Genomic DNA, 283955 nt, shown 5'->3' with positions numbered 1-283955 from the left:
ATCGCCATTGATGTTGCTTCTGTATTAGATTATCTCCACCACCATTGTGAAACGACCATTGTTCATTATGATCTAAAGCCAAGCAACATACTACTTGATGAAGATATGGTAGCCCATGTTGGGGATTTTGGTTTGGCAAGGTTTCTCTTCGAAACATCAAATGATCCCTCCTTTAGTCAAACAATGTCATCTCAGCTAAAGGGTTCTATAGGCTACATTCCTCCAGGTATGAGTTTCTGTCATTCTAACTTTATGTTCTTAGTAAATTATTACAAAAAAAAAACAACTAATTAATCTCTATTTATGAAAAATACGTTACTGCCTCTTTTTTTCTTGGAAAATAAGTAACATATAATCTAAAGAATATATTGTTCTAATAGTCAATTGCATACGACATATTGTATGTCTGTCTTGGCAGAGTACGGCACAAGAGGCCAAGTTTCCATACTTGGAGATGTTTACAGCTATGGGATACTATTGCTGGAAATGTTCACAGGAAAAAGACCTACCGATGACATGTTTAAAGGCGGTCTAAGCATTTACCAATTTGTAGCCATGGCTTTGCCTGACCATGTCATGGACATTGTTTACCATTCAATTATCCTCGACCTCGAAACAGATGGTGATGTCAACAATGACATAGTGCGAGAACGAACTCCATCCAGATGTAACAATGGTGGCTCGGTGAAAGCAAAGAAATTAAAGGAATGCTTGGTTTCAGTGATGCAGATAGGACTCTTTTGTTGTGCAACGTCACCAAGGGAGTGGATGCTGATAGACGCGGTTGTCAGAAAAATGAGCACAATCAGAGACACGTACCTCAAAGTTTAAGAAGACTTGACAAGGACAAAGCATGCTGCCCAAAGGAGAAAGGACATGATCACTCATCAATAATATTTTCCACTATCTACTCACCAAAATTTTCTTTCTATTTTTGCTTTCTTTCTCTTGCTATCGCTTTGAATTTTTTCTCGTTGATGTTTGTGGTGTGTTTTACTTATATGACTTGAAGCTTTTGAATTTTAATTTGTGTGGTGTTTTTAGAATTTTAATGATTAGTGGTTTTTGTTGGATAAATATTTTTTATGTTCTTTGTTGAATGGCTAACTCTGCAAAAAGTAGTTACAAACTGCTATCAGCTTTGATAGAATTTGCAAATGGTGTTTGGAGTGTGAGAGAGAAGGTGGATAATGTTGAAATGTCTCACATCGATCGTATCAATGAGAAACTAAGAGTTTAAATATCATAACCTTACTCCAACTAATACCGAGGCCTTTTGTAATAAAACCATACACTTGATGGATTGTGCAGGTGTTAATTACCAAGTTAGGGATAATATCGGTGTTGTTGGAAGTGAACCCTTGGCCCGTCTCTCTGATAATTCTACAGATACTAAGAAGCAGAAAGTTACGTGATGGTGAGAGCAAAAGGTTTGCAGTGAAGGGGATGCTCATGTTAGGAGCATTTTTTTCGTTGTAGTTGAAGTTCTAGAATCGATTTTCCACTCCATAAAATCGTTTTTGAATAAAACAAAATAATAAATTTAATATGAAAATTGCTAATATTTCTTGCCATATGTTTTATTAGAAAAGAATGTAATGATTTTTTCTGAAGTATCAATAACAATTCTCAAAATATTTAGCATTGTCATAGTAAATTTGCATATAATATCCTTATTATATGTACATACATATTTTAACAAGTTTTGTTTTCTATACACGTATTAATGATTCGTTAAATTGTATGTTTTTTAACGGGGGGTGTATTCAATTAGGATTTTGAGGGATTTTAATTCTTTTAATGAATCTAGGGGTATTCAATTAGGATTTTAGATGATTCTTTGGAATTCAAGGTGTATTCAATTAGAATTTTAAGATAGTTTATTAAAATCCTTAGAAATCCGGGTGTATTCAATTATGATTTTAAAGAAGTTTATAACATTACATGTGTATTCAATTAGAAATTGATTTTAAAGAATTTGAGAAAGTTGAGGAATTTAAGAGAATTTGAGAGATTTCATAGTGTATTTTAAGCATCCACAAATTTCATCTCTCCCCATGTGATTTCGAGGGAATTAAATCAAAATTTCATATGGAATCTCTACAAATCAATTAAACTCCATAAAAATTCATGGATTTATGGGGGGTGTATTCAATTGAGAATTTGAGAGACTTTAATGGATTTATAAATCCATGAATTTTTATAGAGTTTAATTAATTTGTAGAGATTCCTTATAAAATTTTTGATTCAATTCCTTCGAAATCACATGGGGAGAGATGAGATTTGTGGATGCTTAAAATACACTACGAAATCTCTCAAATTCCCTCTAATTCCTCAACTTTTTCAAATTCTATAAAATCAATTTCTAATTGAATACACATGTAATGTTATAAACTTCTTTCAAATCCTAATTGAATACACCCAGATTTCTAAGGATTTTAATAAACTATCTTAAAATTCTAGTTGAATACACCTTCAATTTCAAAGAATCACTTAAAATCCTGATTGAATACCACTAGATTCATTAAAAGAATTAAAATCCCTCAAAATCCGAATTGAATACACCTCCCTATAAATCCATTAAAGTCTCTCAAATTCTCAATTGAATACACCCCCTAAAACTCCAATGCACAATACATATTTTTTTTTTCACGTTTAAAACACGATATTTTCACATCTCTTTCAACAATACATATAAAATTCATGCATTTTACTCATATTTTTAACAAATTATCGATTAAATAAATATTAAAATTTAAAAAATGCCTAAATTTTCTAAGTATTATTTTAGTAAAGTTATACACGTGCTTCACTTACTATACCTTTTACTAATTATGCTTAACTTTTGACCTTTTTATTTTTACCACTTTTGTTATATCCCAATCCGGGCTTCACCATATCTCGGGCTCGACTCCGCTATAGCACGATATTATCCACTTTGGGTCCTGACATGGACGGAGGGAGGTAAGGCCTAGTGGGGGCACATGCCCCCTCTCATCCCCTTTGTTTCATTACAAATTAATCATGCTTTGCAGATTATTCAATTAATCATATTAAAATAGTGAAAATCTTCTTTTAGTTTTTAAATGCCCATCCGTCTTGTATATTTTTCTCACGCACTAATGTCTAAACCTTGTTGAGTTGCTTGTACTTGGTTAATTAGTACAAATGAGCATTAGATTGTCAACAATTAAAAACAAAATTAGACAATAGAGTAATAAAATTAGGCATTTTGTAAGTAATTTTTTCAGCATTTGTAAAAGAACTAGCTTTATTTGTCCAAAAAAGGAGCTCAATTTTTTTAAGATGCCCCCTCTTAGTTAAATTTCTGGCTTCGTCCCTGGGTCCGGACCACGCCCTCACGGTTTTATTTCTAGGAATTCACACAAGAACTTCTCAATGGGTCACCCATCCTGGGAGAACTCGCTTAACTTTAGAGTTCCTACGGAACCCAAAGCTAGTGAGCTTCCAAAAAGCCTCGTGCTAAGGAGGTGGGCATGTACATATAATGTATAAAGGATTCACTCATCTGGACAATGTGGGATTTAACAACTTTCATTTTAGTTTTGAGTCCTAATTAAACGTGCCAATTTACCTCCCATCACAAAAATAAAAAATTATAAGACTAATGAAAAATGCCTCACCAACTTATTTTTATCCAAAAATATCTAATGAACCTTTTTTTATTCGTAAGGACAATTACAAATTTTCTGAAGAAATAGCTTTAACTTATTTACTATATAGTTACCGCAGCCAAACTAAATTCATTTACGATACTATCACCACCGCTATCTTGTTTTTGTTATTATTATTTATAGTAATTCATTAAGCATTTTTTATTAAATTATATAAAGCCATTTTGATAAAAGTGAAGTTATAAATATAAACACTTTTTAATTTTTACACTACTTGTTAAATTTTGTTTGTTCTTGTTTGCGTTATTAATCTGATTATTAAAATTAAAAAGAGTGAGAAGTCAGGGTAGGTGAAAATCATCTACCCAATAATAAATAAGAAAAAATAAATAAAAAAAATGAAATTGTTGTATGAATTTTTAATTGAAACTTAAAAGAAAACAAAACATTAGCCCTATTCGATTTTTTGTGTCATTTGTGCTCTCCTCTCTCATACAGTAGCAGCACTTCATCCGAGTCCTCTCCAGCTATATTCGGTAAGCATTGGTCCTTTATGCTGCGTTTGGTACGCAGACGGAACGGAACGGGACGGGACGGGACGGAACAGATGTTCTATATTATGTTTGGTACGTGCAGGACGGAATAGGATAGTTGTTCCGTCCTGCGTTTGGTACCGCATGGACGGAACAATACCAAAAGATTAAAATGACTAAAATACCTAAAACCCTTCTTACAACAACACAGAACATCGCCACTGCTGCTTCTTCTTCTTTATCTTCCACTCTCTTCTCTCACCCTCCAAACCCAACATTCATCGCCACCCCTTCTCCCACGAGAGCCTCGTTGAAACCGTTTTCCTTCTCCCAGGTGCCGAGGTGGATGCAGGGAACTCTTCGATGCCCTTCTTCATGCCAACGTCGTAGATTCGGATCTTGGGGTCGGGCACACCGCGACTGAAGCGGGATTTCGGGTAAGGTTTGTTCTTGATATTTGCTATTCTGATGTTACGGCAGAGCAAGGGCAAGGGTATCAACAGTTTCAATTTGATGTTCTGAGTCTTGTTGGAAATCAACCTTGGGTTCCCCATGCAATCCAGATGTTTGATGGAATGCCAAAAAGAAGAATTAAGGACCCAATGCCTAATTTTCTCACCTTGGATGGAACAATTTAAGTCTGGTTTGGCTCTTAATGAGTATACAAACTGTGCTTTGAGAGCTTTAAGGGCAATTCGAATGTTGAGATTTCTATTGGATGAGGGAGGGGATCTACGAGAACTACAAATTGTCGAGGCTGTGTTTAGGCAACTGTGTCAGTTGACAGAAACAAGTATTAAAATTGTTTCGGATCAATTGAGCATTGTGGACATTACACTTTTGTATCCTGTAAGTCTAGAGCTCACTCTCTTGGCTTTAGATTGGAGCAAGTTACATATTACAAGACCATTAATCTTGATCCTTACAGCAGTGTTTCTGCCCTTTGAAGATTTTTCTATTATTTGTAGACATTTCCAAACAGTCTCGAGCAAGGAAAATATGGTGTACCACTTCAAGGTTAGTTATATTGTCGACGTAAGGTTGATGCCTCTTATGACTCACACTCATTTCCTTCCATATGAGGATATTATTCTTGCCTTGACATCTGCATATTGGAGTTCAGAAGCTATGCACTTACGTAAGTTCATTGCTACATCTTTTCATAAGAGTGGGTTACTAAATAATGATTTTGCATTGATTGTCTTGCACCTGCACCTTAAGCCGGTTGAGAAATTCATGGAAATATTTGAGAACGTGTGGATAAGCTGGATGACACTACTTATTAGTATGAATCACAAAGGGGCGCTGAACATGGAATCTTTCATTAAGTTACAGAGACTTTTACCATTAACAGGAGTTATGTTTAAGTACAACAATCCAGTGGCAGCCACCTACTTTAGTTCTGAAAATCAAAGACATGTTTGTCTTATCTTTGGTATTGATTCCATTGCTTTGAGAACTGCTTTTGAAAAGTATTGGGATAGTGAGGACTATGTAACATGGTGCCACTTCAATGTCACATGTAACGTTGATCTTATGGCAGCTATGTTTGTGACTCATACGACTCATGTTTTTTTAATGGAGATGTATTTTTCTGGTCCTACTACTTCTATGTCTCCTACTCATGTTCAGCCTCCAGTGACCACTTTTGTTCATGGTTTGCTTTTTCACCTTCATAAGCATGAATTAGATAATGTCTCAGTGGGGATGATAACTCAAGTTGCTGCCACCCTTAGTTATTGATTGAATGTTAATGTTTTGTTTATTGCCGAATGGGTTGAGAAACATATAGTTTTTGTGTCATTGTTCACATGGAGTGAAGTGTTGAGCAGAACTTTTGTTGTTGCTGATCTTTTTTGTCATCATGCCAAAGTGCAAGTTCCCTTGGCAAATATGAGAGCCATACTAGAATTTGGAAGATGGTTTTCTGGGGTGTACATGGAAATTATTACTAATGGCTGGAAATTGTATTATGTTCGACGTGAATGTAACTATAACACTCTTTGATTACTCTAGCTTTGGTGAACATGATCAATATTCTTTATGGGAAAGGAATACAACCATTACTTTCACGAGGTTGACAGGGGTCAAACAACACAGAGTGGAAGAGAAATGTTTATCTGATTCACTTATTCACCTATGCAGTCCAGAGTAATGAACCTGCTGTCATGTGGTTCCTCACGAGTGATGGAGCATCCGCAGCTTGGATCAGACCTGTTTGCTTGGTCGTAGACCAGAGGGCAATTATAGGATGCTCAATCTGGAAGTTTTTGCTATTTGCAGTTATGAATCTTTCTGATTTCTGATAGCACGGATGATGTTAAACAAACATGATCTCCAAATTTCTCACCAAAAGGAGCAGAAGATAACAAGAATCCTCTGAAGCCAACCAAGAAGACAAAGTTGTCATGTCCGGTTGAAAGCTTACCTTGATAAACAAGCGTTATTCGGTCTAGAGAAGGCGGCATGAGAGCTTACCTTGGTAAACAAGCATTATTTGTGCCAAGAATAGTCTTTTCGTTTTCTATTCTCTTGATGATTCTTTACTTTCTAGCGATAGATAGGACAGCTTGAATCAATGAAATTAATTTACCTAGTTGTTCTTCAGAAGAACTTCTTCTCCGGTTATTTTTAAGGTCGGGTATTTGATAAATTGAATTGAGCATCGGTCGTTGCTTCCTTCAGTTTTGTATTCATATATATTATCTTGGAACCAATGAAGCCGGCAACCCTCAACGAGTTTTTTCTTTTACGTGAGAGAAATGCTAAGGGGTGTCTATGGAGAACACGAATTCCCTCCGGATCCATTACGTGGAGGTCCAGAAGAATCAACGTTTCTCATTATCTTAAACACAATATCAGCTGCAAGTATTAATGACAAACCTTTGAGCTAAAGTTCTGTCTCAGTAACTCTCTCTCTCTCTATATATATATAAATTTTATCCTTGTAGATCACTATCTACTGCTTAATAACAGTTACTGTAAATGAAAAGGCTGTTTTTCACTACAAATTTACAGTCCAAAAATTGCATATTAGCGAGGCATCTCACCTCCGGAATCTAGCACAGAATCACCTGCCCTGAATCACCCTGTAATTGAGAACCAAGTCCTCAGATTTCTTCTATATATAAGCCCGCACCATGGCTAAGTTTAATGATATTATCTTATTCATGAGAACCATGTAATGGTTGTCATGCAAGGGTGAAAAATATATAAGCTTAATCATATTATCTTGCTAAAGCAATAAACATGAAATATCCAGAACTTAAACATGAAATCCCAAATTAAACATTCGTCCTGACTTAAGAAAAAAAAAAAGATAAGGTCTTACTAAGCCCTAGAAGTTGATATAGTTCATATCATACTAAACCCCCTAATGCTCAGATGCCATCCATAAACATTTTAATGAAATCTGGCTTGTTAGAGTCATCCAGGGTACACCAAAAACTAAACATATCAGTATCTTTCACTAACTTCATTGAAATTTTCAGCACCTGATCGTATGGGATACCCATGGCCTTAAGCTGAGAATGTAACTTGGCTTTAGCTTCTCTTAAAGTAAAACTTTCCCCTAAATTCTTCATTTCAGTAACTGCTTTATCCCAACCTTCACGAATAACAGCTACAATATTTGCATTAGCATCATTCTTATTCCTCTTCCTCTTCCTAATAGGTTGAGATGCACTGGATGTACCAACAGAATGAGATGGGGTAGGTGAAGTTGGAGGCATCTCGAAGGTCTCATCGCAATCCTCATTTTCCATTCCCATGTTTTCCATTGCATCTGCTGTTGATTCAGCCATACTACCCATGGCTCCGTCTCTCCCAAACACCGTACACAAGCGTGGATACAATGGAAATGGCTTATTTGGTTTGTAATATGCATTAGAATGTTTCTACAATAAGAACCCAAAGAAATCAAAGTTATGACTTCAAAGAAATCAAATATTGAAATTGAATATTTTAAAATAAAATTGAACTTAGTAGAACCTGTGCAAGATTGTGCACATGCAACTGTGAAAGATTGTGTTTTTGAGACAACTATATATATTGGGAAGGGGCTTATGAGTTAATAATAATTTGGTATTTAACTACAAATGAAGAAAAATCTTATTAAAGCAACTAATTGAAAAAGAATAAGAAACAAAATATACCTTCACCCACAGCTGTAGTACATCGTCACTATCCACAACAACACATTTTTTTTCGTCATTCCAACCAAATCTAGACGTATTCATCATGTCATATGCAGAGGAATACTTTTCTTTCAAACGCTTCAGCTTGTTTTGTATATGCTTTGGCTCTATATTAATGCCCGGAATCATCTCCCTGATCTTGGTGGCAACCATTACAAATGTACCAGCCTTAAAACTGCCGGTCTCACACCTAACACCTTCAACTACCATCTCCTCGAGGATGGTAAGCAGCACATCCTCCTCATTATCATTCCAATTACGTGAGGTGGCCATATAATCTATCAAAGAAGCCATAATATTACATATGAAAAACAAAGAAACATATTGTTAGTGGAGCAAACATGATGCAATTACGTTAATATCTACCTACAACTTTTTACAAAGCTAAATTACTTCAAATATTAAAAGGTAATCAATTATCAATTTATTATCCATGTACTCAAGGCTACATGGCAACACCAAGGGATAGCACTTACAAACAAAAATTTTAAGGATCATAGAAAATGCACATTAAACAGTAAACTGGTGATAAACACATATCATGAGGACTGAAATAAAACAATGTTATCCAAGTGAGGTTTTTGGTTAGCAACAATATATTTAGTAAGCAGAAGTATATTCTAAATTATCCATTCTTGTGGTTTGTTTCCAGCCTGGCCGTAGAAAGATAAGGTACTAGGGTCAGATTAACTTTTAAGCAGTTAAGCAAATTTAAAATTTTAAACAGTGTTTCTAATTCCTACCATATAACAACACCGGGCTTTATCAGCCATAACATCCAAATAACTCTCAATTACCACGTTACAAATCCACTTAATAAACATCTCAATAGTCTTCAAACAATGAAAAACAATTACAGCAATCATCTCAGTAAAATGTCATCAAACAATAAAAGACAATTACAACAACTACTATGTCAACCCATTTTCAAGCCCTCCTTCCTCTCCACTCATCGTATATTTCTCTTGCAAGATCATCCCTCCATTGAGTCCATGTTTGGCTTGACTCAACGGTTTCAATGTAGGCTAATACTTCTGGTAAATCTTCCCTTATAGGCAATTCATCAAATGCAAGCCTTGCATTTTCCTCAGGATCAACCGCCATGTACATTCTGATAAAATTATGAAGTAAACTACATGCAGTGATCATTCGTCCTTGAATCTTAATTGGATAGTAGGAAGGACTTCGCAAGATAGCCCAACGTCTTTTGAGGAGGCCAAAACATCTCTCAATGACATTCCTAGCACGTGAGTGTTTCATATTAAAATATTCTTCATGATTCGTAGGTGCACGTGAATTGCCTTCCCACTCTTGCAAATGGTATCTCGTGCCTCTATACGGTGTCAGAAAACCCTCACCATTCGTATATCCGGAATCAACCAAATAGTATGTACCTACATTAGTTGATAATAAATTTTAGTTGTTGGCCAACAAAGGTAAGGAAGAATACTATATCTTGGTCTATTGACATTAGGCACAGTGACCCCTATGTATGTTCCATCTAGCGCTCCTAAGCAACCCTAGACAAAAGAAAAACTTATATTAATTAGCAACTACAAATAATTATGTTATTAATGATTTTACTATGATGATTACCTTAAAGCATTTCCATCTCGATTCCGTGCAATCCTCTGGTATAGGGGTTGGTTTTGCAAACAACACATCTTGCAAACTGAGCAACGCACGCAATACTCTGCGAACATACCGACTAATAGTTTCACCAGACCTAATGAATCTAACTTGCATTGACCTATTTTTATTGTGGTGGGCTAATATGTTGACAAAAGTAGCTACTTGCTCCTCTATTGTAACATGACCATCATCTACCAATCCAGCACGACTTTGTAGTAAATCACATAAAACTGCAAATGCATTCCTATCCATTCGCAGCTCCCACAAACAGTGAGTATCACTCAATCGTGTGATACGATTTATTTCCTCTCTCCTAACATGAAGTCTAACAAATGTCATCTGCTCTAAACTAGCTATTTCCCGTTGTCTCCTTTGTTGTTGTCTATACCTCAACAATTGTGCATTCATAGTAAAGACTTGTGCCATTATAATCCAAACGTTCAAAAGAACAAAGAATTGAGTCTCATATTCATCCATACCTTCACATGAAAAAAAAACATATGCAGGATTCAATTATTGAATGAATCAAAATATGATACTATATTTTCATAAACATCAAAAGAACCCTAATAGGAATTGATAATGATAAAAGTGTCCAAACTAAAACTTGGGATGACATATTGTGAACCACAAAGAGTAAATTGCAAATAAAAAACAAAGTCAACATAGGGTCAGTGGATACTATACCTTAAAAAAATATGTTCAAGAGTGATCTGTACTACACCAGTTACTACAATGGTCCTCATTAGTTAGTACATAGTGAAAACTTATAAGCCCTTAATCCCAACCTAACCACAGATTGAACTAAAAATGGAAATCTCATCACTACCTTCTGATTCACCTAGTAATCCCCTCTTCTGTAACAGTAACAAAAAAAACCTAATAACTTGTGGTAAAGGATATTGACCAACTTGCACATGGAGATATCAAGGAATTACGGTAGGGGAAAATCCATTTACTGCAAACTTGCAGCAACTATAATTACCAACATTGTCTCAGCGACAACTAAAGTTTAAATTCCCATGTAAGTAAAGAGGAAAAACAAAACTAATCAACACCAATTTTGTAAAGCCCACAGGGAATTCGAAATTTCATCGACTTTGCCAGCTGGGCCACATAATGAGAGAAGATTATCAAAGTAGAACTAATGCATAAAATGCTTTTGGGAAGAAATTGAAGGGGGGAGTCGTTGACATCGAATCCAATGTCCCCATCAAGCCAAAATGGAATAGGGTGTGCATCAATATACTTGAATTACAAACAGCAAAAAGGGTTAACTTATGTTTGCAATTTCTTTCTAAAATTTTGAAAACTTAATTGTAGTTAAAATTAAACTTAATTATAAGTGATGTGTCGTGCGCTAAATCGTTAAATTATTATAATAGTGTAAATTTAACAAAATGCTAGTAACTACATAAAGTCTAAATGTAGAGATTGATATCTTATATTTTTCTAGCTGGATATATGCGTTTGGCAACATTCGTTTGCTTAAAATTATGCAGAACAGTTTTCCAAAGTAGGTAGCTGATTGCCACCCAACAAAATCTACAACAACCAACCCCAACTTAACAATTTCACAAACCTAAAGTTTTATTTTTCCTTCTATTTCCTCCTTAAGCATTTATATCTATACACACTTATTCAGCTACTCATGATCGATCCAACAGAATCCAATCCAACAGAACCCAAAGACATTAGATTTGTAGATTTCAGCACATAAAAATCGAAACTTAAACACTGAAAAAAATCCAACAGAACCCAATCCAACAGAGGAAAATCCAAAACATAATCCAATCCAACAGAATCCAAAGACATCAGATTTGTAGATTTCAGCACATAAAAATCGAAACTTGAACACTGAAAAAAAAAATCCAGATAGAGAGATACCTTTGAATGCAGTATTGCTCAATAGGGGGAGTGGAAGCAGATAAACAGAGGCGGATCTTTGGTTGCAGATGCAGTATTGGGCAGATCAAGGCACTACAACATACAAAGAAATCAAAACAAGCAAATCAGAAAAGAATACAAAGAAATCGAAGCACTACAAAATACAAAGAAATTCAGCAGAATTAGGAATTTGGTGTTAATAAAATCGAAACAAGCAAATCAGAAAAAGAATAAAAATACCACTTCAAATTTACATCAAAATTAATTAAAGATATGAAAAGAGGGTCAGCGGTGAGAGCCCTGGCCAACCAACAATGCATGATGGTTGGGTTGATTAGCACTGCATCAATGTTGAAAAAAAAAATAGAAAACAGACAGCTCATGCACCATCTCAATCGATCGAGATTTCAGAACATGCAATGACTTGATGGCAACCCTAATTTTGGTTTTGCATAGCTAACCCTAGACAAGTGGTAAATCAAGGACTATAGGGGTTTAGGATTTGCATCAAGTCAATATCCTTTAACTTTGCCGCCACTTGGGGTCAGGTTTGTAAGAAAATGGGGTTTTAGTTTCAACAATTGCGGCATGGAAGGTGGACGAGTCAGTCCATCCAAATGGGTTGGGTTTCCGATTGCGAGCCTCCAAAATGTGGTATAAGGACTGAGAAATGAACATGTTTTTTAATTTTTTGATTTTATTGCTGCAGCAAACTAAATAGAAGGGAAACCCCAAAATCAAGTCTTACATTTTGGAGGCGTGTTTTCACCAAATCAGCACAATACAAAGAAAGAGAGACCGAGAGGCAAATCGTACCTGGACTGGAGATGCAGAGCTGAAGTTCACAGAGAAGGTTGCAAAGGGGAGATGCAGAGGATGAGGAGGAAGGTTGCGAAGGAGGGGAGATGCAGAGGAGAGGAATGAGGAAGACAACGGCAGGCAGAGAGAAGATATTGTTTTAGGGTTTGTAATGATTTAGATGGTGTAATTTTTGAAAAAGATATGGGGTACATTTGTCTTAAAATGGTAAAATATTGTGTTCCACAGGCGTGGAACAACCCGTTCCAGGGGGTAGACGCGAGACACAAAAACACCCAAATTCTGTCCCGTGGAACAGCGCGTTCCACCCTTTTTTGGTGTACCAAACGCAAGACCGAACGCTTCGTCCCGTTCCGTCCCGTCCCGTCCCGTGTACCAAACGCACCCTTAACTACTCGTTCTTCCTCTCTAGCTTTCGCGTATGTAGAAACTGCTGCTTAATTTTGAATTTTTTTCCGTCTGAAACTTAAATTTCTAGCCGAATGCGCATTCGATTAGCCGTTTTAGGGGTTCCTTTTCTGTTCAATTCATGAATTGTTTCATCTATTTACACAGCCTTTTTAAATACCACAATTTGTTTTCTGTGATGGGAATTGGGCTAAATCGCAAGCGCCCAGAAGCTGAAAGAGTAATTAGAAATTAAAAAAGGAAAAAAATATGGATTTTTGTGGGTTTTTCTGTTTTTGTACTTATGGGGCAATGAAGTGCTTTTCATTGATGATGAACTTGCACATTTTCTTGAAATTACATTCTTTGTTAGTTCGTAATCTGATGAATTGTTTACAAAAGTAAACCACTTTTATTATTTGGCGTAAGTTTCATGATTTGTGAATATAAACACCCTGCAATTTGATGAAATTGTTGAAATTATGCAGATTTGCATATTGGGTTGGTCTTGAAATTTTTGAATTTGTAGTAGCGTTATCAGTTGGTGCAGGAGCATCAAAGGGGTTCTCGAAGCTAAGTGAGTCCGCTAGCCAGATAGTTGGCTAGGGTTCTAGTTAATTTGGGATATTAGAGCCCGTTTGGTACTTTATTTGAATTCAAGGTTTTAAACTCAAAACTGTTTATCAAATTTCAACTCAAAAACTTGTTTGGTAAGCCTGTTTTGCGAAGCTTGAATAAAAAATTAACTCAAAAACTAGCCTAAAATCTAAGAACAACAAATTTATGTTACCTTGGCGTCCAGACCAACAACACCAAACTTCGACTGTGAGTAACCGCCGGTGATGTTGCCGAGATTTGTTAATACTTAACTTTTTAGTTACAATCTTACGAGAAGAATACCTTACTAAGCTTTCATATCTTTGAATTTCTTTGGACATTGCCGACAATTATTTGACTGGTTCACTGCCAAGTGAAGTAGGTGATTTTGTACATCTCGCAATGCTAGATATATCAAACAATAAGTTATCAGTGAAATCTCCAGCAGCCTCGGCAGATGTGATAGTTTGGAGCGCCTGTACTTGGAACACAATAAATTAAATTCCCCACATATATTTCTTTACATCAGTTTTGAGTGCCTAACTGGATTTGGAAGAAGAGACAGAGTGGGTGGCGCTGTGGTGGATTGGTGGGAGTTGAAAAGAGGGGGAAGAGGCAAGGGAGAAGAGAGGAGGCAATTTAGAAATTTTACATGGATTTATGGTTAAATTTGTAAGAATTGTAAAAGGTCTGTTGGCTATTCTACATCGGTGGGGAAGGAAAAAAGAATGAGTTTAAATATGATTACCTCACTCTAACTAATACTGAAGTCTTTTGTGATAAAACCCCACACATAGTGGATTGGGCAGATGATAATTATCAAGTCGGGGACAATGCCAATGTTATTGAAGTGGGGCCCTAAGCCTGTCGACTTGTTCCAAAAAGGTAGGCTAAAATTTCCCTTTTCTGAACAGGTAATTTTCTCTTCCAACTAAATTAAGATTCTACTCCTCTCTATCAGAATTTAGATGTGTAGGTTCCCGATGCTGGAGTGGAAGACGATGCAGCATCTCGATTCACAACATGTTGGCTGCAGCACAAATCTGTTGCAGCCTCACGTTGCCCTGTTTTGTCGATTTGGCCCTCATTGTAGATTTGCGCTTTCTTAATCTGTTGCTCAATTTTTGTTTTTAATTAATCTTGTTTAGGGATTAAGCTGACATTCAATAATTCAAGCTCTCTTGATTTTCATTAGATTAAATTACGGGTTTAATTCGTATTTTCTTAATTTGTTCATATGGGTTTGCACTTGCAGTTTTAATCACGAGGCTCTTCGGGAGAGCAAGAGAGAAATGGTTAATGCTACCAGAGGGTTAAGTTGTATGTTGAAGCTGGATGTCTCAACACTGACGACGGCATGCAAAATAATATAACCAAGTGTGAGTGCAATTTTATATGTTTTCTTGTGCTTTCTTTCAATTGTTGGTTAGATAATCGAGTGTTGAGACCCTCCTAAGCTCTAACAATTATGCTCAATTATTTGTTTAAACTGTTATCTTTGACAATCTACTAGAAATAATTGGAATGAGTTGATAACTTGATAGTCTTTTCTTTCTCTTCATTTGAATTCAGTTCTCCGTAAATAAAAAATGTGGACATCTGTTAAAGGACACTGCTCTTACTTGCGCTCCTTTATACCACAGCAGTGTGATTATAATATGAGTTTTTGTTTTACAGTTTGTCTACAATTGGCTAATAATTTGTAGCGTTGATTTTACTGGGTATAACTAATGAGCATGTTTTTCTATCCTTTCTTTTGGTATGATGATGTTCCCTTACGTTGAGCTTTCCCCATTTCTCATATGTAATTGGTCTGGACTCCGAACTTGATGGTGAAAGCAAAGAAATTAAAGGAATGCTTGGTTTCAGTGATGTAGATTGGACTCTCCTGCTGTGCAATATCACCAAGGGAGCGGAAGCTTATGAATGTGGTTGTCGAAAACGAGTGCAATTAGAGACTCGTACCTCAAGGTTTTAGAGGACTAAAGAAGGATAAAGATATGCTGCTTGTGGTTTTTCTTTTCTTGTTTCTTTGCCTCTCTCTCTGTCTTCGCTTTGAACTTTGCCTCGTTTATATTAGTACATGACTTATAGCTTTCAAATTATTGTTTGTGTAGTGTGGAGCTATTTGTAAAAATCTTGCCAGAAATTTCAACATGGTCGAAGGAAAAGAGTGTTCCAAACCATTTACAAATGAACTCTATCCACGATGAACAAGTCAACGATTATATCCAAAGGTTCCTAGAACCAAATCAAATCTTGCTCCACTAAAAGACCATACCTTGCCAGTCTATGTGCAATGATAACACATTTGAAATATAAACGGATTAAAAATTACACATTATGAAATCAGTTACAACAAAAGAGGAAGGCTCGGGTCAAACAGCATCATCTCTAACAATAGGCTATATCAATTATAGATTAATCCCCCTCTATAAGGATAATACTTGCACTCTCCTATGGGGATGAGCTTATTTTTCCAATTGTAAATAACGCAAGGTAGTAATTTCATAATCGAAATCGTTCAATTTCTTAATCTTCATTTGAAGATCATCCATACAAAAAATTATTTGAATCGGTGGTCGCTTAGTCAACCAAATGTATCACTGATTTGTTTGATTTTTAATTAGGATGATCTTTAAAAGAAGATAAAAAGATTAAACAGTTTCAATTATGAAACCTTTTTTGGTAAAGATACATTATCTGGAAGTGGGAGAATGAGTTCATTCCTCGGGAGAAATGCAAGCATTAAACTAGACGTATTATGCATATGGAAATGGTGGAGATATTGAAGGTTTCAGGTCCTCATTACTGTAGGTAATTCCCATATATAAGTTCCGAAAATAACTTTGTGCGTTCGCTTACCGTTTGGTACGCAGACGGGACGAAACGGGACGAAACAGATGATGTAAATATTGAAAAAGATAAGGAGAAATTTTGTCATAAAATGTTATAAATTTGTGTTCCACGGATGTGGAACGGGTCATTCCAGGGGAAAGAGGTGGAACGAAAAATCAGCCAAATTTCATCCCCTAGGACAACCCGTTCCACAGTTTTTAGGCGCACCAAACGTGGGACAGAACGGCTCGTCCCGTCCCATCCCACGTATCAAACGGTATATCTTATATCTTGGACTTGGAGTCATTATACGCGTGATCAACAAAGTCTCTAAACTTTTGAGAAATGACTCGGGATTAAACTTTTCAATTTTTGAGAAACGACAATTTCTCAATAAGTAGGGAAAAGACTTCAAAGTCAACGCGTCAATCAGTTCAGCCAATATGAATCTCAAAATTTCAATTTCCACAATGTGACTTAAGTAAGGTTTTAATCATCAGTTTTTACATATATTTTCTCAAGTTTTAGGGCCTCAGGATGCCATCGACTATTTCTTTTGTTTAGTATTTACCAATTCAATGGTGTCTAACCACTTAGTATTACGGTTTAGTGGTATTCCTCTTCATTTATAAGTGTAAGATCTTATGTTCGATTCTAACCAAAAGCGAATTTGAACCATTTTATTGCTAGCTCATTGTGAGGCTTAGCCCACTTAATTTCTCTTAGGGTACATAATATCATGTTTTAAAAAAAAAAATCAACAGTATCCTTTACACGATTCCCATTTTCTAAACAACGAATGACAAGAATTTAATCTTTTGCATATATTTTAATTTGAGCAAAAAACTTGCATGACGGAGCATTATTAATTTGAAATACTGCACACAATACCGTCCCAAATCAAGTAATATATCTCATAGGTATTAGGATGGGAAAGGCAAGAGCACTAAGGTAGTGGCCTAGTGGGGTGTAAGTGAAGGGACCCATTGTCTCCGCATTCTTCCACTTCGCTATGTTTTTCCACTTGCCCCTGCCGCAAGTGCTGCATACCAAACCACACTTTACCGAGAAAAACATGAACATTAATTCATAATTAATGGAGAATAAGTGACTAATTTTATTATGCATCCACTTCCACTACTTCTCATGAAAATTTCCGAGTTGATGATTGCTTTATTCCAAGTCCTCGGCCACCCCTTTTTGAATATGGCTCGCTTAGTGCTAGACTTAGATTGGGTTGGTTAACTCATAAAACTCAAGGTAAATTAAAGGAAAAGGCTTTTCTCTTATAAGAGGTCTTTGGTTCGAATCTCAGAAGTGACTTAACTAGTAAAAAAAATATGCCATGCTCGTTTGAAAAACTTACGGTGAACTACTAAAAAGTTACTTTAGGAACATGACTTAGTTTGAAGGGAATCGAGTGAGAAGTTGAACGACTAAAAAGGTACATTAGGCACGAGTAAAAAAAGGGTTGAAATGTCTTAAACAACCTTAAAATGTCCAAAATAATCCTGAACGGATCGAGTGGGAAGCTGAAATATCCGAAATATCCTTGAAAACAAGTCATGTGCAAGACACGACTTGTTTTGGATGGAAAGTTTAACGGAATTAGGGTGATATGACAACTTAATGATTTTCAAAACTTAATAGAGTAATGTTACACTTACCACATTTTGCATACCACATTTGTACCATCTATCCAATATGGTAGGACCCACCAATCATGTGTTAGGATTTTGGCTCGTCAAAGTTAATGTCCTATTTTATTTAGGATTGTATTAGGGAAATTAATAGTGCACCGATTCTTCTCCTAAAAGGACTAGGGAATAACCAAAGTTTCCTTGTACAATTAGATTGGGAATCCCGGAAGATATCTTGGAAAAGGAAAGAAAGTGTCCTTTCGTATTCCATATAGAACAGGAAACGTAATAAAAAAGAAAAAAAAAAAAGGCATGCAAACCACACCGTATATTTATAAACAGGGTGCGGCAGCCACTGAAAAGCCAAAAACAGTCGATGGCAGAGGAGAGAAAAGCTAGAAATAGCCGTTGGTAAGGGAGAGAAAAGCTAGAAAAAGAGAAAAAAGAGACTGGAAAGAGAGGGATTAGTTCAGGGTTTGCAAAAGCACAATATACTCTATTATTAATCAAAAGAAGCTGTGATTTCTACCCAGGATTAGTTTAGTGTATTGCCGGATGCATGAAAGAGCAAGATCTAGAGGGAGTCAAAATTTTAACATTATGTGGATCTCATCTCTATCAAAGATGTGGTACAAACATGATATGATAAAAATAGTATTTTTAAACTTAATACAACAAATTGCATAAAATTTTAGTTCATATAACAAATTAAAAAAAACATATAAGTTTTTATCACATTTCAAAAAAGTTCTTATTTATTTGAGATACTATACATAGTTATATTTCAGATACCGCCAAGTGCTTCTCTTTGGCAGGCAACAATCTTATCCTATTTCTTATTTTCAATTCAAAATTTTAGTAGGCAGCGAATGTGACCCGTCGTCATCTGCTTTCTTCTACAATGTGCAGGGGAGACTTCCAATCTCATAATTCCAAAGTGTTAACTTATCTCAAATGCCACGAGTTTAATGGATAGTTACTGGGTTTTAACTCTGCCATTTTTTTACATATTACATATATATATTACTGGTTTGGTGTCTAGAATTTATTGAATTATATACTTATTACAAAATTTAAAGTACATTGAAAAGAATTGTATTTGAAAGGACAAAAAGCAGTACCGGAGACAAAGTGGGTGCAACTGGTTTATTAGTACCAAACAATGTCATTTTTATCTCCATTAATTATCACTCTAGACCTAATAAGTTGTGGATTATGTTGGTCTGACTCTTCCATTTTTTTTTTCTTAAATATAAGACAGGAGGCAAAGGAAAAAAGATGTTTGCCACTTAGTAATATTGTTTAATGATATTTCTTTTATAAGGTCTTAAATTCAAATCTCACGAGTAACAAGTTCGCAACCAATTATTCTCCCCTTCTTAGTGTGTAGATATATTGTTGTATATTAAAAAAATTGAGAGAAACGATAGCTTTAGTGAATTAAATTGTTCAATATTAGAGGGAGAGGAAGATCAAACCCGCATTAGGGTGTATAAGTATTATTACTATCTGCCAGTGGATTTAAGAGAAAATATGAGTGCATTTGACCCCAGCAATGACATTTTTCTCTCCACTAATTACCATTGATTACCGCTCTTGCTTTTTCTTCCTCTCCTTACTCTGCCTTAATATATATATATATATATATATATATCTCTGTTAAAAGGACTAGAAACAGTAGCGGTGAAAAAGAGAGAGCATTTGGTATTTTAGTACCAAACAATGTCACTTTCGTCTCCACTAATTATCACTCTAGATCCCATGTATTGTGGACATAGGTTGGTTCTAACTCTTCCATTATTCCGTATGCATAAGACACGGCGGTAAAGGAAAAGATGTTTGTCACTTACTAATACTGTTCAGTAATATTTTTCTTACAAGAGGTCTTAGATTCGAATTTTAAGAATGCTAAGTTCGCGACGAATTTATTCGCTCCCCTTTAGTGTGTAAATATATTGTTGTATAATTCTTTTTTTTTTAGACAAACGATAACGTTAATAGGTTAAATTGTTAAATATTAGAGGAAGAAGGGAATCAGTGGAGATCGAACCAGTACAATGATGCATAGACATTATTATTTTGTGGCACTGAAATTAAAAGAAAATGTGAGTGCATTTGACCGCACCAATGACATTTTTCACTACACTAATGATTGATTACCACTCTTGCTTTTTCTTCCTCTCCTTACTCTGCCCTCATATTTAAACCCCTTCTCACTCTGTCTCTACGTATTCTTTTGCTTTCCCTCTCCAGTTGATAGTTCACAAAACCACACACACCTCCATTTCTAGCCTTTGCCTTCAAAGCCTTTTATTCTCCTTCAAAATTTATCAATCTTTTTTTTTATTTTTTTTCTGTAGAACTGCAAATAATCGTGACAAAGAGACAACAGTTATGTCACCATCCCCTTATTCGTAACTGCACGGTGAGTAAAGCGATTAGTGACGGAGTAGGCACCCAGAAACGTTACAGTAGCGGCCAAGGGTTACAAAAACAAAAAGGTGACTACTGCTTGTTTTGTTTTTGTTTTGTTTGTTTGATATTTTTGTTTTGTATGTATGATTTGGAAGTACTTCGGAAGACATGTTGAGTGCTCTTTTAGCAACCCAACAACAAATAAAGAATCATTGTGAAACACAAAATATCCAGAGCCAAAATGTCCAGCGTTCTCATTTGCCTTGAAGTACCACCTTAGACACACATCCAAACCAGACACAACGGCTCGTATGCACTGACTTATTAAACACAAAACACACAGCCCTAAGATCCTGTATTACAATTTGGATTTTTCTTACGCTTGCAAAGGGGAAATTAAAAAATCATATTGAAAACCCCTACCGAAGCACATTAATAATATTGCTAATGAATGTGGTTCGAGAAACAAACCTTGTTCGAGTGTGACCGATTGGTTACAACACATCACTCTGTACACAAGATCGCCCCCAAAAAATTTGACAAGTTACCTACTTAATAGATTAATGTAGACAAATGTGAATTTGGTTAGTAATTAGTAATCTTTGTTTAACCGGTATTTTTATTCCTACTTAACAAACCAATTTGAATGGCTTAAAACTAAAAAAATGTGAAATTTAATAGAAAAGTTTCAGTTAGACCTTATTTCAAACACATGCTCTGTTCTCCTTGAGGCTGCGGAACAACACATCCACCAACATTGATTTACAGAATCTGTTTCAATCACTTTCTCATCAACCCAATAGAGCACAGTGTTCAAAAGTTACTATTTACAAAATCTATCAATTACTTATATACATTGTATTATTTATATATTTGTTTGGGCCCAAAATAATAGTTTGGGCCGAAGGTAGGATCATCCTCGGCCCGGGAGGCCGTGCGGCGAGAGGGCCATGGATCGTTCAACCCGTGGGCTTCCAAGCCTAGGTCGGATAGATCATAACGCAAGTCGAGTCCTAGTACAATGAGGAGTCTCGGCGGGATCAGTAACCCAGAAAGCGAATCCGGCTCAGTTAAGGACTAGGTTCACAATCCTAGTGAAGATAGGACTGGTCGAGGTGGTGTTGATCCGGAAAGGAAGACCTAGTCCGAGTAGGATTTTAACTTGGATTCAAGATACAGCGCTATAAATAGGGGAAGCTGTGCGTCAGAGAGAGCCCCCTGCAAATCAATACAAAATTGCCCTGCGCAAACTCTCAACAACTTGAGATCTTTTTCCTTTTTCTTTTTCGCTGACACATCTTCCGTTGGCATCAACAGCACTGTGGAAGCAACCGGTGATACCTTAAGTCGGCATAGATAACTCTGTCACCGTAGAATTAGTCGTTCTCGCAGTATCTTCCGTTGGCATCAACAGCACTGCGGCGAGAGCGGTTGATTACCTATCCAAGTCTCGGTCGAGAAGGGTTTCTAAATCTTTATTGGTCGAGGTCATCTCATTAGCCTTCTTGGCGAAGTGAGGTGTTACAGTTATTACATTCGGCACATTGAAAGCCGAATTTGATATTGAACTTCGTAAGAATAATAACCTTGTCTTCAGGTTCGAGAGCCCAAGAGGCCGAGACGTGTTCCTTTCTCGGCCGCAATCGCAAGACGCAGAAGTCAGCCGCGCACCCAACGCAACATCAACAAAATTTACTCCTCGGCCGAGCTCGGCCGACGAGTTGGCACGCCCCGCAATCACCGAATGACGTAGTTAGCCTTTAGATTACTCGGCTTGCGCGCCACGTAGGCTTTGTAGTTTCTAGGGTCAACATTTTGGCACGCCCAGTGGGACCCAGTGCTAGACTACGAAGTTCATGCCAATTGAAACACGATCGGTAAAAAAGAAAACAGCTATGGGAAAGTCGACAGCCGATTTGCCGAATCAGAGCATAGGACAAAGTGTGCCACAGGCGCAGAATCCCCTTAGCGCTGTGACACCTGAGTCCACGAGCGCGACTCGCCGAGAGAGAGAAGTTAATCTCGGCGGTCAACTACGCGGTCTAGAAATCCCTAACAGAAACACCTGCGTTCTTAATGAAGGGATAGTAGAAGAGTGCGATAAGGATGGTGGTGAAGGATCTGATCCGCCAACAAGGTCGTTTCTTCGAAAGCGACTAGACGAGCAGTCTCGGTCAGTCGAGCAGACGTTTAGTCGAGGCATTGACAAGCTGCATGACGTGATACTCAGTTCCAATGAGCGACAAACCAGATTGCTCGAAATGCTGGTTAGTAAAGTCAGTGACAGCAGGCCTTTCGATCTTCTACAGCACTTACCACCAGGAAACAATCCGTTACCAATTGTACCGGCCGAGCCTATTCCTGCTCGGCTCAAACAAGTTGACTTGGAAAAAGGAGGAGGGTCGAACAGCAAGTCAGACGGAACCGACCAGAGGGTCGAAGCAACACCTGTTGACATGACCGAAGTTCAGCGGATGATCGACTCGGCCATGAAGAAAGGGCCGAAGTTTCCTAAGTTTATCCATCCGTACCCGGCCTACGTGGAAACGTTCGGATACCCGAAGGGTTTCAAAATCCCAGATTTTAGCCTTTTTGGCGGTGAATCGTCTCTGTCTTCGTTGGAGCACGTGGCTCGTTTCACCGCGCAATGCGGGGATGTTAATAGTGATTTCCATAAGTTACGGTTGTTCAACTTCTCATTGACCGGTTCAGCATTCGCCTGGTATATCAATCTCCCTCCTAATTCCGTCCAAAACTGGGAGGGGTTGGTCGAGAAATTCCACGAGCAGTTTTATCGGCCAGGGATGGAGATGTCAGTTTCCTCATTAGCAAGGATGGCTCAAGCATCTGATGAGTCACCAATGGATTATCTTACCAGGTTCAAATCAGCCAGGAATTGGTGCCGAGTGCCTTTACCCGAAGTCGAATTTGTCAGGCTTGCTTTGAACGGCCTCGACGTCGAATACAAAAAGAAATTCTTGGGGGCAAACTTTCGGGATATGTACGAATTAGCCCAGCATGTCGAGCAGTATGATTACTTGCTCCGCGAGGAAAAGATTTCGAAGGTTCCAACTCGGGGGACGATTTACAAGAATCCTACTGTCAATTATGCATCAACTGAGGATGAATGCGTTAGTGTGGATGCAGCTGAGATAGTGATAGATAAGCCATACGTCTGCAAGGCATTGACTCAAGTTGACTCTAGGGAAGTCAAAAGTCGTTCGGCCACTGAGGGAACGTTGAAACCGTCAAAAGTTTATACTTTTGATATTACAAAGGCTGACGCAATTTTTGACCAACTGTTATCAGCAAGAATCATCAAGCTTCGGCCTGGTCACAACATCCCCAAGGCCGAAGAGCTTAAAGGAAAGGTATATTGTAAATATCACAATTCAAGCAAACATACGACAAACAATTGTGTCGTGTTTCGAGACAACGTCCAAAGCTGGATTGATAATGGCAAACTGAAATTTCCAGAGAAGAAGATGAGTGTTGATACCGACCCGTTCCCCACGGCAACATTAAATATGGTTGATGCATGCCTCCCTAAAGACAAAGGGAAAGGGAAGGTCGAAGATGTTGCGACGCAATGCTTTCGGAATCAGAATTCTCGGCCACGTTTCATAGCCGATTTTCGTTCAAACAAACCACCTACAGCTTTAACGGGACCCGCTATTGTCAAACCTATAGTAGATTATACCACCGATGAAGACAGTGGGACAGCGGTTTTGTGCAGCAAATGCAGAGCCAAGGTCGGTAGTGAGCCAGAAGAGAAGCCCTCTTCGCTTATAACGGAACGACCTACGGCTGCAACCCAGCAGAAGGTTGCCGAAGTAGGCCAACATCAAGGGGTTTTTTATAGGCTCGGTCCTAAAGTACGGATGGAAGAGACACCCCCGGTCAGGCGGTGCCTCGATTTTGTTGCTTCATTCTATGACGATGATTACTATAAACGTAATTCTAGCAGTTCAGAATCATCGCGGAGCCAAAAAACCTTCAAACCTCCCGAGCTTAGAGATCAACGTTGGTATACATATCATTCTTCGAAAGGCGTCTACACCGCGTTGTCCAAATCCCAGAAATGCCGGCATCAAAGGATAGATTGCATGGCCCGCCGACGGGCAGCCCAAGAAACTTCGGTCCCTAAATGGCGGCCGAAGGACACCATTGCTACTGATGGTGAACGACCACCTCCAGCCATTATGACAGAGTTGGCTCAAGGGAGACGACTGGTCGACCAAGATGTCGAAACCACGTTTGAAGAGGCCGATAAACGGATCAAACTTCTTCTTCGACCAGGGGAGATGAAGGCGCGCCTTGAACATTTCAGGCAAGAGGCCGAAAGCAAATTAGCCCCGCCGGCTGTACAAGGACCTTTGATCAAGATCCGACGGAATTTGCACCCCCCGTTCCTTGGGGAGGCTTTGGAGTACATGCGAGAATTTCATAAGAAACATTCGGCCAATGATCTGTATGGCTTGCCAAAGACATGCCAGGACACCATTGATCTAGTCCTGACTTGTCCTGATGTCGAGCGAATCATCCAGAAAACCTCAGACCCAGGATTGAAAGCAAGGTTCCAGCACATACGAGAAGCTCGTGTCCTTGGATTTGAAGTCGACCCATACACTGATATTGATGCAGCCGACCTTCATTTCTCAATGGAGGACCTTCAGTATTTACGATATCACTTCGAAGTATTCTCGGCTGTTTCGCTCTTCGGCCTTACGACCGATAAAATAGCACGTGTTGCACGTCTAGATGCTTATCTTGACACTAGGGATGCCCGGCTACACTACCAGGAGCAGGTCCTGACCCCGAGCACACTGTCGATCTCAACCTCACATGAGGTAGGTACGCAGAACCAACAAGTTGCTGAAGCAGCACCACAGGATCAAACCATCGAAGAAGGAACAGAAGAGGCTCGTTGTCCAACCTTGACAGCAGAGTCCGCGGTTGCCGACCAGACAAGAGATGAAGCTAGTGAGGAGGGTCCTAACCCGATGGGCCCGTCAGTCATGGATAACATGGAAATCAGTATGGTCCATGTGTTACCCGCTGATTTTCAATCAAACACGACCCAACCGAACTTCCTCGATGGTGACGTAGTCGTCGAATAAGCCGGCCATGTTGATTTTGTATCTGTTGCTGAAGTTGAGTCAACGACAAAAGATGACAGTCTAAAGGCGGCTTTGGCCGAATTGTTTCCTCGTTCATCATCGGCCAAACTTCGCCATTTAAAGCCTTTGTATGTGACGGCCCATATCGAGGGGTATCCAGTTTCTAAAGTTTTCGTCGACTGTGGAGCTACCGTCAATATCATGCCTCTAAACACCATGAAGGCCTTACGTCGCTCGAATGACGAACTTATTCCGTCAGGGATCACAATGAGTAGTTTCGTCGGCGATAAATCCCAAACCAAAGGTGTACTTCCGTTAACTGTACACATTGCTGGTCGCACTCACATGACCGCATTTTTCGTGGTTGATTCCAAAACCGAGTATAATGCACTGCTCGGTCGGGACTGGATTCATCAGACCAGCTGTATTCCTTCATCATTGTATCAAGTGCTTGTATTTTGGGACGGCAACTTGGTCACTGTTCACCTGGCCGATAGTCAGCCCTTCGAAGCTAACATGATCCAAGCACGGTATTATGATGACCACGTCGGCTACATTACATTGCAAGGCTTCAATGAAGAAGGACGGCCGACTCGGATTTCGATTCAGAAAGCTATCGAGGTTGGCGCCGAGACTGTCCAGCAGGATTCGGCGAGACTCGGATTAGCCAATTTCCTCCCCGAAGCTGATGTTTGACACCGATCAGGAAACACGTAGGGCCGCGGTTTCATCTACTATGGAACGACTGCTGGCCCATTGGTATACTATATCTAAACAACCAAATTCGGGCGTTAACCTCGTCGAGTTCCTTGCCGAAGGAGATAATGGTCCTGTCTTGTCTCTTGATAAAATTCAAGCCGCCCCGGCCGAACTCGAAGATCATCGGCCCCAAGTTAAGAACCCCTTGGAAAAGATTAATGTTGGGACGGCCGATGACCCACGGCCTTTGTTTGTTAGTGCGTTACTTCCCCAACAAATGAAGGACGAGTTTCGTGCCTTGCTTACGGAGTTCAAAGATTGCTTTGCTTGGAGCTATCATGAAATGCCCGGCTTAGAGCGTACTCTGGTCGAGCATGAATTACGTATTAAGCCCAGATGCAAACCTTTCCGTCAGCCACCTCGTCGATTCTCGACCGAAGTGCAACTCGGCATCAAGGACGAATTGGTTCGGCTTTTGAAAGCCGGGTTCATTCGGACAGCTCGATATGTTGAATGGTTGGCAAATATCGTGCCTGTTTTAAAGAAAAATGGTGCACTACGCATCTGTATCGATTTCAGAAATCTGAATTTGGCAACTCCCAAAGATGAGTATTCAATGCCGATCTCAGACCTGTTAATCGATGCTGCGGCAAATCATGCAATCTTATCTTTTATGGATGGACACGCCAGGTACAACCAAATATTCATTGCCAAAGCCGATGTGCACAAAACTGCTTTCCGTTGCCCGGGGGCACTCGGTACTTACGAATGGGTTGTTATGCCATTCGGCCTCAAGAATGCCGGCGCCACATACCAGCGGGCGATGAATACCATCTTCCATGATTTAATTGGAACCATCGTCGAAGTTTACATCGACGAAGTTGTCATCAAATCTAAACGTCGACAGACACATCTGGACGATCTCCGACAGGCTTTCCTCCGCATGCGTCGGCACAACCTCAAGATGAATCCTGCCAAGTGTGCCTTCGGCGTATCGGCCGGGAATTTTCTTGGCTTCCTCATGCATCACCGTGGGATTGAAGTCGATGAGAATATGGCCCGCGCAATTATCAATGCCCCACCCCCAACGACGAAGAAACAACTCCAGTCCTTACTCGGACATATCAATTTCCTCCGCCGATTTATTGCCAACTCAGCAGGTAAAATGAAAGCGTTCTCCACGCTTTTGAAACTCAAGGACTCAGATAAATTTGTGTGGGACGACGAGCATCAGGCGGTGTTTACGAAAATCAAAGTCTCTCTCACGAACCCACCTGTCCTGGTTCCTCCTCAGCGCGGTAAGCCTCTTAAGCTCTATATCTCGGCGGCCGAAGAGTCCATCGGGTGCCTCCTTGCGCAAGATAACGACGCCGGACGAGAGCAGGCTATTTTTTATCTCAGCCGCAATCTCAGTCAACCGGAGATCAATTATCCAGCCGTCGAGAAGCTATGCCTGGCCGTGTTTTTCACCGCTTCCAAGCTTCGGCATTATATGCTCCCATCAGTTACCCAAGTCATTGCTCAGACCGACGTCATCCGCTATATGCTCACCCGACCAATCGTAAAGGGCCGCATTGGGAAATGGACCATGGCACTGTCCGAATTTAGCTTGCAGTACATAGCCCAGAAAGCTATCAAGGGCCAGGCACTGGCTGATTTCCTTGCTCAACATCCCTCCCCATATGGTTTTGGGGGCAACGATGTTGAAATCGGCATGGTTCAAACGCGCGACAACCACTGGACGATGTACTTTGACGGCTCCAGTACGTCATCTTCGGTGGGCGTGGGAATTGTCATTCAATCCCCGAACCACGATCGCTGGTTATTTTCGCTTAAGTTGGATTTCGAATGCACCAACAAGCAGGCCGAATACGAAGCCCTAATCGTCGACCTTGGAATTCTTCATGACCTGCGGGCAACCCGCGCCCTCGTCCTCGGCGACTCCGAACTTGTGATTAACCAACTCAATGGTTCCTTTCGTTGCATGAGTTGTACCCTGGCGCCTTACCACATGATCGCCAGCTATTTGGCCGAGTCCTTCGACGGTATTACATTTAAACATATTTCCCGGAGTCATAATACCGACACAGACGAATTGGCTCAAATTGCCTCCAGCGTACAACTCTTGGGGGGTAAGCTAGGCCGAGAAATACCCGTGTTGCGACAGCTATACCCGGCCTTGGTTAACCAACAAGTCCTCCAGCGCGACAACGTGATACGTACAAGAGTCATGTCCTTACCTTCGTTGTTAGATCGAGACGACCCTGTGGACGTTTGTGCCGTCGAGGCAGTACCAGATGATTGGAGAAAGCCCATTATGCAGTACCTCGATAATCCCAATGGTAAACACGATCGCAAGACAAGAGTTCACGCCACGAACTATGTCATGTATCAGAATGAGTTATACCGAAAAGGCGAAGATGGTTTGTTATTACTATGCCTCGGCCCCCAAGAGAGTGCTCGGGCGATTACAGAAGTCCATGAAGGGGTATGCGGAGCTCATCAATCCGGACGGAAAATGCGATGGCTACTTCGACGGCACGGCTATTTTTGGCCAAGGATACTAAAGGATTGTATCGAGTTTGCACGAGGATGCGTACAGTGCCAAATCCACGGGCCTATACAAAGGGTCCCGGCCGAATCATTGCATTCGGTCATAAAGCCATGGCCGTTTAGAGGATGGGCCATGGACGTCATCGGTAAAATCACGCCATCTTCAGGAGCTGCTAAGCACGCATGGATAATAGTCGCAACCGATTACTTTACTAAGTGGGTCGAAGCGAAATCATATGCCGAACTAACATCTAAAGAAGTTTGCGACTTCGTGGAGGAACACATCGTGACCAGATTTGGCGTACCAGAAACGATCATAACTGACAATGGAACAATCTTCACAGCCGAGAGGTTTAAAGAGTATACGGCAAATTTGAAAATTCGGCTCGAACAGTCTACACCGTATTATCCACAGGCGAATGGGCAGGCCGAGGCAAGTGATAAAGTGTTGATCGGCATCCTCGAAAAAATGATAAAAGGAAGGCCTGGCATGTGGCATTTGAAGTTGAACGAGGCATTATGGGCATATCGAACATCGCCCCGATCGGCGATTGCGACAACCCCGTACGCATTAACCTACGGACACGATGCAATGTTTCCAGTCGAGTTAAGCATAAATTCGTTGCGATTAATCGAACAAAGTAGTTTGTTTAGCGCCGAATATAATCAGTCCATGAGACAGGAACTCGAAGATTTGGAAGAATCACGACTTGACGCTTATAACTTACTGGTGGCACAAAAACGGATTGCCGAGCAAGCCTATAATCAAAAGGTACGACAGAAAACATTCAGCGAGGGTGAATTAGTGTGGCAAACGGTGTTACCCGTAGGACTAAAAGACCCTAGATTCGGCAAGTGGTCGCCAAATTGGGAAGGACCGTTCGTTGTGCATAAAGTATACGGAAAAGGGGCGTATCATCTTAAAGACCAGATCGGTTTGGTTCACAGATTGCCGATCAACGGGAAGTTTTTAAAAAAATACTACCCGGTCACATGGGAAATGCGGGAATAGAAAATCAATTCATTAATATTGGTAAGCATGTACAAGACGACTGAATTGATCGTTTTTACATCCAAGTGCCTTTAAGGCGAAGAGGGTAGGAGGGTGCCGAGCAGGGCCTTCAACTCCAACCACCGCACCTCGGCCATGATAACTTCAGCTTACCGATTCCTCTTGTCCAGTTTCAACCGCTCGACCCGTTTTGTGGTCGCCACGTACTCAGTTAGGCAATCCTTTCCGCCTGATTCGAAGTCTTTAGCAAGCTCGGAAGCAATGGCCGACCGACGTTTTGCTAGTTCGGCCATCTGACGGTCGAGCTCGGCTAAGGCGTTTCCTTTTACCCTTAGATCGTCGATTTTCGGACGGAGAGTGTCTTGAACGGCCGTGGCAGCTTGCAGGTCGTGTTCAGCCTTTAGAGCGGTCTGGAAGACACTAAATGTCTCCCGAACCCGCTCCAAGGCAGACGACGCCCGAACGATGGCATCTCCGCTCAGGCGACCGTCGGCTCCAAGGTCGTTCAGACATACGCCAAGCAGATCAAGACCGTTGCGCTCGAGTACTTGCGACGTTGAAAGCGACATGACTTCTCGCAACTGAGTCAGAGCGCTTGGATCGGCAGCTTCAGTAGTAGCGGCCGAAGGACCGGACTCTGCAGTTGTGCTGGAGATGAGGGCTTTTAATTCGACCTCCCACGAAGCCTGCACATACAAATCAGGTTAAGCTTAAAAGAAGTCATGACAAGAATAGCAAGAAGGTTTCGTTTTTTAACCTGCCGAGAGGAGACCTCGGCCATATCTCCAGGATCGTTGCTCGAACCTAAAAAACTCAATGGCCGAGCCCAGTGTCTCAGGGTGCTTCTCAGTTCACGCGGCCGATGGAGGTTATCTACGTTTGATGGCCACTGAGGCGGCCAAGAAATATAGATAATGCCCTTCGGCGCGTAGAATTTTCGGTGAAAAGAGTGTACAGGCACCTGACATTTAGTATTTTCTTCGTTTAGAATTCTAAAGTAGAAAAGCAATCAAGGAAAGACGGTAGAAGGTACTTACGAAGGCCGAAGTAACCTCATGCGGAGGAATGTAGAAGCCCTGGTCTTGAGGATGAACGGGCGACTCCGTCGTTACTTCGGGTTCCTCGGCCGGTCGTTTGCCACGGTCGGCTATGGAGGGGCCGATCGGGACAGCCGCTCCGGATGAGGGAAGGACATCCTGGTCCTGAGAAGGAGCGAGGGGTTCGGCCGCCGCTGTTGGTTCCTCAACCGGACGCTTACCACGATCAGCCGTGGAGGAGCCGGCTTGAACCGCCATCTCGGACACTGGAGGAGGTTGTCAGCGAGTATGAGGACGATTTGCCAGCGGGACCTCGTCGCTCCCCTCACCCTCTTCCAGAATGAAGACCGGGGGCTTTGGATTTTTAGGGGAAGTTCCCTCGGTCGCAGGAACCGCCCTTTTTGGAACAGGTGCCTCCTCGATAGAAGGAGGCACAACTGGTGTACCGGCCCCAGAAACAGGCCGCGTTTGAACTGTCCCTGCGGCCGGAGCTAGCTGTTTCTCGACCAAGGGTTGGCCGACGGCAGGAGAAGGGGAAACCCTGGGAGTCGTCGCCCCTGAAGTTTGACTGGAGATGACGTGGATCTCCCGTGCGCCCTTCTTTGCCAGCTTTTTTACCCGCTTGGCAGGCGGTGGAGGTTCGACACCCGGCTCGGCCTCTTGGCGAGGCCGTTTGGTCAGCACGGCCCGACCAGCAGTTTTATCCTTCTCAGCCACGACCGATTTTTTCTTGGTCGTAGCCGCGGCAACTGCCTCCACTTTTCTCAGTGGCTGACTACCTGAGAAGAAAAAAACAAATCAGTAAGGCAAATCAATATGCAAAGTTGAAGAAAAAGAAGGGAAATGAACAGTTACCTTGAGTTTGGGGGGCCGAGGCCTTCTTAGGTCGGTCACCGAAGAGTTTGTTCAGCACATCTTCGACCGGAGCACCAAAGAACTCCTAGGTGTAATCTTCCCACCAATCACCGAATGTGTCAGTGCAAAGGGTTTCTAGGGTGGCCGGTCGAATGCGGAATTTCTGGCAATGCTCTTGGAACTCCCTCGCGGCGGTTTTGCACTCATTTTCCGAGGAATGGGGTTCACGTCCACGGCTTAGGACTGTCCGGGAGGAGAGAAGGGGGACCGGGCAGCCTTGGAGATAGCCGAGCTGTCGAGCAAGGAAGTTAGGATGGTACACTTCCCAACCCGCTCGTTTCCCATCGCAGCCGAAAGGAAGGTCGCGAGTGAGCACAAACGACCCCCAGGACTGACGAAGGTCAGCATCTTCCCCCGCGCCCCACATGGATGTGGGTAGTCTGATGGAGGAGGGATAGTCTCGACGACGACATATCAGGAATTCGTCGTTGGAGAGGTCATCAAGAGCGAAGAGGTACCTAAATACCTCTTCGGCTTGGTGAGGAGGTGTCGGTCGGGAGGCTAGCTGAGGTCCAAGCGCCCCCGTTGGCGAGAAGTCGGCTATGGCCGGCCGAAGGGAGGCGAAGTAAACTTGTACCTAGAGTTAGAAGACCCAGAGGGGACCATTCTGGTGTGGGTCGATCTTGTGAAGGGTTGCCTCGGCCAAGCAGCGGAAGAGATAGGCGAGAATGTTGGAGCTCAGTGACAGGACGTGACCACTAGCCAGGGCCTCGGCTACCGGCATGTTCTCGACCAAGCATTTGTTCGACTTGGTACAATAAATGTACTTGTTGTACCAATAGAAGAGGAAAGTTTCATGTTCTCCTTCTAGCAGGTCCTCCTCTCCTTGGCCGGCGAAATGGAGATAGAGGGTGTTATAATTGAAGAAGTTCTTGTGGAACTTCTGAATGTCTTCCTTCGACGGGATTTGACCTTCACGGTTCAACGTCTCGAAAGCCCGTCGGTCAAAAAGCATCTTCAGGTCAATATTCGACGGGTACCCAGAGAAGGCCGCGTCGATAGGGATCCCGGTTGCTGAAGTGCCCAAAATGGCGGTGACATCAAGAATGGTGGGGCCGATGGGACCAAGAGGAAGAACCATGGTGTTGGTGGCTGAGCACCAGAAGCACAAGGCGGCTAGGAGAAGCTCCTTGTCGGGAACGACATCCATTGACGAGAGGAGGATGGCGTGGTAGAGGCCGAGGGCCTTCCATTGCTCGCCGAAGAGCCTTTCCATTCGAACAACCCAGGCTGCCCAGGTTGTGGTCGTCGAGGGCCAGGAACCTTGAGGTTTCGCCGCATCCCATCTCGACCATTCGAACCCTTGGAGCAAGGGTGTTAGGCAGTGCTCCTGGAGGAGGCCAGTAATGGTTGACGGAACTGCCGCCTTGAAAAGAGGGCCCAAGATTTGGTGGGGAGTGCTCATGTCACTTTCAAACCGTATGGTTTTGATCGAGCTCTGATCAAGAATTTTCTGATGCTGTTCACATTCCCTGGAAAGTTTAGAGATGAAGGACGCCATTATAGGAAGGAAGCACGGCGTAAGAAGTTTTCTGGGTTGGGGGATTTGAAGACGAAGACCTGGGAAAGAGAAATGTGCTGAAGAATAAGGGCGAGAAATTTCGGAGTGATTTTGGAAGCGTAAAGTATGAATGAGGGATTTCCGTATTTATAGGATTTTGGCAGGAAGAGCAATCGTTTGAAATTCAAAACAAAGGGCAAAATCGACCGAATGAATTGCTGATCATGATAAATGTTCAGGAAATGCGGTTGAGAAGACCGAAGGTCTCAGGTTTTGGGGGCGCACGATTGCGTGTGACGGCGAAATTAATGGCGGAAGACGTTTCGACGCCTGCACGATGACAAGTGACTCACGGATTGAGGTAGTGGCTCGCGGATTGAGGTAGTGGTTAAGTTCAGCCATAAGATCATGATGGCAGGACGGTTCAGGCAGCCGCACGCCTTAGACGTCATTATTGGGGTTTTGCCGTGTTGGAGGACGCCACGTGGCGAGTTTGGTTAGCAGGATCAAGATCGTGCAATCATGTTCAATAAACGCGCCTTGGAACTCGGGCACTAGGGTTCTGAGTGGTAGATTCGCTTCTTCAAGGCCGAAACTCGGCCGAAGAATTCAGGCCGAGGACCTCAGAAGCGAGGGGGCAATGTTTGGGCCCAAAATAATAGTTTGGGCCAAAGGTAGGATCATCCTCGGCCCGGGAGGCCGTGCGGCGAGAGGGCCATGGATCGTTCAACCCGTGGGCTTCCAAGCCTAGGTCGGATAGATCATAACGCAAGTCGAGTCCTAGTACAATGAGGAGTCTCGGCGGGATCAGTAACCCAGAAAGCGAATCCGGCTCAGTTAAGGACTAGGTTCACAATCCTAGTGAAGATAGGACTGGTCGAGGTGGTGTTGATCCGGAAAGGAAGACCTAGTCCGAGTAGGATTTTAACTCGGATTCAAGATACAGCGCTATAAATAGGGGAAGCTGTGCGTCAGAGAGAGCCCCCTGCAAATCAATACAAAATTGCCCTGCGCAAACTCTCAACAACTTGAGATCTTTTTCCTTTTTCTTTTTCGCTGACACATCTTCCGTTGGCATCAACAGCACTGTGGAAGCAACCGGTGATACCTTAAGTCGGCATAGATAGCTCTGTCACCGTAGAATTAGTCGTTCTCGCAGTATCTTTCGTTGGCATCAACAGCACTGCGGCGAGAGCGGTTGATTACCTATCCAAGTCTCGGTCGAGAAGGGTTTCTAAATCCTTATTGGTCGAGGTCATCTTATTAGCCTTCTCGGCGAAGTGAGGTGTTACAGTTATTACATTCGGCACATTGAAAGCCGAATTTGATATTGACCTTCGTAAGAATAGTAACCTTGTCTTCAGGTTCGAGAGCCTAAAAGGCCGAGACGTGTTCCTTTCTCGGCTGCAATCGCAAGACGCAGAAGTCAGCCGCGCACCCAACGCAACATCAACAAAATTTACTCCTCGGCCGACGAGTTGGCACGCCCCGCAATCACCGAAGGACGTAGTTAGCCTTTAGATTACTCGGCCTATGCGCCACGTAGGCTTTGTAGTTTCTAGGGTCAACAATATTATAATACAGTATGAGCACCAGCCTGTAAGAAACCATAGTCAGAAAATTAACCAACATAAACATGCATTCCAACATACTTATATACATCTTTGTAAGAACCCCAGAGACAAAATCAGCAAAACAGAAGAAAAAATGACTTACACTTTTAAGGCCTACTGCAAGTCTGGGACTTCCCCTTTGTTTATCCTCATTTTCTCATCCAAAACCAAATTTTAGAAAACAAACAGTCTGTAAAATTCAAATTCAAACTCAGCACAAACAGTCTGTAAACACCCTCAATCCCCTAAAATCCCACCATATTTTCAGGTCGACTCTACAAATTCAAAAACCCTCCACATGCAATCCCTAAAACAGATTAAATTGGTTCAAAAGAACCGGTTCTCACAACCACTTCCAAAATCAGCAAAAACAAAATCCAGAAATTGAGAGTTGTTCATCAAAACATTAACTCCCAAAATTTCAAATTATTCTGAGCCGACAAACTTTCCAGAACACTAAGAATCACAGATCGGAGGTACTTACGCGTCATAGGATTTAAGCAAACCCGAATTGAACCATCAAGGAGAGAGCAGCGGAGAGGAATTTTCGAGAGAGAGAGGGGGGGCTTTTAGAGAGGAACCGAAAACACCAATCGAGGGCTTTTTTTTGGTCGGTTGGTCGTCGTCGCCAGCTGAGTCGAGGAGAAGAGTGAGAAGGGAGAACGAAGAAACAGAAAATATAAAATAAATACAGTACATATATGATGGGTATATCAGGACATAATAGGAATTAGAGCAAAACTGGGAGGGTAATATCCGTAGAAAACTGGGAGAAAATTTCTCTTTCAAGATTCTCTTTTTTTTTTTTTTTTACCGAGCACTACAAATTAAGCAGCAGTTCATGCCTTGGCAAAAGTAGAAACCAATGGAAGTGAGACTTTGTCAAAACTCTCTGGTTAATAATCAAAATATCCTTTAAACTTTTCTTTCTAAATATTACTCGTAAGCGATCGCATCGATCAGACCCTTGTGTGGTCAAAAGATTAATTAAGAATTGACAAGGTTCTCCTCCCATTTGAAAAATCTCCTCCATTCCTTGTAAGATGTGCGGCATGACGGAGCTCTATTATTTTTTGTCGTTACAGTTGCCATCTCATTTTTGGTAAAAATATTGAATAAAGTTTTTCTTCTATGTGGTCGCATTTCTTCTCTTTTATGCATTTGTGCAAATTCAATTTCGTTAATTAACCTGTTTTGCTCTCTGTCTTAGAACAATGATGGAGCATTCACGTACCAACCGTAAGCTGGTTTTGTTCAAATTCCTGCATGGGTTCATTCTTTTATGCATGAGCACATGCCTCGAATCTACAACACTTCGCAGCCTTACTCTCCTTGGAAATGAATCTGATCGCTTGGCACTGCTAGACTTCAAGAAAAGAATAACAGTTGATCCTTTCAATGTCATGAGCTCGTGGAATCATTCCATCCATTTCTGCAATTGGGTTGGAGTTTCATGCCACCATTCCACCAAAAGAGTCTTGATGTTGAACCTGAAATCAAAAAAGTTGGTAGGCTCCATTTCACCTTCAGTTGGAAATCTTACTTATCTTACTGGAATCAATTTGAGAGACAACAACTTTCATGGGGAAATTCCTCCAGAAATGGGTCGTCTACAAAGCCTACAATATCTCAACCTCTCTCATAATTCCTTTGGTGGGAAAATTCCAACTAATTTGTCGCAATGCATACAACTAAAATTGCTTAATCTGCAAGCCAATCGGATGATGGAGTCCATTCCAAACCAACTCAGTTCATTGTTGAATTTAAAATATCTACGGCTTGATGGTAACAATCTCACTGGAACTATCCCACCTTGGATAGGAAACTTTTCCTTGTTGAGTAGTCTAATACTTGGCAAGAACAATTTTCAAGGAAGCATACCCAATGAGCTTGGGCATATAGCAGGCTTGGAGGTGTTCGTAGTTGAGAAGAATGATCTATCTGGTATGATCCCATCCCCAATCTATAATATTTCTTCCATATCCACTTTTAGTGTTGCTGTCAACCAGTTGAATGGAGAGCTACCAACAAATCTCGGCACTATGCTTCCTAATCTCGTAGACCTTTACTGCGATGTGAACAAATTCACAGGAAATATTCCCATATCATTGTCAAATGCTTCAAGACTTCAGATGCTTGAACTTTCTCAAAATGGTTTCTCTGGGACAGTCCCTGGTGAGAGTCTAGGAAACTTGCATAGCTTAGTTTGGCTAAACTTTTATGGCAATCAGTTAGGAAATAGAAAAGTTGGTGACCTGAATTTTCTTAGTTTCTTGGCTAACTGCACTAGTTTGGAGCATTTGAGTCTTTTCGATAATAATTTTGGAGGAGAAATTCCGGGATCCATAGCCAACCTTTCGACCCAACTTAATGTTCTTAGTCTGGGGGAAAATTTTATACATGGAAACCTTCCTAAGGGAACTGGAAACCTTATAAACTTGACCGCTTTAGTATTAGAATATAACCAGTTGAGTGGCAGTGTCCCGCATGAAATTGGGAAGCTAGATAAGTTAGTGGAACTGTATTTGGATTTTAACCAATTTTCTGGTTCAATCCCGTCATCCTTTGGTAATATGACTTCATTGTTATACTTGTACATGGACTCAAACAGGTTTGAGGGCAGTATACTTCCAAGTCTTGGAAACTGCCAATACCTATTAGATCTTAACCTTTCCAGTAACAACCTTACGGGCACCATACCTAAAATGCTTATGGAGCTTTCAACCCTTTCAAGTTCTCTAGACCTGTCTGACAATTATTTGACTGGTCCGATGCCCCTTGAGGTGGGTGATTTAGTGCATCTCACGGAGCTAAATGTATTAAGAAACCATTTATTAGGTGAAATCCCGAGCACCCTCGGCAGTTGTACTAGTTTGCAGCGCTTGTGTTTGCAAGGTAATAAGTTTGAAGGAACAATTCCTCAATCTCTTCAGAATTTGAAAGGCTTGGAAAAACTTGATATTTCAAGCAACAACTTGTCTGGGCCGATTCCTGAATTCATAGGCAAGCTTGGTGCTCTCAAGTATCTCAATCTTTCGTATAATGATTTTGAGGGCGAGCTGCCAAAAGATGGTATTTTTGCAAATGCTAGTGGTGTTTTTGTTCTTGGAAATCATAGGCTCTGTGGTGGCATCCCACAATTACATCTACCTTCATGCCCCCCAAAAAAACACCATTCATCTCGCGGACTACATTCCCCAAAAGTAGTCATCCCTATAACCTGTGTATTTGGAATCATAATTGCTCTATCATGCTTCTGTGGTGCTTATTCAATGCTGAAAAAGTCAAGAGATAGACGTGCAACTTCACGTTCTTATAAGGATTGGAAATCAGGTGTCTCGTACTCACAACTAGTTCAATCAACTAACGGGTTCTCTGCGGATAATCTTATTGGTTCAGGAAGTTTTGGTTCTGTTTATAAAGGGGTAATTCCTAGTGATGGAACAATAGTTGCTATTAAGGTATTAAACCTTCAACAACAAGGAGCTTCCAAGAGTTTCATAGATGAATGCAAAGCTTTAAGGAGTATAAGGCATCGTAATCTTCTCAAGATCATAACTGCATGCTCAAGCTTTGATAATCAGGGCAAGGACTTCAAAAGTCTAGTTTTCGAGTTCATGGCAAATGGAAGTCTAGACTCAATGTTGTATCCAAGATGTGAGGAGGAATCTCCAAGCAAAAGAATGAGTTTTATGCAAAGATTGAACATCGCCATTGATGTTGCTTCTGCGTTAGATTATCTCCACCACCATTGTGAAACGGCCATTGTTCATTGTGATCTAAAGCCGAGCAACGTACTTCTTGATGAAGATATGGTAGCCCATGTTGGGGATTTTGGTTTAGCAAGGTTCCTCTTTGAAAAATCAAATGATCCCACCTTCAGTCAAACAATGTCATCTCAGCTAAAGGGTTCTATAGGCTACATTCCTCCAGGTATGAGTTTCTGTCATTCTAACTTCCTTTTTATGTTCTTAGTAAATTATTACAAAAACCAACTGATTAATCTCTATTTATGAAAAATACATTACTGCCTCTTTTTTTCTTGAAAATAAGTAACATATAAATCTAAAGAAGATATTGTTCTAATAGTCAATTGCATACAACATATTGTATGTATGTCTTGGCAGAATATGGCACAGGAGGCCAAGTTTCCATACTTGGAGATGTTTACAGCTATGGGATACTATTGTTGGAAATGTTCATAGGAAAAAGACCTACCGATGACATGTTCAAAGACGGTCTAAGCATTTACCAATTCGTAGCCATGTCTTTGCCTGACCATGTTATGGACGTCGTTGACCATTCAATTATCCTCGACCTCGAAGCAGATGGTAATGTCAACAATGACATAGTGCGAGAACGAACTCCATCCAGACGTAACGATCGTGGCCCAGTGAAAGAAAAAAAATTAAAGGAATGTTTGGTTTTAGTAATGCAGATAGGACTCTCTTGCTGTGCAATGTCACCAAAGGAGCGGATGCTAATGGACTCGGTTGTTAGAAAAATGAGCACAATCAAAGACTCGTACCTCAAAGTTTAAGAAGACTTGAGAAGGACAAAGCATGTTGCTCAAAGGAGAAAGGACATGATCATCCATCAATAATATTTTCCACTCTCTACTCACCAAAATTTTCTTTCTGTTTTTGTTTTCTTTCTCTTGCTATCGCGTTTAATTTTGTCTTGTTGATGTTTGCGGTGTATTTTACTTATATGACTTAGAGCTTTCGAATTTTTATTTGTATGGTACTTTTTAGAATTTTATTGATTAGTGGTTTTTGTTGGATAAATTTTTTTTCTTATGTTCTTTGTTGATCAATGGCTAACACTGCAAAAAGTAGTCACAAACTGCTATCAGGTTTGATAGAATTTGCAAACGGTGCAAGGAGTGTGAGAGAGAATGTGGATAGTAAGAACATTGCTAGTTACATTTTTCTTCTTTAATCTCGGTATTTATTGTTATCGTTGCTCTAAAAGTGTTATTTTGCCAAATTCATAAGTAAAAACATAAAATAGATTTTCACTTGTAAAGGAGAGAAGCAGAAAGTTGCATGATGGTGAGAGCTTAACATTAAGGTTTAGTGCAAAAGGTCTGGAACGAAAGAGACTCTCCAGTTAGGAGCATTTTTTTGTTGTAGTTGAAGTTCTAGGTTCAATTTCCAACTCCATAAAATCGCTTGTATAAAACAAAACATTAAATTTAATATGAAAATTGCTAACATTTCATACAATATGTTTTATTAGAAAAGAATATAATGATTATTTCTGAAGTGTCAATAACAATTCTCAAAATATGTAGTATTGTCACTTAACTTCATAGTTAATAAATTTGCGTATAATATCCTTATTATATATGTATGTACATATTTTAACAAGTTTTATTTTCCGTACACGTATCAATGATTCGTTAAATTGTACGCTTTTTAAAGCTCCAACATACGATACCTATTTTTCACGTTTAAAACACGTTATTTTTACACTTTTTTCAATAATACATATAAAATTCACGCATTTTACCTATATTTTTAGCATATTATTGATTAAATAAATATTAAAAATTTTAAAAAAATAGCCCAAATTTGCGAAGTATTATTTTAATAAAGTTATACACTTCCGTATTTTTCACATGAGAACTGTTAAACCCACCCCGTTGTCTTATTTCACCACCCACGTTATATTTACACCCACTATAAAAAGTTAAAAAATTAAAATGTTATTTTCCCACCCACTATTATTCCTAAAATAGCCCTATATATAATTAGAGATAAATTTCTTTAAAAAAAAAGAAAATAAACAAACCTTCTAAAAATAGGAAAAAAAAAAGAAAAAAAACCATGTTTCCTTTCCAAATTCCAATTTGAGTGTCCTTTTCGAGATGCATACCAATTTGAGTGTCCTTTCCAAATTTTCCCTAACCTAATTAAAACAATTCCAACGAATTCTAGGAATTCTCATAGGAAAACATGAAACAAATTGTACCCTAACCTAATGCAAATTCAAATAAAAAGTCACAAAGCTATGCTTCAATTATTCATGTTGACAAATCAAGATGGTCCACATAAAATTATCTTTTACATGTTTGACGGAAACATAGTCATCTACTTGTTCCATAGAAATGTCATCTTCTAAATTCATTCTTTTTGCTTTCTCTGAATGATTTTGCTTTCTCTGAATGAAAGGGGATGAAAATGATGAGTTAGGGTTTATGAGAGACAAATTTTCTAAACTTTTCTTTTCTTTTCTTTTTTTATAAAAAAAAAATTAATGCAAAAAGGAGTAAATAAGGTCCCTATTAGTCATTTTACAAATGGATAAATTTGTAATTAAAAAATTCATAAAAAGGTGGGTGGGGAAATAAGACACCGGGGTGGGAATATCACCACTCTTTTCACATACTACGCATTTTACTAACTATGCTTAGCTTTTGATCTTCTTTCTATTTTTACCACTTTCATTGTAGTTTTTGAGTCCTATAAAAACGTGGCAATTTATCCTCCCACCATAAAAATAAAAAATTATAAGATTAATGAAAAATGCCTCACGAACTTATTTTTATCCAAAAATATCTAATGAACTTTTTCTAATCATAAAGACAATTAAAAATTGTATGAAGAAATAGTTGTTGATGACCCTAAACTATAACTTATTTACAATAAGGCTACCGCACCCAAACTAAACTAATTGATGATACTATCATCACGCTCTCTTATTTTTGTCATTATCACTTATTGTAAATTATATAAAGCCACTTTCATAAAAGTGAAGTTATAAAAATAAACACTTTTTAATTTTCACACGAGTGTTAGTTGTTTTCGTTTGATTTATTAATCTGAGTATCAAAATTAAAAAGAGTGAGAAGTCAGGTGAAAATCATCTACCCAATAATAAATAAGAAAAAAAATTGAAATTGTTGTGAATTTTTAATTGAAACTTATAAGAAAACAAAACATTAACCATATCCGATTCTCTCTGTCAGCCAATCCCCCATTGCGCCAATCCCCCATTTGTGCTCTCATCTCTCATACAGTTGCAGCCCTTCATCCGAGTCCTCTCCAGCTATATTCGGTAAGCATTGGTCCTTTAGCTACTCGTTCTTCCTCTCTAGCTTTCGCGTATGTAGAAACTGCTGCTTAATTTTGAATTTTTTTTCCATCTGAAATTCCTTTAAATTTCTAGCCGAATGCGCATTCAATTACCAGTTTTAGGGTTCTTTTTCTGTTCAATTCATGAATCGTTTCATCTATTTACACAGCCTTTTTAAATCCCGCAATTTGTTTTCTGTGATGGGAATTAGGCAATATCGCAAGCGCCCAGAAGTTGAAAGAGTAACTAGAAATGAAAATTGGAAAATTTTGGATTTTTGTGGGTTTTTTGTGTTTTTGTACTTATGGGTCAATGAACTGCTTTTCATTAATGAACTGCTTTTCATTGATGATGAAGTTGCACATTTTCTTGAATTTACATTCTTTGTTAGTCCTTACTCTCATGAATTGGTGTTAAAAGAGTTTGCAAATATTCGTAGCTGATTGATTTGGCGTCAGTTTCGTGATTTGTGAATATAAGCACCTTGCAAGTTGGCAAGAAATTGTTGAACTTATGCAGATTTGCAAATTGGATTAGTCTTGAAATTTTGAATTGTAGAAGATGCAGAGCATATTCTGAGGGGCTTAATTTGGTAGTTTTTCATGTTTTCCTTTATGTTTTGTGTAGTCTTTATTTATAGGATTAGGATGTATTTAGTAGGAATAGGATTAAATTTTAATTTGGTAGTTCCTAGTAGGATAAGGATTTCTTAGAAAAAAAAAGGATTGGGAATTCTAGGCTGCTGTCCTCTAGTATAAATAGGCTATGAATGTATTCAGATTTTATCAATATATTCTCAGAATCTGAGTTTTAGCTTTGAAGAAGATGAAGCATAGAAAAGCAGTAGGCCCAGACGATATACCAATTGAAGTGTGGAAAGTTTTGGGAGAGACAGGTATAACATGGCTCACTGACCTTTTCAATAGGATTTTGAAAACGAAGAAGATGCCAAAGGAGTGGCGAACGAGCACTTTGGTGCCTATCTACAAGAATAAGGGCGACGTACAAAATTGCATGAACTATAGGGGTATTAAGCTAATGAGTCATACAATGAAGCTCTGGGAGAGAGTCATTGAGCATAGATTGAGGCAAGAGACACAGGTTTCGGACAACCAATTCGGGTTCATGCCAGGGCGCTCAACCATGGAGGCAATCTATCTCTTACGAAGATTGATGGAAAGATATAGAGATGGGAAAAAGGATTTACACATGGTCTTTATAGATTTGGAAAAAGCGTATGATAGGGTCCCAAGAGACATTCTTTGGAGGATTTTAGAGAAGAAAGGAGTACGAGTAGCATATATCCAAGCTATAAAGGATATGTATGAAGGAGCAAAGACTGCCGTAAGAACTCATGAAGGACAAACCGAAAGCTTTCCCATAACTGTAGGATTACATCAAGGCTCATCCTTAAGTCCTTACCTTTTTGTGTTGGTAATGGATGAGTTAACAGGACATATTCAAGATGATATTCCTTGGTGTATGCTTTTCGCAGACGATATAGTGTTGATAGATGAAACTCAGGAAGGGGTAAATGCAAAGCTTAACCTTTGGAAAGAAGTGTTGGAATCTAAAGGTCTTCGCCTAAGCCGATCAAAGACAGAATATATGGAGTGCAAGTTCAGTGCAAATGAAGGCCAAAACGAGTTAGGGGTGAGGATCGGAGATCAATAAATACCAAAGAGCGACCGTTTTCGTTACCTAGGATCTATCTTGCAAAAGAACGGAGAATTAGATGGAGATCTCAATCATAGAATACAAGCTGGATGGATGAAGTGGAAGAGTGCATCCGGCGTGTTGTGTGACCGTCGTATGCCATTAAAGCTCAAGGGAAAATTTTATAGGACGGCAATAAGGTCGGCGATGCTGTATGGCACAGAATGTTGGGCGGTGAAGCATCAACACGTACACAAAATGGGTGTAGCGGAGATGAGGATGCTTCGTTGGATTTGTGGGCACACGAGAAAGGATAAGATTAGGAATGAGGATATCCGGGGTAAAGTAGGAGTATCCGAAATTGAAGGAAAGATGAGAGAAAATCGGTTACGGTGGTTTGGACATATGCAAAGAAGGCCTACTGACGCTCCGATTAGAAGATGCGACTATGGGACAGAGGTTCAGGGCCGAAGAGGTAGAGGAAGACCTAGGAAAACTTTGGAAGAGACTCTAACAAAAGACTTAGAGTACTTGGATCTAACGAAGGACATGACACAGGACCGAGCACAATGGCGTTCTAAGATTCATATAGCCGATCCCACTCAGTGACTTGGATTTTTCAAGTCTCCAACCGAGAAGTTTTCCTCACTCGAGAAATTAAGGGAACACTACCTCAACCTCATACTCCACTCACAAAGCTTCAACATACAAGCTTCAACAAAAGAAAATTCAAAGAACTTACCGAAGAAGGCTTTGGTGTATTTAACACAATACGTTGAAATGAAGGAAAGCTTATTTATTGATATCCCCGATAAGCTACAAATATGTACATATACATGAGTCAAAATAAACAAACAAGAGGGAGCCTTCACAAAGGTTGCTTAGGAGAAGTCTCAGCAGTCGGTAGAGCCCCAGAAAGAGAAGGCACCGGAGGGGGATCATTCGGAGCCTCAGTACTGGACAGAACCCTAGAAGGAGGAGGCATCAGAGGTTGATCATTTGGAGCTTCATTACGCGGTACAGCCCCAGAAGACGAAGGCAATAAATGCCTTTGGAACAAACCCACAAATCTCTGATGATCAAGTAAAACCTGACCATCAGATTCCTTCATCCGGTCAAGCTTCCTCTTCATGTTTGTAGCATAGTCATGTGCGAGCCGGTGCAACTGTTTATTCTCATGCTTGAGCCCTCTAATCTCCTGTTTGAGACTCATCACTTCAGCCGCCAATGATTCAACTTGGCGGGTTCGAGCAAATAGGCGTTGGGCCATATTAGACACAGAACCTGCACACTGAACACTGAGAGCCAGAGAATCCTTAACAGCTAACTCATCAGACCGTTTGGAAAATAGTCTGTTATCTTTGGGAGTGAGAAGGTTCCTGGCCACCACCGCAACGGTCATATCATTCTTCATCACGGAATCCCCAACGGTAAGAGGACCAGTAGGGGAGACGAAGGATGGGCGCCATATGTTATCTGGAGAAGGCGGGGTTGCCTCTTCAACAAGGTTCAAGTCAAAACGACGGTCGGAGGGGCCAGACATTTTCAAAGGTGTTGAAGAGAGAAGAGGTCGGACAAATCAAGATCTTAGAAGTGCAAGAATAGAGCTTCTACTGGTGGAGATTCAAGTGTGCTTTGGAACTTAATGCCAGCCCTTATAAAAATTTGCACTCGACGGAGCTTCAGAAATCGAAGAAGCGCCTGCTCAGAAATCGAAGAGGCGTTTGCTTTCTCAAAAGCTGGGCTGCTCAGAGACCACGAGGGTCGATCTCAGAAATCGAAGAGGCGTTTGCTTTCTCCAAAGCTGGGCTGCTTAAAGACCACGAAGGCCGATCTCAGAAATCGAAAAGGCACTTGCTTTCTCAAAAGCTGGGCTGCTCAGAGACCACGAGGGCCGATCTCAGAAATCGAAGAGGCACCTACTTTTCCAGCCTTTTCAGCACCTGTCACACGCACACTCAGCTTTGCGGAAATTATGGGCATTCTGTCGAAGACTTCTGGTGAAGTAGAAAGCACATGAATCTTATTGTTCAATCACCCACTTCCCACACGCAACAGTAGCTCATGGGTACCACAGATAACTTTGCCAAAGTTCTCTGCCAAAGTTGAGCACGTGAAGCTTGCAGCTCCCACTACATCGCTCTGACCAAGAAGGGTAAAAGAATAGCAAAGAAACAGCACTAACAAAGTTTAGACACATAAATTTTGAAGGTCTAGCTACCATATTATTACCCACAAAGGTAAAGGAACAGTACCACTGCTGGATAATTGGAAAGTCCCTGTGTGTCAACCTCTGTGCTTCGTGGCAAGGTAGACTAGCAAACATGCCCAACCTTTACTTACATTCGAGAAAACACTCCCAACAAGATTGCTTGCTCCAAAATCGAAGAGGCACCGTCCTCCGAATCTCCAGAGCCAGACTCCTAACATGACTACTTTCTCAAAAATCGAAGAGAGGGTAAATGAACAGTACCATTGCAGGATAATTGGAAAGTCCCTGTGTGTCAACCTCTGTGCTTCGTGGCAAGGTAGACTAGCAAACATGCCCAACCTTTACTCACATTCGAGAAAACACTCCCAACAATATTGCTTGCTCCAAAATCGAAGAGGCACCGCCCTCCGAATCGCGAGAGCCAGACTCCCAACAGGATAACTTTCTCAAAAATCGAAGAGATACCGCTCTCCGAATCTCGAGAGCCAGACCCCCAGCATGATTGCTTTCTCAAAAATCGAAGAGGGATCGTTCTCCGAATCTCGAGAGCCAGATCCCCGATAGGATTGCTTGTTCGAAAACCAATGAGGCACCACTTTCCCAACTTCAAGAGCCGGATCTCCTTGGATAAAGCTTGTATGTAATCTTCACACGCAACATCAGCTTTTCAGATACCACAGACCACTTTTTCAAAGTGCTTTGACAGAGTTAAAACATGTGAAGCTGGCAGCTCCCACTACCGTGCTATGACCAAGCAGGGTAAAGGAATAACATTACTACTTGTTGTTAGGGAGACTCCTATATATGTCGACCTCCATCCCCAACGGACAGGCAGACCTGCAAAAATGCTCAACCCTTCCTCATATCTGAGAGGGCACTCCCAACGAAGCCTTTTGAAATATTCAGCTTTCTTTCCCCCCGATAATACCTCTGCAAACAAGCTATACTAGAGCAAGAATATCTCATATCATCAGGGTTAAAAGCAAGAGTATCTCATATCATGCTTTTTCCCTGTCTTTTCCTTTGGCCTTGTTCTTACCTGCAAGACAAGGAGAAAGAGAGCAATCAGTCAACACTTGGAATCAAGCTTCCAGCCAGGAACTGACTGCCTAGAACCCCTTACTTGATTACTTACCTGGCATTGCTCTCGAGTACTCATCTTCAACATCTTATGCTTCCAGGGAAGATACCGCATCTGCCTGAGGAACATATAGGGCAAGTGAGAAGGATACAAGGAAGCATGTGGAGACAAGCGTAACAGCACACGTGCCGATACATCCATTACTCTGTCAAAAGAAAAAGTATCCCATATCAGCAGGGTCGAACGTACTCTAGATTTGATGGACTTGTTTTGACCTTCAAATTCTTCAGTCGGCCTTATACTCTGGAGGAAACCAGAAAACCCTCCAGCTCAGTTCAAGAATAAGCCTATGGAAAGTTACTTCTTCAAAAGCAAAAGTATCTCATATCATCTCTTCTCATTTTTCTTCTCTTTATCCTTCATGCTGCCTGCAAGATAGGAAGAATGTGAACAATCAGCCGGAGCTCTGATTGCTTACCTTGTCTGTCACCTCTTTCAGCAGATCCCCTAGCTCGGCGACTTGGGGGACTCCTACTACATGGTTTGTATCGCGCTTGACCAAGCCTGAAACTACAAGTAAGCTTCAAGTGAAATTGATACATTACCTTGTGCATCTCCACCAGTTAAAGATACCACCCCTGGATGGAGGAAGAGTACTTCCAGAGAAGATGCCACATCTACCTATGAGACAGATAAGGCAAGTCAAGACGATACCACACTCCAATACTTAGAAGTTTCGTGATTACGAGATCATTCTCCCACAATATTTCCTAATGTCATTTGTACTAAATCATTCACTTGTACTCACTAAATAAGAGCTTGAACCTATGTACTTGTGTAAACCCTTCACAATTAATGAGAACTTCTCTATTCCGTGGACGTAGCCAATCTGGGTGAACCACGTACATCTTGTGTTTGCTTTCCTATCTCTATCCATTTATATACTTATCCACACTAATGACCATAGCAATCTAGCGAAGATCACAAAAAGCGACCGTTTTCGCTACCTAGGATCTATCTTGCAAGAGAACGAAGAATTAGATGGAGATCTCAACCATAGAATACAAGCTGGATGGATGAAGTGTAAGAGTGCATCCGGCGTGTTGTGTGACCGTCGTAGGCCACTGAAGCTCAAGGAAAAATTTTATAGGACGGCAATAAGGTCAGCGATGTTGTATGACACAGAACGTTGGGCGGTGAAGCATCAACACGTACACAAAATGGGTGTAGCGGAGATGAGGATGCTTCGTGGGATGTGTGGGCACACGAGAAAGGATAAGATTGGGAATGAGGATATCCGAGGTAAAGTAGGAGTAGCCGAAATTGAAGGAAAGATGAGAGAAAATCGGTTCCGGTGATTTGGACATGTGCAAAGAATGCCTACTGACGCTCCGGTTCGAAGATGTGACTACGGGACAGAGGTTCAGGGCCGAAGGGGTAGAGGAAAACCTAGGAAAACTTTGGAAGAGACTCTAAGAAAAGACTTAGAGTACTTGGATCTAACGGAGGACATGACACAATACCGAGTGCAATGGCGTTCTAGGATTCATATAGCCGACCCCACTTAGTGGGAAAAGGCTTTGTTGTTGTTGTTGTTGTTGTTATTCTCAGAATCTGAGTTTCCTCTTGGGTTTCTTGCCATAGGACTCAATTATCTTGGTTCCAACTTCGATTATATTGCTCTTTTATCTCTTTTATCTGTTTTTTATTGTTTGTATTCTGTTTCTACTGCGATTTGGCTCTATTCTATCTGTTGGACAGCATCTTACTTTACCCTGTTGTTGTAGGAACATGGCGAAGCATCATCCTGACCTGATTATGTGCCGGAAGCAACCTGGAATAGCTATTGGAAGGTTGTGTGAGAAGTGACGGTAAGTGTGTAATTTGTGACTCTTATGTGCGTCCTTGCCCGCTTGTTCGGGTTTGCGATGAGTGCAATTATGGATCTTTCCAGGGAAGGTGTGCTATCTGTGGAGGGGTTGGAATTTCTGATGCTTATTACTGCAAAAAGAGTGTACTCAGCAGGAGAAAGATAGAGATGGCTGTCCGAAAATTGCAAATCTGGGAAGTGCCAAAACAGATCTGTTCTATGAACGGAAAAAAGTATGGTTTCAAGAAAAGATGATCTTTAGCAGGTCAAGTTTCGTTTAGCTTCCGGAAATTATTTTGTTGTGTTCATCATTGAGGCTTAGGCTATTTTACAATCAGGTATTTTTCTTAGGAAGCTTGCTTATTACTGCTTATATTTTCTCATTCGATATATTTCCAACCTACTCTCATTCTGTGTGGCTAGTCTAGTGAAGTAATTTATGACTTGAGTAAATCTCCGTCGTAATCTTTGTAGTTAATCTGTGGCATCCATCTATGGATGTTTGAACTCCTCAGTGTACTTGGAGCTTTGTTAATCCAATTTTAAATATGCGATTTTATGTTAATTATCTCAACTTGGCATTTCCTTTTATCTTCTACTGAAGTTGCGAAGGGATTCTGCTAAAGATTGCTTGTTGGTTAATGGTTCAGTATGTCAATGCCATACTCTTTCAAAATCCTTCAAAATCTCAATTGAATTCATCCCGCTTAGTGATTTTGGCCAGATAGTGTGTCTTGTCCAACCTTTTGCTCCAGAATTCGATCCCCTTCCTGTACATTATGGTAGTAAACAGAAAAAACCCCGGTATACAATGCGATCCGAAACTTCTGCTCTGCAGATGAACACCTTTGGTAGATGATCCAACCATACAGATTTCGATACCAACCATTCAGATTTCGATCAAGCTCTATACGGTTATTGAAAAACCGTATATTTCAATATGTACATATATGTATATTATGTTTATGGTAAAATACAAATCATTCTGACGTATACAGCAAACTGAAGCACTCGTAAATTTACGAATGAGGATAAATAATTAAGAAATAGTTATATTGTTAATCGTGACATCAAACCTCATTGGATTTCCCGCTTTATGTAAAAAAAAAAAGTTAGAGACTTGTTGAGGTGATAAGGACAACCAAATTTTATGTCCCATGACACGTAGCAGTCCCCTTTTCAATCATTGGTGGGTCAAATTGCCAATTGGCAACACCAGCATCCCATCACTTCCAGCAACTGGAACACGTCATGAACCAATTTTAACAAAAATGTCAATTCAGCAGCAGCTTGTTGCTGAATATATCTCATGGCAGCCAAATTCTGTCATCAGTAAAAGCCGAGGAAATTTTGTCACCTTCCCTTCAACTTCATTGCAATTCGCAATCACTTGGAACTGTGGTTTAGGTGATACCTAGTAAGTGAGTGATCTATTAAATGACCTAACTCAGCCTTTTCTCTTAGAATAGATTATCCTCTCTGCTTAGACGTAAAGTTATTAACTACATTGTAAAGATGAAGAAATGGTACAGTGGAAGAGAAAGATGATAGAGAGAAAACCAGAAAGATTGTATCGATTAAATGGAGAAAATGTATACAAAAGAACTTAAAGAAATGATAGCTATACAATCCCTTATATAGCCATATAACCTAATTACAATAATACCCTTCTAACTATACTAACCAATCTTATCCTTATGACAACCTACCAACACATTTCAACTAACTATATTCTTCATTACTAAGTAACCATGTCATCACTAATGACTATGGTTAATACTCCCCCCTCAAACTGAACTTGGTGTAGCCAAGTGAAGGTTGAACGATCTAGAACGCTAAAACTGATCTGGAACTGCAAGACCAAGATGTATGCAGGGGCTGTTGTCGTTCATCAATTCTGCCATGTTGGCTATTTCTCATTTATTGGTGGTGGTTCTGTGATGGCACAGGATGTTCCAAAATACATGATGGTGGCAGGAGAAAGAGTTGTGCTTCGTGGTCTTGGTCTGAACATACCCAACAAATGTTCGACAGTGAACTGAGAAGCCATAGTTGACACTGCCAAGAAACGAAATCTACCAAGGAGAATGACACTCCCAAGAAACTAAACTACCATGGAGAATGACACTCCAAGAAACTAAATCTACCAAGGAGAATGACACTCCAAGAAACCAAATCAGCCAAGGAGAATGACACTCCAAAGCACAACACAAATCTCACACTTCTACTAAAAATACCAAATAAGGAGACTGACACTCCATGAACACAAATCATACAGCAACTTAGGAGAATGAAACTCCAAATCATACTGCAACTTAGGAGAATGAAACTCCAAGATTCATAGAAAGAATGACACTTTCTTCTTTAAATTGACAAGAAAACTAATACTTGCAGAGATCAACACATCAAGACCACAGCTTCACTTCAATTAAACCTCGAAAGTACATCAAATACCACAGCTTCAACAAACACCCAATGTCTTCACCAGATCAACAGAATTGCAGAAACTCCCACACATTGTTGATGCAGAAAGAATAACACGGTCTTGAAAGATTGACATTTTCTTGACTACAAAACTTCGTATTTCTACACATCAACATATCCAATACAATATATGCAGATGAACACAAACACCCAAATCAACATATGTATCCCAGATCAATCAGAAATATCCCACTTCAACAACTTGAGAATTTAGCGACCCAGAAATCAAAAATTGACTATAATCTTCGAATTAAAGGAATAACAACACCTGAAACAATCACGAAGACACTGAGCAACCCAGAAGAATCCAACACTCTGATTTCGGAGACATCCAACAGCAATTCACGAAGACTGCCACTCCATCGTTCCAACTTCGCACCTCTGCGACAACCCTCGGAGGCGATAACAGCGGAAGAATCAGGATCGGACAACACCAGAAGAAAGAAATCACGCAATAAAGAAATCGAGGCGGTGACGCAATGCGTTTTGGTGACAAGGTACGAACTGTAAGACGGATTAATCAAATCAAGACTCTTCTACTGTGCTGAGATCCAAAGGGTGCTCTGTCATGGCGTCGTTTCTTGAACTGCAATTTCATGGTTCTTTCTTCAAGTTCTAGACGATACTAACTGCGTTTGCTCCGTTTGACCAAGTTCTGATGAACCGGGTATGCAGCCTTCATAGTAACTTTTGAACTGGGAATTTCGTCAAACACCTGGAGTGCATAAGTGACATATATTTCATTGGTGGTGGTCTGCAAACACCCAAAAGCCAAAAGATTGAACTTGGAATTCCTGCGAGTCAGCAACAACTTCACAAAAAAAATCAACCCATAAATCCGAGTCGTTCGAGGGAGGATCTGAGAACCCAATCAAATGACATCGCAGGAGCAGGGAGTGATGGACACTGCCAGGCTCGACGACATAATCAGGCGGCTCACGGAGGTCCGATTGGCCAAGCCAGGGAAATCTTTCTTCAGCAGCCCAATTTGTCCAAACTCGAAGCCCCAATCAAAATTTGCGGTGAAACCCAGATGAAAAATTGAGGTTCTTGATTCCTGTTCTCCATGGAAATGCTTGGATCTTTTCACAACAGATTCAAGAAAACCCAGAAGAAAAGGACCATCGAGCAGCCAGAGAAGGTAATAAAGAAAAAAAAATCCAGAGACCAAACAAAAAAAATAAGAACTATGAATACGCGGAAATGAAAGAAAGCAACGAAGAAAGATAGAAGAGAAATCAACCACCAAGATCCATGGCGTGAGCCTTGGTGGCACTGATACCATATTAACTACATTGTAAAGATGAAGAAATGGTACAGTGGAAGAGAAAGATGATAGAGAGAAAACCAGAAAGATTGTATCGATTAAATGGAGAAAATGTATACAAAAGAACTTAAAGAAATGATAGCTATACAATCCCTTATATAGCCATATAACCTAATTACAATAATACCCTTCTAACTATACTAACCAATCTTATCCTTATGACAACCTACCAACACATTTCAACTAACTATATTCTTCATTACTAAGTAACCATGTCATCACTAATGACTATGGTTAATAAAAGTATCGTGGTCTCAAAAAAGATTTTTCATGCAACATAAATGCTACCTCAAATTCATATACTGTCATGTGGAAGAGATAAGACACATAAAAATGTGTGATTGTTTCATCATAGCGTCACATGTACATCTCGCTGTGGATAAGTTTACCTCCTCCATACAAGACTTGAAGACATAATATGGAACACCAAAAGTTCCTGTCCCTCTATACATGCTCTAAATTACAACAACCAGAACACTAGTTCCCTTTTTAGTCGAAATAGTCATGTATAAGCCGAGCTACCAAACCGACCTTCACTCATTTTTGTACTTAAGCCATTTCTACAACTTGCATGAGTCCCCCCACCCCCACCTGCCACCAGTCGCCACCAACCTCCTATGCATCATGAGTTTAAAACTCCATCTACTCATTATTGTAATAGTTTTGAACTTTCTCGCCCTCTTTAATCATTTAAATAAAAAACTGCACCGTTTAATCAATGCAAAACATTGCCTTTTAAGAAAGACACTCTCCCCCGAGGGTTTAACCCTACCCACTCCTCAAACCCAAAACGATGACTTGGCTTCACACAATCCCTCCACTTTGCCGCCTTGAGACGTGTTGCCCCGTCATAAAGATGTTCTGTTCTCTGGATGTCTGATATCAGTTTTTGATCTCCTCACAGAGTCATTTGATTTACATCTTTTGCTAGGGTGATAATGTGCCTCCACCATTCACTTCATTTGAATCTATTAGCTTCCCATCTGAGATTCAGAATTATTGAATTATTCTTCTGTGTTTGTCTCTTTTTGTGTAATACTAGCAACCATTAGTGTAAGTTACTCGAGTGTTTTGTGCAAAGTTATGTGATTGCCAGAGGTCAATAACACTTCCTAATTAAGTATTATATATCTCATAGGTAATAGGATGGGAAAGGCACCCAAGAGCACTAAGATAGTGGCCTAGTAGGGTGCGAGTGAATGCGACCCATCGTCTCTGCTTTCTTCCACTTAACCGAGAAAAACATGAACATGAATTCATAATTAAAGAAGAATAAGTGACTAATTTTATTATGCATCCACTTCCACTACTTCTCATGAAAATTTCCGAGTTGATGATTGCTTTATTCCAAGTCCTCGGCCACCCCTCTTTGAAAATGGCTCGTTTAGTGCCTAGACTTAGATTGGGTTGGTTAGCTCGTAAAACTAAAGGTATACTAAAGGAAAAGTCTTTTGTTAGTTAGTAATATCGTTTAGAGATATTTCTCTTACAAGAGGTCTTACGTTCGAATTTTAAGGGTGAATTAGCTAGTAAAAAAATATGTCATGCTCGTTTGAAAAACTTATGGTGAACTACTAAAAAGGTACATTAACATAGAGTTTAACTAATTACAAGCTTTGAAAATTCAATGTGGTCAATCATATCCATTAAAAAAAAGGGTTGAAATGTCTAGAAATAACCTTAAAATGTCCAAAATAATCTTGAAGGGGATCGAGTGGGAAGTTGAAATATCCAAAATAAACTTGAAACTAAGTCATGTGCAAGGCACATGACTTATTTTGGATGGAAAACTTTAACGGAGTTAGGATGAGATGACAAATTCATGATTTTCTAAACTTAATAGAGAAATGCTACACTTACCACATTTGTATCATCTTTGTAATATAGGTAGGGCTGACCAATCATGTGTTAGGATTTTGGCTGGTCATAGTTAATGTCGTATTTTGTTTAGGATTGTATTAGGGAAATTAAAGGAGCACCGATTCTTCTCCTAAAAGGACTAGGAAAGAATCAAAGTTTCCTTGTACAATTAGATTGGGAATCCTCGAACATACATTGGAAAAGGAATGAAAGTGTACTTTCCTATTCCATAAGAACATGAAACTTAATAATAAAATAGGCATGCAAACCACGCCCTATATTTATAAATAGGGTGCGGCAAGGCTAGGTAAAGCCACTGGAAAGCCAAAAACAGCCACTGGCCAGGGAGAGAAAAGCTAGAAACAGCCGCTGGCAAGTGAGAAAAGCTAGAAACAGCCGATGAACACACTTGTATAAATATAGGCCTTAATATTGATCTCAACAAAACCACCTTTAATTTCCTTGGCAACGTACTTTGCGTTTCAATTGCCTCCGTGCGTTTGTTTGTCGTGCAGTAGTGTACATTTTAGCTGATTTTAGTCATCAAGATGGATTTAACCTCAGTGAAGCTGATCAAAACCAAAAGCAAAGAAAAATCGGAAGAAGCAACTTCAACAACACCCACAGATAAAGAGGCTAGATTAATGCGACCAGAGAATGTTCAATGCCCACCAGCCCCAGAAAAGTCCCGACCAGAGAATGTTTTGACTATGGTTTCTTCCACTTCGCTATGTTTTTCCACTTACCACTGCCGCAAGTGTTGCATACCAAACCACACTTAACCGAGAAAAACAAGAACATGAATTCATAATTAAGAATAAGTGACTAATTTTAGGCTAGTAAAAAAAATATGCGACTTGTAGACTACTAAAAAGGTATATTAGGCTCGCTAATGTAGAGTTTAACTAATTACAAGCTTTGAGAATTAATTCAATGTGGTCAATCATATCCATTAAAAAAAAGAGTTGAAATGTCCGAAATAACCTTAAAATGTTCAAAATAATCTTGAAAGGGATCGAGTGGGAAGTTAAAATATCCGAAATAATCTAATATCCAAAATAATCTTGAAGGGGATCTAGTGAGAACGTAATACAACAAATTACTTAAAATTTTAGATCATATAACAAAGTAAAAAAGACGTATAAGTTTTTATCACATTAAAAAAAAAAAGGCCTTATTTATTTGAGATACTTTACATAGTTACGTTTCAGATATCGCCAAGTGCTTCTCTTTGGCAGCAACAACCTTATCCTTTTTCTTATTTTCAAATTCAACAATTTAGTGGGCTGCGAATGTGACCCGTCGTCATGCTTTCTTCTACGGTGTAGTGGGAAGACTTTCAGTTAACAAGTCAATTCATAAACCAATCTCATAATTCCAGGGTTAACTTATCTCAAATGCCACAAGTTTAATGGACAGTTAACTCTCTACCATTCTTCTACATACTACATACATATTGGAACGAGGATTCTCTTCAGATCCTCTTTGTGAGGATTCTTGGGATTCTTAAATCATGTATGTTCATCGTATATCATGCGACTAGTTTTTATCAGTTACTGTTCATATTTAATTTAAAATAAACATATTTAAAATGATTTCTGGCTGCATATTGTACAACGAACGCACATGATTTGAGGATCTCCAAAATCCTCACAAAGAGGATCCGAAGAGGATACTTATTCTACATATTGCTAGTTTGGTGTCTAGAATTTATTGAATTATATACTTATTATAAAACTTAAGGTACATTGAAAAGAAAAGTTTTGTATTTTAAAAGGAAAACTAACAAAAAGTCCTTAAAAACTTTAATTTTAATGAAAATGAGAAAATAAAGGTGTAAGTGAATAGTACTAGAAGTGACTTTTCAAGGTAAAAATATTTTTTATGTTAAAAGTAAACAGTACCAAAAGTGATTCATTAAAGTTTCCTATTTTAAAAGGACAAGAAGCACTGAAGCAGTATTGGAGAAAAAGTGGGTGCAGGTGGTGTATTAGTACCAAACAAGGTCATTTTTGTCTCCATAAATTATCACTCTAGACCAAGGTATAAAATATTGATGATATCGGAAATATCGGTAGTCCAAAAACATGGAAATTTCGATGGAAATATCGGGATATTATCGATATCGATAAAAATTGAATAAAAACCACTGAAATTGTAAGAAAAACTTGGAAATTTTTATTGAAACTTTGCAGGATGTTTATTTAGTCAATTATCTATTAGTTTATTACAAAAAATTGGAATGAAATAGATATAACTGATTTAAGTTGATTATATAGCGAACTGGCAAACATTGTGAGTATAGAAAATATGTAGTAATTAATGAAAGAAGTTTAAACACACTATAATCATTTATATATAATGAATTAGTACAATATTTTACACTTTATACATTGCATGGTAAGATACATGAATGACTTAGCAAGGTCTAAAATATCGATGATATCAGAAATATCGGTAATCCAAAAAAATATCGGTAGTCTAAAAACACGGAAATTTCGATGGAAATATCGGGATATTATGGATATTTTAGACCATGCTCTAGACCCATTAAGTTGTGGATGATGTTGGTCTGACTGTTCCATTTTTTTTCTTAAATATAAGACAGGCGATAAAGGAAAAGATGTTTGCCATTTAGTAATACTGTTTAGTTATATTTCTCTTACGAGAAGTCTTAAGTTCGAATCTCAAGGATGACAAGTTTACAACAAATTATTCTCCCCTCCTAGTGTGTTAATATATTGTTGTATAATTTTTTTTTGTTTTTAGAGAAACGATAGTTTTAGTGGGTTAAATTGTTCGATATTAGAGGGAGGGGAGATCAAATCCACATCATGGTGTATAAGTATTATTACTTTCCGCCAATGAAATTAAGAGAAAATGTGAGTGCATTTGACCCCAACAATGACATTTTTCTCTCCACTAATTACCATTGATTACCACATCTCTCTCTCTCTCTCTCTTTCTGCATATTCTCTTTCCACTTGCCCCTCCCTCAAGAACTCCATAGTGTTAAAAGGGCTACAAACAATAGCGAAGAAAAAGTGAGTGCATTTGGTGTATTATTACCAAACAATGTCATTTTCGTCTCCACCTATTATCACTCTAGACCCCATATATTGTGCACATATGTTGGTCTAACTCTTCCATTTTTCCTTAAGTATAAGACACGGCGGTAAAGGAAAAGATGTTTGTCACATAGCAACACTGTTCATTGATATTTTTCTTACAAGAGGACTTAGGTTCGAATTTTAGGAATGACGAATTCGCAATCAATTTATTCGCTCCCCTTTAGTGTGTGTATATATATTGTTGTATAAGACAAACGATAGTGTTAGTGGGTTAAATTGTTAAATATTAGACGGAGAAGGAGGTCGGTGGGGATTGAATCTATACCATGATGCATACACATTATTGTTTTCCGCCAACAAAGATTAAGAGAAAATGTGAGTGGGTTTGCCTCCAACAATGACATTTTCTCTCCACTAATTACCATCGATTACAACTCTTGCTTTTGCTTCCTCTCCTTACTCTGCCCTCATATTTAAATCCCATCTCTCTTTCTCTGTTTCAGCATATTCTTTTGCTTTCCCATTCTAGTTGATAGTTCACAGTCCACACTCCATTTCTAGCTTTTGCCTTCAAAGCCTTTTCTTCTCCTTCAAAATTTCTCAATCTTTTTTTCTGTATGTAACGAACTGCAATTAATCGAGACAAGGAGTCAACAGTTATGTCAGCATCCCTTTATTCGTAACTGCACGGTGAGTAAAGCGATTAGTGACGGATAGGCACCCACAAACGTTACTGTAGCGGCCAAAGGTTACAAAAACAAAAAGGTGATTAGTGCTTGTTTTGTTTTTGTTTTGTTTGATATTTTTGTTTAGTATGTATGATTTGGAAGAACCTCTGAACATAGGTTGAGTGCTCTTTCACGATATTGTTTGAACGATTTTCATGATGCCATTCAGCACGTAATCTGCCTCTCTCCTTCTCATACATTAAGCTTCAACTTTATATGATCCTTATGAATCTATTTTGTAAGTAAATAAACAAAATATGATTCTTTCTGAGAAAATGAAGTCCAAAAATCAAATAGATATTATTAAATATAAGTTTAAGATAAAAGGTATTCATTGAGGGATAGGGATCCTCTCGGATCCCTTCCATCAATTCCACCAAGTTTGAGAATCCGGATCGTGGAAATTTGATCCAACGACTATAAATAGTGATCTCCTTTAAAAGGTATAATAACTATAACCGTTTGATCAAATTTCAACGGCTTGGATCCCCGGACTTGGTGGATTTGGTCGAAGGGATCCGGCTCTTTCCTTCATTGAGTTCTACAAATATAATTAATGAGTAAATTGTAGCAATGGTCCCTCAACTTTAATCAAATTGGAGCAATGGTCCATCAACTAAAAATCTATTACCATTAGTCCCTCAACTCATCAAAATGTATAGTTATGGTCTTTTTTTTCAACTTTGTTAGAATTTTGTCAAAATAAGTTATGTTTGAAGGACCATTGTTACAATTGGGGTCCATCAACTCATCAAAATGTGTAGTTATAGTCATTTTCTCCAACTTTGTTAGAATTTTTTCAAAATGAGTTATGTTCGAAAGACCATTGTTACAATTGGGTTAAAGTTAAGAGATCATTACTCCAATTGCGTTGAAATGTGATTTGATTTGGTTGGGATTTAAGGTTTTGAAGGAGCTCTGGATGTGCAGGTTGTGCTCGATTTCGTTGACGTTGAGCACGACTTGATCTTGGCGGCTGATGCCTCTGCATCTGATTTGATTCGGAGTATTGCCAAGCAATACGGGGTCAATTTTGATGAGTTTTGTGTAAATTTTGGAAAATTGGTTCGTTTAGGTAAATTGGAAAACAAAATCATTGATGAATTGATTTTAATTTTTTTTTTTTATGTTCTTAATATTTACTTGGGCCCATATTGACACATGGCGTCTAGTCATTATCCATATTGACGGCACGTCATCAATTAACGGCTGACTTAATAACCAACTTAATAGAGGTACGAAACTGTCCCAAAATTAAGACTTATGATTTTGAGATGAAAAAAACTTTATGTACCAAATATTGAAAATCATGAAATTTCATGATAGTAAATTGAGATTAACCTAATAAAAAAATAAGAGTTCTTTTATAATTAAAATAAGGATAACAAAACGTACCAAAAACTTGGTACGTACCAAATAAGGATAACACAAAGTACTAATAACTTGGTGCGTACTAAATAAATAATTGCATAATGTATCAAAAGTAATATTTTATAACTTACCAAAATACTAATACGCACCCGAATGAAATTTATATAACGTACCAATAATGTACTAAATGATTGGTACGTTATATTTAATATATGTGCATGCTATATCTCATAAATGTATGTTAATAGGATATTTGATGTATTTTGAGAATTAAAAACAAAACAAAAAAGAAAAGTTTAGTTGAGCTAAAAAAAATTCTTTTCAAACGAATTATAATAAGATAACATAGGATATTTGTTGTGGTTTTAGGAGATTTGTGATATTAATTTGTGAACTAATTGGTAAATTAAATCTCATAAAAATCATAATTTTTAATTAAAAATTAGTAGAAAAATGTTTGATCAAAATTTTAAAAGGTATACATGTTTGATTCAAAATATTTAAAATTGAAGCACTTACATCAAAACGTCTTTTTATAAAACTCAAAGTATGTTATGGGGAATAACTTTTCATTTTGAAGAGACTATATAAACAGTTGTGGAGAAAAAGTGGGTGCATTAGTACCAAACAGTCTTTTTTTTTTTCTCGTGTTTCGAAAAAAAAAAACAATGTCTTTTTTCTCTCAAATGATTATCTTTTGTGAACTATGTAGATCTGACTCTTATGTTATTCCTTAGTTATAAGACACGGCGTGAGCTTTATTATTTGGTCGACACAGCTGCTATCTCAATTAAAAAAAGGGTTCTGATTAATTTTCTCTGTGCAATTTAGAGCAAACATGGAGCATTCACGTACCAATGGAAAGCTTGTTTTATTGAAATTCCTGCATGGTTTCATTCTTTTATGGATGATCACATGTCCGGAATCTGCAGCACTTCACAGCCCTACTCTGCTTGGAAACGAATCTGACCGCTTGGCTTTGCTTGATTTCAAGAAAAGAATAACTGGAGATCCTCTCAATGTCATGAGCTCATGGAATCATTCCACCGATATCTGCAGTTGGTTTGGGGTTTCTTGTCACCGTTCCACCAAAAGAGTCTTGACGTTGAACCTAGAAGCTCAAAAATTGGTAGGCTCCCTACCACCTTCCATTGGAAATCTTACTTACATCACTAGACTCAACCTGGGAAAAAACATGTTTCATGGTGAAATTCCTCAAGAAATAGGTCGTCTAAGAAGCTTGCAATACCTCAACCTGTCTAGCAATTCTTTCAGCGGGAAAATTCCAACTAATATATCGCACTGCGCACAACTAAGAATGCTTAATCTTGAAGTCAATGGGATTACTGGGTCAATTCCAATCCAACTCATTTCATTGTTGCGTTTAACTCATCTGAGGCTTTCAAGTAACAATCTCAGTGGAACCATCCCAGGTTGGATAGGAAACTTTTCTTCTTTGACTAGACTTCATCTTGGCGACAATAATTTGCAAGGAAGCATACCCACTGAGCTTGCGCATATAACAGGCTTGGATAGCCTCATAGTTTCAGAGAATAATCTGTCTGGTATGGTTCCATCTAGAATCTATAATATTTCTTCCATACGTTATATCAGTGTTTCTGTCAACCAGTTGCATGGAGAGCTACCACCAAATCTCGGCACTATGCTTCCTAATCTCGTAGGATTTTACTGCTTTATGAACAAATTCAGAGGAAATATTCCTGCATCATTTTCCAATGCTTCTAGATTTCAATTGCTTGATCTTGGTATGAATTGGCTTACTGGGACACTCCCTGGTGAAAGTCTAGGAAGCTTGCGAAGCTTAGTTAAGTTAAGCGTTGAAGGCAATCAACTAGGAAAAAGGAAGGTTGGTGACTTGAATTTTCTCAGTTTCTTGGCTAATTGCACTAGTTTGGAGCATTTGGGTCTTGGCTTTAATAATTTTGGTGGAGGAATTCCGGGATCCATAGCCAACCTTTCGACCCAACTTCATTATCTTAGTCTGGGGGGAAATGTTATACATGGAAGCCTCCCTAACGGCATTGGAAATCTTATAAACTTGACCTTTCTAGCATTAGAACATAACCATTTGGGCGGTATTGTCCCTGATGAAATTGGGAAGCTAAAGAAGTTAGAGCAACTGTATTTGGATGTTAACCAATTTTCTGGGTCAATCCCATCTTCCCTTGGTAACATGACTTCATTGTTAAACCTCTACATGGAGTCTAACGGGTTTGAGGGAAGTATACCTCCAAGTCTTGGAAACTGCCAAAACCTATTGGATCTTGACCTTTCAAATAACAACCTTACGGGCACCATACCTAAAATGCTTATGAAGCTTTCAACCCTTTCAATTTCTTTAGACCTGTCTGACAATTATTTGACTGGTCCACTGCCCTTTGAAGTGGGTGATTTAGTGCATCTCATGGAGCTAAATGTATTAAGAAACAATTTATCTGGTGAAATCCCGAGCAGCCTCGGCAGTTGTGCTAGTTTGGAGCACTTGTATTTGCAAGGTAATAAGTTTCAAGGAACAATTCCTCAATCTCTTAAAGATTTAAAAGCCTTGGAAAAACTTGATCTTTCAAGCAACAACTTGTCTGGTCAAATTCCTGAATTCATAGGCAAGCTTGGTGCTCTCAAGTATCTCAATCTTTCATATAATGATTTTGAGGGCGAGTTGCCTAAAGAAGGTATTTTTGCAAATGTAAGTGGTGTCTCTGTTCTTGGGAATCATAGGCTTTGTGATGGCATCCCACAATTACATCTACCTCCATGCCCCCCAAAAAAACACCACTCATCTCGAGGATTACATTCCCCAAAAGTAGTCATCCCCATAGCCTGTGTACTTGGAATCATAATTGCTTTATCTTGCTTCTTTGGTGCTTGTTCAAAGCTAAAAAGGTCAAGAGATAGACTTGCAACTTCACGTTCTTATAAGGATTGGAAATTAGGTGTCTATTACTCACAACTTGTTGAATCAACTAACGGGTTCTCTCTGGATAATCTTATTGGTTTGGGAAGTTTTGGTTCTGTTTATAAAGGGGTAATTCCTAGTGATGGAACAGTAGTTGCTGTTAAGGTATTAAACCTTCAACAACAAGGAGCTTCCAAGAGTTTCATGGATGAATGCAAAGTTTAAGGAGTATAAGGCACCGTAATCTTCTCAAGATCATGACTGCATGCTCAAGCATTGATAACCTGGGCAAGGACTTCAAAAGTCTAGTTTTCGAGTTCATGACAAATAGAAGTCTAGACTCAATGTTGTATCCAAGATATGAGAAGGAATCTCCAAGTAAAAGAATGAGTTTTATGCAAAGATTGAACATTGCCATTGATGTTGCTTCTGGTTAGATTATCTCCACCACCATTGTGAAACAACCATTATTCATTGTGATTTAAAGCCAAGCAACGTACTTCTTGATGAAGATATGGTAGCTCATGTTGGGGATTTTGGTTTAGCAAGGTTCCTCTTTGAAACATCAGATGACCCCTCATTCAGTCAAACAATGTCATCTCAGCTCAAGGGTTCTATAGGCTACATTCCTCCAGGTATGAGTTTCTATTATTCTAACTTCCTTTTTATGTTCTTAGTAAATTATCACTAAAGATCAACTAATTAATCTCTATTGATGAAAAATACATTACTGCCCTTTTTTTTCTTGGAAAATAAGTAGCATATAAATATAAAGAAGATATTGTTCTAATAGTCAATTGCATACGACATATTGTATGTCCTAGCAGAGTACGGCACAGGAGGCCAAGTTTCCATACTTGGAGATGTTTACAGCTATGGGATACTATTGCTGGAAATGTTCACAAGAAAAAGACCTACCAATGACATGTTTAAAGGTGGTCTAAGCATTTACCAATTTGTACCCATGGCTTTGCCTGACCATGTCATGGACGTTGTTGACCATTCAATTATCCTCGACCTCGAAACAGATGGTGATGTCAACAATGACATAGTGCGAGAACAAACTCCATCCAGACGTAACAATGGTGGCTCGGTGAAAGCAATGAAATTAAAGGAATGCTTGGTTTCAGTGATGCAGATAGGACTCTCTTGTTGTGCAATGTCACCAAGGGAGCGGATGCTGATGGACGTGGTTGTCAGAAAAATGAGCGCAATCAGAGACTCGTACCTTAAAGTTTAAGAAGACTTGAAAAGGACAAAGCATGCTGCCCAAAGGAGAAAGGACATGATCACTCATCAATAATATTTTCCACTCTCTACTCACCAAAATTTTCTTTCTATTTTTGCTTTCTTTCTCTTGCTATCGCTTTGAATTTTGTCTCGTTGATGTTTGTGGTGTGTTTTACTTATATGACTTGAAGCTTTCGAATTTTAATGTGTGGTGCTTTTTAGAATTTTAATCATTAGTGGTTTTTGTTGGATAATTTTTTTTATGCTCTTTGTTGAATGGCTAACTCTGCAAAAAGTAGTCACAAACTGCTACAGCTTTGATAGAATTTGCAAATGGTGTTAGGAGTGCGAGAGAGGTGAATAGTAAGAGCCGAAAGTTACGTGATGGTGAGAGCTTAACATTAAGGTTTAGTACAAAGGGTTTGGAGTGAAGGGGACGCTCAAGTTAGAGCATTTTTTTCGTTGTAGTTGAAGTTCTAGGATCGATTTTCCACTCCATAAAATCGTTTTTGTATAAAACAAAACAATAAATTAAAAATGAAAATTGCTAACATTTCTTACCATATGTTTTATTAGAAAAGAACGTGAGTATCAATAACAATTCTCAAAATAGTTAGCATTGTCACAGTAAATTTACATATAATATCCTTAATATAATGCACATACGTATTTTAGCAAGTTTTGTTTTCTATACACGTATTAATGATTCGTTAAATTGTATGTTTTTTAAAACTCCAAGTACAATACATATTTTTTTCACGATTAAAATATATTATTTTCACATGTCTTTCAATAATACATATAAAATACACAAATTTTTACCCATATTTTTAACATATTATCGATTAAATAAATATTAAAATAAAAAAAATGCTCAAATTTTCAAATTATTATGTTAGTAAAATTATACATGTGCTTCACATACTATACCTTTTACTAATTATGCTTAACTTTTGACCTTCTTTTTATTTTTACCACTTTCGCTTTAGTTTTGAGTCCTATTTAATCGTGTCAATTTACCCTCCCACCACAAAAATAAAAAAGGGAACTTTAACGAAAAGCTCCCGGTACTGTTCACTTTAATGAAAAACCACATTTTTACATTAAAAAGTCAATCCTAATACTGTTCACTTTACCCTTTATTTTGTCTTTATCGTTAAAACTCAAAGTTTTCAAACCCTTTTCATTAGTTTTCCTAAATAAAAAATTATAAGACTAATGAAAAATCCCTCACCAACTTATTTTTACCCAAAAATATCTAATGAACGTTTTTTAATCATAAGGACAATTACAAATTTTATGAAGAAATAGCTTTAACTTATTTACGATATAGTTACCGCGCTCAAACTAAACTCATATACAATACTATCACCACCGCTCTCTTGTTTTTGTCATCTCTACTAATTAAGAAAATACTCATTGTCATCTTTACTAATTAATAAAACACTCACTATCAATCAAAACCGTATGAAATTACCAGTTTAACTCTCTAATTAAAACAGAACATGAATAAGAAATATGGGGCAGAAATGTAATTTCACACAACCAAATTTTGTTTTTTTTTCCTTTTCAAAACCTCACATATATGTAATCCTAACATGTCTCTAATTAAAAAAAATTAAAAAAAATTAAAACTTTCTACTCCCACATTCTCTATCACTATCTTCCTCTCTCCTTCTATTTCAAAAACAAAAATAAAATAAAAAATTCTCTCACACTTTGTGTGTGCCCATATGCTGGTTATTATTTATAGTAATTCATTAAGCGTTTTTTTTTATTAAATTATATAAAGCCATTTTGATAAAAGTGAAGTTATATACATAAACACTTTTTAATTTTCACACAACTTGATAAATCTTGTCAGTTATTTTCGTTTGATTCATTAATCTGACTATCAAAATTAAAACGAGTGTGAGAGTCATGATAGGTGAAATTCATCTACCCAATAATAAATAAGAAAAAGAGGAAATTGTACAAATGGTCCCTCAACTTTAATCAAATTGGAGCAATGGTCCATCAACTAAAAATCCATTACCTTTGGTCCCTCAACTTATCAAAACGTGCAGCTATGGTCCCTCAACTAAAAATTCATTACCATTGATCCCTGAACTTTAATTCAAGTGGAGAAATGGTCCTTTAACTTTAACTCAATTGTAGCAATGGTCCTTCCAATATAACTCGTTTTGACAAATTTTTTGACATAGTTGACGAAAAGAACCATAATTATACACTTTGATGAGTTAAGGGACCCTAATTATATAAATGGTCATTCCAACATAGCTTATTTTGACAAAATTTTGACAAAATTGATGAAAATGACTATAGCTACACATTTTGATAAGTTGAGGGACCAATGGTAATGGATTTTTAGTTGAGGGACCATTGCTCCAATTTGATTAAAGTTGAGGGACCATTTGTACAATTTACTCTAAGAAAAAAAAACTGAAATTGTTGTATGAATTTTTAATTGAAACTTAAAAGAAAACAAAACATTAGCCCTATTCGATTCTCTGTGTCATTTGTGCTCTCATCTCTCATACAGTAGCAGCCCTTCGTCCGAGTCCTCCCCAGCTATCTTCGGTAAGCATCGGTCCTTTAGCTACTCGTTCTTCCTCTCTAGCTTTCGCGTATGTAGAAACTGCTGCTTAATTTTGAATTTTTTCCATCTGAAATTTAAATTTCTAGCCGAATGCGCATTCGATTAGCCGTTTTAGGGTTCCTTTTCTGTTCAATTCATGAATCGTTTCATCTATTTACACAGCCTTTTTAAATCCCACAACTAGTTTTCTGTGATGGGAATTAGGCAATATCGCAAGCGCTCAGAAGTTGAACGAGTAATTAGAAATTAAAAAAAAATTGGATTTTTGTGGGTGTTTTCTGTTTTTGTACTTATGGGCCAATGAACTGCTTTTCATTGATGATGAAATTGCACATTTTCTTGAATTTACATTCTTTGTTAGTCCTTACCCCTCATGAATTGGTGTTACAAAAGTAAACCGCTTTTATTATTTTTGTGTATAGTTGTAAAAGAGTTTGCAAATATTCATAGCTGATCGATTTGGCGTCAGTTTCGTGATTTGTGAATATAAGCACCTTGCAATTTGGCATGAAATTGTTTAAATTATGCAGATTTGCAAATTGGGTTAGTCTTGAAATTTTGAATTTGTAGAAGATGCAAGAGCATATTCTGAGGGGCTCCCGAAAGCTAAGTGAGTCCGCTATCTACGTAGCTGGCTAGGGTTCTAGTTAATTTGGGAGTTTTTCATGTTTTCCTTTATGTTCTGTGGAGTCTTTATTTATAGGATTATGATTTATTTAGTAGGAATAGGATTAAATTTTAATTTCGTAGTTCCTAGTAGAATAAGGATTTCTTAGGAAAAAAAGGATTGGGAATTCTAGGCTGCTGTCCTCTAGTATCAATAGGCTATGAATGTATTCAGATTTTATCAATATATTCTCAGAGTCAGAGTTTCCTTTTGGGTTTCTTTCCAAAGGACTCAATTATCTTCGTTCCAACTTCGATTATATTTGCTCTTTTATCTCTTTTATCTGTTTTTTATTGTTTGGATTCTGTTTCTACTGCGATTTGGCTCTATTCTCTCTGTTGGACAGTATCTTACTTTACCCTGTTGTTGCAGGAACATGGCGAAGCATCATCCTGACCTGATTATGTGCCGGAAGCAACCTGGAATAGCTATTGGAAGGTTGTGTGAGAAGTGCGACGGTAAGTGTGTAATTTGTGACTCTTATGTGCGTCCTTGCACGCTTGTTCGGGTTTGCGATGAGTGCAACTATGGATCTTTCCAGGGAAGGTGTGTTATCTGTGGAGGGGTTGGAATTTCTGATGCTTATTACTGCAAAGAGTGTACTCAGCAGGAGAAAGATAGAGATGGCTGTCCGAAAATTGTGAATCTGGGAAGTGCCAAAACAGATCTGTTCTACGAACGGAAAAAGTATGGTTTCAAGAAAAGATGATCTTTAGCAGGTCAAGTTTCGTTTAGCTTCCGGAAATCATTTTGTTGTGTTCATCATTGAGGCTTAGGCTATATTACAATCAGGTATTTTTCTTAGGAAGCTTGCTTATTCCTGCTCGTATGCTTGACTCTTCTATTTTGTCGTTCGATATGTTTCCAACCTACTCTCATTTGGTAATTCTCCCTCGTAATCTTTGTAGTTAGTCTGTGGCATCCATCTATGGATGTTTGAACTCCTCATTATACTTGGAGCTTTGTTAATCCAATTTTAAATATGCGATTTTATGTTCATTATCTCAACTTGTCATTTCCTTTTTATCTTCTACTGAAGTTGCGAAGGGATTCTGCTAAAGATTGCTTGTTGGTTAATGGTCTTTCAAAATCTCAATTTAATTCATTCCGCTTAGTGATTTTGGCCAGATAGCGTGTCTTTTCCGACCTTTTGCTCCAGAATTCGATCCCTTTCCTGTAGATTAGGGTAGTCAAAAGAAAAAACACCTGTATACAATGCGATTAGAAACTTATGCTCTACAGATGTGCACCTTTGGTAGATGATCCAACCATACAGATTGGATACCAACCATTCAGATTTTGATCAAGCTCCATAAGGTTATTGAAAAACCATATATTTCAGTATGTACGTATACATATATTACGTCTATGGTAAAATAAAAATCATTATGGCGTGTACGACAAATTGAAGCACCCATAAATTTACGAACGGAGGATAAATAATTAAGAAATAGTTATATTGTTGGTTGTGACATCAAACCTCATTGGCTTTCCCGCTTCATGTACAAAAAAAAAAAGGAGAGAGACCTGTTGAGGTGATATGAACAGAAAGGGATCCGGTTGAAATTTGATCCAACGGTTATATTTATTATCATTTTTAAAGGGGTTCTTGTTTGTAGTGGTTGAATCAAATTTCAACGGTCCAGATTTCAAACTAGGTGAATTAGGTGAAAAGGGATCCGTCCGATAAGAGCAACCAAATTTTATGTCCCATGCCACGTAGCAGTCCCCAGTACAATCATTGGCTGGTCAAAACTGCCAACTGGCAACACCAGCATCTCTTAAAGGATCATCACTTCCAGCAACTGGAACACGTCATGAACCAATTTTAACAAAAATATCTATTCAGCAGCAGCTTGTTGCTGAATATATCTCATGGCAACCAATTTCTGTCATCAGTAAAAGTCAATGAAAATTTGTCACCTACCCTTCAACTTCACTATAATCAGCAATCACTTAGAAGTTTAGAACTACGATTTAGTAGTATTACTCTTAATGTGTAAGTGAGATCTTTTTAGTTTGACTCACATGAATGACGATAATGTATTAAATTTGTGTTGAGTTTAATACCTAGTTGGTGACTAACACATTGTATCGCCTAACTCAGCCTCCCTCCCTTAGACCATCTCCAATGGTGATTTATAACCTAAAATTTCCCCTTTCCCCCCCCCCCTCCCCCTCCCCAAAAAATCCACTCCAACCCATGACCCAAAATTAACCTAAAACCTAAAACTCATTTGAGGGTCAAATACCAGCCCAGTTTTAGGCCACAAAGCAATGCAATAAGTAGCCCAACGGCTACTTTTTGTAATCTAACGGCTACGTTTAAATGGGCCGTTGGTTAATCCAACGATCCAGGTTCAAATATTTTTTTTTAGTTTTATATTTATGTATTTATTAAATCCAACGGCTTAGATTGAATATAATCAAATCTAACTGTAAAAAAAAAAAGATCTAACGGTCAAAATTTAAATCCAACAGCTAGAATAATTTTAAAAAATTATTTAACTTAAAATTCAACCAAAAACTCTATAAATACCTATGTATTTGTTCAAACATCCACACAAAACTTACTTTTCTCCTACAATTCTTCCAATTTTTCTTTATACCATTTCTTCTCATTTCCAAAATTTTCAAGATGGCAAAAGAGCATGTTAGAGGTCGTAATTGGACCTTTGACGAAGATATTGCTTTATGTTTGGCATGGATTTCTGTTAACAAAGATGGTGCCGTCGGCACCAATCAAAATAGAAATGTTTTGTGGGGTAAAATCGTTGATAAGTTCCATGAAAATTCCAACGCCGATCGAAGGGAAGTTGGTGGTGTTTATGATCGGTGGAAGATTATCAACAAAGCGTGCACTTTGTGGAAGGGAAGTTTGGAAAGAGTCATGGTTGACGTGCCTAGTGGAAGGAGCGCCTCAGAAATTGTGATTTTCTTTGTTGATATTTTAGTTGTCATGTACATAATAGTATTTTGCAACTAATTGTTTTTATGTATTTGTTGCATAGGGTGACAAAGTAATGACAATTTACAAGACAAGAACTACACCAAAAAATCAAGCTTTTAAGTTGCATCATGCTTGGAACTTCCTCAAGGATTGTCCGAGGTGGGGAACCGATGCGAATCAACAATGTGGAAGATTATTTCATAATGAAGCCCCACCCCCAAATGATGTCAATAAAGGTGTGAATTTTGCCGACAATGAAGGTGTCGACCAAATGAGCCCAACTTCTTCTTTTCCAAGGCCCCCGGGTAGAGATAAGCAAAAGGAAGCAAAGAGAAAAGGGAAGTCTCAAGATCCGATACGTGCACAATTTGCTAGCGAAATGGCAAGAATGAACGACAACCAGTGCCGTCGGCAAAAAGAATCGGCCTAAATGTTTTTGGCCATGAAGGAACAAGGGGATAGGGAGCAAGAAAGGTACGAAACTAATTTGATAATGGAGGACCTCGACAAATACACTTCAGAAATGAAGAAATACTTACGTGGTAAGCAAAAGGAAATTTTACGAAGGAATGCCACAAGGAGTATATTTCAAGATGATGATTCATCTCAAGACTATCACCCAAGTCCATCACCAAGTCAAGATGGTGGATATCATTATTAAGTTTATGTAGTCTATGAGTTTTCGATTGTATTAAGTTTATGTGGTTTATTAATTGTCTTTTTTTTTTTTAAGTTTATGTGGTTTATTAAATGTCGTTGGTATTAAGTTTATGTGGTTTATCATGATTTTCATGTATTGATTTAGTGATTTTTCAAAATTTATCGGAATTTAAATATTTTTAGGTTAAAATATTCATAAAATTAATTTAGGATAGTCTACATAATTTTTTTTTTTTAAAAAATAGCCTTAATTCATTCTTTGATAATCTGGGGCTAAAATTTTAGGCCAGAAGGGTTGGAGTAGAAAAGCTGTTTCTGGGCTAAAACCTAAATTTTTTGGGCTAAATATTTTTAAGTTTTAGGTCACCATTGGAGATGGTCTTAGAGTATATCATCTTTCCCGCTTAAATGTAGAACATTGTTGTATCAAAAAAGGCTTTCATGCAACGGAAATGCTACCTCAAATTAATTATGTACCACCACTAAAAGAGATAAGACACATAACAATGTGTAATTATTTCACAATAACATCACCTGTGCATTCCGTTGTGGATAAATTTTTCTCCTCTATACAGGACTTGAAGACACAATATAGTACACCAATAAGTTCCTCTACTCTATACATGCCGCAAATTACAACGACCAGAACACTAGTTCCCTTTTCAATCGAAATAGTTATGTACAAGTCGAGCTACCAAACCAACCTTCACTCTTTTTTGTACATCACCATTTCTCCAACCTGCATGAGTCCCCCCACCCCCACCTGCCACCAACAACCTCCAATGCGTCATGAGCTTAAAATCCTATCTACTCATTATTGTAATAATTTCGGACTTTCTCATCCCTTTAATCATTTAAATAAAAAAACTCACCCCTTTAATCAATGCAAGACATTGCCTGTTGAGAAAGACACCCTCCCCCGAGGGTTTAACCCTCCCCACTCCCCAACAAACCCAAAACGATGACTTGGCTTCACACAATTCCTCCACTTCGCCGCCTTGAGACGTGTTGCCCAGTCATCCGGGCAGGCCCAAAATCCCCCATTAAGCTAACACAAAACCCCCTTCCTTTCCTTGTCAAATCGAAATCACCTTCTGACAAAAACAAATGTGAAAAAAATACACACCCCCAAAAGAATCACAAATTAAAAAACCCTTCTTGTTAGTGAAACTTTCCCCTTTCTTCCTTCCACTCCCACCACTTTGAATTGAACACCTTCATACTCCTCTGGCTTTCACTACACGACGGAACCCACCGAGACCTTTCAGTTATTTATCATCCCCTCCCCTCTCTCTCTCTCTCTCTCTCTCTCTCTCTCTCTCTCTCATCAGTCGGTGTCTTTTAATGACAGCAGTTGGAGCCACCGTTTAACTATTATCTCTCTCTCTCTCTCTCTCTCTCTCTCTCTCTCTCGCTATATATATATATAATATATATATACATATATATAATGGCATCCACCTGCACACGCGTCTCCGCCTGACCATCACCTCCTCTGTTTTCTCCTCTCCTCTTTCTCTCCCTAAAGAAACAAAATGCATGAACCTTGCTCTCGAAGTATCCCCATCCATTAGCATTACTTGCCCACAAAGCGAAATCAAAAACCAAAAGAACCCACCTTTCAAATCCAATCTCCTATTTAATCACGCCCATCTCTCTGTATTTCGTCCCCATTGAAATCCCAGAAATCTTCCCTGTTTTTGTTTTGGTTATGTCAACCGGCTCTCACAGCGGCAATACATCGAACACATTCGTGGCATTCTTCGAGGGCTGGCTGGTCCGGCAAGAACACTTCCTCGACGAGCTCCTATCGGCCCAGCGGACGGTCGACGAGGCCCGAGATGAAGACCTCCAAGATTTGATATCTCGGGTTCTCCTCCATTACCAGCAGTACTACGACGAGAAATCGCGACTTGCCCAGCGGGATGTTTTCCTGGTTTTCTCCCCGACGTGGTTTAGTTCCTACGAAAGGACCCTCCTTTGGATCGCCGGGTACAAACCGGGTCTTGTATTCCGGATAGTGACGGAGTCGGTGCCCGATTTCAGCGACCGGCAGCGGATCAATATAGCCCGGCTGAGGGTGGAGACCCGGATCGAGGAGCGCGCGCTCAACGACAAGCTTGCCAATATTCACGAGAGCGTCGCGGCGCCGCCGTTCGTGGACGTGCTGCGGCGGTACGGGAGGGCCAGGGACGGGGAGATCGTGGAGGACATCGCGGTGATCGAGTCGCTAAAGCCGGCATTGGAGTCCGTGCTGGTGAATGCCAACTTGCTGAGGACGACGATGGTGACGAAGCTGGTGGAGATACTGAGCTCGAGGCAGGCGGTGAGGTTTTTGACGGCGGTGGCGCAGTTTCAGCTGAAGATTAGGAGTTTGGGGTTGGAGAGGGACGCCGAGAAGCGGAGGGAATTGAGCGGAAGGAGCGGCGGCGGTGGGAGTCCAATTGGTAGTACTAGTAGGTGGTAGAATTTTCTAGAATTTTGTGGCTTATTGTTAATTTTGAGGTTTTATTTCGGAGGAAAATGTATGGTGGGTTAGGCTAATAATTTAGATTATGGTATGCTAATTTTGGGATGTATACTATATTATATTTAATATGATTGTATTTAGCAATGGAGCTTGGATGATGTATATTTTTTTTAATACAAGTGATATTTTTATTTTAATTTATTATAAGGTTCAGGGACGGTTTAAATTCGAAACACAATGAGTTTTAATTTGAAAGGCAATGAGTTTTAATGCAGAGCTACGTAGCTGGGGAGGGGTGATGCAATTTGTGTTTTAACAAAGTTCAAACAAATTGTAACTTGAATAGAATTATGATGTAATTGTCCAAGTATTTGTGAATATTGGTAAGTTGTTAAATGAATATTGGAATGGAGGGAATGAATCACATATATTACTGAGAATTTTATGGTTTTTGGAATGTGGTCAAGAGAACAAGACTTGATCAGACTTCTACTCAAATTTTCTCCTACTTGGGGCCAATTAGACCAAATTTCAAGCGCTTAAGAAATGTAATCCTTAAGATGTATAAGTGTCAAGTGATCAAGAAAACAAGACTAAATCAGATTGTAAGTTAGCTTTTCTCCCACTTGGAGGCCAATTAGACCAGATTCCAAGCGTTCAGTAGCAGCTTTTTATCTCATGGACGATAGCTGTTAATCAAAAATATGTTTTCAAAAATTATAGATATATATCAGCTCACTTGGCCTTGATGGGGGAGAAGACGACATTTTGGAAGGTTACAAGCCTACAAGTTACAATCAAAGATGTAACTGCTTATGACGTTTAGCTACCCGTTACTTAAAATCTCATCTTCCTGAACCCAACATATTTTGGCAAGTCGTCATTTACCATAATGATGAAAAAGTGTAAAACCCTTGCATTAATCTAACAAAAATCTATCGTCTGACACAACAGCTTGTGATGGGAATTTTGCTTCTGTTGTGTAAGATAACGTGGTCAATACAGACGCCTTGGCAGCTTTCTGTTGACCCAACCACCAAGTTTAGCAGTCTCTGGTCGTAAGTTTCAAAAGGTTCATTTCTTTTCGTCACTCCAGTTATGCCGCCGGCGCCTCCCCAGGTATGGCGCTTTTTTGGCGAATAACTCAGTTTACCACTTACTGAAAAGTGAGATGGTTTATTTGGGTCTTTCAGAACTATGAAAAGTCGAATGCGGCGATCTGCTGAGATCGTTTATTTGTCTTTCAGAACTATGACGATACAATGTTCAAAAACCAGAATTTATAAGGCGTCCTTAATTTTGGTTGTCAATGGATAAGTTTACTTCATCCCATTTGACATCAGACAACCTTGTTAATGAAACAAACTTGCGGAGGGAGCTGAGATTCGGAGAAGTTACACTGCTACAGGCGGCTCCGTTGGCTTGACGCAGGTGGCTTGAAGCTGGCAATGCCAGTGACTTCCCTGCCGGTGACCAAGGAGTTGATGTCATACGTGCCTTCGAATGTGTAGATGGGTTCCAGATCACCGAAAGCCTGCAAGGTGACCCCAAAATGAAAAGGGCTCAAAAGGTGAAACTAAAAGGTGGACATATATAACAAACGCCCGTGTCAAAAGAAACAGCCTCGCAATTGCACGTTTACAAATCAATGCAATCGGATTCCTAATTAAAGATGTACATAGCGAACGTTGCAAATTCTTTTACTGCAGACAAAGGTAGGACAAAGGAATGGGTATGCAAGTCAATCAAACAGAGCGAAAGTTCAAACTCAATCCTATCATTGCTTTCGAGTCCTAGCTTGAAAATTCATCTAATAAAAAACGTTCCAATCCTTCTATAGATTCTAAAACGTAAAATTTTAAATCCACAAATAAGCAAATTACCTTTGCAACAAGAAAATCAGATAAGATTCCGTTGCCACCTAGCAATTCCCTCCCCAGAGCAACTGTTTCCCTTGCTCTCAGAGTGATCCATGCCTGAAAATTGCACACATTTATTATTCTGAATATTTTGAATGGATAAGCAATAGGATAACCAAATGCATCAGGACGTCATTTTTTCTTACCTTCCCCATGCTAGCATGACCTGGAGTCATTTTACCTGCCTCATACAGCTTGCAGAGGCGCCAGCCTATAAGAACCATAGCTTGAACATTACCAAGCATACGAACAAGTTTCTCTTGGTTGATTTGGAAAGCTGCAAGGGGGGCTCCAAATTGTTTCCTCTCCTTCAGATACCTTCCAATTCCTTATAATTCAGACTCGGTACCAAGGAAACTTGAAAATACACTGAATTGAAGATGTGAGAGAGAGAGAGAGAGAGAGAGAGAGAGAGAGGCTTAGGCACTTTTTAATACCTGTGACACATATCATAGACTCCCATAGATAAACCAATAGGTTGCCAGGCAACCATGACACGCGAAACAGCAAGAACCTGTTTTCAGCAGTTTAAATCAACATCAAATCAATAAATACTCATGAAGACAGCATTATATGTGTCATTCTAACGTGTGAGAAATGAGAGACCATAACAATGTAAACTACTTGAAGATTCCTTAACAAATGAATCAATTGATTCACATCTGCTTTATGTTAGGGCAACAGAATGAAAAATTTTGCTCTATGCTACGTAGAAAGAAGATTCAGAGTTATAACTTTGGGATAATGTCAACGCAGTATCAAGCCTTATCTCTCAAAAGGTGAAGAAAGAGCTAAACAAGAACAAAGATGAATCTCTAGTCAAGCTTCAACATGATCTCCAAATCACAGTACAGAAAGTAATACCTCTCATGTCTTGTTTATTAAACATATGGTCGAATAAGAAGTAGAATTTATGCCTAAATTACTCTAAAGGGAGAAGATTAAACAAATTCCACCAACACGGCTTTGCAGCTTACCTTGCTAGTATCCTGAAAAGAATTAACACCAGGCAGCCTTTCCTCATCAGGAACAAATACTTTATTTAAGAGAATATCTCCATTTTGAACAATGCGCAGACCAATTTTATTTTCTATTTTTGTAGCTGCCAGTCCAGGGGCATTCTTCTTTATTATAAATCTGAAATAGAAGGAGAAAAAAGGCTTTCAACATGAGAGTGCTGCTACAGAAAACCATCATGCTGACTTTTGGATTAATCTAGAGCATCTAAATACCAACACGATGTGGATGTAAGGGGAAACATAATCAGAAAGAAATATTCATAGAATTTGCATAACTTTGAAGCTAAAGAAATATTCATAAAATTTTGCATGAGTTTGAAGCTTAACTAACAAGTTCCGAACACATACTAAGAGGTTGATCGCATGTTTCTGTTTTACATACCCATTAATCTGATTTGTTGTTGTATTCCTAGCAAAAATAACCAAGACATCAGCAAATGTACTGTTTCCTATCCATCGCTTTTGGCCCTCAAGTATCCAACCTCCTTCCACCTGATGATCCCAACAACACAAAGAATACGTGATATAGCATGAGATCAGAGCCATGACAAATACCATTTAACAACAGAAATAAAGAAGCAAATGGGAATGTTGAAATCCTTGACCTTTGTTGCTGTCGTTCTCAAGGCACTCGCATCACTTCCGTAGTCAGGCTCAGTCAAACCCTTTAACATGCAGATGAACAGATTTCAGTATCTTGACATTAGCATAAAAATATATCAGACACATATCATAAAAAAGCAGCTTACCCAGCAGGCTACAGTTTTAAATTCAGCCAATGAAGGTAGATATTTCTGCTTTTGAGCTTCTGAACCACATAATGCTGTTCTTGACAGTCCAGAAAAGTTACACTAGTTGTGAGTCTTGACTTGTCAACAGCATCATTTTTCAGTGAAGGTTTGGTTATTTAAAATCAAAATGTCAAAAGTAAAATTATCCAAATCTAACCAATAGTAAGCATTGCTAGTGAGGAATGAACCAAGACGAAAGTAGAACAGCTTGCATCAACTCTAGCAAGTTCAGCTGTAGCAAAAGCACTTGCCGTAATAGAAAGACCAGGACACCCATAACCCTGATAGCAAGAAGGCCAAAAGCGAGTTTAGCAACCCATCCACCAAATTTTTGAACGCAAGATTTAAAAGTAACATATTAAGATATGTATTAAGCACCTTGATTGTGCCACCAGCAATGCGCAATGCACCAAGCTTTGGAATAATTTGAAATGGAAACTCTGCCTTCTCCCAGTACTGAAAAAACGAATTCGCATATCAATCGAATTGTTTATAGTTAGATCATTACATACTTACTGTTTTAGCATTAATATGAAATGCACAAATGGATAGAGCAAGAGGGACACCTCTGCCATAATTGGAGCGACGTCTTTCTCCATACACTTTCTTACTCTCAATCTCATAGCCTGCTCCTCAGGAGTCAATAGATCATCAAACTGGTAATAATCCGAGGCTGTGAATTTTTAAGGCCAAGAGATAAGAAAATGGAAGTTAATAACTAAAGCTGCCTAGTTCACTTCAAATTACAAATCTAACTCACAATCAACTAAAGCGGTGCACGAGAAATGTACAAAATATTCACAAATAAACAAACTAAAAACAAACTAAAATGCAAAAAATAGACATGATGAATACGCAAATCCGAACGATTCCATCAAATCAATAGTCTGGATTCACATAACACGCGGAAATCCTAAACTGTTCTACAAAAGAGAACTTCTCCATACACACATATACGAGTTTATGTATACCATATGTATATATAATGATGGTTAATGTTCTTACCGCAGGGAGGAAAGGTGGATGCCGGCGTTGCTTGTGGAAAAGCAAGTGAGACATCCAATGCAGGGGAATTGAAATAATTCGTCCTTTCATTCTTCTTAACATCATCTGCAGAAATCAGCAAAGTAATAGCTACGGTCAAACCGAATCGAAAATTCGAAATCACAGCCACATGGTCAGCTTATAACAATTGCAGAATAAACCAAATCAACACCAGAAGCTTCAAGTTCAATCCAATAACTTCACTTAATGCTTAACTCAAAAATTAACCCACAAAATAAAAAATCGGAATTTCAGTATAATTTCCATCAAAGTTGTGATCTTTAACACTTCTAGGAGACCCCATATGATTGCAATTTGTAAATATAGAATTGTTTAATCCATCATTTCTGATCGTTAAAAATCCATAAAAATAAAAATAAAAAATAAATCTAATTAAAAGCCAACAAAAATTAATCAAATAGCTGGAAATACGATTGAGCTGAATATTTCACCTTGATTCGGAGGAACTGTCATGGCGACAAGGAGGAAAATTGGGAGCTCGGAGCTCGAACTGTTGGCGTTCGGGGGAATTTTCTTTTCCTTTTTCCGTTGGGAGAGGAGGGAAATATTTAGGACGGTGATGAATTTGGAGAGACAATACGTAAGGATATTTGCGGATCAGCGATGAGGGAGACGAGTTGGCACGCAACTCCAGGCAATGATTTTTTTTATATTTATACTATAAGTGGACAAAATAACCCATTGTTTAGATTTTTTTTTATATTTTATACTATAAGTGGATAAAATAACCCATCAGCTTTTAACTGTCTTTTTTTTTCAAATCATATCGGGACTTTAGCTTTGCAGTGTATTTTGACATATAACCTTGTTTCATGTTGACAACAAGCGAGGCTAGTACAACTTTTGTGATTTGCTATGACATGTCAAAAGATCCATGTGAGTTTGCTATGACATGTCAAAAGGTGCTCAAGCCTCGCTTTATACTAACAATAAGCGAGGATATGGCTACCTATGCACATTGCCAATGGAATGTAGCAGTGCGTTCAATGTCAACATTTTCCTTGCACAATATAATGCTTCCCATTGTTATAATTCGTGAGTTGTTAGAATGGCAAATTTTTTTTAGAAAAAGTATGACACCCAAATAAAACAACTAGCGTTATGACCTTATACTTGAATAGTCTTCCTGTTGGGACCAAATCAAGTGATTGATTTGGTTCAGTTTTACTTATAAATTTTGCTCTGATGAAATACATGACGAGTTATGTTTTGTAGATACGGGCATAACCACTTTGGATTGGTAGATGTGCTCCTTATATGCAATTGAGTTTTGTAAACATGGTCATAGCCACTTCAAATCCGATAGATTTGCTCTTCATGTGCAATCGAGTGCTTCCTTGCAAATCAAATTAATTTTGTTGATGCACAAAATCATTGAGGACTTTGGTACAACAGAAAGTGTTAAGTTTGTGACCTTCGCTAGATTGTTCTGGTCACTAGTGTGGATAAGTATGTAAATGGATAGGGACAGGGAAGCAAACACAAGATGTACGTGGTTCACCCAGATTGGCTACGTCCACGGAGTAGAGGAGTGCTTATTAATTGTGAAGGGTTTACACAAGTACATAGGTTCAAGCTCTCATTTAGTGAGTACTAATGAATGATTTAGTACAAATGACATTGGGAAATATTGTGAGAGAATGATCTCTATTTATAGAAGAGAGTTTCTAGTTTCATTCTGACATTGACACGTGTCGTGTTGTGATTGGCTTCTGATGTTGACATGTGTCGCGCTATGATTGGCTTCTGATGTCCACACGTATCATGCTGTAATTGGCCTCCTGGTTGTAGGGAAACTCTTCTGGGTCCTTGACGGTATAACGTTGACCGGTGCTCACTAGTTTCGGGATTGGTCAAGTATGGTACAAACAGTGCTCTCCTAAGTTCCCGAGTGAGGGAAGCTCCTCAGTTAGGGACTTGCAAGATCCAAGCCATTGAGTAATCACGAAACTTCTAAGTACTGAAGTGTGGTATCATTTTCACTTGTCTTATCTGTCTCATACGTAGATGTGGCATCTTCTCTGGATGTACTTTTCTTTCATCCAAGGGTGGTATCTTTAACCGATGAAGATGCACAAGGTAATGTATCAATTTCACTTAAAGCTTACTTGTAGTTTCGGGCTTGGTCAAGTACGATACAAAACCCTATAGTAGGAGTCCCCCAAGTCGCCGAGCTAGAAGATTTGCTGAAAGAGGTAACATACAAGGTAAGCAATCAGACTTCCAAGCAAACAACCTGGATCGGAGGTTCGACTTCGGCTTCCAGTTGATTGTTCTTCTTCTCCTTGTGTCGTAAACAGCAACAAGGATAAGGAGAAGGAAATTGAGAAGAGATGATATGAGATACTTTTGCTTTTGAAGAAGTAACTTTCCACAGGCTTATTCTTAAACTAGGCTGGAGGGTTTTCTGGTTTCCTCCAGAGTATAAGGCCAACTCAAGAATTTGAGGGTCAAAACAAGTCCATCAAATCAAAAGTGCGTTCGACCTTGATGATATGGGATACTTTTGCAGTTGACAAAGTAATAGATGAATCGGCATGTGTTCTGTTGTGCTTGTCTCCACATATTTCCTTGTATCCTTCTCACTTGCCCTATCTGTTCCTCAGGCAGATGTGGTATCTTTTTTGGAAGCATAAGATGTTAAAGATGAGTACTCGAGAGCAATGCTAGGTAAGTAATCAGGCAAGGGGTTCTAGGCAGTCAGTTCCTGACTGGAAACTTGATTCCAAGTGCTGACTGATTGCTCTCTTTCTCTTTGTCTTACAGGTAAGAACAAAGGCAAATGAAAAGACAGGGAAAAAGCATGATATGGGATACTCTTGCTTTTGACCCTGATGATATGAGATACTCTTATTCTGGTGTGGCTAGTTTGCATAGGTATTATTGGGGGGGAAGAAAACTGAGTATTTCGAGAGGTTTCGTTGGGAGTGCCCTCTCAGATATGAGGAAGGGTTGAGCATTTTTACAGGTCTGCCTATCTGTGGAGGATGAAGGTTGACATATATAGGAGTCTCCCTAACAACCAGTAGTAATGTTATTCATTTACCCTTCTTGGTCGTAGCAATGTAGTGGGAGCTGCAAGCTTCATGTGTTTTAACTTTGTCAGAGCACTTTGAAAAAGTGGTATGTGGTATCTGGAAAGCTGATGTTGCGTGTGAAGATTGCAGACAAGCTTTATCCAAGGAAATCTGGCTCTCAAAGTTCGGAGAGCGATGCCTCTTCGGTTTTCGAACAAGCAATCCTGTCGGGGATCTGGTTCTCGAGATTCGGAGAGCGGTGCCTTTTCGATTTTTGATAAAGCAATCTTGTTGGGAGTCTAGCTCTTGAGATTCGGAGAGTGGTGCCTCTTCGATTTTTGAGAAAGTAATCTTATTGGAAGTCTGGCTCTCAAGATTCGGAGGGTGGTGCCTCTTCGGTTTTTGAGCAAGTAATAATGCTATTCCTTTACCCTTCTTAGTCATAGCAATGTAGTGGGAGCTGCAAGCTTCACATGTTTTAACTTTGTCAGAGCGCTTTGAAAAAGTGGTCTGTGGTATCTGGAAATCTACTGTTGCGTGTGAAGATTGCAGACAAGCTTTATCCAAGGAAATCTGGCTTTCGAAGTTCGGAAAGCGGTGCCTCTTCGATTTTCGAACAAGCAATCCTGTCGGGGATCTAGCTCTCGAGATTCAGAGAACGGTGCCTCTTCGTTTTTTGAGAAAGCAATCATGTTGGAAGTCTGACTCTTGAGATTCGGATAGCAGTGTCTCTTCGATTTTTGAGAAAGTAATCCTGTTGGGAGTCTGACTCTAGAGATTCAGAGAGTGGTTCCTCTTCGATTTTTAAGCAAGCAATCTTGTTGAGAGTGTTTTCTCGAATATGAGTAAATGTTAGGCATTTTTGCTAGTCTGCCTTGCCACGAAGCACGGAGGTTGACACACATTAGGACTTTCTAGTTATCAAGCAGTGGTGTTGTTCCTTTACCCTTGTGGGTAATAGTAGAGTAGCTAGACCTTCAAAATTTATGTGTCTAAATTTTGTCAGAGATCTTTGGCAAAGTTATCTGTGGTACCCGATGAGTTGATGTTGCGTGTGGAAAGTGGTGCCTCTTTAAAATCCGGAGAGTGGTGCCTCTTTGATTTTTGAACCAACGGCCCTGTTGCCTTTTCTTTTATAAGGGCACCAATTGTGTGCAATGAGTACATTCAGAGAGTTATTGCTTGTAGGAATTTTCCCTTACTTCAGAGATTTATTGCACCTCATTTCTCCTTCATCATTTCTGAGAATGTCTGGCCCATCCGACTGTCATTTTGACTTGAACTTTGGTGAAGAGGCAGCCATACCTTCTCAAGACAACATATGGCGCTCATCATTCTTATCCCATACTGGTCCTCTTACCGTTGTGGACTCTGTGATGATAATGATATGACCGCTGCGGTGGTGACCAGAAACCTTCTCACTCCCAAAGATAACAGACTACTTTCCAAACGGTATGATGAGTTGGCTGTTAAGGATTGTTTGGCTCTCAGTGTTCAGTGTGCAGGTTCTGTGTCTAATATGGCCCAGCGCCTATTTGCTCAAACCCGCCAAGTTGAATCATTAGCGGCTGAAGTGATAAGTCTTAAACAGGAGATCAGAGGACTTAAGCATGAGAATAAACAGTTGCACAGGCTCGCTCATGACTATGCTACAAACATGAAGAGGAAGCTCAACCAGCTGCAGGAATCTGATGGTCAGATTTTACTTGATCATCAGAGGTTTGTGGGTTTGTTCCAAAGGCATTTATTGCCTTCGTTTTCTGGGGTTGTACCGCGTAATGAAGCTTCAAATGATCAACCTTCGGTGCCTCCTCCTTCTGGGGTTCTGCCTAATACTGAGGCTCCGAATAATCACCCTCTAATGCCTCCATTTTCTAGGGCTCTGCCGATTGTTGAAACTTCTCCTGAGCAACCTTTGTGAAGGCTCCCTCTTGTTTGTTTATTTTGATTCATGTATATGTACATATTTGTAACTTATCGAAGATATCAATAAACAAGTTTTGCTTCATTTCAACGTATTGTGTTAAATACACCAAGGCCTTCTTCACTAAGTTCTTTGAATTTTTCCTTTTGTTGAAGCTTGTATGTTGAAGCTTTGTGAGTGAAGCATGTAGGTTGAGGTAGTGCTCCCTTAATTTCCTGAGTGAAGAAAACTTCTCGTTTGGAGACTTGAAAAATCCAAGTCACTGAGTGATCGTGAGACTTCCGAGTATCAAGGTGCAGTAGCATATGGTAAGATCCTCCTTGTTATTTTGAATGGTTTCATTATTCAAAGATATACGAAGATACGTATTATTTAAATAATATCTTATTATTTTATTTGTGTCATGATAACTAATAATAAAATAATAATTTTATTATTTTTATGTCATTGTGACTTATGATTAAATAATATAATTATTATTTCTGATATCACATGATTACTACCACGTTATTGATTTATGCAACATGTCATTTATCACATGACAAATTAAATCATTTATTCACAAAAGGCACATAATACAATATTTTGCCTTGACAAATTTTGTCAATTTGATTTATTCATTATACGGTCGTACTTATACTGTCATTTATTGTTAGGAATTATTGAGCAACTAGGTCCACTGATCAACATTGTTGCCAATTAACGAAGTCTACCAACTTATAGACTGATGAGCCACGTGCTCATGGTGATCTCTTGTTTGACCAGACACCTATTTGCTCGGACATTCGCTTATTGGGACACCTATGTGCTCGGACCCAACTCGATGACCCTACAGATAGTCCCAACTCGATGACTCTACGTATGGCCTCAACTCAAAGACCCGACTTGCGGACCCGATCTGCGAATTCGACATATAGACCCACTATGCGAACCCGACAAGCGGACCCGAGTCATGTCGAGAATCAACTCATACTGAGTGTATGTCGACATAAAGTAGATACTTGCAATGAGGAATACCACGAGCCGAGCAGCCTCGCAACGAGCATTGCCTCTAGCCGAGCCGCCTCGCAACGAGCATCGCCTCTAGCTTAGCAAACGTCTCGCTGCGAGCATAGCCTTTAGTCGAGCAGCCTCGCAACGAGCATCGCCTCCAGCCGAGCAGTCTCGTAACGTGTGATACATCTAGCTGATTATTGCTTTATGTTGAGCATTGCCTTGGGTTGAGTACTGGTTGAAGACATCTAGCCACTTCGGCTCACACATGGATTGGATTTGAAGTCTCCAGCCAAAAGACTCTCTTGACTGAAGATTTGGGGGACTACTGTTAGTACCACACATAATGGGCCTCAGACTTTTATACATTGTGCCTCATTACCAAGCCCATATGATTATGTAAAAGAAGGAGCCCCGTATTCTATAAAAGGGGACTCCGCCCCCTCACAAAGGGAACAGAGAAAACCGAACAGAGGGCAATACCCTCACAAACACAACAACACTCTCTTTCTTTGGGGGACTCCCTCTCACCCTTGTAATTCATACATACAGTCAGAGAAATACAATTAGTGTAGACATAGCCCAAACATTAGGGTGAACCACGATAAATCTTGTGTTATTTACATTTCATGCAAATTCACGGTCGGATTTACGTTGTTCCAAGACCTCCGGTTTTGTGCATCAACAAATTTAAAATTCAACATAAAAAAAATTGGTTGTATGAAAAGAAGAAAAAAAATACCTTTTTTTATTATTTTATAATAGGGTATTGTTATCATGTGTAAAATGAATTGAAGAAGATTAATGACAAAAAGTTAACAATGATGTGTATGAAGTAAAAATATGTGTATAAATAGAACTTTTCTTATAACATTGATAACGTTTTCTTTTGCTTTCCTTCACGTGATGTCTACTTCATTTACTCCATTGGCAAATGGCATTGTGTCAACCAAATGATGCAAAAAGAAGTCAGCTAAGGTCATCTCCAACCGAAGGTTGGTCAGAAAGCTTGTTTTAGCCTTCTGACCCTTCAAGAAATTAATATTTTAATGAACAGGGTAGGGTCATATTTCTTACCATCTCCAACCGAGGGTCAAATGGCCATATGACTCATTTTAGCTCTGTCACAAACCGTCTTCAACCGAGGGTCAAATGATCATAGGGCCAAACATAATTTATTATTTAAATATAAAAACTACAACAACTTAAATTTAAAAACTACAACTACAACAAATTAAATGTAATATAATTAAATATTTAAAATAAATTATGAAAGAAATATGCTTATGAAAGGAACTACAACTATAACTACACCCATTATAATTGTCCCACACGACCGTGGAAGATGAACGAGCAAGGAAATACGCTTAAAAAAATGAACATCCAAACTTTGACCAAATCACCTTTCTCGGCCCGAAAAAACTAAACAACAACAACAAAGCCTTTTCCCACTAAGTGGGGTCGGCTATATGAATCCTAGAACGCCATTGCGCTCGGTTTTGTGTCATGTCCTCCGTTAGATCCAAGTACTCTAAATCTTTTCTTAGAGTCTCTTCCAAAGTTTTCCTAGGTCTTCCTCTACCCCTTTGGCCCTGAACCTCTGTCCCGTAGTCACATCTTCGAACCGGAGCGTCAGTCGGCCTTCTTTGCACATGTCCAAATCATCGGAGCCGATTTTCTCTCATCTTTCCTACAATTTCGGCTACTCCTACTTTACCTCGGATATCCTCATTCCCAATCTTATCCTTTCTCGTGTGCCCACACATCCCACGAAGCATCCTCATCTCCGCTACACCTATTTTGTGTACGTGTTGATGCTTCACCGCCCAACATTTTGTGCCATACAACATCGCTGGCCTTATTGCCGTCCTATAAAATTTTCCCTTGAGCTTCAGTGGCCTACGACGGTCACACAACACGCCGGATGCACTCTTACACTTCATCCATCCAGCTCGTATTCTATGGTTGAGATCTCCATCTAATTCTCCGTTCTCTTGCAAGATAGATCCTAGGTAGCGAAAACGGTCGCTTTTTGTGATCTTCGCTAGATTGCTCCGGTCATTAGTGTGGATAAGTATATAAATGGATAGAGATAGGAAAGCAAACACAAGATGTACGTGGTTCACCCAGATTGGCTACGTCCACGGAATAGAAGAGTTCTCATTAATTGTGAAGGGTTTACACAAGTACATAGGTTCAAGCTCTCCTTTAGTGAGTACAAGTGAATGATTTAGTACAAATGACATTAGGAAATATTGTGGGAGAATGATCTCGTAATCACGAAACTTCTAAGTATCGGAGTGTGGTGTCGTCTTGACTTGCCTTATCTGTCTCATAGGTAGATGTGGCATCTTCTCTGTAAGTACTCTTCCTCCATCCAGGGGTGGTATCTTTAACTGGTGGAGATGCACAAGGTAATGTATCAATTTCACTTGAAGCTTACTTGTAGTCTCAGGCTTGGTCAAGCGCGATACAAACCATGTAGTAGGAGTCCCCCAAGTCGCCGAGCTAGGGGGTCTGCTGAAAGAGGTGACAGACAAGGTAAGCAATCAGAGCTCCGACTGATTGTTCACCTTCTCCCCATCTTGCAGCAGCATGAAGGATAAAGAGAAGAAAAATGAGAAGAGATGATATGAGATACTTTTGCTTTTGAAGAAGTAACTTTCCACAGGCTTATTCTTGAACTGAGCTGGAGGGTTTTCTGGTTTCCTCCAGAGTATAAGGCCGACTGAAGAATTTGAGGGTCAAAACAAGTCCATCAAATCTAGAGTACGTTCCACCCTGCTGATATGGGATACTTTTGCTTTTGACAGAGTAATGGATGTATCGGCACGTGTACGTTCCACCCTATCTGTTCCTCAAGCAGATGCGGAATCTTCCCTGGAAACATAAGATGTTGAAGATGAGTACTCGAGAGCAATGCCAGGTAAGTAATCAGGTAAGGGGTTCCAGGCAGTCAGTTCCTGGCTGGAAGCTTGATTCCAAGTGCTGACTGATTGCTCTCTTTCTCCTTGTCTTGCAGGTAAAAACAAGGCCAAAGGAAAAGGCAGGGAAAAAGCATGATATGGGATACTCTTGCTTTTAACCCTGATGATATGAGATATTCTTGCTCTAGTATAGCTTGTTTGCAGAGGTATTATCGGGGGGAAAGAAAGCTGAATATTTCGAAAGGCTTCGTTGGGAGTGCCCTCTCAGATATGATGAAGGGTTGAGCATTTTTGCAGGTCTGCCTGTCCGTTGGGGATGGAGGTCGACATATATAGGAGTCTCCCTAACAACAAGTAGTAATGCTATTCCTTTACCCTGCTTGGTCATAGCACGGTAGTGGGAGCTGCCAGTTTCACATGTTTTAACTCTGTCAGAGCACTTTGAAAAAGTGGTCTGTGGTATCTGGCTCTCGAGATTCGGAGAACGATGCCTCTTCGATTTTTGAGAAAGCAATCATGCTGGGGGTCTGGCTCTCGAGATTCGTAGAGCAGTGTCTCTTCGATTTTTTAGGAAGTAATCATGTTGGGAGTCTGGCTCTCGAGATTCGGAGGGCGGTGCCTCTTCGATTTTGGAGCAAGCAATCCTGTTGGGAGTGTTGTCTCGAATGTGAGTAAAGGTTGGGCATGTTTGCTAGTCTACCTTGCCACGAAGCACAAAGGTTGACACACAGGGACTTTCCAATTATCCAGCAATGGTACTGTTCCTTTACCCTCTCTTCGCTTTTGAGAAAGTAGTCATGTTGGGAGTCTGGCTCTCGAGATTCGGAGGACGGTGCCTCTTCGATTTTGGAGCAAGCAATCTTGTTGGGAGTGTTTTCTCGAAAGTGAGTAAAGGTTGGGCATGTTTGCTAGTCTACCTTGCCACGAAGCACAGAGGTTGACACACAGGGACTTTCCAATTATCCAGCAGTGGTACTGTTCCTTTACCCTTGTGGGTAATAATATGGTAGCTAGACCTTCAAAATTTATGTGTCTAAACTTTGTTAGTGCTGTTTCTTTGCTATTCTTTTACCTTTCTTGGTCAGAGCGATGTAGTGGGAGCTGCAAGCTTCACGTGCTCAACTTTGGCAGAGAACTTTGGCAAAGTTATCTGTGGTACCCATGAGCTATTGTTGCGTGTGGGAAGTGGGTGATTGAACAGTAAGATTCATGTGCTTTCTACTTCACCAGAAGTCTTCGACAGAATGCCAATAATTTCTGCAAAGCTGAGTGTGCGTGTGACAGGTGCTGACAAGGCTAGAAAAGTAGGTGCCTCTTCGATTTCTGAGATCGGCCCTCGTGGTCTCTGAGCAGCCCAGCTTTTGAGAAAGCGAGCGCCTCTTCGATTGATTCGGAGAACGATGCCTCATCGATTTTTGATAAAGCAATCATGCTGGGGGTCTGGCTCTCGAAGATTCGGGGAGCAGTGTCTCTTCGATTTTTGAGAAAGTAATCACGTTGGGAGTCTGGCTCTCGAGATTCGGAGGGCGGTGCCTCTTCGATTTTGGAGCAAGCAATCTTGTTGGGAATGTTTTCTCGAATGTGAGTAAAGGTTGGGCATGTTTGCTAGTCTACCTTGCCACGAAGCACAGAGGTTGACACACAGGGACTTTCCAATTATCCAGCAATGGTACTGTTCCTTTACCCTCTCTTCGATTTTTAGGAAAGTAGTCATGTTGGGAGTCTGGCTCTCGAGATTCGGAGGACGGTGCCTCTTCGATTTTGGAGCAAGCAATCTTATTGGGAGTGTTTTCTCGAATGTGAGTAAAGGTTGGGCATGTTTGCTAGTCTACCTTGCCACGAAGCACAGAGGTTGACACACAGGGACTTTCCAATTATCCAGCAGTGGTACTGTTCCTTTACCCTTGTGGGTAATAATATGGTAGCTAGACCTTCAAAATTTATGGGTCTAAACTTTGTTAGTGTTGTTTCTTTGCTATTCTTTTACCCTTCTTGGTCAGAGCGATGTAGTGGGAGCTGCAAGCTTCACGTGCTCAACTTTGGCAGAGAACTTTGGCAAAGTTATCTGTGGTACCCATGAGCTATTGTTGCGTGTGGGAAGTGAGTGATTGAACAGTAAGATTCATGTGTTTTCTACTTCCCCAGAAGTCTTCGACAGAATGCCCATAATTTCTGCACAGCTGAGTGTGCGTGTGACGGGTGCTGACAAGGCTGGAAAAGTAGGTGCCTCTTCGATTTCTGAGATCGGCCCTCGTGGTCTCTGGGGAGCCCAGCTTTTGAGAAAGCGAGCGCCTCTTCGATTTCTGAGATCGGCCTTCGTGGTCTTTGAGCAGCCCAACTTTTGAGAAAGCAAACGCCTCTTCGATTTCTGAGATCAACCCTCGTGATCTCTAAGCAGCCTAGCTTTTGAGAAAGCAAACGCCTCTTCGATTTCTGAGCAGGCGCCTCTTCGATTTCTGAAGCTCCGTCGAGTGCAGATTTTTATAGAGGCTGACATTAAGTTCCAAAGCACACTTGAATCTCCACCAGTAGAAGCTTCATTCTTGCACTTCTAAGATCTTGATTTGTCCGACCTCTTCTCTCTTCAACACCTTTGAAAATGTCTGGCCCCTCCGACCGTCGTTTTGACTTGAACCTTGTTGAAGAGGCAGCCCCGCCTTCTCCAGACAACATATGGCGCCCATCCTTCGTCTCCCCAACTGGTCCTCTTACCGTTGGGGATTCCGTGATGAAGAATGATATGACCGCTGCGGTGGTGGCCAGGAACCTTCTCACTCCCAAAGATAACAGACTACTTTCCAAACGGTCTGATGAGTTAGCTGTTAAGGATTCGCTGGCTCTCAGTGTTCAGTGTGCAGGTTCTGTGTCTAATATGGCCCAACGCCTATTTGCTCGAACCCGCCAAGTTGAATCCTTGGCGGCTGAAGTGATGAGTCTCAAACAGGAGATTAGAGGGCTCAAGCATGAGAATAAACAGTTGCACCGGCTCGCACATGACTATGCTACAAACATGAAGAGGAAGCTTGACCAGATGAAGGAAACTGATGGTCAGGTTTTACTTGATCATCAGAGATTTGTGGGTTTGTTCCAAAGGCATTTATTGCCTTCGTCTTCTGGGGCTGTACCGCGTAATGAAGCTCCGAATGATCAACCTCTGATGCCTCCTCCTTCTAGGGTTCTGTCCAGTACTGAGGCTCCAAATGATCCCCCTCCGGTGCCTTCTCTTTCTGGGGCTCTACCGACTGCTGAGACTTCTCCTAAGCAACCTTTGTGAAGGCTCCGTCTTGTGTGTTTATTTTGACTCATGTATATGTACATATTTGTAGCTGATCGGGGATATCAATAAATAAGCTTTCCTTCATTTCAACGTATTGTGTTAAATACACCAAAGCCTTCTTCGCTAAGTTCTTTGAATTTTCTTTTGTTGAAGCTTGTATGTTGAAGCTTTCTGAGTGGAGCATGTAGGTTGGGGTAGTGTTCCCTTAATTTCCCGAGTGAGGAAAACTTCTCGGTTGGAGACTTGGAAAATCCAAGTCACTGAGTGGGATCAGCTATATGAATCTTAGAACGCCATTGTGCTCGATCCTGTGTCATGTCCTTCATTAGATCCAAGTACTCTAAGTCTTTTCTTAGAGTCTCTTCCAAAGTTTTCCTAGGTCTTCCTCTACCCCTTCGGCCCTGAACCTCTGTCCCATAGTCGCATCTTCTAATCGGAGCGTCAGTAGGCCTTCTTTGCACATGTCCAAACCACCGTAACCGATTTTCTCTCATCTTTCCTTCAATTTCGGCTACTCCTACTTTACCCCGGATATCCTCATTCCTAATCTTATCCTTTCTCGTGTGCCCACACATCCAACGAAGCATCCTCATCTCCGCTACACCCATTTTGTGTACGTGTTGATGTTTCACCGCCCAACATTCTGTGCCATACAGCATCGCCGGCCTTATTGCCGTCCTATAAAATTTTCCCTTGAGCTTCAATGGCATACGGCGGTCACACAACACGCCGGATGCACTCTTCCACTTCATCCATCCAGCTTGTATTCTATGGTTGAGATCTCCATCTAATTCTCCGTTCTTTTGCAAGATAGATCCTAGGTAACGAAAACGGTCGCTTTTTGGTATTTCTTGATCTCCGATCCTCACCCCTAACTCGTTTTGGCCTCCATTTGCACTGAACTTGCACTCCATATATTCTGTCTTTGATCGGCTTAGGCGAAGACCTTTAGATTCCAACACTTCTCTCCAAAGGTTAAGCTTTGCATTTACCCCTTCCTGAGTTTCATCTATCAACACTATATCGTCTGCGAAAAGCATACACCAAGGAATATCATCTTGAATATGTCCTGTTAACTCATCCATTACCAACGCAAAAAGGTAAGGACTTAAGGATGAGCCTTGATGTAATCCTACAGTTATGGGAAAGCTTTCGGTTTGTCCTTCATGAGTTCTTACGGCAGTCTTTGCTCCTTCATACATATCCTTTATAGCTTGGATATATGCTACTCGTACTCCTTTCTTCTCTAAAATCCTCCAAAGAATGTCTCTTGGGACCCTATCATAAGCTTTTTCCAAATCTATAAAGACCATGTGTAAATCCTTTTTCCCATCTCTATATCTTTCCATCAATCTTCGTAAGAGATAGATTGCCTCCATGGTTGAGCACCCTGGCATGAACCCGAATTGGTTGTCCGAAACCCGTGTCTCTTGCCTCAATCTATGCTCAATGACTCTCTCCCAGAGCTTCATTGTATGACTCATTAGCTTAATACCCCTATAGTTCATGCAATTTTGTACGTCGCCCTTATTCTTGTAGATAGGCGCCAAAGTGCTCGTTCGCCACTCATTTGGCATCTTCTTCGTTTTCAAAATCCTATTGAAAAGGTCAGTGAGCCATGTTATACCTGTCTCTCCCAAAAGTTTCCACACTTCGATTGGTATATTGTCTGGGCCTATTGCTTTTTTATGCTTCATCTTCTTCAAAGCTACAACCACTTCTTCCTTCCGGATTCGACGATAAAAAGAGTAGTTTCGACACTCTTCTGAGTTACTTAACTCCCCTAAAGAATCACTCATTTCATGTCCTTCATTGAAAAGATTATGAAAATAACCTCTCCATCTGTCTTTAACCGCGTTCTCTGTAGCAAGAACCTTTCCATCCTCATCCTTGATGCACCTCACTTGGTTTAGGTCTCTTGTCTTCTTTTCCCTTGCTCTAGATAGTTTATAGATATCCAACTCTCCTTCTTTGGTATCTAGTCGTTTATACATATCGTCGTAAGCCGCTAACTTAGCTTCTCTGACAGCTTTTTTCGCCTCTTGCTTCGCTTTTCTATACCTTTCACCATTTTCATCGGTCCTCTCCTTGTATAAGGCTTTACAACATTCCTTCTTAGCCTTCACCTTTGTTTGTACCTCCTCATTCCACCACCAAGATTCCTTTTGGTGTGGGGCAAAGCCCTTGGACTCTCCTAATACCTCTTTTGCTACTTTTCGGATACAACTAGCCATGGAATCCCACATTTGGCTAGCTTCCCCCTCTCTATCCCACACACATTGGGTGATTACCTTCTCTTTGAAAATGACTTGTTTTTCTTCTTTTAGATTCCACCATCTAGTCCTTGGGCACTTCCAAGTCTTGTTCTTTTGTCTTACTCTTTTGATATGTACATCCATCACCAACAAGCGATGTTGATTAGCCACGCTCTCTCCTGGTATAACTTTGCAATCCTTACAAGTTATACGATCCCCTTTCCTCATTAGAAGAAAATCTATTTGTGTTTTTGACGACCCACTCTTGTAGGTGATCACATGTTCTTCTCTCTTCTTAAAGAAGGTGTTGGCTAAGAAAAGATCATATGCCATTGCAAAATCCAAGATAGCTTCCCCATCCTCGTTTCTCTCCCCAAAACCATGGCCACCATGAAAACCTCCATAGTTGCCTGTCTCCCTGCCCACGTGTCCATTTAAATCTCCTCCTATAAATAACTTCTCCGTCTGAGCAATTCCTTGCACCAAGTCTCCAAGATCTTCCCAAAATTTCTCCTTCGAACTCGTATCCAACCCTACTTGAGGTGCGTACGCACTAATCACATTGATAAGTTCTTGTCCTATTACAATCTTGATTGCCATGATTCTATCTCCTACCCTCTTGACATCTACAACATCTTGTACCAAGGTCTTGTCCACGATGATGCCAACACCGTTTCTCGTTCTATTTGTGCCCGAATACCAAAGTTTAAACCCTGAGTTTTCTAGATCCTTTGCCTTACTACCAACCCACTTAGTTTCTTGTAGGCACATAATATTTATCCTTCTCCTCACCATAACTTCCACTACTTCCATAGATTTTCCCGTTAAGGTTCTTATATTCCACGTTCCTAAACGCATTTTGCTCTCTTGAACTCTACCCTTCTGTCCTAGCTTCTTCACCCTCCCCCGTCTAATAGGATCAAAGTACTTCTTTTGTGTGTCCCGGGTAAAGTTGATAGGAGCATATGCTCCCAAACAACTTTGAGTGGAGTCGTTCGAAAAGAAGTTTCTATGGCCCCCTTGCTCATTTAACACTGCATCCGGGTGCTGATGGAGATACAGCGACCCTTGCTCACTTATCACTGTGCTCAGGCCACACAGCGCGCCACTTACGGGTGACGCCCTAGCTTTAGCGCGATTTTGTTCTGGATTCATTTTCATAAGGATTCGACGTGATCATGGAGTGCCGGCTGTCGACTACCTGACGCCCTCCCCCTCCTCCTTTATCCGGGCTTGGGACCGGCCATGTAAGACATAGGCGGAGTTCCGAAAAAACTAAACCCATAATTAAATATTTTTTAGAAAATTTTGGCCCCCAAAAAAGGAAAAATGTAATAAAATAATAAATACGTTAGCATGTGGCTCGACCAGTGGCAGATCCACAGTGGGGTCGTCGGGGTCGCACGACCCCTTGGAAACCATGGAAACAACCTTGAAGCTCCCATATGCGACCTCTTGGAGCTGGGGTAGTCGGGGTCGGACTCGCACGCCAACTGTTCGACAAAAATCCTGAACCAAGACTCGGCAGGAAGAGGAAGAAGAAGCAGCGCTCGCGCGCGCTTCTTTTTTTTCAAAACAGACAGGCAAAACGGCGTCGTTTTGGCCCAGGAAATTTTTTTAAATGACCTGGCCAAAACGGCGTCGTTTTGGGCCAGGCCGAACAAAAAAAAAAAAAAATTTCCCACCGTGTCCCCCCCCCCAATCCCAGCTTTCCTACCCGACTTCTATACAATCAAAAGCCCCAATTTCTTTTCCTCCAACCCTAACTCAATCCCCCCAAACCCTCAACTCCTCTCATCCCTTGCTGCTACTGCCCCCAAACCCTCAGCTCCATCTCCTCCCTTGCTGCTCCCCTGCTGGCGGCTCCAACTCCATCTCCTCCCTTTGTTTATATTGTGAGTATTTATTTTGAATATTTTGTATATGTAGAATATATTTAATTAATTGAAATTCAATTCATATTTATTTTGTGAGTTTTTATTGATGGTTTGTTTATATTGATGGTTTGTTTATATTGTGATTTTTTATTTTCATTATTTTGTATATGTAGAATGCAAGATGAGATATTTAATTTAATTGAAATCCAATTCATATTTATTTTGATTATGTTTATGGTTTGTTTATATTGTGAGTATTTATTTTGAATATTTTGTATATGTAGAATATATTTAATTTAATTGAAATTCAATTCATATTTATTTTGATTATATTGATGGTTTGTTTATATTGTGAGTTTTTATTTTCATTATTTGGTATATGTAGAATGCAAGATGAGATATTTAATTTAATTGAAATCCAATTCATATTTATTTTGATTATGTTTATGGTTTGTTTATATTGTGAGTATTTATTTTGAATATTTTGTATATGTAGAATATATTTAATTTAATTGAAATTCAATTCATATTTATTTTGATTATATTGATGGTTTGTTTATATTGTGAGTTTTTATTTTCATTATTTTGTATATGTAGAATGCAAGATGAGATATTTAATTTAATTGAAATCCAATTCATATTTATTTTGATTATGTTTATGGTTTGTTTATATTGTGAGTATTTATTTTGAATATTTTGTATATGTAGCATTATTATGGAACGGTTTTTTAAGAGAAAGTCATCATCGGGTTCGGGTAGTTCGAATAATGTTGATAGTTCAAATACTGTCGGTAGTTCAAGAACTCCAAGTTCAAGACAAAGTCAGTTAGATGATGTTTTGGGTAATCTTCAAGCGGATCCTGGATTAAGAACTCGAATAATAGATTATGACGCTAATATGAGAGATGAGGTCCGAAGATTATATCTACAAAAAGGACCTTGTCAACCTAGAGGTCATAATTTCCCAATAACTAATATGTCGGGAATTAATCGACGCTTCATTCCCCAATGGTTTGATGACTTTGATTGGTTGGAGTATAGTGTATCTAAAGATGCGGCATTTTGTCTCTATTGCTATCTCTTTAAAACCAAATTTGAACAAGTGGGTAGTGAAGCTTTCACTGGAGATGGATTTAAGAATTGGAAGAAAGGGAGAGAAAGATTTAAGATGCATGTTGGACCGGTTGGGAGTGTTCATAATAAGGCTAGAGAAGCTGCTACAAATTTGATGAATCAAGCTACACATATTGAAACGGCAGTGAGCAAACACTCTGACCAAGCTCGTAAGACTTATCGCACATGCTTGATTGCTTCAATCAAGTGCACTAAGTTTTTATTGTGACAAGGTCTTCCTTTTCGTGGCCATGATGAAAGTGCCACTTCAAGCAATAAGGGAAATTACTTGGAGTTATTGCAATTCCTTGCAGATAATAATGATAAAGTTAGAGAAGTTGTGATGGAAAATGCTCCGGGAAATCTCAAATTACTAGCTCCTTCCATTAAAAAAGAAATTGTGAATTCATGTGCCCTTGAAACACTTGATGCTATCATGGATGGTCTAAAAGATAGATTCTTTTCAATATTGGTGGATGAAGCACGTGATGTGTCTGTGAAAGAGCAAATGGCTATGGTGTTGCGTTATGTGGATGACAACGGGCATGTAATTGAAAGATTTGTGGGTATCCAACATGTTACCGACACTACTTCAAGTTCACTAAAGGATGCTATTGACACATTGTTTTCTCGTTACGGTTTGAGCATTTCCAAGCTACGAGGACAAGGTTATGATGGTGCTAGCAATATGAGAGGTGCGTTGAATGGCCTTAAAACAAAGATATTGAGAGAACAACCTTGTGCATATTATGTTCATTGCTTTGCTCATCAACTTCAACTAGCTCTTGTTGCCGTAGCAAAGAAGAATATAGACATTGCCTATTTTTTTGCAACGGCTAATAATGTGGTTAATCATGTTGGAGCATCTTGTAAGCGGCGTGATTCACTTAGAGGGCAACTTCAAGAAGAGCTTGTGATAGCTTTTGAAAATGATTGTCTTATAACGGGGCGAGGCTTAAATCAAGAAACAAGTCTCAAACGTGCCGGTGACACACGATGGAACTCACACTATGGTACCTTGATTAGCATCATTTCTATGTTTTCATCCGTGGTTCATATGCTTTAAATGGTTATTGATGATAATCCCAATGAAAGTGCGGGTGAAGCAAATACGTTAATGAGAGTGATACTTACTTTTGAGTTTGTGTTTCACATTTTCTTGATGAAAGTCATATTGGGACTCACAAATGATTTGTCACAAGCATTGCAAAGGAAAGATCAAGAAATTGTGAATGCAATGACTTTAGTGAAATCATGCAAGGAAAAGCTATATTGGATGAGGAATAATGGGTTCGATGCATTGGTTGATGAAGTATCTTCTTTTTGTGAAAAACATCATATTGATGTTCCTAACATGGAAGAGGCATTTATACTTCCAGGGAGGTCAAGGCGTTATGCTCCAATAAAGACAAATCGTCATCATTATCGTGTGGAGCTCTTTATTTATGTCATTGATGAGCAAATTACGGAGTTAGATGATCGCTTTAATGAGGTAAATACCGAGTTGCTTATTTGTATGGCATGTTTGAGTCCGAAAGATTCATTTGTAGCTTTTGATAAACCAAAGTTACTTCGTCTTGCTCAATTTTATCCTCAAGACTTTTTGGATGAAGATCGTTTGGCACTTGAAGATCAACTTGAGATTTATATTCATTATATGTGTTCCAGTAGTGATTTCTCTCAATTGGAAGGGATTGGTGATCTTGCAAAAAAAATGGTGGAGACAAGGATGCATCAAGTATTCAATTATGTATATTTGCTCATTACATTGTCTTTAGTTTTACCAGTTGCAACTGCTTCAGTGGAGAGAGCATTTTCTGTCATGAATATTGTTAAGGGTCCACTTAGGAACAAAATGGGAGATCAATGGTTGAGTGATAGCTTGCTTGTTTATATTGAGAGAGATATTTTTGCTTGTATTGAAAATGAAGCTATAATGCTTCGTTTTCAAAATATGAAACCTCGTCGTGGACAATTATAGTTTGTAATATTGTTTCCATTATGAATTATGAATGAAAGTACTATGATTTCATTTTCAATATGTTTTTCCATCCTAAATTTTTATTTGAACTTTTACACTGCGACCCCTTGGGGTAAGATTCCTGGATCCGCCACTGGGCTCGGCTGGTTGGTTTGGGCCAATTGGTTGGTCATTTTTTATCCAATGAAACTCACGAGCCATTTGGCCTGACCCTTGGTTTCAAGTTAGTTTCGAACCTCTGACCTTTTAGGTCACCCTTCGGTTAGAAATAATCTAACTATTTTCGATCCTCTAACCCTCTAAACCATCTTCCATTGAAGATGGCCTAATATGCCGAAACGACCGTATACAATTCTAGCCCGTTAAAAGCGGCTAAGCGCCTTTTTTTTTTTTTTTTTTTTTTTAATCTTTTAATGTTTAATTTCTGTCATTGACTGATTCGGAAAACTTACGGCTCATAAGACTAGGAACGCCATTGGTAGGATCACTGAAACAAATCCAGAAAGTCTCCTCCGATAGTCAGTCGAATCGAGCAGCCGACGAAAACTTCCAACTCTCTAACTTCAAAAATTCTCAGAAGCTCAAATCTTTCAGCTGCAAATTCGAATTCGCGATGCTCGCCAAGCGGCTTTTGCAGAAATCCATAAACGATTCTCAGGTAATCGTATTCCCAAGCAATCGATCGCCGCCACTGTTTGCTTGTAATTTTCGTTTTTACTTACAAAATTACTTCCCTTTTTGTTGGGTTGGATTAAATTTCGACGCTTTAGCTTGTTCGTATCCTGGGAAATTGGAAAGTTGCATTAATTTTTCATAATTTTTTTATTCATTTCTGTGTATTTTTTTGCTGAAATACCTGGATTAATTTAATTTGAGATACCATTTAGTATCGGCGTTTGGATTGATACTTGCCGTTTTTAAATTTGGATTTTGTGTTGTGGAAATTGTTGGTTTCAGCATAATTTGCCACACGGGGGTTTGACGGCTGAAGACTTGGACCTGCGAGTTGCAGTTCACTATGGCATCCCATCCACGGCGTCCATTCTTGCTTTCGACCCGATTCAGCGCCTTTTGGCCATTGGAACACTGTGAGTTAAAATGCACCTACTTTCTTATTTAGTGTCTGCTGTTTTCTGTGTGGGAATTGATAGAATGACAGCCAATCTACCTAGCATGGTGCTCGGTCATGTGGTTAGTAAGATAGATTGATACTAAGCATTGATGTTCCACATTAATCGGAATCGCTATTCATTTCTATGAGACAGTGATACCAAACTTTTTGAAAGAATATTGGCACTACTGCCAGACATCTATCATGGCGTATGAGATTCCCGCTTCACACAAGTTATACTACAATTTCACTTTGTTGTTTTGTTTTTTGGGCAGGGATGGGAGGATTAAAGTAATCGGTGATGATGGTATTGAAGGACTTTTTATATCCCCGAAGCAATTGCCTTACAAATACATTGAGGTATCTATGTGCACCACTGATTCTTAAGTTTCCCAGTGAATTATTTTTTACTCCTCTTGTTTAGTTAAAAGAATAAAATATGAAACGCATCTTGTTTTTTCATGCAACAACTTATTAAAACAAAAGTAACATAGGTTTGAATGTTATATTTATAAAACTTTTGCGGTAAAACACTCCAAAACGTCCTTGAATACTGTTCTCCTGTCTTTTCTATCGTTAAGCGAGTTAGCAACTAATCTTCTTACTGTATCTGGCAGTTTCTACAAAACCAGGGTTATTTGGTGAGCATCTTAAATGATAATGATATTCAGGTATTGATTCTTTAACCACTTTGCAGTTTTTGTTTCTCGTGTAAAACTCAACTCTGTCCTTGCGAAACATGAGAACTCCATATAACTTCTGCATCGTATGCATCTTCATTAAGTTATAGGCGATTACAAACATCAGTGTCTTTGTCATTTTAAATATTCATGATATGCATTAGTGGTCCTTTTGGATTCAATAAGTTTACCAACAACAACAACAACAACAAAGCCTTTTCCCACTAAGTGGGGTCGGCTATATGAATCCTAGAACGCCATTGCGCTCGGTTTTGTGTCATGCCCTCCGTTAGATCCAAGTACTCTAAGTCTTTTCTTAGAGTCTCTTCCAAAGTTTTCCTAGGTCTTCCTCTACCCCTTCGGCCCTGAACCTCTGTCCCGTAGTCACATCTTCGAACCGGAGCGTCAGTCGGCCTTCTTTGCACATGTCCAAATCACCAGAGCCGATTTTCTCTCATCTTTCCTACAATTTCGGCTACTCCTACTTTACCTCGGATATCCTCATTCCCAATCTTATCCTTTCTCGTGTGCCCACACATCCCACGAAGCATCCTCATCTCCGCTACACCCATTTTGTGTACGTGTTGATGCTTCACCACCCAACATTCTCTGCCATACAACATCGCTGGCCTTATTGCCGTCCTATAAAATTTTCCCTTGAGCTTCAGTGGCCTACGACGGTCACACAACACGCCGGATGCACTCTTTCCATCCAGCTCGTATTCTATGGTTGAGATCTCCATCTAATTCTCCGTTCTCTTGCAAGATAGATCCTAGGTAACGAAAACGGTCGCTTTTTGTGATCTTCGCTAGATTGCTCCGGTCATTAGTGTGGATAAGTATATAAATGGATAGAGATAGGAAAGCAAACACAAGATGTACGTGGTTCACCCAGATTGGCTACGCTCACGGAATAGAAGAGTTCTCATTAATTGTGAAGGGTTTACACAAGTACATAGGTTCAAGCTCTCCTTTAGTGAGTACGAGTGAATGATTTAGTACAAATGACATTAGGAAATATTGTGGGATAATGATCTCGTAATCACGAAACTTCTAAGTATCGGAGTGTGGTGTCGTCTTGACTTGCCTTATCTGTCTCATAGGTAGATGTGGCATCTTCTCTGGAAGTACTCTTCCTCCATCCAGGGGTGGTATCTTTAACTGGTGGAGATGCACAAGGTAATGTATCAATTTCACTTGAAGCTTACTTGTAGTTTCAGGCTTGGTCAAGCGCGATACAAACCATGTAGTAGGAGTCCCCCAAGTCGCCGAGCTAGGGGGTCTGCTGAAAGAGGTGACAGACAAGGTAAGCAATCAGAGCTCCGACTGATTGTTCACCTTCTCCCCATCTTGCAGCAGCATGAAGGATAAAGAGAAGAAAAATGAGAAGAGATGATATGAGATACTTTTGCTTTTGAAGAAGTAACTTTCCACAGGCTTATTCTTGAACTGAGCTGGAGGGTTTTCTGGTTTCCTCCAGAGTATAAGGCCGACTGAAGAATTTGAGGGTCAAAACAAGTCCATCAAATCTAGAGTACGTTCCACCCTGCTGATATGGGATACTTTTGCTTTTGACAGAGTAATGGATGTATCGGCACGTGTGCTGTTACGCTTGTCTCCACATGCTTCCTTGTATCCTTCGCACTTGCCCTATCTGTTCCTCAAGCAGATGCGGAATCTTCCCTGGAAACATAAGATGATGAAGATGAGTACTCGAGAGCAATGCCAGGTAAGTAATCAGGTAAGGGGTTCCAGGCAGTCAGTTCCTGGCTGGAAGCTTGATTCCAAGTACTGACTGATTGCTCTCTTTCTCCTTGTCTTGCAGGTAAAAACAAGGCCAAAAGAAAAAACAGGGAAAAAGCATGATATGGGATACTCTTGCTTTTAACCCTGATGATATGAGATATTCTTGCTCTAGTATAGCTTGTTTGCAGAGGTATTATCGGGGGGAAAGAAAGCTGAATATTTCGAAAGGCTTTGTTGGGAGTGCCCTCTCAGATATGATGAAGGGTTGAGCATTTTTGCAGGTCTGCCTGTCCGTTGGGGATGGAGGTCGACATATATAGGAGTCTCCCTAACAACAAGTAGTAATGCTATTCCTTTACCCTGCTTGGTCATTGCACGGTAGTGGGAGCTGCCAGTTTCACATGTTTTAACTCTGTCAGAGCACTTTGAAAAAGTGGTCTGTGGTATCTGGCTCTCGAGATTCGGAGAACGATGCCTCTTCGATTTTTGAGAAAGCAATCATGCTGGGGGTCTGACTCTCGAGATTCGGAGAGCAGTGTCTCTTCGATTTTTGAGGAAGTAATCATGTTGGGAGTCTGGCTCTCGAGATTCGGAAGGCGGTGCCTCTTCGATTTTGGAGCAAGCAATCTTGTTGGGAGTGTTGTCTCGAATGTGAGTAAAGGTTGGACATGTTTGCTAGTCTACCTTGCCACGAAGCACAAAGGTTGACACACAGGGACTTTCCAATTATCCAGCAATGGTACTGTTCCTTTACCCTCTCTTCGATTTTGAGAAAGTAGTCATGTTGGGAGTCTGGCTCTCGAGATTCGGAGGACGGTGCCTCTTCGATTTTGGAGCAAGCAATCTTGTTGGGACTGTTTTCTCGAATGTGAGTAAAGGTTGGGCATGTTTGCTAGTCTACCTTGCCACGAAGCACAGAGGTTGACACACAGGGACTTTCCAATTATCCAGCAGTGGTACTGTTCCCTTACCCTTGTGGGTAATAATATGGTAGCTAGACCTTCAAAATTTATGTGTCTAAACTTTGTTAGTGCTGTTTCTTTGCTATTCTTTTACCTTTCTTGGTCAGAGCGATGTAGTGGGAGCTGCAAGCTTCACGTGCTCAACTTTGGCAGAGAACTTTGGCAAAGTGATCTGTGGTACCCATGAGTTATTGTTGCGTGTGGGAAGTGGGTGATTGAACAGTAAGATTCATGTGCTTTCTACTTCACCAGAAGTCTTCGACAAAATGCCCATAATTTCTGCAAAGCTGAGTGTGCGTGTGACAGGTGCTGACAAGGCTAGAAAAGTAGGTGCCTCTTCGATTTCTGAGATCGGCCCTCGTGGTCTCTGAGCAGCCCAGCTTTTGAGAAAGCGAGCGCCTCTTCGATTGATTCGGAGAACGGTGCCTCACCGATTTTTGAGAAAGCAATCATGCTGGGGGTCTGGCTCTCGAGATTCGGGGAGCAGTGTCTCTTCGATTTTTGAGAAAGTAATCATGTTGGGAGAGTGGCTCTCGAGATTCGGAGGGTGGTGCCTCTTCGATTTTGGAGCAAGCAATCTTGTTGGGAGTGTTTTCTCGAATGTGAGTAAAGGTTGGGCATGTTTGCTAGTCTACCTTGCCACGAAGCACAGAGGTTGACACACAGGGACTTTCCAATTATCCAGCAATGGTACTGTTCCTTTACCATCTCTTCGATTTTTAAGAAAGTAGTCATGTTGGGAGTCTGGCTCTTTAGATTCGGAGGACGGTGCCTCTTCGATTTTGGAGCAAGCAATCTTATTGGGAGTGTTTTCTCGAATGTGAGTAAAGGTTGGGCATGTTTGCTAGTCTACCTTGCCACGAAGCACAGAGGTTGACATACATGGACTTTCCAATTATCCAGCAGTGGTACTGTTCCTTTACCCTTGTGGGTAATAATATGGTAGCTAGACCTTCAAAATTTATAGGTCTAAACTTTGTTAGTGCTGTTTCTTTGCTATTCTTTTACCCTTCTTGGTCAGAGCGATGTAGTGGGAGCTGCAAGCTTCACGTGCTCAACTTTGGCAGAGAACTTTGGCAAAGTTATCTGTGGTACCCATGAGCTATTGTTGCGTGTGGGAAGTGGGTGATTGAACAGTAAGATTCATGTGTTTTCTACTTCCCCAGAAGTCTTTGACAGAATGCCCATAATTTCCGCAAAGCTGAGTGTGCGTGTGACAGGTGCTGACAAGGCTGGAAAAGTAGGTGCCTCTTCGATTTCTGAGATCGGCCCTCGTGGTCTCTAGGGAGCCCAGCTTTTGAGAAAGCGAGCGCCTCTTCGATTTCTGAGATCGGCCTTCGTGGTCTTTGAGCAGCCCAATTTTTGAGAAAGCAAACGGCTCTTCGATTTCTGAGATCAACCCTCGTGATCTCTAAGCAGCCCAACTTTTGAGAAAGCAAACGCCTCTTCGATTTCTGAGCAGGCGCCTCTTTGATTTCTGAAGCTCCGTCGAGTGCAGATTTTTATAGAGGCTGGCATTAAGTTCCAAAGCACACTTGAATCTCCACCAGTAGAAGCTTCATTCTTGCACTTCTAATATCTTGATTTGTCCGACCTCTTCTCTCTTCAACACCTTTGAAAATGTCTGGCCCCTCCGACCGTCGTTTTGACTTGAACCTTGTTGAAGAGGCAGCCCCGCCTTCTCCAGACAACATATGGCGCCCATCCTTCGTCTCCCCAACTGGTCCTCTTACCGTTGGGGATTCCGTGATGAAGAATGATATGACCGCTGCGGTGGTGGCCAGGAACCTTCTCACTCCCAAAGATAACAGACTACTTTCCAAACGGTCTGATGAGTTAGCTGTTAAGGATTCGCTGGCTCTCAGTGTTCAGTGTGCAGGTTCTGTGTCTAATATGGCCCAACGCCTATTTGCTCGAACCCGCCAAGTTGAATCATTGGCGGCTGAAGTGATGAGTCTCAAACAGGAGATTAGAGGGCTCAAGCATGAGAATAAACAGTTGCACCGGCTCGCACATGACTATGCTACAAACATGAAGAGGAAGCTTGACCAGATGAAGGAAACTGATGGTCAGGTTTTACTTGATCATCAGAGATTTGTGGGTTTGTTCCAAAGGCATTTATTGCCTTCGTCTTCTGGGGCTGTACCGCGTAATGAAGCTCCAAATGATCAACCTCTGATGCCTCCTCCTCCTAGGGTTCTGTCCAGTACTGAGGCTCCAAATGATCCCCCTCCGGTGCCTTCTCTTTCTGGGGCTCTACCGACTGCTGAGACTTCTCCTAAGCAACCTTTGTGAAGGCTCCCTCTTGTGTGTTTATTTTGACTCATGTATATGTACATATTTGTAGCTTATCGGGGATATCAATAAATAAGCTTTCCTTCATTTCAACGTATTGTGTTAAATACACCAAAGCCTTCTTCGCTAAGTTCTTTGAATTTTCTTTTGTTGAAGCTTGTATGTTGAAGCTTTCTGAGTGGAGCATGTAGGTTGGGGTAGTGTTCCCTTAATTTCCCGAGTGAGGAAAACTTCTTGGTTGGAGACTTGGAAAATCCAAGTCACTGAGTGGGATCGGCTATATGAATCTTAGAACGCCATTGTGCTCGATCCTGTGTCATGTCCTTCGTTAGATCCAAGTACTCTAAGTCTTTTCTTAGAGTCTCTTCCAAAGTTTTCCTAGGTCTTCCTCTACCCCTTCGGCCCTGAACCTCTGTCCCATAGTCGCATCTTCTAATCGGAGCGTCAGTAGGCCTTCTTTGCACATGTCCAAACCACCGTAACCGATTTTCTCTCATCTTTCCTTCAATTTCGGCTACTCCTACTTTACCCCGGATATCCTCATTCCTAATCTTATCCTTTCTCGTGTGCCCACACATCCAACGAAGCATCCTCATCTCCGCTACACCCATTTTGTGTACGTGTTGATGTTTCACCGCCCAACATTCTGTGCCATACAGCATCGCCGGCCTTATTGCCGTCCTATAAAATTTTCCCTTGAGCTTCAGTGGCATACGGCGGTCACACAACACGCCGGATGCACTCTTCCACTTCATCCATCCAGCTTGTATTCTATGGTTGAGATCTCCATCTAATTCTCCGTTCTTTTGCAAGATAGATCCTAGGTAACGAAAACGGTCGCTCTTTGGTATTTCTTGATCTCCGATCCTCACCCCTAACTCGTTTTGGCCTCCATTTGCACTGAACTTGCACTCCATATATTCTGTCTTTGATCGGCTTAGGCGAAGACCTTTAGATTCCAACACTTCTCTCCAAAGGTTAAGCTTTGCATTTACCCCTTCCTGAGTTTCATCTATCAACACTATATCGTCTGCGAAAAGCATACACCAAGGAATATCATCTTGAATATGTCCTGTTAACTCATCCATTACCAACGCAAAAAGGTAAGGACTTAAGGATGAGCCTTGATGTAATCCTACAGTTATGGGAAAGCTTTCGGTTTGTCCTTCATGAGTTCTTACGGCAGTCTTTGCTCCTTCATACATATCCTTTATAGCTTGGATATATGCTACTCGTACTCCTTTCTTCTCTAAAATCCTCCAAAGAATGTCTCTTGGGACCCTATCATACGCTTTTTCCAAATCTATAAAGACCATGTGTAAATCCTTTTTCCCATCTCTATATCTTTCCATCAATCTTCGTAAGAGATAGATTGCCTCCATGGTTGAGCGCCCTGGCATGAACCCGAATTGGTTGTCCGAAACCCGTGTCTCTTGCCTCAATCTATGCTCAATGACTCTCTCCCAGAGCTTCATTCTGTTGATTTGGAAATTGCAGTGGATAATCGAGTGCCAGAATTTAAATTCGTTGAAGTGATTAAGCATGAAACTATCTTTTGTTTAAACACGTGATCAATAACTTCTCAATTTTGGCAGGTTTGGAATCTCGAGAGCAGGTCCCTAGTTTATTGTCTAGAGTGGGAAACAAATATAACCGCATTTTCTGTAATCCATGGCTCCAATTTAATGTACACTACTGATCGAAAAAATTGTTACAACTATTTTGAGTCAGCTACTAATTGGCCGGAGTGGCTTAGTTCATAACTTGCTTGCTGTATTAAAACTTGCAGGTATGTTGGTGATGAGTATGCCCTAGTGGCTGTGGTGAAGTATGATGCAGAGGAGGGAAAACTTTTGCGATTGCCATATCATATTTCTGCAAATTCTTTATATGGTAATATATGAAGAATGGTTTTTTCAGTTTGGTGGTTAATAACTGTAGCTTGCAATTTTATCATTTCTTTGCTCCTGTAGTTTATGATTTTTCTAGTTAATGTTGCAATTCTTGTCACAGAAGAAGCTAAATATAAAGTTGCAAGGGCTTCATCCAAAGAGGAGGGTTTTTTTTTAAAACCCAAAATTTATTTGATCAGAAATATGTTTCATGTGAACCTCATTTTACTGAAGGATCCTAAATATTGTTCATGATGATGCTATTTCTGTCTATGGATTTGTGCCACAAAATTGTTTCTCTCCCTTTTCTGTTAAATCTGTTCTGAGAAGACTTGGACTTTGGTTTTAGAAGTTGTAGGGTACAATTTGAAAGATATTTGTGATATTTATATCCTCCATGAAGAATTGTATGATTAAATGTCTTCTTTTCACGGTGAAGTCAACATCAATAAAATTTAATTATGGAATGTGTGAATTTTATTTGCTTTTGTAGTAATGTAATGCAATCGTTCTTTTTCTATATTCTGCAGAAGCTGCTGCGTTTCCATTTCCAATTGACCAACCTATAGTTGGAATTCTTCCCCAACTCTGTTCATCTGGAAATAGGCGAGTTATAAACTTGAAGTTTCTCACTTTCCATATCTGCTTTTAGTGTGGAACAAGAATGGGCCTAATTTATAATTGTTTTCTTGTCTCCTTCGTGTGTTTATAACTTTGCAGGTATTTCTTGTTAAATTAAGGTAGTATATCAGTTAAAAGTTATTAAGTAGTCGTGCTTAGTCATGGCTAAACCTTGGTTACTTTTGTTTTGATATTCTTTCGTTTCTTTTTCTCTTAGAGTGGCTTAACAATGAAGTAATAAAGTTATTTCATACCCACAACTACTCATACCAATAAAGACTAGAATGCTATATTTTTACCATAAGGAGAACACAAATCTAACTTGTCCTATAGTCATGAAGGATGTCAAAAAACATGGACATGGTGGAAGATTAGATGAGACAGTTACAGTTAGGAACTTGGACTGATGGCACTATATATGAGGGGTATATCACTTTAGCTCCCTGCCATTCTTGAGTCTCTAAATAAAGTTCATTGCTATCCCGTTAACGAATCCAATTTCAATTCAGTTTGTTCTATTTATGATTTCCTGATAGCATGTGACTTTTTATTGAGGTTACATTGTCTTATTCAAGACTAAGTATTATTGATTAGGAACGTATGGTTTATATGTTCACTTCACTGAATGATGAGGTTTTTCTATTGGCAGAGTATTGATTGCATATCAAAATGGGTTGGTTATTCTTTGGGATGTATCTGAAGCTAAAATAGTTTTTATTGGAGGTGGTAAGGATCTCCAGCTAAAGGATGGAGTTGTTAAATCTACAAATGAAGTCAATGTTGATTCTCCAGAAGATACATTGGAACATCAATTGGGAGACAAAGAGATAAGTGCTCTTTGTTGGGCATCTTCGAATGGCTCCATTCTGGCTGTGGGATACATAGATGGAGACATTTTATTCTGGAACATGTCATCTCCTGCTTCCGTCAAGGGTCAAAAATCTTTATCGCCATCTAATAATGTTGTGAAGTTACAATTATCATCTGCTGAAAGGAGACTTCCTGTCATAGTTTTACAGTGGTCCACAGATTATAAATCCCATAATGGTTGTGATGGCCAACTATTTATCTATGGTGGCGATGAAATTGGATCAGAAGAAGTTTTGACGGTGTGTTGTCCATTTGTAGTTGTTTGACATTTCATTTATACTTTTAGTTGGATAGCTGTAGTTACTGAAAAGTTACACAGCTGTTTCGGAAAAATGGTTAATATTATACCAAAACAGTGCATTTTTTTTAAAACAGTATAACATGCCTATAAATAGTAAAGACTTCAGTTTAAAGAGATAAAGGCTTTACTTTTCGAAAACAGTATAACATTGCTAGAAACAAAGCAATTTCTGTACAACAATTGAATTGGTGCTTTTCTTGTTTATTTACTGCCACAAAAGATAGGAGCTGACAAGGTTCTCCATGTTTCAGGTTCTAACTCTTGAATGGTCACCTGGAATGGGGAATTTAAGATGTGTTGGTCGTACGGACCTCACCCTTACTGGCTCTTTTGCAGACATGATTTTGTTACCAAGTTCTGGGACAACTGGGGATAATCATAAAGCTGATGTTTTTGTTTTAACCAACCCTGGGCAATTGCATCTTTATGATGATGCTTGCCTCTCTGCCTTAATGTCCCAGAAAGAAAGGAGTCCATCTGTCTCTGCTTTGGAGTTTCCGGTGGTGATACCTACAACTGATCCAACCATGACTGTTGCCAAACTTAATAGGGTACCCACTGGGGAGAACTTATTAAAAGCTCTATCAGAGGTATTGTACTTCATCCATGTATGAGTGCATATATCTTTTATATTTTTCCCGTTTCTATATTGCATTAAGGTTCTATAGGAGTATTGGATATTTCTTTTATAGATGAGTGGCTCATACATTTTGGTTTTAATGCTTCTACATCACATAATTATTTACTTTTTGTATATCTTAGATATCCTCAGTTGTGAACCTTGGCTCAGCACAAACCCCATCAGCTGGTACAAAATGGCCCTTGACCGGGGGTGTTCCCAGTCAACTGTCTATTTCTGAGAATAATGGTATTGAGAGACTGTACCTAACAGGATATTCAGATGGATCTGTTCGGATATGGAATGCAACATATCCACTCTTCTCTTTTATCTGCCTTGTAGAAAGCGAGGTTAGAGTACATCACTTAAATCTTATAAACTTTGTCCTTATAAATAAGATATGTGCATGGTGTGATACCTTATAACTGGCAGGTGCAAGGTATAAAAGTTGCTGGTTCAAGTGCTCCCGTATCACAAATGGATTTCTGCGCCTTCACTTTAAATCTGGCTGTTGGCAGTGAATGTGGTCTGGTCAGATATCTATCTCTATCGATACCATTTTTTACTTTAACTTTTACTGTGCTGATTGTCTTTCTACTAGCGTGTATAGGTTCGAATTTATAATCTGAAAGGCTGTTCGGATGGGGTAAAATTCATATATGTCACAGAAACCAAATGTGAAGGTAGGTTTTAAGTGTCAATTTCTTTGACTTCATAAAAATGTTGCTTTCATTTTTCTGTACACAGTCCATCAGATGCAAGCTCATCAGATCATACTGTTAAACTTATCTTGAAGTAGTTTTTATGGAACATTTGTTTATGAAGCTAACAATTTTATCACTCTGTTTAATAGTTCACGATTCGCCTCAAGCAAAAGGATTGCAATGCAGAGCTGTATTTAGTCTTACAAATTCCCCAGTTCAAGCACTTCAGTTTGTAAAGCATGGTGCTAAACTTGCTGTGGGATTTAAGTGTGGTCATGTAAGTATTCTTTTTCTGCATCTGAATTTATAACACAACTTCGTTGTTTTCAATAGATTGAATATTGGCCCATAAAATTTAAGTTGCTATAGTTAGAAAGACTTTTGAATTTAATGCATCCATTTCAGGTTGCGGTGCTGGACACAAGTTCCTTTTCTGTATTGTTCTTTATAAAAGATGCATCTTTCTCCAGCTCTCCAGTCATTTCAATGACTTGGAAAGAACTTACAAATTCTCAATGGCTCCTGAAGAGCCCAAAGGTTTCCGAAACAAAATCAACAGCTAACCTAGCAGAGGAGGTAATGTTTGTCTTAACCAAGGATGCAAATATACATGTAATTGATGGAAATGCTGGTAACCTGATCATCCCTCAGCCATGGCACTTGAAAAAGGAGTCAATTGCACTTTCAATGTATGTTATAGGCAAGTACAGATATCATCTACCAGAGAATAAAATACTTTTAGTTTCTTTTTCACTTCATAATTAGAGAACTCTAATAATTTTTCTGTTGGTACTCCAGATGGCAGAGTATCTATGTCCGAAAATGTGTCTGATGATAATCCACCCCAAGAGGCCTCCAAGGATTCTTCAACAAAGAATGAGCCTATGCCAGGCGATACTCCAATTGTTACAAATTCACATGAAACTGAGCATGACTTCAGCTCAGAAAGTACATACTCTGAAGAGAGATTGTTGAATTCGTTCATTTTGCTTTGTTGTGTGGATTCACTGCGGTTGTACTCAACAAAATCTGTGATTCAGGTGCCTCTTGCCTTCTTTATTTTTGTTTGCTATTTCATTTATTCGGAAAGCATGCTGAGACAGTGTCATCTTATCAGGGAAACAATAAACCCATCCGAAAAGTGAAACATGCAAGACCTTGCATTTGGACAGCAACTTTTAAGAGAGTTGAAAAGGTTTCGGGATTGGTTTTGCTGTTTCAGACTGGAGAAATTGAGATCAGGTACCATTCTTTTCCCCAGTAGTCAAGGAAATGATACAGATTATGTAGCAGCAAGTACCTTATCAATGTTTCTAGTGGGGATTAAAACATGTAATGATAGCATATCAAGCTACCACTACTTGTTTATTGACTGATGCTGTAGATATATGTGCATTATTGATTGTCTGATGAGTTGTTGATACCTGTTCGTGGGCAGATCCATTCCTGATTTAGAATTAGTGAAAGAAAGCTCCTTGATGTCAATTCTAAGGTGGAATTGTAAGGCAAACATGGATAAGACAATGAGTGCCGATGATGCACATATTACACTGGTATCATTGCCTTTAATTTTTCAAGAATGTTGGATTTGCACTTAAATCTCTTGAAAAATAGCACGTGATTTCATTAGTCTATGATGTGGATTTTATAGGTAAATGGGTATGAATCGGCATTCATCTCTATATTAGCTGTTGAGAATGATTTCAGGTATTGTTTATGTTCATTTACCTAAAACGCTGTGAGGGAAATGTGATAGTTGCATTACGGTTTGGTCATGAACTTTCTGTTAGATAATTTCAGAATTTTTTTAATCTGTTTGTAGGATTCCGGAGTCTTTGCCGTGTCTCCATGATAAAGTTGTTGCAGCTGCTGCAGACGCTGCACTCAGTGTCTCTTTGAATCAGAAGAAAAAACAGGTTTAGACAAAAACAAACTGTTATTTCATTGTGATGAAGGGAGAATTATTTTCCGGTAATAACGTATCTTTCGACTACAGGGTACTGCACCTGGAATATTAGGTGGTATTGTTAAAGGCTTTAAAGGGGGAAAAATGGTCCAGAGTGGAGATCATACTGCAACTCCTAAATCAACTTTCGATCATTTAGAGGGCGTGTTTTGGAAGTCTCAACTGTCAGAACCATCTCCGCCTGTAGATCATCAAGAAGTTTTGGAGCTTAATATAGGTTTTGTGCTATCCTGTTTCTTTGTATTCAATCTTTTCTACATCTTTCTCCTTCTTGTTAACTCAGTTCTCCTTTGATATAGATGACATTGAAATAGATGAACCTCTATCAGTAGCATCTACTTTATCACCACATGATGTCAAAGATGAAAAGAGAGGTAAACATTTTGTGATATTCGACCTGCTTTTTTCTTTTCTGTAAATGTTAGTAAATGCAATAATAGTGTCATTTAATTGTTGTATGAAGAAGGGCAATCAGAAAGGGAAAAGTTATTTCAAGGTGGGACTGGTGATACAAAGCCCAGAGTTAGAACGGCCGAAGAAATTAGAGCTAAATATAGAAAGACTGAGGTAATATCAATTGACGATGATGGTTCAGATGATACATAAGTTACTTTAGAAATGAAATGTCTTCTCTGATCTGATAAGAACTCATTTCAGGGTGCTTCTTCTGCGGCTTCTGAAGCACGAAATAAGCTCATGGAGAGGCAGGAAAAACTTGAGGTAGGATTTCTACCATGTTGGTTCACAAAGGAATTTTCTTCCTTGGACTAACTGCTTCTCATTTTATCTTTTGTTGGAGAATGTTGTGAAAATGTATTTGGGCGGGTTCACAAACTATTACGTCCGGATGTACAATTTGCTTGCATATAAGATCGTAGCAGAACCTCACAAACTAATTTTTCTTTATTTATTTGCGTCCGAAAAAGAGTTCATATGTTTTGTGATAAAAGATTGCTATCATGATCAAAGCCAATTATGTGAACAATATTTCATTTCTAATCTCAGTTTGTTCTTCTAGGTTGCATACCTTCAACTAGCAAATGTTTAAATCTCTTAAACTTTCTAGTTTCCTTTTCTCTGTCTAATCCCAAAATTAAACATTTATCAGAAAATCAGCCGGCGTACTGAAGATCTGCAGAACGGGGCTGAAGACTTCTCATCAATGGCAAACGAGCTTGTCAAGAGATTGGAAGGTCGAAAATGGTGGCATATTTAAAAAAAAGGTTCCGCTTTATGCATTAGATTTGAATTTCCATGTCCAGGAGTGAGAATCCTTCTGCAGTACCCGAAAGGCAATGTCATTCAATTAAGAACACCACCTGCAGCTTGTGATCCGGAAGATATCCAAGAGGTCGTTCTTGTTCTTCTACAGTGTATATAATTGCCACCGCGTGTCGTTGTAATCCTTGATACAAAGTAATTTATGTTGCTAGGCTTCAGAAACATTACCGGCCACACTTTTCTTTACATTGATGATTGTACAAAAATATTAAGAAGAAAAAGAAAATATTATGAACAACTGGTTTTTCAATCGTGTGGCAATTCATGCATGTTAAAGCATATAAACCGCAAGGCAATCTTGCTTTCATATTAAACAAACGATCAGGTATATGTCGATCGTGTAGAGGTAAAAACGTCTCCTCCTCCTGCGCACTAAGACCATACCCCTCCTCCAAGCTCTTTCCGACGAGATCCCTCAACTCAATTTCATTAGGGAACCTCTGCTCCTTCAGCTTCGAGAAGAGCTACGTCCGACAAGATTCATAACGATGAGCAGCTAGCGGAGATAGAAATGGAGAAATTTCGACATTTAACTCAATCGAGAAGAGGGTAGGGTATACCAGTTCACCATTACAACACACTTAAAAAGCTCCTGTGCTTTAAAGGAAGGATTGGATGAAGTTTCCAAAAAGCCAAGTGCTTGCCATACTTCCAAACCTACTTGCTAGCAAGGCCTGGTACCAAGGAGGTGGAGTCGTTATTCCCAGCCCCGAGAACACATGTTTGCCGACCATTATCGTCCCGATGATTCCTACTTGAACAACCGGTACCAGTTTGCTCAGCAGGCGCCTTGGAAGTTGGAAGGGAAGGGTTACATCGATCCGGGGAAATGAACAAGATGTACAAAAATCAATATTGATGGTGCATCCAATGCCAAATCCCCCACTGCCACTATATTTCTGCAGTTGAACAAACAAATGAGAATTTCAGCATATAACGATCATCTATCACTAATGTAATGAACACTCCAAATATCAAACAGGCGTTCATTCTTTATGTTATCAATACAATATATCTGTGCGTAAAAGAATAGACGTCTTGCACAGAGAGTTTGTGTGCAATGTATGCATATAAACAATGGAAATAAATTGTCAGACCTTCTGGGTAGGGAATTTGAGGGGATCTTGGAGAAGCTGTTCTTGCTGAGGGTCTGGATGGTGAGGATCATCGGCGTCATGAAGAGGATAATGAGCGGTAGTTTTGGAAAAAGGTTAATTAAAATTATCTGTCCAGAACAGAAAGATCGGTAACCCTACCAGAAGTAACTGAGCTCGATCGATCCATTGGAAAAGAAAGTGATCATGCTTCCATGGGGGATATAATTGATTTTTATGATTTACAAAAATGTGAAACTAATTAGTTCCAAGGCCCAGGTTCATTCGGACTGACACGTGCCTTGTATTACAAGCATGCAGATTTGTAGGATCTTCTGCTTCATGCTGAAGAGATTTTTCAATGGGACTCTAATACGAGATGGTACACCATGTGTTACTATAACAATAATGAAATATATGTGCTAAAAAGTTAATAACTTAAAAATTACAATTTCCTATCATTTATATAAAAACACGTAATATACAACTCATGTTCTTGTCACAATTAAAAATTTCTTTGTTGGCTAAAAGACCTACTAGGATTTTGGCCCAATCAAATGCATGAATGAACATAAAAGTTCCATGATTTTGTTTTCCTTTATTTTAAGTTGGCTATAGAAATGTACTTCTCTGTTTACATTTAAGTTCGGATTTTTCTTTGTGTCGCTATAATTAATATATTAATTTAGTATAATAAAAGGAAGATGATCAGTCAAAGAAAAAAAGCAGACTTATGTGTTTAATAGTTTATTAGGCTGGTTAGTTGAGATTTTTTTGTGTCGCCTGAACGTGGAGTGGTTGGAAAGTTTTCTTTTCAAATGTTTATCAAATTGCATAATTACATATGATGTACAGTATTTTGTGCACATTGAAAAGATTCCTCATTGGTTAGGCCGAATCATAAGGCAATAGAAACAATAAATGGAGCGTTATTCGTACTATAAAACATAACTTAAGATAAATATTAAAAAATTATTATTGGTACTTTAAAAATTTTATTTTGTACTCTTAAATTTTTTATATTTAGAAAGAAAAATATAATATTTTCCCAATATTATTTGTATTGTGTGGAATACGAGAATGTCAAAGATGAGTGATGGTTTGAAATGATATATAAATATTCTTTTATGACCAAAGAAAATTCAAATGCAAAACCTCTTTTAATTTTTCAATAAGAAGATTGTAAGTCGAGCCACAAAAGATGATGTTTTTAGGCTTAAGTGTTAAAATGGTTACTGTGTTTTACACTATCAGTCAATTTGATCTTCATGTTTATCTTTGTTAGCCAACTTTAGACTGACAGTTAAAATTAAGACAAAAAAAATGTAATTCCATTGTAAACTGATTACGGCTCAAAATATTTTCGTGTAGGATAATCTTGTGGACATCTATCTGGATTGCAAATCAGCTGCACAATAATTTTTTAGGATTTGAATTCTCTTGGAAAATAAACAAAGGATTAGAAAGATTACTAAAGAGGGAGTTGACGGGTTTCATGGCATTACATTTTTGTCCTTTCACATACAAGACATGTGTCAATTTTAACAGTCATTTTGCCTTGAATTGGCCAACGAAGGCAAACGCAGTGATCAATTTGGTCAAATTGAAAACACAGAGACCAAATTAACCAAATTTATAAAATAACAAAATTTATGAAACACAAAGACCGTTTTGATATTTAAGTTTTTTTTTAATTTTTTTTTTAACATTTTGGTTAGAAAGATTGAGACAAATACTAAATTTTGTGATAAGCATCAACATAGAGAGATTTTTCAATGTGTCGAAAACACGATCCAGAATACCAAGTATCATAATACGATTAGTTGAAATTTTTTATTCTTCAAATTTTCAACCAATGTATTATAACATTTAGTTAGGCCTAGGCAAAAATTACCGAGAACCGAACCAAACCCGTACCGAACCCGGTCGGTTCGGTTTTTTTTTCGGTTCATTTTGGTATAGGTTCAAAATCGGTTCGGTTTGGTGCTTAGTCGGTTCAGTTTCGATTCTATGTTTAGTACCGAACCGTACCGAATCAGTTTTTTAATAAAAATTATTTGTTCACGTGGCTTGTTTCAAGTGGACGACCACTCCTCCACTTTTATCACTCTCAGACTCTTACTCTCCCTTTTCTCACTCTCGGACTCTCACTTTTCTCAATTGCCGAAGTCACTAGGTCTCTCTCTCAATCGCCCGCTCCACCTCCTCCTCTCCAATCTCTCACGATTTCACGGTCTCACCTCCAATCCCAATTAGTTAAAATTATACCGAAAGAGATTTGAATTTCAGAGAAACCCCAATTCCAATCCCAATTTGAATCTAAAAATTAAAACCCTAATTTTATAAAATGCAAACAAATTCAAGAGATTGACTTACCATGAGAGAAGACGATGTCAAGATGGTTGTGGTGGAGGTGACACCGTGAAATCGTGAGAGATTGGAGAGGAGGAGGTGGAGCGGGCGATTGAGAGAGAGACCTAGTGACTTCGGCAATTGAGAAAAGTGAGAGTCCGAGAGTGAGAAAAGTGAGAGTAAGAGTCTGAGAGTGATAAAAGTGGAGGAGTGGTCGTCCACTTGAAACAAGCCATGTGAACAAATAATTTTTATTAAAAAACTGATTCGGTACGGTTCGGTACTAAACATAGAACCGAAACCGAACCGACTAAGCACCAAACCGAACCGATTTTGAACCTATACCGAAATGAACCCAAAAAAAAAACCGAACCGACCGGGTTCGGTACGGGTTCGGTTCGGTTCTTGGTAATTTTTGCCCAGGCCTAGTTCCTCATAGGCCCAAAACAGAACCGAACCTATACCCATAACCGAACCTATTAGGTTCGGTACTACATCGGTACAACCATTCATATCGTACCCAACCGTACCGAAAATTTGTTACGGGTTCGGTTTCGATACTACCTCGGTACCGAACCGTACCGAACCGTGCCCAGGCCTACATTTAGTTTACCAAATTATATTTTTAGCACACTAAAAAATTTCTCGTCAACTTGTAGAAGTAAAGTGAGTCATAAAATTACTTGGACGGCGGCATTGGAGAAATAATGATTAAATGCATGGCGAAACACGAAGAATGAAATTCCTCATGGGCTGCTTTTCATGCAGTCTACCTTTCTTTCTTATTTACAGGCTTTTTCTTGTCAACCTTCCAATGATGACTAACGAAAACAGAAATTAAATAATGTGTCATGAGTTTACCAAAAATAAAAAATCATGTGTGACATGATGTCATTATCCCACCAACAAAATTCTCTCATTAGGTCAAACCAACAAAACCACTACTATCAAAGCTGAGCAAAATTCTTAGTTTCGTACACACAAAATCTACTTTTATTACAAGTTTATGTTATATTTGTACTATTTTTTTAATAAAATGAGACTTTTATGTTTTAGTGAACGTACCTTTATTTAAAAGATAGTATAAATATGATATAAAAATTATGATAATAATAACATTACTTCAATATATGATTCCATCGTTGATCATAAGTCACATGACATAAAGAAATTTGAATACCATTAAGATCATAATTGTATTTTCCATTGCAAGGTGCATGTCCTATAGCTATATGTCCCTAATGATCGCTACACGATATTCGCTATAATTCTAGCTTGAATCACTTCCTGTTAGAAAAAAAAATGTCCCTCTCAAAACTTTTTTTTTTGTGAAAAAGTGTGACTTTTCGTTTAGTATTTTATCTTTCTAATAAAAATATGTTCTTAATAATTTAAAAAAAAATGTCTAAATATTTTTCTAATAAAAAACATGTTTTGTGAGGGAAACACGTAAAACATTTTTTTATTAGTTCTCCCATAATCTAAATACGAAAAAAATCGGCGTGTTGGACACGCGTAAAACATAGTGGAAGTCTCCCCAAAACAAACAGAAAAAGTTCAAGTCCACTGACCGAGTTGCCATGGCGGAAAGCTTCAGACTTTTTCACTGTGTCTTCGGTCCTATATTTAACCCACTCGTATGCCCATCTTCCTCCTCATCACAAGGGATCAGAAACATTCAATGTTCAAACTTTGAGAGAGAGAGAGAGAGAGAGAGAGAGAAGAGAAACAAAAACTATAAAATAATACAGATTTCTTTTAGCTTTTTAACCCAGAAACCCAACAAGAAACAGTGCCTAAAACCCTGAGACAACATAGATTGTATTTGTGTGGTTGTGGTTGAAGGAAAAGAAATCAAAGACCAATCTGCTATCCTATATATATTTCTCAATTTTAAAATCCAAATATTTTTAGCATTAGAACTTTCTTGTTTTGGTTTTTGCTCCAGCTTCAAATTCTCTCTCCTCGCTTTCTCTCTCTAGCCTGAGGGAGACCCCGGAACTAAAACCCTGGTGCTGGTGTTTCTGCTCCATCTGGGTCTCCAATGGCGAGTCGGGTCCTCTCAGAATGCGGACTAAAACCTCTCCCCAAAGTTTGGCGCGGACCCGGAACCGCAATTTGCTGTAGCCACCGGTCAAAAGTTCGAATTTTTCGGTCCAACCAGAGCTCGACGGATCTGAGATTGGATTCCACCAAAATCCCAGTTGGGCCGTTCAGAGAGAGAAGATGGGGACTAAACGTGAGCGCTCCGTTGAGAGTTGCTTCATTTGAAGAGGAGGAGGAGAGGGTTAACGGCGTTAATGGTGGCGGAGATGGAGAAGAGGAGGTGGGATTTGATCCGGGTGCGCCGCCGCCGTTTAAATTGGCTGACGTTAAAGCTGCCATTCCGAAGCATTGTTGGGTTAAGGACCCCTGGAGGTCAATGAGCTATGTGGTGAGGGATGTGGCGGTGGTTTTTGGGTTAGCTGCGGCCGCGGTTTATGTAAACAAGTGGTTTGTTTGGCCTCTGTATTGGGCTGCTCAGGGGACAATGTTTTGGGCTCTATTTGTCCTCGGCCATGATTGGTAAATACTAATGATTCCCTATGTTCCCTTCTTATATTTTTGTGTGTTTCTTATAACAGCGATATTTAGACTAATCTAGACTTACTCTAAACTGCGGAGAGAGAATTTGAACTCGTTTGCATGCTATATGTCAATTTGTGTTTTCTGGTGTGAATTGTTTGTCCGGTTTGTGATTGTGCAGTGGCCATGGAAGCTTTTCGAATAATCCGAAGCTAAACAGTGTGGTGGGGCATCTCTTGCATTCATCAATTCTTGTACCCTATCATGGATGGTATGTTCTTGACGATAGATTAGTACAATATAATGCATTTTGATTTGAGTATTGGTTTCGTATGTAATCGAACATTCAAAAGTATGGTTAAAATGGTGATTGAACTTTGCAGGAGAATTAGCCATAGGACTCATCATCAGAACCATGGCCATGTTGAGAATGACGAGTCGTGGCACCCAGTTAGTCTTTTTTACATTCCTCTGTATCACTTCTGTGTTCTTCATTCTCTTGACGCGTCCAGATTTTTCTGATGTTTGATGGTGATAAATTGTATGCTTGCAGTTGTCTGAGAAAATCTACAAGAACTTGGATAACATGACACGAATTTTGCGCTTCACCATGCCTTTTCCCATGCTTGCATACCCTTTCTACCTCGTAAGTTTGTAGTTCCTTGATCGATTGATGATTTTAACTGCATAATGCATGAAACTATGAAAACAATTACTTATTGTGATTTGTCTCCTATAGTGGAATAGAAGTCCAGGAAAGACTGGTTCCCACTTTCACCCGGACAGCGATCTGTTTGTCAAGAAAGAGAGGAAAGATGTGATCACTTCCAGTGTATGTTGGACAGCAATGGCCGCGCTACTTGTGGGTTTGTCCTTTGTAATGGGTCCTGTTCAAGTTCTTAAGCTCTACGGCATTCCCTATTGGGTAAATTTTGCATCTTTAATTTTCCTATAGGTTTGCATCTAAATCGAACAAGAATCCACATTTGACTCTGCTTTCATTGATAGGTTTTTGTCATGTGGCTGGATTTGGTAACGTACTTGCATCACCATGGTCATGAAGACAAACTACCCTGGTATCGAGGAAAGGTGGGTGGATTTCGAATCAAGTTAGGCATTATTTCCTTATGATGCCACGACAAAGAGAATTCCACGGATATCATCATCTTATCACGTCTAGTTTTAAGTTTGTGGCTGAACTTCTCGCAAAATCTTATAACTTTCTTCCTCAAAACTTATACAGGAATGGAGTTATCTGAGAGGAGGGCTTACGACACTGGATCGTGACTATGGATTGATCAATAACATCCACCATGACATTGGAACCCATGTGGTTCATCATCTTTTTCCTCAGATCCCCCACTACCATTTAGTTGAAGCAGTAAGTACCAACTTAATACCTATAGAAGGGCTTGTTTGGGAATACTTCTAAACGATTAACACGCTCTCAGATAACTAATAGCGCTCGTGAGTCGTGATGATGTTTTAATGTTCTTCAACTTGCAGACCGAGGCAGCAAAGCCAGTATTCGGGAAATACTACAGAGAACCAAAGAAAGCAGGACCTCTACCATTTCACTTGCTTGGAAGTTTTATAAGAAGCTTGAAAAAAGACCACTACGTGAGTGACACTGGCGATGTTGTGTACTACCAAACCGACCCTAACTTTGGTGGCAGGAATCCTGCATCGAATTAAAGCTTCGCTTCTTAGTTTCTTGGACCACAAGAAAACTTTTCAATCTCTCTGCATCGGCGTCTGCGTTTTCAACTGGTTCTTGAATCTTGACACAACAACAAAAAATGTATTTTATTCTTTATGGCGAGAGAAAAGAGCTCTCTTCCTGCAAATTGTGAGAAAATAAAAGGAAATTATGACCACTTTATTTATGATTATCAAATTGAATAAATCAAACGGTATAATGAATAAGATTAAACATGTGTGTAGAGTTCTTTTTTTTTTCGGGTTCATATTCCGGATTAGGTTCATTCCTATAATAATCAAATGAACTGAGTTGTAGATATAAAAGTAAAGAACTCAACAGAAACCTTTCGAATCAGACAAAAAGAGAAGAGGTGAGAGAGAAAAATAATGTATAGTTATCATTTTTCGAGATAAATGGTAGGTAAAATGTAACAATCATTTGCTTCTGATTCAAATTAGTGGATCCAGTGGGGCATAATCATTCTTTTTGTGTTAATGGACCACGTAGTTTTTTTCATCATGAAAACAAATTTTGCCCGTCACTACCTTTTAATCATTGAAAACAAATTTTGCCCGTCACTACATTTTAATCATTCTCCATATATTTAGTTAAAACTACTAAACGACGAAAATTGTTGGTAAACAGCAGGGGCAGAGTCAGATTTTAGTTCAAAATGTCCAAAAGTCTCACTCTAAAATAATCTTCTTATTTAAGAAAAATAAAGATTTTACGTGTTCTAAGCTACCAACCACCTTCATTTGAGTTTGGTATGACATTGTTTTTGTTATATTCTTTCTCAACTCAATCTCATTTCCAGTATCACGACTCCTATTCAAAATAAAAGTCTATTTAAGCGGAAGAAGAAACGAAGGTGGAGAGGAATAAAAAATAAGAAAAAAGAGAAAACAAAAGTAATAGTATTAAAAGACTTCAAGGAAAAAAAATAAAAGAATAAACAAAAAGGATAAGCAAAAACAAAAATAAGAACCAACTCTCTCGCCTACTTCCACTCTCTCCCTCTTCTCATCACCTAAGTCTCTCAAATTCACACTTACGCTAGTTAACTGCATAACAGCCACCGGTCTTAAATTGAACCCAATGAAGGAAATAAGGAAAAGACTTTGGTTGGGGATTTAATACCATGAAAAATCTTTAAAAATAAAAAAAAATAACTCGAGTTTTTTCAATGTGAAGAAAATATCACGATATGCCTAAGACTATTTTGGTTCTTACGTAGCTCCGCCCATGGCCAAACGCCCAACAAAAATTAAAAGAATATATCACAACATCTACAGATTTCAGACACAAAAAAAAAAAGTGGACTAGGAGGCCGGAGACAAATCAAATTGCTAACCGCGGGCAAATGCCCGAGTCATTATCTCAAAACAACGTCGGGGTCTTATACGCATCCAAGTCTTCGTCGCTTTTGTCGATATCGACACCTTTTATCGACTAAGTTGTGACTAATCTCAACCACATCTTAGACCTCTCTAGTCATGACTCTAGAGCCTATAATTTAATTGATTTTCTAATTAACACGGCACTATGAACCTATTCTTTTGCTTGCAAGGATATATAACATGATATTATATTATTGGTGTTGGAGTAAATATGTTTTTATTTAAAATATATTTATATTTTGGTTTATTACAAACATTAAATATAAAACGTAAATTGTTATTAAAGATGGGATTCCAAGATCAAGTCTATATACATAACTTTGTCCGTTGTGATTTGTACGGTTTGGTCTCGTCCGTTTTTTAATTTTCCTTTTAATTTCCTACGGTATTGCATCCTCATAATAAGTCCCTTGATTTCTGATCATTTAGCACCCCCAACGTCTATTTTCTTATATATATATGTAGGTTATGCGATTTGCAAAAGTAAATAAGGAAAAATTAGAAGTTTTACATAGATTGATAGCAACATATTGAAAGGGTGCAAGTTTGAAGGTTCTTCCATTGTGCAAGGAAGAACCTTATCAGAAGAAGGTTCTGGACTGTTTTATCCTGGAGACGACGTGGTGTTTGTGAACTGCTTGCACACTTTGGGCAAAGTCGCGAAACGTCTTAAAGAAAACGACTTAGTCCACGACTCATTCCAAGAATCATTCATCACTCAAGGCTTCTGCATTTTTCGGGTAACTTCTTTCATTTCTATTTCAGTTTACAATAATTGGAAAGTCATATAATAGTGAGCTCGTTCATTGTCGTTGTTCATTATTTTAAAGATTATATTTTTAAAATGTTAGTAAAATAATATGGAAAACTAATAAAAATAACTTGAAAACTTTGAGTTTTAATGATAAGGACAAAATAAAGGGTAAAGTGAATAGTACCAGGTTTGACTTTTTAGTGTAAAAATGTGATTTTTCGTTAAAGTGAACAATACCGTAGGCTTTTCGTTAAAACTTCCAAAATAATAAGGATCAAATTGTTGCATTGCCACAGTCCGCAGGTGTGCGAATTATAATTAGAGTGGTTATGTGAACTCCCAAGTTTTGTCTTTGGACACCCAATTTATTTTCACACTTATTTTTGGACAACTAAAATATAATTTATTAAACTTTCAAGAATACTCTTCTTTTATTTTTTGTGTATTTATTTTTCTGCGGACACCTTTCTTTTTATTTACTTTGGACACCCATTTCATTTGTATTAATTTAAAACACTTGTTATGGATTGGTTGGAGACAAGGATGTTTATATCAAACTGAAATTTTACAACTGGGCTTAGCATTTGGATTTCACTCTCTCTTAATTAGCTATTATATGAAAACCAATAGATTAAAAAAGAAACAAAAGATGGGAAACAAAAGATAGGAAACAAAAAGTGGGGCAATGGTAGAAGATCCAGATGATGAATAGGCAATCGGTTTTGGCGATGGGGTTCGTAATGGAGGCGGCGATGGTGTTTGCTGTGTCGGCTGTGAAAAAATGGGTGGTTTTGGTTGTAGAAAAGGCCTTGTTTAGATGAAGGGAGGGTGGTGCCGGCTAATGGTTATGTTGCATAGTAGTTGTTTCTTGACAAGATAGAGCGTCCCTGTCGAAAATGGGTTCGATGGTGGAGAATAATATTAAGGGGTTTTTGAACATTAGTTTGCAAAAGATTAAAAAATTTAAAAAATTTGGTACTAAATTACATATTCAATTTAATCACTTGAAGTCTACCTTTGTTAAAATTTATATTCAATTTTTGTTATTTAATGTGTATTTTTATTTAATCTCTCCATATTAAATTTTAATTTTATTAATATTGTAACATCTCACATCGTCTAGGAAAGTGGATCTTGTAAGCCTTATATGTATATTCTCATATCTACCTAGCACGAGATCTTTTGAGAGCTCACTGGCTTCGGGTTCCATCGAAACTCCGAAGTTAAACGAGTTCGCGCGAGAGCAATCCCATGATGGGCGGCCCACTAGGAAGTTCTCGTGTGAGTTCCCAGAAACAAAACCGTGAAGGCATGGTCGGGGCCCAAAACGTACAATATCGTGCTACGGTGGAGTTGAGTCCGGGATGTGGTGAGGGTCCGGGCCAGGATGTGACAATTTGGTATCAGAGCCAATCCCTGGCCGGAAGTGTGCCGACGAGACGAAGACGTCGGGCCCCTAAGGGGGGGTGAATTGTAACATCCCACATCGCCTAGGGGAGTGGATCATGTAAGTCTTATATGTATATTCTCATCTTTACCTAGCACAAGGCCTTTTGGGAGCTCACTGGCTTCGAGTTCCATCGGAACTCCGAAGTTAAGTGAGTTCGCACGAGAGTAATCCCATGATGGGTGTTCCATTAGAAAGTTCTTGTGTGATTTCCCAGAAACAAAACCGTGAGGGCGTGGTCGGGGTCCAAATCGAACAATATCATGCTACGGTGAAGTTGAGCCCGGGATGTGGTGGGGGCTCGGGCTGGGATGTGACAAATATGCACATATTTAGTTCTTTAATTATAAATAAACATAAATGAGAAAATATTAAAAGAAGTTTGTGATATAAAAATATGTAAATACATAAGTGTACAAAAATAACTGTACCGAAATATATAAAATTGACTTCTTTGTACTGAAATGTTTGTACCTAAATGTATGTATCGAAATATATTATAATGAACCTAAATGTATGTACAAAAATGAATTATATTGAATTAATGTACCTAAATATAAATACCAAAATATATTTACCAAAAATATATGTACCGAAATATAGTATATTGAATCAATGTACCTAAAAGTCAATACCCAAATGTGTGTACTAAAATGTAGTATTGAAATGCATTATATTGAATTAATGTACATAAATGTTTGTATCGATGGATATACCGAAATATTCACATGTATTAAAGACACACCCCGACCCAAAATGTCCACTAGGACCCTAAATCGAGCAGAGCTGACCGACACCTGGAAGGTGACGAAGCCATAAAGTGTGATAATGTATAAAATGTGAATAACTTAAAATCTAAAAGTGCCTAAGTACACGAGTGTGCCGTGAGCGGGTCTGGACCCATTTCACGCATGATACAGAGTATAAGTAAAGTACAGTAAGGTAAGATAATGAATATACCATCATAAGAAGCCACCTACACTGGGAAGTGCCACGAATCCTCGTCGATATGGAACTCTGCTGCTAGAACTTGGAGGGGTACAACAACAGAAAATGTGAGTAAGTAAAACAAAACTCTTCAAACAAATTCCAACTATTATAGTAGCCCCTCGCCGCAATACCTGCTTAATTTCCCAGAAAATAACATGCGTGACTATAAATCAAGACCATAACCAAAATGATAGTCTTACAGTTATGCTATGTCAATTATCTTAACAGGAATGAGTAACCCATGTGAATTAAACCTAAAGGAAATGACATGTTAGCCGGATTCACCCATCATGTACGGTTGAATCAATATTTCATCCCATATATGCTAGCATCTCATCACATATCTCATCATAAATATATACTAGCATCTCATCATATATCACCACATTTATACTAGCATTTCATCACATATCTCATCATAAATATATATTAGCATCTCATCATATATCACCACATTTATGCTAGCATTTCATCACATATCTCATCATAAACATATATGCTAGCATTTCATCACATATCTCATCATAAATATATATTAGCATCTCATCATATATCACCACATATATGCTAGCATTTCATCACCTATCTCATCATAAATATATACTAGCATCTCATCATATATCACCACATTTATGCTAGCATTTCATCACATATCTCATCATATATCTCATCAATCATGGCTAACATATAAGTCGAAGTCACCTTTAGTGACCTGTACGACATATTCATATCTCATCATATATTTCATCAATTATGGCTAGCATATAAGTCAGAGTCACCTTTAGTGACCTGTACAACATATTCATATCTCATCACATATCTTATCAATCATGGCTAGCATATAAGTCGGAGTCACTTTTAGTGACCTGTACAACATATTCATATCTCATCACATATCTTATCAATCATGGCTAGCATATAAGTCGGAGACACCTTTAGTGACCTGTACGACATATTCATATCTCATCACATATCTCATCAATCCTACCACATTATATACTCACCTGAACTTACCTTAGCCTCCGCATTAGTGTGCAACACTGTGCAAGGTTGTACTAAATCACATACTAAAATGTAGACTAATTATGGCATGGCATTTATAAAACATAAAACCACAATTTCTCGTTTCCTCGTACGTTGATTTATAACCAACATTTATTCACCCAAAACATAGGGTTAAATCTCACGTTTTTCACCAGATTCCTTCACATTGCTCATTTTCCCAAACAAAGCTTTTGTCTCGATTATTTAATCTCACTTATTGTATGACTGCATCTAACGTCTCGTTAGACTGCCTATATACCCTAAACAGGGATCAAGTCATTCGTAGTTCACATTAGTACTTCAAAGCATTGACAGTAATTATATGAAATATATATATATACACACACACACTATAGAAGAGAAAAGACCTACTCACCTTAGATTCGCACTACGACTCCCTTGCATGAATATCGAGACATCACGAACTATCATCGCTTGTGGCCAAGTATCAAATCACGTCTCAAAGTTCTTACCAGTAGAATACATAATTTACAAAAAACATATCCTAATCAAGTGGTGGACCTTAGTGGAACTTTGCTGGATTGTGCAGATTTTGCAGATTTCCAGGGCGATTTTTGGAACTCCATATCTCACTTGTTTTTCAACCAAATTCAACCCATAATATACCAAATCGAAGCTAGCAAAATGTAGAACAAAATTATACCACTTGAAGTCCAAATAGTGGCTGGAGGCAGTCGGAAAATGGTCTGAAAGATGGCTGTCCGCGTGAAAATTGGTAACTCGCCAGAATTTCTGGGCAACCTTTCAATGTCCATAACTTTTTCAATACTCAACAAAAACAGGTGATTCAAAAACGGAAATCATAGTTCTCAATGAGACGAAGAGATTGGTACCTTACACGATGGCTAACTTGCTGTGGTTTAGCCAGAAAACGCCCCGAAAGTAGCGGAGGTCGCCGGAAACTGGGCAACCTTAAAATCGTTATAACTATCTCATTTCTCCACCAAATTAAACGATCCAAACATGAGAATTCATCTAAAAAACATGAGGAATCGATTTATACCTGCTACTAAGGCCAATTGGGCCGAGAAACACCTCAAATCACCATGAACCGTACGAAACCCTTGAATTTGGGTGTGCTCCATTCGACCTCGAACGAACTCCAACGCCCCAAAACTTGTTTGGGCTTTATTCCAGACCTCATGAGGATGCTATAGGTGGTGGTAATTGGTGAAAATCATTTCAATAATAGGAGAATCGACGGTAAAGGTTTCCCGCACCCACCGGTGCGGTTTTCATACCTTCATGGCTAAATTTCTACAATTTTGGGTTGTAATGGGTAGAGGGAAGGTCGTGGAATATTTTCTAGGGGGTTAGATAATGTGGTTCACTGGAAAAACCGACGAAAAACCACCGAAGAAGATGAAAAGGACCAGGTCGGGTTGGAAAATGGAACCTAGTCGACGGATCCCCCGCTCCCTTCTTCTCTCCTTTTTCCTCCTTTCCTTTGTTTCTGATTGGGCCATCCTAACTCTCTCCTCTCCCTATTAGTCACACACTTCCTCTCATTTTTTTCTTTTATCTTTTTTCCTTTACATTTCCACCATCCATTCCTCATTTCCTTTAATTTGGGCCACCCACGTGGCACTCCAGATTTTCCCCTCAACAAAATCTGAAATTAATTAATTTACTAAAATATCCTTAACTTTAAGTATTAATAACTTTTTCGTTATAACTCCAAATCACGTCCCGTTTACGCCCACACGTCCATAGCGACGAGTAACACGAGAATACGCCAAGAAAATGAGTCTCACATGACACGACACGGTAGTCAACACAAGTCAACACTTTGCTCGAAGGGCATCTTCATAACTCACGTATTAAAATTATAAAATCATCATTTTTAGGGATGGGCTGTTACAATTAATGTACCTAAATGAAGAACATACAAAATTGTTATCGTAATATATATTATAAAAAAAAATTAGTTTGCCTAAATGTAGACATTAAAATATAGAGAGATTATATTCATATATCCTAACTCACTTCTCTCACACCCTTTTAATTTTTTTTTTTTTATTTTCTACACACTACTAACACTTGATAGAAAAATATTAAAAAATTAAAAAGTTGTGGGAGAAGTAATTTGGGGTATGTGAATATAATCTCCCTAAAATATATTATGATTCATGAAAATGAAATTTAAATGTAATTAATACATGAAAAAGGGAAGAAAAATATAAATAAAACATCAAAATATAACTAATAAATGAGATGATTAAATGCACCAGGGATTAAAATTGGATTTTATTCTTACGCAAGATTATAGTCTAAAACTCATCTTTTTTAAGGATTAAAATGAAGTTTTCTATAAGAAAAATTATACATATAGTATACTTTTAATACTTAATTGTATATTGAGACAACACTTTTTTAACATTTCAAGGAGAGACAAATATTAAAACATGTGAAATATGACATCATTGCCTATTTTTTAAGTTACAAAAATACTCTTTATTAACATAGGTTTTAACATTATAATCATTCAGATTCTAACCTACATTTTCTACCTAAACCCAAAAGCCAACAACCCACAAAATAACATAAACATTCATCAAACACCATGCCCGCGCAACCATACTCCTTTCCATATGTACATAAACATTCATCATAGGCGATTGAAGTTTACAATATTTGGGGGCTTTTTTATTTATTAAGTAATGGATATATAAAAAGGAAGGGTCATTTTGATTATATTTTTATATGAACAATATAAGATCCCACATCGACCAATGGATAGGGGGTGATGTGCCTTATATGTACATGCTCCCCTCTTTATAGCACGAGGCATTTTAGGAACTCACTGGCTTCGGATTCCATCGGAACTCCGAAATTAAGCGAGTTCGGGCGAGAGCAATCCTATGATGGGTGACCCATTGGGAAGTTCTCATCTGAGTTCCCAGACACAAATAGGTGAGAAATGGTAAACCCAAAGCGGACAATATCGTGTTACGGCGGAGTCGAGACTAGGATGTGACAGAATGGTATCAGAGCCACTCTGTTGTTTGGTGCGAATGTGCCGACGAGGATGCTAGGTTCTCCTTAAGTGGGGTGGAATGTAAGATCCCACATCGACCAATGAAGAAGGGGTGATGTGCCTTATATGTACATACTCCCCTCCCTATAGCACGAGACATTTTGGGAACTCACTGGTTTTGGATTCCATCGGAATTCCGAAGTTAAGCAAGTTCAGGCGAGAGCAATCCTATGATGGGTGATCCACTGGGAAGTTCTTGTCTGAGTTCCCAGAAACAAATTCATGAAGGAATGATAGGCCCAAAGATGACAATATCGTGCTAAGGCGAAGTCGAGATTAGGATGTGACAAACAATGTTCAGATAATGCATTCCTGACAGTGCCTCGACATATATCATCAACATTTCAAAGTGTTGTTTTTGTTTTTTTATCATTGAAAAACACAACATGTGATTTTCAAAAGCTTATATGAAGTCATCAATAAGACAGAACTTAGCTATTTTGTGAATGCCAAGTTAAATTATTCCAGGATTGTGATTGTGTTCAAGAGAGCAATGCTCAAACAAAATCAAAAGTAGATGAAATAACGGAATACAAAGGTACAAGAAGATAAATATGAGTCGGTCATGCTTGAGTCTCCCTTTGTTTGGGTTGCTGTTGCAGTAGCTCTTCTCTAACCCTCTTCATCTCCATTTTCTTTCTGAGTCTTTCTTGCTTTTCGTCTTAATATAACATTAATCATTTGTGCCTTGATGAGCTAATCTAGGCAATTCTAGGTATGATAATATGAATAATTTTGTTTAATCATTAATCAATGAAATAGCTTAATGAGCCATTATGGGCAATTCCTGGTGGCCACCTCTACTCACTTGTTTCTCTTTTTTTTTTTTCCTATGTAGCTGATTGGCATGTCGCAATTTTGAAAATTGTTAATTGTGAATTTTTTTTTGGTAAAATAGTTTCATTATTGAAATTTAGTTTCAAAGTTCATCCTACCTTAATTTTGGATCGTACGTTCATGCTTGGGTATAATAGACTTGTAGTTACTTAGAATGAGATGATCTTACAGTAATAGGGAACTGAATGTAAATATATGCATTTACAAATTGGTTGTACTAAAAAGCATACCAAAATTAATTCTGCATATATTTGAACTGATTCTTCAAAAATGGTCGAGAACGGGTTGAACTCATTATGCAAAAATGACTATCCAATGGTCGATGACGGGTTGAACTGTTTTTGCAAAAACAATGGAGGACGGGTTGAACTGATTCTGCAAAAATGGTCGATGACATATTGAACTGATTATGCAAAAATGGTCGATGTCTGATTGAATTGATTATGCAAAAATGGTCAATAACTGATTGAACTAATTCTGCAAAGATGGTCGATGACGGGTTAAACTGATTCTGCAAAAACAATTGAGGATAGGTTGAATTGATTCTGCAAAAACAGTTGATGACGGGTTGAACTGATTTTGCAAAAATGCTCGAATACAGGTTGAACTGATTCTGCAAAAATGATCGATGACTAATTGAACTGATTCTACAAAAATGGTTGATAAGAGTTGAACTGATTCTGCAAAAATTATCGAATAAGAGTTGAGCTTATGATACATATTAATTGTGTTGGAGTTGTGAGGGTTGTGTTCTATTAACCGCCCTAAAGCCTTAATGGTATAACTGGTATTTTAAACATTGTTTCTATATTTTTGGGCTGGGCTTTAATTGCTTTTTATGTTTTTATCTCTCATTGACATGTTTTAAAATTAATGGAGTTCTTTAAAATATAGTAAAAGTTTTTGTCTCTATATGTTTTTGTCTCTATATGTAAAACTATCTTTTCTATAGTATTAAAGAGGAGATAATAATTATTTTAAAAAAATTACTAAGCTCTTTTTGATAAACTTATATATGAATGTAAGAGTGCCTATGATTGATAATTAAGGAATCAAACCCAACATTTATCCAGATGTGGGGGGCACCACTACACTCATGATGGCTCGATTTCGTAAACATGCCTTCACTGTATAAGCCCATCCAAGCTTCGAACCAATTCCTCCAATAGTAGGCATGGGACCATTATCCCTACATGACTCTATCCATAGCTAAACGCCCAACAAAATAAAACTACACTAAAATATCACAAAGTTTAAAGATTTCAGTAGCGTTGGACACCATAAATTGTGGACTAGGAGGCAGGAGACAAATCAAAACCCTAACTGTAGGCAAATACCCGAGTCATTGTCTTAAACAACGTCGGAGTCTTATACGCATCTAAGTCTTTGTTGCTTTTGTCGCTTTTGTCGATATCTACACCTTTCATCGATCAAATTGTGACTGATCTCAATCACATCTTACACCTCTCTCTAGTCTCTACTCCGGAGCCTATAATTTAATTGATTTTCTACTCTAATTTACATGACCTATTCTTTTGCTAACATGGATGCAGCTACACATGTTATTTTTCATCTGTTTGTATCAAGAAGATTAAAAAGTATTTTCATTTTAAAAAATTCTTACGTTTCATTTATAGGGCTTGTGTTAATCTGCCTGTGACTGATCTACCATTCATGTAAGAAATAAAAGGACCAACTCAGATCAAATTAACATTTTTTTTTGTCAATTGAACTTCATTGTTAGACTGCCGCATGACCCATTATGTAGGAAGGAACTTATATAAAATGGGTTTACGATGCATTGTAAGTTCCTATTCTAATAAAATAATGGTATGTGTAAGTTTTTTAGCAAATGATATTGTATTATTAGATTAAGACGTCATGTAACGGTGAGATAGTTTCATGTAAGTTGTTCTCTATTATTGTAACAATACCCTTTAATGATTATATTTTTCAAATTATGAAAATAATAAGGATCAAATTGCTACATGCCATAATCCGCATGTGTGCAAAATATATAATTAGAGTGGTTATGTTGGTGTGAACACGAAAAATTCCTGAAACGAAAGAGACAAGAACAACGTGCACAAACAAATATTTGTATTTGATGATTTTGGGTTACAATCTCTCTTAAATTTGATCATCTGATTCGATCTCCGTAAGGTGTGTATTTGTGGATGTGTGATTGATCCAAAGGGCCGTTGGGCTTGATCTAAGGATGAACGTTCTTCAAGGGCCATGGACTTGATCTTTGAAGGTGGATTTGAGCGGATCTTCAAAGGGGCTTTTGGGCTTGATCTTTGAAGAATAGTGATGAATGGATCTCCAAGTGCTTTTGGGCTTGATCTTGAAGAACAGTGATGAACGGATCTTCAAGGGCTTTTGGGCTTTTGGGCTTGATCTTGAAGAACAGTGATGAACGGATCTTCAAGGGCTTTTGGGCTTGATCTTGGAGAACGGTTGGATGTGTGGATTTGTCGACGTTGTTGATCCAAAGGGCCGTTGGGGCTTGATCTTGGATGAACAGATGATGAACGATGGTGCTTTCTTCAAGGGCCGTCGGGGCTTGATCTTGAATTGGTAGAAGTTCTTCAAGGGCCTTTGGGGCTTGATCTTGAATTGGTGGATGATTGTTGATCCAAGGGTCGTCGGGGCTTGATCTTGGAAGAACGATGAACGAGGAACGAAGAACACTTTCTTCAAGGGCCGTCGGGGCTTGATCTTGGAAGAACGATGAACGAAGAACGAAGAAGACTTTCTTGATTCTTCGGGAACCTGGATGCTTGAGAGCTTCGGAGTTTCAGAGCTTCAGAGCTTCAAGGTGTAATATGAATTCGTTTCCTTCAATGAATGAAATTGGCTTCTATTTATAGAAATTTTCAAGGCCTAATTTTGAATATAATATCCCAGATGAAATAAGTCGTTTCTGCCAGGTGTTGACACGTGTCCTATTTGATGACTTTTCCAACTCATTTCAATTTTCGTTGAGTCACACGCTACGTGTAAAATTTATGTAATACATGAGCGTTGACACTTTGATTTACCGGTCAACATTTATTTACGAAATTTCGATGTCTATAGTTGGCACCCAAGTTTCGTATTAAGACATCCTTGTTTTTGTGGACACCCGATTTACCTTCACACATGTCTTTGGACACCCAAAATAATGTACTAAACTTCCAAGAATATCCTTCTTTTACTTTTCGGGAATTTATTTTTCTTTGAACACCCATTTTTCTTGTATTAATATAAAGCGCTGGTTATGGATTGCTTGGAGACAAGGTTATGTTATATCAAATTGAAATTTTACTACTGCGCTTAGCATTTAGATTTCACTCCGTCTCTTAATTATCTAATATATGAAAACCAATCAATTAAATGAGAAAGAAAAATGGCAAGACGTCATTTACATGATGGCATGAGTCAAAATTCGTCGGTAGCTAACCTGACATCAAATTTAACAAAATCTATCATTTGACAAAAAAAGCAATAAGAAACAAAAAGTTGGACAATGATGAAGATCTAGAGGATGAATTGGCAATTGGTTTTGGCGGTGAGGTTCATAATGGAGGCGGTGATGGAGTTTTCTGTGCCGGAGGGTGGTGGTGGTGGTGGCTAATGGTTATGTTGCCTAGTTGTTGTTGTTGTTGTTGACTAGATAGAGCGCCGCTGTTGGAGATGGCTTGGTTGCCCCAAGACGAAGGATGATATTGAAAAGAAAAAATAATTGTTTTCTTAAGACTCACTCTATAAACCCATCAGAGCTTCGAACCGATTGAGACCGATAAGCTCTTACATAAGGAGTCAGCAAAGTTGGTGAGTGGGAATTCGTACCACGGTGTCTCAAACTTCAGAGGGAAAAATGGTCAACAACTTCGGCATCTTTTCTCCTTCTCCTCGTGGAAAAAAGAAAAGAATATCCCCGAAATGGCAAAACAAATAGAGATGAAGGACCCAAATGCCACCCACGCGTTTCTTCCATTTTTCAACTCCATGTTTTAATTATTCTTCATGCTTGCTGGCTAGTTGATACTAAAGGCAATCTCCTACATGCAATTGGACTTCAAGATAGCATAATTTCGTAAATTGTCTATATCGTCTTCTTTTTTTTTTTTTTTAACTCATTATGTTTGGTATGTAACCATCACATTTCTTCTTAATTTAGATGAATTGGTGTAAATATTGTCTAACATTTATTAAAAAAAGAAAAGAGAAGAAAAAGGATAACAATACTTCAAATCAATTTTGTGATGCTATGTGAAAAATTATGTCAGTGCGTGATATGCTTGAGATGCCTTAGCATCATGATTACCCATAAATTTCTCCTGTTATAAGGCACATAATAAACCAGTTAAATGTTACTTAATAATAGGGTTTAGCGGTCTTCCTCTTTACTTATAAGTGAAAGGTCTTCGGTTCGATTTTTGCCAAAAGCAAACTTGAATCACATTATTAAGGCATGTTCATTGTAAGACTTGGCCCATTCTCATACTCCCTTAATGTAGATACTATTGTTTGTTTGAAAAAATTAAAAAACCAATCAAATAGGTTATAATATTTAATAGTGTGACACACGTTAATAAATAAGAAAATGCAGTGTGGCAGAGCGGTCCAAATTTCAAATGCGATGGGACAGCCAATTGTGACCGGGATAATGGTTCCGGAGATGGTGCTTGTGTGAGGTAGGAGATGAAAGTTGATCTTCCTAAGTGGCGTATTCCGGGTTGTCAATTTCAATAGAAGTTGTGTCGGTGTCCGTGGGGTTGGGATCGGTTATGATTGTGCGTGGTGGGGGAGACGAGCCATCAATATGAGACCAAAATTCATGTCCATGAAGAAAATAGGTAATTTGACGAAGCCATATGAGATAGACAGAAGAAGAACATGATCACAGGTAAGAAACTTGAAACCCTAGGATTTAAGAAGGCCGGTACGCTGTAGAATTGGCTTTCCAAGATTTCATTTGTGTGTAAAGAGTACAATGTAAAGTACAATGTCTCTTCGGGTTGGTTTGGAATTGTTATGCTTTAAAAAAAATACTGCTTATTAAGAAATCTAGAACATTAAAGTTGTTTGGTAAAACAAAAAAAAAAACATTTTTTTTTAAACTACTGTTAATGAAAGTAGAAAAATATAGAAAAGCAGAAGCATGGTCTACTATGCTTTTTCAAAGCATAGTAATCAATGCTCATTTAATGAACTTTTCAAATAACAAGTATATCTCCACATGTTTTACAAAATTACAATTTTTGCCCTTACATTATTGTCTTTGACAATTATTATATCACATTAAATACTATATCATTTTCAATTATTTAACATATTCAAAACAATTTATATAAAAATTTACCAAACACTTAGACACTGTTTTTTTATATTAAAAGCACTTTAAAAAAAAATGTTTACCAAACACTTAACAATTTTATTTTACAGTTATTTATTTCTACAGTACAACAAAAACAGTTTTTATAAAAAGCACAACGTAAACAATTTTTATTAAAAGCATATAAATACCAAACTAGTCTTTCGTATGATCATAGACTTGAAAATTACAGAAGAATACATACAAAGGAAAACTAATGAAAATGACTTGAAAACTTTGAGTTTTAATGATAAGGACAAAATAAAGGGTAAAGTGAATAGTACCAAGATTGACTTTTTAGTGTAAAAATATGGTTTTTCGTTAAAATGAATAGTACCGGATGCTTTTCGTTAAAGTTCCCTACCTACGATGACTAGGTACAGTGACTAAAAAATTATGAATTATAAATATTATTTAACATGACTGACAACAACAACACGGTGACGGACCATTTTGTGTTTAACTATACATTCTTTACGCGACCAAAGTGCGCGTCCGGCCACCAATTTTCCCATATTTTTATAAATTTCTAGTTCCTAATGTGAAGTTGTGAACTCAACGACCAAAGTCTTCAATCCTTCCTTGATAAACGACTAACACCACCACCATATTCAAATCACCCAAAAAAACCCCTCTCTCACTCCAAAAACACAGCATCAAATCTCTCTCAGTCTCTCTCTTTCTCAAAAAAGTTAGTCATGAGTGGTAACTCAGTTCATCAGACCTCTGGCTGTTTCAACGGCATCCTGCGCCGGCTTTTGTGCAATGGAAGCGTTCCAACACACCCATCAGATCAAATTCCAGAATCCAACACTACCCAACTCGCAAAATCTCCCATAAAACAAAACCCTGATCCCAAAATTCAAACTTCAGCTTCTGTCACGCCTGGAATCGTGGCAAGGCTGATGGGTTTGGACTCGTTGCCGGAAACAAATTGGGTTTCAAGAGCCCCGGAGTTGGTCAGTCGAAGTAGGTCGTTGAGTTTTGCAGATTACTTGATGGGTTTTGACTCCAATGATCTGCATCGTAGAGTTCGAACCTCGGTTTCTTTTCGTGAAGTTCCGGAGGTTATGCATCGGCAGAAGAATAGCCATGATTTTATGGTTGTGTGTTTGGACAATGTGGGTGAGAAATCGAAGGGAGTTGGGTCGATGGTGAAGAAATCTGAGGTGGGGTTTGGGGAACTGAGGCAGGGGAAGAAGGAACAGAGTAAGAAGAACAAGGTGAAGAATGATGAGATTATGAAGGAGAAGAAGAAGGAAAAAACTGTAATGATAAAGCAAAACAAGAAGATTTCTTGTTTAAAAGATGAGCCCAGAAGGGAATTTGGTGCAAAATCTTCAAAGAGTTACAAAAATGTTTGTGCAAATTCGAAGGGGGAGAGTGGAAATCTTGCATTGAAAAAAGCAACCCAGAAGAAGAAAGTTGTGGTGGAACCAAAAATCAAGAAGAGAAACCATAAAAATGAAGCTGAAAAGGGAAAAGAGGCCTCTGAATTTCATGGCTCCTCAGAGAGCGATGCAAGCCCTGTTTCAGTTCTTGACATTGATGACATGTTGATCGAGCATGAAGCTTGGTTATCAGGTTTGTTCTGTTTCGAACAAATTTTTATTTCTGATTACAAATATTCTAATCACTCTAATCTAAATTGCGAAAAATGAGTTCGATACTGGTTGTTGATCAACTTTACTAAGCGCATGTCTGCTTTTGTTTCCTCAGTTTTGATTGCAAAATGCTAAGTAATTTCATGTAGCACATTGTCTAACCAATTCATTTTTGTGGGTTAATTTTTCTTATAGGATATTCAATTCCCATGGATTTGAACTCCACTGTGAAACCGTTACCAAAAGCTCCTTTTAGTGACAGCTCAGAAGTGAAGGCAGCAAAAAGGAAAGATTTTGAGCCGATTAACGAAGAGGAAACCAGAGACTACGCAAAGCTGCTGGCTTCCAAAATCCAAAATTGGACGGAGGTGGATTTGAAAGAATCAAACTGGGTGGCCAAGAATGTGGTCGGGTTCGAAGGTTTCGAAGAAATCTGCGAGGAATTTGAAGGGCGGATCCTTGACACGCTATTGCACCAAGCCATTGATGAATTTATTGAGATTTCTTATGAAAATGTGTGGGGAAATCTGTGGACTTGCAATGCTGCTAGTTAAAGGACTAGGAAACTTCTGAAATGTTGTAAATATTCTTCAAGTTTCTCCGTCTAGAACTTTGAAACCCTAGACTTTTGGTTGAAGCTTCAACTCTTCTATTTTGGTGTGAAAAGAGTTTGAGACTTTTAGCGACAACTGAGGCATTGCCTGCAAGTATATCAGCAACGAAAATATAATTTAATTTCAATAATTTTATATGCTTGTCTTGTGAAAATGTTGATCATCCAATTTAGTCGAAGTCAATTAAAGTATACCTATGAACAAACCGTAATAAGATTGTAGGTAGATCTTAAAAGAGTAAATTGTCATGACGAAACTACTAACTGATCCAAATCAAAGAGTAAATTATCATGACGAAACTACTAACTGGTCCAAAAAAATAGTGTTGAAGGTAAAGAGTGTTAATACTACAATATTATGTCGCATCTACACTAGTAAATCACAGCAAACTATTATAATCACCCAAATAAAAACAAAGCTTTATGCATAAGAATCCACTGGTGAAAAGAAGAATGTTTCATTATTTTTTGTGAAAATTTTGATGACTTTTGTAGTCGTATTTCATAGGTCCAAGAAGTCAACAATCCTAGAGAAACCTTGGCCATCTTGCATGTGAGTAATCTGTACACTTTATTGCAAATTCCATCATGAGATTATGAAAGCTAACGTCCGATCGATATAAGTCGTCACTCATAATTATAATGAGAATCGAATTATGATAGCATCGGTTTTATGGTATGTGAGACTGTGAGTTATAACTGTAAACGACCAATGGTAGCCATTATTTATTAGAGATATGTGGTAATTCTCTTTATTTCTCACATAACGTGAAAGGATTATCGGAAGCTGAAGCCCTACCCGTAAGCCACCTTAGCACTTTGGCAATTCTAATAACAAGAAAAACATCCATATGGTAGCTTGATTAGCCACTCTCACAAACGTGTAGGACTGTGAGTACTGGAGGTTGTACTTACATAAGAAGAGATACTCTCTTCTCATCAAGTGGCAAATGGTCATTGGACAAATGATTTATTTTTTAAACACATGTCAAACATTTATGTGGCAAGTGACGCCACTAAAACTATGTTCTAGTTGCGATAAAGAATCTCTCCTACTCAAATATTTCCCCTCAAAAACACATGCAGCATTCATCTAGACACGACGAACGTGTCTCCACATGTGTTCGGCAAATTGACATCAAATCATGCATGCCTAAGTGCTCGATTGTAAATGAGAAATGAGAACTGTATAAACTATGAAGAGAATCATATGGATCATAAATGTTAACTCGTGTGACATCGTTCATCTTATAGAACATAGTGCTTCCACTTTCCAAGAAACCCAAGAACACAGCCACGAACATGAAAGAGAAATGGAAAAGAAAATAAACAACCAAGAAAAAGAACATTCATTGAAATGGAAAGCCCCTTAGGCTCCTAATATTCACCAACCTTCTTAGAAAGTAAATGGCATTGGTACTTGAAACATTTGATCATTTGGGATCGAGTGCGATCAGTAAATGAACATTGTAAAAAATGTACAGTTACTGCTACAAGTAAATTGAGGAGAAAGGCCCTATCCACTACTGCAAACCACTACCTGCCTTCTTTTTTTTCTTTCTATAGTTTAGTTTGAATAGTATTGTTGAACAATAAGGGGGCGTTTGTTTGCCCTCACTAAGTGGGACTGGACTAGCTGTTAGTCCAATACTGTATTTGTTTCATGCTGGGACTAACATTAATGAGACTAAAGGGGACTAGCATGGACAAAACCCTTCACTAAGAGGTCTTAGCGAGACCCCCCAATAACCATGGGACTAGCTAAGACTATCCTCTCTCGTCCTCGTCATGCTCAACAACCACTCTCAATAGACTCCTCGTCATCTCCGATCACCTAGATCATAATAAAATATTAATAATTTATATATTAAATAATATAATATTAGAATTTGTTATTATCCAGCTTCTTAGTCCAACACTGTAACAAACGCTTCACTAAGTTAGTCCAGCTTAGTCTAGTCTAAGCCAGTCCAGCTTAGTCCTTGAAGTTAGTCCAGTCCGAGATAGTCCGGCGCAACAAACGTCCCCTAAGGGCATATCTAACACATGGCTTTTAGCCCAGACAAGAAGATCTAGTCCCAAGTTGCAAAGAAAGCTTTCTAACAGAGCTAATCAGCCTAGGTTAGTTGGAGCCCAATTAAGGCTCCTTCAGGTTGTGCCCAAGACTTCATGTTTAGGACAATACATGTAGCCAATAAAAACGAGTCACCTGACACTTTTTATCCTCTAGCCTCAATTGCCATTAGAACAACACAAGGCTAAATTTCATGAATGATGTTAGTTTGAGGGGCGAGATTTTATCTTTAGCCCATGAGTCCATGACCCCTGCCCTTACCATTATACATGCACACAAAGTTTGAAATCATAACGCTTAGAAACTGAATGAATAATCTAAAGATCGATGAAAAATGTTAATCGAATGCAGGTGTTTCAAAAGAAATTGAAACAAGAGACACAATAAAGGAGGACACAGCAGTGCAATGTGAAAGCCCTGTTGATTGTATAAGCTTGTGTTATGGGTGCCTAGCCAACAAGTGCAAAACTGGTCGATGTGTTTGTGGCTGTGCAAACAACAACGCCATTGCAGAAGCAATCACTGGTATGAAACAGTAAAAGATTAATTTTTTTATAAATTCTTAATAGTAACTAATTAAGAGTACTTAACTATACTATCCTGCTTAATTATTTGATGATATTAATCTTTTTTCTTAATTTTTATCAGGCTCTCATCCAGGAGTTGAACGTCGACGTCAACATGGACCTGATGACCCTCACCACTTCGGTTATTGGGACTGGCAGTGCAAGTACATGGCAACATACCCATCTGGATGCAACGCTAACAAATGTGACAATGGATATTGCTCATGTACTTGTTAGTAAAGAAATTTACACCATTTCTGGAGTAAAAAGTTACCACATAAATAAAAATAGAACGATGTATGAACCGTGACAGAATTTGGAAACATCAAAATGTCTGCTCCCTTGAACTGTGGCTAATAATCTTCTCGTAGTTCTTCGTAGAAACCCAGCTATATCTTCCATTCTCCAATACTTGATGACTGATCCGCACCTTTCTTTGTGGATCTTGATTTACCACTTGGGAGTTTGAAAGTAAAAATTACTTGAGGTAATATCGCAGAGGTTTTTAATCTTACAGAAATCTAAAAGAGCATATACACTTTAGCTAAAAGCTTCAAAAGAGAATTTCAAAGAAACATAAATTTGAATCATTGTCGACTCCAACCTTAGTTCTTTTTTTCGAAATGGAAGAAGTTCTTGTTTTCTACACATAACTCAAATAAGAAAGGACAACAAAAAAGCTGTATGATTCAACCACAGTGATATCGTGAATGGGAGTAGACATAAAAGAGTTCCTGAATAGATTCAAACCTTCCTTAATTTTGGCATGTGTAGAAAAAGGTTTTCTGGAGGTCGGTTGGAATTAAGGGTGCATGCATCCTGACGCTATGCTTGAAGGTCTCTTATATGACATACAGAGTTTACAAAAGCATTTGAGGTCATTAGAAGTTCTTTTTGCTCCTCGTTTGTAATAAGGCACCACATTTAGTGGCTTCTTTTGTTTCAAGTGATTTCATAGCTGGGATCCGTTTGGCCTTTGATGTAAACATTTCCGCTGAATTAAATGAATTTCTATCATTTGAATAAGAAAAGATACAAACCTTCCTTAATTTTACAGATCCGTTCAGATATAAGAAATTTATCTAGATTCAAACCAAATCCAATCCAATCCAACCCCAATATATAGTTAAGGTAAAAATTAACTAGTTGGAAAGATGTATTTTTCTTTTTAAGATTGATCAATTGAAATGTCTTGAAAATTATTGAGACGTGCACCATAAGCAGGTTTACTTTCCTTTTAACAATTGCCACAAATTGTATTAGTATCCTCATCATGTGAAATTAGCTTAAGCATGATTTTGTTTGCCGAACTATATCGTCAGTTTTTCAATCAACTCGAACTTTGCCAATTTGTTTTTGAAGATTAAATATATCTAGCACATGCCGTAAGAATTACAAATACTAATGGGCTTGTAATTTAAATTGTTAAGATCATTTATCCATGCATATTAGGTTATTTACCTAAAAATCCCCCTCCACGTCAGCTCTCTAATATAATATTTAATTTAACAAATTTATCGTTTCATATAAAAAATAGCATTGGTGTAAAAAAAAAAAAAAAAAAAAAAAAATTGTTCGTCATAAATCGTGCCAATTAGATTGTACTTTTGTAGTTCTAATTTCTAAACAAATTAGTTGGGCCTAACGGGATTCAAACTTTCCGTAAATGTTTTATATTTTCAAGTTTTCAAGGATATAGTCGCAGCCCAACCCAAGTTTGCAAACTAGCAATCTAATTCTTTTTATTTTTCTTATGGTAGTTTGTGCTAAGCTTTGGAATTTTCTATTTAAAAAAATATATATAAAGAAATCTTTTTCTAGCCAGATATTCCTATCATGTGATCTCAAAAGGTAATTCGTGTTATACATTGTTCTTTTCTTTTATCTAATGCAGTTTGTCATTTTTTTTGTGTTCACGTGAAACAAATGAATGCTTAATTCATAGCTAAAAAATTACTAACTCGCATCATAGGTTTTATCGTCTAGTAGTATCTCTCAACTTTTTTATGAGTACATGAAGTTAATAATATATTTATTCTTCACAATTAGTTTTTTTTCATTTTATCATATTTATCAACTTAGAAATCGAGGGTAAACCGAGGTGCGTTTTAACATTTAAGAGGGAGGAGGAAGGGGAGAAGAATAGGGAGGGAAGTGAAATGTAGTGTAATTGAGATTGAAAGAGACTTGGAAAAACTAATGAAAACTTACTTCTCTATAAGAATTAGTGGCATGGGAGTAAATGGACTGAGGAGAGGGTAAAAGGAAGAAGACTAGTATAAAAAATTCAACTTGTTTTGGAGATACTTAATTCCATATAGTTTTCTTATATTGTACATTATTCTTCAAAGATTTTGACTTAATTCAATGCACGATAAAGAAGTGATGCGACATTTCCCTCTCATGAGGACATCAAAACATGTCTGCCATTCACAAATGCAATAGAAAACCCCTCAAAGGGGGTCAAACTTTCCAATGAAAATATTGCTGTAACTGTTGCAAATGACATGGTTAGTGAGAACCTCTGGAGCATGCGGGAGACATATTGAAGGGATATTGTGTACCCGGGATGGCCAAGTATTTTTTTTGTGTGTTGCCATGGATTTTTTCACTCTCCTACTAAATTTATCGAGCATGCCGGTAGAAATGAAGTGAAGAACCCTTGAGGCACATCATTGTCTGCTCTTCTTCCGATTAGGTCAACGGCAGTGGCTATGTCGACTTGGAATGTTAACCTTATATATAAACACCTTGATTTGAGCAATTAGCTCTCATTTATAATGATAGGTTATTATATATACAAGTGTGGTGGTTGGGAGATAAAAAGATGAGTTTGCCGAACACCACGAGAATATGTGAAAAAACCTTCAATTGAACCATTGGTAAGGATAAAGAGATGAGCTGAAGCTACAACAGAATGAATCCAATCCACAAAATCTATTGAAAAATCAAAAGCGCTCAAAATCCGTAGAATGTATCTCTACACCCACTTACTATCCACACCCACATTCTACTTGGTAAATCATCTTTGAAAATCAACAAAAGACAAAAAACAAAAACGTTGAAAAATACATAACTTCGGACCAAACAAAACCTTTTGAATTTACTCAACGAAGACGATGGAAGGCTCTGGCTGGGAGGGGTTGGAGGAGAGTGTTGGGAATGAATCTCACAATGATAGGAGAAGAGATCTTGCAACGGCATATTAAGTTGGGCTACTCTCCATATCGCTAAATGGTTTTATGATAGACCTCAACTTCTTCATGGCAACAGAGTAGGTTGTCCCACATGTGAAAACCAACGGCCACACGTACTTAATGTCATTCTGTTTGTGTTGTCTATGTGTTAGTTTTAAAAATTCGACATATGTGGGCATATTGAGAATGAATCTCACATTTATGGTGGAATGACACACCCCGACCTGAAATGTCCACTAGAATTTCAAATCGAGCTATGCTAGCCTACACCTGGAAGGTGACGAAGCCATAAAATGTAGTGATGTGGAAAATGTGAATAAATTTAAATCTAAAAGTGCCTAAATACAAGAGTGTGCGGTAAGCGGGAATGAACCCATATTGTAACATCCCACATCGACCAACGGAGAGGGGGTGATGTGCCTTATATGTACATGCCCACCTCTATATAGCACGAGGCTTTTTGGGAACTCACTGGCTTTGGGTTCCATCGGAACTTCGAAGTTAAGCGAGTTCGAGCGAGAGCATTCCCAGGATGAGTGACCCACTGGGAAGTTCTTGTGTGAGTTCCCAGAAACAACCGTGAGGGCGTGGTCAGGGCCCAAAGCAGACAATATTGCGTTACGGCGGAGTCGAGACTGGGATGTGACAGAATGGTATCAAAGCCACTCTGGTGTGTGGTGTGAGTGTGCCGACGAGAACGTCGGGCCCTTAAGGGGGGTAGATTGTAACATCCTATATCGACCAACAGAGAGGGGGTGATGTGCCTTATATGTACATGCCCACCTCCATATAGCACGAGGCCTTTTGAGAACCCACTGGCTTCGGGTTCCATCGAAACTCCGAAGTTAAGCGAGTTTGGACGAGAGCATTCCCATGATGGGTGATCCACTGGGAAATTCTCATGTGAATTCCTAGAAACAAAACCGTGAGGGCGTGGTCGGGACCCAAAGCGAACAATATCGTGCTACGGCGGATTCAAGACTGGGATGTGACACGGAACCTGATAGTTGTATATATAATATAATAAAAAAGATAATACACGTAAAAAATTTAAGTTTGGTGTAGAAATACAAAATATGTATTTGAATAAAATTTCCCTTTAATTAGTAATAAACACATATAATATCCAAGAAATTGATGAATTTTTCCTATGCCTGACAGAAGTAGGGGCACGTCAAGAAAAGTCCATTCCCATTTTCCATTTAACGTACACTATCCAGATTCGTAGAAAGTCCAATGGATGATAAGATACCAATTTTTTCTTTTATTTTTAATATTAGTATATAGAACAAGAGGACAGTAACCATGTGATTAATTACCTCAACATAGAAGCTGGTCAAATTTAGAACTTGCCTGCATAGTTGCAGACATTATAGTAGGAAAATTCTTACGTACTCCCTCCCAAATTCACAAACTTAGAAGTTCATCGCAGCGAAGTGGATCGTTATTCCAAATTATTATTGACAAGTTCTGCAGATTAAATGTTCCAAAACGATAAAAGTTTGAACTTAGATCATATCCAGGAATGTAATGAGAACTTCTGTATCATCTCTTTTAGCATCTTTTGTTACTGTTCATGCTTCAACTGTCTGTAAATACACAGGGTAGTTGTCCGAAAAATGTGTAGATTTAGATTTAACATCTTGAAATTAAACCCATTTAACAGTTCCAATGTCGGAGCATATTAAAAACTCCTTTCATCGCCATCCTTCTATCTGGAAGTACGACGAAGAAGCTAAAACCAACTTTACTTGCCGAATTTAACTTCTCCCGTCGAAGATAACTCTTGTGAGAACTTTTTTCTTTTCTTTTTCGACAAGCAATGTTGTTAATCGATGAGCACTGTCCTAGCAAAAATGGAAGACAAAATAAAAGGCAATAGTAGGCTCCAATTGACTGGTGAAAGAGGTCATTAGAAGTTCTTTTTGCTCCTCGTTTGTAATAAGGCACCACATTTAGTGGCTTCTTTTGTTTCAAGGGATTTCATGGTTAGGATCCGTTTGAGCCATAGTGGTAGGTTAATACTTTGGCCTTTGATGTAAACGTTTCTACTGAATTTAATGAATTTCTATCATTTGAAAAGGAAATGATACAAACCTTCCTTAATTTTACAGATTCGTTCAAATATAAGAACTTTATCTAGATTCAAACCAAATCCAATCCAATCCAACCCCATTATATAGTTAAGGTAAAACTTAACTAGTTGGAAAGATCCATTTTTATTTTTAATTAAGATTGATCAATTGAAATGTCTTGAAAGTTATTGAGACGTGCACCATAAGCAGGTTTACTTTCCCTTTAACAATTGCCACAAATTTTATAAGTATCCCCACGTGATATTAAGCTTAAGCATGATTTTGTTTGTCTATGTCGTCAGTTTTTCAATCAACTCGAACCTTGCCATCGTTATGTGGCCAAGTTTGTTATTGTTAACTAGAAAAATTAATTGTAGAGTTTTCTGTTAAACAAAAGTATTTGTTTTTGAAGATTAAATATAAGGAAAACTAATGAAAAAGGTTTGAAAATTTTGAATTTTAACAATAAGGACAAAATAAAGAGTAAAGTAAATAGTACAAGGTTTGACTTTTTAGTGTAAAAATGTGGTTTTTTGTTAAAGTAAACAGTAGCGTGGACTTTTCGTTAAAAATCCCTTAAATATATCTAGCATATGCCGTAAGAATTACAAGTCAGTAGCGTACTAACAGGCTTGTAATTTAAATTGTCAAGATCATTAATCCATGCATATAAGTTTATGTACCTAAAAATCCCCCTCCACGTCAGCTCTCTAATATAATATTTAATCTAACAAATCTATCGTTTCACATAATAAAATAGCATTGGTGTAAAAAAAATAAAAAAAATAAAAAAATAAAAAAATAAAAAAGAATAAGAAAAAAGAAGAAGAAGAAGAAGAAGAAGAAGTGGACGTCATGAATCGTGCCAATTAGATTGCACTTTTGTAGTTCTAATTTCTAAACAAATTAGTTGGGCCTAATGGGATTTTGATTTAATTCTATGCAGGAGAAAGAAGTGATGCGACATTTCCCTCTCATGAGGACATCAAAACATGTCTGCCATTCACAAATGCAATAGAAAACCCCTCAAAGAGGGTCAAACTTTCCAATGAAAATATTGCTGTAACTGTTGCAAATGACATGGTTAGTAAGAACCTCTGGAGCATGCGGGAGACATATTGAAGGGATATTGTATACCCGGGATGGCCAAGTAAGCATTTTTTGTGTGTTGCCATGGCTTTTTTCACTCTTCTACTAAATTTGTCGAGCATGCCGGTAGAAATGAAGTGGCGAATCCATTGAGGCACATCATTGTCTGCTCTTCTTCCGATTAGGTCAACGGCAGTGGCATTGCGTTTTGGAATGTTAACCTAATATATAAAGACCTTGATTTGAGCAATTAGCTCTCATTTATAATGATAGGTTATTACATATATAACTATGGTGGTTCAGAGATAAAAAGATGCGCTTGCCGAACACCACGAGAATATGTGAAAAATGCTAAGCATTATGCAGGAAGAAGAGAACAGAGAGATTATAGAAGAAGAAGGAGGAAACAGAGGAAACTTAGAGAGAGAAAGAGAATGATTTTTCACTTGTATTTTCTTGATTGATTCAATGGTTCCAATGATACAGTTATATAGAAGAGTACTAAGCTAACTGCCTTACCTGAATCTCACACTTAGCAACAATCCTAACTGCCTTATCTTATTTGGCTATATACTCTAACATCCCCCCGTAAGCTCATAATGGTTCAAGCATGAGATTGTTGCAATTGGATAGTACAATATCGCTTCACTGCTGATAGTTGTGGCTGATCCCATTGGCTCACAAGCGGCCAAATGTCTGACTAGTGCCTTATCGTTCATCATCTTCTTAATGGCAAAAGCAAGACTCAATGTCACAGCCAAAAGCAAACCTTCTGGAACAGCAATAACTACAATTGTAATAGCTATAGCAAAATATTCCAAGATTTCCCATGTGTCATCTCCGGACCATATCAAGTGGGATCCTTCTTGAAGCTTGTGGCTGAACAATCCTTATATTTTACCATTATACCGTGTATACCATAGTAACCAAATCAGCGTAGACTTGGTGCCCCCACCCTTATCAGAAATTCTCATATGATATCCTAACTGAATATCAAATATACTTCCACCATAGCATAACCGAAATACATAAAAATTTCTAAACTCATGTGCAAGTGCAACAGTTTGAGCAGGAACACTAATGTTCGTCTTGTTGTTAGAGTTAAGAACCGGAAATGTCACTTGAATACACGATTGTAAACCCATTAAAATCAATTGAGATTTTGTACCTTCGTTGTCAATACATTTCAAAACTTGGTCTTTGGCATCATCTAAAAACCTTTCATCTTCTAAAACAATGAAGTCCGAGAGAGAACCAGACTTGCAATCATAAACCGTATGAATTTCAACATCAGAATTACTTTGTAAAGGTGTTTCATGTTTCTGCAGGATGACTGGACAACCTAGTTTGAATTGGTGATCCAATGTGCTTTGACATGATTCAGGGGTTGAAACTGAAGACTGAGCACTATGTTTGGGATAACAATCATCATCAAAATGATCCTTCTGTGAACAAATTTGATGTGTCGGAAAATCAGGTGGTGGAGAATTAAAATTTGGAAATGGCAGGGAGCCAAGAATTCCAGGTGAAAGTTCAGGAAAATACTTGTAGGTTGCACCATTATTGTAACGGAACCTCCCTTTACCATGATTCTTGAATTGAAAATTGCTATACACACCATTATAACCACCAACATTATTATCTAAACGTGATTGGCATGAACTAAAATTATGTTAGAGAGAGGAAAGAAAGAACTTTGTGTCTGACAGTCACCAAATTTAGTTACCACAGTAGACAGAAGGGGTGCCACAGAAGCACAATCCACAATGGCTTCCTCAGCGAGCAATTGTTGACGAAAGTTCTCGAGTGAAATAACACCCTCACGCCCTCTGATTACACATTTAAATATGTTGTATGTTGCAGGGAGTCCATTCAACGCAATGAGCACAAAGTCTTCATCAGTAAGTGTGACACCAATAATAGAAAGTCCATCGCTTACTTGTTTAATTCTTCGAAGAAATTGGGAAATTGAATCTGATCCTTTCTTTATGTTGTAAAGATAAGTCTGTAGCTTGATTATACTGGTTTTTGTACTTGGTAAGAAAAAATGGTTTTGGAGACGAACCCACATCTCTTGAGAGCTTGTGCTACCAATCACACAGGAAATTACAGATGAAGAAAGTGTTGCAGTAAGGAGCAACATCAGAGCATAATCGTGCATTTTCCATGCTTTAAGCTCATTTGATTCAGGGCTAGCAGAGGAACCATTTTGGAGTACTGAATGTGCAGAGGTTGCTGCATACTAAGGAGGACACAAATTTGATCCGTCAACGAATCCCATAATGCCATGGCCCTCAAGCAGCAATTGCAACAGAAAGTGCCATTGAAGGTAATTGGTCTCGTCCAACTTGACAGAAACGGATGTAGAGACCGAAGAAATCAAGCCAGTAATTGGGGATTGCAAGATTTGCAACTGATTTGTAGTGACCATTTTGAGAAAATTGAGAGGAAGATTTCACTAAGGAAAAAGGTCGAACACCTTATGTGCAACAATTTAAAGCTTGAGAAACACATACATGGGTAGTCGGAGGTGCCCAAAAACACAAAGAAGACACAAGCACAACACAAGAAATGTATAGTGGAAGTTAACGATCTTCAAGAACCAATAACGAAGCTCCAAGAATCAAGATTCTAAAGCTTGGACACGGACGATTGAGCTGGTGAAAGACTACTCCACCAAAGAACTCAACAACCACCATGAAAAAGAATCAAAACAGAGGAAGAACACAGGATCGGAGTTGGCGATTAGCCTAGACTGGCTCTGATACCATGTTAAGCATTATGCAGGAAGAAGAGAACAAAGAGATTATAGAAGAAGAAGGAGGAAACAGAGGAAGCTTAGAGAGAGAAAGAGAATGATTTTTCACTTGTATTTTCTTGATTGATTCAATGGTTCCAATGATACATTTATATAGAAGAGTACTGAGCTAACTGCCTTACCTGAATCTCATACTTAGCAACAATCCTAACTGCCTTATCTTATTTGGTTATATACTCTAACAAAAAAAACCTTCAGTTGAACCATTGGTAAGGATAGAGAGATGAGATGAAGCTAGAATAGAACGAATCCAATCCACAAAATCTATTGAAAAACCTCAAAACCCGTATTAAGTATCTCTACACCCACTTACTGTCCACACCCACATTCTACTTGGTTTGTCTACTATTATATCTTTAGCCCAACATTAGTTTCAAAAGTAATGTATTTCCATTGTTTGTCATCGTCATAGCAATGGTCCCTCAACTTTAATCAAATTGGAGCAATGCTCAATCAACTAAAAATCAATTACCATTGGTCTCTCAACTCATCAAAATGTGTAGCTATGGTCATTTTCGTCAACTTCATCAGAATTTTGTCAAAATAAGTTATGTTTGAGGGATCATTACTACAATTGGGATCCCTTAACTCATCAAAAGATGTAGCTATGGTCATTTTCATCAATTTCGTCAGAATTTTGTCAAAATGAGTTATATTGGAATGACCATTTCTACAATTGGATTAAAGTTGAGGGACCATTGCTTCAATTGGGATCAAAGTTGAGGGATCATTTCTCTAGTTGGAATAAAATTGAGGGACCAATGGTAATGGATTTTTAGTTGAGGGACCATAGTTGCACGTTTTGATGAGTTGAGGGACCAATGGTGATGTATTTTTAGTTGAAGGACCATTACTCCAATTGAGTTAAAGTTAAGGGACTATAGCTACAATTTACTCTCTTCTACATAATTGATATTATGATAAGCTGCATCAATCTCTCTCTTTCTCTCTTAAAAGAAACCCTGATTAAAACCAAATGTAAAATAAATAAATAAAGAATCATATATGAAAATCAACAAAAAACAAAAAAATCAAAAATGTTGAAAAATACATAACTCCAAACCAAACAAAACCTTTTGAATTTACTCAACAAAGACGATGGAAGGCTTTGGCCGGAAGGGGTTAGAGGAGAGTGTTGAGAATGAATCTCACAATGATAGGAGAAGAGACCTTGCAAAGACGGTTTTATGGTAGATCTCAATTTCTTCATGGTAATAGAGTAGGTTGTCCCACATGTGAAAACCAACAACCACATGTACTTCATGTTATTCCGTTTGTATTGTCCACGTGTTAGTCTTGAAAATTCAACACAAGTGAGGGGGCATATTGAGAATGAATCTCATATTTATGGTGGAACCCAATGGTTGTATATATAATATAATAAAAAAGACAATAAATGTTAAAAATTTAAGTTTAGTGTAGAAATACAGAAGATGAATTTGATAAAATTTCCCCTTAATTAGTAATAAACACATAATATCCAAGAAATTGATGAATTTTTCCTATGCTGGACAAAAGTAGGGGCACATCAAGAAAAGTCCATTTCCATTTTCCATTTAACGTACACTGTCCAGATTCGTAGAAAGACCAATGGATGATACGATACCAATTTTTTCTTTTATTTTTAATATTATTATATAGAATAAGAGGACAGTAACCATGTGATTAATCGGAACCGGATCCCCTCTTGAGCACGGGACCGGAGCTTAATGAGCAGTCTATCTAGGTTTTTGAAATTTGATCCAATGGTTACAAATAGGGGTTTTTAAAAAAAAAATTATAATAACTACAGCCGTTGGATCAACTTTCAAGGGCCCAGATGGGCTGCCCAGCAGGCTCCGATCCCCATGCTCAGGAGCGGATCCTGATCCTGATTAATCCAACATGATCCTCTCTAGATCATTTTGGTGAGGATTCTGGAAATCCGTGAATCGTGTCCATTTATCGTACATCGTGCGATCAGTTTTTTGTCAGTTTATGTTTATTTTTAAATAAAAATATTTAAAATAATTTTTAACTATACGATGTACGATAAATGGACACCATTTGTGGATCTCCGGGATCAAGAACCGGCGAAGATCCGGACTCGTGATTAATTACTTCAACATAGAAGCTGGTCAAATTTAGAACTTGCCTGCATAGTTGCAGGCATTATAAAATTAATTTTTCTAATGTTCTGTAGTAAAATTCTTACGTACTCACTCACAAATTCACAAACTTAGAAGTTCATCGTAGCGAAGTGGATCGTTATACCAAATTATTATTGACAAGTTCTGCAGATTAAATGTTCCAAAACGATAAAAGTTTGAACTTAGAGCATATCCAGGAATGTAATGAGAACTTCTATATCATCTCTTTTAGCATCTTTTGTTACTGTTCATGTTCCAACGTCTGTAAATACATAGGGTTGTTGTCCGAAAAATGTGTAGATTTAGATTTCACATCTTGAAATTAAACCCATTTAACAGTTTCCAATGTCGGAGCATATTTAAAACTGCTTTCATCGCCATCCTTCTATCTGGAAGTACGAAGAAGAAGCTAAAATCAACTTTACTCGCCGAATTTAACTTCTCCCGTCGAAGATAACTCTTGTGAGAACGTTTTTTCTTTTCTTTTTCGACAAGCAATGTTGTTAATCGATGAGTACTGTCCTAGCAAAAATGGAAGACAAAATAAAAGGCAATAGTAGGCTCCAATTGACTGGTGAAAGAGATCAGTGGTCCAACAGAAATGGTACTGTCATTACATCTTCGGGTCTCTATCCGATCGAGATGTGCACATATCTGCAACCAAAAATAAGGTTCTGCACGGAGCAAACATGCATGCATGCATATTTGGACCACCAAATTTTTTGGCACAAAAGGCTATATATCCACACACATGTACGCACATACATTATTATTATTATATATGTGTATACACACACACACACACACATATATGCGTCGGTGAAAAATACAAAAAGTCATGACTTGTAACATATGTGACAGCTAGAGATAGAGAAGCAGAGCCAGTGAGAGGGAAAAACACGGTAACCGTACGTTTGAAAATAGCTGGACCTCAATTGAAAAGATTCAATATGAAACTTGGAGATGAAGATTGTTATTAGCATTATTTGATATGTCCCCAAACCGACAAGCCTACTGGCTAACGCTTTTGTTTGCTGCTATAGCAGATGGAAGAATCTAGGTTATGACACATCGCACATGACTAGTTCTTGTATTTGCTGTAAAATTTGCAATGGGAGCTTGGACCTTGAATTGCAAGAGGAATATTTGGAGCAATTACATTCGAAAACAACATTATTGAATTTTTCAATTACATTCGCAAACCACGTTATTCCGAGAATTCTTAGATAGTTTATTTTGTTGGGGTAGTGATTTTAGCATTCTCATCAGTTTAACTTATGCCAGTCAGAATGTGACAAAGAAATGTAGGGATTCCCAAAATTGCAGTGAAATGGTTGTTTCGTTAATAAAAAATTAAATGATTATCGAGTAGCTGGCTTCCGTTGAATTTGTATTACAAGACAAAGTGGGACATTGTCATGGAATGTAAGACGTCAAAGTAGGGATTTATAAATAGTTTAAATTCGACTAGACAGCCATCTGATATGTGCCGCGCGTATATATTTAATTTGTAGCTAAAGTTGTGATACATGTATAGATTTGATAGCTTGAAACCGAGCGGTGTAAACCGTGTAAAACGCCAGAATATAGAATGTCAAAAAGGAACCAAAGCTTGAGAATCTCTTAAAAGGGTCTTGGAAATGTGTCTTGGAGTTTCACACTCGTGTGTATAAGATAAGTAAAACTTTCAGAGACATATAGCTATATGTCATTTGTTTCTGTGTTTATATCTGTCATCACGTTATCTATTGCATTTCATGAGATATAAACGGGATTTCTCATCACGTTTCATGAGATATAAGCGGAATCGTCACACGTACAACACCACATGAAAAATAGAAGAAGATAATAACAATGATTATGAACACCGTCAAACTGAAACTATTACGTTAAGATCATACAAAATTGCTCCACTTATACCCCACGAGAAATTCCCAATATGCTCGAGAAAGTTTACTGAAGCAAAAGCACATTCCCGGTTGGAAGTACGATTATGCAACATGATTGAGAACTTAACAAGGAGAAATGTGACGTAAATAAAAAATGACTAGAACGATACAATAATAACAACATAATATGCTAAATTGTCTAAAATAGCTAGAACAACATGTATTAATACATTAAAATCTTCGTAACTCATCCACGGTAGCCCCACCTGCATATGTATATATGCGGTACTACAGTACTTGAATATATCACAAAACAGGGATGGAGGAAACAAAACTATACCTCTCAATACAATTTCAAACACAGCATAATTCATGGAGATGATATCTAGATGTTTCGATTTTCCACATGGTATGCGTTTTTCTTCAGCCACTTACACATGCTACATGCACATGACAAACCTATAAATATAAGAACCGGATGTATTTCATGCATGCATCTTCCCTTACTACAAGTAGAAGCAGTAGGACTCAGTGACTTGTATGATTGAAATTTCAACTTCGCGTGCTTCCTGCTAATGTTGAAAACTACAATACTTCAATCTTCATGCATGTAGCAATCAAATAATCCAAGAATTTTACTTGTTCAGATTGTTTATATTCTCTAAGTGAAAGTTTCTAGCGTGCACTGGGGGTGAAAGTTAATAGCTGTGCATTAAAGATCACATTTACTAGGGTAAAACATAAAATTATATATGGAAACGAAAGAATTGATATTATGCAATAAATTAATGAAAAGCCCCAGTGGGCAAAACAGAAGAAGATGGACCAGTATATCGCGTAATGGACATGTCCAAAATGATCAGTTCAGTTTCTAGCTAATTGAGAATTAATTAATAAACAAACCTAGCTCTCAAACCATGTCTTGAGATAACGCTTGCTACATATCCTCTCTTCTAAGCTTGTTTAGCAAAGCAGTAATAAGAACATCCCTTTTCTCAGCCCTAGCCTCCTCCCTCATCCTCCTTTGCTCCTCCCTCTCCCTCCATCTCGTCTCCATCATTATCCTCTCGTTCTCTAATGCTTCCATCTTCTGCCTCCACTCCATCTCCTTCAACCGCCTCTCATTCTCCCTCGCTTGAAACTCCTCTCTCCATTGCATCTCCATTTGCATTTGTTGCTTCATGAACTCTTCCAATAACTCCCTTACATTATTTCCACTTGCGCTGCTGCTTCCTATATTGCTCATCTTCATCTTCTTCTTCTTGTTCTTCCCCGTGCTTCCCTTATTCTCTGCCTCGCTATCCTCGTTATCTTCCTCGTCGTCTGAAGAAAGCGTTTTCTTCTTCGACCCGCTTGCAGCTCCGCTTTCTTCTGCCCACAGCATTCTCTGCATCCGTGCAGCGAAAATCTCTTGTAGCTCGTTGTAAAACGGGAATTGCTGCCTCATAGCTTCCGGCTCCATTGTCTCAAAACCCTAAATAATCATAAAGCAAGAAATAAATACCTACATAATAGTACTGTATATTTATCAAACACATGAAGGGTATGTGTTGAAGATTTGCAATAGGCTTGTATCTCAGCTTATAAAGAACATTCACTCCTACACCTTGGGTCTTCAGTTTGATTCTCCTTAAGTCTTGAAGATTTGGGTAGAGGAAATAAGGAAAAGAAAATCCTTAAATGAATCAGTGTGTTCTTCAAGGTGTATGTCGATTAGATGGAAGATTAATTAGTTTGATTAGATTGGTTTAACTTTATTAATCTAGTATTCATTTGGGTTTAATAACATGTTTACCTTGTAACGAGTAACGAGGTTTTTCCACTTGCACTTGCACTGTTCGGCGCTGCGATGGTGACCTTTTTCCTTCATCTTCGTAGAAATCACTTCCCACAGAAGCTTGTTTCTCTTCGTCTCCATGAAAGTCTGATCTAGCTCGGCTCTGATCAGAAGCAAGTCCTTCGTCTCCTGCACGCTCCATTGAGGGAACCTATCACTCGTGTCCACGTGTACAGTCACAGTACTAAGATGTTGCTGCTGAAGCTGCTGCTGCTGTTGTTGAAGCTGAAGCTGCTGATGGTGTTGCTGCTGATGACGTTGATAATGATGAGGATGATGTTCCATGACCACAAACGCAATCTTAAAAAACAAAAGTGCTTTCGTGAAGATTAAGCTTTTGGGGTTCGGAAAAGCCGATGGGATTCAAAGAAGGAGAAGGATAAAGCTTTGATTATATGAAGGATGGTGTGAATGGAAGGTGTGAATCCATAAGGACGAAAAAAAAAGAGAGAGAGAATTTGATCATCTCTTCCTTTAATCGCTTCAAAGAAAGTGTAGTTTAATTATTCTTCGTTCAGATTTGATAGATTTCTGAAAAAAAAATGAATTAAAACAAAAAGAAAGTAAGAAAGACAAGGAAGGAAGGAAGGAAGGAAAAGAAAATCTTTATTGCTTCTTGCTGTTGAGCTTCTCATCTGTCTACGCGGAAACTCATTGCCCTTTTCCGTTTCTCTCTCTACTTTCTCTCTCTATCTCTTGTTTTTGTGTACATACGTGATCCCATTTGTTCCCATTGCGTTTACGTGTCGTCAGGCTTACGAGAAAAGTCTTATTCTTTGCGAGAGATTTTTGATGAAACCAAACGGAATAATACATCAAATGTCATTATATAAAAAGTAGAATTTATGTGTTGCAAAGTTAATAATTTAAAAAAAAAAAATCACCATTTATATAAAAAGATGTAATGAACTGTCATGTTATGGTCATAATGAAAATTTTCAAATTCTCTGCACCCTGTTTTCCGTTGAATCTTGCACTCCAAGCCTTTTAGTTATTTTAATTTAATTTAATTTTAGTTCTTCAAGTTTCTGGTATTTGCTTTTTGATGCGTGTGAGGTGACAACAAAGATAAGGGGAGGCTTCCAGATACTGTGTGTGTCGCAACTCGCAAGGCGGCAAAGGGCCTTGATTTGCAAGCTTTTGCATGAACTTTTAAATCTAAAGGTGCAAAAGGCTTTTATGTATATCTTGATCGGACTTTCTTTTTGTGATGTTGTATTTTATATGCTGAGTTTTACTAAAAAGAAACGGCTTTTAGTAATTTAAAAAAAAAAGTGTATGAGAAGTAAAAGTTATTTAGTTGAATAATTAGAACGCTTATACCCTTGTACTCTTTGAATCTTTGTCTTTCTTATTATTTTCATAAAAAAAGAGTGAGCTCTCGATCTATAATTACTAATTAGCATCAATTGTTTAGGGGGTTTTCTTTGATAAGTGAAACAAATCCAATTTATGTAAACTACTCCCAGTCCCCGTGGCGGATTTAGGAAAGAGCTATATGGAATCATATTTGCCACCACCTTCAACTATAATGTATGTTTAACATACACATAATTATCTGTCACGTGTCCTTTCATCTAATCTCACTGTTTTAAAAATCTCTGTCTAGTGCCGCCAAGCGCCATCTAGGCACTAGGCGGCTTGCCAACGCCCTGATTAATCCCCAAGCTTTTGAAAATTAGGAAATGGCACCTAGACCTCCTTAGGCGTCCGCCTAACCCGCCTAGGCACCCGCTTGGCCTGCCTAGGTTGCGTTTCTCGCTTAGATAGAAAATTGTTAACTTTCATTTTGCATTTTATTTTTGTTCAATAAATTAAAAGAGACTTGTTGAATACTTGGATGAACACTCATTATATGCTTTGGTCCCAATATTTTTAATATGTTATAATGCTTTAACCTATATGGCATTTTAGTTTTTAATTTATATATCCCAATGCAATTATGTATTTTTTTAAGTATAAAATAAGCACTTATTTATACAATTTATGATAAATTTACTTAATCTGTCTAGGCAGGGGCGCTTAGCCGCCTAAACGTTAGGCCCGAGCCCACTGCCTAGACGCTTGATCCCTACCCACTGCCCGACTAGCACTTTGGTCATTTTTTTTTCAAAATTGAAAAAGTAACATTGAATGTGAAAGTTAATTAATTAGATTTAAGTGAAAAAATAAGTAACATATGATTAGGTGTATGATAAGCATACACCATAATTATGGTAGTGAGCAAATACTCCCGAGCTACGTGAGCCATTGCAGAGGGCCCAATTGAAGAGGCTGCCAAAGTTTTTTGCACCTCATAATATATGATTTATCCAATAATAAAAAAAGAATATTAGATTAATTCTCTCACATAATCCTATAATCATATTCCTATTCTAAGAAAATCTCGAAATAAGTGAGATCACTCAATTATTTGGAGTGAGAGATGCTAACATTTTCGATTGAAGTCTGTATTTCACTGGTTTTCTGAATTTGACAATTGTCTCTTAATTGATAATTAGTTTTTAGGTTTAAAAGTTTATGTTAGTTTTAGTAATTAAATTTTCTTATTGAATATTTGTACGATGTTTAAAAATAAAAATTATTAGTAACTGTTTCTATCAAATGCAAAATAGTATTTGACAAATACATATTGATACTACAGTTTTCTTTTTACTTATAAATGAGAGGCTTTAAGTTAGATTTTCGTTAAAAATATGTTTAAACTATTATGGCTCACCTATCTCATGTTCCAATGTGAATATATATGTGATTAGTAAGTATTAGTATTTTCTTGAAAGACTATCAAGAGGGCTCTATTTATAATTTTTTGCACATAAATAACTGCTAAATTCTCAAAAACGGCACTGACTACTTTTATAAATCAATTTATAAGCTTTTTGTATATATTTCTGTAATTTTTTAATTATGTACAACTATTTTAAAAGAAATTTATTATTATTAGGAAAGGATAGTTCAAAAGTATTAAAATAATTTCGAAGATTATGAAATTTGAAACCTGAAACATATGGGCAAAATCTCAACAAGCAACACACTGTCCACTAAAATATATGTACAATTTTGATTATAAAAAGGATTTCATTTTTCCAACTATATAATAATAGCATAAAATTGGAAAAAAAAAATTACCATCCTTTTCCAAAAGAAAATTTAATCAGCTACGCGTTATTCTGCAATGTCTCGTGTGTCGACCCCTACCACCTCCTTCCACGTGGCCTGCATGCAGATACAATAAACGAGAATACCCTGGACCCACCAGTCTCATGGTTCACACCTATGGTTGCTGTGGCCCAGCACGCCACGTCATATTCTTGGTCGGTAAGATTACCAAAATGGTCATGGACACTTGGCGCAGAAGTGGAGGGAAGGAGAGGGATGGACGGACCGACTTACGTGGATTTTGTGGAATTTCACAAGTTTGAATTGGGAGGTAAAAGTGGTAAAACGTCGTTTGTTGAAGGAGATGGTGTTGTAATTGTGTATTTCTATGGTGAGACCAGGGTGAAGCCAATTTCTTTGCTGACCTCAAGGGTACCTTAATCAAGTTTAACTTGTCATCAAACCTAATTGTACCTAATTTGTTTAATTTTTATGAGTTGAGAGGTTCAGTTAATGTTCTCTTTGTCATATTGTTTCGTAAGTATGAGATGTTGAGTGACGCTAATAATTTTCTCATTGAAACTTTCTCACTTAACTTTTTCGATTGTCTTTCTCATCATGCATATTTCAAGATGATATGAGACTTCTATTGTATAGTTCACCTTTTAAAGATTGCCAAAAATACTGCAAATATAAGTATCTAACAGTTATCTAATAAATAGACGAACTATATGTTCTTTTACAAATATAAGTATCTAACAATTATCTAATAAATAGACGAATTATATGTTCTTCAGTTAAACACTTAAAATTGACAACGTTAATTGACAATTTCTTATTAGGTAAGTTTTTACGGAGTTGATCTTTAAAAATGGACTAGAAAACAGTTTTAATCATTGTGCAACATTAAAAGACGAGAATAAAAACCTAAATGATGGAAACAAGAGGTTTGGCTAAGAAGATCAGTAACATCCCCGCAAATACTAGTAATTGATTGGTAATTTTCTCATACTTTATATATTCTCAAATCTAGAAGTCCGATGTTTAAGATTTTCCCACAAAAAAATTGTAAAGAAAATTAACTTGGTTGACACACTTCACCTACTATATTACATAAATAGTGGAAAATTAAAAAAAAATTAACAAAAGATTGACAATATTTTTAGTTTTTTTCATTTAGCAAACGTCAATATTTGTAGTTGGAAATTGAAACGACTTTGACTAAAGCAAATCGGACTAAATATATAATTTTGCTCTTTCAAATTCAAAGTTTTTAATTCAAAATTCCAAGACTTGTGTTTGGTTGAAAATATATATTATAAGTGGTGAAGTTGAACAAGTCAAATTCAAAGGGTGTGCAGCAAGAAACCGATGGTTGGCTTCCATATGTATTATCTGAAATGGGGAGAGCGACCTCGTGGGCTCAGTTGGTGTCGTCAAATTGTCCACCAAATTAAGCGTTGGTCGAGGTGTGCATGCATGACACTTAGTGAATAATTAATCAAGGATATCGGCGTCAATTTGGTTTTCCGTACGGTGAGGAATAAAAAAAAAAGAAAAAAATTAGGTTCTCATTCCTTATTTTCATATTACATTGATTGAAATCTTATTATTTTTTTATTTTAGATCAAGGTCCTTTGATTTATTCCATGTCATCATTTTAGTATTTAAAATATTACACATCATCATAAATGAAATCTTATCCCTTTGTGCATTTAAGGCAAAATAAACTATATGAGTAAGTTTGAAAAAAGGAAAATCCATTTGAACTCCTCCATTCTTCTTCTTCCCTTATGCACATCCGGAATCTACAACACCCCAAATCCAATTTTCTCCATTTTTTCTCCATTCATGAATTGATCCAATGCATATATGTTTAATAAACCTATTGTGATTAAAATACAAATTACCATCAATGGTTTTATCAGCTTGTGAGATTTGTGTGGCATAGGCAAGGCAATGCAGGCATCACTTTCTCTAGGAATCTGGTTGATTCAAACATGCAGAGACTGTAGAGTGAGCGGGCTATGTGAAAACTGTACCATTCTGAAGTCATCTTCTTTTGTTCTTTATATATTTTCTTTTCCTTTTATTATTATATATTAGTCTTGATTATTCAATATATGGTTGGCTACACTTATATCCATGGGTACATTTTTAATCTACATGTTTCGTTCGAATATATCTATTGCTATAATATGTTTTGGTTGGTTCAAATTCGTTTTACATAAATATATGGGTACAAAGTTTTTGGAGAATATTATGTAAAATGGTTTTTAAGGTTGCTGCATTTTACACTTGCATGTCTATAAAACAATGTGGTATGATGTACATTCTTTTCCTTGAGTTTTTAAATGTACCCATGAGTTTTCTTATAAATTCGTTATGTACCCATATGCTATTTATATTATGGGTACATACATTATTTTTTGTCTAAGTTCGTGGGTACATTGCTTTTGTATGTATGAATTCATGCGGTACATTATTTCCCTTAATACTGGTCAATGAAATTCACAAAAATATGTGCAGTGTGCATGAATTTTTATTGTAGAATTTTTTTTTTTATTTTTAAGTCTCATAATTCGTGAGATTTGTACATATATGATCCCATAAATTTTTGAATTTTTAAAATTTTAAATTTCTTTTAGACTTGATCGATTGATTGAATCTCATAATACTAGGATTTTGAATTACATAAATTCTTGGATTTAAATCCCTTAAATGTTGGACTGCAATCAATATTTTAAATTACTGTTTTTTTATTTAAGATATCAAAAATATGACATGGAAATATAATAATACTAATTAAAATGTTGAGGTGTATAAAGTCAAAGGACTTTGATCAAAAAATAAAAAACAATAAGATTTCAGTCTAACAATTGAGTTGATTAGGGATTGGAACCAAAATGACCCAAGACAAAAAGTCCGATCCAAGGTATTACCCTGACCCGTTTAGAAACCCTCAAGAAAAAATTTGGTTGGTATTCACATTTGGATGATATTTTTCTTATGAGGGGATTCAATCAAATCGGCGGTGTGAGTACCAAGTACATATGTGTGATGAAATATTCATTTATTTGATACATTTAGATAACTAAATGATTTTCAATTAAAATAATTATTTTGTAAGAAAGATAAAAATTAAAAGGTTCTGATTATAAAATTATAAGTGAGTGATGCAAGTAATATCTTACACATTTAAACATGAGACCTTAAAAAATATGTGACAACCTCGTGCATCAACTTATTAACTTAGAAGATTAATATAAGCCACAAAAAACAAAGTTGTATAATGTATTTGGAATAATTGTATGGTATTCCAAGGTGTTTTCATTACGTTGTAAATTATAATTATGATAATACATTTCATAGTTGGGTATTCGATAAGAGTAAAAAAAGGGAGAGATTTAAATAACAAGCCACAATAAAATTGATGTTGCTCGTTCTGTTTTGTAGAATTAGACCCTTATGTTCGGCTTTAGAGGGGTTAGGTTTCATGTACCCCCCCTCTTCTCTTCTTTGTATCTTTCTTTTTTTTTTTTTTCTAAAGGGTTAAGGTTTATGTCCCTCGTTCTTTCTCATGTTTCTTTGTTATTGCATTATGAGGGTTTAGGTTTATGTACCCCTTCCTCCGTGTGACTAGGTGTACCTTTTTTTTTGATATCAACAAAATTCTCGTATTGTTGAGGCTTTCAAAAAAAAAAAAAAAAACCACACACACACACACTCACACACACTATGATGAACTTGTAAACAGTTTAAATTTATATATTTAGGCACAATAAGTTAACGACTCAAACTTGAGTTTTAGCATAAATTACATGACACAACACGACACACTCTGATCGACTAGCGCCCTTCCCTTGTTTCTATGATAATATATAGATAGGCCCTCCAAGGCTAGTTTTGCTCGTATATATATACTATTATGTAGTTTTTCATCTGAGGGGGCAAATGGACAAATATCTTAAGAGAAATTTGGCAAAAAATATCCGTTTCTATCATCCTAATGCCTTAGGAGAGCAAACTTGGGAAGGTTTTGCTTCTTTGAAAAAGAACACAAAATATGACGAATTAGCATACGCACAACATTAGAAGTTTTACTTGGATTGATTACGATACTTTGATCTAAATCAATTCTACACTTTGACTTTGTTGCTTCCTCAATTGACAAGGGATGGTATATGGTCTCATCATTTTCTGAAATTACGTTTTTAACCTCTCATCATCCGAAAGTCCAATAGGCTTAAAAGTCCAATAGGTTTATAAGTCAAGCCAAAATATTAAGCTCTAAAGATGCAGAAGCTTATTATTATTTGAATTTTTCCATATCATTTGTGAAAATGGTAGATAGTTTTCATTGAATCAGAATGGTACAAGGAGATCCTAGCTAGTTTCTTGCTGTTAACCTTTATAAAAATTATGTCTCGACACAATCATAGGCAAATTGTATCTCAACGCGACTCCTTAAGTTAGCAAGTGGATATTGTACACTCTCAACTTGTCAAGTAGGGTTGCGAAAATAACCTTTCCTAATGGCTTTGTAAACAGGTCAGCCAAATTCCAGCTTATTGGTGTGGAGGTAGTGGAAATTAAACCTGATGTGAGATGTTGTTGTACTAGACAGAAGTCACGCTCTATGTGCTTCGTTCTCTCATGAAAAACAGGATTCTTCACAATATGTAAAGCAGGTTGGTTGTCATACAATGCAAAGTTGCTGCTTCAAGATGTTTAACTCGTAACTCCTTAAGTATGTATCGAAGCCATATGAGTTCACAACGTATATTTGACATGGCTCGTTACTCCGCTTCAGTGGAGAAGCGTGCAACAGTACTTTGTTTTTTGGCTTTCAGTAGCAACAGTACTCTGTGTTTATGGCTTTCGGTCCCAAAAATCTACAGTAGCCCGTAACCGATCGTCTAATGATAGGACAAGTAACCCATTGTGAGTCGCAAAACGCCTTCAACTTGATATCATTTTGCGATGGAAAAAAACAAACCATGACCCGGTGATCCCTTGAAAAAACAAGTCATAGGCAAATCGTCTATATCTCAACAATCATTGTTATCAATTTTTCTTTTTCACCACAAAATAAGGTGCGGATTCTTGTGGTACAAGTACAACCTAGACATGGTTTTCAACTGTTCTGTACATATTTGATGTGTTCCATCGAAAAAAGTAAGCCTCAACCCAGTTTTATTTTCACATTGTTAAGTCTAAAAGTCATTAGAGAAACGGAAATGATTTTCACACATTTTTTGTTTTGCAATATTTCAGTCCGCTGATTTTTCTTAAACTCATCCGATTCAATGCTCAAAGTGTGTGGAATTTGACCATGGTGAATTGAGCGACTATAACACTATGCACCATGTTTCTGTACACTCACACAACAACACTTAGGTAGGGAGCATATGGATTGCATTTGTTATGGCATAACCTTAGTAACTTTTTCTCTCTTCTTTTCTTACCTATGCTTTTTTCGCGTAATTGATGTACAGAATGAAATCGGTGTTGTGGACACTAGAGTTCACATGAAATAAGAGAGAAGTGAAGTGATGGTTCATATGCACCGATGCACTCTATGAAAGTTATTTTCCATGACATTGGACATAATATAAGTTTATGCCTTGTACGCATTCAAATATTAGTTACCTCTCCACTCTTCGATAAAAACTTAGTTGAAAACATTGTGCATGCATCTGTCTTCTCTGACAAGTTAATTACGTAAATATTGTTATTTGATATAGGATTTCTTCCATTTCTGATCATATTACACAGATATTTTATGAGTTTCCTTGGAGATATTTTTAAGGGTATCATTTGCGTTTATAATTAACTGGTGTACATGTACATATATAATTCCTTTTTTTTTCATAGAAAAATGCGTCAAATGACAAGGCTTAGAGAGTAATTAATCGTGAGTTGAATGAGTTTTTCTTAGTTTTTAGCTGCAATAATGCATTGTGTACATCCTTGGTGACATTGCATGTTGCCTTTGTCCAACTTCACAGAAGCCCTCGTGTGCCTTGCTTTTCCAGTCAACAAAGAATTTTGGCAACACCACAAAGTTGATCGAGTTTTCTGTTGTAAGTGGTCCAAGTCATTAGGGCAACTGCATAAAGATCGAGTTTTCTACTGGGGAACTTCCCTATAAACTTAAAAGGAATGACCATGGTGATTTGACCTACTAAAGCACATGCCACACACTATGTTGTTGCATCCTTACACAACAATATTTAGGTACGGTGTAGGGGCTGCATTTGTCATGTTATAGCATTTTCTTTTCTTTTCATACGTATGTTTTTTATTTCACGTAACTTAGAAATGACACGAAGTGAGTGTTATGAGCATGAGAGAGCGTGTGAGGAGAAAGATAAGCAAAATGATGGTGGACTGATATGTATACACTGACTGCATAGAAGTTATCAATTTTAGTGGACACGAGATATATAAGTTCGTGCCTTGTGCACATTTCGTCTAAAATTTAGTTGAAAAATGTTGAGGTACAATTCACACGAGCGGTGCATGCAACTGAGACAGCTCAATTTTTCTTCCACTCCCTATTGAAGTATTTAGAAGAGGGATTTGACTTCTTAAGATTGATAAGGAGTTAAGTTTCATGTTATCTGTTTTTTTCAACTACATTATGTGCTTTCTGTGACATTTGAATGATGCTTTTGTTCTAACGTTAATTACAGAAGCACTTATGTCATAATCGCTTTTCCTCCACACTCAATAATCCTGTTTGGTTATAATTATCTTTGAACAAATAATTACCAGCAATTTCAGTGAAAATCAAAGTTGGAAAATGTAACCTTGTTTTATACAGCATATTGGACCCAGCAATACACATAAAGCGCATAACATTCAAACTAGTCATTGAACATCATTGATTTAAGCCCCCACAAATCAAGTTCTTCTTCTGGGGAAGCAAGAAGCAAGAAGCAAGAAGCAAGAAGCAAGAAGCAATAAGCAATAAGCACTAAGCAATAATTGGAGGCAAAAGCAGAAAAAAGTTGAAAGCTGGTTGGTAGAGTGTCAAATGAGATCCACTCTAAGGAAGAGAGACAACAAGGTCCCCTTTAATATCTAATTTACAGACAACAATCAGCATCTTCTCTTCTTAATTATCGCACTCACTTTCTTTTGTGTTTGGCTTTTTCTCAGGCTGCTCCAATTATTCTCCTTATTCTCCTTTAAACACTCAAAAACTTTGTTATTATAATCTGAACCCACCACACTTCCATTCTTTTTACGATAAAACTCAATACCCTTGTAGTTCAAATGCTTAAAAACATTTACAACCGCGTTCGAAGTCCTATGTTCAAATTTCATTTCCCTTACTACTGCTTGTATCAAAACAAAAAACCTATGTTGTATACGGTGAGAGAACGAAACTCCTACTAAACACTTGAAGTAGTTAGCTCACTTTTTTACGTCTTTTTTGCAATAACTGATGACGTTATCAACATGTAACATGTAGCAAGAAATGTAATATTCAATTGAACACTTTAAAATTCTTTCTTATTCTACTCTACAGACAACAACAAAATAAGAAACCCAAAAGATCACTCTTGTTTGTACATTTTGAGAAGAACATCATAAGAGGGTGGAGGGAATAGGGTCGAGATATTACACAAAAAGATCAAAATTTGAGAATTGAGATAGAAATGCAAATTAATAAATTAATTAAGGGAGAATAATTAATAGCCAAAAGTTGAGGGGCACAAAAATAAAGTTGATTATTTAAATTGTAATTAACCCTATCATTTTGTCTGTTCTGGCTCTACCGTGCCACTAGCTACAGGTGTTGAATTAAATATAACAAAAATTAATTAAGAGGGTGTATTAAATTAGGATTTTAATTCTTTTAATGAATTTATGGAAATTCAATCAGGATTTTAAGTGATTCTCTGAAATTTTAGGTGTATCCAATTAGAATTTTAAGATAGTTTAATAAAATCCTTAGAAATCCGGGTGTATTCAATTATGATTTTAAAGAAGTTTATAACATTTTAGGTGTATTAAATTATAAATTGATTTTAAAGAATTTGATAAAGTTGATGAATTAGAGGGAATTTGAGAGATTTCGTAGTGTATTTTAAGCATCCACAAATCTCATATATTCTCATGAGATTTCGAGGGAATTGAATCAAAATTTTATATGGAATCTCTACAAATAATTAAACTCTATAAAAATCCATGGATTTATACATCTATTAAAATCTCTCACATTCTCAATTGAATACACTTCTTAAATTCCAAACCAAGTAAATGAACAACTATAGACAACACTCTGGAGAGGGCTAAAAGTCCACAAGCTAAAAAATGGTCTAATTTTTTTAAAAACTCATCTCTAATCGAAGATTGGACTATAATTCTATGAAGCCCACCAGCATTATTTGGCCAAATGTAGCCCCCCTCTTAGCATTTTTTAGGGACTGAGCTACTCAGTTGCAATATTTTGTCCAAAATCAACGACTAGATTTGAAAACATCCAAATGTAGTTTAATTAAATTAACTATTAAATGTAAAGTAAACTTAAAACTGATAAATTATTAAAGTGCTTATGTTTATTCTCTTCGGTTAGAGATGGCAATGAGTATGGCTTGACGCTAGTTATTTAAAAATAATATTTTGTAAGACTATAATTCTAAACGGAGCTATATTTAACCATTTCAATTGGAGATAACCTCAACGTCCAAAGTATGAAGACAAATTTATAAACCCGTGCAATCATATAGCGTTACAGTCTACCAAAAGAAAAATATTCAAACGCTATATGTTATATATTATAAAACTTGTTACATATAAGTCGTTATCGAACATTGTCTTCTTTGTTGTTCCCAGTTCCCACTCTCTCCGTCCCGTTCCCGACCGTTTAAACCCTCATGCTCGATTGATTAGCCGACAAAAATCGCAGAACCAAAGAAGAACGGAAAATATTCTCCAAACATTTAATATTTGAACTCATAAAATAAATAAATCTCCAAAAAACTATCACTCTCCTCACTTCTTCTCACTCTACAGCAACGGTCCACCGTACACCCTCACTCTCACTCTCACTTTTTGTAGACCAATTTCTCTCTTTCTCTCTCTAAACTCGCTTTGATTTCACAGTTTCAGGAGTTCTCTGCTACTTTATCTCTCTACCTCCAGGCTTAGGGTTTCTGCATTATCATGTGAAACCCTAGCTCGCCCAGGGCTAGTTAGGGTTTTGGCGAGATCCGTGCAGAGCTACCGACAGAGGGCGTTGCAATGGGAAATTGCTGCAGATCTCCGGCCGCTGTCGCCAGAGAGGACGTGAAATCGAACTTTTCCGGGCACGATCACGGCCGGAGGGACTCCAACGCCGGGAAGAAGGCTCCGACGACGGTCTTGACTGGCGTGCCGAAGGAGAATATAGAGGAGAAGTATTTGGTGGATCGGGAGCTCGGCCGGGGGGAGTTCGGCGTTACTTACCTCTGTATTGACCGCCATAGTCGTGAGCTCTTGGCCTGTAAGAGCATTTCGAAGCGGAAGCTCAGGACTGCCGTGGACGTCGAGGATGTGCGGCGCGAGGTGGCGATAATGCAGCACTTGCCGAAGAATTCGAGCATTGTGAGCTTGAAGGAGGCTTGCGAGGACGAGAACGCCGTGCATTTGGTGATGGAGTTGTGCGAGGGCGGTGAGCTCTTCGATCGGATTGTGGCGAGGGGGCATTATACGGAGCGAGCTGCGGCGGCCGTAACCAGGACCATTGTTGAGGTTGTACAGCTCTGCCACAAGCATGGAGTGATTCATAGGGACTTGAAGCCAGAGAACTTTTTGTTCGCCAACAAGAAGGAGAATTCGCCTCTCAAGGCGATTGATTTCGGCTTGTCTATATTCTTCAAACCAGGTACGCTTCCAATTTCGAATTTAGGGATTTTGAAAGTATGATGCTAAGCTTCAAATTGAAGTATTCACTGATATATATAGTATCTTCCTCGAATGTTTTGATTGTGACTACGCTTGCGATTTAGTTGGCTTACTATAATTGGTTAATGAATTCTATGGTATTTAACTTCAATGAATTGCCTGCTATGTAGAATGTAGTGCAATTCGTAATGCTTGGACTGAGTTTGACCATAATTTATAGCAGTTAGTCAGTAGAGCACTTGCATTGTTGTTGTTTATTCAGTTGTCCAATACTATGCACAAGTGACTGCCTATTCGGCTCTTAGTTAAAAAAGTTACATTTTAAAATTGACATTGTTAAGTTACTATCGAAGGTTTAAATATGTAGCGAAAGCATTCATTTCAGCTTTGTACAAGTTAAAGTTACTATATGTGAACTACGATTAGCTTTATTTGTTACTTTGATATGCGAGTTTAAAGGGTTGATATGTGAAAAAATGTATTGGCTAGGTTTGCTGTAATGCACCATGGAATTAAGGGAATGACCAACTTAAAACAAAGTATGGGAGTTTAAGAGATGAAGACTTTGATAAGTAACTTAATAATAAACTTGTAATCTTGTTATCCCAGTTTCATATTAGAGAAGATGCATTGTTGTTGCAATCAATGTTCGCTCTTTTGTTTTACACTTGTGTCTGGACTTGTCACGCACTTACATCCTTTCCAAAGATTGTTTTTGTCTTTGATGCTCGAATCTTGTAGATTCCTTGTGTGTGTCAGCAAATACTGCTAAACAAACCTTAGGTACCTGAGGCTGGAAGTTAAAGTTCTCTTTTGAAATGAGTTAGGAAAAAAATCTGATCTCACTCCTTCATTCAAGTAATGACAAAGCTTGAAATAGTTCTTTAATTAGCTGCCAACAGAGTAAGCAGGTTAACAGCGTTAAACAGACATTGAATGAAATAAGTTTTTTCAAAGGCAGAACATGAGGGTTTGAAGAAATGGAGGAAATGGATTCTCAAGAACCAGAACATGGGTTTTTGAGATATATGAAGAGATAGATACTTGAGAACCAGAATATGGGTTTTTGAGATATTTGAAGAGATGGATACTCGAGAACCAGAACATGGGTATTTGAAGAAATAAAATTTTCTTTTTCTGATATGAAATAAAGACTTTATAAAGTGGAAAAGGCTATGAGTTACAACAATAACATCTAACTGTGAACAAGAAGTCCAAATAACTAGATTTCTCCTAATACCTATTGGGTGTGGTAAGCAGGAAATTCCCAAGTATTGTTACTGTTATTGATAACTACAACATTGCAAGCATGAATTTCTGCTGTTTTTTCTTAATTATGCTAATTGAGGTACATTTTCTTGTCATATGCATGGATGTTGCTATCTTCTTATTAACTTCTACAAAAAATTTAGGTGAGAGGTTCTCAGAAATTGTTGGAAGCCCATACTACATGGCTCCTGAGGTGCTCAAGAGGAATTACGGGCCAGAAATAGATATATGGAGTGCAGGAGTTATACTGTATATTTTGTTGTGTGGGGTGCCCCCTTTTTGGGCTGGTAATTATATTTTCCATTACTCTCTCTCTCTCTCTCTCCAGTATCTTCCTCACCCCCTTGGGGAGGGGAGTTTATTCTGTAAAGAGCTTTGCATTTTACATTGTGTACTTCTACGCAGAGTCTGAACAAGGGGTTGCACAGGCAATTCTACGTGGGCTGATAGATTTCAAGCGTGATCCATGGCCCAATATTTCGGAGAGTGCCAAGAGTTTAGTTAGGCAAATGTTGGAGCCAGACCCAAAGCTACGATTGACTGCAAAGCAAGTTCTTGGTATTGCATCTTTTTGTGATATTCATATACTTTGTGATAGGATCCATTGCACAATTTTAATGTGGCAATTGAGCAAGCTCCCTTGTTTATATTATGAAGAGATTATGCTGTTAAAAAGGTTAATGTATTCTTCATATGATTTGAAATATATATCAAGTATTGCATTTAACAAAACTCTAGATAGGTATCTTGGTACATGAGAAAGAAATTTTGACATGCGTAAACAATGCAATGGTGTGGACAGCTACATTTCTGATCTTTAAGGATGACAATATGACAGTCTCCAAATGGAGGAAAGCTTTGGTTTTCCCCTAGATTCCCACTGAAGAACTACAGGAATTTTGTATTGTTTATCTTGTATAGGAAGAACGTATAGTTGTGTCTTGCTTGCTTTAAGTTAGTACCTAATGTGTCATACTTTCTCCTTTTTCAGAGCATCCTTGGCTCCAAAATGCTAAGAAAGCACCGAACATTCCCCTTGGAGATGTTGTCAAGTCAAGGCTCAAGCAGTTTTCAATGATGAACAGATTCAAAAGAAAGGCCTTGAGGGTTGGTTGACTGCTCTTACAAACTTTCTAATATGTTTGGTGTATTGTACTATGTTTCAATAAAGGTCGTACCCAGTGCACAAGGCTCCCGCTTTACGCAGGGTCTGGGAGAGGTGAATGTCGGCTAGCCTTACCCCCATTTATGAAGAGGCTGCTCCCAAGTCTCGAACCCGAGACCTACCGCTCATGGGCGAAGGCACTTGCCATCGCACCAAGTGCGACCTCTATTGTACTATGTTTCAATGCAAGTAATAATTTATGTGGAACTTCAAACAGGTTATTGCAGATTTCTTTTCCGTTGATGAAGTTGAAGACAGTAAGGAGATGTTTAAGAAGATAGACACTGATAATGATGGAATTGTTTCAATTGAAGAATTGAAATCTGGACTTCGGAATTTTGGATCCCAGCTTGCCGATTCTGACATTCAGTTGCTTATTGAAGCAGTGAGTATTGCTTCATTGTTAACTCTTATCAAAATTAGTTCTAGCATCGCACCAACTATTTACATAATCTAGTATGCATTAAGCAATTAAGTTATATATTGATATTGAGCTTTACATGGTTCTCACTTTGTTTAATAGACCAATACTTATCCTCCAATCCATTCTGTTCAAAGGGATTAATCTTATATTAATTAGACATGTTCTTAGGGTGTTGGTGTTCAAGCAAATACACATTAGTTAGATTTAGATACAACATTTGTTAGGTGTCAAATATCCGCACCTAATGCTTAAATTTTTTGGGTTAGATATTCATTTATTACGTATTTAACAAATTCAACCTATGCACTTTATAAGATCAAGGATAGACCTAGGAAACAAAATTTTCTTCTAGTCCCGTGTACAGTAGGAAATAATACTGTAAAGATGCATTCTAAGGAATATGACTAAGTCATCTGTAGGTCCAAATTGTAAGATTATTCCTTCGTGGAGATTGGTACTACCATACTTGATACATTCTTAGATTGAGACATTCTTACCCATTTGGGCCCAGACCTCTAAACCCAAATTTTTTTCGGTGAAGCTGATGATAAAGCATACATATCTTGTTGTAATTTATATGGATTTTCTGTTTTCATGTCGTGTTTGGTAGTTTACTACTGGCTCTGTGTCATTGATTCTCAATGACCTTTGTTCCTGCAGCATGGCCACTTTTTCGAAATTACTGAATGAGAAACATAATTTCCATAGGTATATCAGTATTTCCTGGTTTTAATTTGATTAGTTTGTTGGTAACAGGTTGATACTAATGGGAAGGGTACTCTGGACTGTGGAGAATTTATTGCCGTTACCCTCCACCTACAGAGAATGGCAAATGATGAGCATCTTCACAAGGCATTTTCCTACTTTGACAAGAATAACAACGGCTATATTGAACCAGACGAGCTCAGGGATGCATTGATGGAAGATGGGGCGGATGATTGTACAGATGTAGCAAATGACATATTCCAAGAAGTGGACACAGACAAGGTGAGGACTCGAGGAGCAATTGCTTCTTACACTCTTACTATGATATTGCGATGACGAACTTCCCTTCTTTTTTTTATTTTTTTTAAATTTTTTTTCCCAACTTGTGAGGACAAACTGATGTTATTGTTTTGGTGATCCAGGATGGGCGTATCAGCTATGAAGAATTTGTCGCCATGATGAAAACCGGGACAGATTGGAGAAAGGCTTCTCGTCATTACTCAAGAGGGAGATTCAACAGTCTAAGCATAAAGCTGATGAAGGATGGTTCCATAAATTTGGGGAATGAGTGAAAGCATAGACAAGTTTGGTAAATGGATTGTTGATGCAAAAGAAGTAATTCGGTATTTTCGACACATCAGCGAAGTAATTCGGTCTTTTCGGCACATCAGCTTCTTTGCTTTCATTTGTGATTATTGTAAGGGTCCCTTGATTTAGACGGGGCTCCTTTTTGCTTGGGTGCCATACAAGTTGGATCATGGAGGGGGGATGGGTATGTTCGTTTGTCCCTGCAATCGTCTAATGGTGTAAAAACACGGTACCCGGTAGCAACGACACAGCATGTATGTATGGTTTTTCTCTGTTAATCTTGTACGCTCCAACGTTTTGTAGCTGTATTTTGCTTGATCATATTGGATTGAACTACATCGTTGCTGTGTAGTGTGCGTTTTCTGGACAACACGAGTACCTCATTGTTTGGCTAAAAGGCCTTCCCAATTAAATCCGTTTCTCCAAGGACTAGCTGAATAAAGTCACAACTCAACTAAATCCTAAACCTTTGGAATTTCCATTCATTTACAAGCACTAATCCGTAATCGGGTGACTTGGTGAATAAGTCAAGTTTTCCTTCGCTTTTACGGAATACTGAAAACTTATTTGGTAACTATTTTTATATTTTCAAACAAATGGGATCTAAAATTAAAATCAAGCCCAAATTTAAAACCTCTTCATCCCCAAATTCCATGCTAGTAACGTCAGAAAGCATGCATCGCACTTCAATCCTGGCTTGAACACGGTTGCTTGACTTTCATGTCCGACCGTGGATACAGCCCGATCCTGGAGACCCTTAGACCACCCTTGGGACGTACCTGAACGAGAGTCAAATCTTTTTTGGTTACTAAAATGTTGCGTTTTAAAGAAGTTAGAAATGGAAGAGGATCCTCTCCTGAGCTCAGGATGGGAATCCTCCTTACCACGAAATCCGGACCGTTCAAATTTAACCAACGGTTTCAAACAGGAAGCCCTCTAAAAGTTATAATAATTGCAACCGTTGGATTAAATTTGAAGGGCCCGAATTTTGTGGTCAAGAGGATCCCCATCCTGAGCTCAGGAGAGGATCATCTTCCGTTAGAAATGATTAAACTTGGAAGTTTAAAATTAGTGTGAGGGCATAACGGGTAAAGAAATGGATTCTTGATGAGTTATTTCTCTAGTAATTAGAATACCATCTGCAGCTAATGCCTATCGCTCACAACTAAAGAAGAATATCAAGACCTCTCCCTCATGTGTTAAAACTTAAATTAAGAGTTGAATTCCTCATATTGTGTTGGCCCACCTATGTTTTCATTTTCGTATTGTTAGTTTGCATTAAAATTCTAATTCTTATTTTGATTCTAATTACGAATAAGTAAACATCATTTATTTAGTTGTTGACTTGTTATTGGGCTTCTAGCCTCACATATTACTTAAACAAGGAAAAAATTTATTCAAAGCATTTCTCATTGCCAGTCTTCACATTGCCTTAATTTATGTTAGGCCTAATCGGATAAATGGTCCCCGTGGTCATAAGGTATTCGGATGATAGCCCATGTGGTAAAAAAATTCGGATTTAAACCCCTGTGGTCACAGTCTGTTAGGATTTAAACCCCTGCGGTCTAACTCTGTTAGGATTTATGCCCTTCTATTAAATAATGCTGACGTGGCTGCCACATATATGCCACGTGGCTGCCAAATGTCTGCCACGTGGCAAAAATAATAATTTTTAATTTTTTTTAAAAAAAACCTGAATTTTTACAAAAAAAAAAAAAAAAACCCAGATCTGCAAGAACAAGAAGAAGAAGGAAGAGGGAGAGGGAGGAGGGTCGCGCGGGGAGAGGGCTCCGGCGAGGGGGTTGGTCTTCGGCGGGAAGAAGAAGAAGAAGAAGAAGAAGAAGGAAGAGGGAGAGGGGGAGAGGGAGGAGGGTCGCGCGGGGAGACCGGCGAGGTGGGGGAGTTGGTCTCCGGCGGGAAGAAGAAGAAGAAGGAAGCAGGAGAAGGAGGAGGGTCGCGCGGGGAGAGGGCTCCGACGGGAAGAAGAAGAAGAAGAAGGAGAAGAAGTCCGGCGGAGGGGGGGGGAACGGGCGGAGGGTGGGGGGAGCTTGTTCTTCTTCTGCAGATCTGGTTTTTTTTTTTTTTTTTTTTTTTGTTGTAAAAATTCAGGTTTAAAAAAAATTAAAAATTATTATTTTTGCCACGTGGCAGACATTTGGCAGCCACGTCAGCATTATTTAACAGAAGGGCATAAATCCTAACAGACTTAGACCACAGGGGTTTAAATCTGATTTTTTTTACCACAGGGGCTATCATCCGAATACCTTATGACCACGGGAACCATTTATCCGATTAGGCCTTTATGTTAGTATTCTCTTTATTTTTTATTATTTTAATCAAGAATTGGATTGGCCGTAAAAGAGAAGTGGGTTGTGATTGCATACCCATACCCGACGCAATTAGACAAGCACAATAAGGCTATGTGCAGACTCTATTTTTCCAATGTAACATGAAAATGGCATCGAACGAAGTGATCGGCCTGAACAGAGTGGTAGAAGCCATTCCTCCTAATGACTTCTTAATCCAATCCCAGGGAACAGATTGCAAAACATTAACTAATAAAATTTGCCTGTTGATGTTAATATGTTGTTATTATATTCTTTTATGTCAGGTTAACAGTTTCATATGCTTTTATACGTATAATAAATAGTATTTTGTTGCAGTCCTATCAGATTAAGAATGTGATTATGTAAATTTTAGTATATCTATGAGTATCTTGTAGTTACCTATTAGGAGTTGATTATCTGTAAAGAGATGTAATCCTATAAGGGTAAGGATTCTACCATTCATACTACTATAAATAAAGGCATAAGGAGGTGATACAATACACACCTCATGATTAAATCTCTCTCTTTCTCTCTTGTTGCTGCTGGCCCCCCCTCTCTATATTCCTTAGATCGCTCAGTTAATTAGACCTACAACACGCCATCAGCACGCTCTTGCCAGAAGCTAAAGAACTGAAGGATCATAGGAGGAGGCTATCTTCCACAAATTCAAAGGCTCTCAATTGTTTTTCTACCAATCAGGTTCTTCTAAAATAAATTAAGATATTTGAAAAAACCTTGAAGCATGAACCCCCTATATTTATATTTTCATTTCAATTATATATATCGTATACATGTTCATATAGTTTGTCAATATATATAATTGTTCATGCATTACAAATATATGCTATGTGGAATTGTGAGTCAATAGAATTGAAATTAATTTAGAAGCAATTAGGGTTTTTAACCCTAGAATTCTAAAAAAAAAAAACCAAAATTAGATAATTTTTTCGCAGCACCACCGTGCTGGCCTGAAGCCCAGCTGTGTGGCAACAGACCTCGGGACGGCGTCTCCGACTCTTTAGACCTCACGCGCAACCCTCTGGGCTTGCTGCTTTTTCTCGGACCCAACCAAACTTCGACTTGGGTTGCCTGATACACGGACATGAAGCCCTAGTCCAAACCCGACCCAACCCGCATGCCAGAAGCATGTTGGGCATGTCCCTGACACGGGCCTAAAGCCCCGGCCCGTCTGCAGCAACCTTCTTGGCTTGCTGGATCGGTTCCCTGTATCGGTCCACACCAGTAAGCTTTCATGCTTGTTGGGCTCTGTCTTAACCCCGGCCTGTAAAACCAAAAGCCAGCCCATGCGGTTGCGCTTGTCCCTACGGCCCACATTTGAAACCCAACTGCGGCTGGGGTTTCTTTGCACACCCGCATGCCCTTTGGAACTGTAGCCTGCAACCATGATTAGGGCTGCTCCTAGCAGCCACCCGAGCCCATTAAACTCTATAGGGCCTTAACCTACTCATGGCACTTATGCCCACCATGTTTGGGCTATGGTTTTTCGAACCCAATGCTAATTTTTGGCATTATAAATAATTTTAACCCGCATGTTATAATTATTTTTGCTTCTACGATCGACCCCGAATGGTCTCAATCTATTGAATTAATTAAAGTGACCAGCAGTCCACTAATCTGACAATTAATCCAAAATTATTGGTCTGAAGCTCACTTTTTGGCATTAACAATTCAATAAATTATTTCGTCTCTTTGAGCAGTTGACTATCTTTCGTAGTCCTGAAGCACTCACACTTAGGTTCCTGAAGCAATCCACAAATCCACTACACTTGTGTGTTCTCGCATGTACCCCTATATATATGAACTAAAACATTCATAACTAAATCGAACTTGTAGTTTCAAATTTAGTGCCTTTGAAACCCGAAGTTTTCATTCAAAACCTACCACATGAAACTTATAGCTTTCATGCATAAATTAAACCAATACATGTCTATAGAATCCCGAATGTTCTACAATGTATGTCTATGGCTTTCCATATGACTAACCACATTTTGGTGTACCATTTGTTTAGGGTCATGTCGAACTTGAACAAGCTCAATTTTACTGCTCTGAAAGTTTTCGGAAGAAACTACCTGAAGTGGGTTCAAGACGTGAAGCTTCATTTTACTGCAAAGAGTCTTAGAGCTACCATTGAGGAACCAATCGACGATGCATCTGTCGACGAAGCTCAAAAAGCTACTGCTGAAGACATATCTATGATGCATTGCAGACTGAGCACCTCGTAAAGGAGGATCCACGTACCCACTGGCTTGCCCTGGTGGATCGCTTTGATCATCAGAAAGACATCTTCTTGCCTGAAGCAAGACACGACTGGCATCATTTACGCTTTAAAGACTTTAAGTCTGTAAATGAATACAACTATGAAGTTTGTAGAATCCGATCACTGTTTACGTTCTGTAACGAGGACTTAACCGAACAAGATCTCATAGAGAAGACCTATTCGACCTTTAATGCCACCAATATTGTCCTGTAGAAACAGTATAGGGCATAAAAGTTCACCAAATTTTCAAATTTGATATTTGTTATACTTATTGCTGAAAAGCAGAACCAGCTTTTGATGAAGAATCATCAAGCTCGACCTAGGCTCGAACGCCGTGCCTGAAGCACACGCGACAACTTCTAGCAGCCACAACTGACGGAGATCCGGTCGTGGCCATAGGAAAAGGCGGCAAGCCCCACCATGGGCCCAAGATCCACCGAACAGAAGCCCATCCAAGGGAGGAAATTTGACTCGCCAACCTTTTACCTCGAAGGCCCCAAACTTCAAGAACAAGGGAAAATCTACTGTTCAATCAGATTCCACTGAATTGGACATGTGTTACTGCTGTGGATCAAGAGATCATTGGTCACGCGTATGCCAAGCTACCCCCGAGGCCATTGCCAAGTATCATTCCTGTCGTGAGTTTAACTGTGCGCATGTAGAAATCCTCGAAACGGTTACTACAACTCGGGAGGTTTCAGATTTTCAGGAGGCATCCGCTCCTATGGAAGAATAATTTTTAGACATGTTTTTAGGGTGTTTAATCCCTAGTGGCCGAACCCACTAGGAGTGGCCGAACCCCCCCTAAATTTTCTAAGCTTGTGGTTTAATTTTGAACTATTTTTCTAAGTCTTTGGAATTATTTGTTTGGTTTGGTTTGTTTTGAACTTTGGATATTATTTTATGGATATTATTTCTCAAATTGATTAATTGAATGAATGAAATTATATTTATGCATGTGACCGATTCAATTAATCTATTTCTAGGTATGACTAGTAGGGAAGTTCGTTTTCTGGCTAATAGTGTAACTACACACACCATATTGCATGAGAAACACTATTTTACTAACTTCGTACCTAAGAATGCACCTTTGACAACCCTCTCAGGCCCATCCAACCTGTTAGAAGGATATAGAAAGGCTCGTATAATGTTGTCCAATGGTATTGAATTAACCATTAAAGAGGCACTCTATTCTCCACGTTCCGGAAAATCGTTGCTAAATTTTTATAGGCATTGGAGATAATCAATATCATGTTGAAACCCTGAAAAGAATGGTTCTGAATTTCTTTGTATCACTTCTTACGAATATGGTTGGAAGTGTATTCACGAGAAGCTGGAACGTCTCCCGAGTGGGTTGTACATAACAATCATTTGAGCCGTAGAGACACATTATGTGGCCTCTAGGACACATTGCTGCTTTGACATGATCGAATGGGACACCCCGGACGAGATATGATGCGTCGTATCTTTAAAGCATCTCATGGACATCACTTCAAATCTTATTTCGGCCATCCGCTTTGCAAAGCATGTTCCTTGGGGAAGTTGAACATTCAACCCTCAATTACAAAGATTATTCACGACCCCCTAAATTTCTTCAGAAGATTGAAGGGGATATTTGTGGACCTATCTAACCAACATGTGGACCATTTATATACTTTATGGTGTTGGTTGATGCATTGACACGATGATCACATGTTTGCTTATTGTCTACATGCAATGCTGTATTTGTGAAACTCCTAGCACAAATTATTAAGCTTAGGGCTCACCACCTTGATTATCCGATCAAGTCAATTCGACTGGATAATGCTGGAGAGTTCACGTCACAAACTTTTGATGATTATTACATGTCTATTGGGATTGAAGTTGAACATCCTGTACCCCATGTTCATACCCAAAATGGCCTGGCAGAAGCTTTCAAACGATAGCTCAGACTTTGGTTATGAGAACCAATTTACCGATATTTGCCTGGGGCTATGCAATATTGCACGCAGCTATGTTGGTCTGCCTGAGGCCCACCGCTACCCAACCTCATTCACCGTTACAGTTGGTTATTGGATTCGAGCATGACGTCTCACATTTACGTGTGTTTGGGTGCGCAGTCTATATGCCAATAGTGCTGCCACTATGTACCAAATTAGGTCATAAGAGAAAAATGAGAATCTACGTCGGTTATGATTTGCCATCCATTATTTGCTACTTAGAGCCCTTGACAGAAGATCTCTTTACCTCACGTTTTGCGAATTATCACTTTGATAAGATAGTTTCCCCGTCGTTAGGGGGAGATAAGATCACAAACGTTTCTGTAGAACGTCGCGAATTGTTGTGGATTACTCCCACTATGTCTCATTTAGATCCTCGTACACCTCAGTCTAAAACTAAAGTGCTACACAATCTAGATCTTCAGAGCATTGCTCAAAGCATGTTGGATGCTTTTATTGATCTAGCAAAGGTGGCGAGATCACATATACCAACTGCAAACGCACCTGCAAGGATGAACGTACCAATTGTACACCGTAAGATTCATGTCATCGACATATACTGCAACAATTGCAAAACCGGAATGTGACTTCTTAGAGCACTTCCACCGGAGGGCCAATGTGCCGGCACCTAGTCAAAAAACCACGCCGGGGGTCTGTCAATCTACTCCAGCCCGTGAAGCAGACTGGCACCCAGCCCATGCCAGTCTCCAGGCCATGCTAAAATTAACTGACCCATGGACCGGCCCATTTTCTTTTTTACGCCTGGTGCATGGCACTCACACTCGAGTGGGCGCGAGTGGCAGACAACAATTCAGCGGCGGGGCCCGTCGACAGGCGCACTCATTTGTCACTCGGGCTTGCGACATGGCCCACTATATGTTGTTGGATTTCTAACGGCTAGTTTCTCTAGATCGTTGGATTTCCAACAACAACAACAACAACAACAAAGCCTTTTCCCACTAAGTGGGGTCGGCTATATGAATCCTAGAACGTCATTACGCTCGGTTTTGTGTCATATCCTCCGTTAGATCCAAGTACTCTAAGTCTTTTCCTAAGGTCTTTTCCAAAGTTTTCCTAGGTCTTCCTCTACCCCTTCGGCTCTGAACCTCTATCCCGTAGTCACATCTTCGAACCGGAGCGTCAATAGGCCTTCTTTGCACATGTCCAAACTCATTTTATGTACGTGTTGATGCTTCACCGCCCAACATTCTGTGCCATACAGCATCGCCGGCCTTATTGCCGTCCTATAAAATTTTCCCTTGAGCTTCAGTGGCCTACGACGGTCACACAACACGCCGGATGCACTCTTCCATTTCATCCATCCAGCTTGTATTCTACGGTTGAGATCTCCATCTAATTCTCCGTTCTTTTGCAAGATAGATCCTAGGTAGCGAAAACGATCGCTCTTTGGTATTACCTGATCTCCGATCCTCGCCCCTAACTCATTTTGGCCTCCATTTGCACTGAACTTGCACTCCATATATTCTGTCTTTGATCGGCTTAGGCGAAGACCTTTAGATTCCGACACTTCTCTCCAAAGGTTAAGCTTCACATTTACCCCTTCTGAGTTTCATCTATCAACACTATATCATTTGCGAGAAGCATACACCAAGGAATATCATCTTGAATATGTCATGTTAACTCATCCATTACCAACGTAAAAGGGTAAGGACTTAAGGATTGTTGATGCACAAAATCAGTGAGGACTTTGGTACAACAGAAAGTATTAAGTTATTACTCTGGTCATTAGTGTGGATAAGTATGTAAATGGATAGAGACAGGAAAGCAAACATAAGATGTACGTGGTTCCCCCAGATTGGCTACGTCTACGGAGTAGATGAGTTCTCATTAATTGTGAAGGGTTTACAAGAGTACATAGGTTCAAGCTCTCCTTTAGTGAGTACAAATGAATGATTTAGTACAAATGACATTAGGAAATATTGTAGGAGAATGATCTCGTAATCACGAAACTTCTAAGTACCGAAGTGTGGTATCGTCTTCACTTGCCTTATCAGTCTCATAGGTAGATGTGGCATCTTCTCTAGAAGTACTCTTCTTCCATCCAGGGGTGGTATCTTTAACTGGTGGATATGCACAAGGTAATGTATCAATTTCACTTGAAGCTTACTTGTAGTTTCAATCAGAGCTCCAAGCAATCAGTCCCAGATCAGAAGTTTGATTTCGAGTTCCGGCTGATTGTTCTCATTCTCCCTATCTTGCAGGCAGCATGAAGGATAAAGAGAAGAAAAAGAGAATAGATGATATGAGATACTTTTGCTTTTAAAGAAGTAACTTTCCACAGGCTTATTCTTGAACTGGGCTGGAGGGTTTTCTGGTTTCCTCCAGAGTATAAGGCCTACTGAAGAATTTGAGGGTCAAAACAAGTCCATCAAATCTAGAGTATGTTCGACCCTGTTTATATGGGATACTTTTGCTGTTGACAAAGTAGTGGATGTATCGGCATGTGTTCTGTTACGCTTGTCTCCACATGCTTCCTTGTATCCTTCTCACTTTCCCTATCGGTTCTTCAGGCAGATGTGGTATCTTCTCTGGAAGCATAAGATGTTGAAGATGAGTACTCGAGAGCAATGCCAGGTAAGTAATCAGGTAAGGGGTTCCAGGCAGTCAATTCCTGACTGGAAGCTTGATTCCAAGTGCTGACTGATTGCTCTCTTTCTCCTTGTCTTGCAGGTAAGAACAAGGCTAAAGGAAAAGACAGGGAAAAAGCATGATATGAGATAGTCTTGCTTTTAACCCTGATGATATGAGATATTCTTGCTCTGGTGTAGCTTGTTTGCAGAGGTATTATCGGGGGGGAAAGAAAACTGAGTATTTCGAGAGGCTTCGTTGGGAGTGCCCTCTCAGATATGAGGAAGGGTTGAGCATTTTTGCAGGTCTGCCTGTCCGTTAAGGATGGAGGTCGACATTTATAGGAGTCTCCCTAACAACAAGTAGTAATGCTATTCTTTTACCCTGCTTGGTCATAGTACGGTAGTGGGAGCTACCAGCTTCACGTGTGTCAGAGCACTTTGAAAAAGTGGTTTGTGGTATCTGGAAAGCTGATGTTGCGTGTGAAGATTACAGACAAGCTTTATCCAAGGAGATATTGAGAAAGCAGTGCCTCTTCGATTTTCGAACAAGCAATCCTGTCGGGGATCTGGCTCTCGATATTCGGAGAACGGTGCCTCTTCGATTTTTGAGAGAGCAATCCTGCTGGGAGTCTGGCTCTCAAGATTCGAAGAGCGGTGTCTCTTCGATTTTTGAGAAAGTAATCATGTTGGGAGTCTAGCTCTCGAGATTCGGAGGACGGTGCCTCTTCGATTTTGGAGCAAGCAATCTTGTTGGGAGTTTTCTCGAATGTGAGTAAAGGTAGGGCATGTTTGCTAGTCTACCTTGCCACGGAGCATAGAGGTTGACACACAGGGACTTTCCAATTATCCAGCAGTGGTGCTGTTCCTTTACCCTTGTGGGTAATAATATGATAGCTAGACCTTCAAAATTTATGTGTCTAAACTTTGTTAGTGCTGTTTTTTTGCTATTCTTTTACCCTTCTTGGTCATAGCGATGTAGTGGGAGCTGCAAGCTTCACGTGTCTAAACTTTGTCAGAGATCTTTGGCAAAGTTATCTGTGGTACCCATGAGCTGATGGTGCGTGTGAAAAGTGGATGATTGAACAATAAGATTCACGTGCTTTCTACTTCACCAGAAATCTTCAACAGAATGCCCGTAATTTTAGCAAAGCTGAGTGTGTATGTGACAGGTGCTGACAAGGCTGAAAAAAGCAGGTGCCTCTTCGATTTCTGAGATCGGCCCTCGTGGTTTCTGAGCAGCCCAGCTTTTAAGAAAGCAAGCGCTTCTTCGATTTCTGAGATCAGCTTTCGTGGTCCTTGAGCAGCCCAGCTTTTGAGAAAGCAAACGCCTCTTCGATTTCTGAGATCAGCCCTCGTGGTCTCTAAGCAGCCCAGCTTTTGAGAAAGCAGATGCCTATTCGATTTCTGGGCAGATGCCTATTCGATTTCCGAAGCTCCGTCAAGTGCAGATTTTTATAGAGGCTGGCATTAAGTTTCAAAGCACACTTGAATCTTCACCAGTAGAAGCTCCCTTCTTGCACTTCTAAGATCTTGATTTGTCTGACCTCTTCTCACTTCAACACCTTTGAAAATGTCTGGCCTCTCCGACCGTCGTTTTGACTTGAACCTTGTTGAAGAGGCAGCCACGCCTTCTCCAGACAACATATGGCGCCCATCCTTCTTATCCCCTACTGGTCCACTTACCGTTGGGGATTCCGTGATGAAGAATGATATGACCGTTGCGGTGGTGGCCAGGAACCTTCTCACTCCCAAAGATAACAGACTCATTTTCAAACGGTCTGATGAATTGGTTGTTAAGGATTCTCTGGCTCTGAGTGTTCAGTGTGCAGGTTCTGTGTCTAATATGGCCCAACGCCTATTTGCTCGAACCCGCTAAGTTGAATCATTGGCGGCTGAAGTGATGAGTATCAAACAGGAGATTAGAGGGCTCAAGCATGAGAATAAACAGTTGCACCGGCTCGCACATAACTATGCTACAAACATGAAGAGGAAGCTTGATTAGATGAAGGAATCTGATGCAGGTTTTACTTGATCATCAGCGGTTTGTGGGTTTGTTCCAAAGGCATTTATTGCCTTCGTCTTCTGGGGCTGTACCGCATAATGAAGCTCCAATTGATCAACCTCCGATGCCTCCTCATTCTAGGGTTTTGTCCAGTACTGAGGCTCCAAATGATCCCCCTCCGGTGCCTTCTCTTTCTGGGGCTCTACCGACTGCTGAGACTTATCCTAAGCAACCTTTGTGAAGGCTCCCTCTTGTTTGTTTATTTTGACTTATGTATATGTACATATTTATAACTTATCGGAGATATCAATAAATAAGCTTTGCTTCATTTCCAACGTATTGTGTTAAATACACCGAAGCCTTCTTCACTGAGTGGGGTCGGCTATATGAATCTTAGAACGCCATTGTGTTCGGTCCTCTGTCATGTCCTCCGTTACATCCAAATACTCTAAGTCTTTTCTTAGAGTCTCTTCCAAAGTTTTCCTAGGTCTTCCTCTACCCCTAAAGCCCTGAACCTCTGTCTCGTAGTCGCATCTTCTAACCGGAGTGTCAGTAGGCCTTCTTTGCACATGTCCAAACCACCGTAACCGATTTTCTCTCAACTTTCCTACAATTTTGGCTATTCCTACTTTACCTCGGATATCCTCATTCCTAATCTTATCCTTTCTCGTGTGCCCACACATCCAACGAAGCATCCTCATCTCCGCTACACCCATTTTGTGTACATGTTGATGTTTCACCGCCCAACATTCTGTGCCATACAGCATCGTCGGCCTTATTGTCGTCCTATAAAATTTTCCCTTGAGCTTCAGTGGCATACGGCGGTCACACAACACGCCGGATGCACTCTTCCACTTCATCCATCCAGCTTGTATTCTATGGTTGAGATCTTCATCTAATTCTCCGTTCTTTTGCAAGATAGATCATAAGTAGCGAAAACGATCGCTCTTTGGTATTTCTTGATCTTCGATCCTCACCCCTAACTCATTTTGGCCTCTATTTGCACTGAACTTGCACTCCATATATTCTGTCTTTGATCGGCTTAGGCGAAGACCTTTAGATTCCAACACTTCTCTCCAAAGGTTAAGCTTCGCATTTACCCCTTCTTGAGTTTCATCTATCAACACTATATCGTTTGCGAAAAGCATACACCAAGGAATATCATCTTGAATATGTCATGTTAACTCATCCATTACCAACGCAAAAAGGTAAGGACTTAAGGATGAGCCTTGATGTAATCCTACAGTTATGGGGAAGCTTTCGGTTTGTCCTTCATAAGTTCTTACAGCAGTCTTTGCTCCTTCATACATATCCTTTATAGCTTGGATATATGCTACTCGTACTTCTTTCTTCTCTAAAATCCTCCAAAGAATGTCTCTTGGGACCCTATCATACGCTTTTTCCAAATCTATAAAGACCATGTGTAAATCCTTTTTCCCATCTCTATATCTTTCCATCAATCTTCGTAAGAGATAGATTGCCTCTATGGTCGAGCGCCCTGGCATGAACCCGAATTGGTTGTCCGAAACCCGTGTCTCTTGCCTCAATCTATGCTCAATGACTCTCTCCCAGAGCTTCATTGTATGACTCATTAGCTTAATACCCCTATAGTTCATGCAATTTTGTACGTCACCCTTATTCTTGTAGATAGGCACTAAAGTGCTCTTTCGCCACTCATTTGGCATCTTCTTCGTTTTCAAAATCCTATTGAAAAGGTCAGTGAGCCATGCTATACCTGTCTCTCCCAAGACTTTCCACACTTCGATCGGTATATCGTCTGGGCCCACTGCTTTTCTATGCTTCATCTTCTTCAAAGCTACAACCACTTCTTCCTTCCTGATTCAACGATAAAATGAGTAGTTTGTACACTCTTCTAAGTTACTCAACTCCCCTAAAGAAGTACTCCTTTCATGTCCTTCATTGAAAAGATTATGAAAATAACCTCTCCATCTGTCTTTAACCGCGTTCTCTGTAGCAAGAACCTTTCCATCCTCATCCTTGATGCACTTCACTTGGTTTAGGTCTCTTGTCTTCTTTTCCCTTGCTCTAGCTAGTTTATAGATATCCAACTCTCCTTCTTTGGTATCTAGTCACTTATACATATCGTCATAAGCCGCTAACTTAGCTTTTCTCACAGCTTTCTTCGCCTCTTGCTTCGCTCTTCTATACCTTTCACCATTTTCATCGGTCCTGTCCTTGTATAAGGCTTTACAACATTCCTTCTTAGCCTTCACCTTTGTTTGTACCTCCTCATTCCACCACCAAGATTCCTTTTGGTATGGAGCAAAGCCCTTGGACTCTCCTAATACCTCTTTTGCTACTTTTCGGATACAACTAGCCATGGAATCCCACCCTTGGCTAGCTTCCCCCTCTCTATCCCACCCACACTGGGAGATTACTTTCTCTTTGAAAATGACTTGTTTTTCTCCTTTTAGATTCCACCATCTAGTCCTTGGGCACTTCCAAGTCTTATTCTTTTTTCTCACTCTTTTGATATGTACGTCCATCACCAACAAGCGATGTTGATTAGCCAAGCGATGTTGATTAGCCAAGCTCTTTCCCAGTATAACTTTGCAATCCTTACAAGTTATACGATCCCCTTTGCTCATTAGAAGAAAATCTATTTGTGTTTTTGACGACCCACTCTTGTAGGTGATCACATGTTCTTCTCTCTTCTTAAAGAATGTGTTGGCTAAGAAGAGATCATATGCCATTGCAAAATCCAAGATAGCTTCCCCATCCTCGTTTCTCTCCTCAAAACCATGGCCACCATGAAAACCTCTATAGTTGCCTGTCTCTCTGCCTACGTGTCCATTTAAATCTCCTCCTATAAATAACTTCTCCGTCTGGGCAATTCCTTGCACCAAGTCTCCAAGGTCTTCCCAAAATTTCTCCTTCGAACTCGTATCTAACCCTACTTGAGGTGCGTACGCACTAATCACATTGATGAGTTCTTGTCCTAATACAATCTTGATTGCCATGATTTTATCTCCTACCCTCTTGACATCTACAACATCTTGTGTCAAGGTCTTGTCCACGATGATGCCAACACCGTTTCTCGTTCTATTTGTGCCCGAATACCAAAGTTTAAACCCTGAGTTTTCTAAATCCTTTGCCTTAAGACCAACCCACTTAGTTTCTTGTAGGCACATAATATTTATCCTTCTCCTCACCATAACTTCCACTACTTCCATAGATTTTCCCGTTAAGGTTCCTATATTCCACGTTCCTAAACGCATTCTACTATCTTGAACTCTACCCTTCTGTCCTAGCTTCTTCACCCTCCCCCGTCCAATAGAATCAAAGTACTTCTTTTGTGTGTCCTGTGTAAAGTTGATAGGAGCATATGCTCCCAAACAACTTTGAGTGGAGTCGTTCGAAAAGAAGTTTCTATGGCCCCCTTGCTCATTTAACACTGCATCCGGGTGCCGATGGAGATACAGCGACCCTTGCTCACTTATCACTGTGCTCGGGCCACACAGCGCGCCACTTACGGGTGACGCCCTAGCTTTAGCGCGATTTCGTTCTGGATTCATTTTCATAAGGATTCGACGTAACTGTGGAGTGCCGGCTGTCGTCTACCTGACGCCCTCCCCCTCCTCCTTTACCCGGGCTTGGGACAGGCAATGTAAGACATTCTAGCTGCAGCCCTGACAATCGCCCAACGAGCTTGCAAGATACCAAAACAACACTCGACATCATTCCTACACCCCTCTTGACATTTTGCGAAGTGATTTTCTTTTTCACTCTGTGGATGTGGCACTATTTTGAAAAACGTTGACCACCTTGGGTAAATGCCATCTACAAGGTAGTATGGTCTCTCATATTTATTACCATTAACCCAATATGTGCATCTCGGCGATTTTCCTTGCAGCAGTTCGTTGAACACTGGAAATTGGGCAAGGACATTTAGGTCATTCTGAGCTCCTAGAACACCAAAAAAAACATGCCAAATCCACATATCAAATGAAGCCACCGCTTCCAAAATGATGCTTTTGGCTCATTTTCTGTCGCCATAAGCTCCTTGCCATGCACTTGGACAGTTTTTCAAAGTCCAGTGCATGCAGTTGATGCTTCCAATCATGCCAGGGAAGCCTCGCATCTCGCCCTTCCTCAGAAGCCTTTGCATGTCCCTTGGCGTGGGTTTCCGAAGGTACTCTTTGGTGTATACGGCTTCAATTACAGAGCAAAACCGCATTAGGGATTCCAGAACAGTTGTTTTTCCCATCTTCGCAATCTCATCCACTTGATCTGCAGATGCTCTATATGCAAGCATTCGCAAGGCAGCCGTAATATTTTGCTCAGGAAGAAGACCTAGAACATGAAAAGCATCATCTTTTTGCACAATCATGGTTGCAAACAGAACTCATAATTTTGTCGAACAAACTTCGTTGCATTCTAAAATGTCGTCTAAAAACATGATCAGGGAATACGTTGTTGGGAATAAAATAATCTTCCAAAAGATCTTTACCTCGTCTTTCCCTTCTTCTATCGATGTTTGCAGCACGTCTGGGTTTGGTTATCTGACCCAAAACTTCCATGACACGATGGGAATGCGAGGCCCTCTGCCTTCTATGGTGATCATCCCCATCCTCCTCCATTGCGAAAGCCTCATCTCCACCTCCACCTTCCTCGAGATTGACCAATTCTTCCTATTATGCCAACAACCTTTTATGTTGCTCCTGTAACTCTTTATATGCTATCCTTGAAAAAGACATTGTAAGAACTCAAGATTTGGAAACGATGAAGAAGGATTCTGAGCTAAAAATAAGGATTGAGTTTGGTGTGAGGATGGATGTAGGGATGTAGGGCTTATATGGACAAAAAAAGAAAAGATAAGGTTTTGGACAATGCCACGTGGCACTACGGGATTGGCTGAAAATCTTATCGAAATCTTGGCTAAATTATTGTAAACAGGAAGTGACACGTGGCGCGTCAGGATTGGTTGAAAATCTTATCAGAAATTTATCCACAAAATAGTACGTTCGGATAATGACATGTGGTGTGACAAGATTGGTGGAAAATCTTATCGAAATCTTTGCTAAATTATTGTAAACAGGAAGTGACACGTGGCGTGTCGGGATTGGTTGAAAATCTTAGCGGAAATCTATTCACAAAATAGTATGTTCGGATAATGACACATGACGTGACGAGATTGATTAAAAATCCTATCAGACAATTAAACTATTTTATTTATTTATTCTTTAAAAAAGTATAAAATATTTTAAATGGGCTGGGTGCTAGCGCATTTTGTAGGGGTGGAGATTGTTTGTGCCAGCGCATTTTTAGACTGTGTGCCAGCGCATTTTTTGGGGGTGAAGATGCTTTGGCCTATTACTATTCACTGGGGTCTATTACTGTTCACTTGAATGGATAAATGGGTTGGGTTCTGGCGCAAAGTCTTAGGGGGTGGAATTGCTCTTAATGAACACACAAGGGCATAATTCATTGTTCACATATCCCTGACTAGTCAAATACTTACTCAGACGGTTATACCACATTCTTCCGGACTGCTTCAAAACGTAGAGTGAACACCTCAGCCGAATTAAGAGTGTGTTTTGGGGTTTGGAAATCTTTGATCTAATCAATGTAAGACCTTCAGGAACTTTCATATAAATTTTTATAAGATCCCTATAGAGATACGCAGTTACTACGTCCATCAGCTGCATACTCAGTTTTTCAGAAACTACCAAACTGATAAGGTAACTAAAAGTAATCACATCCATAAAGGGGTGAATAAGTTTAGTCATAGTCAATCCCGAGGCGTTGTGACAAGCATTGCGTAACAAGATGAGTTTTGTAACTCACAATTTCATTCTTCTCATTACGCTTCCGAACGAAAACCCACTTGTAGCCAACGAGCTTCACATATGAATGAGTAGGAGCTACAGGTCCATACACCTTACGTTTCGCAAGCAAATCGAGTTCGACTTGGATTGCTTGTTTCAAGTTTGACCAATCAGTTATACGTCGACATTCATCAACAGAACGGGGGTCAGTAGTTACTGCATATGTTAATGCATCGTTAACGATCATCTCATTTCTACACCAAACATCATCTAAGCTAGCATAATAGACCGAAATCACATGATTCTCAAAGAGGTGGATTCGTCTCTTCAAGGATGATTCCGTAATCTAGAATTTACTCATGAGTTGGATATAATGAGTAAGTGACAGTTAGATTCACAATAGGCTCTTCAGGTGCCTGTGCAGTGGGTTTTCTTTTTTAGGAGTGTGAATCCTTGGAACCATGTGGTTCGCCATGCTTGTGTGTGGGGGCAAATGATTGGCTAGCCGCTAATGTACGTGGATCAGCCAAAGTGGTGTCCCGGGCCTCTAGGAGGGAATTTCGTCGTACATTTGGTACATCCATCTTTGCAGGCACATTCGTAGCTAGAATATGTGATCTTGTCACTCGCACTAGATCGGTGAAAACATCTGGCATGCTCTGAGCTATACTCTGGAAATCTAATATGCATTGCACTTCAGTTTCAGATTGAGCGGTGCGGGGATCTAAATGAGACAAAGTGGGAGTTGTCCACGATAATTTATGTCATTTATTATGAATGTTGACGTTCTTATCTCCCTCTAACGACGGAAAGACTGTTTCATAGAAGTGACAATCCGCGAAATGAGCGGTAAACAAATCACATGTCAAAGGTTCTAAGTAATGAATAATTAAAGAAGAATCATATCCGACATAGATTCTCGTCCTTCGTTGAGGCCTTATTTTGTACGTAAGGGCGGCGAAATCGACACAGACTGTGTAACAAAAAACGAGCAGATGCAATATATCAGGTTAGTATCCGATAACCAACTGAATGGTGCTATATGGTTGGGTCGTAACAGGCCTCAGGTGGACCAACATGGTTGCATACAATATTGCATGGCCTTAAGCAACGATCAGGAGGTTGGTACGTATGACCAACGATCGAGCAATCATTTGTAAGCGCTTAATGAATACCTCTGTCAGACCATTTTAGGTGTGAACAAAAGGTACTGAATGTTAAACTTCAACCCCAATCGACATGCAATAGTCATCAAAAGTTTTAGATGTAAATTCTCCAACATTATCCAATCGAATAGATTTGATCGGATAATAAATGTGGTGAGCCCTAAGCTTGATAACCTGAGCCAATAGTTTGAAGAATGCAGCGTTCCTTGTGGACAACAAGCCATGTGTGACCAACGTGTGGAAGTGTCAACCAAAACCATAAAATATCTAAATGGTCCGCATGGAGGGTGAATCAGTCCACAAATGTCCCCCGACTCTTTTGTAGAAAAATAGGAGGATTTGAACAAATCTTGTCATAAGAAGACTTAATAATAAGATTTCCCATAGAACAGGTTTGACATGCGATTCCTTGAATCGAACCTAAACTTCGTGTTAGTGGATGCTAGGGCCGATCTAGAGATTTTTTAGGCCTGGGACGACGCCAAAAAATGTGCCCTCACTTTATAAAAAAATTTATTTGTTTTCACACGTAAGACATCGATAAAATTATACTTAGAAAATCACTTCAAACTTAATAATTTAGAAACATGGAAAAACTAATTTATTTTGTATAGTGATAAGGAAACAAAAAAACTCTGGGTTTACAAGTAGATAGATATGAGTTTTGTTTTCCATCTGAAGTTTTAAAGTGTTTTTGTATAAATCATGAGGTGTTTTTTCTTATTTACTAACCTTGTCAATATGGGATTAAAAAACTAATGATGTTTTGGAGTCTTTAATTGATATGTATAAGTAATAAATGGGTACTAAATTAAACTTTTTGATGACACATCATATGATTTGCAATTTGGTCAAAAAATTTGGTCAATGCATTACTCTTTGTTGAAGATTAGACTTGATTGGGAACAAATGTTTAAAAATAACAACTCACATAGCTACTAGCTACGAATTAAAAATAAATTAACAACCAAACAAAAATTTGTAAAAATTGAAAAGAATAAACATGCACTTAGGATTTCGAACTTACGACCTCTCGTTAATTTTAAACAACAAAAACCATTGATTCTAATTAAACTTCTTTCATTTAGCCAAATTTTATATATTTATACTCTTATGAAAAGAAATTTGTAAAAATTGAAAGGTAAATAAGCACACATGGTGTTTTGAACCTAAGACCTCCTCATTGATCCAAAATTTTTAAATTTATACTCTTATGAAAGCATATATAAATACACCACCCTAATAATTTTGATGCCCCCAATTATTTTGGGCCCTGGAAAGTCGCCCTAACAACACTAGGCTTGTGCCGGGCCAGGTGGATGCTCGTGTGATGATTTGAGGATACGGTGCATCGCTGTTCATCTAGGGTGTCCTAAACGATCATGCCAAAGTGTAATTTCGTGCGCGGTCCTAGAGGTAAGGCCGGCCACATGGTGGCTTTCTACAGGGCGTATAGTCATAGTATACAGACCACTCGGGATACACTTCATCTTCTTTAAAATACGATTCTGGCCATATTCGTAAGAAGTTATGCACAAAAATTCAACTCCGTTTTCTACATAGGTTTCAACGTGGTAATTATTATCTCTAATGTCCTTGAAACTCAACAACGTTCTTCTAGAACGTGGAGAATAAAGTACCTCATCAATGGTTAAAATTGTACCATTGGACAACATTATACGTGCCTTACCGTATCATTCGATCAGGTTGGATGGGCCTGAGAAGGTTGTTAGAGGTGCATTCTTAGGTATGAAGTTAGTGAAATAGATGCGTTCACACAAAATGGTGTGCATGGTTGCACTATCTGCCAAACAACTAACTTCCCCACTAGTCATACCTAGAATGAAAAATTAATTTGAATCGGTCACATGCGTAAAAGTTCTTAAACAAATATCCATTAAAAATAATTTAAGTCTTCAAGGATGGTAATTAATTAAAATCTAATATCCAAAAAATAAATCACCAACAAATAATCCAAACATAAAGGAAAATTGTTCAAAATTTAACCAAAAACACAAGGGGGTTTGGCCACTAGGTGGAATTCAGCCCCAATGTCTAAATTTCAACTAGAAAAATAATTTATGTCTAAGATTCTAATCTTCCATAGGGGTAATGGCCTCTTGAAAGTTAGAAACCTCCATCTTGGTACTCTATGGTTTGTTCACTTGCACAAAGTTTGATTCAAACTTCTTACGACGAGAATGATATTCAGTTACAACCTTCTGAGCAGCTTGGCAAACACGGGACCAATGGTCCTTTGAACCACAGTGATAACACATGTCTGCATCCATGGTTTCATGTGCTTTTCCCTTATTCTTGAAGTTTGGGGCCTTGGGAGTGAGGTTAGGGTGCTTTTGGGCTTTGTTTCCTTCCTTAGATGGGCCTTAACATTGTTGACATTGACAGGGTGGCTTTTGGCCACCCCTACCACGCCTCTTTTGGCGTTTTGGGCATTGGTTTATGCTATAGTATGCTTCAGGCACAACAGTTGCCCCAGTAAGTCGAGCTTGATGATTTTTCATCAACAACTGATTTTTGCTTTCCAGCAAGAAGTAAAACAGAGATCAAATCTGAAAACTTAGTGAACTTCTAAGCCCTATATTGTTGCTGCAAGACAATATTAGTAGCAGAGAAGGTTAAATAGGTTTTCTCCAAGAGATCATCTTCGGTCAAATTCTCGTTACAGAACTTGAGAAATGATCGGATTCGACAAACTTTATAATTATATTCATTCACAAACTTAAAGTCTTGGAAGCACAAATGCTGCTAGTCATGTCTTACTTCAGGCAAGAAGATGTCTTTTTGGTGATCAAAACGATCAATCAAAGTGACCCACAGTGCTTGTGGATCCTCTTTAGCAAGGTACTCGGTTTCCAAGAGGTTATGAATATGTCTTTGGATGAGGATCATGGCAGTGGCTTTCTCAGCTTCGCCAATCGGGTTGTCCGTCTCATCTTTAATGGTGGGACGCAAATTCTTTGCAGTGAGGTGGAGTTTCACATCTTGGACCCACTTGAGGTAGTTCCTTTCAGTGACCTCCAAAACGGTAAAGTCGAGTTTGTTCAAATTCGATATGTTCCTATCACAAAATAAATGAACAAGATGTGGTTAGTGTAATGGAGAAAAATCAATCCATTCACATAAGAGTAGAACATTCAGGTTATAATAGACATGTATTTGTTTAAATTTACATGAAAAACTTCGGGTTTTCATAGGTGATATTTTTAAGGAAACTTCAAGTTTTCAGACAAAGCCCACATATGGGCTAATCAAATAGAAGCCATGTGGCCCAGGCCTAAATATTGGGCAAGGTTAGGCTCGAGCCTAGCATGTATGCAGGCCCAGCATCATAAAATAAGTGGACAGCATGCGCAAACACAAAATAGAGGGGCCCGTGAAAGGTATGGATCAGCTGTGATGCATACACGGGTGCATGGGAGAAACGGCAAGAGCCCAGAATGGCTTAACTGGTTATCGGGCTGGGTTATCACCAAAGCCCAAAGGGTTGGTAAGCAAGCCCAATAACAAGGGTACCGTGTGTATGGACCAAAAGGATCTGATGCTTGTTAGGGCTTGCGTTGGATCTTCAGGCCACCCCAACGGTGCTGGTGTGGTGATCTGCTGGAGATGGTGGACAACGCTGCTTCAGGTGATGTTCCATGGTTGGTGCAAGCCTTTGGTTCATCGGAGAACCAAGATTAGATGACGGAGGTTGAATCTCAACATCAGGGGTGGGGGTGAGAACCGAAGGGATTTAAGTGAATCAGAAGAAAAAAAACTCACAAAATTCTTCTAGAATTTCGAAGATTGTTCATGAAAACGATGAGTTTCATCCAAATCACACGACTGCCAGTCATGTTTCATCGGAAAAATCGACGAGATGACCTAGGCTTTATGTCGAGGGTCAGGACGGGGACGATGGTGCCTAAAACGCACCAGTTTGGTTCTGGGCTTGCAACCTTGAGTTTCGTGGCTGGGCTAGGTTCACCAAGCAGACTTAGGCTGCTGGCCTGGTGCTGGAGGCTTGCACGATGACGAGGCTTGGAAGCGGATGGTTCTTCATGCGACGATGAGGGTTTTTAACAAACCTTAATAATTTTTCGTAATTCCAGATTATGGAATTTAATTCAATTTGCTTGCATATTCAATCAAATATTTTAATGCATGGACATATATATATATATATATATATATATATATTTGATGCAATTCATGGCAATATCAAATTCACATAATTCAACAATTTTGAATATAATGCATACACAATTTATGTAGAATCTAAAATTCGAAAAACGTAAAGTTGGGTCATGCATTATGGTGAATGTTCATGCTATCAGGGCTGCAAAAATATCGAGATAAAAACTGTTGTTTTGGAAAAACCTGATTGTGTGATGATATGGATGAACTGATTTGATGCAGAAAACCTTCTCGTCAGATTCTTAGGCACATCGGTAAGAGCATACTGATAACGTGTTGTGGCCTATGTTTAACTGACAAGGGAAGGGGGCCAGTGGCAAGGAGAGAAATTGTGGAGAGATGTGTTTGTAGAATTGTGTAGAGGAATGTGTGTGTTATTCCCCCATACGTAGTGCCTATATTTATATTAATAAGGGATAGAAGAAATCCTTCATCCCTAAGGAATACAAGTCCATATAGGAAAGAATAACTAGAATAAAATTTAATTTAGGATTTACACAATCACACTTAAACTAGAAGGCTTTTTTGGTTGAGGTGTTATAGTGTACTTCTCAGTCTCATTGACAACATTTTCTTGATTCCACAAAAAAATATCCTTCTTTTTAATTGACCTAGCTAAAAAAGATGCCGTTTTGGCTAGGTCATTAAAAAAAACTCTTCTTCTTCTTAAAGCCATTGTTTCTCTAAAAACATAGAGTCGCAAAGCCATCAAACCTGCTTGCCCACTGTTGATATTGTTGTTTTACTTCATTGTCCAAAATTGTTCATGTTCTGTGAAGAAGGAAGGAAAAAGAAAGAAAGAGAAAAAAGGAAGAAAAAAAAAAGAGATTGGCTCATGGTAGATGTGATGTTTGATAGGACCAAAGGTTGAAACAGTGCAGAGGGTATAGAGAAAAAAGGAAAAGGAATAAACTAAAACATTTGATTTTCATTCATACCTTTCCCAAATGGTGAAATGAAGCTTATATACAACCCTAGATGGGGAAGTGCTCACGATTGGAATGCATCACCACATTCCCTACCGTTAGATGAAACCAACACTTACAAGGATAAAACAAAATACCATAAAGAATAGACTAGCAGCTACCTAATAATCCAATGTCTTAACAATCCTGCCCCTTAAGAAAGAGCTTGCCCTCAAGCGTTGAAATCCAAAAAGTGTTCGAGAATGGCATCAGCATCCTCCCAAGTAGCATCATGTTCTGGTAAACCCAACCATTTGATCAGCCAATGCGTGATAGCATGGTTCCTGCACTTGAACATGTCGCGCTGCAAAATTGTTTTCGATGTCCAAGCCACTAGTCCTTTCTCCAACATATAAGGAACCGCGGAGGAAGAACCACATTAGAGCCTAGCTTAGGCTTGAGGAGAGAAACATGAAAGTTGGGATGGATGTGGGAGTTCGGAGGCAGGTCCAAGGTGTAGGCGACCTTCCCGACACAAGTGAGGACTTTGTAAGGGCTGTAAAACTTGGGTGCCAACTTGAAGCAGTTGGTGTGGTGGACATAAGGTTGGCGATAAGGTTGAAGGCAAAAGGAAGACCCAATCACCAACTGTGAACTCGCGCTCATAGCTCTTCTTGTTAGCATAGTGGAGCATGCAATCTTGAATGAGCTGCAAATTTTCACGAATGAGGCGCAGCAAGGCATCGTGGTCACGAAGTGTGGTGTTCACGAGGTGTACTAGTGAAGACCCCGGCAAGTACGAGGAAACATGCGATGGAAGGTATCCATAGATGGTTTCAAAGGGAGTCATTTTGGTGGCCGAATGGAAAGTGGTATTGTACCACCATTCCGCCCACGGTAACCATTCAACCCAAAACGTAGGTTTATCGCCCACAAAGCTACGTAGGTAGTGCTCAAATGTGCAGTTCAAGACCTCAGTTTGGCCATCCGATTGAGAGTGGTAAGTCGAGCTGCAGCAAAGCTAAGAGCCATGTAGCTTGAAATGGCACCATGGAGAAGAAGCCACGATAAAAATGCCATCTTGGTAATATAAGAGATCCCCCTCAGAGAGAAAAATGGGAGCGCGTCGACCTAGAGTTTTATAGGGCTTGGAGAATGGCAAAAGCCTCCGAATCTTGGGAATATTCGGCTTGGATCTCTGAGATACTATCGAAGATGGGTTGGGAAAGACCCATAAGAGCCAATCACTCATGTTGCCGAGATAATGCATCTACAACTATGTTCGAAGACCCTGAGCGGTATTCAAGTGTGTAGTTGTAACCTAACAATTTGAGAAGCCATTTCTGCTAAGTGTGAGTGATGATCCACTGGTTGAGAAAGTACTTCAAGTAAGGGCCCCACTTTTGTACCGCAAACACAATTGCCATCATCTCTTTATCATACACTGATAAGGCTTCATGTTTCTCTGCCAAAGACTTGCTCAGGAAAGCAATGAGGTGTTGGTTTTGGGAGTTGACAGCCCCAATGCCGATGTCGGACGCATCATATTCGATGGTAAATGGAAAGGTGAAGTCCAAGAAAGCCAAAATAAGGGTGGAAGTAAGGGGATGCTTTAAAGCCAATGAATAAGTGAGTAAATTGAAATTGCGTACAAATTTGCGGTAATAACCCTCATGGCCTAAGAATCCCCTTAATCCTTTGAGTGTGCGAGGGTAAGGCCTCTCCAAAATGCACTGGACTTTCTGAGAATCGACTACCACGCCCTCAGCCAAGATGATGTGCCCAAGATACGCCACTGTGGTTTGTCCAAAAAAGCATTTCGAATGCTTGACTTTAAAGTTGTGAGTACGCATGACCTTAAACACTAAAACCAAATTTGTGAGGTGAGTTTGCAAGTTTGGGCTAAAGACGAGAATATCGTCGAAGAAAACTAGGACAAATTGCCGTAAAATTGGTTTGAAGATAGAATTCATTAAGGCCTAAAAAGTGGAAGGGGCATTGTAGAGCCCAAACGACATCACCAAAAATTCAAATTGTCCATCATGTGTGCAAAATGCGGTTTTGGGGATGTTGGGCTCATATATCCTAATTTGGTGAAAACCCTATCTAAGGTCCAGTGTGGAGAAAATTGTAGCACCGCGAAGTTCATCTAACAGCTCATCGATGATCGGGACTAGAAAAGGAAACTTGACCATAACCTAATTAAGGCCGCGGTAGTCCACACAAAATCACCAGGTGCAATTTTCCTTATGGACCAACAAAGCAGAGGAAGAAAAAGGGCTCGAGCTGGGGCGAATAACTCTAGCAGCGAGCATGTCCTCCACCTAACGTTCAATTTCCACTTTCTGAGCATGGGCCTAATGATATAGGAGAACATTCACTGGGTGGGTGCCCGGCAACAGGGTGATACAATAATCAGTTGGCCGCGGAAGTGGAAGACCCGTTGGAGGCGTGAAAAGGTTTAAGTAGGTGTGCATAAGTGGCTCAATAGGTGGTAGGATGGCCGAGACTCCCTCAAGAGGTGAAGAAGCATGCATAAGGAAGGCGACCAAGGGACCCATGACCCCCATGTGAGGAGACAAATAAAGATAAGGATGGGTTGGGAGAGATATCGGTTGATCGCAGGCCCACCAAGCGATAGTTACTGCCATTGACTTGGAATTCTATGATTTTGTTTTTTAAGTGCCAGCCAATGTAACCCAAGGATTCTAACCATTCATCCTTCTGAACCAAGTCGCACCCTAGAACGAACAAGAGCTGTATATCCAAGGAAAAAACATAGTCCTACAATTGAACTGAGACATTGTATGCAAGCCCATTGGTGTAGTAGATATGACCATTAGCAACTGCGACGAGTTCGATTTGAAAGTTGTCGATGCGGAGGCCAAGGCGAGTTGCTATGGTCGGGTTGAATAAGTTAAGATCGGCCCCAGAGTCCACACAAACCTGAATAGGTAGAGTCCTAATGTGACCCATTAGGCGCATAGCACGACATCGAGTGCATTTGGGATAAACCAGTGCATTGAAGGTGATTGGAATGGGGTCCTTTAGCTGAGTTTCATCAGGCGCCGACAAAAGGTCATTAGTATGTGTTTCGGAAGAGGCCTCAGAGATGGCGGCGGCGTCTAAATGTAGCAGATGAGGGATGGTACAGGTATAACCAAGGTAGTATTTGTCAAGACAGTAAAGGCATTGGCCCCGGGCACGACGCTCCTTAACTTCCGCAAAGGAGAGGCGTAGTGATGGCCTTGCCGGAGAGGACCGAACTGGTTTGAGAGGTGGAGGTGGAGAAGATGATGATGAGGCTGGTACTGTAAAGGTGGGTCGGGAGATGAAAGTTGTCGATACGGAGGCTAAGGTGAGTTGCTATGATGGGGTTGAGAAAGTTAAGATCAGCCTCGGAGTCCACAAAAACCTGAATAGGTAGAGTCCTAATGTGACCCACTAGGCGCATAGCACGACATCGAGTGCATTTGGGAGAAACCAGTGCATTTAGGGTGATGGGAATGGGGTCTTCCAGCTGAGTTTCATCATGCGCCGACAAAAGGTCGTTAGTATGTGTTTCGGAAGAGGCCTTAGAGACAGCGACGGCGTCTAGAGGTAGCAGATAAGGGGTGGCACATGTATGACCGGGGTAGTATTTGTCAAGACAGTAAAGGCATTGGCCCTGGGCACGCCGCTCCTTAACTTCCGTAAGGGAGAGGCGTAGTGGTAGCCTTGCCGGAGATGACAGAACTGGTTTGGGAGGTGGAGGTGGAGAAGATGATGATGAGGCTGGTACTGTAAATGTGGGTCGGGTAGGGAAATGGCGGAATGGGCCTCGGTGACGTTGGTGCTTGTTGTTGTAAATACGGGAGAGTTCGATGACGCGGGCCAATGAGCGAGAAACCTGGGCTAAAATGTCATCCTGAAGTTCCAACTTAAGCCCACCAAGGAAAACCCCTAAAAGTTGGGAGTCAAACCAACCTTAGGCCTAATAGGACAAACAATGAAATCGTTGATACAGGCCTCCAGTGAGCCTTTTTGAGAAACATGGGAAAAGGACATGTTGAAGTTCAATTGGTCACCCGACCCAAATCGTTGGAGCAAAGCTTTGGTAAAGGTGGCCCAAAGCTTAGACCCAATGTGCAGCTTGTACTATTTGAACCAAAGGGCAGCATCGACAGTGAAATGGAACGCTGCAGTTGCGACCTAGTTGGCGGTGTCGACCCCGTGATAATCCATATATTCCTCCGCTAGGGCTAGCCAATTATGCAAATCTTCCCCGAAAAATCAGGTGAGCTCGATTTTCATGTATTTCGGGCCGGTAAAGGTTGGTGGTGCCCTCGGAAGGAAGGGCGGCGGTTGAGGAAGGTGAAATGAAGAGGATGGGAGGTGGGGACGAAGTGTGGTGGTAGAGGTCGAGATGAGAAGGGACGCATATGGGTACCCTGTGACTTGGGGAAAGGAATATAGAAGAGAGGAGGAGCGAGAGTAGTGGGTACCCCATGTTGGAGGCGGACCAACGGAAGAAGGTTGGAAGGTTTGGGGCAGTGGAGTAGATGTTGTGCCCAGGGGAATATGGAGAGAGCCAATCGGAGTCTAGGAAATGGGGGTTTTTGCTGACGGCTGTTGCTTGGAGGCGCAGAGTTCCTCCATCAAATGGTTCTGAACGAGACTGATATTAGCCAAGAAAGCTTGAATATTTGTCAAGTTCGACTGGAAGGATTCCTAGTGAGTGGCTAACAGAGACACCGAATCATGAAACCCATTAAGCTGCTCTAGGATTTGGTGTTATTGGTACTCCAATTCCAAGTCGGCCTCCATGACGTAGGCCACTACCACGGAGGCTTTTCTTTTGCCCATAGATGGCAGCAACCGGTCATTGATACCAGATGATAAGACTAGAGGTTGAAACAGTGCAGAGGATATGGAGAAAATAGGAAAAGGAATAAACTAAAACATTTGATTTTCTTTCGTACATTTCCCAAATGGTGAAATGAAGCTTATATACAACCCTAGAGGGGAAGTGCTCACGATTGGAACACATCACCGCATTCCCTACCGTTGGATGAAACCAACACTTACAAGGATAAAACAAAATACCATAAAAAGATAGATTAGCAGCTGCCTAATAATCCAATGTCCTAACACCGTCATTGCACATCCATGGACCTCGCCAAAAATTGGCTTAGAGTTCCTGAGGGTGAGACAATCTAATTGATGGTGGTGGCACACAGTTTAGTTTTTTATTCTCAATTTCTTTCAAAACGAAACAGAAAGCGACATGCAATAGATGAATTACAAATCTGAGAGCAAAATGAAGCGATCTGGCCGGTTGATGGGTTGATGAAGACGACCGGTTTCGACAAAATTCGGCCAGAAACTCGCCGAAAAACTCAAGAATTTCACGTTCTGCTTCAAAAGTCGACTCTTTTGCAATGTCTTAATCGAAATTTGTGATTTGCTATGGAAATCTTCCAACTATGCCTTTTGACACCCAATTTTGCAATTAAATCAGGAACAACCGGTCACCCAGTGATGATTCTGGGCCCTTGGATGGGATCTAAAGGCCACAAAATGTTCAGTACAAATACCTAATGGCACCGAAGAAAAGTTGTATAAGTGGAAGAAACCCTAAAAGACGTCTGACAGTTCTGTTCCAAAAACTCCATGAATTTCAGCGTCTTATTAGGCGCAGCCAGGTCTACAGTCACTCTCAGTCTCTGTCATGCCAAATAGGCACATCATCTCTCAAACACATTCACTTTTCTCCCAATCTGCCAAACCATGCACTTTAATAATTTAAAGTTTATTTTGCACCATTATCATCTACAGAATCGGATAATGCCCAAATTATGGCTGGCTGCTGTTGGCTGCTACACATCATGTATCAAGCCTTGTTTACATGATCATTCTCACAAAACAAATAAATAAAATAAACACAAAGCAACTTGGATGGATTCCCACATGGTGAAATCTCTACGTATCTTTTGAAAATGAATCTTAAATTGATAAGAAGAGAGACATTGTATATGTTTATAAGCATTTAGGTTACTTCTCATATTGTCAATTAGTTTTATAATTGGAACATTTCCATGATATCAAAGCCTAGCTGTCTCACGTATGAAGCCAAACGATCACACGCGCTCCACGTCATCTAATTTGTGTTGTTCACGTGAAGAGCATAGACGGAGCTTTCTTTTTTCGTAAGCTTCATTATGCCATAAATTGTAGGAATTACAATGATGGGAATATAAACTGAAATTATTTAAAGTACTAAAATTATAGAAAAATTCAAGTTGCAAGTCTTTTTCTTTATATTCCACCAAAAGGAGCAGCATTAATATGACCGATATGTTCTTCGCACTTTCTAATATCATCATAACTTTTCCCCTCACAAAACTTTAGTGAAGGCAGCTGCCGCCAGTGGGCCTTTGCTGCCTCCCTCTATGATGAGAAGGTGCGTTAAGAATGAAATTCACGTTGATGAGATGAGAGATATTGGTATATTACCAATTGGTTTGATGGTGGAACCTCAACTTTCTTCAATATCACCTCTTATTGTTTAAGTTTGTGTTTATGTTTATGTTTATTTTTATGTCAGGAGGAGGCGATTCATAAGTAAGACGAACAAAGTATGCGTCTTTGATCTTACTTTAAATTATGCCTTATATTTTCTTTATACCATACTAGCATATGGGCACACACAAAGTGTGTGAGAAATTTTTTTATTTTTGTTTTTGAAATAGAAGGAGACAGGAAGAGAGTGATAGAGAATGTGGGAGTGAGAAGTTTTTATTTTATTTTTAATTTTTAATTTTTTTTAATTAGATATATGTTAGGATTACCTGTAGGTGAGGTTTTGTAAAAAACAAACAGCAAAATTTGGTTGTGTGAAATTACATTTCTGCCCCATGTTTCTTATTCATGTTATGTTTTAATTAGAGGATTAAACTGGTAATTTCATAGCATTTTGGTTGACAATGTGTGTTTTATTAATTAATAGAGATTATATGCTTTAATTTTTCATTATTATTGATTCAAAAGAAAGAAAAAAAATATTGTATTCTCATAAATTTCATATGATGCATCTCAAATTAATATTGTTTTGGGAAGAAAAAAATCATATTTAAAGTATTGGAAGCCATCATTTCATTTTCGTCACAGGCCATAGTTTGCATTAGGACGCACTTTTCAAGCATTTTGATCAACGTGAAATCATTCCATGCAAAATTGATTTTCAACTTCCAGAGATTCTTTGTGTGAATTTGGATAATATTTTTCTATTTTTATATTTTATCCAACCTGTTGTCTCTCTCCCATGCTTATAAATTGAACCCCTGGAAAACATATCAGTTTAATCATCTAGGCTCCCATTTTTAGATGCAGCCTTAAGGTAGGTCACACGGATGTTGATGATCAGCTGCTTGGTATTGGAAGGAACCGAACTTTGAATTTGTTATAATCCTAACTCATTACACCATCCTTCATCAGCATTTTGGCTAAACCTATAGAGAATCAGAGCTTAGGGCTTTTGTATTTAACTGAAATACTAGACTTTTTTTTGGGTCAAGAAATAGAGACAATTTGAAAAAAAAAAAAAAAAAAAAGGGTTTTGAACTCTGGATCTCTAGCCTGCTCTTACTCATCACCCTACTCAGACTCACCATTAGGTTAACCCTAGAAATACAAGAGAAATGCTTTATAAAAAAGAGAAATGAGAAGGTTACTAGGCCAACTTGCAACTCATTAATTTGTAAGAATATGTGGCTATAGCTACTATCATCAATTATCATAAGAATAATTAGGCTGAACTGATCAGTAATGTAATGTTTGGGAATTGATTTTTCACATTCATTTTTCATCTTCTGCACTTTCTTTATCGTTTCTAACCATTGGATTGAATAAATGGTTGGAGAATCAATGGAATTAAAAGGGGTGCTTAAATCAATCCCCTATTGTTTTCCAGCATGACCAAGGCCAAATATCTTACAACGTTTTAAAACCCCTCTTAAATCATATTTTTATAATTGATTGTTGTTCTGTTATGAGTTCACACTAGCTTTTGCAGTAGACAACTCAATCAAACTCCATCATCTTGTAAGTGATAAGAATATATACTGTCCCTGAGAAGACCTCACTGATACAGCCCTAAACTCCGCAGACAAGAAATAGGTTTGCGTCCATCTCTTACCTTACAAAAAAACAAATAAAATTTGAAATCCAAAACATGACGATAAGATAATAGCATCTTCAAGTTATCATGCTTTAATCATTCTGTTTCTGCACGTTCAGAAAGATGAAAACTTGCCACTTTAAATGGTCAAATAAGTTGCACCGGCAAAAACCAAGCAAAACGAATAAGTTTCTCATTTCCCATGTTTTGGTTTGCATCATTGAATGGTCAAACTCTAAAGCACTTGTAAATTGGGACAAAGTGAAAATGCCTTTCTCCAGATGGTGGAAATTGGAAAATCGATCTTGCAGTCCAAAGTGAAGCATCACTGTTGATGTTAGCTGAAACATTTTAGTGCACATGCACCCCCATGGCTTTTCTGTAAAGTGCTTGTAGGGCATTCCCCCTAATTGTTGTCACCATATGAACCAGACATAACTTTCTGCTTATCAAAAGCTCTTTAATGGGTTTCCATGATTAGCTTATTATACACATATAAGCAATAAAGCAATGCTTAGAGGGTGATATATACAACTTTAATTTTTTAAGAAATATTGGCGTTGGATTGTGAAACAACTAATAAGGTCGACATTCTAGTATACTTTAAGCTCTAGTTTTCCACCCTTGGTTGGATTCGATTCACATTCTAAGATCAAGTTGGGCACAAGAGACTTCAATCATTGAGTTTGATTCCCATGTTGGTGAAATCATACTATGGTGGTCAATACTTTTATGTCAAACATGTTGTATGTACTGGGTACGTGGCCATGTTCTGGTGTTCTCAATTGCTACAAGTCTACAATGGCATCAAATGGCAGTAAAAATTTCATTTCCTCAACAGAAAGCTCCAATTGTTCGTAAACGGTTTCGAGTCACAGGTGAAATCTTTTTGAACCACTAGAATAGATGGAAAGCAAATAATTTTGACACATGCATTAATTTGTTACTTTTACATCATTATTGATGAATGACAGTATGACCAATCCAACTATATAATTTCATTGCTCAGAAAGGCATGGTGGGTAAGGGTGAGCCCTCACACCGGGACCAGTGGCATGAACCACGAGCATGGATGGACCATGGACTTCACGTGAGAGAGAGCATCGTACCATGTGATTGGAAGTTTTGACAGGTGTCATTTAGCCCTTATCAAACCATCTGCCTCATACCTTTTTGCCATAAAGAGATCAAGCTAATCAATATAATCACAAAAAATGTGCAGATGTGATGGCCTGCTTTAAGTTTCAAAGGAAATCAACCTGTAGTGGCCTCTTTTCTCTCCCACTCGACATGCATGGTGTACCAACATTGTTGTTACGAAGTCCACCTCCAAACGAAGTGGCCGTACATGGTTTTTATTTTATTTTTTATTTTTAAGAAAATTAATGAAAAATGTTTGAAAATTTTAAGTTTTAACCAAAATGACAAAAATGTGTTGTAAGTGAATAGTACCATGAGTGATTTTTTAGAGTAAAAATGTCCTTAACGTTAAAAATGAACAGTATCAAAAGTATTTCGTTAAGACTCTATTTTTTTCTCGATAAACTATTTCACTAAATATGAGTTTCTATCTTAAAACTAATGCAAATAGGAGGGAAATATTTATATCGTTATAAGCTTAATATATGGACAACATTATATTAGATAATGTGGAAGTACGTGAATCGTTAGGCTCACACGTAAATAATATGCTTTGATATCCTTCCCATTAGAATGTGACCATCCATCTCAAAATCTCACTTCACAATAAAAGAGAGACACCCAATATTATTTAAACTATTAGGCAAGCTATTCACGAGTGAATCCAACGGCTATTCACATGTGAGCCCAAAGGCAATCTTAGTACATGGATAAAAAAAATACGTGTAGGATTCATACAGTCAACAAAGATAGAGATTTTTTAATCTATATCTTTTTTAAGAATAAGAATAAGTACGATATTCTATTCATAGAATAAAGACATTACAAATACATATTCATGAAGAATTCAACCCAAAAAGAGTCCTTGCAGACTTGATTTGAAATTTACAATAAAACATGATCAATTGCAAAACAAAGAGTAGATTTCAAACACTTGTTGAAAACCTAGCTCATTAGCCAGGAAGCACAATATTGAAGAGATCAATTGAACTGATAAACACCGTATTGCGTATCGTGTAACAACAATAACTCTCAAATCATATTGGGAAAAGTTGCATGATGCAACCATGCCTACTACATCACCTAATCACCGCCCCATGAGCCTAAAACATAAAAGGAAAGTAGATTCATCAAATCAAACAGTTTCGCTACTTCACAACCTCTTGACATCTCGAAGAGATCCGTAGCACTATACGGGCTAAATTCTTAGTATCGTACTCGCTAAACCTGAAATCATAATTTGACAAATTTCACGCCTTGTAGCTCCTTATCCATTTCGAAGATGACAACTGTAACCAAATTCTTATATTAATTGTGTGTGTCAGCCAAAAGGTGGCGACTATCCCAACTATTTCTACCCCAAAATCAAAAATAGGAAAAATTGAGAGAGAGAGAGAGAGAGAGAAATTAAGGGCAACCCCAAAACGAAAATCAAAAATAGGAAAAATTGAGAGAGAGAGAGAGAGAGAGAGAGAGAGAGAGAGAGAGAGAGAAATTAAGGGCAACCCCAAAACGACCAGGTTTTTTTCTCTCCAGACGGCTAGGTTTTTTTTCTCTCAGGCGGCTAAGGTATTTTTTTTTAACTTTTCCTCTAATCTATCTATTTTTTTTCTTATTTAAAACTCAAACCTACCCTACTCTTTTGTCTATCTCAAGACTATAATATTGCTCAAGTGGCTACAAAGTAGAAACAACCATTTTCCAAAAATAGCGGAGCATGTGTTATATAAATATAGGGTGGTGTTACATATATTAAACTTGTGGATCAAATAATATGGTGCATTGTACATCATATAAAATTTCACTATAATTATTATCAAATTTCAACTTGAATTAAAGTACAAATTTAATTAGTAACACATCAATAATGTTCATATGTGCTAATAATTGTGCAATGTGAAGAGAAATCCACTTAGACATGCCTAACAACAACATCGTTGTGCAATCTATGCTAGAATAATCGCCATGCTCATTACATATATTAAACATTTGAAACCCTTTATAACATGACAAAAATTAATGCAATTAAAACAATTTATAACTCCACATTTTAATTTTTCGTCAAAACCACAAAATCAATCCCACTCCAACATTGTTGTCTTAAAAAATGACTATGAGGTACATTTATTAATAGAAAATTTAAAAAAATACGATTTTTCGTGACAAGAAGCCTAACCATGCAATGAATGAAACCATGAAAATCAAACAAGCACACTAAGTGCCTCAATAAATCCACACCAGTAAAAAACAAAGAAAATCTATCGAAGGCGGTAGCTTAGAAAACCCACATCATTTCGATATTAATATAAAAGGATGAAAGTAGGAGCCTACCAAACAAGATCAAGAGATGCCATGATTTGCTAGAACATCAACATCTTGGTTAATATATAATTCCACATTAAATTTCACGTGTCCTTTGGAAAAACAATACAAAAAGTTAAAAACTAGCTAATTAGCTTGAAACTTTCTATTACACCTCTAAATTTTTAAGGCAGGAGAATAAGGGCTGGTTTGGTATTGCTGTGCTTTGAAAAAAAGCTGCTGTGAGAATAAGCGGCTGTGCTGTGAGAATAAGTGGCTGTGAAATAAATCAGCAGAGCGTTTGTTAAACTTTTTTGTAAAAAAAGCTTTTGGAAAAAAAAGTAGTCTGATAGTGGGTCCTTTCATTAAAGGAGCACTGTAGCTCCATGTGCTTTGAAAAAAAGCCAGTTTTCCAAAGCTACAAATAGCAGCTTCAGCTTTTTCCTTTGATTTCAGCTTATTCTCACAGCAGCTTCCAAAATAAGCCCTTTTTTTTCAGTTTACCAAACACCTAAAACCCTCACAGCTTTTTTTCATAGGTGCTTTTTTTTTTAAGCACCTCACTCCCAAACTAGGTCTAAGAGCCCCAGCAGTTTTGAACTGTTAACTCTTTTTAATATCGTTGAGTGAAATAATGCCTACCTATAAAAATAAAATAAACATATTACGAGATTTCTTTAAGAATTATAAAAGTATTTACATTGAAATGGTTTAATTTCTTATATGCCATCTCTATCACATAACTATACATAAATTTATAAACAAATAAATTTGAAAATGACTCTGTGGAATATTGGGCCTTCAGGGGACATCAGATTTGGAAGGCCAAGGTATGGCCTTCCTGATATCATCTCCACTATGTCACATATTCCTAATGTTTTCTAGCCAATGTTTCCCACGTGATGAAAAACCTTAAGCCCTCCACCGAAATGTCGGCCAAAGATTGTCTAATAGCGGACTTTGTATTATATTTGTAATATTATAATTAAGGTAACACTGCAGGCGGTGATGCTTGCAGCTTCCTTAACAAATTAAAGTGATCGAGTCATTGAGGTTGATGCCGTCATAACCCTAACTATGGTTGTGTTTCAGCCGAAATTGCATATATCACAAGAAAGCTTAATTGTGTACCAAGCGCACAACCACTAATATTACAATTACATATTAGGTTGATTATTCAAAAACCATAAGCATGACGTCTGAATCTTGATATATGGAGGTGAAAATCTTAATTAGGACATGTTTAATAATTGCTTCGGTATTTATTTTTTTGTGTGCATGTTTTGTGGCTTAAGATATGATGAAAGTGTATACAAAAAGAAGGGTGATGCCGAACTCTTTTACCTTTACATCTTCATAAAAACAAAAAAAAACAAAAAAAACAAAAAAATGACCAAAAATGAAATTGTTATCAAAGAAGCTCTCAACCTAAATAATTGTAGTAAATGATGAGACTGTGTGGATAAATTATGAGTTAAGACCAAGACCAGGATTTAAGGATTTAAGGTTTGTTTTGAGTTGAAGACCAAGGCAACTATAAACGTCTTCCTTATAGTGTTGATGTGTTATGTGGAGGGATTTTAGTTAATTATTTGATCCAAAGTAGGCTAACATATCTATCTAAGAAAAAGGAATTGAGGACAAACTAAGAATTTTTTTTTTGTTTCATTATGAATACATCACATCCCACATCCCACATCCCACCATAAAATTTACGTTTGAGTATTAGGGGAGGTTTCTAGTATAAATCTTAAATTTTAGGGTGTATATCTTAAACTTTTATTATTTTCTTTCAACCTAAAACCAAATATTTAGATTTTACGCTTTAGATCTATGTTTTGAAGATATTCTTAATTAAAAATAAAAAGAATAAAGAATAAAGAGGAAGGAGATATCTCTTTTTTCGTTTGAGGGAAAACCCAATATTAATATTCATATATCTATGTATTTAATTTTGGAGAGCAGTGAAGTTTTGATGACATTTCTCATCTCATTTGTAACGAAATATAAATGCACATGAGTTGTATCACTTTCTATACACGTGCAAGACAGTCCGTGTAATCTAGCAAAAATAATCCAAGAAGGATGTATTACGGTTTATGTACAGTGGCGGATTCAGAAAATATTATTAGGGGTTCATAAGAATAACGAGCACAACGCGCAAAATTTTTTAAACAAATATAGCATGCATATCACTATTTCATCGAGTCTTGGTAAGCCTGAAGTCATTTGCAAAGGCATATTGCACACCTGTTAATGCATCAATTGCATGGGTAACTAACATGTTTCAAGGCTGCTCTCATATGAATGCATAACAAAAGAACACAAGTATCTTGAACACACTAACAAATTGATTGATATCATTGCATCCCTTTAATATGTTTGTCCAAGAATGATGATGCTTTGTTCATTCTCTGAGATTACCATTTCATTTACTTTGCATTTTTGGATAGTCTTTTACTTGGTTCCTTTTTTTTTCCTACAATTGTAATCACAACCAAAAAATACACCAAAGATAAATTATATTAAGACTAGACTGTAAAGAGGCAACACCTCTGGAACGCATTTTATCAAGCAATTGGAGGCCATATATGAAGGGCAACTCCAACCTTCAAAATGGCAGTACCCAAATCATCCATGAAGATTCACAGAAGTTCGGAGGGTCAGTTGACCCCCCCTTCCCCCTATGTCGGTCCGCCTTTGTTTATGTATATATACTTTAGGATTACGTAGATAATATATTATACAAAAAGTTATTGGGAGATATAAAAAATTATATACATATATATCTTAGCAATGTGAGAGGAAGGAAAAAGGAAAAGGAATTTGGATAACTACATGCCTTGTCTACTTTTATCTAGGGCACCATATTGGTCCACAAATTAGTACCTATCAGTATATGGAGGATATTCATTTGATATTAGCTAAGATTAGCTAGTAGAATACAAGTAGTTGAGGTTTTGAATTACTTTCAATTTTAGCCAAGAAAGGTGTGACAGAGAGAAGATGAGACTATCTTATAGTTAGAGATAACTGAGGTTTTGAATTAACCTAAACATAAAATATTACTAATACATCAGTTGGAACCTTGCGATTTGTTTCGATGATTTAGATTTTAGAGTGGACCTAAACAACTTAATAAAGCACAATAATAAACAAAAGATTTTACAGAGGTATCAGCTTTCATAAAAAATAGTCTCATCAACTATAAAGCACAATAATAAATGAATTTTTACATAGGTTAATCGTTTTGTTTACAACTCAACCCATGTTCATTCATATTGCGTTATTCAAGCGGTATATTGCATATACAACTTAATGGATAATGTGCATGCACATACCAATTAAACTATTCAACTAACTAGTTGAACACATAGGAAAGAAAGAAATGTAGAATTTGCAGAGGGAAATGATAATTACACGTCTGTTCTCTTTTTTTTACATTCATTTATATCTAGCCATTAAATTGAAGAAATCAACAAGAACAACATAGAAGATTAAACAGAACTGTGTAAAGACGAGAACAAATATTGGACCGTGAATAAAAAGAGGGTAAAGTAAAGTCTAAGCACATATGACACGAAAAGGAAATCCGATTTCAGTAAGACCTGATCTTAATCATAGTTCAAATTCAAGATATAGTGTAGTTATAATTTTTTTAGAGGCATTTAGATATGGGTCAAAAAAATCTACATGCTATTAGATTAAGTCTAGTATTACCTTTTCTTCACTTTTATTTTTTTTTACATTTTTTAATATTAGAGATAATTAAAATCCTCTAGTTTCATGCATCTTTTTGTTTGTATTTTTGAATTTTGAATATTTGAAAATTACTTTATTTTTAATCTACTTATTAAAAAATTATTTTTAATCTACTTATTATATTCTAACAAAAAAAATTAGCAAGTGACCCTTTATTACAATAGTGGAAATGAGTTGAGCCGTTGCGCCTGTCGGTGACTAATCTAACATCTAATAATAAAATTTATCGTTTGACAAAAAGAAAAACAAATTTTTTTTAATATACTAACATATATAAACCCACTTGCAGAACATACCTAATTCAAGAAACAAATAAATAAATGGATAATATACCTATAAACGAGATACGAAACCTAACTAAAAGGTACAAAAATATAATATACCTACAAGTAAGACACATTAAAATGTGTACAAATTGATTATCCAAAAAGAAGAAGAAGAAATTACCTATATGAATGGTGTTTAGAAGAGGAGGAAGAAGAAGAAAAAGAAATAACAAGAAATAATTAAAAATAATAATTAGGAAGAGATTTAAATCCTATAGTAAATTAAATTATATCATTAAAAAATAATTATTGATAATAAAATAATAAACTAAAAAAATGGGACCTATTTTAATAAAGGGAAATGATAAACACACACCTTTTATAGCTTCATACACACCACTGGCTAATCATGTCCATTGTTTTCGTTTGATTTATTCAATCCGATGGCCTGGAACAAAGAGGGGTGTGGGAAAAGCTATAAAAGGTGTGTGAAAATCAGCTCCCTTAATAAAATAGAATATTTCTAATATTATTTTATATCAAGTTTTCTCCCTTTTTTTTAGGGGTGTGATATCCACACACCCCATTTTCCTTCTCACACATTTTTAATTTTCGGCCGTCGGATCGGATGAATTGAAGAAGATCAACGGACAGAAATTATCAAGGGGTGTGTGAGAAGTAAAATGGGGTGTGTGGATAGCATATCCCTTTTTTTATTGGATAAAGACCTCTCAGCACAAATCAATAAATGTATTGTGATATATTTCAATCATAGTGGTACACAATAAAAGGCAGATGGAGCGACACAAGCTCAGCCACAAGTAGTCATGCAGTGTAGGCAGCCCATGTCAGCCAGCCCAAGCTAGGACATGCTGTCTTGCTAGCTGCCACTTCTCAAAAGTGAAAGTATGGTTTCAAGTTCAGGCACATAAGAAATGGACCCTCCAAGCAGCTTTAATTTGATTTCTCTCCTTTTCTTCTCCTCTTAATTGTATTTTTGTTGGAATTTTTTTTTAATTGATATGTATGTCAAATTATTCATAAGTATTATTTTCTTTTATAATTATGGTGATGAGAAAATCAAGTTGCCCACGGCGCCGAAACTATAGCTAGTTCCCCCACCCTCACCCTCCTTCCACTACTTTATATAAACCTCCCATCTCCTCCTCTTACAGTCACACTCTTGCATTGCAGATTTAAACTTATCTCACTAGAGGCATAACCACAATGAGTTGCTTGCAGTCTTGGCCTGAACCTATCGTGAGAGTCCAGTCCTTAGCAGAAAGCGGCATAACCGCTATCCCTGACCTCTACATCAAACCACCATCCAAACGACCATCACCACCAAACACCAACAACCACCGTGATGCTGATGTCAACATCCCGATCATTGACCTCCAAAACCTTTTGAGCGACAACCGGAGCCTCCGCGAGGCAACGATGCGTTCAATCTCGAGCGCCTGCAGGGAGTGGGGTTTTTTTCAGGTGGTAAACCACGGGGTGAGCCACGAGCTGATGAAGCGGGCGAGGGACACATGGCGCGAGTTCTTCAGCCTGCCTCTGGAGGTGAAGCAGGAGTACTCCAACAAGCCGAGTACGTACGAAGGGTACGGAAGTCGGCTGGGAGTTGAGAAGGGGGCTATTCTGGATTGGAGTGATTATTACTTTCTTCATTACATGCCTCCTCAGATCAGAAACCACAACAAATGGCCAGCTGTCCCAACTTCTTGCAGGTACTTTTCAGTTTTCATTTTCTGATATCAAAGTATTTCATCATTGAAAACGTGCTTGTTATGACTTTTCTTTTTTCTAATTATATAATGCCTAAATAGAATCGGTCTGTTTGCTTTTTAGACACGTAAATCATGTTATCATATTGTGAAAGAAGCATTGTATGCGATTGTTTTGTTAAGAGTATTTTTTTTTGTGTGTAAAAGTCTCATTAGCCGTGACTCGTGATGACATATTATTTATCTTTGTATTATTAAACATGCTTGAATTAATATCATGTAAGTTGCGCTTTCTTTTTATTAGGCTTATAAATTGTGTATAGCACAGCTCTTTTTATGTAACCATTAATCAAACGTAATATGTTACTATACATATAAACAGAAATTGATCAAATTTTCCACAAAGCATATCAACGGTATTACCTTGTGGCATTTTCGCCTTTTCCATGAAGGTCATACCTAAGCACATGGTTCGAACAACAACACGCAAATTGCATTTTTTTATTTATTTATAAGAATCCTTATTTAGTACACATGAAACAAGAAAAACACGTATCAATTGATTCTAACTAACTATGAGACATGCGTATACGTGGCAACTAACCTTTTGCATTCTTTATAAATTCATAAACGTATGCTAAAAAACTTAAACAATCTAAATATTTGCAAATATATATATATATATATAATAAGTATGTGATTGTTGTTGTACTAAAATAATTAGTAATGTAATATGCCATAGACTTCGGCAATTAATAGAAGTATTTTGTACTTTTTAGAGAATGACTAGGAAAATTGCATGTGACAAGTCAAATTACTAATTTAACTTTCAATGTGATATTTGTAAATCCACTCCATGCTATAATATTTAGCTTCTGTTGTAGGAAATTGATTGAAGAATACAGCGAAGAAACGATTAAACTGTGTGGGATTCTGATGAAGGTGTTGTCTCTAAACCTTGGCCTTGGGGAAGACCAACTTCTCGATGCTTTCGGAGGAGAAGAAAATATTGGGGCATGTTTACGGGTCAATTTCTACCCAAAATGCCCTCAACCAGATCTAACCCTTGGTCTCTCAGAACACTCTGACCCAGGTGGCCTGACCCTTCTCTTACCTGATGAAAATGTTGCTGGACTTCAAGTTCGTAAAGGTGAAAATTGGGTGACTGTGAAGCCTGTTCCTAATGCCTTCATCGTGAACGTCGGAGATCAAACTCAGGTGCTGAGCAATGCAATTTACAAAAGTGTAGAACATAGAGTGATTGTGAATTCAGTTGAAGACAGAGTTTCACTGGCCTTGTTTTACAACCCAAAAAGTGATTTGATGATTGAACCTGCCAAAGCTCTTGTAACAAATGTTCGACCTGCCCTTTACTCGCCTATGACATTTGATGAGTATCGGCTTTATATTAGGATGAAGGGGCCTTGTGGAAAGGCACAAGTTGAATCTTTAAAATCCTATGAATAGTATTAGTCTCCCTGGTCTTTTATTAGAACACAATATATTACATATGGTGGTGTTGCTGCACTGAAATAATCTTGTAATTTGTTAGACTCCACCAATTAATAAAGCTATTCTATATTTTCCAAAGAATTACGTAGAACTATTGCACAGGATAAGTCAAGTACTAGACTTTCAATGTGATATTTGTAAATTCACCTTATGTTTGTTGGAAAATATTAGTATTTTGGTTTATTTGAATGTTTGGTTTTATGAGATTAGCCCGTTAGAATTAGGTTTTGTTAGAGATTAGAGTTAGTTTATTATAAATAGGGTGCTTTGTTATTCATGAGAGAACAAGTTAGCCACAATGTAGTCTCTTAGGATTTTGTAGCCGTTTCGGCATTCTCAGTTTGTTTAATAATATTCTTATTATTTGTTAGTCTTGTTCGTTGCGCACTCTGATATTCAACTATGTTATGTGCATATTTATTAATGTTATACTTCCCTCAAGCATTAGCTTCTCACTAGAGATGCACAATCAGCTACTCCGGCATGAATCTGGCACAAATCCGGTCTGGTTAAAGTCGGCGCGGCAATGGCCTGACTCGCCACAAAATGTCCAAATTAAAATATAATTGACAGGTCGGAAGTTGATCAGTACAAGAATGGATTAACAAAACCACACCTTATTCCACAGCTGGAACTCTCTCTAAGTAGTTTTGTTTTCCTTTCTTTTAAATCCTAATCACCCTCAAAGATCTTACTTCTGCTTTGAACTACTTTTCCCAACTGATCAGGAATTTCATCACTCAAAAACAGAAAATCTAATCCCTAAGTCGTTCAAGTCCCCTTCACCTCCATTGTTGATCTAATTCTTGCTTTTTGGTATCTAATTGCGGATTTTAAGGAGAAACTCACATTTTTACGATTCCATGTGTTCTCTAAACACAGAGAATGTTAAAAATTGAAATGATTCATATCCGTGTTTTCAGGCGTTGCATAGAATTTGGTCATGGAAGCCTCTGTTTTCCTGAGTGAACATATTTTAATGAAGATTGGACAATGCAATATTTAAAATCTAAAAATATATATCTTGTTTGAGTGAACATTACTGAAATTTTTAATAGATTAAATTTGAGTTGACTGTTATTGTATGCTATCGGTCTTGAAATTAGTATTTTTCATTCGACATCGTATGACACTGGCCTCACTTCAAGTTCTGCAACGAGTTCTCAAAATCTCAAGGCTGGCCCTAATTGTGCATTGTTACATCTCTAGTCACCGCGCATTATAATTTGTGTAAATTGATTGCACCATATGCTAGTTTGACGATGATAACCAAAAGCTTATCCAGTGAAGGAACAAAATTAATAAAGATTATGCATGATGTGGAAATATCCCATTGCAAATCACTTCTTTCTATTTGTAGTTATTTGCAATATTAGTTGAAAGGATGAAGATTACCCTTTCTCTTCAATATACCTAATCAACTGTACGTTCTCTCTTTGCCGACTCAAACTCACGAGTCCGAAGACTTGGTAATTCGTATAGTGGTCCAATTCTTTTAATAAAATAAGCATAAGTTTCATGTTGTTTGAACTCTATCAGTCGGCCCCTATAATATACTTGTATACTTGAAACAAACAAGATATCATTATATATGAAATGTTCAATGAAGATGTGTCTGCATGCCTTTGGTGCCAAGGCTTAGTTGTGAAGTTTTAGTTCCGTACGCACTGATTGTAGAACTGTAAATGTGGGTTTTAGGTGGACACCACTTTAAAAAGTGGCCATGTATGTGCACATTGGAGAATGTCAAACAACACCTTTAAGAAAAAGAAAAAAAATTAGAGTATTGATCTATATATAAGAGCATCTCTAACAGAAGTTCTAAAATTTTGTTATACTAGCTAGTTAACAGTTTAATTTTTCATCTCTAACAGCACTCTATATTTTAACAAATTCTAAATATTTTATTATTAACAATTCAAACCCACAACTCAATTTCTCAAGCACCCTTCTAAAATTATGTGGTTATTTAATCTTTAAATTGTAATAATGTCGAGCAATGATTTTTTTTGGGTAATTCCATCAAAATTTATTGTTTCTTATTTGGCCATTTAAACACTTTATTTTGGATGAAAGTTCTATCAGTGCTAATAAAAAGATCATGGCTTCACATTGTGACAAATTCAGAAGATTGGTAGTCAAAGATTTTTAGTTTAGAGATAAAAACCTCAATAAAGCCAAAGCCAATGGTCATTGCTCCAATTTTCTCCTAACAAATTTGCAATGAGTCTACTCCAATATCGAGTAAACATATAATAATGGTAGGATGAAGAATCGAAATAGGACTTAAGGAAATTTAAATAAAGATAAGATCGAAATTAGTGTGATTGTAAATGAAGTGTAAAGTACAAACATTAACAAGAAAATTCTCAAAGAAGTCTGAAAGTAAGAGAGAAAATGAAGTGTAAGCAAGCACAAAAACATTGACAAGACAATGCTCAAAGAAATCCAAACGTAAGAGAGAGTACAACTGTTTCATGCACGTTTATTTTATGTCAAATTGTGAAGTTTGATTTTTACAAAGGGGGTTTTGACTTGCTCACTAAATATCCCACTTTCAAAGGCACTATCATCGACCATCCACTCATCGATCATTCCAGGCATGCAGGTGTTGGCCAACAAAGTTATACACAACGGGAAACGCACTCATGCCCATTAAGGATCATGCATTATATATTTAGAAGTAGGAAAGATGATGTTCAAGTTTACTACTTACTAATAGAGTAAAGATACTTCCTCTATACGTTTATATATTGACTAGTCGACACACTCTTTGCATTCTAGAAGTAGGTTTTCTTAGATTATGATTATATTCATTTCTTCCTTCTTTGAGTGGAGTCCACCATGAATGAATTAACAAGATAGGGCTATCCTAATGACATCTTTACATGAATATGAGGAAGTCTGAAATTAGGAAGAGAAATATTGAGTATGAAATAAATTAGGGATCGGTAACAAATCGAAAAACCAACCAAATCAAATTGTTTGGGTTGATTTGATTTGATTTTTTTTTTTTCTGTTGATTCGGTTTATAAACTCGATTAAACAGGAAGAATCAATTTAGTATGTGATTTTGATTTTTACAAACTGTGAGTTAACTGAACCAAACCATTGATGGCAAAAGATATAAAATAATACACACGCATATAGGGTTAAGACTTAAGACTAAGAGTTGAGGCTGGTGTGTTACGATCTAGATATTGGTCATTGCAACTTCTTTTTTAGCAGAATTTTTAGCAATTATTATTGGTATAGAGTTTGCATATTAGCAAGGTTGGCATTGTCTTTAGTCGGAAAAATAACTCTTCTTGTGTTATTTTTGCTCTCCAATCGACTGTTTTTTAATCCTCCTTAGACTCTTCGTACGCAATGATCTATTTGTTTGGACTACAATTGGAAGATGACTTTCTACGTCTCTCACATATATCACAAAGGAAACGTTGTTGCAAACAATTTTACTAACATGGAATTGTCTTCTCCAACGTTGGTATGGTATGATTCCCCTCATTTGGCGGTTCATGCTACTTTGCTTTTCGAACTATATGGCTTTCCTGACTTCTGCTTCTTCAATTAATGTGCATCTCAGCATACAGTTTTGTCTCACTTTCTTGTTTTCTTCTTTACCTTGTGATGTTGCTCGATCTATTATGCAGGTTTAGACCTTTAGGTTCAACTTTAGAGGGGTTAGGGTTTCATGTCCCCCCTCCCCTCTTTCTCTTCTTTCTATCTTTGTTGTTTTCGTTTCTAGAGAGGTAAGTAGGGTTAGGCACGAGCCGGGCCCAATTTGGAGGGACCGGACCGGACCCGTATGAAAATACAACGGGGCGGGTCAGGGCAAGTAATGGGATTTCAAATTTTGGAACCGAACCTAACCCGGCTCATTTGAAAAGGGCTGATTCGGGCCGGGTCCACGGGTCCAATTACAATTTTTTTAGGTCAGCACAAAAGGGACGAACTGAAGGTCGTGTTTCCTCGGCACAAAAAGGAAAATACCAAAGTCATCTTCCCCAATGACAAGACCGTTGCTGCAACCAAACAACCAGATTCAAAGACCAATTAATATGCTTAAAAAATAAGAAATTGCATACAGAATTTCAGAACATGGCATGCTATATAAGAACTCGTCCTCTAGCCATAATATGGCAGGCTGAGTAACCTTAGGATTCGCGACGCTGATGGACTTATTGTCGGCCATGGCAGTCCAGTCCTGAATCATGGCGATGAGGTCTTCGATCGAGTCAAGAGCGACGCAAAACCGGCCAAGTTGGACCAGATTGGGTCCAATCTGGAGCTTCACAATCTTCGTCTTCTCCGATAGTGAGGTGATTTCGTGAGTCATGACTCATTTGGTGGGCCTAGTGGCTGCTATGATGTCAACGCAGTATAGGGGTGGGAGGGAGAAGAGAACAAGAATGGAGAAAGAAAGTGGGGTAATCTGGGAATAGAGGAAGCAGACTAAACGAGTAAAGCAATTATTATGGTAGAACAGGTCGGTTCAGGGCCCCGGGATTCTAAAATTATGGAACCGCCCTGCCCAGTTTTATCTCTACCAAATTTGGCCCCGCCCCAAACCCGTCCCGATCCGTGGATCCTGTACCCATTTGCCCAGCCCTAAAGGTAAGGTTTATGTCCCCCTTCTTTTTCATGTATTTTATTTTATTAATTTTCTTGTATTATGAGGGGTTAAGTTTATGTCCTCCTAGTTAATTGTAACTTTTTTTTTTTGTTATCAACAAAATTCCTCTTGTAGTTTCGAGATTTTCTATATATATATTCGTCATCAAAATGTTAATTTATTATATATAGGAGCAATAGTTTTGTGAAGTCCAACTGCTTTTATGTTGGACCAACTTGACTGAATTAACCAATTTTACAAAACGGCCCAACTTGACCCAAAATTCCCCTCTTTTGTAACCAATAGTACACGGGAGGGGAGCATCTACATCGATTAGGTTTTGTGCGGCCCAACTCGTTTGGTACTACTTTTTCGAGTTTTCAATCTTCCTTTTTTAACGAAAGATATTATGTATGCTAAGAAAGTAAGAGAGTGGACTAATTATTTGTAGCCTTCACTTTCCTCAAGCTCCTCTACGTTAGCCAGCTTCTCCATGGACTCTCCAGGAGAAGTTTCCAGTGTCAAGCCTCAGAGCATGCCACCTGACATTCCCACCTCAATGCTTTTAGGAACCTCATCTTGTGCCACCAATGTTAATAATATATTTTGAAACATAAATTTTTAATTCACCTATATTATAACACGTGAATTAGTTAATTGTAAGTGTTTATTTACTTTTTTCGACCCAAAAAGTTAGACCCGGAAAACCAAATCCTAATTAGAAACTGTTATATGCCTCACAAGACTTGGAAGGATCTGGGCTAATTGAAGCCTGTTTCAAGCCTTTGTCCTGAACATTAGAGATCAAATCCAAGTAATCAGCAACATCATTACCATGAGTGTGGAGCATAGAGATAAGAGTGGTTGTAAACTCGTTCGTTGTATAAGCAGGTACTTCAAGTGTCATAAAATAAGTGGAGGGACACATAATAATATATCATTTTCTTTACTTATATTATAACATGTGGTGTTACGCTTAAATACTCGGTATTTAAAATCTCTCCTCACCACATACAAAAGAAGAATAAGTTCCTCTTGTATGGTCAATCCAAACAAAAGAATACAATAACAATGTAGTATAGTGTGAGTTTATTTCAGAAACAAACCCAGCCTAAACCCCATATCGAATATTTATATTTATACATGTATTCATCCATTTGGCAAGAGAGAAAGTGGTGCCAATATCATGCCGATGATCTTATTAGGAAACATCTTCAACTACAAAACTATACTATGATGGTTATTTTGATTGCTTCCAAACTTCCCAGCAAAGCAAAATGGAAGCAACAAAATCAAAATGTCCCCTTTATAGTAGCAAACTGTATATATATTAACATATGGCACTCATCAAAATTTAATTTATAGAAAGCAGCTGGACACTGCTAAAGGAGATGAGCAGGCTGCAAAGTTCCAAGGAAAGCTGATATGGTCCTCCTCATGAGGGAGAAGCAAGCTGTGGCTTTGAGCAGTATACAACTCTGAGTTAAGTGCAAACTGGACATTAGGGTCATTTTGATGATGGTGCAGCCTGAGCTTCTTCAGAGTTTGGAATTGTTCTGCAGATGACTGTGTTTCGCTTCTGTCAGGCTCCGAGTCGGATGCAAAGTCTTTTGCATTTGATTCCGAGTGGTCACAGAGAGAAGGGAGCGATGTCTTCGACAAGGGTGCTTTTCTAGGTTTTGTGATCACGATAGGACGGTTCTTGTTTGTGTTTTGGCGTTCTGCTGAATATCTTTCAAGAAACCTTCCTTGGGATTCAAGTTTATGTTGCAGGTTCTTTTGCACCTTCAAAACAAAACCACGAAAAAGAGAACCATTTTAGTAACTTTTAGCGACCAATGACCATGTAAATTTTGGTATTCATGAGACAGAAATTCTCCGTGTAGGATATTAGTAGGTTCTTTTTGCGACAAAAGATATCGGCACAATAGTGGCATAACAGTATGGTTTTAATAAAGAACGGACATTTGTTCCATAGCCAAACTATTTATATGGACGTATAGGTTTTACAGAATTATAATTAATTGGATATTATATATCTACCTCATGTTGATCACTGAGTCTCCTGTGTACCTGTATCTGCATAATTTTGAAGGCTTCATTGAGCTGAGCTGCACTAGAAGTTGTTTAAAAAAACACAGCAGTTACAAAGTAAATTAGTACTAAGCCAGTAATTAATTGATACAAACAGCATAATAATTATCATTTTAATTCAAAAACTAGGGAGAGTGGACATGATTACTCACGATGTTGTACCAAAATTAGGCAGCATTTCCGTAATGTTTTTTCTCTGAAGCTTGCCTTCTGTGCAAATTAAAAACAATGGTTCCACAAGATAAGTAAGCATTAGGGTTTAGATGTCATCATATGTACCAAAATTTGTAAGGGAAATTAAAATTGAACTTACTGTTCGTCGACTCTGGAATAAACTTTGAGATTCTGTACTTCTGAAAATCATCACATAAAAAGAAAAATAAAACAATCAGATACTTTATCCTAGAAAAATTATTGAAAATTAAACACAGTATGTCAAGATCGGGGCGTGACAAAGGGAAAGAGAAAGAACCTGCAAATGGCTTTTGATGTGGTAGATGGTCAGTCCGGAAACACTCATAGCTTTCAAGATACCCTTTGGTGTTGCCCCTATAAAACCAAACAGATTATAAACCTAAATAATACGCACCAGCTATAGGCTATAGCAATAGCACAAGCCGGCACATCATATCAAATAACCGGGGAACTCTTGTAACCTCCCATGTATACGCATTTCATTATCTCCCACATCACATGACCTCTTGTACATGTGATAAAAAGAGAGGGGCTAAAACATAGGTTACACTCAAAGTGTTTCTCGAGTAACTAGGACAATATTCACGTCACGTTAAACTAATAAACTGCATGAACCAAGATTAATTAGACTTACGATCAGGGCCACCAAGCTTAGTAACTGCCTCCACAAACCTATCATGCAGCTCTTGCGTCCACCGCAGGCGATCCTTGTTTGCCGCAGAGCTCTCTGATCGTCTCGAACCCATCTCAAAATTCGACAAAGATCAGCAGCTGCTCCCAGAGCTCTGCGGAGAGGAGGAACACGATTATAATAGAAGGATCAACATGTACAAGAAGCAGCGGTTGGAGACAAAACAAATGACGATGTGAACTAAGTGGGGAGTGCTGGGTTTGGATATATGCCTTACGCTGTCTCCAACTGTCGGCTTAAACTAAGAAAACGCAGCAGAGTCCACAACATTTCATACTTCAATGTCTTATGTCTTAAAACTTTGTAAGTCAAATTTTACGACTTAGTTTCATTGGTTGCAGTGTTCTGCCCGAAGTCAAATTTTATGTCTTAAACCTTAATCACTACGAAAATAGTAGGGCAGCTTGATAGAAATTGTATATGCCCTGCTGTCATATTATATTTTTTTTAAATATAAATTTTTTAAATAGATTGGTTTTGTACGCGTAATAGAGTTGTGTAATGATTGATAAAAGTAAAATTGCGAATAAACATGTCGACATTCCCAAGCCAGTCAACCCCAACCGATTAGAAATACTATGTTGCAACTTTTATTGAACGGGTCCTGCACTTTACATGTCATAAGTATTTATTGGAAAAAAAATTGTTATTGAGATTATATATTGACAAGTGTTTATTAGGGACTTTGGATGCTATTCTCATCCATTCCTATTTATGCGGTCACGATTAAACCACGTCTTTATATTCTTATTGTTTTTTGTCTTATTATTTCTATAAAAAAAATTAATATAAAATGTTGAAGTGGCTTAACCGTGACCGCACAAAATATGAGGGGATGGAAAGGGCACCCAATCAAAAGGGCAGACAATTTGCCTCCGTTCATTCGATAGATGGCCAAATATATCCAAAAATAGATCGAAACTCATAGGGTGTGTATGGTCGAGTTCGGCCCGGTTTCACCCTCAAATTGGAACCTAAACCGGAAATATCAACAGTTCGGTTGGTGCAGTTTTGCTTAAATTTATTACTAAAACCGTACGGCTCAATTCATGCCTATTCTAGTTCAATTCATACAAGTTTACAATTCTAACCAAAAAAAATAATATATATATATATATATATTTTTTTTTTTTAATCTTCTATTTCCAATACCAAATACATATTTTAACCACAAATTCAAGCAAATTTGATTTCTCACAACTAGATCTACATGATTTGTAACCGGAAGATAGAAAATGTACATATAAATATAAATCAAAAGATAGGAAGCCTCTTCTCAAATCAAAGTGTACATAATGCATAATATACTAGAAAAGAATGAAGAGAAATAAAGGAGGGGAAGAGAAGTGAAGAAAAGTGGTCTGATCTGGTTTCTTAGTATTTTCAAACCAAAACAAGTACCGGTTTGCGACAGTCCGGTTCGGTTTTTATCACAGTTTTGACTTTTTAGGTCAACACGGTTTTTTATCTTTTTTTTATCACGGTTCGATTTGATTTTCCAGTTCGACGGTTTTTATGCCCACCCCTCAAAACTCAATAAAACAATACATATGACATCAAAGATCTAGGAATTAGATTGATTAGGAGACAGGTAGTCGATCCCTTCCTCATCTCGAACTCCCGACTTTCTCGATTCATGACTTACAATAAAAACTTGTACCCTGCTCCAAGAATACCACACGTACATGCGAATCTGAAGAGTAAATTTCAGATTTGCCAAACCTGGTTTAAACTTATCATAATTTTTTAAGGTTGAAAGATTGGAACAATAACACTAACAAGAAGCAAATATAATTCATACAATTTGTCATAATTAATAACTGGAAGGTGATATAAAAGCCGAAGCAACGTTTGATAGGGAAGAAGAAGAAGAAAAAAAGCATCTATTATGAACAAACATCACAACAACAAATGCAGTACATTAAACAGTGACATTTCCTATACTACTTTGTCAGTCACGGAGACGACGCTATCTGCCCTTTTCTCGTTCGACGGTTTGGGTTGACGGTTGAGTGTCCACTACTGCCTGCCCCTTTTCAAGCTGCAAGACGGGCATTTGTACTGCTTGATGTTCTCGGCCTTCGCAGGTGTTATCTTAACACATTTTCCATGGAACCATTTCTCGCAGATGTCACAGCCGATCCAAAATTCATCTGCATTGTAATTTCCGCCACAGCTACCGCAGAGAGTTTCGCTATGTTCATCCTCCTCCTCCTCGAAGCTCTCGTCAGGTAGCTTAGGAGTGCTTTTCACTAGTCCATCACCGGATCTCTATAGAGAAGACGAACAAGTTAATGGCCACTACGTAACAAACACATATTCCAAATTCCTGCATCAGCAGTACTGAAAAGCAAGCAATTATAAGACATGACATCTTTAAGTACACCAACATCAGCGATTAACTGTAACAAAAAGATTTTTTTTTCCTTTTCTTTTTTCTTGAAATAACAAAAGAATCTTACTGTACATCGTAGCAAAAAGCTTCTGAACTAGGTAAGAACCTTACACAAGAATGGGTATTCTAAGATTCTAAGAGGGAAAACAAAAGAACAAGAAGTGATTCATCTAACCTTTGTGCTGCCTCGAGATTTGCTTCCACTATCCACGCTGGGCTTTTCTTTGACAGGTTTCCGTTCCGTAACAACTTCAAAGACAGTAGGCAGATCATTGATCAAGCTAAATAGGCGTTTCCTGTCATACAGAACCAACTCATGATGAATGAACTCAAGCAAAGGGGCATGGTGCATAAGAACTTGCTACAATGGAATTCCTCTTTGCCAAACAATGGAAGATATTAAAAAGATGAGCCATATAAAAAATTTATCGTTGGTGCTTTGGTGCAAATTGCAGAAAAGGGGATCAAGTGCTAAAACTTCTTCAATGACCGTAAGGGGCTTTTTTAGGTTCATTTCATGTTGATATTATAATCAAGAGGGACATTGGAGAATTGACTGTTAAACTAAAGGATTTCTATCAATCAATGTATGATTTCAGATTATCACTATCATGATATCATCAATGGAGATAAATAACACCACACCAATTGCTCCACTCGTGTTGCTATTCTGCATCTGCTCAAAAACTACTTTTAACTCGGCAGCTAGAGTTTAGACATCTTACACACATGCATCAACAACACAAAACAAGGAACAGTACCAAATATCTATCTATACCACGTACACGGAGTAACTAAAAAAAAAAAAAGCTCACGCACCTCTCATTGCGGTTAAGACGTGCTCCAAAATAGAAGGCTACAGAGAGCAGCCACGAATCACTGTGAACAGCAACCAGAGAAAGCCAGTCCTTGCGGTTCATACCGTCTCGCGCAAAATTGATCCCAAGAGCTGGCTCAGGAAGCTCCGGCGGGACTTCTTCTGCTGGAAGCGTCACCTCCCAGGTTTCATTCGGGTGCCCATACAGACACAAGTTCTCCTTTTCTAAACCAAACAGGGTAATTAGAACAAAAAAAAACATGAATTGGGTCAACAAAGAAATTGCAAGTTGGTTTCAGCTTAACTAAAGCGAATTTAAATACAGCTAAGGTCAAAAGGAGTTGCAGTTTTAACAACTCATCCAATTAATTACCACACAATTACAGTAAAATTAAGAGTTTGCAGAATCGAAATAACAGGCAAAGTATACAAATTACGGCAAAGTATACAAATTACTTTCCCTAGATTCTTCAATATTCTTAGTCTCTATGAAACATATACAAATCGATTTTACAAAATACATTAAGCATTTAATCAACATAAATTCACAAATTCATACAAAATTACAAAAGCTAGAGCCCTTAGGGTAAAAAAAATAATTAAAATTTCACAAGGCAAGCAAATTATAATTAGAAGTCTGATCTACAATTAGGCATTTACCTGGATCACAGAGTCCGTAAAATTCATCCACATCTGCGAGAAAACAAAACCACCGAAAAGGTCAGAGATTTACAAAACCGACTCAGAGATTTCCAAAACCAAAAGAAAATTAAGAGAGAGTGAGAGAGAGATTGGACTACCGTAAGTTAAAGCGCGGACGACGGCGGTTCTCCGAGCACTGTAATCCTTGAAGATCTCCTCCACCGTTCGCGGACTCGAGGCCATCTCCATGGGATCTAAAAACGCAGCGTTTTGGGAAAGAAATTGGGAATTTAGTGTTAGGGTTTGAGTGCAGGGGAAGAGTTCGATTTACAGAGAGGGAAGGGGGAGAGCATAAAGAGAGATCGGAGGAGGAGAGAGATGCATGGAAACGTGAGAGAGAGAGAGAGAGAGAGAGAGAGAGAGAGAGAGAGCGCAGGGGTGTGTTTAGGTCGCGGATACTTGATGAAATCCACTCCCCCCCCTTCGAGTACCATAGAAGAAACTAAATTACTGACAAATTTTAATTTAGCAAGGACATATATTGTGTCAATTTCACATGGACGCCTCTGTACTAGTTCTTATTTTCAATTTGACCCCAAGTTCTTTTGGTTTTTTTTGTATGGGTGCTTTAGGGGTATTTGTCAACCGGTTTGGTTCCGTTTAGATTTCAAACTAGTAAGCACAAACGAGCCAAACCAAATTATTAGGGACTGATTTGATTGGTTTTGTTCCTTGATAATTACATGTATCAACAGGAGCTTCTTTAGGTCAAATGAACGATTCTTGAAAATGCATTTTATTATTGAAAATGAAAATAATTTGGAGCAAAAGATAACGTAAAATTCAAATGGTCTGAATTTAATTTGTTGTATTACCCTATTAACTGCTTGATTTGGTTTAGTTTAAGAAGTTTTCAAATAAGGCAAATCGAAATGGACCAAATTAATTGCGGTCTGATTCGATTTGGTCTAAGATTACACTTCTTTACCTTAAAAATGAAACCAAAGTGATTGTGATTGGACTGGTTTGATTTGGTTGATTCACTTTGGTTTGATTTGAATGATTTGCGGCTAATCTGGTGAATCGACATCATATGTCAAAAATTGAACAAGAATTTATATGTAGTGCGAACATCCAGGTGACGATATTTCACACTAATCACATGACATTATATAGTAAAGTTAAGCACATGACGATAGATATTAAGTTCGTGACAATGTTACCTATCTAAAAAAAAGGTCAGCATCTCCACTTCTTTTGGACAAAGATATATTTACACTAAGTGATAGGAGGATAAATTCGTGTCAAACTCGTCATTCGTGAGATTATAACCTAAATCCACCACTAAACCATAGTATTAAATAGTTACCTCGTCCCTTAACGTTCTATATCTATTATTATTATTGAGTTAAGTGAGGAGGGCTAGTGCCATAGTGGAAATTAAGCACCATTGTGACCGTCCTCATCCGAATTCAAGGCTCAATTTCTTGTTCAAGCATCAAGTTTTCATCAGAACACAGATTTAGATTGATGACGAAATTAAACACGCTGAAAACATACATACAAAGGATTTATTGTCATTGCCGATAGAGCAGCAATCTACTTGTTACACAAGCAAACACAACAAACACAACAAACACAACAAACACCTTACTTAGTATACACCTGGGAAAGCTTACACTACTTCGGAAGATAATACCGACTTCTACGAATCAACGACCGGCGTTCACAAAGATGTCAGCAACATTCTGATGCCGGTTTTCTGCTCTGAGGTGAGCTTCGGGATCTTGACGCTAAACTTGACAATCAAGTTCCCCTTCTTGGATTGTTCCTTCTGGATAGGCATCCCTTCCCCTCTAACCACTTCTTCATGGGCCTGGCTGATAACGGAATCGATAGAGACTCTCAGATTTCTCCCGTCTAGGGCTGTCAGCTGCGCGGTGTAACCCGCCAGAGCCTCCGCGAGAGAGACCTTCTGAGTGACAATCAGATTGTCCCCGTCCCTCTTGAAAACACTGTGAGGCTTCTCATCGACGATGAAGACAATGTCTGCTGGTATCACACCTCGCCGTGTGTCGGGCCCTTTCTCTTGGAAAGTGATCTTCGTGCCCTTTTTCCATCCCGGCTTGATCTCGATTGTTAGAACTTCCTCCACTGTGCTTTTTCTTCTGCACCAAATAAAAAAGAACATCATCTTAATTTACTTCAAATTTTCTCGTGACTTAGAACCTTGCAACCAAGTTGATGATGCTAATTCATCGATTCGTATTTGATTATTAATTAAACTCATCTATGGTTTGAAAAAAAGAAAAAGAAAAAAAAAGGAAACTAGATATTAATCCTTGAAAAAGATTTAGTTTAGAATAAACCGTATGCAAGATTAACAATTGAATTAATAAGTCTCTGACCATAATTCCACATTAGGTTGTCATTTATTTCTTTGTTGGTTTTTGTTTTATTCTTCCAATTATACCCTTTTGTGAATGTTTGTAACGAAGACGTTCTTTTTTTTTTTTGTTAACAATCGTAGAACGTCACTTATTATAGCTTTTTTTTAAGGATGTATAATGTATATGATACTTTGCAGTAGTTTTTTTAATTCTCATTCAAATTTCAAACTGATTTTAGGTCATATCTTAGAAATTAGTAATTCATTTTCTAAAATTAAGAGGGCTATGTATATAGTTTATTGTAATGCCCATCACTTTGTTTTTATCATGGAACCTAAGGTACGAATATTTAAGTGCATGTTCAACTAGATACTATGATTTAGGTGCATTCATCTAAGGACTATGATTTAGGTGCATTCGACTAGATACTATGACCTTTTTTTTTTTACAAGAAACGATAGTGTGGTATTTCATTAATCAACACAAACAAATACAAGAGTGTCATTGGGTACATAGCTCTATTGACCAATAAATTGATCTAGAGTGGATTTGCGCAAACAGACAAATAAGAGTAAACCCCTAGTAGACTACCACAAGCACGAACACACAATCACCAAGCACACAAGTGCCACTAGTACAGATCTGTCACAATAAATAATAGCCACAACAGAGCAATACCGGCATTCGACTAGATACTGTGACTTAGGTGCTTTGTAGTAGGTACCATAGTTTAGGTTCATCTGACTTGGTACTATGATTCACGTGCGTTCGACTACATACTATGATTTAAGCACATTAGTACATGGCACATTAGGACATGATTTAAGTGCATTAGATTAAGTATAATATATGATTTGGATATTTTAATTTCCTCCATGCTTTGGATGATGATAATGAATAATTTGAGTTAGGTATTTGTTTAATTCTTGTAACGTATCACTAATAGTTTTTTGGGCGTCTAGATGAGGTGTGTTTATCGTTTGAGAAAGTCAAACAATAATCAATGCCAAACAATATGGAGCAAAATAAAACCAAATATTTAATATGTGCATTATGGGAACAAAAAAAGGCATTAAATCTTTCAAGAAAATATGAATTTTAATATTTATGATGACATGAAAATATAGTTAATCGACTATAATGAATATATAATCTAACACAAAGTTTTAATTGAATTTCAATATTTATCGAGAATTAAAATGGAGAAACCCCAATAAAAAAACTACAATAGCAAAATTCGATGCAATTAAAAATACATAAACGAAAGTAAAACTTTGTCAAAATTATTTAAGATTCATTTGAAAGTATTTTTAAAATAACTGAAAACGTTTTTAATGAAATTGAATTTGAGTTCCAAAAAAACATCACATATGTGTTTATTGCATGAAAAACTTAAAAGTGTTTTTTCTTGATACATTTGGATTTTTTATTGATTATTGATTTCAAAAATATTTTCACCTAAACGTTTTCAGTCATTTTAAAATAACTTCTAATCGAATTGTTAGGCTAATAACATGTTTTAGGCTTTTAGCACAAAATTAAACAAAACAAAATATTCATAAAAAAAAATTTTAAAAAAAAGGGGTACAAGGGGCTTACCCGCTGGCACCAAGAACATCCCTGGAGATCTTCAGCTTCTTGGTGGCGCCATTGTACAGCTCCTCCAAAGTACAAGGCAACGTCCTCACAATGGCCGCTGCTTTCTTCGGCCCATTTCCGGGTCCCCAGTCCTCGAATCCGAAAAACTTCGAGAATATCTCTTCCGGTTGCACGGCCATTCCTCCCTCTCTGTTTTTCTCTGCTCACTCAAAACCGTAGGATCTTCTGTTGATGTAAACTCCCTGCGTTGTTGTGCGTTAAACTTCGGGTGCTACCACATTTATATAGCGAGCTCAATGATTGATCGCACCGAGGAAACAAAGCAGTCACAGTGATGGATGGAATCTGCAAAAGCAGTGGGGCAAAGGGTAATTTCGCAGGACTTCCGAGACAAGGTACTAGTACAGTAGCTTGACTTCTGTAGCAGAAGACTTTTGAACCGATAAAATTTTTAATATGTCGGAAACACAACTCGTTATATTGTGCGGTCGAAAATTTTGTTTTCATGTATCCAACTATTTGTGTACTCATGTTTGGTGTACATGGAACACGACTTGTTACACTGGTTGAAAATTTTCTTTTCATGTATTCAATTATTTGTATCATTATACTTGATGTACAGAGTTGTGTTCTGATACAGTGGAAAATCTCTCATTTAGTTGAGCAGCTGACACGTGGTGTAGCTTTCAGATAAGTTGGATTGTTTGTTCTTGTTTATGAACTTCCTCGAGGGGTTTCGGAGCATCGTCGAGGGTTCGCTTTTGTTTTGGATAAGAGAGGAAAAGTCAGCATATAATAAATATACCGTTTGCCTTTGCTTTGGTGATATTAGATCATGACAGAAAGTGTGATTAGCTTTTGTTTTAGGGAGTATTTTTGCTCTATAAATTATGGTGTATATTCATCATATCCCTCGTCATCTGTTACATATATCTTTATTTAATTCAAATTACTTTAATATGAACACTAACTAGAATTAAATGAAAAGATACGTCAAACATATAATGAGGTGTATGATAAGCATACATTATAATTTAAGCAAAAATATCTATTGTTTTTGGTTGTTTGGTTTGATTGAAGGATAATTGGAAATTTAGGCGAAAACTTTATTCTAGATTGCTTCAACCATGCGACATGTTCGACCATTCAATATCTAACAAGTTTCTCTGTAACACATACAACAAAAAACTTGGGTAATAAACCTCCACACATGATCAAGTTGCAAGTTGCCTGACCAAAATGAGACGCAAACATTTGGTTTGACAAAGCGAGGTTTTGCAATATTCCACAGTACAAGTGCACAACAAAGTTCCTGGAACACTTTAAAATCCACTGTGGTATTTATTAATGTTAAACAGAAGGGGGCAGATTCTATCCAGCATTTCTACATAACCAACAAAAAGATTGGACAACGAAAGAGGAATGTGGAAATCAACATAACCTCCTAGTCAAATGTTGTGATCAAACATCGAACCCCTCATTCGACGAGGCATCAATTTCCAAACCCAAAAACAAAAAGCGCTAAGAAAGCAAACAAATGCAAAACTTTCACAAGTTCGGCGGGATGGATGGGAGAAGGGAGAGCTACCATTGGCCTTTACTAAGATGTTAATAACCGTTTCATGTTGGTTTTTTGGTCCGAGGTAAGCTTGGTCGGGAACTTGATGTTGAACTTGATTCTCAAGTTTCCCTTTTTGGAAGGCTCCTTGGGAATAGGCATCCCCTCCCCTTTAACCACTTCTTCATAGGTGGGACTGATGATATTGGTGATGGAGACTGTAAGATTTCTGCCGTCGAGGGTTGTCAACTGTGCCGTGTAACCTGTCAGAGCTTCCGCAAGAGAGATCTTCTGAGTGATTGTAAGATCATTCCCGTCCCTCTTGAAAAGGGTGTGAGGCTTCTCATCAATGATAAATACAAGGTCTGCTGGTATGATTCCTCTCTGTTCATTCCCTTTCTCAGGGAAAGTGATTTTCGTGCCCTTTTTCCACCCTGGCTTGATCTCAATTGTTAGAATTTCCTCCACTGTGGTAGTTCTCCTGTAAACAAAGGAAACAAGAATAAATAGCATATGGATCCAACACAAACTTGTTAATGTACATCGTTTTTCAATACTTTTACCTCTAGTCGATTAAATTTATCCAAAAGGTGCCAATTTGACACCTGGATGATAAACAATAACATTACTAAGGACAAGAACAGCATGCCAAAGCCACAGGACCTCCCAAAGAGTCTCTTTCCGACGTCAACACGTATTAGATTAAGCAAATATTCATCCTTCCAATCCGCAAATTAATCTAACCAGAACCATAATTCACGTATCAATCACCAAAATTATGATTCCCACTAAACCAAAGAGATATTTCTGTCACCCCAATGCTAAAGTCTAAACATACTAGTACGCCTAGCTAGTAGACACGGATAGAATACATAATCATAGTACACGATATAGGGAACAATGCAAAACTTGACCACATAAGCAGACACAAGAATCCATCATTAATAAAGCAGGAATAAGCATGCACAGTACATGAAAGCATTATGATCAACAATATCTTATAGTTATTTGGACATCTTGAATTCCCTATCTGCTGCCAGATATCCAAATATAGAAAGTTTCATGTGGTACTCTGCGTCATTTTGGATGACTGTCTTGACTGTGAGACAATAAAAGACACCAAATACATAAATATGAGGAAATATACATCCTTAAGTGTTATGAGGTTTACTATTCCACAGTAAAAAATTCCCAAGACTAGTCGATATTGCTTTCCAACAGTTTTGCAATCTCAATTAACTGGAATTAAGTAACAACTAACAATTAAGAAATAATCATAAAATAACGTGATTTATTTGTTTGTATGCATGGCATTACGTCAAACTCGTAGGTTTCAAAAATGAGTTATAAGTGACAGGTAAAGTTGTCTGAGATGATTATCAAGGATATAGTGGAGATTAGATTATATAAACTTGAAACAGAAATAGTAAGGTTAAGGCTTTAGTCCAGTCAGTTCATCTTTAGTTTATTTCTTCATCAGCACTGGCTATCAGGTAAACCATTACTCAACAAGAAACATCTACACAAAGCTCCTATATATAGCCAGATTCCTAAGTAGATGTATCCAAATTTTCTAGTTATCATAGACCAAGAATCACCTTGGTCAAAATGACAGCTAAAGTCTGTGGAAAGAAGAGACTTCGTGGAGGAACTTATAAGGTTGGTACTGGAAATAACCATAATCTAGATTTAGTACATTACGTAGCACTATTAACTAAACTTTGTTAATGAGATCAATAAAAAAAGATGCACATCTGATGATATATCAAGCTCTTGCAACCACTAATACATACTGATGTTTCATGCAATTTGTCAACAAGAACTTTCCTGCTCCATTAATGATACTTTCAATAAAATGAGAAGTGATCTCGTGCGGGAAACAAAACAACAATATAAGTTAAAAACTTAAAACAACCCCAAGATCAAGATAAGACCCTCAAGCAAACAAGTACCCATATCAGTAGTCATATCATCGTCCTTGTATGCTTCAAAAATAAATGCTTTTATCCACGTCTTTCCTGCCTCTGGATAGTAAACAAAATATGATACTGCAATACTTTTCGCAAGCAGGGATCATATGTTCGCAAGCAAGGATCGTACTTTTGCATCCAAAGGATAGTAAACATAGTACGATGCAATACTTACATTAAGAATAACACAAACTAACAGAGATCTGACCTAGAATTCTAAATACCCGAACAAAAAAAAGCCACCTGAAAGATGTGAGAAGACATAGTAACAGGTACCAGTCACCTTACTATGAACAGTAAAGACGGTAATATGAAGCATATTAACAACTAACAATGGCATTGCTAAGACAGATATGTAGGGAGATGATTTGTACAATCAAACAATGCTCACAGAGAACGAAAAATCTTACCCACTAGCATCAGGAACATCCCTAGAAATCTTCATCTTTTTGGTGGTGCCCTTATACAAATCCTCCAAAGTACAAGGCAATGTCCTCTCTATTGGTGCAGCTTTCCGCGGGGCAGCTGCAGAAGGCTCTGCTCCGCCTCTAAACTGCGCAAATATGTCTTCCCCAAACATACTCCTCTGAAACGGGTTCCCGCCAGCCCTCGACCCGCCTGCCCTTGACCCACCCATGTCCGGCATCCCCCCAAAACCCGAAACCCCAAAAAACTCGGAGAAAATATCGTCAGGGCTCCGGGTGTTGAACCGGAACGTCGTCGGACCGCCCTCATGCCCTTGTCCGCCGGACCAGGACGAATCGGGCGGCGGCACCCCTCCCTTCAACCCCTCCTCCCCGTACTGATCGTACACTGCTCGCTTTTGGGGATCACTCAAAACCTAACCAATCAATTCAAAAATTGGGAACAAATCTCAGCCTAAAATTTGGGGAATTTTGGGAAAAATCGAAATCGAATTGAGAGAGATTAACATTAACGTACATCGTAGGCTTCGGAGATTTGCTTGAATTTGGCCTCGGCGGCTTTCTTGTTGTTAGGGTTTTTATCGGGGTGCCACTTCATGGCGAGCTTCCGATACGCTTTCTTCAAGTCATCGTCTTTGGCGCTTCGTTCTACCTGCAGAACCTTGTAGTAGTCGACCCCCATGCTTCTCTCTCCTCTGTTTCTCTCTCCTCCCTCTGTGCTTCTCTCTGGTACAAAAGCCTGGGAAGATTACTTCTAAAAAACGCTGCGTTTAGATGCTAAACCTGGCCTGTTGTGGCCGGAGTTCCGAAAAGAGACTGGGGTGTGACGTGAGTGACGAGTCATCTCGACAACCACCGTTTTACATAAAATGGGCTGATGTGGGCCGTCAGATAGCAGATCTTATTATCTTGGACTTTTTTATTTCTTAAACTATAAGGCCCAACTACCTTTTTTTAACCTCAAGTTAAGTTGTATTTTAGTCGAGCGATAGAGTTAGTAAACTAAATAATTAGTTGTTAGATAGAAGAAAAAGCGGTAAAGATCGAACCCATAGTAAAGAGCATTAAGTTGTTTGATTGTATGAAAATATAACAACTAATTTATAAATTTGTTTTTATAAAACCTATGATTTGTTGGTTATTTTCATGCAAAACATTTTACAAAGTAGAAGTTGTGTTAAGACAAAACATTCAGAGTACCATGTTTAAGGATTTCAACATCTAATACTAAATTGTTTAGTGATTAGTTATGGGGTCATACTCCATCGAATTTTACTGATATGAACTGTTTATTTTTCAAGTTGCATCTCATATATCATCCTTGCAAAATATTAACCAAATCAAAAATATTTAAGACATCTAATTGAGTTCAAAGAAATGGACAAACACTTTCTTCTGAGAAAACATAGAAATTTCTTCATGGTAATTGAATAGGCAAACAATTTGGGATTGAATTGAATTTTTGCAAAAATGATCTATGAATTGAAACTTACAAAATCGATTGAATTTGACATGAAATGAGTCTCACAACTAATCTCTATTTTTTAAATAAAAAAAAGTTTTCTTCCTTTAAATAATAGAGTGACATATAACTCCAAAATATCTTTTGTTTGCTTTGATGGTAGATTTTCTCACGAGTCATTGACTCATGACCAAACTTCTTCACCAAACCCAAAACTCCTATAGGCTATAACCACGCAATTACCAGCTGCAAATTTACGCTACGTCCAACCCACCCAATAGCTACCATTCACGGGATGGTTTAATGGTTGAAGATGAATTACAGACCGTATTTCACACTGCACGTCTTAGGTTTGATTTCTAACGCTATGAACCGCATGATAATAGTAAAAAAAACCTAAAATACTTATGTAAATCTTATCAACTACTAAAAAGATGAACTGACGAAGCCATCTGCTAGTCTTTTAAAAAAAAAAACCCCCCCCCAATAACTCTCTCCCATAAAAATGGAAAAAATTATTAAAATTGGTCAAAATTAAGAAAAAATAATAAATAAATATACCAAGCACAAGCAGACATAGTTTCTCGAGTTAAAAGGAAAAGGTCCATCACTACCATCCCATATTTTAATTTTTCCAAAAAGTGACGAATCATACCACGTTACAATGATTGCCTCTCTGAGCTAGAATCGCGTCCATTCACCGATCGGAGTTCGGATGCTGCTATGGCGCCGATGGGACAGCCTGCCGCCGCCGCCGAAGTGTACGTGCCGATGACCCTTCAAGTGTGGCGAGGTCTCGTGAACTGGGTGGGCTTCTTCTTCCAGATTATTCTTCAGATCCTGAGAGGCGCGCCTTGCCTTCCTCACCTGCTGTCCTGCATTTCTTCCTCTTCTCCTCCTGCTTTCAGGCCTCTGCCCGTCGCCGAAGTCCCTCTCAACGACTTGTCGTCCTCCGCCCACGTCGAAAACGGCGTCGTTGATGGTCGCCCCGTCGAAAAGCTCACGGTGCGCTTCTTCTGTCTTCATCTCCTGGTTTGATTATCGCAGTTGTTAATTTTTACTGTTGGAAGTTAATTTCGTTGCATTATTATTTTCTGGGGTAATACAACTGAAATTTATGATCGGATGCAGTTAATTATGCGAAATAACAATCTGGGTTATTTGCTTAATCAATAAAACTATCTGGGTTAATTGCAAAAACTGGGATTTTTGTTTACTTCAAGTGAAATGAATCACCATGGTGTACTTAATTTTTTTCCTTTCGAAATTTTACGGATAGAATTTAATTCGATTTAGTTAATTAAGCTTAAAATGTTGGAACTTTTAGGATTGTTTAGTAGTTCTGTGAGTTGTTAAAGCTGAAGTTTATGCGTCGCGCAAAATTTTGATTACACTTTGTTCAAATGACATGAATATGCTAGTTTTTCGAGTGATGGGTTTTAATTACTAATTGGATTTTGTAATGTAGGTAGTTCTTGATTTGGATGAGACTCTAGTATGTGCTTATGAAACATGTAGCGTGCCTGCGATTGTTCGTGCTCAAGCAACGGAAGCTGGGCTGAAGTGGTTCGAAATAGAATGTCTTTCTTCAGGGAAGGTATGTAGACCGCTCTTTCTCTGCAACTTTCATGCTGAAATTTGATTGCCGTCTGATAGTGTGTTTAATATGATAATTCTTTGGGTTGAAGGAGTCTGATGGTAAACCAAAGGTCAATTATGTGACAGTGTTTGAACGTCCTGGTTTGCGAGAGTTCTTGAAGCGGGTTTGTGAGTTTGCTGATCTTGTGCTATTCACTGCTGGTCTTGAAGGTTTGTTGGTATCCCCGTCTTCACAATCTTTTTTTTATTCTATTTAGTTGTTTATTTATTTCGGATTTGTTTTTTGATGACTCCATACAGATTATGCTAGACCACTTGTTGACAGAATTGATGTGGAGAATCTGTTTAAGCTTCGTCTTTATCGGCCTTCTACGGTTAGCACGTAAGTTTGTGATTTCCTTTCTGTAACACCTCTTCATGTAAAGCATGCCTGGTGCAAATTCAGAATAAGTGCTGACCATTGTGCGATATATCAACATACACACGCACACACACGCATATGAAAACATAAATATAGCCGAATTTTGTACTCAAAGCTGTCAACAATGTGAACTAGTGCCAGTCTGCAAAGGAAAAGCCTTTTTGATTTATTTTTAAGGACTTTCCAATTTTAGTCATAAGTCTAAGCAATGGAATTTGTTATACTGTGTGCAAGGAATGATGTTTGAACTTGTGTAAACCATAGGGAATTTCGGGAGCATGTGAAAGATCTATCATGTTTGTCAAAAGATTTCTCTCGAATCGTCATTGTTGACAACAACCCATTCAGTTTTTTGCTGCAACCGTTGAATGGAATTCCATGCGTTCCATTTTCTGCTGGACAGCCATACGATGATCAGGTAATTCACTAATTCGCATTTTGAGTAAAGAGTTTATTGGTTATCTGAAGTATGCTCTGATTACAACCTTCTTTGCCTTTCATTCCGTCATGTCGATTGTATAGCTTTTGGAGGTCCTGCATCCTCTCCTCATGCAGCTCTCCTTGCAAAAAGATGTGAGACCTATGCTTCATGAGAAATTTCAAATGCCTGAATGGTTTCAAATGCATGGATTCCCCGTTTCTGATTGAGAACATGGATGGTAATTAGGTTAACTAATGGATAGCTGCAATTTGTCTCGGGGCAGCCGACCAGATTGTTGTCCGGTGGAAGCATTTCTCGAGGGGTTTTCTGCCCCCGTAAATTAGTATTCCACGGGTGCCGGCAAAATCCAATTCCTTATATTGCTTCCAAGGCCAACAATTTTGACCTGGGAACATATTACGAAGGCTGTCTCATGGTAGGATTAACTCCAATTCTTTTGTAATTAGACGAGATTTCAAATAGGGTGTAATGCATTCGGAAACTTCTGGGAAATTTTTTGGTTTATTCTTTGACAGTGTAATGTTATCATGTCATCTCTGAATTTAATCGTTTTGTTTTCACGAGGCTTTAAGACATGCTGGACCATATACTGCGACTGAACGGAGTATATATGCTTCGATACTGGGACTGACTTTTTTGTGCCTCGGCCTGAGGCTGACTTGTCTGTGTCTCGGCATGAGCGCTGAAGCTGACTTGTTTGTGCCTCGGCCTGAGATTGACTTGTTTGTGCCTCGGCTTGAGACCAACTTGTTTGTGCCGGAGAATCTGAAACAATTCCCAAAACTACCAACGGTCCTTTCAGAGCTGCAGTTCTCTTCAGTGCGTTTTCTAGCTGTGCCATCAGCTCATACAGATGTGAAGAACGCTTGTTTCAAAGTCCAAATATATATTTTAGACTAAACAATTTCATCACATATTAACGTAGATTTTCTTCCCTCGAGTGAACGAAATAGTCCAATGAGTATGCAGTTTATTATCCATTCAAAAAGATCGCCGGAGTGAAATCACAGAGTCGGGCTTCTGGTGCAAAAGGTAGTGATAAAAGATTGCAAGGATAAAGAAGCAACATGTTAGCAGCAAAGACACCTGAAGCAGCACGGCAAATGACTGAGGTTTTGTCAAGAACGCACACTTCAAGAATCCCAGCCACAACTTCGGGTATTTCCATATCTACATGTCATCGGTCACATAAACACACTATACATTATAAATGAAAAGAAACAAGATTAAGAAACTGAAACTTACCTGCTTGCTCACAGGTCGAGAGAGGATCTCCGCCTATGTTGTTTATTGACAAAAGCTCGACAAGTCAGCAACACATCCTAAGTTTGAACGTGAAAGGTATAGTGAATTGTTCTTTTAATTTTAATGGTAAGCAATCACAGCCTTCACAGGTGGTAACCAATTAACCTAATAGGAAATCTAGTAGATTTGCAAGTGGGCTTCCATAACCATCGAACATAAATGGAGCATAAAGGTCGTACCCAGTGCACAAGGCTCCCGCTTTACGCAAGGTCTGGAAGAGGTGAATGTCGGCTAAGAAGAACTGTTATTTACATTGAATCCCACACATACAAATATCTGCACATGGTCATAAAACTAAACTGAACCTGATAAGAACAAGTGGGGGCATACAAATGTAATTTCATAATGTTGACTAAGAAGAACTGTTGTTTGTTTAGATCTACTTTGGTTCATCACTTTGACAGATTTCATTACGGTGTGACAGTAGTACAAAAGTTATAGTTTCTTATCCCCAAAAGCAAAATCAGCAGAGTACTACTCAAACTCGTAGTTTATTTATTAGTAAATAATTAATAGATATTTTTTTTTTCCTAAAAGTTCTGATGACGACATTTCAGTGTCAAACCAATTAGATTTTACGAGGGCAAGATGAATAGGATTGAAAGAATTTCTCAGCAGCATATGCTTTCCCTAGAATTATTGTGATCCAACTTGCCTGGACACTCCTTGTGTCAAGGAGTGATTCCTACCTAGCATCACACTAGCGTGATGCTGGTAATTTCTATTCATTTATTGTAATAATTCCAAGCTGTTCCTCTAATTTTCCTATTTTTCCTCAATTCTCAACAATTTACAGCATGCATCTCACATATTAAACAAACATCAGTAATCATAGTCCAAAAAAGTACTAAATGCATGTATTTTCCTTCTTGTCCTACATCAGTTTAAAGATTTCTTCAGATCTTACCAGTGCAGGAAAGGCAACTATGGCTTGCAATACCGTACGCATGACCAGTAAAGGAAGAGGAATCTGCTCAACCTGCAAATAAGAAGCTTGGTCATCTTTACGTTCCGCTTGAAAGCGGTGTAAAAGAAAGATAAGGAAGTATCCAATTGTACAAACCAACTGATTCAAAACTTTGGCAATAACTTGTTGGGTGAATATCTGCCTCTGCTCAAAGCAGGCATTGCATGCATCTGTGACCTGCTCATAAAAAAACATTATCCAGCCATTCATTATTGCCACTCAAAGAGATTTTTCAATCAAGAAAAAAAAAAGATGACATGCCTTCTTTAGTGGAATTCCATCTTTGTCGGGATCAATTCCGTGGATAGCAATCAAGATTTCAGCTGGAGACAGAAGAGGACCTGATTGGAATGATCCCTGTGCAAGTTGGATTAAAGATCAAGCAACGAATAAGAGAACTTCACAAGCATATTAATAGCAAAACTTCCTTATGAAATCATGTAAAGGTTTAAAAAATGTATGTAGAGAAACATGTGCAAAAAAATGAAAAGAAAGAAAGCATCATGAACACAGCAAAGAATAAAAAAAAGTCGTGCCCAGTGCACAAGGCTCCCACTTTACGTAGGGTCTAGGAGAGATGAATGTCGGCTAGCCTTACCCCCATTTATGGAGAGGCTGCTCCCAAGTCTCGAACCCGAGACCTACCGCTCATGGGCGAAGGCACTTGCCATCACACCAAGTGCGACCTCTGAACACAGCAAAGAATGATGAATAAAAATTGTAACAAAGGAACTTTGAAATATCTGATAGCATGCACATTCATGAGAGGAATTATTAACTGATAATAGGGTCTTACAAATAATTTATCACAAAGTTGGGCATGGGAAGCAATAGTAAAAGAGATCCAATTATTTAGAGGTCGCACTTGTATCCAAAAATGACAAGGATCATTGAATGATTATGGCATTATCTTCTCATATTTTCATGACCCATACAAAACAAACCAGTAGAGAAAAAATGCGAACAGTCTTACACTTAGAATACTTATATTGCCAAGAACTAACAAGGAAACATAGATACCTGTAGTGTGCAAGCTAGTGCTGCTTGGAACTTATCCAGTTGAAGATTCACAAGGTGGGGAAATATAAGCATAACCTAACAAAAAGTAGCTAATTAAATCATTAACACCAAAATAAAAGAGTGCCAACTGAATTAAAATCAATATGTAACTTTTATAATCTAAAGAATCAACTGTAAGTAACTAAGAACTGGAAAGGATTCATCCATAATATACCAAGTACAACATAGCAAATTAAGTTCAAAGTACTAAGATCTGCTATTATAGCAGTTATTTGGATTGCGGATGGAGAGAAATAAGGTTCTGCAATGATGAGTAAGTTAATTTCCTACGGGAGAGAAGCATGTTAGTGGCATCTTTATGGGCATCAACGCCAAAGCATTTTATAGTATATTCCTTTAATTTAATGATCTTGATTGACAAAAGCTAAGATTTATGAATAAATTTGTAATCGCTTTCTTGTAGCTTCAGCATTATTTCTATCATAGACAGAAACCTTGTTCGTCTTGTCCACTACATCATTTATCTTTTCCAATAAAATTAATTATATTTCTTATCAATATTAACCCAAGTAGAAAAAGCTACACTATTTCAAAATAGCACAAAATGTTGTTGATGGAATAGTGTAGCACTCCCAATTATAACAGAAAGGCATGTAACAAGGAACACCATGGCCAACACACACATCACATAGTAGTGCAATTATGAGAAGACATTGAAAGGGATGGAACCTCATCTTTCAGCAGAAAGGGTAATATTGGAATAAGAATCTCTACATCCTGCAACCATTCATACCCACAATACATAAGCTAAATTTCCGAAGGAAAAAAACCATATATAAGCTAATAGTGTCATGTATTTTCAACTGTCATACATAAATGATAAATGTACCTTCAGTTTTGAATCATATAGCTTTCTAACAGTAAAAATCAGTTCTTGAGAGGGAACTATTCCATCTGTCAGGGTATGTAAAACCTGATTCCATTAAACAGAAGAGGGGATTACAGATGTTATTTGTTATTCAATGGTACTGACAAAACTGTAAAAAGGTCGTACCCAGTGCACAAGGCTCCCGCTTTACGCAGGGTACTGACAAAACTGTAATGTTGATAATTACAAACCTGCATCAGGAGGTTCTCGCTTCCAGTTGGAGGATCAGAAATAATTTCAAGAAGATTAGGTGACAATCCCATAGTACGTACAAGTATTGGAATTTGGCGATGAACCGCCTGCATTGCACCATAGAACTGTTGAAAATTTTCCTCATGGGGAAGGAATAGCAAGCCCGATGCTAATTTATACATCAATATACAATTAAAAATAACTAAACCTGCTTGACGGCCTTTGATGCGCTTCCATAAACAACAAATTAAAAGGTCGTACTCAGTGCACAAGGCTCCCGCTTTACGCAGGGTCTGGGAGAGGTGAATGTTGGCTAGCCTTACCCCCATTTATGGAGAAGCTGCTCCCAAGTCTCGAACCCGAGCCTACCGCTCATGGACGAAGGCAATTGCCATCGCACCAAGTGCTTCCATAAACAACAAATATTTGGCAAAAAAGGGAATGTTTTGCCATTGAGGTTTTACCAATCATGTTAACTTCAATAAAAATAATATTGAATATTTTAATAATTAACTAATAGACATTGAACAACTCAGCATTTGATAATAAGATAAAGTAACACCTTTGTACAAAGAGCAAAATACAATGACAAACACCGCTGGGCCTCGGCAATTGAAGGGGATGACACGCTTTGTGAACTGCATGATTGATGATTATCAGAGGAGATATCTTTACTGTTACCACTCACTGATGGAGGTCCATTGGAATGTTTATCTGAATCAGAATCCTGAGGGAAAACGACTTAAATGTTAACTCTCTGATTCAAATCAATAATATAAAACATATTTGAGTTAAACCCCACATCGACAATGCAAAGATTAGAACCTTCTGTAATTCATTTTTCGATCCTTCAGCATCTATCTTTTCAGTTGCATCAACACTTTTAGAGAAAGCAACATTTCAATAGCAAAATCTTCTATTCGTTGGGCAATAGATGACAAAGGATAAAGCTTGTTTGCAACCTGTTAGACAAAGCAACCCATAATGGAAACAAATTTAGAACCACACAATTAACTCGTTGATCAAATAGCAAGTTGCGAGTAAGTACCAGACATATAACCTTCATGCGCACTTCCTCCAGACGATGAACTGCACTCTTCCAGAGGAAAAAGAGAACAACAAAGTCAGATGAAATAAAGGAAAAAAGAAAATTTCTTCAACACATAAAGTTATAGAGGAATTTCAGAAACGGGAGTAACATAGAGATAAAAAAAAAAAAAAAAAAAAAAAGAACCTGTAAAGCAATTTTTAAGCATGGATATCGGAGAGGAGGTCTTAGCAAAATCAGGCTCCAGACAATGCTAAGACCTTGAGTCACTCGATCCCCACCTTGTGTTTCCTTCTGGGTTTTGCCGCAGTTTCCAGGGGAGCACATGCACTCCAATAATTTCAAAACTGAATCTGGTAAATAAGGAACCTCACCAAGCCATCTGCTTAGTGATTTGTCAGATGGTGGAAAAGAATCTCTAAGTGTTTCCACCTGCAAAGAAATGAAAGATATTATAAAAAGTTCTTCGACATTTGTAAAGCAAAAAGACGGTTAATAATGAGATAAAAGCACACCGCAGTTGAAAGGAACATTTCATATACAGAAGTAGCGGTTGTCGAAGAAAAGAAATCGCGTTCCTCTTCGGCCTCTCCAAATAACCTGTATAGGACACGCAATGTCAACTCATATCCCTGAAGAGATCCCACAGTCACTGTCAGTTAGTACATAATATATATATATATGCAAGAGAATCACAAGAACTCATAGTTAACAGCCATCATCCTTTTTTTTAACTATTAATATCTATTAAAAAATATCTGAATGAGTATTTGCAACAGAAATGAATTTCAGCCCAGTATCTATAAAATACAGTAGTTTATTACAGATGGTACTATCTCCAAGAACATGAGATATTTGCAATAACATCTGGTAAGGTTAACAGGTATGTAGTTCTTAAAATTTCTACATCGAAACACATAACTGAAATGGCCGCGCTCCAAATTCCAAAACATATATTTAAAGTTTGGGTAAATTACATTTTACCACCTTGCGTTTGAGTGCAATTGCAACCTCATACAACATCTTTAAAACATTTTACCCCCATACACAAACCTTTATTCTGTTGCAATTTCATACATCCGTTAGTTAAATCGTTTGTTTGACCGTTAAGTAATGACGTGGCAAATGCATGACCCACATATTTGATGACGTAGCATATAAAAAATAATTGGTTATCAAAAAATAATTTAAACAAAAAATTAAATTAAAACAAAATAAAAAGAGGCCCACCCCTCAAACAATAAAAAAACCTTCAAACTTCCATTAAACAGATCATCCTTTTCTACGCAGCAACTGTATGTGCTGCTCACATATAACCACCCATTGTGGTCCAAAGGACTCAAACAGAGTTTTCAATTCTAATAAACGAAAAGTGCATTCTTGTAAATATCAAATTTACACGATCAAATAAAAAAATTACAACTATATCATACAATCATCAAATCCCGTTCACATACCTCATTATTCGTATAATCTGCCAAGATGTGCTTCTCCAGCAGTTTCTACTTTCCATGGGTCTAACTCCAAAGGGAACTACAAAGATAAATCAAATTTTTGTTCTGTAAAAAACTACAGCACTAAAATGGTTTTCATCGAAATTAAGAAAATGACATCATCAAGTTAGCCTCCACTAAGAATGCCCAGTTTCAGCCCCTAACCCTAACACCAAAAAGAAATAAAGAAAAAAACTAAAAGGAGCTTAAGAATAAAATAAATAAATATCTGAAAAACAATAACTAGAATTGAAACAAGGAACTACAATCACAGCCGGTGCAAATTACAGTTAGCCATTTAGAAGAAGCTTGAATTACTACCTCAACTCCTAGACTTATAAGGAGAGAACATTGTATTTGGGAAGCTCCAGCAACGGCTATTTGCTTATATGCCCCGATGATGCGAGTAAAAGCCAATTGCTGCAACCAATCTTTCTCTTCATTAGAAAGGATAACAACCAGCTCCGACATCTTGGGCAGGACAAGATGATAGTACAATCCAACTGAAGTTGCTGTCGAAGAAAGCAGGCTGATATCTGCAACAGCTGATCGTGGACTGAGCTCCTCAGACTTATCCGTTGACAGTGATGGAGGTATATTAAGTGGAGCCTTTCGATTCATACTGGTAACTTGCTCTTGGCTTGCATTTTCTACCTTAAGACTGGTACATGTAAGGATATAGATATAGACAGTGGCTAGGATTGTGCCATCTGTCACAGGATTATAACTCTTAGTTAGTTAAGTTGTTAGAGAATGTATTCTTTCTATAAATACATCATTGTAATAGTTTGAGATTAAGTAAAACAGAAAATAATAATAAAGATTCAATAGTTCTCTCTCTCTCTCAATCTTTCCCTCTCTATTTCTTGAAGCTCTGTTCTTCTCTCTTGATCTCTTCATTTTCTGTATTAACATGGTATCAGAGCCATTGTTGCTCACGCTATTTTCTTCGATTCTTCGGCTGCTTCCGCTTGATCTCTCGATTTATCATCCTTTCTGTTTCTCGACGACGGTACATTGCTGCGTCTTTGTTGCCTTCTGTATTCTCTTCTTTTCTGATTTCTCGGGTTTCTGGTTTTCTTGATCTTGTTTTTCCTGCGATTTCAAGATTGTGCACACCAGGTGTTTGTGATATTTCCTCTGTTGATTTTTCATTTCACGTCTACAACGATGGTTACTGTTTCTCAATTACAACTCCTTCAATCACCTATTACTGGTCTTATCTCTACGATTTCTACATCTGTGAATGTTAAGCTTGATGATTCTAATTACTTGAATTGGCAATTTCAAATGCAATTATTGCTTGAGGGGCACGGTATTATGCGTTTTGTTGATGGCTCCACTCCTTGTCCATCTCGCTATATTACTGGTTCGTCTAATGCTTCTGGTGTTGGTGCTGAGACATCCTCCACTCCATCTGAGAATGAAGATTACATTGTCTGGAAGATGCACGATCGTGCTCTTATGCAATTGATTACTGCAACTTTGTCTCCTGTTGCGATCTCTTGTGCTATTGGAAGCACAAGTGCCTGTGATCTTTGGACCAGGTTAAAGGAACAATTTTCTGTTGTCTCTAAAACTAGTATATTTCAGCTCAAGTCGAATCTTCAAACCATTAAGAAAGGGGCTGATTCAGTGTCTCGATATCTCCAAAGAATTAAGGAAGCTCGGGATTATCTTTCTGCTGCTGGAGTGATCTTTGCAGATGAGGATATTGTTATTTTAGCCCTCAATGGTCTACCTCCTGAGTTTAATACTTTCCGAAGTGTTATTAGGGGTCGTGAGAGTGTTATTTCTCTCCAAGAATTCAGGGTGCAACTTCTTGCTGAAGAATTGATTGTTGACAGTAATGTGCCATCTCAGTTTATGTCTGCCATGGTGGCAAATGACTCTGGTGGTCCTAAATTCTCTGCATCTCAACATCAATATGGGGGTCTTCCTTCTGGTGCTTCAGAACATAATTCTGGTTCCTCTGGTGGATATCGCTCTTTCTACAACAATAAGAAGGGTAAAGGCAGGTCTAATCAGGGATATAGGTATCCTCCTCCTAATCCTAGACAGCAGTTTTCAGCTCTTGGATCTCACCCTGCACCTGTATTCTCTGGGGTTCTTGGATCCTTTCCGTCACAGTATCTTGGTCATTCCTCTCCACAACAAGTTCCTTGTCAATTGTGTAATCAACTTGGTCACACTGCTCCGTTTTGTCATTCAAAACCGTTGGAACGACAGGGCTGTCAAATCTGTGGTAAGAGGAATCATACTACCTGGTATTGCTTCTTCAATGACAAAGGTCCCAATTTTGGTGGTCCAAACTATCCTCATATGTCAAGCAATGCGTATGCTCCTTCTGCACCTCCTCAGTCCAATTTTCAGGCTCTGCATACAGTCTCTTCTCCGTCACCTTCAGCTACCACATCTCATCATCAACCACAAATTTGGCTCACTGACTCGGGGGCCACAAATCATATGACTACAGATCTCAGTAATTTGTCATTGGCCTCTCCCTATCCCTCTAATGAGACAGTGCAAACTGCTAATGGTGCAGGTTTGGAAATATCTCATATTGGTAGTTCTATTATTCAAACACCTGTGCAGCCTCTCAAATTGAACTCAATTCTCTATGTGCCTAAACTATCTCACAATTTGTTGTCAGTTCATCGCATTTGTCTTGATAACAATTGTTGGTTGGTGTTTGATGCTTTTTGTTTCTGGATCCAGGACAAAGCCACATGGAGGATATTATACAAGGGCCAATGTAGTAATGGACTCTATCCTATTCCTTCTCTTGTCGATCCTCATTCCCTTCCTTCTCACGGCAATTCTAAAGATTTTGCATTGCTTGGACAGCTTGTTAGCTCTAATCTCTGGCACAATAGGTTAGGACACCCGTCCAATAATGTTGCTTCTCTTATGCTTAGTAGGTCTCACATATCTTGTACCAAAGATTCTGCTCCTATGCTCTGTCATAGTTGTTTAGAGGGCAAGTTCACTAAATTGCCTTTTCAGTCTAGTGAACACAAATCTGTAATTCCATTTGAAATTGTACACAGTGACCTTTGGGGTCCTTCTCCGTGTAATTCCATTGATGGATACAAGTACTATGTGACTCTTATTGATGAGTGCACTAGGTATTGTTGGTTGTTCCCTCTTGTTAATAAATCAGACTTCTTTGAGACTTTTGTTGTCTTCTACTCCTTTGTACATACTCAATTCTCTGCTTCTATTAAGATTTTACAAACTGATGGTGGGGGGGAATATAGCAGCAATAAACTTACCAACTTTCTTCACAGTAAAGGGATACTTCATCATAAGTCTTGTCCACATACTCCAGAACAAAATGGCTTGGCCGAGAGAAAACATAGACATATTGTTGAAACTACTGTCACCTTGTTACAATCTGCCAAGTTACCTTCTTCTTTCTGGACTTTTGCTTGCCAAGTTGCTGTCTATCTTATAAATCGAATGCCTACCCCAGTTTTGAAACAGTGCTCACCGTTTGAAATGCTTTTTGGGACTCCTCCTCTTTTAACACATCTTAAGGTGTTTGGATGTTCTTGCTTTCCTTTGTTGAGACCTTATATTCAATCCAAGTTTCAAGCTAAAACCATTGAGTGTGTTTTTCTTGGGTATGCATCCAATTACAAAGGTTTTATTTGCTTTGATGTGCTAAAGGGTAGGTTCTACATTTCTAGGCATGTAGTATTTGATGAATCTAGATTTCCCTACCCTCATTTGTCTTTATTACCTAAGCACCACCCTGTCCCATCTTCTTTCTCTCAGTCCTCCTCCCCTCTTCCATTCACAACCTTGGATAATCTCTTAGTTCCAACTCCACCATCACCCTCATCTTCACCATCACACTCTTTATCTACTGAGATAATATCTTCACCCTCAGTTTCTTCTCAGTCCATTACTGCTACTACAAGTGGTGCTCCTCCACTCCCTGTGGACTCTGATTTTGGTCCTGATTTACTTCCGGTGGTCTTACCAATTGCTCCCCTTAATTTGCATCCTATGCAAACCAGAAGTAAGAATGGCATCTTCAAGAAGAAAGTGTTTTTGAGTCATGTTGCTGATTCTAGCAATGTTGATTTAACCTTGGTAGAACCTGCCACATTCAAGTCTGCAATGAAAGTACCAGTCTGGTTTCACGCTATGCAGGAAGAGATTGATGCATTGCATCATCAACACACTTGGAGTCTTGTCCATTTGCCTCCCAATAAGAATCTTGTTGGCTGCAAATGGGTTTTCAAACTCAAAAAGAATTCAGATGGTACAGTGGCTCGGCATAAAGCTCGACTTGTTGCAAAGGGGTTTAGTCAAGAACCTGGCTTGGATTATGGTGAAACCTTTAGTCCAGTGGTTAAACCAACCACTGTGAGGTTAGTTCTCGCTTTGGCAGCTCATTTTAATTGGAATCTTCGCCAATTGGATGTCAAGAATGCGTTTTTACATGGATTTCTAACTGAAGAAGTGTATATGGCCCAACCCCCTGGTTTTGGAGATGCTGCACATCCTGAATTAGTTTGTAAACTTCACAAGTCACTGTATGGGTTGAAACAGGCTCCTCGAGCCTGGAATGACAGATTTACAAGCTTTCTTCCCTCTCTTGGGTTTCAAGCCACTTATTCAGATTCTTCTCTATTTGTTAAGACAGTTGGTAGTGATATTGTGGTGCTTTTACTCTACGTTGATGATATCATTATCACTGGTAGTTCTACTCAACTTATTCAACAGGTGATTCATTCTTTAACTGCTGAATTTGATATCAAGGACTTGGGTGTGCTGCATTATTTTCTGGGCATTCAGGTTACCAAAACTGCTCAGGGGTTGTTTCTTTCCCAGTCTAAATATATTACGGATTTGTTGCAGAAAGTTGAGATGATGGATTCTAAAGCTTGTGATACTCCTTGCTTACCTAATAATAGGTTACTTAAGGACGATGGTTCTCCTTACAACAATCCCACAGTTTATCGCAGTATTGTTGGTGCCCTACAGTACCTCACGTTTACTCGCCCAGATATTGCATTCTCAGTTCATCAAGTGTGTCAATTTATGCAATCTCCAATGGTGTCACATTTTACAGCTGTTAAGCGGATTTTGAGGTATCTCAAGGGGACATTATCTGTTGGCATGGCCTATACTCGGGGCGATTTGACATTGAAAGCATTCAGTGATGCAGATTGGGCTGGTGATCCCAATGATCGGAGGTCCACTACTGGTTTGGTTATATTCTTGGGCAACAATCCTATTTCTTGGTCCTCCAAGAAACAAAACACTGTTTCTCGTTCTTCTACTGAAGCAGAATATAGAGCTATGTCTACTACATCTGCCGAGCTGGATTGGATTCAACAGGTGCTGGACTTTATGCATATCAAGTCTGCTCCTACTCCTGTTCTCTTCTGTGACAATCTTTCTGCCATAGCGTTGTCTTTTAATCCCGTTCAACACCAACGCACGAAACATATTGAGATTGATGTGCACTTTGTGCGTGAAAGGGTCGCTAAGAAGCAACTGGTTGTTCAGTTTGTATCCTCTCGAGAACAATTTGCTGATATTCTGACTAAGGGTCTCAGTGCCCCTCTGTTTCGGTCTCATTGTTTCAACCTCATGCTTGGATCATCCACTCATGAGTTTGAGGGGGCATGTAAGGATATAGATATAGACAGTGGCTAGGATTGTGCCATCTGTCACAGGATTATAACTCTTAGTTAGTTAAGTTGTTAGAGAATGTATTCTTTCTATAAATACATCATTATAATAGTTTGAGATTAAGTAAAACAGAAAATAATAATAAAGATTCAATAGTTCTCTCTCTCTCTCAATCTTTCTCTCTCTATTTCTTGAAGCTCTGTTCTTCTCTCTTGATCTCTTCATTTTCTGTATTAACAGTACATTGCTCTAGGCTTGCATCTTCTACATCCATTAAGGCTGATGAGGATGTAACGATAGGTTCTGATCCACTATTCCATATCATGATCAGATGGAATTGATGGGCAACTATGCTCGGTTTCAGATGAAGCTGGTAAACCCATAGGTAAGATAGCAGTATCATATCCAAAAACATAATCCATGCCGGTAGATGCAACACCACTATCAACTACAGCTGCTACATGTTCTTTCTCCCTTTTAAATTTCTGCAATTACCATAAACATTTCAACTCTAGAATAAAAGAAAAGAAAAAAAAATGGGTGAAAACCAAAATGAGAATAGAAAACTGTACCACTATATCATTGGACACTGACTCACGAGCATCTAGAAGTGCAGCTATCGGAGGGAAAGTACTTGTAAGTGAAAGAACATCAGCAATAAATGATGGTGGATATTTAACTTGAGAATCACCGCCGAATATACCCATGTTCATCAGAGATTCATCTCCTTCAGTTCCAATAAGATTGAGTGGAAGGTTGCACATATTAGCCATCACTACTCTTAACATTCTTGTATGAGCTGAAGAATCTGTGAGAAAAATAAACCCTAGTAATCTTGTAGAGGAAGAAAGAAAGCTCAATTGTATTTCTCTGATCTTCTGTTTTTACATACACACCGACTTAACAGAAAAAGAAAAGAATATAAAGCCTATTTATACCACATATCAAAAGTAGCTTATCTCTAAACCTAGTGCTAACATGGCAATTGCCTTATGTGGCACATGTATATCCAATACCCCCCCTCAATCTTAACTGGGATACCCCAGATTAAGATTGTTACAATGTCGAAGAAAATCGGGGCCATGTAAAACCTTGGTAAGTATATCTGCGATTTGGTCTTGGGTAGGCACATACTGCACATACTGCACATCCATATCTCCTTTTTGAACACGCTCTCGGACAAAGTGAAAATCTGTTTCTAAATGCTTGATCCTTGAGTGATGAATAGGATTCAAGCTCAATGCAATGGCAGATTGATTATCACACAGCAAAAGAGGTGGATTGGAAACAATAGCACACAAATCACACAATATCAACCGAATCCATGCAATATCAGCAGCAGCATGTGCAAGAGCTTTATATTCTGCTTCGGTGGAACTGCGAGAAACAGAACTTTGTTTCTTGGATTGCCAAGAGATGGGATTGGCACCAAGATAGACCACATAACCTGTGATAGACCGTCTGGTATTAACATCAGCAGCCCAATCAGAGTCACTATAACCTCTGATATCAATCCCACTACCAGAAGTAAAAGTCAATCCACATTTCATTGTGCCTTGTAAAAACTGAATAATTCGCTTTACCAAACCAAGATGAACATCAGTAGGAGCATGCATAAATTGACACACAGTATTAACCGCAAAAGCAATATCTGGCCTTGTAAAAGTTAGATATTGCAATGATCCAACAAGGCTTCTGTACAAAGTAGGGTCTATCAACAATTCCCCTTCAGCAACCAAAACAGAACTATGAGGCTTGCAAGGAGTAGCACATGATTTACAATTATCCATGCCTACTTTATGAATCAAGTCCTTAATATACTTCTCCTGATGAACAAACATAGCACCATTGGACTTGTATTGGATTTGCAAACCCAAAAAATATGTTAATTGACCCATGTCCGTAAGAGAAAAAACACCAACAAGATCATCAATAATAGATTGAATTAAAGTAGTATTGGAGCCTGTAAGGATTATATCATCGACATAGAGAAGTAGTATAACCATATCAGTACCCACTTGTTTAACAAAAAGACTGGAATCTGAGGAAGAAGTATGAAAACCCACGGCTGCCAAATAACCTGTAAATTTAGCATTCCATGCTCGGGGAGCTTGCTTAAGCCCTTACAAGGACTTAACCAACTTACACACATGTGTTGGACACTGAAGATTGACAAACCCTGGAGGTTGCTTCATGTACACCTCCTCATTTAACTCTCCATGTAAAAAGGCGTTTTTCACATCAAGTTGTCGGAGAGACCATTTATAAGTTGTAGCCAATGCAAGAATCATCCGTACAGTTGTGTGCCGAACCACAGGACTAAAGGTCTCTGTATAATCCAAGCCTTTTTCTTGACTAAAACCCTGAGCAACAAGTCGAGCTTTATATCGAGAAATAGTCTCATTAGGATTCCTCTTGATTTTATACACCCACTTACATCCAATGATGTTTTTATCAGAACGAGAAGGAACGAGAAGCCATGTACCTTGGGTTTGAAGTGCATCATATTCATCTTGCATCGCAGATTGCCATTGAGGCAATTGAGAAGCAAGTTTAAAAGTTGCAGGTTCAGCAGAATCTGTAATATCGGCAATGAAGGTGAATCCACCAGAAAAATGAGTGTCTTCATGTAAGGTTAGTGAGTGAACTTCATGAAATGTTGCTGAAAGGGCAGAATAATCCCTTCTTGTTATAGCACCAGTTTTGAGTCTCGTTTGAATTCCCTGAGGAATAGAAGAACTAGACTGAGATAAATCAGCCTCCAGTTGAAGGGAATTAGGCACAGGTAACATAGAAGAAGACTGAGAAGCAACTGAACTTGAGCTGATATGATGATTTTGAGCACCAGCAACAATATGAGGAGAAGATGTTGACTCCAAGCCATGTGTACTTAATGAAGAGGACACAGAGACATTATGTGGTTGAACATAAGAATCAATACCAGAGTGAGACAGATTTAAGGCATCCAAATGAACTACAATAGGGCGGGAAAGATTAGAAGTGGAAGACACACCAGTATCAGAACACCTTGTATCAGAAAGAGTGGTGGCAAAAGGAAAGCAATTCTCATCATGTAGAACATGTCGAGAAAGAAAGAACTTGTGTGTCAACCTGTTAAAGCAAATAGTTCCTTTATAACCAGAAAAGTAACCTAGAAAAACACATTGAGTGGATCTTGGTTGAAGCTTGTGATCATTGTATGGCCTGAGATAAGGATAAATGGCTGAGCCAAAGACTTTTAAAGATGAAATCTCTGGTAAAGTGTGAAACAACTTCTGAAAAGGTGAAACCATACCAATAGTCTTGCTAGGCATTCAATTTAGTAAAAACACCGCATGTGCCACAACATGATACCAAAACTTATGGGGAAGACTAGCAGCTGTCAACAAAGTAATAGCAGTTTCTATGATGTGTCGATGCTTTCTTTCCACTAAACCATTCTGTTGTGGTGTATATGGACAAGAAATAAAATGAACAATACCATGATTAGCAAGATAATCCTTAAATGCAGTGCTCAGAAATTCTCCTCCTCCATCAGATTGTAACACCTTAATCTTTGTGTTAAATTGATTCTCAACATAGGCAAAGAACTTGACAAATGTACCAAAAACCTCTGATTTATTCATTAATGGAAAGAGCCATACAAACCGAGTTGTTTCATCTACAAATGACACATAATATCTGAAGCCTTCTATAGATGCTATTGGTGAAGGATCCCAAACGTCACTGTGAATCTTATGAAAAGGAATCTCAACTCTATCTAGTCGTTCAACAAATGGTAATCTACTCATTTTACCACTAAAACAATGAGAACAAGGTTGATCCGGTACATCATGACTAAAAGAAATATTTGAACTCCTAAGCATAGCTGTCAAGACATCATTAGAAGGATGTCCAAGTCTGTGATGCCACAAAGATGACTTAACTGCTTTGCCAACAAATGCAGAACAAGAAGAATCATCTGGAGTCAACACCTTGGGAAATAAATGGACAGGAATGCGAAAAAGCTCAAGATTGTTACTCTTTCCTTGGTAAAGAATCAGCCCCGTTGCTTTGTCCTGCACATAGAACTGAGTATCATCACAAATAAACCAACTGTGATTGTCTTTACACAACTGCTGAACAGACAACAAATTGACTGTTAACATCGGCACATGCAAGACATTTCGAAGACATAAAGTATGTGAAGATGTAGGTAAGAAGGCAGTGCCAATGTGATTGACAGTTAAACCATCACCATTGCCAACAACAATTCGTTTATCTCCAGTATAAGGAATAGCTGTATCTAACAGATTAACATTGGGACTCATGTGATGTGAGGCACCAGTGTCAAGAATCCAAGAACCATCACCAGAAGAAGTTTGTGCATTCAAAGCAGGTATATCAGATGAAACATCATGATCTTAAGAACTACATAAAATAAGAGAAGACTGGCCTTGATTTACAGAAGCTTGAAAATCTGGAGGAACTTGTGGAGTAGTGAAAGAAACCCCTTGATAACCAGAAAGGTCAGGAAACTGAACTGGAGGTGGAACACCAGGATACTGGAACTGAGAAGGATAATCTTGAAAGGTATAGTTGGCACTGAGGGAATGAGGAGGAGGAGCCCCTTGGTAAGCATAGTTACCCCTGTGTCGACAATCAATGGCAATATGGCCCCTCTTACCACAAATCTGACATTCTTGCACAACCGGAGTAGTTTCATTTCTGTACAGACAAGTCACTGCCGTATGTCCTTTCCTTGAACAAATCTGACATTCAGGAACTATATTCGGTCTAGTGGTAGTGTTACCTGACCAGTAATTACTAGATCGATTACCATTGAACTTAGGTCGATAGCCACCATTCCCTTTGCCTCTGTAACCATTACCTCCAGATGAATTGCCATAGTTATGACCAGAAGAATTATAACCACTATGACCAGACTGAGTACTATAGGTATTACCAAAAGAAGTATGGCCATTATTATAACCAAAAGACCTAGGTCCCTGATTACCAAAATTATTTCTAGGCCCACTAAAAACATTAGCATTATGAGGAGGAAACTGCTGACAAGTCTGAGAAGTTGAGCCACCTGAATTAGAAGAATCGGGAGCAACAAGACCAAAGCCAAAATTGGATGACTATGGCACCGTAGAATCAGAACCAATAGAATGACTGGATGCATGTGAAACTGATTGATATGCAGAATTACCACCAGAAGAAAATGGAACAGAACCATTACCATACATAGCTGCCATGCTATGAACAAGAGACTGCATCCTAGCTTCTATAATCTTTTCAGCCCCTAAGAGTTGAGCCCTGAATTCTTTCAACGAGATAGGTGTATCTCTGGCCAATACCACAATTCTGATCGTATCAAAGTCAGCAGGTAAACCAGTCAATGCAGCAATAACCAAATCATTGTCTGTAATCTTTTCACCAGCTGCAATAAGTTTGTCTTTAATTGCCTTTAACCTCAACAAAAACTTATCAACATTATCACTTCCTTTCTGAATAGTGTGTAACTCAGCTTTCAAATGATTCACAGTAGCACTTGAGACAAACATATATCTATCTTGTAAGGCAGTCCAAGCTTCATGAGTAGTTTTACAACCAACAACATATTCCATGGCATCATCACTCAAAGTGGCAATAAGAAGACTCAAAAGAGCCATATCAGTTTGAACCCAAGCTTTATATGCAGTACTAATTTCATTGGTAACCCCTAATTCAGGAGTAATAAGAAATTTGGGATGACAAACTGATTCACCAGTAAAATGATCAAACAAATCATACCCACGAAGAACAGAACAGAATTGAAAGTTCCACTTGATGAAATTGTCATCATTCAACTTAATAGTCAACATTCCCAAAAGATTTTCAAGTTTAACTGAGTCAGTCATCATGCGTGAGTAGAAATTGACACCACACAGAAATGGGAACAGAAAAACCCAGAGAAATCTTCTTCCAAAACACAGAATTCAACAACAAGAATCTACAATCTTGATGAACAATTGGTTATCGACCTTAGTTCATCAACCAATATGAAATTAATTGGCATCGGCCTTCAAGAAAACAGTCAAATCTTCAACTAAAAAAAAAAAACACAATATGTGATGATTCATCGAGGCATCGGCCTTTAACACAGATGAATCCAAGAAATTCGGAAAAAAAAAATTCCCAAATTTTCTTCAATCGAGAGAAAGAATCAAGAAAATCTCACGGAGCAGCGGAAAGAACACACCCAGAATCAATCGCGCAAGCATATCTGGCTCTCGATACCATCTTAACATTCTTGTAAGAGCTGAAGAATCTGTGAGAAAAATAAACCCTAGTAATCTTGTAGAGGAAGAAAGAAAGCTCAATTGTATTTCTCTGATCTTCTGTTTTTACATACACACCGACTTAACAGAAAAAGAAAAGAATATAAAGCCTATTTATACCACATATCAAAAGTAGCTTATCTCTAAAGCTAGTGCTAACGTGGCAATTGCCTTATGTGGCACATGTATATCCAATAACTACCTCTGCTAACACGTCAGCAGAGATACTGGAGATAAGAATTTCCAAAGAACCAACAGCTTTTTCACCTTGAGCAACCAGCGCATCAAACATAGCAACAAGTTGCTGTACAGGTCCACTATCACCATCTCCTCTAGAAGTGGTAGTTCCACTTGAAGAAACGTCATCTTGAGACGCAGAAACATTCCTATCTAACTCTTTAGCCGAATCCCCAGAGACACTGGATGTCAATTTGGCACGCTTTCCTGATACATCTTCATCCACTGCAAGATCACTACTATCAAGTGCTCCTAACCGTTTCTTCCCGGAACTACTTTGCACAGCATTAGATATGTTAATAGTGGGCTTCTCTTCCTGCAAAACATAAAGCTCATGCTCAAGAAGCTTCAAGATACATGATGCCCATGGCCCAATGTGTTTTTTTTTTAGCCTCTACAGATCTTATATAATATGAAATAGGAAGAAAAGGTGAAGGAATACCTTAGTAACTAGAGAATCATCTAGCCCGTCTTCCACACTTCCATTAATCTTGCATTCTTGCTGGGTGGCTAGCTCTACCAGCCCTCCAGCTTGCATCTTTCTCATATCACCAACCAAACGATCCCGCCACTGCAGAATGCAAACTCCATTATTCAGATTCTTTATACTAAAGTAAATCACACAAAGTAGAAACAAGGTTACATCAATTAAAGAAAACAAACTGTATTGTATTGCAACAGATAATGAGAATGATGAACTATTCCTTTTACAAGAAATCAATGTTTCAAAGCTATTAATGCTTTCAAAGCTATCAGTATTTCCAAAGGTATCAATGTTTTCAAAGCTGAAGACAGGCAATAAAATTCGTGGAATTGTTCAAGCGTAAAAAAATCCTCCAAGTGGGTTTCTAATTATATTCTTTGAACCTTTACTGAAAGAGTTTGTCTGACACTTCTTTTGGGTTGGAAATATTTTGGGTAATCACTAATCGACATACACTATCATTGATCCATTGATAGACTAAATAAGATGGTGATAGAAGTTTTCCCCACTTTTGTTATAAAATGTTGAACATACAAGTGCAAACTGTTCATAGAAATCTTTTGAGTAAGGCCCCGTTTGTTACACATCCTAAGAGCGGCAGGCTTAACTAGGATTACAGTCCTATGTTTGGTATGGTCAAGGACTACAATAATGAGACTAACATGGATTAAAAGAGGCTTTGCGCCTCACTAAACCCCATAATCTAATCATGAGCAAAGCCCGGTATTATAAAGTACGTGCTAGAAACCTCTTGGCTCCAAACCTGAATCAACCTTGTGCAGGTCTCCAGCTGTAGACGGGTTGGACTGATCGGAGAGGGAATTTTGGAGAGGTGGAAATCTGGGTGGACGATTTGGAGAAGGTGATTTTAGTTTGGTGTTACCGTGTTACAATAGACTTTGGTTATGGTTGATTGAACAAAGGAAACAAATTAAACAGAAATTGTCGCAGATTGAGATGCTGCAGTGTGCCATGGTAGTTGTTCTGGTATATTTCTTATCTTCAGGAAGCTCTGCACTTCCACCCAAATACCATCAAGAATTTCAACTTGGCTGAAACTCGAGCACCCAGATCCTCTCTCTATCTCTCTCGCGGATATGGAATCTCCCAACCCAAATCAACCACCACCAACCCACCACCGCAAATACCTACAGAGGTTGATGGAGAAGACAAATGTCAAACCAAATCTACCAGACAGGTTTCCAAACTAGAATCCGTATGAATATCTAGTACCAACACAGTCTCTGAAATGGAATAGGACAATTGGTTTCCAAAGATCAAGCTGCTACTCCACCGCAACAGATCATGCAAAGGGAAAATTCTATGGGGTATTTCTAGAATCAATTGTTGGACAGCGTGCACTCAATCACAATACCATGACAGACACATTTTCACGTTTTGTAGAAAGTTCTTCAATTGTAGCAACATCCTTACTGAAAGAATAAATACTATATTTATGATTGAATATGATCCTAACTCCTTAATAAGTTGACATTTACCCAAAACATAGGTCATCATGCCACTCAAAGAACAATTCTTTATAAATTTAAACATCATCGTTCGGGGTAACTGTTTGATATCAGGAGACATAGTTATCACTTATCAACACCCATGACCTAGGTTCATACATATGTTATGTTTAAACTTTTTTCTTACCAAACCCAGTGACTAAAGAGGGGAAACGAAAAGAAAATTCCCTTATAACATGCACTTCCTCCTATTATTGAGAGGCAGTGTTTGTAAAGTGAGAACAATTTTTACACCTTTTACTTTTCGGGTGATGTTAGAGAGAGACTATCTTTTTCGATCATATTTTGTAGATTACATGGTGTAGCAGTTGATGGTTGGTCTAAATCATTAAAAACGAAATTCAACCATCAACCACCACATCATGTGGTTTACAAAATAATGGTCTAAAACGATAGTCTCCCTAGCATTTCCCTTACTTTTCTCATGGAGAACAGCTCCTTTGGAGCTCCAGATATGGTTTACATATGTTTAATCTTGAAAACTAGTTTTAAATTGCAGAGGGTCATCTACACCTTATCAGCATTAAAATTTAGGACACAAGGCCAGTATGGAGTAATGCATAACAGTGGTAGAAAATTGAATATGGCCCAAGAAAACCAAGATACCTGTTAATAAGCACAACGATCACTAAGCTACCAAGCGATTTCACAGTTGGGAACCTGAGTTGATCAAGCAATAAACCCAAACTTTTACTAGCCTCAATTGACAAATCTCCAACATTGAGTAGGGGATGACCACCACGAAGCCAGGATACATTAAAATCCACCAAGTCCCCTACAAAGCGGACAAGTATCCTTCATAAGCAAAAACAAGCCAGTTCAGTTCTGAGCCTAAATAACAGAGTCAATTTTAATTACCTTCATGAGCAGGGGACGCCGGGGAGCCATTAGGGTCAGGAGTATAAAGAAGAATGAAAGACGGGCGGGTGTGGCGGGGGGCGGGTTGGGAAGGGAAAAGGGTGGGAAGTATGAAAGACGGGAAAATTTTTGAATTTCATAATTAAGTGAAACACGAGTGGCAAACGTGGATTATGTCAGTTGGTTAGGTTAATATGCCACACTTTGTATTTGAGTTGAATTCCTATTCCTGCAATTTAGAACTTGTTCGAATGTTCATTAAAAATGATTGAAAAAGTTTTTGATGAAAATGTTTTTAAAACTATTCTTTAATAAAAATGCAAGTAAATCATGAAAAAACACTTAAAGTGCTTTTTGGAAGAAGCAAATAACTGGTGCTTCTTTCAGAATGCACTTTAAGTGCTTTTGGAACCCAAAAACATATTCTCTAAAAGCGTTTTTAGTAATTTTAAAAACACATTCAAACGAGCCCTTAATAAAGTTACGTAGACCATATATGTACGGATTTTCCTATAATCATTCACTTACGTACCTAGTTAAACATTAATCCACAATATTTCATCCATATTTCCTTTTATGAGAGGAAAATGATTGTTTCTTTATATTACGCTTGTGAAAAACATTTCAAACGCAATATTCTATAAAATCCTTCTTACTTTGCCATGGTTGAAGGGCCTTTTCCCCTTCTTCAATTGAATTCGTGAAGCGTCTATTTATAAATATCAATGATCTACAATTGCTGATGCTATTGACGTTGGGGCATAAGTGTGTTACCATGGTAACTAAACAACTCCTGACCCGATATTATGGTAGTGAAGAATTCTATGGGATAATGATATTTTGATTTTCAATACTCTAATTTATGAGAAACCTTTCATGTGACAGTTAAACCGACATATAACATTATCCAACTAATTAGTAACACCACAACTATTAAAAACTTCTCATAACTCAAACTTGGGTTGTTGACCCCAAACTCAAACGGACTAGCATTCTCTTCTCTCATCTTTCTATCCCCTCTTCTCAAACTCTTTATTTTATCTTTCTTTCTATAAAAAAATTAATATAAAAACTTCGACAGTTCAAATAGAAAAAGAAAAAAAAGAAAAAAAAAACGAGGAGAGAGGATCTCTAACTCAAACTTGGGCCGATGACCCAAACTCAAACCCGAATCTTACCGGGACTTTCTTGGGTACTTGGAGAGTACTGATACTAAAAAATGTTAAATCTTTGTTGAAAATGTAAAAATTAGTATCTAACAGTTAAAAAAAAACATCGAAGTACCCCTAATGTCAAATTACGCTTAATTAATAAGCCAAAAGCAGAAAACATAACTTAATCCATTATTAAGCAAACAAAATCAATACTACAACCAAGTTTCCAACAACAAAGAAACCCAAAACCCCGGCGACCCACCACATTATCTTAATTTTTTACATGTAAAAACCCCACTAAAACCATCCAAACAGTCCCTTAAACCCACCAATCCACCCAAACAGTCCCTTAACTCCATCACTCAGACCGATTCGCAAACCTCTCCACCTTCTCATCCTTCAGATTCAACCCCACCATCGCCTCCCCCAACCCGCAGCTCACCTCCGCCAGCACATCCGGGTCACGGTAGTGCGTCACCGCTTGCACAATCGCCCTCGCCCGCTTTGCCGGGTCACCGCTCTTGAACACGCCCGACCCGACAAACACCCCGTCGCACCCCAGCTGCATCATCAGCGCCGCGTCCGCCGGCGTCGCCACCCCTCCCGCCGCAAAGTGCACCACCGGAAGCCTCCCCAGCTGCTTCGTCTGCATCACCAGATCGTACGGCGCCGCGATCTTCTTCGCGAAGGTGAACACCTCGTCGTCGTCCATGTTCCGCAAAACCCTAATGTCCCCCATCACGGACCGCACGTGCCGCACCGCCTCGATGATGTTTCCGGTTCCGGCCTCGCCTTTTGTCCGGATCATCGCCGCGCCCTCCCGGACACGGCGGAGGGCCTCGCCGAGGTTCCTGCACCCGCAGACGAACGGCACCCGGAAATTGTGCTTGTTGATGTGGTGTTCCTCGTCGGCGAGGGTCAAAACCTCGCTCTCGTCGACGTAATCGACGCCGATAGCTTCGAGGATTTGGGCCTCGACGAAGTGCCCGATTCTGGCCTTTGCCATGACGGGGATTGTCACGGCCTGCTTGATTTCTTTGATGAGTTGGGGATCGGACATCCGGGCGACGCCGCCTTGGGCGCGGATGTCGGCGGGGACGCGCTCCAGGGCCATGACGGCGCACGCACCTGCCTCCTCAGCGACCCGAGCCTGCTCGGCGTTCACGACGTCCATAATCACGCCGCCGCGGAGCATTTGGGCGAGGCCGACTTTGACGGAGAAAGGCGACTGCTTGCTCTCGGAAATTGCGCCGTTTCCGTACACCGCGACCACCCCTGAACCTGCCATTTCTACAGAGAAAGAGTGAAGGTTGTAGAGAGAGAAACGGGAGTGAGGAAAGAGGGTGGCGACCGACGAGGGTTTTGAGAGAGGATTGGGGGGGTTTATATAGGGTTGCGTTTGAATGGTTCTAAGAAAAAGGGAGGTGGGTACCACGCGAATGGAGTCGCGTGGGGTTACAAGGTGGGGTTGAGGAGTGTGATTAATTTTGAGCGTTGGATTTGTTTTTGTTTCGGAGTCATCGGTTGAACGATGGGAAGTATGTTGATCGGACGGTTAGGATCGTGGGAGCTGACACTCGATGTTGTGGAGAAGCCCGCATGGTAGTTTGTTTGAGTAGAGGCCACGCAATTTAATGAGCCGAATCCGTTTGCTACGTGGGAAGTGGGGGCTCCAGTCGTTGGTGATAAAAATGTAAAGACTCTGACTGTCCAGCCTCGAATCTTAGAATATGTTTATTTTTTCGAATTATTAATACCCTTTATCAATTCATAAATAAATATGCAATGAATGTGTGAGATTTGCTTCATATAATGAGTAAATGCAAGATATTGGATTAGTATGTGACAATAACAGCATGTTTACTTGTTTGAAATGAGTTTGGATGATTTTCTCTGTGTTTACCAACCTATAGAAGTTAACCTATAGATTATTTTTGTGTTACAAAAAGTTTAGGGAAAGATGAGGCTACCTCATCTCACAGCCATGACATATCACAACCCTTTTTAAGAACTTATAGAAGAGGTCTTAGCCCCTTTTAGTGGACTTGAATATTAGGCTTATTGATACCTGACTTCAAACACATCCATAATAAATAAATAAAAAGATATATAGCTGTCACATTATAATTCATGGTTCAAACCTAAAGAACAAAATGATTAATTTACTATTTGTCTTATTTTCATGATTTTTGTTGCTTTGTTTCCAAGTAAGTAGATAAATATAAGACTAGTGAAAGAGCAAAAATTGCAATTTTCTTTCTCAACCTCACTCTTTAACATACACCCCATTTCTCTTAAACAAGTCGAAAAAAGTGATGAAAATGGAACTAAACAATGGATTTATTGAAGAAATTAGCCATCAGTTTAAAGGCACTTTTTGACCAACACATGCTTTCACCATATTTTTTGTCGTCGTCGCAGACTCACAGACTCGCACTAGTAAGAGGATAAAGGCGTCTTCAACTTGGCCTTCTAAAATTTCTTTATTTATTGTTATCTTTTAGTTGAGAATTTATTTTATTTTATTTATCACAAAACTATCTTTCATCACATTAAAAACTAGTAAAAGGTCCAAAAAGAACCAATTAAACAACTACACAGAAAGTACAAAACCCAAGCAAAATGAAAGAGGTAACCCAAGATACAACGGGAGACTCACACAAACTTAAGCTCCAAAGGCTGCAAAAAATAAACAATAAAGATCCTAATCTCCAGCAAAGACCACCGATCCGAGCAAAATGCCGAATGTGATGGGGATCCGACTGCTGGTTGGGGAAGGAAAGTGAGGAAGGGAAGTGGATTTGATATCCAATTTCTAATCGGAGCCCACCGATCCGAGCACATGGTGGGATGGGATGGTATCATAACTAGGGAGGGGGATGAAGGAAACTTTAAAGACAAAAAACAATAAAAGCAAGCGAAAAATGCCAGGCATGAAGTCCGGGTGTCACATCCCAAACCGGTTCTGCCATAACACGATATTGTCCGCTTTGGGCCACACCCTCACGGTTTTGTTTATGGAAACTCAAGCAAGAACTTCCCAGTGGGTCACCTATCCTAAGATTGCTCTCACCCAAACTCGCTTAACTTCGAAGTTCCAATGAAATCCGAAGCCAGTAAGTTCTCAAAAGGTCTCGTGCTATAGGAGGTAGGCATGTACATATAAAGCACATCATCCCTTCTCCATTGGTCGATGTGGGATGTTACAATTCACCCCCCTTAGGGGCCTGACGTCCTTGTTGGCACACTCGCACCACACGGCAGAGTGACTCTGATACCATTCTGTCACATCCCAGTCTCGACTTTGTCGTAACATAATATTGTCCGCTTTGGGCCTTAGCCACGCCCTCACGATTTTGTTTCTAGTAACTCACACAAGAACTTCCCAGTGGGTCACCCATCATGGGAATGCTCTTGCCTGAACTCGCTTAGCTTCGGAATTCTAATGGAATCCGAAGCCAGTGAGTCCCCAAAAGGCCTCGTGCTATAGGAGGTGGGTATGTACATATAAGGCACATCCCCCCTCTCCGTTGGTCGATGTGGGATGTTACACCGGGATAATTGAGATTTGGCTCAAGGAAAAATGAGATTCAACTCAAGGGAGAACTGAGAATTAAAAAGGAAGGGAGAAAACTGGTAGAGGTGAAGGAAGAGGACGATGGAAGCTGGGAGGGGAAGGAAGATGAGAGGGGAGGAAAAAAGGGGGAGGGCAAAGGAGAAAGAAATTGAGAAAAACTCAAGAGGAAATAGAGAAGAGAGAGGAAAAGAAGAAAGGAAGGAAGGAATGAGGGGTGGATGCCTCCGGCACCTAAGCCAAAGGCTAGGGCCGACGGCGAAAGTTTCTGAAATTGTGTTTCACATAGAGCATTTTAGAGAGAGAAAATGGGAGATTTTTAGAGAGAGAGCCGAAACTACTTCAGTTTGGATTTTTGGGAGGGGCAGCTTTGGAGGACTACGTTTATTGGACAGTCTTTTTCGCCATCACGTAGACAAAGGACAAAACCAAATCTTTGTTCCACTTTTAAGCCTTTTAGGTCATCTCCAACCGAAATGGCTAAACATAACCCTGCAAAAAATATTTTTAATTTAACATTGTCATACCCATATTCATATACCATCTCTAACCGAATGGGCTAAACATAGTTGCCTCAATAATTTATTAGTTTTAAGTTTATACTTTACTTATTGGTTAATTTAATTAAACTACCGTTGAAAATTTTCAAATCTAGTCGATCAATTTGAATTAATTATTGCAACTGAAGAGTTGAGCCCCAAAAAAGGGCTAAGAGAAAGGCTACATTTGGCCAACCTAATGCCCATTTGGCCAAATAATAGTCTGGTGAGCTTTATAAAATTATAGCCTAGTCATCGGTTGGAAATGAATTTTTGGACAAATCATATCATTTTTTGACCTTTAGACCTTTAGCTCTCCCCATTGGAGATGACCTGACTTTCATCAATGCAATTCATCTTAGATATTTCTAACTGTTTACCAATTAGCAATGAATATATTCCGTTACTAATGGGCCATTGTGCGTACGTTTTGCGAATGTATCCATCCAATATAATGATGATACACTATAGTGGAGATACATTGTCAATACACCGTGCACACAATCCAGGTGCACGGGTGAGCAAACCTCGAAATGTAAGATGCCCGTGTTGCTTGTGATTTTGTTTGAGCAGGCTGCTCTAGTTCTAATTTATGAGAGAGGGTCTCACCCAGAAACGAAACAAAAGCACATTATTCTGACCAACTGTCCAAACCCTACATATACACGTAGACAGGAAACGATCAAACTTGGGTACAAACAGACGAGCAACATTGTCCCGGCCAACACATCAGCCTTCTCAAACACCTAAACAGGAGGAGATTAAACTGGGGAACAAACATTCATGAACCCGGTTTTACAACCAGTTCTTTTTCCCTACCTTAACGAGGTCTAGTGACAAATTGAGTTCAATCACACAAAATAAGATGCATAAATTTGTAGAGCAGTCTGAAAAGGGGTTGAACAAACAATATACATCAACAACATTATTATCGTTGAAGATTACAGCTCAAAATCAAATAACTTAACCCAACCTACAACGTGGGAAAGAAAAGAATCGAGAAATTTGAATTCTTTATCCTATTTAGGCGTATCGAGGCTCTCTATACCCGGAAATAATAATACATATGGGTAAGCCGTTGTAAAACGACAGGGCATGGCCTTTTTTAATCCGCACTCAGAAACTACCCAGGTAAGTAGGTAACCATCTAAATTTAGCTCTGATCATTTATATTGACAAGTAGTAAAGAATGGCGCACACCAGCATTACAAGGAGGTTGAATTACTTAAACTGTAAAGATCTTCCTCACCTTCTTTATGTTCCTCCGACAAACTGGACAAGTAGCAGCTGCCTCCGCAATCCTGTGAAAAATTGAAAAATGTAATCAATCACTAAATTGGATCTGAAACAGATAAACAGGACAAATATGACGCGTGGAACACAGTTCACTAGTATTCTAGAAGCTTACTGGATGAACCTTGTATGAAATCAGAACCTTGGATAGCCTAATGGGCATTGGCCTCGCCAACTGACATAACTAGTTTGTGAAATTGTTGCAGGGTATAGCACAGAGCAACTTCGCAGTTAGATATGACTATAGAAAGTTATAAACGATTGAGAAAAATACCTTGTTGCACACTCAAAACAAGCCACACAATGCCCGCAGGGAAGGAAAAAGCAGTCCCTGGGAGCATCAAAGCAGATTGCGCAAAGACGACGAGTGTTATTACTTTCACCATCTCTTGACGACTTCCCTTCTCCAGCCAGAAAGTCTTCAAGATCCCCCTCATCGTTTGAGGCAGAATCATAAGATGAGCCCCAACTTGATTGATCATCATCTTTGTAGGAAAGCAATGGGGCTCTCTCAGATCTGAACTCATCATGTTGTACTCTTATTCCATCTTCATTGGTAAATCGGTACTTGTTTAAGAAGTTGAAGGCCAACAACATGAGCACAGTCATCCCACCTACACAGGCTAAAATAATTAAATATGATATAGATTAATAGACAAAGGTTACATTATGAAAAGAAATAAGAAAATGAGCCTACCTATACCAACGATATATGTGGTCCATCTTGGCCCATATGATAGTTTGACATACTGGTTTGCCATAGGAGTATCCTGAGGAAACCAAAAAAACGTAAGAAGAAAGAGTACCAACTTCCAGCATGACCTATTTATTTGATAATCCGCTAGATTAGTTTTACCTGCTCTGTACCAGGAGTGGTCAACACAGCCACATTTCCCTCCGGAAACAAAATTTTCAAAGTACAGGATTCATCCATGAAAGTACATTTGGAATAAGCCGTAGTTGTATTATACACTAAAGCATTCATTGTGAAGTTTAATTGCACCTGTTCAACGTCAAGAGGAACACAAGTGAATAGCGTGAATGGGTAACAAATCAACATCAGACCAGCAACAATATTCTTTAATGTGAGCTATAACAGCATTAGGAAAAGGGGAAAATAGAGACCCTTGTGAGGGATACTCTCAAGACCAACAAATCAGGATCTATGTCTAGCGCAAAATAAGGTTTTGCATTCTTACTCTCACTCAACCTGTTACTCACTGTAGCAGTATGCTGCGGTTAATGCCAATAACCACTGTAACAGCCCATGGTTACAGCAACAAGGATTGTATTAATCTCATAAGTACCATTTCCCAATATTTTAATCGGATGAGTACAGACCATAATAACATCTGCATTAATTCCTAGGTTATAATTTATTCTACATGTTCCACAATTACCTCCACAACATCTGCGTTCATGTTACCCACAGAAACATAGTAGGTAGAAGACTTTGATAGGTCCTGCTCAATCATACCACTACCTGTGAGGAAGCAATTCCTGACATTAGTATAGTACGATTGTGTTGAGACGACAATAAGATCATATTCCACACTTCGTCTCACCATGAATGAGGTTCCACGATAAAGTAGTATTAGGGTATGTTGGTTCTTCGAGCCACTGAGCAAGGCCTTCTTGACCTACAACGTTCTAGCTTCAGAATGCTATGGAGGTCGAATAAACTTTGCAATAAAGAAAAATGCATGGACAACTGCAGAAATTCTTATTTTTCAAATAATGCACAAAGACACCACAGAAAAAGAAATCGGAGAAATGTAGTAAGAATAATAGGTCCGGTAAGTGGCTAATTATGACTTCAGTTAAAAAGTTGGTCTGCAGTCTTCACTCACTAATGTGGCTTGCTATCTATAAAACAGTATTTCTAGGTATATACCCAGGAATTTGAGCGAAGGGTCGATGACTGCATAGCAGCCATCACGAAACTAATCAATTGGTATTCCACTTTCCTCAGCAGCCCGTTACACTAACCAAAACATACTCAAACTTACTATAAAGTATAGATACAAACAAGCATGAATATTTCTAAAATGAGGAGCATTTTGCATGGGAGAGAAAAGGAAATGTAGGTTATATACCTTGAGCAATAATAAGAAAAACAGATGAGCTCGGAGAGTTCACGCTGTATGATATACTTATTTGAGACCCTGCATTTAGGTAATATATCCAGTCCTGAAGAAGAAGCACAACGAATTATCATCCTAATCCTAACACATGCTCAAAAAAGATTTTAAAAATTCTCGCGACAGAATGCAAACTTGCCGTATGAGAATCAGCTGGAACCGAGACAGTACGCATTTCGGACCAAATGGTGGCAGTATCAAGAGGTGGAGTACTGTAGAAACCATATAGTACAGGCCCGGGATTTGATGCATTCAGCTCTTGTACCTAACAAAGACCAAACAAAAACCGACCCAGATTGCCAAACAGCACAAAAAAGCAGGCATTTCAGTAAAAAATGGAAAATGGTAAAGTTAGTGCAAAAATCTACCTTTATGGACTGCACAAAAAATGGGTTAGGTTGCAGAAGAATTGAAGTATTAGGGCCAAGTTCCAAACTCGAAGACCCGTAAACTCCCAAAATCAAAGTCAACGACACTGAAACATCCAATTACCATCAAATTATGGATAATCAAATAATTAATTAACCATAAAAACTTGATACAGATAATTTGACAAATGGATACAAACCGAAGAACCAGAAGGTGAGGAGGACGATGATGCAGGACCACGTGTCATCCGTAATCACCGTCGACACCTCATCTAACGCGGGCACATTTCCACCGTACAAAGTGCCCATTTCGTGGTTTTGCTCCAGCTCCGGATGCCGGAAATGGTTGTGTTGCTGGTACCGATTGTCATCGTCCTCCTCTTCCCGCACCTGTGAAGCGTTCGAAGACGACGTCGTAGCGACAGAAGCAGCAGCACCGCCCGAAGTGTCCGTACTGGTCGAAGCAGCAGCAGAAGAAGAAGATGAGGAGGCGGAGGAGGATGAAGACGACGGTTGGTCTTCCATTGCAAAGAGAGAGGGAAAGGTAACGCACCTGTGGAGGTCTGAGGAAGAAGGTCCATGGAGGGGAGGAGGCGCGGGTGAGTAACTGGTCCACTCACCAATCAGTCTTTCTTCTTCTCCGAAGGACTGGTAGCTGCGAAGGGTGACGGTTTTTTCTGGTGTTTTAGTGAATTGGATCCGCTACCGACCTTGTCCTAGCCAAGGGAAAATCCATCTGGACCATTGATTGATGTACAAAAGAAATCAGAAATCAGAGCGGTTGGTTTATGTGTGGTAGGCTAAAAAAATGAATTAATATAGACCGCTGGATTCAATTTGTGTTGTCAAGATTAGTTTTTCCTTAGACTCTGGACACCAAGATCCAATTCGGTGTTTTAGAGCATTTCCAAAGTAATAAATAATTTTTTAGATACAATAGATTTGAAGTCAACTTTTACAGCAACCATTTTGCTGCCAATCCATGTCATGTCACATAAAAATTGACATTTCATTTGAAAATATTAATATTATCATTTGTATTGTTATTGCTGATAATGACTTCGTGATGTTTCTTTTGAAAATGCTCTTAAACTTGTGTTTCTACCAGCCAATCAGTTGGCGCCAAATAAGGTCAGTTCCCACCCTCACACACCTCCAACTCCAACTCCGACGACTACTACAATTTGACGTCAAAAGTTGACTTGTAGTAGTCGTCGAATGCTGAATTGGATAGTGCGCTCAAATGTAGATTTCTCTTTTGTTTTTAAAGTATGCTACACTTACCATCTATTTTTAGAGATATAGGTCCGTCGACTTATGTGAGTCTTATCTCTATTAGAAGATGATACAATGACGGTACAAATATGCGGTAAAAGTAATATTTATGTTATTTTTATAGAAAAGAGACATGTGATAGTTGATTAGTCATAGTCAATGAAAGAGATGAGACCCACATGCAAGGATTATACAAATTATATTATTATATTTTCTTTATAAAATAAATGTGATAGACTTTGCGTATTAGTTTCTCTAAAATGAACTTTCATTGTAAGTTAAATGAGTTAGTGTTTTGTCGAATAAAGCAAAAGGTCTCACTTTGGCAATCTTACGAAATAACCCATAACTTATGTTAAATGTTTTCATTTCTAATTGCATTGAGTCTTTTGCATAAAAATTACACACCTATTGATTGCACGGATGATTAAGTACTAACAATATCAATGCTATTAATAATGGAAACCCGTCTCTTCAAAACTTTAACAGTTTTACCATCAAAGTTAATTTTCTTTAAAATGACTGAACACATTTCGAAGTTAGTGTCTAGAAACACGCTAAATTACTTCCCCAAAAAAAAGAGTACTGTAATTTGTATTAGTGGATAAAAAATGGTTTTACCTATTAAATCAATGAAACAAGTTGGAGCTATGATGCCCAACTAAATTGTTTGTTAAGGAATTTTCAGTAAAATAAGAGCCTCCATTCTCCAAGCCACCTAACCAAACGGAGAAAACGGCTCGAACCTTCTCCTCTACATACTAAATGAGCAAACCAGTGAACGAGCTTCCAACAAAACTGAATCTACTAATTAGGGCAAGGAAAGTTCTACCATCCACATATATAGCCATAGGCAAATTAAAGCGAAATCATAAGTGAAGGGAGCAAAGAAATTCGCCATTTAAATCGATTCGATTCGAGAATTGTAGTTTTCAATACGGAAGAACGACGTAAACAAATGAGGGAAAGGAGTCGAGATCTTCGGTCCTTCTTCGAGCAACAAGGATGGAAGGTTGTTGGCGTCTGGAAAAAAGGGTGGTACCGAGTCCGAACCAACCTCAAGATATAGCTTGGAGGACAAGAAACCAGATTCGCGTATGCCGTCTTCCTTTTCAATTGGCTTATTCCATAACAACTTGTACTTTTAAGGTGCAATAATTCGTGTAACATGATTTTAGAATCTTAGTTTGTAGATGGTCGTAGGATCGAAAACCTCCCATCATTTCATTGTTCAGTATCTATCTCTGATTAATTTATAATGAGTGAGGTTGCAGTTGCAGTATACATTTATAATTTATCCAGCATTCTATTCACATCTTCATTTTGGAACCTCAAAGTTTTCGGCGTCTACCAATTTTATGGGGTGTGTTTGAAACCATGGCTCTTGAATGATACATAAAATACTACGGGGTGTGCTTAATTTGCAGCTGTCAGATCTAGTGAATTAAAAAAGATCAAATAACAGAAATTAACAAGAGGTATGAGAGAAATAAAAGAAGGTGTGTAGATATCACACCCCAAATATTATTGTCATCTGACAATATGTACCATAAAAGTTTGTAACATATGAGGAGGAGTTAGATGAAGTCGTACACAACTATAGTGGCGTGCCGGTTTGATAACACAATATAATGTGAAATGATATTGCACATACTATTGTGTTATTAGATTGAGGTGTTACTGTAAAAGTATGTCCGGTCTATCTAAGTTGCTGATGCATATAAAAATTTATCGTTAATGGATTTTAAAACGTCAACGTTGGGAGATAGAAATTGATTGAACGAAGCATAAGTCAGCAATAATGCTGCTGACAATCCTTGTCAAAATGTTCTGTGTTACACATGGAAATGTTGTATTTCTGCATTATTGATCTTATTTTTTGTTGCTGTTTAGACTAAAGAAGTATCCTAACATTTTTACTTTTCCTCTTTTGGCCTACCATTTCAAAAGCAAGAGAACACACATAAGTTTCGTTACAGAAACACTTTTTAACTTTTTTTTTTAATACCGTTTTAGTTATAACTTATATTAGCGTTTTGAAGCAATGACACTTATGCAAAGTAGTCAACCAAAGTCAACACATATTGGTTTAGTTAGTAAGGTCCCAGCCTTGTGTGTTGCCCACTAAGGTTCGCATTCGGCTGCCAGCAATCTTGTGTTGGTAGGCGATCTGAAAAAGCAACAAAGGGGACACAAAACCCGTTGTAAGTCCTAAAAAAAGATTGTGGTATGCCTGGTCTTGGGATGTAGTAGCCTCCGCTCCCATTAAACTTTCTGGCATATAAAAAACGTAGTCAACCAAAAAAAACAACCCAACTATCCAGGGCATCAACTAATTTCCCATGTCAACTATTTTAAGAAAACTCGGTTTGCTAATTTAGAAAGGTTAAGGTGGCAAGTAGCAAGCTATATATGTTCTAAAAAAGCTGCGATTAATATCATATATTTTGGTAAAAAAATATTGCCTACTTTCCCGTCGATCTCATTCAATACTTGTTTTGAATTAGATGGCAGAACTGACGGAGCAGGTTAAGCAAAAAACTAAGAAAATGAAGAAGGTGTTCATCACACAAGGAGGGAAGGTCGTCACAGTATGCAAGAAAGGATGGTACACTCTTCGAATCCGTGTCTTCGAATCCGTCTCAAAATATAAGAAGTGATCGATATACCAAATGATGCCCTTGAGAATCTAAACGTAAAAATTGAGAATTTATGCAACGTTGATACTTTGATATATAAAAACCAGTTGTTCTTTAGACAGAAAAAATGGACGGGTTGAGAAAACGTCATTTCTTGCTTGATCTCCATGGTCGATTTCATGGTGTAAGTGTTGGTGTATATCATTATAATTATATATACATGTCTAGATTATAGAGAATTATCAAATATGAAGGGTTCAGTTATTTAATTAGGATTTCAAGAATTCAAGGCTTGACGCCTTGTATTTCTCACCTTCAATTATCTTTATTTTCTTGTACACAAGTGAAATTAATTTGGTTATTTGAAAAATCAACAGCTTTTATCCAATATATTACAGCACTGTTAATTGAATCAGCACATTTCAACGCTTCAGCAAAACAGCGTTCTCCAAACATGAACTGATTATTTGTATAGGAAACACAAACAGAATCGAACATGCATATGCATGTTTACCAGGCCATTAATAATTTAATATCAAGCATGCATGGGGTAGGGGGTTTAATTTCTACAAGCTATAATTTAGGGTTTAGGGTTCAACCCATTACATAAGCACTTTCTTGGTGCGCCCTATAGCTATCAGTCACAAAGCTGCAACTACTAGCACATTCGATGAAGGAGCTCTTGCCAGCATCAGGTCCTTCAGGTTCAACCTTGGAGATGACACATTTCTAGCCTTCGCCTGCACACTCGCAGTGCGCTTCGTTTGCACCAAAATTTTCTACCTCCTCCTTCACCGTCATGGCCTCCTCTGTCACCATCCCGTCTTCATAACTGTCAAAGAATTAGGCATTATCGTCAGGACCATAGATGAACTAATTTACGGACACTGCTTGGCTCCTTACATAGGAGTCATTCCTCTTTCAGTAACAACGGGACATCAATATTTAAGGTCATAAAAAGAATGAACAACTCTGATTATAACGATTGTACAGTAAATTGTTGTCACATCGTCATTGAAAGGAATCCTGAGCCAAGTATTGTTCCTTGTACTTGTAAACTGTAAATAATTTAGATTAGTTTGTCCCTACGCTGATTGACATACATGCCACAGGTGCAATTTACACCACAGCTGAAGAAGGCCTTGCCAGCATCCGGTCCTTCGGTCCTAGTGATGACACATTCGCACCCTTTGCCACACCGACAAAACGCTTTGCTGCTGCCGGAGTTGCCTCCCGCTGCAACAGACGTGCACAAATTAGAGGCAGCTAATGACATGGTGCGTCTGACAAAAGCCTTGAACTAGAAATACAAAATAAACACAAATATTTTGCATCTTCTTATTCTCTTGCTATAAATATGTAACAAATTCGTACATCCAATCCAAACAAGACGAAACATCCTATCAAAAATATAAGTAGAAATAGTTGACCTTATAATCTGGTAATTAAAAACAAGTCCTAATTAAAGGGGAAAACAAACTAGGTAGGGATTTCAAATCATCGTCGGCCTCTTGAGTAGCTGTTGACCTTTTCTCAATCCTCATCGGTAAGCTTCTTAAGGTTGTACAGCACACAGCAGAAGCAACCCAGCAGTGGAGCGTGAGCGGTCAATTCATCATTCACGAGTCCATGGATGGCACTCGCTCTCATTAAGAGATAAAACTCATCCTCCTAAACGTAGCAGACTTGCACTGATCATCCTGGAATGAGCTATATATTAATTTTCAATGCTTTCACAACCACTTATCAATAACTTGTTATTACCTATTAAACTTTTAAACTAGTGATGTTCTAGATAAAGTCGGGTTACCATTATTAGTGGCTAATTTTCAGTAAAGGGTTTTAGCCCCATTCCACTAGATGTACTAACTACCAAAGCTCTTGAAAGTGTTTTCATTAACGGATCCGCCAAGTTATTACTTGATTTAACATAAACAATATTAATAACTCCATCAGTTATTAATTGCTTGACATATTCATGTCTCAAGCTAATATGTCTAGACTTTCCATTGTATATCTTATTGTATGCTCCAGACAAAGTAGCCTCACTATCACAGTATAAAGAAATGGATGACATTGGTTATGGTCACAACTCTATTTCCAATAACAAATTTCTAATCCATTTCGCTTCTTTACTTGCTGCCGCTAATGCTATAAATTAAAATTCCATAGTTAAATGTGTTATACATGTTTGCTTCTTCGAAGCCCAAGAAATTGCTCCTTCGTCAATTGTAAAAATCCACCTTGATGTAGACTTATTATCATTAACACTTGTTATCCAACTTGCATCTGAATATCATTCAAGTACTGCTAGAAACTCATAGTAAGTTAAACTCAGGTTAATAATTCTTTTAAGATAATTAAAAATTCTATTTATTGCTTTCCAATGAGTAGTACCTGGATGACTAATGTATCTAGAAAGTTTGCTTACTGCAAATGCGATATTTGGCCTGGTACAATGCATGACATACATTAAACTTCTGATTACACTAGCATACTCAAACTGTGCAACGGACCTACCAGAATTATTAAACAAAGTTTCACTAGGGTCATAAGGGGTATTTGCTTATTTTATTTGTAGATGCTTAAACTTAAGAAACAATTTTTCTATATAATGTGACTGACACAAAACGTAACCCCTACTATGCTTCTTTACTTTAATTCCTAAGATAGTATCTACTTCATTCAAGTCCTTCATCTTAAATTTTGAATTTAGATACTCTTTAGTTTCAGATACACCTTTCATGTTTGTACCAAAAATTAGCAAGTCGTTGACATATAAACATATAACAACACCATAATCATTTGTGAATTTAGAGTATATACATTTATCAGCACTATTATATCTAAATCCATATGATAAAATGACAAAATCAAACTTTTCATGCTATTGTTTTGGTGGTTGCTTCAATCCATATAACGACTTTACTAATTTACAAACCTTTTTTTTCATTCCCAGGGAGAATAAACCTTTCTGGTTGTTCCATGTAGACTTCTTCATCCAAATTGTCATTTAAAAATGTTGTTTTCACATCCAATTGATGCACATGCAAATTATATAAAGATGCAAATGCAAACAATATTCTAATTGATGTGAGCCTAGCTACTAGTGCATATGTATCGAAATAGTCTGTTCTCTTTTTCTATTTAAAACCCTTGGCAACCAGCCTGGCTTTAAATGTTTGAATAGACTCGTTTGTATTGTATTTTCTTCTAAATACCCACTTACAACCTATTGTTTTTTATCCTTGGGGCAAGTCTACTAAAACCCATGTTTGATTAGATATTAATGATTCAAATTCATCATGTATAGCCTTTTTCCAAAAGGCTGCATCTCTTGAAGTCATTGCTTAGCTTACACTTTTAGGATCATCCTCAACATTTAACAGTATGGGTATTTTTTAAGAACCTTTTTTCTATTTCCTTCGACTAAAAATACAATAGATTGAGATGAAATAAAATCAGAGCCTAGAGTCTTTTCTTTTCTGACTCTTTGGCTTTTTCTTGGTTCATTAACAGTTTCAAACTATTTTCTTTTCTCACCTTGAGAATGACTAGTAGCCGGATTAGAGAAAGGTGCTTGATCATTCTCGTTTCCAAACATTGAGTAGTCGTTATAAAATTTATTTTCTATAAATTCGACATCTCTAGACTCAACTATTGTATTTGTGTCTAAATTAAGCAACCTATATGCCTTTGAAGTTTCTGCATATCCTACAAATATGCTTTTAATTCCTCTTGGACTCAACTCGGATCTCGTAGGGTCCAGTGCCTTGTAAAAGGCTACACAACCCCATACTCTCAAATATGACAAATTTGGTTTTCTTCCTTTCCAATTTCATATGGTGACACATGAGTCTTTGTAGATGTAATTCTATTGTGTATATGGCATGCAGTAAACAATGCTTCACCCCATAAATATTTTGGAGTATTGGTGTTTATACCATATTTAGGGCATCATATTTAAATCTCGTACAAATACTCGGGGGACTTAAATGTAATTATGTGATAAAGGAATGGGCAAATATGTAATAAGTGAGGAGTCCTTATTCTATAAAAGGACCCATCACCTTCACAATTAAGGGAGGCCAATTCCTAGGCCCTCTCACCCCCTCTCAACGCTCTCACTCTTAGAGCTCTCTCTCCCTAAATACATAATCAGTGTGGTGGACGTAGCCCAAACCTTGGGATGAACCACGATAACTCTTGTGTTATTTACATTTCATGCAGATTCACGGTCGAATTTACGTTGTTCCAAGACCTCCGATTTTATGCATCAACATTTGGCGCCGTCTGTGGGAAACGACACGAAAAGCTACGTCGGTTCTCTTTCATTTTTTCATCTCACCACTGTGAATCTGTAAAAACCCAAGAGCCCAAAGCCTCAGTGTCCGTCCTTTGTTCCTCTACCACATCAAGATAACTCCCAAACTCCACCATCTCTCTGCTCTCTAGAGAGAAAAATAATACACAGAGAGAGAGAGAGAATAATTGGTCGCATGAGCATCAGTCTTGTCACAAAACCCTTAAGAAGCTTAAACAAATCGTTTTTCAGTCCAATCTGCTTAGTTCTTGTCTACGATGGCCACCGCAAACAAAGACAACCTTTCTTAACCCAACAACACCCTCTTGTGGAGTATAGCCTGGGTAGATCATCAAGTTATTATTTATTTTGTGCTGAAGACCTACCTCTGCTGCACCAAAAGAATATCCATACATCTCACTGATCCATCCTTTCCCATAGATGTCACCAGTTATATTAGTTGTCCAGTGAGCTCTATCTTCCTGCACTTCTTCTGTTTTTGAAAGCCACACGGGTGCCAATGCTCGAAGATCATCTATATGCATGGCCAAAAGCCCACCAACTTTATCACAGAGTTTAGGGTGCTTTGTGTGCAGTCGAGCGAGAAGATTATCGCGTCCAACCAAGTACCCATAGTATGCTGCAATAGGCTTGCCTTTCTCAGCACCAAGTTCCTAATGAACAATCGGCTCGCGGATAATCATGTCAACATCCGGAATCACAACCCAATCAACATTCTCAGCCTCCTTACTGTGCTTAAGCCAGTGCACAACTCCAGCTGGTTTGTTAATTGCAGGGTACCAGTCGCCAGTTTTTGGGTGTCTGCTCATGGAAGAAACCTCAAAAGTGGGAGCCAAATGCATCCCTTTGTACTACTTCTTCTCGTCGTCGGTGCAGCTGAGGAGCCGGGTAATCGGACCAGGTTGCCGGGCTTTCCGGTAGCTGTGCATCAACCCGACAGTCTGCCAGTCGAAGTTGTTCTGGCACTCCACCGGGAACAGCGTGTGCACCTTCCTCGCCGTCGTTCCCGGAGCCTCCCGACCCGTCTCCCCCACCCAACTGCCATCAATGCACATACCCACCAACGCCGCCGCCACCAAGACCAAGAATCCGGCCATTGCAGCTCAATTGGAGGTCCGATTTCAAAAGGGTACGTGGCCAGAGATCTGAACTTTCATGGACGGATAGCTGACGGGGGTGAAGAATGTGAGGATCAAGACGGAGATTGATCCGAGCCTGGTGGCGGGGTTCACGCTGAGATCAGAATATTCCCCTTCTGGGATTTCTTTGCAACTGATGAAGCACGCATGTGGAGGCCAGCGAGGAGAAGCATAAGGGAGCACATGGGGGACAACGCAAAAGAAAAAGAAAAGAAAAAGAAGATGTCTGGAGAAAGCAAAAGCAAAAATAAGAAGCGGTGGAAAAAAAGAACAAGAGAAAGCAAAAGAAAAAAGAGCAAAGCAGAAAAGAGAATAAAATCTGAGAGATTATGATTTGAATGAGCAGGACCGCAAGTGGTAAGCGAGAAATGGTAAAGAAGAGATTAATGATTAATTGGGTGCACATGCATGACAGAGAGACAGAAAGAGATGCCTAGTACGCAGTAAGTGTAGTACGCACCAACGATCTGCAACTGTCGAAACCTTTATTTTTGAATGATGTAATTTATTTTTCGTATCTTTCAGAAATATCTGTATAAACCTCATCAAAGGGTAAAAAAAAAAAAAAAAAAAAAAACGGCAAAACCCAAAATAAATGGGCTGAAATGTTGTGTGGAGGGCGAAGGCCATTAGGCCCAAAATAGCACCAACCAGGTGATCAAAAGTACGCCCAGTACTCCACAATTATTCGGCAACCTGCCTCTATTATCACCAACCAGGTGATCAAAAGTACGCTCAGTACTCCATAATTATTCGGCAACCTGCCGCTATTACCACTAACCAGGTGATCAAAAGTACGCCCAATACTCCACAATTATTCGGCAACCTGCCTCTATTATCACCAACCAGGTGATTAAACGCCTAGTACTCCAAAATTATTCGGCAACCTGCCGCTATTACCACCAACTAGGTGATGAAATGTACAACCCGTACTCTAATATCATTTGGCAACTAGCCATTCATGCCACCAATCCGGTGATGAAATGTACAACCTGTACTCTAATATCATTTGGCAACTTGCCACTCATACCACCAACCAGGTGAAGAAGGAACTCATCTTTATGAGCATGAGCACTACTCATGTCAATCATACATAAACATTCATGAGCATCACTCATATCAATCATACATAAACATTCATGAGCATCACTCATGTCAACATTCATGAGCATCACTCATGACAACATCTATGAGCATCACTCATGTCAACCAACATATACATTCATGAGCATCACTCATGTCAATCAGCTTCAAAAGCTTCATTTACAAAGCTCTAGCTTCAAAGCTTCATTTACAGAGCTCTAGCTTCAAAAGCTTCATTTACAAAAGCTCTGGCTTCAAAAGCTTTATTTACAGAGCTCCAGCTTCAAAGTTTCACTTGCAAAGCTTCACCTACAAAAGCTTTAGTGCAGGGTATACAAATACCACCTCCGAACAACCGCCACTTCGGCCCATACATGGATTCAATTTGAAGTCTCCAGCCAACAGACTCTATTGACCGAAGACTTGGGGGACTACATTATGTACCATATATTGGGCCTCAACTGGGCCTCATGAAAAATACTTGGGGGACTTAGCCCATTATTTATGTATTGAGGAGCGATCCCTTATTTTATAAAAGGGACTCCCTCACCTTTATTAGAGAGCAACCGTCTCGCCGCGAGCATCACTCCTAGCCCATCACTTATGTATTAAGGAGCAATCCCTTATTTTATAAAAGGGACTCCCTCACCTTCATTAGAGAGCAACGCCACCAGCTGAGCAACCGCTTCGCCGCCAGCATCATTCCTAGCCCATCACTTATGTATTGAGGAGCGATCCCTTATTTTATAAAAGGGACTCCCTCACCTTCATTAGAGAGTAACACCGCCAGCTGAGCAACCGGCTTGCCACGAGCATCACTCCTAGCCCATCACTTATGTATTGAAAAGCGAGCCCTTATTCTATAAAAGGGACTCCCTCACCTTCATTAGAGAGCAACGCCGCCAGCTGAGCAACCGCCTCGTCGCGAGCATCACTCCTAACCCATCACTTATGTATTGAGAAGCGAGCCCTTATTCTATAAAAGGGACTCCCTTACCTTCAACGCCATAAGTCGAGCCAACCAGGGCAACATAAGCCACGAGCCAAGCAGCCTCGCAGCATGTGCTACTTCTAGTTGAGCATCATTTCAGATTGAGTACCGCCCCATATCGAACATCAGTTCAAGACAACATCTAGTTACTTTGGCCCACACATGGACTGAATTTCAAGTCTCCAGCCAAAAGACTTTCTTGACTGAAGACTTGGGGGGCTACTGTTTATACCATATTTAGGGCATCGTATTTAGATCTCGTACAAATACTCGGGGGACTTAAATGTAATTATGTGATAAAGGAAGGGGTAAATATGTAATAAGTGAGAAGTCCTTATTCTATAAAAGGACCCCTCACCCTCACAATTAAGGGAGGCCAATTCCTAGGCCCTCTCACCCCCTCTCAACGCTCTCACTCTCAGAGCTCTCTCTCCCTCAAATAAATACATAATCAATGTGGACGTAGCCCAAACCTTGGGGTGAACCATGATAACTCTTGTGTTATTTACATTTCATGCAGATTAACGGTCGGATTTACGTTGTTCCAAGACCTCCGGTTTTGTGCATCAACAATTGACATTAATCATCATAGAATTAATCATTTCAGTGAGTGTCTTATTTTTCCTTTCTACCAAGCCATTTTGTTGTGGTGTATAGGGTGTAGTTCTTTGATGTATAACACCATGCTCTTCACAAAAAATATCAAATTCATGTGAAAAATATTCACCACCTCTATCACTACTAAGGCATTTAATTTTCCTTCCCTTTTGGTTTTCAACGTCAGCTTTATAACGCTTAAAACACTCAAAAATTTCATCTTTATTAGACAATAAATAAACATAAGTGAACTTAGAACAATCATCTATAAATGTGATAAAATATCTTTTTCCTCCTTTTGTTAAAATACCATTGAATTCACATATGTCAGAATGTATTGAATCTTGTTTATACCATACTTAGGGCCTCCGTATTTAGACCTCGTACAAATACTCAGGGGACTTAAATGTAATTATGGGATAAAGGAATGGGCAAATATGTAATAAGTGAGGAGCCCTTATTCTATAAAATGACTCCTCACCTTCACAATTAGAGGATGCCATTTCTGGAGCCTTCTCACCCCTCTCACATCTCCTCTCATATTTAGAGGTTTTTTCCCTAACCTCTCAGATAAATACATAATCAATGTGGACGTAGCCAAAACCTTGGGGTGAACCACGATCCATCTTGTGTTATTTACATTACTTGCAGATTCATGGTCGGATTTACGTTGTTCCAAGACCTCCGGTTTTGTGCATCAACATTTGATGCCGTCTGTGGAAATCGACATGAAAAGTTATGTCAGTTCTCTCTCAATTTTTCACATCCACCGTGAATCTGCATAAACACCAAACCAAAATCCCAATCCCATCTCTCTCTCTAGAAACCCAGAAATGGGTAAGCAGACACAAGATATTTTCAAATTTGAAAATCCTGATGGGTTCCCTTTCAGTATAAGCTCACTTTCTCGCAAGAAATGCTCATCAAAGTTGTTATCTTTACTTTTCATATGTCATAAAACTCACCCAGTAATCAATGGGCGACGCCGATTGATAAAATTCTTTGAATTTCTGCGTGCTCTGCTCGTTTTCTTAACTGGGTTTTCTCCAATTTTTTAACTTTACGAATGCCCACATAGGATTGAGACTTGATCGAACTGCAGCGAAGGTTTTGTGGAAGTGATTGGAGAATAGGGACTATGGAATCAGAGCTGGGTTTAATCGAGCAGTCGTTCATCAGCTGCTACTTGCTCTGGGTCCAGGAAGCTCTGGGGGAATTGCCCGATAGCTTCACGATCACTGACCCTTGGATTTCTGGGCACCCAATCGTGTTCGCGAGCAAAGAGTTCCTGAAAATGTCGGGATATTCGAAGAACGAGGTGGTCGGGAGGAACAACAGAGTGTTTCAAGGTCCGAGGACTTGCAGGCGGTCGTTCATGGAGGTCCGGAAAGCCATTAGGGAGGAGCGAGCTGTTCTAGTTAATTTGCTGAATTCTCGGAAAGGCGGGACGCCCTTTTTGATGATGTTTCATTTGTGTCATGTTTTTGAAAAGGATCAACCTTTACATGAAGCCCCAATTTCGAATTCGCAGTCGCTCTCTCTCGTCGCAGCCCTTCGTTCTCAGATCAAGCGAAATGGCAGGTCACAAGTTTGCTCATGCCACATTGAAAGGTCCAAGTGTTGTCAAAGAGATATTGTATGGATCAGTGCTTGTTTTGGCTTGTGGAAGTCTGTGGAAAATGCATCACTGGAATGAGCAGAGGAAAGTGAGGGCGTTCTATGACTTGCTCGAGAAGGGTGAAATCAGTGTTGTCGTTGAAGAATAGTTATTCGCGGTTCCGACCATGAATCCAACACCCAGTTAATCATTTCTGACTCCGGGAGACAGTACTATACATTTTGGCTCTTTACAACTTTTCGGTGTAATCTGTCAAGCACACAATTTGTGGATATGAATTTCTGTGCAATCAATTACTATGCTGAGGTGTATCTAAATGGGCACAGAAAAGACCTGCCAAGAGGGATGTTTCAAAGGCATTCTCTTAACGTCACTGATATAGTGCTTCCCAATGCTCAGAATTTGCTTGCTATTCGTGTTTATCCCTCAGATAATCTAGGGACTATTCCTCCTGAGGGAGGGCAGGGTGGCGATCACGAGGTACAGATCTAAATACGCCATCAGATCCAAAAAGGTCAGTTTTCTGATCCAGGGCAAGAGTTTTTTATGAGAAAACAGCAGCAGCAATTCGGGTTTGCTCAAGGGATGCAGACGGAAGGCTTCAATTCCGTTGCCTCATACGCCATGGGCTCCACCGCCTCAGTCTCTTCTAAGCATGTCGAACTAGACGGTGGGAATCATGTAGAGGAAACCGGGGACAAAAATTACTTTAGACAGTTCAAGAATATGGAATGGCTGGTGAAAATTCTCGACTCTTTGCATCCCTTGATCAAGAGGGCCCATGATCAGCCCAGTACCTCGACAAATTGCAGGGAAGCTAGTGCAGATCAAAGATACTTTGTATGCTGCAGACAACCTGCTGGATGAGATCAATGACCCATCCTCTGCATCTTCATTTTCTGAGAAAGCAAAAGAAAAAAAAAAGAAAAAGAGAAAAGACGATAGAAACAAAAGCAAAAGCAAAGCAAAAGGAGAGAAGAGAATAAAATCTGAAAGATTGGGTTTTTTACTGAGCACATGCAGGATAGCAGCGCAGAGACAGATACAGAGAGAGAGGTGTGCTGGAAAAGTAAAAGCAGAAAGCAAAAGCAAGGAGTAAAAACCCACAAGAATGATGTGATTTACTTTTCTTATTTTTATGATGTATTTTTCCTATCTTTCGGAGACATCTGTATAAACCCCATCAAAGGGTAATATGTATAAACCCCATCAGAGGATAATATGTATAAACCCCATCAGAGGGTTAAAAAAAAAAAACGGCAAAGCCCAAAATAAATGGGCTGGCATGTTGTGGAGAGTGAAGGCCCATAAGCCCAAAATAGCACCAACCAGGTCATCAAAAGTGCATCCAGTACTCTACAATTATTCGGCAACCCGCTGATATTACCACCAACCAAGTAACCAAAAGTACGCCCAGTAGTCCACAATTATTCGGCAACCCGCCGCTATTACCACCAACCAGGTGACCAAAAGTACGCCTAGTACTCCAAAATTATTCGGCAACCCGCGGCTATTACCACCAACCAGGTGATGAAATGTACAACCCATACTCTAATATCATTTGGCAACTAGCCATTCATGCCACCAACCAGGTGATGAGATGTACAACCCGTACTCTAATTTGGCAACTAGTCATTCATGCCACCAACCAGGTGATGAAATGTACAACC

General features: G+C 38.6%; 23 protein-coding genes, 4 long non-coding RNA genes and 2 pseudogenes across 44 annotated transcripts; 16 read left to right on the top strand and 13 right to left on the bottom strand.

Annotated features, from left to right (window-relative positions):
• LOC139194912 (probable LRR receptor-like serine/threonine-protein kinase At3g47570) overlaps positions 1-1077 on the top strand; it is a 2244-nt pseudogene extending 1167 nt beyond the window's left edge.
• Positions 1078-4109: 3032 nt separating this feature from the next.
• On the top strand, positions 4110-15791 carry LOC103433616 (uncharacterized). Its single transcript, XR_011579693.1, has 5 exons — positions 4110-4171; positions 14496-14571; positions 14648-14798; positions 14942-15065; positions 15556-15791. It is a non-coding gene; the product is annotated as an uncharacterized lncRNA (long non-coding RNA).
• A 4603-nt stretch (positions 15792-20394) lies between these two features.
• LOC103433666 (probable LRR receptor-like serine/threonine-protein kinase At3g47570) lies at positions 20395-39816 on the top strand. Of its 2 annotated transcripts, XM_070819978.1 has the most exons (3): positions 20395-20665; positions 36240-38962; positions 39157-39816. In XM_070819978.1, the coding sequence occupies exons 2-3, from the start codon at positions 36244-36246 to the stop codon at positions 39567-39569; spliced, it is 3132 nt and encodes a 1043-aa protein (XP_070676079.1). In that variant the 5' UTR covers positions 20395-20665; positions 36240-36243; the 3' UTR covers positions 39570-39816. The 2 variants fall into 2 exon arrangements, with proteins under 2 accessions (XP_070676079.1, XP_008370153.3); XM_008371931.3 differs by lacking the exon at positions 20395-20665 and having other exon boundaries at positions 35970-38962; positions 39157-39810.
• Positions 20967-35764, bottom strand: LOC139194911 (uncharacterized). 2 transcript variants are annotated; one of them, XR_011579692.1, is made up of 3 exons: positions 35133-35739; positions 21278-21350; positions 20967-21127 (listed from the first exon to the last, which is right to left on the bottom strand). It is a non-coding gene; the product is annotated as an uncharacterized lncRNA (long non-coding RNA). The 2 variants fall into 2 exon arrangements; XR_011579690.1 differs by having other exon boundaries at positions 20967-21350; positions 35133-35764.
• Positions 39817-41931: 2115 nt separating the features above from the next.
• LOC103419383 (PHD finger-like domain-containing protein 5A) lies at positions 41932-49496 on the top strand (annotated as a pseudogene).
• An 8614-nt stretch (positions 49497-58110) lies between these two features.
• Positions 58111-64170, top strand: LOC103433664 (putative receptor-like protein kinase At3g47110). The gene is made up of 3 exons (XM_017331982.3): positions 58111-58435; positions 60601-63321; positions 63514-64170. Exon 2 carries the CDS (start codon positions 60608-60610, stop codon positions 62909-62911), a length of 2304 nt encoding a protein of 767 aa, XP_017187471.1. The 5' UTR covers positions 58111-58435; positions 60601-60607; the 3' UTR covers positions 62912-63321; positions 63514-64170.
• On the top strand, positions 63201-63926 carry LOC108173219 (probable LRR receptor-like serine/threonine-protein kinase At3g47570). Its single transcript, XM_017331893.2, has 2 exons — positions 63201-63321; positions 63514-63926. Exons 1-2 carry the CDS (start codon positions 63201-63203, stop codon positions 63924-63926), a joined length of 534 nt encoding a protein of 177 aa, XP_017187382.2.
• Positions 64171-66359: 2189 nt separating the features above from the next.
• LOC103433615 (PHD finger-like domain-containing protein 5A) lies at positions 66360-68184 on the top strand. Of its 2 annotated transcripts, XM_029101265.2 has the most exons (3): positions 66515-66543; positions 67046-67125; positions 67555-68184. In XM_029101265.2, exon 3 carries the CDS (start codon positions 67559-67561, stop codon positions 67889-67891), a length of 333 nt encoding a protein of 110 aa, XP_028957098.1. In that variant the 5' UTR covers positions 66515-66543; positions 67046-67125; positions 67555-67558; the 3' UTR covers positions 67892-68184. The 2 variants fall into 2 exon arrangements, with proteins under 2 accessions (XP_008370107.1, XP_028957098.1); XM_008371885.4 differs by lacking the exons at positions 66515-66543; positions 67046-67125 and adding an exon at positions 66360-66496.
• Positions 68185-69820: 1636 nt separating this feature from the next.
• LOC103408449 (protein ZW2-like) lies at positions 69821-73259 on the top strand. The gene is made up of 2 exons (XM_008347302.3): positions 69821-70143; positions 72524-73259. Exons 1-2 carry the CDS (start codon positions 69821-69823, stop codon positions 73257-73259), a joined length of 1059 nt encoding a protein of 352 aa, XP_008345524.2.
• A 1159-nt stretch (positions 73260-74418) lies between these two features.
• Positions 74419-78723, bottom strand: LOC103408450 (acyl-coenzyme A oxidase 4, peroxisomal-like). Its single transcript, XM_008347303.4, has 13 exons — positions 78488-78723; positions 77997-78101; positions 77558-77664; positions 77370-77447; positions 77149-77272; positions 76950-77023; positions 76806-76865; positions 76583-76692; positions 76159-76318; positions 75619-75695; positions 75328-75499; positions 75146-75238; positions 74419-74796 (listed from the first exon to the last, which is right to left on the bottom strand). Exons 1-13 carry the CDS (start codon positions 78507-78509, stop codon positions 74665-74667), a joined length of 1314 nt encoding a protein of 437 aa, XP_008345525.1. The 5' UTR covers positions 78510-78723; the 3' UTR covers positions 74419-74664.
• A 16318-nt stretch (positions 78724-95041) lies between these two features.
• On the top strand, positions 95042-96505 carry LOC139195063 (uncharacterized). Its single transcript, XM_070820250.1, has 2 exons — positions 95042-95609; positions 95754-96505. The coding sequence occupies exons 1-2, from the start codon at positions 95042-95044 to the stop codon at positions 96503-96505; spliced, it is 1320 nt and encodes a 439-aa protein (XP_070676351.1).
• Positions 96506-97800: 1295 nt separating this feature from the next.
• Positions 97801-112718, top strand: LOC103427620 (uncharacterized). 3 transcript variants are annotated; one of them, XM_008365690.4, is made up of 24 exons: positions 97801-98078; positions 98378-98508; positions 98807-98891; positions 99149-99202; positions 105810-105901; positions 106004-106107; positions 106637-106712; positions 107377-107836; positions 108150-108488; positions 108661-108867; positions 108950-109048; positions 109128-109200; positions 109371-109498; positions 109627-109921; positions 110020-110261; positions 110339-110463; positions 110660-110774; positions 110873-110928; positions 111044-111137; positions 111218-111404; positions 111487-111561; positions 111654-111754; positions 111845-111907; positions 112296-112718. In XM_008365690.4, the coding sequence occupies exons 1-24, from the start codon at positions 98034-98036 to the stop codon at positions 112401-112403; spliced, it is 3354 nt and encodes a 1117-aa protein (XP_008363912.2). In that variant the 5' UTR covers positions 97801-98033; the 3' UTR covers positions 112404-112718. The 3 variants fall into 3 exon arrangements, with proteins under 3 accessions (XP_008363912.2, XP_008363911.2, XP_070676078.1); XM_008365689.4 differs by having other exon boundaries at positions 97810-98078; positions 111651-111754; XM_070819977.1 differs by lacking the exon at positions 105810-105901 and having other exon boundaries at positions 97886-98078; positions 111651-111754.
• LOC114824408 (uncharacterized) lies at positions 112695-113760 on the bottom strand. The gene is made up of 3 exons (XR_011579688.1): positions 113566-113760; positions 113029-113367; positions 112695-112932 (listed from the first exon to the last, which is right to left on the bottom strand). It is a non-coding gene; the product is annotated as an uncharacterized lncRNA (long non-coding RNA).
• Positions 113761-117421: 3661 nt separating this feature from the next.
• LOC103419381 (omega-3 fatty acid desaturase, chloroplastic-like) lies at positions 117422-120414 on the top strand. The gene is made up of 8 exons (XM_008357493.4): positions 117422-118479; positions 118661-118750; positions 118863-118929; positions 119033-119125; positions 119219-119404; positions 119488-119568; positions 119723-119860; positions 119986-120414. Exons 1-8 carry the CDS (start codon positions 117959-117961, stop codon positions 120172-120174), a joined length of 1365 nt encoding a protein of 454 aa, XP_008355715.2. The 5' UTR covers positions 117422-117958; the 3' UTR covers positions 120175-120414.
• A 4010-nt stretch (positions 120415-124424) lies between these two features.
• LOC139195320 (uncharacterized) lies at positions 124425-127156 on the bottom strand. Its single transcript, XR_011580134.1, has 3 exons — positions 126841-127156; positions 126671-126739; positions 124425-126578 (listed from the first exon to the last, which is right to left on the bottom strand). It is a non-coding gene; the product is annotated as an uncharacterized lncRNA (long non-coding RNA).
• Positions 127157-135507: 8351 nt separating this feature from the next.
• Positions 135508-137426, top strand: LOC103419382 (uncharacterized). Its single transcript, XM_008357494.4, has 2 exons — positions 135508-136657; positions 136873-137426. The coding sequence occupies exons 1-2, from the start codon at positions 135772-135774 to the stop codon at positions 137229-137231; spliced, it is 1245 nt and encodes a 414-aa protein (XP_008355716.1). The 5' UTR covers positions 135508-135771; the 3' UTR covers positions 137232-137426.
• Positions 137427-153894: 16468 nt separating this feature from the next.
• On the bottom strand, positions 153895-155669 carry LOC103433614 (trihelix transcription factor GT-3b-like). Its single transcript, XM_008371884.4, has 2 exons — positions 154923-155669; positions 153895-154601 (listed from the first exon to the last, which is right to left on the bottom strand). The coding sequence occupies exons 1-2, from the start codon at positions 155247-155249 to the stop codon at positions 154065-154067; spliced, it is 864 nt and encodes a 287-aa protein (XP_008370106.3). The 5' UTR covers positions 155250-155669; the 3' UTR covers positions 153895-154064.
• Positions 155670-166880: 11211 nt separating this feature from the next.
• On the top strand, positions 166881-172450 carry LOC103433613 (calcium-dependent protein kinase 13). Its single transcript, XM_070819976.1, has 8 exons — positions 166881-167105; positions 167184-167943; positions 169376-169519; positions 169638-169790; positions 170224-170339; positions 170615-170782; positions 171578-171808; positions 171949-172450. The coding sequence occupies exons 2-8, from the start codon at positions 167322-167324 to the stop codon at positions 172096-172098; spliced, it is 1584 nt and encodes a 527-aa protein (XP_070676077.1). The 5' UTR covers positions 166881-167105; positions 167184-167321; the 3' UTR covers positions 172099-172450.
• Positions 172451-211768: 39318 nt separating this feature from the next.
• LOC103433607 (jasmonate-induced oxygenase 1-like) lies at positions 211769-214298 on the top strand. The gene is made up of 2 exons (XM_008371875.4): positions 211769-212708; positions 213590-214298. Exons 1-2 carry the CDS (start codon positions 212203-212205, stop codon positions 214170-214172), a joined length of 1089 nt encoding a protein of 362 aa, XP_008370097.1. The 5' UTR covers positions 211769-212202; the 3' UTR covers positions 214173-214298.
• A 5768-nt stretch (positions 214299-220066) lies between these two features.
• On the bottom strand, positions 220067-221946 carry LOC103433661 (myb family transcription factor PHL7-like). Its single transcript, XM_008371926.4, has 6 exons — positions 221756-221946; positions 221399-221475; positions 221240-221279; positions 221079-221136; positions 220876-220948; positions 220067-220617 (listed from the first exon to the last, which is right to left on the bottom strand). The coding sequence occupies exons 1-6, from the start codon at positions 221865-221867 to the stop codon at positions 220192-220194; spliced, it is 786 nt and encodes a 261-aa protein (XP_008370148.1). The 5' UTR covers positions 221868-221946; the 3' UTR covers positions 220067-220191.
• A 1641-nt stretch (positions 221947-223587) lies between these two features.
• On the bottom strand, positions 223588-226183 carry LOC103433608 (PHD finger protein ALFIN-LIKE 1-like). Its single transcript, XM_008371876.4, has 5 exons — positions 225825-226183; positions 225685-225717; positions 225027-225249; positions 224383-224503; positions 223588-224083 (listed from the first exon to the last, which is right to left on the bottom strand). The coding sequence occupies exons 1-5, from the start codon at positions 225913-225915 to the stop codon at positions 223832-223834; spliced, it is 720 nt and encodes a 239-aa protein (XP_008370098.1). The 5' UTR covers positions 225916-226183; the 3' UTR covers positions 223588-223831.
• Positions 226184-227169: 986 nt separating this feature from the next.
• On the bottom strand, positions 227170-230134 carry LOC103433609 (uncharacterized). Its single transcript, XM_008371877.4, has 2 exons — positions 229656-230134; positions 227170-227834 (listed from the first exon to the last, which is right to left on the bottom strand). Exons 1-2 carry the CDS (start codon positions 229832-229834, stop codon positions 227393-227395), a joined length of 621 nt encoding a protein of 206 aa, XP_008370099.1. The 5' UTR covers positions 229835-230134; the 3' UTR covers positions 227170-227392.
• Positions 230135-230964: 830 nt separating this feature from the next.
• LOC103433611 (uncharacterized) lies at positions 230965-234445 on the bottom strand. Its single transcript, XM_008371879.4, has 3 exons — positions 234126-234445; positions 233594-234024; positions 230965-231694 (listed from the first exon to the last, which is right to left on the bottom strand). The coding sequence occupies exons 1-3, from the start codon at positions 234288-234290 to the stop codon at positions 231256-231258; spliced, it is 1035 nt and encodes a 344-aa protein (XP_008370101.1). The 5' UTR covers positions 234291-234445; the 3' UTR covers positions 230965-231255.
• Positions 234446-235656: 1211 nt separating this feature from the next.
• Positions 235657-238092, top strand: LOC103433612 (uncharacterized). Of its 2 annotated transcripts, XM_008371881.4 has the most exons (7): positions 235657-236075; positions 236539-236667; positions 236759-236879; positions 236970-237051; positions 237355-237508; positions 237613-237663; positions 237758-238092. In XM_008371881.4, exons 1-7 carry the CDS (start codon positions 235794-235796, stop codon positions 237764-237766), a joined length of 828 nt encoding a protein of 275 aa, XP_008370103.2. In that variant the 5' UTR covers positions 235657-235793; the 3' UTR covers positions 237767-238092. The 2 variants fall into 2 exon arrangements, with proteins under 2 accessions (XP_008370103.2, XP_008370102.2); XM_008371880.4 differs by having other exon boundaries at positions 235659-236075; positions 237613-238092.
• LOC103433662 (uncharacterized) lies at positions 237985-245117 on the bottom strand. 11 transcript variants are annotated; one of them, XR_011579681.1, is made up of 17 exons: positions 244807-245117; positions 244450-244525; positions 243508-243624; positions 243179-243424; positions 242993-243040; positions 242770-242906; positions 242153-242671; positions 241944-242051; positions 241714-241797; positions 241554-241601; positions 240825-240899; positions 240066-240161; positions 239901-239981; positions 239745-239816; positions 239017-239131; positions 238778-238854; positions 237985-238702 (listed from the first exon to the last, which is right to left on the bottom strand). XR_011579681.1 is itself a non-coding variant. In XM_070819973.1 (17 exons), the coding sequence occupies exons 9-17, from the start codon at positions 242013-242015 to the stop codon at positions 238514-238516; spliced, it is 750 nt and encodes a 249-aa protein (XP_070676074.1). In that variant the 5' UTR covers positions 242016-242051; positions 242153-242350; positions 242507-242671; positions 242770-242906; positions 242993-243040; positions 243179-243424; positions 243508-243624; positions 244450-244525; positions 244807-245117; the 3' UTR covers positions 237985-238513. The 11 variants fall into 11 exon arrangements, 6 of the variants coding, with proteins under 6 accessions (XP_070676074.1, XP_028957097.1, XP_028957091.1 ...); XR_011579683.1 differs by having other exon boundaries at positions 239017-239113; XR_011579684.1 differs by having other exon boundaries at positions 239017-239113; positions 243005-243040; positions 244807-245096.
• Positions 245118-256459: 11342 nt separating this feature from the next.
• LOC103433660 (uncharacterized) lies at positions 256460-259467 on the bottom strand. 2 transcript variants are annotated; one of them, XM_070819975.1, is made up of 3 exons: positions 259299-259467; positions 257122-257250; positions 256460-256995 (listed from the first exon to the last, which is right to left on the bottom strand). In XM_070819975.1, exons 2-3 carry the CDS (start codon positions 257224-257226, stop codon positions 256615-256617), a joined length of 486 nt encoding a protein of 161 aa, XP_070676076.1. In that variant the 5' UTR covers positions 257227-257250; positions 259299-259467; the 3' UTR covers positions 256460-256614. The 2 variants fall into 2 exon arrangements, with proteins under 2 accessions (XP_070676076.1, XP_017187478.1); XM_017331989.3 differs by lacking the exon at positions 259299-259467 and having other exon boundaries at positions 257122-257504.
• Positions 259468-260874: 1407 nt separating this feature from the next.
• Positions 260875-262114, bottom strand: LOC103433606 (pyridoxal 5'-phosphate synthase subunit PDX1.3). The gene has a single exon (XM_008371874.4). It carries the CDS (start codon positions 261990-261992, stop codon positions 261063-261065), a length of 930 nt encoding a protein of 309 aa, XP_008370096.1. The 5' UTR covers positions 261993-262114; the 3' UTR covers positions 260875-261062.
• A 3598-nt stretch (positions 262115-265712) lies between these two features.
• LOC103433605 (E3 ubiquitin-protein ligase APD2) lies at positions 265713-269173 on the bottom strand. The gene is made up of 10 exons (XM_008371873.4): positions 268820-269173; positions 268620-268726; positions 268391-268516; positions 268207-268300; positions 267676-267750; positions 267511-267593; positions 266967-267113; positions 266808-266880; positions 266385-266724; positions 265713-266118 (listed from the first exon to the last, which is right to left on the bottom strand). The coding sequence occupies exons 1-10, from the start codon at positions 269142-269144 to the stop codon at positions 266043-266045; spliced, it is 1446 nt and encodes a 481-aa protein (XP_008370095.2). The 5' UTR covers positions 269145-269173; the 3' UTR covers positions 265713-266042.
• Positions 269174-282157: 12984 nt separating this feature from the next.
• Positions 282158-282471, top strand: LOC103408448 (probable cytochrome c oxidase subunit 5C-3). The gene has a single exon (XM_008347301.3). It carries the CDS (start codon positions 282173-282175, stop codon positions 282431-282433), a length of 261 nt encoding a protein of 86 aa, XP_008345523.1. The 5' UTR covers positions 282158-282172; the 3' UTR covers positions 282434-282471.
• Positions 282472-283955: the final 1484 nt, after the last annotated feature.

Source organism: Malus domestica, chromosome 04, assembly GCF_042453785.1.
Source record: "Malus domestica chromosome 04, GDT2T_hap1".
In the NCBI taxonomy this organism is placed as follows: Eukaryota; Viridiplantae; Streptophyta; class Magnoliopsida; order Rosales; family Rosaceae; genus Malus; species Malus domestica.
This window is presented reverse-complemented; position numbering and strand designations above follow the sequence as displayed.

What these genes read in the sequence shown, in the direction of transcription:
- LOC103433666 (XM_070819978.1), top strand. Translation starts at nt 36,244, where the DNA reads ATGATGGAGCATTCACGTACCAACCGTAAGCTGGTTTTGTTCAAATTC. An exon ending in TATAGGCTACATTCCTCCAG is followed by an intron (nt 38,963 to 39,156) that starts GTATGAGTTTCT and finishes ATGTCTTGGCAG; the next exon opens with AATATGGCACAGGAGGCCAA.
- LOC103433664 (XM_017331982.3), top strand. Translation starts at nt 60,608, where the DNA reads ATGGAGCATTCACGTACCAATGGAAAGCTTGTTTTATTGAAATTCCTG.
- LOC108173219 (XM_017331893.2), top strand. Translation starts at nt 63,201, where the DNA reads ATGGTAGCTCATGTTGGGGATTTTGGTTTAGCAAGGTTCCTCTTTGAA. An exon ending in TATAGGCTACATTCCTCCAG is followed by an intron (nt 63,322 to 63,513) that starts GTATGAGTTTCT and finishes ATGTCCTAGCAG; the next exon opens with AGTACGGCACAGGAGGCCAA.
- LOC103433615 (XM_008371885.4), top strand. Translation starts at nt 67,559, where the DNA reads ATGGCGAAGCATCATCCTGACCTGATTATGTGCCGGAAGCAACCTGGA.
- LOC103408449 (XM_008347302.3), top strand. Translation starts at nt 69,821, where the DNA reads ATGGCAAAAGAGCATGTTAGAGGTCGTAATTGGACCTTTGACGAAGAT. An exon ending in GTTGATATTTTAGTTGTCAT is followed by an intron (nt 70,144 to 72,523) that starts GTACATAATAGT and finishes CGGCTCTCACAG; the next exon opens with CGGCAATACATCGAACACAT.
- LOC103408450 (XM_008347303.4), bottom strand. Translation starts at nt 78,509, where the DNA reads ATGACAGTTCCTCCGAATCAAG. An exon ending in GACAGTTCCTCCGAATCAAG is followed by an intron (nt 78,102 to 78,487) that starts GTGAAATATTCA and finishes TGATTTCTGCAG; the next exon opens with ATGATGTTAAGAAGAATGAA. An exon ending in TTGCTGGTGGCACAATCAAG is followed by an intron (nt 77,273 to 77,369) that starts GTGCTTAATACA and finishes TCTTGCTATCAG; the next exon opens with GGTTATGGGTGTCCTGGTCT.
- LOC139195063 (XM_070820250.1), top strand. Translation starts at nt 95,042, where the DNA reads ATGGAACGGTTTTTTAAGAGAAAGTCATCATCGGGTTCGGGTAGTTCG. An exon ending in CAAACACTCTGACCAAGCTC is followed by an intron (nt 95,610 to 95,753) that starts GTAAGACTTATC and finishes AATTCCTTGCAG; the next exon opens with ATAATAATGATAAAGTTAGA.
- LOC103427620 (XM_008365689.4), top strand. Translation starts at nt 98,034, where the DNA reads ATGCTCGCCAAGCGGCTTTTGCAGAAATCCATAAACGATTCTCAG. An exon ending in TGCCTTACAAATACATTGAG is followed by an intron (nt 98,892 to 99,148) that starts GTATCTATGTGC and finishes TGTATCTGGCAG; the next exon opens with TTTCTACAAAACCAGGGTTA. An exon ending in CAACAAAATCTGTGATTCAG is followed by an intron (nt 110,262 to 110,338) that starts GTGCCTCTTGCC and finishes TCATCTTATCAG; the next exon opens with GGAAACAATAAACCCATCCG.
- LOC103419381 (XM_008357493.4), top strand. Translation starts at nt 117,959, where the DNA reads ATGGCGAGTCGGGTCCTCTCAGAATGCGGACTAAAACCTCTCCCCAAA. An exon ending in CTTGTACCCTATCATGGATG is followed by an intron (nt 118,751 to 118,862) that starts GTATGTTCTTGA and finishes TGAACTTTGCAG; the next exon opens with GAGAATTAGCCATAGGACTC. An exon ending in TCTACGGCATTCCCTATTGG is followed by an intron (nt 119,405 to 119,487) that starts GTAAATTTTGCA and finishes TTTCATTGATAG; the next exon opens with GTTTTTGTCATGTGGCTGGA.
- LOC103419382 (XM_008357494.4), top strand. Translation starts at nt 135,772, where the DNA reads ATGAGTGGTAACTCAGTTCATCAGACCTCTGGCTGTTTCAACGGCATC. An exon ending in GCATGAAGCTTGGTTATCAG is followed by an intron (nt 136,658 to 136,872) that starts GTTTGTTCTGTT and finishes TTTTTCTTATAG; the next exon opens with GATATTCAATTCCCATGGAT.
- LOC103433614 (XM_008371884.4), bottom strand. Translation starts at nt 155,249, where the DNA reads ATGGAACATCATCCTCATCATTATCAACGTCATCAGCAGCAACACCAT. An exon ending in ACCTCGTTACTCGTTACAAG is followed by an intron (nt 154,602 to 154,922) that starts GTAAACATGTTA and finishes ATGATTATTTAG; the next exon opens with GGTTTTGAGACAATGGAGCC.
- LOC103433613 (XM_070819976.1), top strand. Translation starts at nt 167,322, where the DNA reads ATGGGAAATTGCTGCAGATCTCCGGCCGCTGTCGCCAGAGAGGACGTG. An exon ending in GGTGCCCCCTTTTTGGGCTG is followed by an intron (nt 169,520 to 169,637) that starts GTAATTATATTT and finishes ACTTCTACGCAG; the next exon opens with AGTCTGAACAAGGGGTTGCA. An exon ending in AAGAAGTGGACACAGACAAG is followed by an intron (nt 171,809 to 171,948) that starts GTGAGGACTCGA and finishes TTGGTGATCCAG; the next exon opens with GATGGGCGTATCAGCTATGA.
- LOC103433607 (XM_008371875.4), top strand. Translation starts at nt 212,203, where the DNA reads ATGAGTTGCTTGCAGTCTTGGCCTGAACCTATCGTGAGAGTCCAGTCC. An exon ending in GCTGTCCCAACTTCTTGCAG is followed by an intron (nt 212,709 to 213,589) that starts GTACTTTTCAGT and finishes CTTCTGTTGTAG; the next exon opens with GAAATTGATTGAAGAATACA.
- LOC103433661 (XM_008371926.4), bottom strand. Translation starts at nt 221,867, where the DNA reads ATGGGTTCGAGACGATCAGAGAGCTCTGCGGCAAACAAGGATCGCCTG. An exon ending in TATTCCAGAGTCGACGAACA is followed by an intron (nt 221,137 to 221,239) that starts GTAAGTTCAATT and finishes TAATTTGCACAG; the next exon opens with AAGGCAAGCTTCAGAGAAAA. An exon ending in CCTAATTTTGGTACAACATC is followed by an intron (nt 220,949 to 221,078) that starts GTGAGTAATCAT and finishes AACAACTTCTAG; the next exon opens with TGCAGCTCAGCTCAATGAAG.
- LOC103433608 (XM_008371876.4), bottom strand. Translation starts at nt 225,915, where the DNA reads ATGGAGATGGCCTCGAGTCCGCGAACGGTGGAGGAGATCTTCAAGGAT. An exon ending in CGTCCGCGCTTTAACTTACG is followed by an intron (nt 225,718 to 225,824) that starts GTAGTCCAATCT and finishes GTTTTCTCGCAG; the next exon opens with ATGTGGATGAATTTTACGGA. An exon ending in AATCTCGAGGCAGCACAAAG is followed by an intron (nt 224,084 to 224,382) that starts GTTAGATGAATC and finishes TCTTCTCTATAG; the next exon opens with AGATCCGGTGATGGACTAGT.
- LOC103433609 (XM_008371877.4), bottom strand. Translation starts at nt 229,834, where the DNA reads ATGGCCGTGCAACCGGAAGAGATATTCTCGAAGTTTTTCGGATTCGAG. An exon ending in GATGTTCTTGGTGCCAGCGG is followed by an intron (nt 227,835 to 229,655) that starts GTAAGCCCCTTG and finishes TATTTGGTGCAG; the next exon opens with AAGAAAAAGCACAGTGGAGG.
- LOC103433611 (XM_008371879.4), bottom strand. Translation starts at nt 234,290, where the DNA reads ATGGGGGTCGACTACTACAAGGTTCTGCAGGTAGAACGAAGCGCCAAA. An exon ending in AAATCTCCGAAGCCTACGAT is followed by an intron (nt 234,025 to 234,125) that starts GTACGTTAATGT and finishes TTGATTGGTTAG; the next exon opens with GTTTTGAGTGATCCCCAAAA. An exon ending in GATGTTCCTGATGCTAGTGG is followed by an intron (nt 231,695 to 233,593) that starts GTAAGATTTTTC and finishes CTTTGTTTACAG; the next exon opens with GAGAACTACCACAGTGGAGG.
- LOC103433612 (XM_008371880.4), top strand. Translation starts at nt 235,794, where the DNA reads ATGGCGCCGATGGGACAGCCTGCCGCCGCCGCCGAAGTGTACGTGCCG. An exon ending in ATTCACTGCTGGTCTTGAAG is followed by an intron (nt 236,880 to 236,969) that starts GTTTGTTGGTAT and finishes GACTCCATACAG; the next exon opens with ATTATGCTAGACCACTTGTT. An exon ending in CGGCCTTCTACGGTTAGCAC is followed by an intron (nt 237,052 to 237,354) that starts GTAAGTTTGTGA and finishes TGTAAACCATAG; the next exon opens with GGAATTTCGGGAGCATGTGA.
- LOC103433662 (XM_029101258.2), bottom strand. Translation starts at nt 242,015, where the DNA reads ATGGGATTGTCACCTAATCTTCTTGAAATTATTTCTGATCCTCCAACT. An exon ending in CCTTTCTGCTGAAAGATGAG is followed by an intron (nt 240,900 to 241,553) that starts GTTCCATCCCTT and finishes ACTTTTTGTTAG; the next exon opens with GTTATGCTTATATTTCCCCA. An exon ending in CTCGACCTGTGAGCAAGCAG is followed by an intron (nt 238,703 to 238,777) that starts GTAAGTTTCAGT and finishes GATGACATGTAG; the next exon opens with ATATGGAAATACCCGAAGTT.
- LOC103433660 (XM_070819975.1), bottom strand. Translation starts at nt 257,226, where the DNA reads ATGAGAAAGATGCAAGCTGGAGGGCTGGTAGAGCTAGCCACCCAGCAA. An exon ending in ATGATTCTCTAGTTACTAAG is followed by an intron (nt 256,996 to 257,121) that starts GTATTCCTTCAC and finishes TATGTTTTGCAG; the next exon opens with GAAGAGAAGCCCACTATTAA.
- LOC103433606 (XM_008371874.4), bottom strand. Translation starts at nt 261,992, where the DNA reads ATGGCAGGTTCAGGGGTGGTCGCGGTGTACGGAAACGGCGCAATTTCC.
- LOC103433605 (XM_008371873.4), bottom strand. Translation starts at nt 269,144, where the DNA reads ATGGAAGACCAACCGTCGTCTTCATCCTCCTCCGCCTCCTCATCTTCT. An exon ending in TGAACGCAGATGTTGTGGAG is followed by an intron (nt 267,114 to 267,510) that starts GTAATTGTGGAA and finishes GACGTTGAACAG; the next exon opens with GTGCAATTAAACTTCACAAT. An exon ending in CCACTCCTGGTACAGAGCAG is followed by an intron (nt 266,881 to 266,966) that starts GTAAAACTAATC and finishes TGGTTTCCTCAG; the next exon opens with GATACTCCTATGGCAAACCA.
- LOC103408448 (XM_008347301.3), top strand. Translation starts at nt 282,173, where the DNA reads ATGAAGCCCCAATTTCGAATTCGCAGTCGCTCTCTCTCGTCGCAGCCC.